This window comes from Mya arenaria, chromosome 15, assembly GCF_026914265.1.
Source record: "Mya arenaria isolate MELC-2E11 chromosome 15, ASM2691426v1".
Taxonomy (NCBI): Eukaryota; Metazoa; Mollusca; class Bivalvia; order Myida; family Myidae; genus Mya; species Mya arenaria.
The window spans coordinates 24,057,748-24,339,700 of NC_069136.1; the positions used below are offsets into that span (position 1 = coordinate 24,057,748).

At 35.3% G+C, this 281,953-nt stretch overlaps 8 protein-coding genes across 15 annotated transcripts in view; 4 read left to right on the top strand and 4 right to left on the bottom strand.

The window, feature by feature from the left end:
- Positions 1 to 97,715: 97,715 nt before the first annotated feature.
- Positions 97,716 to 116,649, bottom strand: LOC128220476 (histone deacetylase complex subunit SAP130-A-like). 3 transcript variants are annotated; one of them, XM_052928882.1, is made up of 21 exons: positions 116,251 to 116,649; positions 114,802 to 114,950; positions 114,250 to 114,367; positions 113,768 to 113,971; positions 113,161 to 113,368; positions 111,909 to 112,123; positions 111,147 to 111,245; positions 110,493 to 110,671; positions 109,785 to 109,891; positions 109,187 to 109,302; positions 108,331 to 108,528; positions 107,498 to 107,816; positions 107,104 to 107,223; positions 106,582 to 106,629; positions 104,229 to 104,335; positions 103,795 to 103,849; positions 102,971 to 103,140; positions 101,086 to 101,220; positions 100,366 to 100,469; positions 99,286 to 99,411; positions 97,716 to 98,832 (listed from the first exon to the last, which is right to left on the bottom strand). In XM_052928882.1, exons 2-21 carry the CDS (start codon positions 114,940 to 114,942, stop codon positions 98,683 to 98,685), a joined length of 2,919 nt encoding a protein of 972 aa, XP_052784842.1. In that variant the 5' UTR covers positions 114,943 to 114,950; positions 116,251 to 116,649; the 3' UTR covers positions 97,716 to 98,682. The 3 variants fall into 3 exon arrangements, with proteins under 3 accessions (XP_052784842.1, XP_052784841.1, XP_052784843.1); XM_052928881.1 differs by having other exon boundaries at positions 110,487 to 110,671; positions 116,251 to 116,648; XM_052928883.1 differs by lacking the exon at positions 106,582 to 106,629 and having other exon boundaries at positions 110,487 to 110,671; positions 116,251 to 116,648.
- Positions 116,650 to 123,110: 6,461 nt separating this feature from the next.
- Positions 123,111 to 132,545, top strand: LOC128220223 (uncharacterized). Its single transcript, XM_052928521.1, has 2 exons — positions 123,111 to 123,182; positions 126,055 to 132,545. Exon 2 carries the CDS (start codon positions 126,256 to 126,258, stop codon positions 131,344 to 131,346), a length of 5,091 nt encoding a protein of 1,696 aa, XP_052784481.1. The 5' UTR covers positions 123,111 to 123,182; positions 126,055 to 126,255; the 3' UTR covers positions 131,347 to 132,545.
- A 1,663-nt stretch (positions 132,546 to 134,208) lies between these two features.
- Positions 134,209 to 214,999, bottom strand: LOC128219925 (uncharacterized). The gene is made up of 66 exons (XM_052928103.1): positions 214,827 to 214,999; positions 213,062 to 213,177; positions 212,448 to 212,632; positions 211,869 to 211,995; positions 211,459 to 211,529; positions 209,372 to 209,513; positions 208,592 to 208,656; positions 207,450 to 207,651; positions 204,087 to 204,286; positions 202,971 to 203,096; positions 202,277 to 202,425; positions 201,543 to 201,699; positions 200,735 to 201,010; positions 199,845 to 200,027; positions 199,469 to 199,606; positions 196,940 to 197,043; positions 195,946 to 196,049; positions 195,382 to 195,539; positions 193,795 to 193,978; positions 193,222 to 193,366; positions 192,772 to 192,847; positions 190,910 to 191,085; positions 190,284 to 190,428; positions 189,547 to 189,687; positions 187,066 to 187,126; positions 185,632 to 185,744; positions 184,601 to 184,745; positions 183,144 to 183,386; positions 182,148 to 182,252; positions 181,462 to 181,572; positions 178,548 to 178,735; positions 177,848 to 177,916; positions 177,199 to 177,318; positions 176,217 to 176,354; positions 175,316 to 175,500; positions 174,665 to 174,989; positions 173,974 to 174,054; positions 165,933 to 166,065; positions 165,361 to 165,558; positions 161,461 to 161,626; positions 161,036 to 161,103; positions 160,133 to 160,233; positions 159,401 to 159,547; positions 158,974 to 159,063; positions 157,390 to 157,496; positions 156,960 to 157,041; positions 156,139 to 156,285; positions 154,843 to 155,007; positions 153,996 to 154,094; positions 152,921 to 153,015; positions 152,372 to 152,519; positions 151,311 to 151,428; positions 150,224 to 150,316; positions 148,467 to 148,569; positions 147,858 to 148,089; positions 146,414 to 146,586; positions 145,529 to 145,631; positions 145,050 to 145,232; positions 144,467 to 144,631; positions 143,778 to 143,895; positions 142,665 to 142,858; positions 142,002 to 142,178; positions 141,316 to 141,422; positions 140,605 to 140,825; positions 139,709 to 139,803; positions 134,209 to 137,554 (listed from the first exon to the last, which is right to left on the bottom strand). Exons 2-66 carry the CDS (start codon positions 213,144 to 213,146, stop codon positions 137,039 to 137,041), a joined length of 9,567 nt encoding a protein of 3,188 aa, XP_052784063.1. The 5' UTR covers positions 213,147 to 213,177; positions 214,827 to 214,999; the 3' UTR covers positions 134,209 to 137,038.
- Positions 215,000 to 218,198: 3,199 nt separating this feature from the next.
- LOC128219931 (uncharacterized) lies at positions 218,199 to 227,041 on the top strand. Of its 2 annotated transcripts, none has more exons than XM_052928115.1 (5): positions 218,199 to 218,382; positions 221,971 to 222,064; positions 222,541 to 222,651; positions 225,220 to 225,439; positions 226,148 to 227,041. In XM_052928115.1, the coding sequence occupies exons 1-5, from the start codon at positions 218,323 to 218,325 to the stop codon at positions 226,383 to 226,385; spliced, it is 723 nt and encodes a 240-aa protein (XP_052784075.1). In that variant the 5' UTR covers positions 218,199 to 218,322; the 3' UTR covers positions 226,386 to 227,041. The 2 variants fall into 2 exon arrangements, with proteins under 2 accessions (XP_052784075.1, XP_052784076.1); XM_052928116.1 differs by lacking the exon at positions 218,199 to 218,382 and adding an exon at positions 221,308 to 221,559.
- Positions 227,042 to 231,256: 4,215 nt separating this feature from the next.
- LOC128219932 (serine protease inhibitor Cvsi-2-like) lies at positions 231,257 to 233,460 on the top strand. The gene is made up of 3 exons (XM_052928117.1): positions 231,257 to 231,352; positions 232,473 to 232,583; positions 233,288 to 233,460. Exons 1-3 carry the CDS (start codon positions 231,310 to 231,312, stop codon positions 233,398 to 233,400), a joined length of 267 nt encoding a protein of 88 aa, XP_052784077.1. The 5' UTR covers positions 231,257 to 231,309; the 3' UTR covers positions 233,401 to 233,460.
- Positions 233,461 to 243,222: 9,762 nt separating this feature from the next.
- Positions 243,223 to 245,461, top strand: LOC128219929 (uncharacterized). The gene has a single exon (XM_052928113.1). The coding sequence runs from the start codon at positions 243,338 to 243,340 to the stop codon at positions 245,069 to 245,071; it is 1,734 nt and encodes a 577-aa protein (XP_052784073.1). The 5' UTR covers positions 243,223 to 243,337; the 3' UTR covers positions 245,072 to 245,461.
- A 4,079-nt stretch (positions 245,462 to 249,540) lies between these two features.
- On the bottom strand, positions 249,541 to 257,729 carry LOC128219930 (sialate O-acetylesterase-like). The gene is made up of 9 exons (XM_052928114.1): positions 257,611 to 257,729; positions 255,782 to 255,982; positions 255,056 to 255,177; positions 254,245 to 254,383; positions 253,590 to 253,943; positions 252,970 to 253,100; positions 251,937 to 252,094; positions 251,363 to 251,549; positions 249,541 to 249,850 (listed from the first exon to the last, which is right to left on the bottom strand). The coding sequence occupies exons 1-9, from the start codon at positions 257,660 to 257,662 to the stop codon at positions 249,572 to 249,574; spliced, it is 1,623 nt and encodes a 540-aa protein (XP_052784074.1). The 5' UTR covers positions 257,663 to 257,729; the 3' UTR covers positions 249,541 to 249,571.
- A 6,021-nt stretch (positions 257,730 to 263,750) lies between these two features.
- The window catches only part of LOC128219927 (uncharacterized), a 28,628-nt gene continuing 10,425 nt past the window's right edge, over positions 263,751 to 281,953 (bottom strand). For 2 of the 5 annotated variants that reach the window (XM_052928107.1, XM_052928108.1), the window contains exons 4-19: positions 279,825 to 279,944; positions 279,561 to 279,629; positions 278,940 to 279,128; positions 278,177 to 278,263; positions 277,355 to 277,501; positions 276,537 to 276,708; positions 275,585 to 275,758; positions 274,049 to 274,243; positions 272,589 to 272,762; positions 272,123 to 272,226; positions 271,260 to 271,765; positions 270,812 to 270,883; positions 269,810 to 269,875; positions 266,237 to 266,320; positions 265,072 to 265,292; positions 263,751 to 264,734 (exon numbers count right to left, since the gene is read on the bottom strand). In XM_052928107.1, the coding sequence (XP_052784067.1) occupies positions 264,594 to 264,734; positions 265,072 to 265,292; positions 266,237 to 266,320; positions 269,810 to 269,875; positions 270,812 to 270,883; positions 271,260 to 271,765; positions 272,123 to 272,226; positions 272,589 to 272,762; positions 274,049 to 274,243; positions 275,585 to 275,758; positions 276,537 to 276,708; positions 277,355 to 277,501; positions 278,177 to 278,263; positions 278,940 to 279,128; positions 279,561 to 279,629; positions 279,825 to 279,944 (2,521 nt within the window). In that variant the 3' untranslated portion in view covers positions 263,751 to 264,593. The remainder of the gene's footprint in view (positions 264,735 to 265,071; positions 265,293 to 266,236; positions 266,321 to 269,809; positions 269,876 to 270,811; positions 270,884 to 271,259; positions 271,766 to 272,122; positions 272,227 to 272,588; positions 272,763 to 274,048; positions 274,244 to 275,584; positions 275,759 to 276,536; positions 276,709 to 277,354; positions 277,502 to 278,176; positions 278,264 to 278,939; positions 279,129 to 279,560; positions 279,630 to 279,824; positions 279,945 to 281,953) is intronic. The other 3 variants (XM_052928110.1, XM_052928109.1, XM_052928111.1) reach the window with 3 other exon arrangements.

A 281,953-nucleotide genomic window follows, 5' to 3' on the forward strand; every position in this document is an offset into this window, starting at 1 on the left:
CTAAGTTATATGAAGAATAACTTTGCCAATTGTAATGACGTTCGCAACATATGTAACTTATGTGTTTATGGCCCACATAGTCATTGTTTTCTGTATCTTCCATGCTTCCAAATAGTACCAAAGAATCAAAATAAAAATGTTTGAAGAGACTTGTGAAAACTCACCACTTAAAGGATATGGAGAAGTCTGAGAAATTTGTGTTTATGTATTCTAGAATTGTATTTGTTTTATAAATATGGTTGTGCTCTCCAAGAACATATTTATAAAATAGTTTGCATTGGATTTTTGTAAGTAATTTATTCCCAGTTTTTTTAATATGTTTTATCATAACTGACATGTTGTAAATATTTTGTTATAATATCACACTGATTAAAGTTTTTTTTGCGAATGTCATACAACATGTCAACATATATGAGTAAATTATATAATTTTAAATAATTTTGAAAACTAAATGATATTTAATGACCACTTTAATACATTTAACATGGACCCGTTGGAAAGAAGCTCTTAGACTTGCGCCAAACAGGTTATCCAGGTCAAATGCCGTGAAATTTGTTAAAATGAATTTGTTACTAAATTATATAAAAATTATCTTTACCATTAATATCTGAAGTAAAATATATTTTGGTGGTAAAACTTAATTATATTAACTTTCTGTGATATTATTTATTTTGATTTTAAGTTTCATGCAATAACCATCTGTGATAACGGTTGTATTGAGGTAGCCTGTACTGTTACATTATGAAATATTACCATTACACGGATAAAACTACTATTACTACAATTAAGTTATTCTGGAATTTTAATTGTGTGCAACCTAATATGTTGACTATGCATCATAGGTAATAATGTGCACTGCAGATACATGTAGGCGATGTGTGGCATATAACAGCTAGATTCAAGTTCAATATCGATTGCTTGTCCTCTAATCAAAATTGAAGTGTCAGTCACTGACAAATTTAATTTCAGTCTTGTAAGGCTTAGGCTTTAATCGAGGCTTAGGCTTGTTTTAAGGACATTCCATAGTGCAAAGGTCTTTTGAAGGACCTAATCATAAAATGTTTAAAAAATCATTTCTTATTCAGTTTTGATGTTCAATATTTAGTAAGAATAATATGTGTATCCGTTGCAAAGAGTATTTTTGTAACTTGGGGTTAGACAAATGTTACAAGTTAAGATTTTATCAGATTTCGACCAAAGAGGCATTTGCAAATTTCCGGTAATGTTTTTGTACAAACTGATTTTTCTGCTCTCAAAATAGTCATTATTACCCAATCAACAATGTATTGAGGCTTTGTGGTAATTCCAGCTAGTTTAAGAAATATATTTGCATTTTTTTTGTAAGCAGGAAATGTATTTAATCAACTTGTTTTCATTATATTATTGAATATATATTTTTACTTGAAAAAATATCATCAAGAACTCTCATGACATTGTTGATAAGGTAGTCTGAGGATTTTGACACAAGGACAAAGTTATATTGGTGACAGACGTTTCCGAAAAAAAGAAATACTTTTAGATCCAAAATCCGATAAAATATTCCTTTGTAATATTTGTTCAATTCCTTATTACCACAACTCCTTATTGATTTGCCACAAAGGATGTTTTTGTACCCTAAACATATTGTTCCTAAAATATAAATAAAACATGAAAATTCGAAACGTTTTGATTTTGGGCTTTGTTTCTATATTCAGTGTTAATAAAAGAAACTTGGGTTGTGTAGCACATTGTCTAGATCCATCAATTAAGTTTACAGTTAAGTCTGAATCTTCGTTGTTATTCAACATTTATTACTTTGTTAGTTTATTATCTTCTACGTTAAAACTTTACGCATTTCATAACATTTGTGACAAAAAATCCCAAATTACGTTTTTCCTTTCATTTTTACCTAAACCTGAACACATTCTTTAAGAAGAGGGATTGGCAGATGCCAAAGTTTGAGGTTAAAATATACTTTATATAAAAAACATCTGACTCAAACCCTTTTGAATATTTAACTGTTTTAATTTTGTAAATGTCAGACGTTTGATTGGAATTGACAAATATTTTTCCCTGCATTTAGTTAAAGAAATACAATTAATTTTATCAGCACAGACCCTTTTTCGACATGTTAACAGGTAAGTGTGTGGTTTAATTGATGTGAGTTACCAGTTGTCAATCAAACACTCAATTTGAATGCAACTATATTTTAGTAATAAATATAAGCACATGGTTGCATTATCTAATGAATAAACTGAAAAAAAAACTTTAACAAATTATCTCGACAACTTGAAAATTGGTTTGGCAATTCAGAACAAAGTAGCAATTGCCACTTAAGTTACAACATGACTCATTATGGTCAAAATGTGGTGAGAAATATAAATGTATTTTCAAAACAGACCATATATTCAGATTGGTATATCATAAAAAATATTTATAGAGTCTGGTGCAGTTCCAGGACGTTACGGGGGAAATTAAGGGGCGCAGCTTTTATCAGGTGTCCACTCCAGAAGAAAATATGGTTTTAAATGTTGGCTATTTTTAGCTTGAAATAGTGCATTCTTTTTATATTTTTCTCCAATATTGACGTAAAAGGTTCATTCGGACAATACTTTATTCCTAAAGAGGACCTCTGCTTTAAAAGAGGTGCTAATCAAATATCTTGTTGTTATGTCTTTTGGGAAATTTTAAATGGCTTTCAGGCTTAAGCTTCGCACAATCCTTGGAAAAGTTCAGATAATGTTCATTTTGCATAGCAACATCAACAGGGTGGCTTTATATATGGCAAAGAAAGACCAACTTTGTTCTCTCTGTATCTACGATGCAGGATGCTGAACTTACTGGACTGAAAAAATTCAATGAACTTGCTCCGAAGTTTTGAATATCCTCAGGGAATAAGATATTCTTTACCAGATTTCTAGAGAAACGTTATCGTATCGATCAAAAATTACCTTGGTGGATTGATTGATTCTGAGGTTTTGACCACTATCAAGGAGTGACTTAATTAATTATTAATGTACCAAGAAGTACTTGACCTCATGATACTTGATAGGTTACTTTTGACGGTGCTGTCAATGAAATCCTTTCCAGCTTTATTAAATGTTCAGAATTTTCTCTTGGTTCCCGTTCAGATTACCGATTAGGTAAAGTTCGTGTTTGCTCATCCCTTTATTCCTGTTGCCTTAGGTCAGCGATCAGTTGCAGATATTTCTTACCTTCCATTTATCATTTCTATGTAATATATTTGTGTGACAAGTTTTCAGCTGCTTCCCTCAATTGTGGAGGTCTCAGTCAGTTCATTGAGTTGCTGCCTTCAAATTTGAATTGATTTAGGTGAATAGCGTTAATAGGAATTTATAGAGACACAGCAGAAATTTGGGTTTCTAGGAGTCCCTTTCGTAAATATTGAAGCGGCTTTGTATTAATCATGGACAAAATCCTTAGACCATCTACTTCTTCCCCATATGTGTTCGGTGCATTGTTCCCCCTCCTCTTCAACCCATATAAATTAAATGGATATGTTTTGGTTGGTTGTAGATAGAAGGGGCAGTATAGGGTATGATGTATGCCAGTACACCAGTAAAAATACATGTAGTACGCACACATTTAAACAATAGTATAACTTAATTGTTGTGTATAAACGTATATTTTGTATTATTAAGTTAAATATGAATGCCAATGAAGTGTGTTACTGCATAAATAATTACGATTCCCAAGAGTCAAGTCCTTATGTTTAACTCTGCTATATTGGAATCACTGCATACATGTACATTGTATATCCGAGGTTATTTTTCAATGGATTTTTTCTGGGCTTGTCTCTTTTTTTCTTGTATTATAAGTATGGATAATGGGGTCTGAATATAAAACGTAAAATCCAAATAGAACTTGTATCTTGACTAATGTTATGACCATGACGGTTTAAATGAGACATATTAGTGCTATAAGGTTTGGAATGATTTCTGCATAGCGGCGATGTAATTAACTAATTATGCTTTTTCAATATCCCAAATACAGATTCAGACAATACTTTAAGGCTTGTCTGCAGAAAATGGAGGAAATGACGTAAACCTTTTGGTTTCAAATGAGCTTTATAATGATTCAATATAACTGATATATGGTTCTTCAAAAAAAATTCGGTCTGGGTGTCTGCGGCCTCGGCAATATAGTCACTGCTTAGTCCGTCCATGTAGTTTCCACTCTAGCATGTGTATAGTCCTTTGGTAATGGCGGTTAAAATAATATAATATTACCATGAGGTTAAACATGTATTGTCGCAGCATCGATACAATTATCTTGTTTTGTTTTTCGTATATTCAAAAGACTGATAAAGACACTACGTTCAGGACTGCCGGCCAAAAAATAAGCAAATGAAAAGTAATTGTTGGTCTAAATGCAGCTTTATAATTACTTTGTATCGTACCGCTTAAGGCGGTGCAACAAAAGGTAAACATACGGTTACAATTAAGGTCAATGAACATTCTCAATTTCTTTTATATTTGGTTATATTGCGAAAGCTTGCAAATTGGACAAATTAAACTAAACCGCTGTTTCCATTGCATGATTTCCCCAGCTAGAATGTTTAGTTACGATTAGTTTTCTCAAGTAAGTGTTTCGATTAAGTTAATTCTTGATCCAATTCACGATTATTTGATATGTTTGCACTTTCCAGGAGTTTCGAGTAATTGAAATGCAACTAGTTTTTTTTATGACAGAGAAGGGGAAATCAGTGAAGATCATGGTATGCGGTGTCAGAAGTTGGTCTAGAACATTTTAATAAGATACCACACATTCGGCTCAAAAATGAAACTTACACAGATTACTTCATGACAGGGGCATTTTCATGGTCGATTTAGACTATAATTAAGCCCTGACATTATGCTAACTAACAGAAATCAAAAGGGCCTAGTCAAATTATACAAGTAATCAAAACATGATGCATAAAACACAAAGCCAAAAGATGTGATTTCTAATTTGGATTTTTAATAAAAACAAACTATTGTTAAATGCACATTTACTTCTAATTTGTATGTGCCCTTTTGAAGTGAAATCATTCAATGCCATGTATAAGCAATACAGTTGAACATCAGTTTACTATATTGTTACATAAGACTCATCATATCATTAAATTTGCTTTCTAACTAGACACCAGGCCCCATTTTCTCGAAACTTCTTAAGTCCCTTATAACAGGTTTAAGCTAAACTCACTTTTTTGTTGATCTATAATATGCGTTATATTTACTTCTTTAAGAGTTTTTATAAATTATATAAGAAAAAGCTGTATGCTAATTAGAGGAAACCATTGGCCTGATGATACCATTGTAAGAAGGAGAGAAAATTGTTGAAAACATGAAAATCTCACTTACTGATATACTTATCACATCGCTTACAACACATGTATCTTACGCAGTTTTGCATATTTTTACAATGCAAAATTTGCAGGGCTTATCCATAATGTAGATCTCAGTAAATTTAAAAATAGCGTCGGTATTTGTAATTTTACTATTCACGGAACCTTCCCATGCTAAATATACACACTATAACCTGGGAGAACAGTATGCACTGTTAAAATCAGAAAACTCAGGTGAGACAGCAATAAAATATTATTTTGAACATGAAAAGATAATGTTTATTCGGCTTCATACTAGCTCGTATTGATAATTCTAGGCTTGTTTTGAAAAAAATACTATATTTGGCGATATGGGGAGCATCTTGTGTCTAGTCCCTTTAAAATCACAGAGTGCCCATTTTCTTGTCTCATATTCATTCCCCGATCCCAGAATGTTCCATTCCTTGTTTCATAATTATTCCCCGGTGTAGCTTTGAGCCGTCTGCCTGGAAGCATGGTCATATGCAACAGCGCTGTTGCTTCCTTTGTATTATGTGTTAGCGTATACAAGGGAAGTAATGTCAGGTGCGTCCAGGTTTCCTGGTTCATTGTTTAGGGTGGAAATTGTCCTCGACTCGGTCAGTATAAACATTGTTTTCTATGTGTTTCAACGTTTCGATATTTTTAGAAGCGACCTTGTGCACCGAATGAAGAGCAGTTGCTTGTTTACGATGACGCTCGATGTAAATGAAAATCATGTCTATATTAAAATATCTTGTGAAAACAATGCACATTCTTACTAGGCTTACCGACTTACTCAATGCAACTTATTCTTCAAAACTACGATTTTATACCGTTTTCTTTCGTGCAAATCCCATCCGATACCTTGTTTTGGTCATTAAAAGGTATTGTTATTGTTTTCCGATTTTAGATCGCCAGTTTTGGAGATAAATTTGCATATTTAAGAAAATGCTTACTTGTGCGTTCTGTACATTTTATCATTGATATCATTGAGCAGTCTCCTAATGTAAAAATATGTTTCAATTAATAGAGGTTTTTTTGTTCCCGAAAAATGATATAAGGATCTTTTATTTCCTCCATATATGGAGAGCATAACATATATACAGCAGGTTTAATTGGTACCAAAATGCATTATAAATGTCAAATAATGGATGTTTCTTTACAACAATGGACAAATATATACATACAAAAATAGTAACATGGTAGTTTTAAAGTCGATGTATAAAGACACCTATACTCGCAATTTAAGTGAAGATTACAACTCAATTATCAAAAAATATATAAATGAGCAATTGCTCATGATGTTTTGTTTATAATTGCAGGGTTTTGGAGCCTAAAAGCGAAAACAAAATTCTAAATTACAAACAGCATAAGAAGAATCAGAATGTAAATGATTTTAATAATATTGATATACTATTGTGAAAAGTTTATATTGTAAAAAAAGTGATGTGGAGGTTTGCAAATTCCATAAAACCTACCTTACAATATCGTTCCCATTGTATTTTAACAGTTTTCTTAGCAAGCATATTATATTACATTATATTATATTATATAACTTGCGTTTTCTAGCAAGAAGATCATGTCACACGTCATCAGGCGTTGGTCGTGAAGTATGGAAGTAAAGAGGACCATGTCAATGTTGTCATAAAGCCAAAATTAGTTTGACTGCCTCGTATTTGAAACTTAAATTTTGCCAAAACATTCAAAATGTAAATGATTGCAAACTTTAAACACCAATCATCTTCCTGAATTTTATTTTCCTTTTTCCAGCAGAATAATTAAATCCCATGTACTCGATGTCAATGTTCTGGTATATCCCCAGTGGATTTGTGAGTAGAATGACTAAAGAATACTATAAGCTTCATCACTTAAGTTTAATTTGTCAGGTTCAAAGTCTCAGGGGATCAAATACTAGTTATGCTTAATGCTAGACTTTTTCGTCCGTGATTCGCGGATAAGAGTGTAAATAAAATGTGCTGATTTTGAAGAAGACATACCAACCCTATTGTGATTCATTTCAGAAAAAAAGCCAAAATCAATTGTTAAACAAAGTACATTCTCATCATAATATTTCAGCACTCTCTTTGTAGCTAGACACATCACATATATTCAAATATCGTTAAGGACAGGTTTACAAAAATAATTAATGGCATATTGACAGAGTGAGCTTGTGTCTGAAAATCAGAAATGCATGGCCAAATTGGTCTTATATGAATATTTAGGGATGCAAACGAATATTGGAATATTCGAATGTTCGATCGAACGTTTGGCATTCGAATGTCAAATTCGGTATTCGAATATTCAATGTTTTGTTGAATTCATATATTAATAACCTGTTTGCCTACAACTGTGTTCTCGTCTGTCTTGATTTTACAACTATTGGCCCCTAATGCCAGTTGTGTGAACTCGATGACACTATACACGCGTCATATCGGATATATCGTCGAGAACTATAAACAGTCCACGTAAATTCGCATTTACTGGCTGTTAGACAAGTGACATTAAACACATTCCAATTATTTTGGGTACATTTAAATGACCATGCCAATTAAGGGTTTAAGTGATCGACCTTTATACCAATATGTCTTCACTGCTAATCAAGCTTGGCGATATTGGTCAAATCGCCTTGATGATAAGAAGGACATGTGGTAGTTATGTGCTTTAAACTGTTTTCCATATTTCGATATAATGCTCTTGCCTAGAAAAGTAACTGTATGGTTTAACGTTTAAGGATATTTGTCATGTATTGTTGTACAAAATCGACGTTTGGCCATGGTGTCGTTTTCTATAAATATATTTCGTAAACATCAATCCCAGAACGAGGCTGCAAATCTTACGTAGGCGCATATTGTCATTTAACCGGGAAAATACGAAACTCCCCGATCTTATTTTGCATTGCTTACAAATATGAACGCAGAGGAATTGTTACAATTCGATTTTTTTTTTAAATATATCGCTTTTTCTTGGGATATATTCTGAAAATGGGGAAATTCAGAGGGTAATTTGTGGAACAAGAAGTGTCCGTCGCGTGTACCGGATACGACAAAGAAGGGTTACAGGTCCCCTGCTATTACGTTTATAGTGAATAATAGTTTATTATTTTTAAAGGTTCATTTCGGTATTCGAATATTCGATCTAAAGAATTACCGAATATTCGAATATCAATTTTGTCATTCGTTTGCATCCCTAGAAATATTGTATTGTAGAGTTGGCGATTATCTGACAGTTCTGCACTTGATCCAATCTAGCGCTTTTGTGTTATACATGAATAGCTCAATTGTGACCATACAATGTGACTGGAGAATTGTCTTCACGATTATACATACATTCTTGTCTAATAGGGATTGCCGTGCGGTCATTCTGTCCTTTGAATATATCTTGGTTATGTAATAGAATTAAGACGTTATTTTTATAGATATATGTTGTTTTTTTCACAGTTACACTTAAAAGATTCAGTTTCTTCTGAATCAGGCGATATTATTTTTCAAACTCCATAAAACGAATGTGAAGGACAGGTTGGAAAAAAGAGAATTGATGATTTACTAGGTTTTATTTTAGACTACAAACAGAACAAGAATTGACTTGGTTTTCTGTTATGCCATCGACGTCTATAATTTTACTACAGTACACCCTGGTGCAAACGTGAGGAATATTTGCGTCAAGGAATTGATTTAGATGGGGCACGATTTGGGGGCGCAATTAAAGATGTACACCCCCCCATCGAAATCCTCCCCTAAAATTGTTTATTTATATATAAAATAAATGTCAATTCTTGTACATTCTATTTGAATTTGTCCTCTAATATTGACATAATAAAATTCATTTGAACAATTTACGAGCGGTGTTTTGAGGAAGGGGTTAGTACGAGGGAAATTAAGAGCGCCTGCATCCTCTTAATTCGCTCTGAAGAGCGCCTACAACCTCTTTGTTCGCTAGTGATCTCATTCGGAACTCCTCATTTTTATCGAAACAACCTCGGATGTATGCCGGTACATCAGTTGAAGTAGTTCGTACTTTTTTAATTATATCATTAATTAAATGTAGTGTTTTAGAGCTGTATTTAATGATCTAAGTTTAAATTGATTGCTTATGAATTGTATTATTGCAAACATAATTAAGATTGACACGAGTTAAGACATAAAGTTTAACTGCTAAATATAATTACTACGTGATCTTCTTGCAGCGGACTAATACGTATCTCTTTTTAAGTATGTAAACAGTCCAAATACATCCTAGGTTGTTTTCGATAAAAATGGCCGAGGAGCTCCGAATGTAATGATCTATGTTCATTAAACAACCTGTACTTGAAATTTCAATAAAAACCAGGAAACATAGAAGCGCGTGTTTAATGCCAATACTCCGGTCTAGAAGTGTGGGGTTGAACCCTATATGCATTTAAACATGCTCAATGGGAAGCTCTTGACAACTGGGCAATCTGAACATCTCATTTTCCATCGGAAACAATCGAAAATAACGTTGGATATATATATGGACGGTTCACAATGTCAGAATTCTTTACAATCAACTACGCTGCAAGTAGATCGCGTATTAATTTCAATATAACAGTTAATCCTATGACTTTATTCTTGGGAATCTGAATTATTTATGTAATAATACAACTCAATGGCAATCAATTTGAACTGAGTGACACAAAATGTACGTTTAAACACTACACTGAGTTAATACTATTATTTGAATTTTACGTACTATTTCTTCTGATGTACCAGCATGCATGCACATCCGAGGTTTTTTCGATGGCAAATGGCGGAGTTGTTCTAAAATGGACTGTTGGGCTTTAAGGTTTTTTTCCTGTCTTTTAAATATGGAGAATGGGGTCTAAAAATAAAAACGTTAGATCCAAATTGAACTTGTATCTTGAATAGTGTTATAGCAATGAGGGTTTTAATACGACGTATTAGTGTCATGAGGTTTGGAAAGATTTATGCACAGCAGCGATGTAATTATGCCTTTTTATATTCCAAATACGGATTTAGACAATACTTTAAGGATTGCCTGCAGAAAATTGAGGAAATGACGAGAACCGTTTGGTTTCTTATTACGATTCTGTATATATGATACATAATTAAATCCGCTAAAGCTGGCGCTATTGGGGCTTCCGATGTAACACAATTTTACCATTTGACTCCTTCTTAGATTGTTACATGTAATTTTATGTAAACTTTATAGGAAATTTTGCATGTTTAACATATAAGTTAGTTATATATTAAAGTGCAGGGGTAATGTCGCAAGCAATATTGGGCAATTAGATTGTTGTTGTTTTCATATTTCCTCTGTTAATGGAGCATAGTTTATTTTATTTTTAAAATGATGTCATTTCCGTTCATTATTACACTTTCCAGGAGGGTCCAGATACTGAAACGCACCAAGTAGTTTAAGACAGAGGAAGTCTGATTACAATCCTATCCTAATATACCATCTGACATAGGATAAAATCGGGCAAGGATCTATAAAGGTTAGGACAACCAGAAGAATAGCAACTTGAAACACACTTTAAAGTCAAAGAAAATTCAAAGTTTTAGTTTGCAAAAACATTAGCATATCAGTTATTGTATGAAAACAAAGAATTATTTTCCGGAATTCGATTTGCCCTTTCCCAACGAGATGCTTCAATCTCCAGGGGATATCTTATTTGTGTCACTATCATACATTGTGACAAAATGTTTAACGTTACAGTTAAATTGGCCGCCTGTTAAGTCTCAAGGGCTTACAGTTCTATATCTGCTAAACGATCACAACGTTTCATAAAATGTGTCTATTTTTCTTTTGGAAACTTGGAACATTATGAATTCGGCGATCCAGATATGTGTTTAACGAGAAATGTGCTGATGGTGTAGATGTTATTCCAAACGCTTGTGTTCTTCATATCAGAAAACAATCGAAAAAATATTGTTCTATTTCAGCACTGTTTCCGAAGCTAGACACATCGTTATGACATTAGTCACAGTCCAAATACTGAAATTGTGTAGGACAGCTTTACACGGATATAAAAAAGATCCATTTCCACATTTAGCTAGTGTCTGAAATGCATGGCCAAATTGACCTTGGGGTCAACGGTCTTGTGCCATTTGCGGATATTTAGGAACTATTGGTGCCATTGTTTGCACTGATAGTTCTGCACTTGATTCGATCTAGCGCCTCTGTGTTCTGCGCAAACAATTACATATATACTTTTCAATTGTGAATAAGAACTCATTTCCTTCGCTATAATACAGACATTCGGGTCCCAAATGAGTCTATATTAGAATTGCCATCTGGTTACTTTTTCCATTGTTCGGTTTTCGACTATCAACTTTTTCCACCCAACCTTTTACGGCTGTTTAATTGTACATAGCGTTAATTATGAAAATGACAGAACATGAAATACAATATATAGATCTTTTTGAATGGTAACTTTTGTTGACAGTACAATTTCTTAAGAGTATGGCTGTTTTAAAACATCTCTCGAAAACCAGACACATCATTAATCAGACTCTATACTCATAAAGCGAATGTGAAGGTCAGGTTGGAAAAGACAGTCTTGACAATTTACGAGGCTAGTGTGCACTTAAATTCAGTACAGAATATAAATCAGTTGCCTGTATAATGTCACCGAAGGTTACAGTATGACTCACTGGTGCGAAAACGTGTTGAGGAATACTTATGCGCCATGGAGAATTTTAATTTATCCCAAAAACAGACATAGATTGCATATAGCAGAAAATCCTCATATAAAACATTATATAGGATCTTGTAAGCATATATCTTGGAATTTTTTTAATCATCTTTATTAGTCACACAATCCTTTGATGGTTTCAAAAACAGCGAATAAGTTGATTTTGATATCTTAAAGGAAACTCTTTGTAATGCCTTAGTTCAATGCCGTCTGGATTATTATTATCCGTCTTGGTAATGTGGTCTCACGATATAATTGAAACAAAGACTCCAGGTAGCACAAAATAAAGGGGTTCGTTTTGTTCGTTATGTTCATTGTAGAACCTCGCTTTCAGTGGCAGGTGTTGTCATATTAATCAAACATAACCTTGTAGGATTGTTTGTTCCTTTGTACTGTTGCAAGTATTTGCGTCAAATCCAGGAGTGACTTCATCAATTATAAATGTACCAACATGTCAAAGTTACATAGTGGGTGCAGTCAATGATCTCCATCCCACTTCAGATGTTCCCATAAACGTTTTGCTGCCTGTTCAAATTACGAGTTTAATTTATTTTGAGTTTTTGCAAAAACCGGTTAGTTTCAAAACGAATTACCATATACAAACCAGGATCATTATTTGGCGTAAGATTAGGCGCTCCTTATGGGTGCAACTGAGGGTGCATGAAACGCCCCATAAAGTTCTCCCCAACAAATATTGGCTATTATAGCATAAATTGGAACGAAATGTGAATTTTAGTTAGTGTTTACCCTAGTCATACTTGTCCCCGAAAAAGACATCCCCACCACCCACCACCCGCTAATAAGCCATTAGGCAGAAGACCTCAGCTATTTTAAATAACACGAACTCCATGCAGGAAAATGACTAATATTGACGCCCAAACTAAATGTTTTTAAAATTCATTAAAAAGAGAAAAAAAAACGTTGAAGGAATCGTTTCATAACAATGTTCGGTCTTTGTGTCTTGGCTTTGAACTTTATACCTTTAAACGGAATGCTCAGACGGAATGTCGTCACCGCTGGGCTGCATGTTTCTTCACAACAATATTCGGTCGGGGCGTCTGGGGCGTCGGCAGTATGGTCACTGCGAGGTCCGTCAATGTTGTTTCCGCTCTAGCATGTTTATAGGTAATTAAAGATGATTCTTCGTGTCTGAAAACAAGAAATTACGAACAAAGTGAGCTAATATATTTTACAGTTCTTTGGTAATGGCGGTTTAAATATAATATGATACTGCCATGGGGTTGAACAGATATTGTCACAGCATCGATACAATTATCTTGTTTTGTTTTCCGTATATTTCAAAGACTGATAAAGACACTACGTTCAGGACTGCCGGCAAAAAAGGGAAATAAATAGTAATAGTTGGCCTAAATGTAGCTTTATAATTACTCTGTATCGTACCGCTTAAGGCGGTAAAAGGTAAACATACGGTTACAATTAAGGTCAATGAACATTCTCAATTTCTTTTATATTTGGTTATATTGTTACATCTTGCATATTGGACAAATTTCGACAACCTGCTATTGTTTCCATCGCATGATTTCCCCAGCTAGAATGTATTATTATGATTAGTTTTCTCAAGAAACTGTGTTTCGTTTAAGTTAATGTTTGGTCCAATTTACGGTTATTTGATTTGTTTGCGCTTTCCAGGAGTAATTGAAATGCACCAAGTCTTTTATGACAGAGAAAGTGAAACCAGTTAAGATCATGGTATGCGGTGTCAGAAGTTGGTCTAGAACTTCTTAATAAGATATTACACATTCGGCTCAGAAATGAATCTAACACAGATTACTTCATGACAGGGTTATGTTCATGGTTGATATAGACTATAATTCAGCACTGACATTATGCTAATTAATAGAAACCAAAAGGACCTAGTCACATTGTACGAGTAATAAAAGTATGAAGCATAAAAAACAAAGCCAAAAGTGTGGTTGAATTTTTAATTTAGATTTCCTTTTAAAAACTATTGTGAAATGCACATTTACTTCTAATTTGAATGTGCCTTTTTAAGTGAAATCATTCAATGCCATTTATAAGCAGTAAAATGTATCTGTTAATCCCTTTATGATATCTTACTTGGATAAGTTTAATATCTGTTCAATATATTGTGACATAAGACTCACCATAGAAGTTAAAGTGACACTCTTATACAAAATCAATTCATACACATGTAAAACTTACATTAATTTTGAATTGATACACCCTCAACTACTAACTAAATAATGCATTGATGGAAAATATTAATTACTATTAACAAGATCATAACCGTGTATTTAATAGCTGAAATCGCAAAGCTATTCAATGATTGGTGAATGCTAAAAGATTTACTGCGATCTACTATAATATCATAAGGTAGCAGTATCGTGTGTTCTTTTTTGTTCGTTGTCTTTTAAATTAAACACGGTATCCTTCATAGGAACTATTGTTTACGACCTTTGTTCATCCTTTCTGGTATATTAAAACAATTGTATTAAATGTGTTTATCTTATTTGGGAGTTATTGTACATCTTTAAATTTGCTTTCTAATTAGAAACCAGATGACACCATTGTAAGAAGGAAAGAACATTGTCAAAAGCTTGAAAGTAATAAAACCATGAAAAATAAAACACACAATAAATAAAAAGATGTTGAATTTTTAATTTAGATTTTTGCCAAGCAATGAAAAACTATTGTAAATAAAGAAAACTGTACGGCAAATCCCATATGTGATATCTCAGTTGGACAAGGTTCTATAAATTATCATATATATACATATATATTAATTCGTTTTCTTTAAAGTCCCAAAGTGATTAATTCCTTGTTTTATAATCATTCCCCGATCTGGCTTGAACCGTCTGCCTGGTCATATACAACAGCGCTGTTGTGTTCGTTGTATTATGTGTTAGCATATTATTGACCATTTACAGAGACATCTTGTGTCTGACAATCAAGTTCAGAACGAAACTAAACCCGGATCTTTTATAGGCATACGGCAATTACGGTTAGAATGGAAAATGCTATTGTCATGTGTATTTATAAACATATGCTTATACAATAAGGTTATGCTTTTTGATTCCAAACACAGATTCAAACAATACTTTGAGGATTGCCTGTAGAAATATCGTGAATTCAATATCAACTACTAGTTAATGAAAAGTTACATTTGGTCATGAGATTTGGATTGATTCCATATCTTATCAAATAAGTCGGGGCATTAGCGATTATTACAAGTTTACCATTTATGTCAGTGAAAAGTCTCCTTATGTTAATAAATATCTTTCAATTTAAAGAGTAGCTTTTTTGCTCCCGTAAAATGAGCTTTGGAGGTTTGCAGATTGCACAAAACCTACCTTACAATAGGGTTGCCATTGTGTTTCTATCAGTTTCATACCAAGCATATTATATTATATCTTTTTTATCACATTGCAGAGGCTCTGTGACTGGAATTATCGCTCTTTTACTATATTATTATTTAAATTTTATCACATTGCAGAAGCCATGTGACTGGCATTATCGCTTTTTACCCTTTTCTTTCCGAGAATGTAACAAAATATTTCTAAACTAAACTCGATGTCGTTTTCGTTAAAATTTTTATCTAACCACCTTAATGTATTTGTTTGCATATTTTATCAAAAAGATCATGTCACGCGTAATCAGGCGTTTGTCAGGAAGTATGGAAGTAGAGGACCCGGTCAATGTTGTCATAAAGCCAAAATTTGTTTGATTGCTTCATGTTTGACAGTTCAACTTTGCCAAAACATTCAAAAGGCAAATGGTTGCAAACTTGTAACACGAATTATTTTCCTGAATTTTTATTGTCCCTTTTCCAGCAGAATACTCCAATCCCATGTACTTGCAGTCAATGTTCTGGTATATCCCTAGTGGATTCGTGAGTAGAATCACTATAGAATTCAATGCGACTTAAGCTTCATCAGTTAAGTTATATTTGTCTGGTTCAAAGTCTCAGGGGATCAAATACTAGATATGGTAAATGCTAGACTTTTTTTCTCCATTTCCTTGATAAAATGTTTTCGAAATAAGTCCGTGATTCGAGGATAAGAGTGTTAATAAAATGTGCTGATTTTGAAGTAGACATACCAACGCTGGTGTTGTTCATTTCAGAAAAAAACGAAATCAATTGTTAAACAAAGTACATTATCATCATAATATTTCAGCACTCCCTTTGATGCTTGAAACATCCCTTATCCTTTTAAATCGTGTAGGACAGATTTACATATATAATTAATGGAATATTGACAGGGTAAGCTTGTGTCTGAAAATCAGAAATGCATGGCCAAATTGATCTTATATGAAATATGGCGTTGGTGATTATCTGACAGTTCTGCACTTGATCCAATCTAGCGTTTTTGTGTTCTACATGTATAGCTAAATAGTGGCCATACCATGTGACTGGAGAACTCATTTTCTTCACGATTATACATTCATTTTGGTTTAATTTGAGCGAATATGGACTGCCTTGCGGTTAAGCTGACCTTTGACTATATGTTGGTTGTGTTATATGATTAAGACATTATTTTTATAAATATATGTTGTTTTTTTCACAGTTACACTTCTTCTGAATCAGGCTATATTATTTTTCAAACTCCATAAAGCGAACGTGAAGTACAGGTTGGAATAAAGAGACTTGATGATTTACTAGGTTTTATTTTAGACTACAAACAGAACAAGAATTGACTTGGTTTTCTGTTATGCCATCGACGTCTATAATTTTACTACAGTGCACCCTGGTGCGAACGTGAGGAATATTTGCGTCAAGGAAGTGATTTAGATGGGGCACGATTTGGGGGCGCAATTAAAGATGTACACCTCCCACACCGAAATCCTCCCCTAAAATTGTTTATTTATATATAAAAATAAAAGTCAATTCTTGTACATTCTATTTGAATTTGTCGTCTTATATTGACATAATAAAATTCATTTGAACAATTTATGTGCGGGAGGGTTTAGAACGAGGGAAATTTAGAGCGCCTGCATCCTCTTAATTCGCTCTTAAGAGCGCTTACATCATCTTAATTCGCTAGTGATCTCATTCGGAACTCCTCGGTCATTTTATCGAAAACAACCTCGGATGTATGCCGTTAAATCAGTTGAAGTAGTTCGTACATTTTTAATTATATCATTAATTAAATGTAGTGTTTACGAGTTGTATTTATTGATCTAAGTTTATATTGATTTCCAGTGAAGTGTATCATTACAAACATAATTAAGATTCCTATGAGTTAAGGCATAAAGTTTAACTGCTAAATAAAATGACTACGCGATCTTCTTGCAGCGGACTTTATCGCTTTTTGAGTATGTAAAAATACATCCTAGGTTGTTTTCGATAAAAATGGCCGAGGAGCTCCGAATGTAATGATCTATGTTCATTAAACAACCTGTACTTGAAATTTCAATAAAAAAACAGGAAACATTGAAGCGCGTGTTTAATACCAATTCCCTGGTCTAGATGTGTGGGATTGGGAATTTAAACATGCGCAATTGCAAGCTCTTGACAACTGGCCAATCGGAACATCTCATTTTCCATCGAAAATAATCGAAAATAACCTCGGATGTATATGGACGGTTAACAATATCAGAATTCTTTACAATTAACTACGCTGCAAGTAGATCGCGTAATGATTTCAATATAACAGTTAAACCTAGTGACTTTATTCGAGAAACTCTGAATTATTTATGTAATAATACAATTTAATGGCAATCAAATTGAACTTATAACACAAAATGCACGTTAAAACACTACAATGAGTTAATAGTATTATTTGAATTTTACGCACTATTTCTTCTGATGTACCAGCATATATGTACATCCGAGGTTACTTTCGATGGCAAATGGCGGAGTTGTTCTAAAAATGGACTGTTGGGCTTTAAGTCTTTTAAATACGGATAATGGGGTCTGAAAATAAAAACTTTAGATCAAAATTGAACTTGTATCTTGAATAGTGTTATAGCAATGAGGGTTTTAATACGACGTATTAGTGTCATGAGGTTTGGAAAGATTTATGCACAGAGCGATGCATTTATGCTTTTTTTATATTCCAAATATGGACTCAGACAATACTTTAAGGCTTGCCTGCAGAAAATTGAGGAAATGACGAGAACAGTTTGGTTTCTTATTACGATTCTGTGTAAATGATACATAATTAAATCCGCTAAAGCTGGCGCTATTGGGGCTTCCGATGTAGCACAATTTTACCATTTGACTCCTTCTTAGATTGTTACATGTAATTTTATGTAAACTTTATAGGAAAGTTTCAGTATTTTTGAATACCGTTAAACATTCAAGCTTATTCACTTTAAAACATATCATTTCTAATCCTTTAAAGATGGACGTTTGTAGAGTCGACAAATACCAAAGTTTCCCAATTGGGTGCACCTTGGGATGTATGCCACTCTTTTAAGTTCTCCCGGATAAATAATGGCTATTTTATTATACAATGGTGCACGAAATTGCATTTTTGATACTGTTTACCCTAGTCAACGTTTTTTCCGAAATAAATCACTTCAACCCGGCGTATACATCTCCCACCACCCTCCTTAATCCGATAGTAAGCCAAGTGCATCAGGCTAAAAACCGCAGCTATCTTAAATAATGCGAACTTGCAGAAAAATTTCTGATATTGATTCACCTACTACATGTCCTTCAAGTTTTATTAAAGTATAAAAATGTTAAAGGACTCGATTCATAACAATTTTTCGGTATTTGTTTTGCATTTGAACTTTATATCTTTAAATATGCCCAGACACATCAATATATATGCTCAGACGGATCATCGCAACCGCTGGGCTGCATGTTGAATAAGAAAATATCTATATGTGGGGCCTCGGCATCATATTCACTGCTGGGTCCGCCCATGTAGTTACCATTCTATTATATAAATATGTAGTTGGCCATTTACAGAGATACATCGTGTCTGAAAACAAGAAATTCCGAATAAAAGTGAGATAAGATCTTTTAAAGTCTTTGTGGTAATGACGGTTAAAACAGAAAATATTACTGCCATGGGGCTGGAAAGATATTGTCGCAGCATCGATATAATTATCTTGTTGTTTTTCATATTCCAAAAACTGAATAAAACACCACGTTCAGGACTGCCGTCAAAAGGTAAGGAAAGAAATAGTAATTGTTTGTCTAAATGTAGCTTTATAATTACCCTGTATCGTACTGCGTAAGGCGGTGCAATACAAGCTAAACACATGGTCACAATTGATGTCAATAAACATTCTTCATTTGTTTTGTGTGTGGTTATATTGTGAAAGATGAAAACTGTACAAACGTAACTTTCTTTTGTTTCCCTTGCATGACTTCCACAACTAATATTTACAATAACGATTACTTTTCTCAATTAGCTGAAGTTTCTCTTAAATAAATTCTTGATTCAAGTCACGATAATGTGACTTTTTGCACTTTCCAGGAGTTTTGAATAATTGAAAGTTTTTTTTATGACAGAGAAGGGGGAATCAATAAAGATCAATGTACGCGGTGTCAGAAGATGGTATAGAACTTCTTAATATGATCCCACACATTTGGCTCAGAAATTAATCTAAATTACTTCATGACAGGGCATGACAGGGATATGTTCATGGTCGATTTGGACTATAATTCAGCACTGACATTATGCTAACTAATAGAACCAAAAATGACCTAGTCAAATTGTACGAATGTATGAATGTGCCCTTTTTAAGCGAAATCATTCAATGCCATTTATAAGCAGTAAAATGTATCTGTTAATCCCATTATGATATCTTAGTTGGACAAGTTTAATATCTGTTCAATATATTGTGCCATAAGACTCACCATAGAAGTTAAAGTGACACTCTTATACAAAATCAATTCATACACATGTAAAACTTACATTAATTTTGAGTGATACACCCTCAACTACTAACTAAATAATGCAATTATGGAAAATATTAATTACTACTCGTATTAACAAGATCATAACCGTGTATTTAATAGCTGAAATCGCAAAGATATTCAATGATTGGTGAATGCTAAAAGATTTACTGCGATCTACTATGGTATCATAAGGTAGCAGTATCGTGTGTTCTTTTTTGTTCGTTGTCTTTTTAATTAAACACGGTATCCTTCATAGGAACTATTGTTTACGACCTTTGTTCATCCTTTCTGGTATATTAAAACAATTGTATTAAATGTGTTAATCTTATTTGGGAGTTATGGTACATCTTTAAATTTGCTTTCTAACTAGAAATCAGATGACACCATTGTAAGAAGGAAAGAACATTGTCAAAGTAACTTGAAAGTAATAAAACAATGAAAAATAAAACACACAAAAAATAAAAATAAATGTTGATTTTTTAATTTAGATTTTTGCCAAGCAATGAAAACCTATTGTCATAACCGTTGCAACCGTTGCGTCAGGTGTTGGCTGCATTTTTCTGTGCTCTCACATACTAATATTTTCATAACGTGCATTCTTATCTCACACTTATGAAAATTGGATTTTTTGAAGATTATTCTTCTGTGATTTATGTGTTACGAACGTCATGTTGATTTTAATTGTAATCTTCAAAGATATTTGTGTGTGTTTTTAAACAAATAATGGCACAGGGTAGAAATTGAACACTCCACAAACAATTCAGTACATAATATATACAATATAAAACAAAAACAAACTGTGTTTATCAGGGATTAATAGCAAAAGTGTTAATCGCCTGGTGTGACTGTTTTTTTAGTGATCTTATATTTTGGATTATATATGTGTTAACCATTGAGGGTTTCTAGGAGATTTTTGAGCATTCATTGATATTAATTATCAAGGAGGCTGATCGTGGAATTATTTCTGTGAAACGTTTATTCATTTTCTAGATATTTTTGATTTTAAAAACAAATAAATATATTGAATAAATATAAAATAAATTGATTTTTATCATACATGTAAATGTAAGGTGTTGGTGAGCGATTATCAGAGGATACAATGTGCTTGATCAGATACAAAAGGGACCAGTTATTGGATTTAGCTAGAGTGCTCAGGAGATATTCGAAACCTAACAATGACACATTCACAACACTGAAAAACTTTAATCTCTTAAACTACAGAGGTGCCCGGGGAGGTGGTAATTATGTATTAAGATCTTGGGACAACAATGATGGAGTTAACTTTTCAAACCTTCAATCCTTACCAGAAGCAATTTCAACAGTAACATTGACTAATAGACACAATACATTATTACAAAGTGGCAATGACAAGAATAGAATAAAGACACTGACCATTATACATTATGAACCTATTTCTATAGTAAGAGGCCAAACAAAGTTAAACATATGTTTCATCAACCCTAGATCAGTTAAAAATAAAACTCTGGCCATCTGTGATTTCATACTTTCGAACGAATTCGATTTGGTCGCTATCACCGAATCATGGCTTGGAACTTCAATTGACAAAGTATGTCTGAGTGAGCTTTTGCCAGAAGGCTATCGAATCAAACATGCCCCGCGCCCTGGTGGTAGAGGTTATGGTGGTGTCGCCTTGATTTATAAGTCAAACATTAACGTTCAGGTTCTAACCTCAACTAATGATAGTGACTACGCAACATTTGAACATTTGGATTGCAAGATAACAATTAAAAATTATTCAATGAGGTTAGCTATTGTTTACCGACCACCCCCATCTAAAGGAAATGGATCAAAAACTTGTGTATTTTTAGAAGAATGGGCAAAATTTCTAGCACAATTTGCTGTGACTGATAAGAACATTATAATAACCGGAGACCTGAACTTCCATCTGGATATCCCCACTCAATCGGACACAATTAAATTCACAAGCATTTTACAATCATGTGGAACGGTGCAACATGTACGAGAACCAACTCATGTGTTTGGACATACACTTGACGTCGTCATCACTAGAGACACGGACACATCAGTTTCGAACATCAATGTTGTTGATCCAGGGTTGTCTGACAATAAATCGGGAAAAGTGACAAAAGATCATTATGCTATTATATTCAATACCGTTGCTGAAAAACCGCCACCTATCCGAAAGACAGTGACATATAGAAAACTGAACTCAATTGATAAAGACTCCTTTAAAAGTGACATTGAATCATCAATTTTACGTGACAATCTTGAAAGCACAGATCCCGAACAACTTGTAGGAGTATATACAAATGTACTATCCACCCTACTCGAAAAACATGCCCCACTTCAAACAAAGATAATAGTATTACGACCTTCTTGTGCTTGGTATACTCAGGAGTTACATGACGCAAAACATCTGCGGCGTAAGTTAGAAAGAAAGTGGCAATCATCTAAACTGTCTGTTGACCACGAAATTTACCGAAATCAATGTGCAAAAGTAAATAATATGCTGGTAGAGGCTAAAGCGAATCATTATTTGGATAAGGTAGCAGCTTGTGATCGAGATCAAAAACAATTGTTTCAAATCACAAAAGATCTACTGAACGGTCCAACTGAGACATCTTTACCTACAAACATAAAAACTCATTAATTCCCACAAGAGTTTAGTGACTTTTTTTGTTAAGAAAATAGAAACCATCAGAGACGAGATAAAATCAAAATTAGTTCTTAACACAGTCGAATCAGAAACAGAACAATTGAGTGTTGAAAATAGTCTGACTCACTTTGAAACAGCATCAGCAGAAGAAGTTAGGGAAATAATAAATAAATCTTCCAATAAATCATGTGAACTGGATCCGTTACCAACATGGCTATTAAAATCATGCCTCGATGAACTTTTACCATTTCTTTCGAACATTATCAACATTTCGCTCAGCACAGGAAACGTTCCATCAGAGTTTAAAGGATCTTATGTTCGACCTCTTTTGGAAAAAACAAACACTGGATCAAAACATTTAAAACAATTATAGACCTGTTTCAAATCTATCATTTGTATCAAAGACACTAGAACAAGTAGTGAGTTCTCGCATTGATGAACACTTGACAGAAAATCAACTTCAAGAAAAACATCAGTCAGCCTATCGTAAATTCCATTCGACAGAAACTGCACTTATCAAAGTCCAAAATGATGTTCTTAAATCCCTCGACCATAGTAATGCAACCATCTTAGTAATGCTAGATCTATCGGCAGCTTTTGACACAATCGATCACAAAACTTTGTTACAAAGACTTGAAAATGTGTTCGGAATCGCTGAAAAACCACTGGAATGGATAACATCATACCTTCAAGATAGAAAACAGACAGTATACATTGATGGGGTGCTGTCAAACCCGGTCACACTGAATTTTAGTGTTCCACAGGGGTCCGTATTAGGACCGAAATTTTATACAATGTGCACTAAACCCCTTGGTGCCATTTGCAAAGAGCATGGGCTGCAATACCATCTCTACGCCGATGACTCACAGCTGTATTTATCTTTCAAACCATTAGATGGCATTTCTAAGGAAGAAACATTACAACGCATTCAATCGTGCCTTCGAGACATAATATCATGGATGAATCTAAACATGCTCAAACTTGATAAAACAGAAGTCATCATGTTCTCATCTCCTCATAACTCCAAACACATTGAAGATCTATCGGTAACCGTCGGTGACTCGAAAGTTAAACAGTCTGTTAATGTAAAAAATTTAGGTGCCATCTTTGATTCAAACATGAACACGTTAATTCAGTATGCAGATCATGTTATTTACATCTTAGACAAATAGGTAGAATTCAGAAATATCTGACAATTGATGCATCTAAACAACTTGTGACTTCATTGGTTATCTCGCACCAAGATTACTGCAATGCACTACTGTATGGAGTTTCTCAAACATTAGTCAACAAATTGCAGATCGTTCAAAATATAGCTGCCCGCATCATCACCAGAACCTTGCGGTACGATCATATCACACCTGTACTTAAAAAACTACATTGGCTTCCAGTGCAATACAGAATTCAGTTTAAAATTTTAACGCATACCTACAAAGCTTTAAACGGAAAATCACCAGAATATTTGGAAGAAATGCTATGTGTTTACAAACCACGAAGAAATCTGCGATCTCAAAACAAAGCACTTACTTTAGTGATACCAAAGAGTAAAACTGTAACCTACGGCGACCGACGTTTTGAATATGCAGCTCCGAAACTGTGGAACGACCTACCATCCGGTGTGAGAGACTCCAGTTCATCGTGTTCGTTCAAACGTGCACTTAAAACACACTATTTCAAACAGGCGTATGAGTAGCATTTTTACCAGGAATGTTCTGTGACAGTGATTCACGAAGACTGTGTGACCATTATGTGATTTTAAACATAATTTTACAACCTATTTTAATTCTACCATGATCTTTTAGTACAGTTACATATCCTATGTAAACTGTTTTAGACTATTGATACAATATATAAATGCAATTTAGATGTCAGGCGTAAATTATATTAATATCATTTTTATTTTTTTTCAAAGTTTCGCTAGACTATTTTTCAATCGTATAATATTGATATTTATTGTTTTTAATTCAGACGATCAGTTAAATACCACATTTCATTTTATTGTGTTTCATATTTTTTAGTATGTTGTACATTTATTGTTCAAAAGCTGTCTAGTATTTTAATGATATTGCTTGTAGTTAGCTATCAGATTATATCATTGTAAAGCGCCTTATGAAAAGGGCGCTATATAAGTTTGGTAAATAATAATAATAATTGTAAATACAAAAATTCTGCACGGCAAATCCCATATGTGATATCTCAGTTGGACAAGGTTCTATAAATTATCACATATATATTTATTCGTTTTCTTTAAAGTCCCAAATTGATTAATGCCTTGTTTTATAATCATTCCCCGATCTGGCTTGAACCGTCTGCCTGGTCATATACAACAGCGCTGTTGTGCCCGTTGTATTATGTGTTAGCATATAATTGACCATTTACAGAGACATCTTGTGTCTGACAATCAAGTTCAGAACGAAACTAAACCCGGATCTTTTATAGGCATACGGCAATTACGGTTAGAATGGAAAATGCTATTGTCATGTGTATTTATAAACATATGCTTATACAATAAGGTTATGCTTTTTGATTCCAAACACAGATTCAAACAATACTTTGAGGATTGCCTGTAGAAATATCGTGAATTCAATATCAACTACTAGTTAATGAAAAGTTTGGTCATGAGATTTGGATTGATTCCATATCTTATCGAATAAGTCGGGGTATTAGCGATTGATTTATGTCAGTGAGAAGTCTCCTTATGTTAATAAATATCTTTCCATTTAAAGAGAAGCTTTTTTGCTCCCGTAAAATGAGCTTTGGAGGTTAGCAGATTGCACAAAACCTACCTTACAATATGGTTCCCATTGCATTTCTATCAGTTTCATACCAAGCATATTATATTATATCATTTTTATCACATTGCAGAGGCTCTGTGACTGGAATTATTGCTCTTTTACTATAATATTATATGAATTTTATCAAATTACAGAAGCCATGTGACTGGCATTATCGCTTTTATAACCGTTTCTTTCCAAGAATGTAACAAAATATTTCTTATCTAAACTCTATATCGTTTTCGTTCAATCTGTAATCTCACCATCTAAATGTTGTTTTTTGCATTTTTATCAAGAAGATCATGTCACACGTAACCTGGCGTTGGTAGGGAAGTATGGAAATAAAGAGGGCCAGGTCAATATTGTCATAAAGCCACAACTAGTTTGACTGTTTCATGTTTGGAACTTAAAATTTTGCCAAAACATTCAAAGGGCAAATGATTGCACACTTTTTCAGCAGAATAATTCAGTGCCATGTACTTGCAGTAAAAGTTCTGGTATATCCCTAGTGGATTTGTGAGTAAAATGACTATAGAATACAATGATATAAGCTTCATCAGTTAACTTAAATTTGTCTGGTTCAAAGTCTCAGGGGATCAAATACTAGATATGTTTAATGCTAGACTTTTTTCTCCATTTACTTGATAAAATGTATTCGAACTAAGTCCGTGATTCGAGGATAGGAGTGTTAATAAAATGTGCTGATTTTGAAGAAGACAAACCGACGCTATTGTGGTTCATTTCAGAAAAAAAACGTAATCAATTGTAAAACAAAGTACATTGTTTCAGACAATACTCTAAGGCTTGCCTGCAGAAAATTGAGGAAATAAAGTGAAATGTTTTGTTTCCAATGAGAGTTATAATGATTCAATATAAATGAAACATATCGAAATCCGCTGAAACTGGTGCTAAAGGTGGTTTCCAATGTAATACAGTTTTACCATTAGACTCCTTCTTAATTTCTTACATAATCAAACCATATTTAAAAGTTAGATGGACGTTTGAAAATTATACAAAGCCAAAAATTGTTACCCAAGCTTGCATTTAGTGTGTGTATACTACGTGATAAATTACGTCATAAATGCTACGTCGAAGGCTACATATCGCTTCGAACGATGACTTAAAACAAAGATAACTCACTTTTCTTCACCATTTTAAATGAGACAAAGGGCAGTTCATGCAACTTAAAGACCCAGCATTTGTTATATTACTGGAGTTTGATTACCTGAATAGTTTCCTCAAACACTTCCCAAATACCTAGTTGACAGTGCTCCTCCATCAGGCGACGGTTTCGTGAAAAGATTTTTGAATTTAAAAAACAACAACTTAACTCTGAATCGAAGAAAGACCTAATGCAGGGCTATGTAAGCGTCGTATACTGCGTCATGTTTCATTTAATATTGTGAAAAAATAGTAAAACTATCTTTGTTAAAATTCTTCATTTGAATCTTAATATTGCGTTCCAACGTAGCATTTATGACGTAATTGTATTTATGACGTGGTATACACATACTGATATTATATATTATAAGATAATGATATACCATAGTGCAGGGATAAGATAACCAGCAATACTACACAACTGTTTTTCAATCTGAGAATGTAGCATAATATATTTCTTTATTAACCTTATTTCAATTTCAGTCCATTATTGATTCTAGTCACGATTGCGTTTTTCATGGGTTCAGTTACTGAAATGCACCTAATACACCTTCTGCCATAAAGGTTAAGCCGTGTCGGGAACTGTGAAGGTCAAAGGAGCCAGGTCAATTTCGTCACTACTAAAAGCAACATGAAAGATTCACCAAAAGGTCGAATGAAATTCGATTGTTTCGAATTCAACAGTTTAGCTTTGCTAAACAAATAATTAATAAATTATTGTATAAAAATCACAGATGTATTTTTCGGAATTTGTATTGCACTTTTCCAGCGCGATACTTCAATTCTTTAACACTCATTATTGTAGCTTCCATTTGGGATAACTGAGAAGGATCACTATCATATATTGTGTCATAAAGTCTCCAGTGTTTAAAATTCTGAATCTGCTAGATACTAAACATACATCATTTTCCTTAAATGCGTCGGTTTAATTTTGGAAAAGTGAACAGTATGCATTCTGTGTTCGAGAGATAAGTTTGTTAAGAGAAATGTGCTTATGGTGTGGATCTGATATCAAACATTGGTGATCTTCATTTCAGAAAAAAAAGATTGAAATGCACTTTTAGCTCTATTTCCGTAGCTAGACACACTGTAATGACATAAGTTCCAGTCCTGAAAATTGAATTGTGTAGGACAGCTGTAGACGGATACAGGTGCATTTACACAGTTAGCTTGTATCTGAAAGACATGGGCGAAATTACCTTGGTTCAATGGCTTCCAGTGACGGTTAAAATATGAACTATTGGTGCCATTGTTTGCCGTGATAGTTCTGCTCTTTAATCAATCTAGCGCCTCTGTGTTCTGCATAAACAATTGCAATTATTCCCTTCAATTGTAAATATGAAACCATTTTCTTCCACATAATATAGACATTCAGGTCCCAGTTGAGTATATATAACAACGACAACAACAGCAACAAATTCTAATGCATTCACTGATTCAGGCAATTATACCTATTGCATACAAACAGTTTACGAACAAACAGTTAAAATTTAGCGGGAAGCTTTAAATTAAATGTGGACACAAAGATAAATGAGTGTTAATTAGTAGTGGTGAACTACTTTGCAATTCAAGGTAAATCTTGATGCATACTAGTATATAACAACATTTTGACATTAACAATTTGCTAGAACAAGAATTTAAATAAGTTATTAACCAAAGTTGGAATGTTTGTCTAACATATGTAAGAGGGAGTACATGTAGTATTTATCCAATCGTGAATATCATGAGCTTATTCGTGTTGTTTATGTACTCAATGACTTGACACCCACGTGCTATTTATTACTTCAACCAATTTTCAATGAATGAAAAGTATTATAAATTTGTGAATGACATTCCACCCGTGGATATATATATAGAAATAGTTGCATCAATGCATGGTAAGTTAAAATAATGTATATAAGATAATTTATATGTAGACTAGCCAACTGGTAAAATTGAATAATGATGTCATTTATTTTAAGTTCTGAGGTTATTTGATATTTTGCCATAATTATGGTTGTGTTAATGGTTTCTTCGCATAATAATTTTGCAAACTTGTGTTTATTAGGCCAGTGGCAATAGTATGGTTTAAAGAATTGTTTACGATCATCCCGGAATTTTGGACATACTAAAAGAAAATGGTATTCCGATTCTACTTGATTTGACAGCAGTTTGTAAAAAAAAATATGTGTTATTGGTATATTGTTATATCTCCCCTTTTCTATGAACTGGTTCTAAATTGTGAAAATGCTATTCTGTATTTTTCACATTTAATTCGGTCTAGATAATTTTCAAGTACACATTTATTCGTGTTGAAATAGACGGTATGTTTCAAGTTTACTTAAGTTGTTTATTCTTGAGTACCATGGCTGTTTATAGATATCTGTTATTCTTTGGATAATTATTGTAGTGTAATTTGCCTTTGTTGCTTGGTTCACCCATATGGCATTCATTCCGCATTCTTGTAGAATGCTTATTATATAAAATGCCCAGTTTGCTTTATTTATTGATCCATCGTCCACTGTATTTTTAAGCATACTATATGATTTGAATAATAAAGAGTTTTGGTTACTTTTAAGTAATTTAGACCAGTATTTAATCAGAATGATTTTCCTCTGTTTTTCCATTGGAAGTATCCAAGTTCTCCATTTAATGCGTCGATATTTGTGGATTTGTTTCCACATAGAAGTTTTCTGCAGTATGTGTTATGGAATTGTTTGATGTATTTACATTCGTGATATCCAATCATCTCAGCACCATAGTTTAGTATTGGTGAAACTAATGTGTTGAACAATTTTCTGATATTGGTAAATACGTTTGGTTACAAATTATAAAAAGACTATGCAAATAGTACGATGAGTGTTATGCTATTTTTTTCTGTGTTCTATATAAGAATTGCCATCTGGTTACAAAAACAACCCAACCTTGAGGAATGTTCAACTGTATATTGTATCAGTTTTGTTAATGACAGAACATAACTTGTTTAACGTTAAATCTTGTTGAAGGTGTTGAGGAAAACAAATGCCATGGGAGGATTTTAATATATTCCAAAAAAGACATAGATTACATATTGCAATGAAATTGTCATAAAATATATTATATAGGATTTTGTTACCATATCTCTTTGGAGACGTTAAATCATCTTGAGTAGTCGCACTCTATTTGGATGGTTCAAAATCGTTGACAAACAGCGAATTTGTGGAATTTGATATCGTTAAGGAAAGCCTATGTGAACAATATTGTGCCAAAACGTGTTGAGGAATACTAATGCGCTATGGGAGATTTTTATTCTATATTCCAAAAACAGACATAGATTACAAATTGCAGGGAAATTTTCATATACTGTATTATATAGGGTCTTCTTATCATTATCTGTTGGAAGACTTTAAATCACCTTTAGTGGTCGCACAATCTTTGGATGGTTCAAAGTCCTTGAGATACAGCGAATTTGTTGATTTTAATATCGTTAATGACATCTAATGTGAACAATATTGTTAAGAAGGTTAACTTTAGGATGTATTTGTTATAAAGACAAAGTAAAATTTTAAACAAACCTCCTGTAATGCATGAGTACAATGTCATCTGCTAGATTGTTTTTCTTCTTGGTACTTTGGTCTCACCATGAAGTTAAAATTAAGACTCCATGTGGCACAAACATTGGTTCGTTTTATTTTATAATGCTTATTATAGAAACTCGCTCTCAGTGGCAAGTTCTGCCGACCTTGTATTTTTAATTGTCGAACAGACATGCAGATAACTTAGGTTAAATCATGTTCATGAAATTCTTAATGAGCAATGTCCAAGTTATATGAAGGATAGTTTTGCCAAATACATTGAGTTCACTTATATGACAATAGATCTAATTTTAATGTTTATGTTCCGCATGATAATGGTTTTACATTATCTTCCCTTTTGTGAAAATGGTTTACGGGATTGAAACATGCTTCCAAAAGCTATAAAAAAAGCAAAATCAAATGAAAATTTAAAAAAATATATTGAAAACTCACCGATTACAGAGGATTTAAAAGGCTGAGAAACCGGGGTTTTTGTGTATTCTAAAATTCTAGATATTTTATAAATATTTATGTGATTTCCAAGAATTTGCATATTTATAAAATAGCTTGTATTAGAATTGTTTATGATAAGTATTCCATTCATTATCTATTATTTTTATATCGTGAATGACAATATTTCATAATTATGTTATACTGATAAAAGTGCGTTTACAAATGTCACATAACATTTCAACATATTTAAGTACGTCATATCAATTTTCGAATAAATTCGGTACACAGATTGATATTTAGTTGACCACTCTAAAACATTTAACCTGGGCCCTGTTAGAAATAAGCTCTTGTACTTGTGCAAAACCTAACGGGTTATCGTTTACAAATGTCATTTACATTTTTAAAGGACCAAATTATATAGTTTTATCATTATTATCTGGAGTAATATATATTCTAGAAGTATGATTCCATTTATGTAAATTTCTTTGTTATTATTTATTATGATTCTACATTTCATGAAATTAAAATCCGGGATACTGGTTGTATTGATGTAAAATGTTCTGTTGTATTATGAAATATTGACTTTGCACGAATAAAACTACTACTACTACTACTGCTACTACTACTACTACTGCTGCTACTGCTACTACTACTTCTACAATGTAGTTATTCTGCAACTTGATTGTAGCCACCCTACAGTAATATGTTGACTATGCATATTTGGTATAAATGCTTAATGCTGAGACATGTAGGCCATGTGTAACATACAACAGGTTGATCCAAAGTCAAACATCAATGCCTTGAGCTCTAAGCAAAATTGAGGTGTCATTCACTGACAAATTCAATTCCAGTCTTGTCAGGCTAATGCCTTTGTCGATTCTTAGGCTTGTTGTTGTGGGTTTTTAACCATACGCTAATTCTTGTTTGACTTACATAAACTTGTCTTGTAAACTATTGTTTGCCTACAATTCTCTTTCTCCTACCGGTAGAGTTCAAAGACCTTTATGGTATCAAGCCAATACGCTGTTTCCCCACAATAATGAAACAAACCAAGAGCATACTTTTGCATATTATTTCTTTTTATATTTATGAATCAGAATGTAGAATCGAATTCCTCTGAGAATAGCGCTCCTTGATAGATTGATTGTTCCTTTGTACTGTTGCAAGTATTTGCCACCGTGACGTATCCTGGAATGACTTCATTAATTATTAATACCAAGATGTCCCTGTTTACATTGTGGGTGCAGTCAATGATCTCCATCCTACTTCAGATGTTTGTGTTTGTGTATTATCGTTTGACTGTACTGTTATTTATGTTTTTATTTACAAGTCTTTATAATCTTGAAGAATAGTTGTTTCAGTTTTTCACTAAGCCAGTATCCACAAATCTACTCGAACTTTGAGAAAGAGATATTCATGTATTGGTAAGTTGTTTAGCAGATTGTTTTCCATACCGAATTGCCAGATACATACTAGGGTCATGATTTGGCGTTAGAGTAGGCGCTCTTTATGAATGCAACTTAGGATGCATGCCCCGCCTTATCAAGGTATTCCCGACAAATATTGGCTATTTTAGTATAAAATAGCTTTAATCCGTGAGAAATACAAGTTCATCAGGCTCAAATCTCAGCGATCTCAAATATTACTTATACCATGGAGAAATTGATTGATAACATGTTGTTTTTTCAAATTTCATTAAAAAGAGTAGAAAAACGCCGAAAGACTCATTTCATAACAATATTCGGTCTTTGTGTCTTGCATTGAACTTTATATCTTTAAACCTAAGCGACCCGGGTTCGATTCCCGGCTTGGACGCATGTGAGATTGGTTTGTGGTCCCAAAGCCGGACAAGTGGGTTTTCTCCGGGTTCTCAGGTTTCCCCGACAACACAAGACCACACTCTCGCGTAAAATCGTGCCAACGAGAGTGATAAACATAATGTTGTAATAACTTGTTTCACAATAGTTGTAAAATAAATATGTTTAAACTAAACTATATCTTTAAACATGCTAAGACGGAGCATCGTTTTTACTGGGATGATTGATTCACAAAATATATTCGGTCTGGGTGTACGGGGCCTCGGTTACATGGTCACTCCCGGGTACTTCTCTATAGTTTCCACTCTACTTTGTGTAAGGGTAATGGGTCATTTCCATATATATATATATTGTGTCTGAAAAAAAGAAATTAAAAAAGTGTCCTAAAAGCGTTTATAGATTTATGGTCTTGGCGGTTTAAATAGAAAATTAAAGTGCCATGGGGTTGGAGACATAGTGCACAGACAGAATGTAACCCTGGTTTGAGCTACCCTGATTCTTTAACGTGCACCAGTGTATAGCTGTGGCACACGGGACCCCCATTTAACGTACCCTCCGGAAGACGATTAGTATTTTTGGTGATGCGACGGGGAATCGAGCCTGCGACCCCTGGATTGACACTCTAGTGTATTACCACTAGACCACGAATCCGCCGCATCCGATATTTAGGTTGTGTTAACCAGCAATTATATACACACAGCATCACCCAAATGAATCGCTCTTTTTCTGACATCGATGTGTGTAACATACGCGTGCTCAATGTTATTCTTTAACAAGCGCTTAAATTGTCTCCTCAAGCCGATGCCCGAGTGCATTCGAAATATGGGGTAAAAAACTATGACATGATCGAGTCCGTAAATTTTACTTCGAAATAGCGATTATTTCGGGCTAGCGTTTTCGGATTTAAGATTTAGTTAAACCAAGAAGAAGTAAAATCGGGACCGAAACATTATTTCGAAACAGCGATAATTTCGGATACACGGTGTTCGGAATAGCGGTGTTCAACTGTATGTGTTAGCATATAATTGATCATTTACAGAGATATTTTGTGCCTGACAATCCAAATCAGAACAAAGCTGAACTTGATCCTTAAATAGTCATAAGGCAATTATGGTTAAAATAGAAAATATTATTGTCATGGATATTTTTATTTATTTAATTATATAATATTATTTGTATAGAGTTCATATCGTATCGAATAAGTCAGGGCATTAGCGACTACAATGTATTACAAGTTTACCATTGATGTCATTGAACAGTTTCCTGATGTTAAAAAAATATGTTTCCATTAAAAAGTAATTTTTCTGTTCCCGTAAAATTTTAGTTCCTCCATATATGGAGAGCATAACAATAACATATGTACAGCAGGTTTAATTGGTACCAAAATACAATATAAATGTTAAATAATGCATGTTTCTACACAACAATGGGAAAATATATGCATGCAAGTTAATGACATGGTGGTTTTAAAGTCGAGGAATAAAGACACCTATACTCGCAAAGTAAATGAGGATTACAACTCAATTATCAAAACAATGTATATAAATGAGTAATTGCTCATGGTGTTTGGTTTATTTGTTTATAATTGCAGGTGTTTGGAACCAAGAAGCGGAAGCAAAATTATAAAGTCCAAACGGCATCAGAAGAATCGAAATGTAAATGATTTAAATAATATTGATACACAAATGTGAAAAGTTTATATCGCTGAAAACGGTGCTGTGGAGATTTGCAGAGTGCAATATGGGTCCCATTGTATTTTTATCAATTTTCCTAGCCAGCATATCATATAATATTATATATTTTTATCAAATTGCAGAGGCCCTGTGTCTGGCATTATCGCTCTTTTACTATTATATCATATATTTCTTTATCTATTACAGAGGCCATGTGTCTGGCATATCACTCTTTTACTATTTTCTTTCCGAAAATGTGACAAATAGTTTCTGAATTAAACTCGATGTCGTTTTTGTTCGTTTATTTTCTCGCCACCTTAATGTATATTTGCGTTCTTAAGCAAATTGATCATGCCACACGTAATCAGGCGTTGGTCGGGAACTATGGAAGTAAAGAGGACCAGGTCAATTGCGTCATTAAGCCAATATTAAGTTGATTGCTTTGTGTTTGAAACTTCAACTTTGCCAAAACATTCAAAAGGAAAAATATTGCAAACTTCAATCCCATGTACTTGCCGTCAATGATCTGGTTGATCCCTTGTGTATTCCTGAGCAGAATCACTGTAGAATACATTGTGATATAAGCTTCATCATTAAAGTTAAACTTGTCTAGTTCAAAGTCTCAGAGGGATCAAATACTAGATCTGCTACACAATATACATTTTTCTCTATTTCGCTGATAAAATGTTTTCGAAATTTATGCTAAATGAAAACTAACTAAGTCCCTGATTCGGGGATAATATTGTAAATAATGTGCTGATTTTGAAGAAGACATACCAACGCTGGTGTTGCTCATTTCGGTCAATAAGCCGAAATAAATTGTTAAACAAAGTGCATTCTCATTATACTATTTCAGCATTTACTTTGAAGCTAGACACATCCCTTAAACCGTGAAGGACAGGTTCACATACATATTAAATGGCATATTGACAGAGTAAGCTTGTGTGTGAAATTCAGAAATGCATGGCCAACTTGTTCTGATATAAAATATGCTTTTGTGGCGTTGGCTGTTGTCTAACAGTTCTGCACTTGATCCAATCTAGTGTCTTTGTGCTGTATATGGATAATTCAATTGTGTCCACACATTGTGACGGGAGAACTCATATTTTTCACGATAATACAGACAGTCTGGTCTCATTTTAGTTCATTAGAAATGTCATGTTGCCATTCTGGCATTCGAATATATCTGGGTATATGTGGAAGGATTTAGACATTATTTTTATAGATTCATATATATTTTACAGTAACACTTAAAAGATTCAGTTTCTTCAGAATCAGGCGATATTATTTTTCAAACTCTATTCACAAGCGAATGTGAAGGACATGTTGGCAAAAAGAGACTTGGTAATAAACTAGATTATTTATAGACAAAATGCAGAACAAGAATGTGCTTTGTTTTCTGTTATGCCATCAACGTCTACAGTTGATCTCACTGCTGCAAAACGTGTTGAGAAATATTGGCGTGAAGGATTTGATCTAGACTGGGGCATGCTTTTCAGTCGAAAATAATCGAAAATAACCTCGGATGTATTTGGACGGTTCACAATGTCATATTTCTTTACAATTAACTACGCAGATCGCTTTACTAAGTAGATCGCGTATTTAATTAACACTTAAACTGTATTCTTGGGAATCTGAATTATTTATGCAATGGCTATCAATTTGAACTAAAAAATCACGTTAAAACACTACAATGGAATAATACTATTATTTGAAATTTTGCTACTATTTCTTCTGATGTATCAGCATACATGTACATTCGAGTTTTTTTTCGGTGAAAAATTGGCCGAGGTGTTCTAAAAATGGACTACTGGCCTATTGTTTTTCGTGTGTTTTAAATATGGACAATAAGGTCTGAAAAAACAACATCAGATCCAAATTGAACCTGTGTCTTGGGGAGTGTTATGGCAATGGCGGTTTTAATGAGACATATTAGTGTCATTATGTTTGGATTTCTGTGCAGCAGCCATGTAATTATGATTTTAATGTTCCAAATACGGATTAAGACAATACTTTAAGTCTTGCCTGCGAAATATGTTGAAATGAAGTAAAAAGTTAGTTTTTCAATGAGAATTATAATGATTCAATGTAAGTGAAACATAACTAAATCCGCGTTTGCTTGTGCTATAGGGGGCTTCCGATGTTGCGCAATTTTACCATTAAGACTCCTTCTTAAGTACTTTCATGTATCAGTTTTTAAAATTGAGGGAAATGTTCAGTATTTTTGTAAACCGTTAAATATTTAAGCTTAAATACTTTAAAACATATCGTTTCTAATCCTAAGATTTAAGCTTATGTACTTTTAAACATACCGTTCGTGTTCCCTTTAAGATGGACATTTGACGATAACACAAAGCCCAAATTGCTTACTTTAGCTTGCATATTATACATTATATGTTTATGATTTGTCACAGTGCAGGGGTCATGTCACGAGCAATATTGCGCAACTATGTTTGCTTCTCCATTTTGCATCTGTGAGTGTAGCAGTATATATTTCTTTAGTTAACTTGATGCCATTTCAGTTATTGATTCTAGTCAGGATTGCCCTTTCCTGAGGAGGGTTCAGTTATTGAATACAATATACTATCTGCCGTGAGACTAAGCCAGTTTGGGAATTGTGAAGGTTCAGGAGAACCAGGTGAATTTTGTCACTACTAAAGGCAACATGAAACATACAACATAAAGTCAAACGAACTATTTTCCTGATTCGATTTGCTCTTTTCCAGCGAATTGCTTCAATCCCTTAACGCTCATAATTGTAGCTAGCTTGTTGGATATGGGAATAGGATCACTATTATGTTCATCATTAAAATTTAATTGGCTGTTTGTAAGGTCTCAAGGGTTTCAACGTCTTTATCTGCTTAATGTTAAGCATGCATCTTCTTAATTTCATAAAATGTGTCGATTTTCTTTCGAAAAGTTAACATTCGGTGTTCAAGTGATTAGTAGGTAAAGAGAAATCTCATTGTGGTGTAGATGTTTTACCACACGCTGGTGTCTTTAATTTCAGAAAAAAATACTGTTTGTGAAGGTCTATTGCAGCACTGATTATGAATCTAAATACATCGTTATGACATTACTCACAGTACACCTACTGAAATTGTGTAGGACAGCCTTACATGGAAATAAGAAGATCCATTCACACATTAATAGATTGTCTCAGATATGCATGGCCAAATTGACCTCGGTTTAATGGTCTTGTTATATTTGCGTTTAAGATAGAAACTATTGGTGTCATTGTTTGCACTAAAAGTTCTGAACTTGATTCAATAAAGCGCCTCTGTGTTCTGCATAGACAACTACATTTATTCTTTTCAATTGTGAAGAAAAGCTTATTTTTCCCTATAATACAGACATTTCAAAATGAGTCTATATAAGTATTGCCGTCGGGTAAATATTTCCTTAGTTCGGTTTTCGACAGTATCTACCACATCATGCTAAAGGTAAAAATAAAAGAGTTCAACGCAATTTTGAGGAATGCTCAGCTGTATATAACGTTACTTTTCTAAATGACAGAATATGAAATTCAATATATAGATATTTTTTATGGTAAATCTTGTTAGATTCCTAGTACTTAATAAGCTTAATTCTTGAATACCGCAAGTTTACACCAATGTAAGAATGTAAATTTCATCCACATTGCTTTCTTGCCTTCTTCAATATAACATTTCTTACTTTCTTAACTAACACCCAAAAAACAGAAAAACCCAAATATTTTCTTCATGATTGAATTTGGAACACGACTTTTGTATACATTATGAATATATGTATGATGTACATGTATATTTGAGAAAATAAAATTGAAAAAAGAAAAATAATTTCTTAAGATTCAGGCTGTTTTTCAAGAATTATTGGAAGCTAGACACATCATGAATCAGATTACATGCTTATCACGCGAACGAGGAGGTCAGGTTGGCAAAAACGGCCTTGACAATTTACGAGGTTGTTGTATATTCAAATACAGTACATAATATGAATTTGCTGTCTTTAAAATGGCACTGAAGGTTACAGAACGACTTAATGGTGCCAAAACGTGTTGAGAAATATTAATGCGTCATGGAGAAGTTTATTAATATTCCAAAAGCAGACATAGATGACATCTTTCAAGGAAATCTTCATATGATATATTAAATAGGATCTTGATTCCATATCCCTTGGGAATTTTTAATCATCTTGAGATGTTTCACAATTCTTGTATGGAACAAAGTCCGAAAGACACGGTGAATATGTGGATTTGCATATCATAAAAAAACCTATGTGGATAATTTTATAAGAAGGTTAATATAAGATTTCTTTTATACAGACAAAGCAATATGTTAAACAAAACTTTTTGTAGTGCATAAGTACAATGTCATCCGGATTGTTCTTCTTCTTGGTACAGTGGTCTCACCATGACGTTAAAAGTAAAGTCTCCAGGTAGTACAAAATAAATTGGTTCTTTTTTATTTAAAATGCTCATTATAGAACCTCGCTCACTGGAGTATGTTTTGCCGATTATCGAACTGATATGTAGACAACCTATGTGAAATTATGTTTATAAAATCTTTTATGATCAAGGTCCATGTTATATGAAGGATATGTTTGGCTTATCTATTTAAGTTCACATATATGGCAATAGATCTATTTGTTTTCTATTTATGCCCACATATTGATGGTTTTACAGCATCATCCTTTATTACAATGGAAAATACATGTAACTGCAAGTTTCAAACCGAATTGCCGTATGCAGTCGAAACTCGTCATGTCGACTTAACACATTCGACACATCCGAATTATTAATGAGAACACCAATCCCAATTTGAGTTCTATTTTTGTCCGATGTTTACATCCGCAATTGAACGGTCTTGTTACATATTACCGTCACGAAAACAGCAAACGTATTATTGTAAATTGTTATTGTAATAAAAAGAGTAGAAACGAGTTTCATAACAATTTTTGGTATTTGTGTCTTTGCTTTAACCTTTTTTTCATAAGAAAATGTCCGGTTGAGTGTCTTGGGCCTCGGCAACAAAGTCACTGCTGGATCCGTCCATGTATTTCCACTATTATATGTAGTTAGTTAATGGACCATTTTCATAGATACTCCGAATTTCTTTACCTCAGATATTTTACAGTTCTTCGGTTATGACGGTTAAAGTAGAAAATAATAGTACCATGATCTTGTCGCAGCATCGATACAATTATGTTTTGTTTAAGTTCCAAATATAGATGAATGCACTACGTACAGGGCTGCCGGCCAAAAAATAAGGAAATATATAGAATAATTATTCGGCACGGTAATAATTGATTTCAATGAACATTCTCAGTTTTCAAAAGTGTTTTGTATTTGGTTTACATTGATATTGTAGCTAACATGTCTTTTAACATGTCGTTCTCGATCCTCTAAATATGGTCTGTGGAAGTTTGCAAATTTAACCAATCTTACATAACTATTATTGCATGATTTCCCCAGCTAGAATGTATTTTTATAATTAGTTTTCTCAATTAAATGTGGCTTTTTCATTCATGATTGAAGTCATGATTATGTTACTTTTTTGCACTTTCCAGGGGTTAATGAAAAGCACCAAGTATTTTGTGAGAGAGAAGGTGACATCAATTAGGATTATGGTACGCGTGGTCAAAATTTGGTGATGAACTCTTTTTTATAAAATACCTCACATTTGGCTTAAAAATAAAACTAACAAAGATTTCTTCATGACAAGCGATTTAGACAATAATTCACCATTGGCATTATGCATACTATTAGAGGCCAAAAGGACCTGTCAAACTGTCCGTGTAACAAAAGCATAAAGCAAAAAAACACAAATCCAAAACAAACGCCATAGAAAAAACTAAATTATTGTACACAATTACTTTCCAGACTTGTATTTGCCTTTTTGAAGTGCAATCATGCATTGTCTTTCATTTGTAAATCCCTTTGTGATAAGTTGGGCAAGTTTTACATCGGTTCAATTCATTGTGAAAAACGAGTCATCATATAATCTATGATATGCATATGGATTGATTTTATTTTAAGTCACAGACAATTCAAATCTTTGTTTCATAATCATTCTCCTGTCCGGCTTTGAAATGGATACCTTGAAGCATGGTCATATTCAACAGCGCAGCTGTTGTTTCCTTTAGTTTATGTGTTTCCATATAATTAACCATTTACAGAGATATCTTTTGTCTGACTATCAAACATTTTATTTTGAGATTTGTTTTGATTCCATATTTAATCGAATAATTTGGGTCAATATCGATTATAACAAGTTTGCGTTTGATTTCAATGTACAGTATTCCAATGTTTTAATAAACAACAACTTTATACTTTAATTCCATTTCAAGTGTAGCTAATTAGAAACCGTTATCGTTCCCTTAGAATGAGCAGTGGTGGTTTGCAGATTGCACAAAATCTACCTTACAATACAGTTCTTATTGTATTTTTATTTCCTTTCCTGGCAAGCATATTATATCATATAATTTTTTATCACAATGCCGAAGTGTGACGGGCATTATCGCTTACTCCTCTTCCTTTTTCTTTAAGAAGGTGTAACCAAATATTTCTGAATCAAACTCGATGTCGTTTCCGTTCATTTTTAAGTCTCGTCACCTTAATGTGTGTTTTGAATTTCCAGGATTTTCACTTAGCAAGTTGCTAGAAGATCATGTCACACGTGATCAGACGTTGGTCGGGAACTATGGAAGTAAAGATAACCAGGTTAATCTGTCTCAAAGCCATACTGAATTTGTTTGCTTCGTGTTTGAAACTTAACTTTGCCAAAAACTATTAATAAGAAAATTATTGAACTTAAAAGACGAATTATATTCATGAATTTTATTTCTTTTTTCAATCAGAATACTTCTTCTCAATGTACTAACAGAAACTGTCCCGGTAGGTCCCTTGAGGATTCTTGAGTAGAATTACTTTAGAATACATTGTAACATAAGCTTCATCATTTAGGTAGAATTTGTCTGCTTCAACGCCTCAAGAGGATTAAATACTAGATCTGCTAAATGCTAGACAAAGATCTGCTAAATGCTAGACAATTTCTCATTAACGTTAGATAAAATATTTTCGAAATTCATTCAAAAATAAAGACGAAAATTGAAGTTTTATGGCTAAAAGCATTACTAACTTTTCAAGACGAATGAGGTTTTCGGCAGATTTTCAAATTATTGAGAGTTGTTTTATTGTGAGTTATCTTAAATGGTGGAATTAAAGGCATTGATGCAAACTCGACTGACTCTGAGACAAAAAGTAAAAATAAAAAATTCTAATTTTTTGATATGTTAAAGTGCAGCCTTATACTTGCTCAAAGGCAAGCTCTTGATAATTTATCTTTGTCGTTTTCCTGAGTTTATGGTTTATTTGCCATTGTCTGAAAGTAAAAACATATCAGAGTTAAATTGAATTTGAATTTTGAATCGTGTTACGGCAATGATGGTTTTAATGAGACATATTCGTGTCATGATGTTTGACAAGATTTCAGCACAGCAGCCAATTAAGTATACCCTTTTATTTCAAATGCTGATATAGACAATAATTTTTGGCTTGCCTTCAGAAAAAGAAAAAGAAAATGATGATATATTTTTGATCCCAAATGACTTTTATAATGATTTAATTTGAATGTTTGACAATAGTTGTTTAACTTTCATTTCTCTGGGCAAAAACACAATCTAGTAAGTTATTAACATTGGTGTTTTTTCAGTTCATTATAGATTATAGTTACGATTTAGCTTTTCGTGAGTTTCAGTTATTAAAATGGTAGAGGTAATTTAAGACAGGCAGTATGATTTAAATCTTATGCTTATATACTTGTGCAATAATATTAGGCCACTGCGTAAGCCAGTAAGATCTGGTAGTGGGATTGAAGGTGTTCCTTATTGAACCCAAGTAATAACAAGTATTTTAGTCTAATTGGACAGGGAGGATGCTGTCAGTGAACATTATGCCACAAAAGATCAAGTGTTTGTCTGGGAATGTAAAGATAAGAAGAAACATTGTCCGTATTCACTTACTCATTCTCAGAAAACTGAGTTCTTATTTTTTCAATATTTATAAGAACCACTACGGAAACAAGCCAGAAGTTTAAACATAAAAGTTATCAATGATAAATCTAAAATTGACAAAACATGTGTGTCTGGGTGTTAAACAGATCACATGTAAAGTAAATATGAACCCAGGTCAACCTTTGACCGAGTTATAAAAACTCAATGAAAACAATATAAAAAAACAAAATTCGAGTGTTTTGAAATAACAATTTCATTACACTTTGTTGTATTAAAACACAATTATTTTCCCGAATACGATTTGAGAGACTTTATTTTAATGTAAATGTCCCTTATGGGATGTATGAATAGGATCACTAGAATACATTGTGACATATGATTTATCATTTAAATTAAATTGGCTGTCTTTAAAATCTCAAGGGGTTAAAATATGAGAGCATTTAGATAGTTATTTCGTACCCGACATATATTTATTTTGTTTTAAAAGTTATTTTTCCGATGAAAAAAAATAATTGAGTGTTTCTAAGAACTAGGTGTTCCAGGATAAAAGGTGTTAAGAGAAATGTGCTAATGGTATAGATATGCAACCAAACGCTGGCGTTCTTCATTTCAGATAAAAGGCCGCAAGACACTTTTGAGAAGGTACATTTTTATCTTATTTCAGCTTTGTTTCAGAACATTGACACACTACAATGACATTAATCACAGTCCATATACCCACTGATATTGTGTACATGTTTTACACGGTACATAGTAAAGTAACGGAGCTACAACCATTTATGGTTAGGTTGTGTCTGTAAAACAGAAATGCATGGCCAAATTGCACTTGAAGTTCAACGGTGAAGTGGAATTGACGATTGAGATAGAAACTATTGTTGTTGTTGTTGTTGTTGTTGCATTGTATCCACTTTAAAGTTTAGCACCTGTGTGTTCTAAATGAGTAATTACATTTATTTCTTTCAATTTTGTCCATACATTGTGATGGGAGGATTTTTTCTCCCCCAGTGATATGCGTTTATTAGAATTGCAATATGGTCATGGATTCCTTTGATTATTTATGTGCATATGTGTTTTGGTTTTAGACGATCAAGTGTGTTTACCACATCTAAAAGTAAAAGCAAAATTATACGACCTTGAGAAGGAATAATATATATATATATATATATATATATATATATATATATATATATATATATATATATATATATGTCTTTTAATAGTAAAAATTGTTGGAGGAATATAATTTCTACAGAATCAAGCTAATTCAGAACTATTTCAGAAACATAATACATCATTTATCGCGGTCCATACTAATAAAGCGAATGTGAAGGACAGACGGGTAAAGACATAATTGACAATTTTTTATGCTTTTGTGTAACTAAATTCAGTACAGAATATAAATTAGGTATCGTATATATAGCGCTGAAATGTTTTATTAGGACTCACTGCTGTCAAATCGTGTTTAGAAATACTAGCGCCAATCGAGGATTGAGAATTTTATTGTATTCCTCAAACAGACAAAACATATAATTGCAGGGTAATCTAACTAAATCATTTCCAAAAAAATATCATACGTGGACTTGCTACCATATCTCTCGCGGAATTCTATGTCACAATCCTTAGAAGATTTCAAATGAAGTTCGTGTCCTATTGAATCAACAAATTTATTGCTTTAATTATCATCACTTGGAAAGCCTATTCAGTTATATATGGAAGTGTTTCTATTGAGGTCAACCTAATGTAGTATATTGACTTGGGCATACCTGGTACAATTGTTATTTTGCAGATACATGTAGGCAATGATCAAGATCATTTTTTGTCCTTTAAATTAGAGGTGTTGGTCATGGACAAATTTGATTACAATCTTTGACGTTTCCCAGTGGAACAATATAAGCAATTTTGTTTGGCTTTCACAGACCTATCCGAACTGTTGTTATTCATTTGCGTCTAATTGTATAGGGGATTTTTATTACCAATTGTTTTACTTGCCATGGATCAATAAACAAAGAGTATGTACTGTTTCCCCATGACAGCGAAACAAAACGCATACTTGATCATTCTTCTTCATTTCATATGATTTCTTTACATAATTATATGTCCTGTTGCATAATATATATTTTGAACAAATAAAATTAAATATTGCTATGATTAAATTTCGCCTGAGAATAAGATATTCATTTCCGGCTTTCCAGAGAAATCTTTTCACATCAATCAAAATTTAACGTAGTGAATTGATTGTTCCTTTGAGCATTGCAAGTATTTATGCATTATCAGGGAGTGATTTCAATGATTAAAAATAATGCAACACGACGACCATGTAGTCAATGGACCCTTTTTTACCTTAATAAGTTTAGTGCCTGTTCAGATTAGTAGATTTGTATTTGTTTGTTTGTGCATACTAGTATGGTTATTTTCCTTTTTAAATCCACTCACAGCATTATGACATTAATGCCTAATTGTATCAGTTCTTCCCAACGCCGGTAACCCTTCTTGACTCAAAGTTTGTGAAAGAGAATTCATATGTTGTTGAGCAGATTTTTACTTGAACGAACTCTAATATATAGATTAGGTTCCATTATTTTTACAAGAGGGGAGGTGCTCTTTTAGGAGCAAATTATGATACCCCGCCCCAAGTTAATCTCATCGTAAACTGTTTGCTAATTTTAGTTTGAAAATGAGCATTATATGTATTATAATAAAAGTTTTTCTCGAAAACTTTTCACTTGAATGCGACGCACACCTCTTCCGTCTCGTCCTATGTTATGAAGATTATTATTACAACATCACCTCAGCTACCTTAAATAGCACAAACTCCATGCAGAAACAAATTGATAGTGATGCCCTAACTAAAAGTTTTTCAAAATTCATTAAAATCTATTAAAAACAACGCAAAAAGACTCATACCAATTTTCGGTCTTTTTGTCTTGGCTTTTTGTGCAAATAACATCACCGATTACTCGAATAACACATGCAAAAAAGATATTAATAATGATACCCTTACTACATGTGTTTCCAATTTTATTAAAAACTACTTTAAACGTTTAAGGGCTCGTTTCATAACAATGTTCGGTCTTTATGTTTTGGCTATAAATTTCTACCTAAAACATGCTCAGACGAAACATCAACACTGCTTGGCTGCATGCTACATAAAACATATCCGGACTTGGTGCCTGGGGTCTTGGCAACACAGTCACTATCTATACCGTCCCTGTATTTTCTACTATATTTTGTACATGGAATATGGGCCATTCGCTAAGATATAAGGTGTCGGAAAGTAAGACATTCAACATGAAAGTGATATGTTATACTCTTATTGTTATGACGGTTAATATTGAAATTAATAGTGCAATGGGTATTGAAAGATAGCAGCATCATAAGTATATATTTTTATATGCCAAATACAGATTCAGACATTTTGTTCAGGACTGCCGGCAGAAAATTAAAGAAATAATAGTAAGTTTTGGTCTAAAGGTAGCTCCATAATGCTTCCATAAAAATACCGCTTATGGCGATGCAATAGAAGGTATGCAAATGTTTACAAGCAATGTCGATAAAAAACAAAAACTGCCCGTAATTGTATTTGCCTGTGTGGAATATTTCAATGTCATTTATATGCAGTAAAACGTCCCGGTAAATCCCATATGGGATATCTGAGGTGGTTAAGTTTTACAAAACTTGAATAAAGTGGGACACAAAAGATATCACTTAAATTATATTAGCTGTTGTTTTGTAAGTTCAAGAGTTTAAACCGTATGCCTTTAAGCATGGTTAAATGCAACATTGTCATTGGTGGGTTCATCCCTGACATTTCCTTTGAATTATTTATTTTATGTGGATAAAATTGACCATTTACAGAGAAATCTTGTGTCTAAAAATGAAATTCAGAACGAAATTAAACTTTGACCTCTAATAGTCTCACGAGAATGACGACTGAAATGAGAAATACAAGTGCATTGGATATTTCCGCAGCTATATCTATGATTTTCATTTTCCGAAAAGAGATTCAGACAAAATTCTTACGCAGAAAATTCATAAACTCACTTCTCAGAATATGAATGGTACCCTTTGATCTTGAGGTTTATTGTGGTTCCAGATATAATAGATTTAGTCGGGGCTAAATCAACTATTACTTGTTTACCATTGATGTCTCCTTATGATTAATATGCAAATAATTGCAAACTGAAATCACAGAACGATTTTCCTGAATTTTGTTTACTTTTTCCAGCAGAATACTTCAATCCCATGTGTTTGCAAAAATGTCCCTTGTGGCATCCTTGAGTAGAATAACTAGTAGAATACATATTGACGTAAAATTCTTCATTTAAGGTTAATTTGCCTGATTCAAAGCCTCAGGGGAACAAATACTAGATCTGCTTTATTCTGTGCAAACATTCTCTTTTAAGTTCAATTAAATGTTTCGAAATTTATGGAAAAACAGCAGTAAAATACGGCGGTTCGAGGATAAGATTGTAAAGAGAAAAATGCTGATTGTGTAGCAAACATACCAATCGCTGTAGTTGTTTTCTTCAGAATGTCGAAATGTATTGCTAGACAAAGTATATTGTCATCACACTGATTTCATAGCTAGACACATCAATTATTTTCTCAAATTGTGTAGGACAGGTTAACACAGATATTCAGTGGTAAAATAACGGAGTAAGCTTGTGCCTGAAAATCAGTAATGCGTAGCCGAATTGTTCTTGAACGTCTTGTGGTCTTGTGCCATTGGCGGGTAAGATAGGAACTTATGGTGCCATTGTTTGACGGTTCTATATCTTACATAAATGAAGCGCCTGTGTGTTCAACATAGACAATTTCTTCTATTGTTTTCAACCGTGTATATACATTGTGATGGAGAACCTATGATACAGACAATCTGGTCTCTTATCAGCTCATTAGCTAGGGCAGCCATGAGGTATTTTTTCTATAATTATTCATGTGTATCTTTGAAAGGATTCATACAATGAACTTCACCTACCAAATCGAAAAACATAGTCAACCCCAAACATTTCGGAAGATTTAACTGAATTTTATAGATTTTTTAAATGGATTAAGTTATCTCACAATTTATATTTGTTTACAGTAAAAATTTCTGAAGGAATCGAGTTTCTTCAGAATCATGCGATGCCACAATTACTTCAGTTACCAGACACATCATTTATCAGACTCCATGCCCAGTGAAGGACAGGTTGCTAAAACCAGGCTTGGCAATTACAAAGGTTGTTTTGTGAATAAACTCAAAACAGAAATGCAAGTGTATAACTGTCCTGGCACCAAAGTCTAGATATGACTCACCGATCCATATACATTCTGAAAGAACAATGCGCCAAAAAGACATTTTATGTGTGGCAAAACAGACACAACTTATCAATCAGGATAGCTATTGAAGCAGGAATTAAACGCATGGGTTTAAAATCAAGTTTGCGTCTTATATATAAAGCATCAGATATGTGGCTTTATATATCGTAAAGAACGACCATGATAGTTTTACGCCGGTACGTCTATTGTAGTCAACCTATGTAATCTGTTGACTATTTTAATTTTTTAAACCAATTTAAAATATTGAACGATTTTAATATGATGACCGAATTCAATATGCTGACCTTATTTAACACATGAAAATAAATATGTTGACCCAATTGTTAACGTGTTTTACAAACAGAACATCATTGTTTAATAACTAGTTTTAGTTGTGAAGAGACCTACATACATCAAAGAAAACTAGGGTCCCTGTGATAATTGAATATTGTATTTATCAAGCATAGAAAAGAAATTCTAATATTTTCAATTTATTCCATGTATACAAGTTTTAGAACAAACAGGATTCGAATCGAATTTGAGAGAGCGTTCGTGATTTTTTTTGCACTATGTTCTGGAACATGATAGGTAATTATAGTTTGAAAATGTTCCGGAAAATCCCATGTGAGATATCCGAGTTAGACAAATTTAATATAACTAAATTGTGACACATGCGTTATCATTTAAGTTATATCAGCTGTTTATGTCCACGGGTGCGCAGTTCTTGTTTCATAATCCATCTCCGGTCTGGCTTTGAACCGTATGCCTTGCAATATTGTCATATGGTACATCGTCGCAGCGGGTCTTGACCCTGTTGTCTCCTTTGTATTATGTATATGGATATCATGGATTATTTACACATAAATACGTATATCTTGTATCTAAACATCAAAATCACAACGAAATTAAACTAAGACCTGCAATAGTCTTTTGTCAATTAAAATGGGGAATACAAGTGCCATGGGGTTGAAAGATGTATGCGCAGCAGCGATATAATCATAATTTTCTTTATTCGACATTCTGAAAAAACTTTAGGCTTGCCTGAAGAAAATTCATGACAGCACTATTCATTAATTTAAAAAATATTCCACATCGTATCGCTTACGTTAGGGGAAAGCGCGCAAAACTTATTCACAATGGAGGCAATGAACAGTCTTCTCATGTTTTTCTGTTGTTGTTTTTTCAGAAAACTGTTTTAAATTTTTAATTTTATTAAAAAAGTAGTCAATGTCAATGTGTCTTTAGATACCGTTATTGTTCTCCTTAAAATGGGCAGTAGAAGTCTGCGGATAGGACAAAACTGACCTTACAATGTAGTTTCAATTATAATATTATGTGTTTTCCAAGCTAGCATAATACTATAATATATTTTAAGTCCTAGTAAAGTGCCGAGGTCATGTGACCGGCATTATCGCTCTTTTTACCCTTTTATATTCGAGAAAGCAACATTATATCTCTTGTTAATTCAATAAATTCGTCAAAGCGCTAACAATAAAAATTCGCGTGTTAAGAAAATAATAATATCTGCGCAATGAAGTATTTTTATAATGGCAAAAATAGACACAGCTAAACAAGTGAAGAATAAATAATAAGTCAGTATATTGAACGCATGGATAACAATCAAAGAAAGTGTACGTCTAATATGAGCAGCAAATATTTTATATGGCTTTAAATATTGTAAAGGACGACCAAGGTAGTTTCACCTCCCATTGTAGTGAATCTATGTTAGATGTTCACCAAATAAGATATATTTAGCAAATTTAGTATGATGACCAAATTTAAATCAGTTGACCTAATTTCATATATCAAATATAATAAATTCACCAAATGAAAAATGTATTTTAAATTCATGTGTTTATTCATCATCAATCCATACCCGATATAAATTGACCAACATTTATCAAAGAAAACTATGGGTTTTTCCCTATGATATTTTTTAGATTGAGGTATTCTGTGAGAATAACTTTTGATTTTTTATGTGAATTATTCTGAAAGTGTTGTTAAAATTGTTGCTTGGTTCTCATTCTCCGTTGCGTTTGGTGGTCGTAACAAGGCCATCTTTGGCATGTTGATCGTGCATGATTTTGTACAAGTGCTCCCGTAGATGCCTGTAGGCGAAGTGTGGGATACAAAAGCCGTGTATGTAGGTCCAAGGTCAAAGTCAAAAGTCGTTCTCTTTATGAATCTAATTAAGTCGAATAATAGAGTTCACCAGGACACACCAGTTAACCATGCATGTGTGGTGGTGTGAGGCATACAGTAGCCAGGTATGTGAATCATATGTAAAGGTCTGTTGTTTGTTTTCTTACTAAAACTAATTGGATGTGTCTGACACATTCCTGAAGGAAACATTAGTTGATCATGCATTTTTGGTTATGAGTTGTATACTGCCGCTAGATCTGGATGGCCAAGTGTTTGTGTATGAAACTAATTTAATACGTCACATTAAAATGTAAAATAACTCATATGCGTTCTGTGCAGCTTTGATGGCAATCTGCAGTGGCGAGTCCAGGAATTGGCATTAGAACTAGGTATGTACTACTCCACCAAAGATTTCCTTTAAATAATGTTGGCTATTTTTTGTTTGGGATATTGCATTCGACCTTATTAACATATAAAAGTTCATTCACACATTTCAGGGCGTAACATTACTAGTATTACATCACTTAAGTTACCTAGCATGCATAACAAGGACATCACGCAGACAGATGATTGCTTTCGATGACCTACCTGTACTTGAAATTTCAATAAACAATATATCACATTAAAGAGCTTGTATCATAACAATTATCCGATCTACGAAGAAACATTGTCACTGCCGGACTCGTCCCTTTACTGCCCATTGATTGTGGGAATTGGGTCTTTACCAGAGTCGTACGGCATTGACAGTAAAATAGAAAATTCACGAGGTTTTTAAAGATATTTCCTAAGCAGCTAAGTTATTATGGGTTTTTATTATACTACATTTAGCACCGCCCGCAGAAAATTAAAATTGTAATTTGGTCTAAAATGAGCTTCCATGCCGCGTAAGGGAACTACAAGCTCACAATTGATGTCAATACACGGTCCCCAAATGTATTTCAACATTTTCAAAATTGTTTTAAATTACAGATTTCTATTAAAATGGAAGCTAAAAAGCTTTATGATACCGTTCCTATTTATATATATTTGTCAATTAATCTTGATCTCTTTTGAGTTCATTATTGATTCTAGTCACAGTGATGATAATTGTTTGCGCTTTGCTGGAGTTTTTAGTAATTGAAATGCACCAGAGAAGGCACAATCAGAGAAGACCATGTCATGCGTTTGAAGTTCGAAACTCCTTTATTAAGCACCACATATCCGGCTAGGCAATGAAACTACAATAGAAAACTTCATGGTGACAGGAGCATGTTTTTATGATCGATTTAGAAACTGATTGAGCGGGAAAATGTTATTAATAGTGGTCAGAAGGAAAGGGGAATTAATATATTTGCTTATGATGACTTTAAGTTATTTTACTAGTAAATAAGATGTTTTTGCGTGTTTTTGTTGCATAAATCATTGTATTCAAGATGATGCGGTCTCCGATAAGGATTAAATGTTTAACTTTGCTCATTAAGATAAGTGTGTGGGCAAATGTGTCGGTCTGTTCACCCGGAAACCGGTTAAAGCCCCAATAAATTTCATTGACCGTTCAAAAGCGGTTCAACTCATTGCACTTGTATTTTATTGTTCTGTGTTTTTCGGGGCGAGATCTTGCTTCCTTTTTACTAACCGCGAAAAGCGGTTTCCCAAACATTCACCAATGACGATAGTTTGATATTCGTTTTATGATTGTGTCTTCTAGCGTGGCGTCTTAAATTGTTTGTTGTTTGTTTGGCATTAATCCCTTCGTAGTGCATTTTACAAGAATCTTGTTAAAAGTGTTTGCCTTTGGGCACGTCTCAGTAGATTCCATCGTTTATAGTTAATTTCGAAAAAAGCCGAAATGTATTTTTCATGTTTTATCATTTTAATCTTACTATTTCAGCTCTATTTTCGATGTCAGACACATTATTAATTACAGTCCATTCACTACTCAATGTGTGTAGGACAGGTTAACACGGATAATGGTCTATTCATAGTGTAAGCATGTGTCTGAAAAGTGAAAATGCGAATGTAAATTGCACTTGGATAGTGAAGGTCTTATGGTGTGACACAGACAATTTAGATAAAAAATAGCTATGTCAGGGATGATATTTATGTCAACATAATTGATATTATTATTCTATTTGTCCAAGTACAGATACAAACCACAATTTTAATACAAATCGCAGCTGACTTCAAACTCAAGAAATAAAAAGTTCTCGGTCTAAATGTTATGATTGGTTGATAATCTTATGAAATAATGATCGGCTGTCTAGGTAAAGGGGAAAATGAAAATAAAACGGATTTTCATTCATTTCTTTTATCCATGCAGAAGTAAGCAACAATGTTAAAGTTATCGCTACTTTGGGCTACTTTTCAGATCTATTTTATTATATATGATATATTTTCAAGGAATAGTTGAATGTATAAATTAATTATTTGATCAGAATTGGACCAAGCAATTTATGTCAAGGATTCATTCTTTGAGGTTGTCATCAATTGCTGGTTTTCTATTATCATTTGTCTGTTGTCATTCGTATTTAATGTGATGATTGTTTGTACAGAAGGGATTTCTGTTTCTAGAAACAGTATTATCCTGTTACTGGTAATTGAATTATATTATTATACTAAATCGTTTACCAAACGGGGTGGCGGAGGAAATTCCGCCTTGTGCTAGATTAATATTCCCTTTCAGCCTTGAACTATGTGGAAATATTTGGACAAAAAATGAATAGTAACATTTAAGTCTTCATGAAAAACGACATTTAATTCCAAATCAATCTTAGTTTTCGAAGCCAGACGCTCAAGACAACCAGTCCATATTTCCATACATAATATGTGTAAGACAGGTTTTCCAGTATCTTCTGAAATCTAGAAGGCAAATTTCACTTGACCGTTTTATGGCGTAATGGCAATGACGGTCACGACAGAAACTATCAGTGCCAGGAGGTTCTGCAAGATATTTTCGACACAAGGAGTGCTGATAGTGCAGTTTTGAATTCCAAATGCAGCTGAAGACCATAATTTTAATGACCGCATCAGATTGTTTACTGCAAATTTAGGAGCTAAAAAACATAGTCTTCAAATAAATTTTATTGTCATGTTTCTATAACGGTGGAAATTACTATACGAATTATATAATTTACAAAACCAGCAGTCCTTTACAGGCTATCCCCCAAATGCTAAAAAATCCAGATTCAGAGGTCCACTTAATTACATATTGTCGGTGTACACTGCACACAGGCACCAGTTTCGGATGTTTTGTCCACCCTGTCAAAATCATGTGGGATGTTTTGTCCACCCTGTCAATTTTTTGTGGAATGTTTTATCCTAGCTGTCAAAATAATGTGAGATGTCTTGTTTATCCTCTCAAAAACGGCTTGGGGTGTTTTGTCCAAGGGATGTTTTTCTGCCTTTTCTCTGATCTTTGTTAACACTGTTGCAATGGTTCAACATTGCATACAATAAAAATCATTGTTTCTTGCATTTATTATGCAAATTTACATAAAAACATTACAGTTCAATGGCTTGTTTCAAAAATGAAATCCCAGTCTCGGCATTTTGGCCTTTAAATGCTCATATGAAGCGTCGTCAACGCTGGACTTGTTTTCTTAAATTTTAAAATATAAAATAATGGACGAAATTTTTACTTTCCCTTTTCTTCATTGATCTTACAACAAAATAAATTTCTTAACCGTGGTGTCTTTCCAGTTCATTATTTGTTCAAGGTTATATTCTATGACTGCTTTCCTGGTGGTTTCAGCAATTGAAATGCACCCATCAATTTGGGACAGAGAGGTTGCAGTCAGTGAAGATCATGTCATGTGTGATCAGAAATAAGTCGGGAAAATCTTTTAAAGGGACTAGACACCCAATAGTTCCATAGTCGGCAACTAAAGAATTAATAAGAGCTTATATTAGGCAGACCTTTTTTGTCAGACTTTGATGGCCTCAAGTACAATATGGTCTATATATACCTTAAGAGTTCCCATTTTAACATAACACAAAGGTATGTAACACCTAAATGTAGATTAAAAAGAAGTACAATATACCAGCCCGTTAGTTCACCTTTGATTAAAAGGATTATGTAGTTATTTGTTCTTCAATATTGTTCGTAAAACAATAATAGGAAATTAATCATGACTCGAAGAAAACGATAAACGAACCTGAGATTGGACCTCATAAATATTACTTGATGGCCTTTCTTTCGTCACATTCGTGTTCTCTAGCCATCTCTATTTACTGACTAGATCTTTGTATTATTATTTTTTTAATTACACATGTTTGTCTTGTCACGGAAGCAGGATTGTCATTTTAAAAATATCAATTGCGTTCATAGAATACAATTGCTGACAAACTGTAATAATATATATATTGTTCGTTAACGCAGCTTTAAATTGTTGTGTTTTTTGTGTATGTTGTTTTTCAAATTGTATATATAGTATAGTAATTGTATATATTTTATAAACCTTTATTGACATGGTTAAGTTGGAAAAGTTCAAAACAAAATACAAAATACTACAGCTGTAAATACACCATATCAATTTGTGGTATATACTATATTTACTTTCATACGATATATCAGATCACAATGCAGATGTAAAGCGAACAGCCTCGTTCTTATTTTTGTTCGTTTGCAATCCTCTCAGACTGTAATGAATCTTATATGGTAATTTAACCTTGATTCATTGAGTTTAACATTGATTCTCAATGTGCAAAGTAAAGCAAGTGTCTGCGCTTTATCAAGGAGCGATTCCATCAATAAATAGAATTGTACCAAGCAATTTGTTGCAATGGTCCAGTCAATGGTGATGTGGCCAATTGTTTGGGTTATTTTATCATGTGTCAGGTAACTGTTTGTTTTAGTTTGTATTTAACTTGATCAATTGTTTAAATTCAAGGTGGTATTTTTCTGAAACTGTATTCTTCTTTTCTTGCTTACATTGTACAAAAGTCAATACACTCTCTTCTGATGATTTGATGCTAATAGAACTCCCAGTCTGCCTTGAGCTTTAATAAATCTAATAAATGTCTGTGTATGCGTTAAATTCTCAAGTAGTTTGTCGCGCCAACAAGTAACTGGTGGCAAAGATTTCCGTTTTAAACGTTTTGTTTCTGCGCTTGTTTCTGTAGTTTTTCACAGAAGTATTGCGCTAGTATAATATTACTTTTGAATAATTTTATTAACCCTGTTGAAATAAAGAAGCGGAAAAAAGAACTTGTGCCTGATACGAAATTTGTCTAAATCAAGTTCAGACCTTTCGATGATTACTCTATGGTATAAAGTTCGATAAAAGTATTATGTAACCAATTACAGAAACAAGTTCAGTAGTCGGAAGCTTAAACACAATACCGGTTCAATGACACAGGGTCAACGCAAGAAACACAGAACAGCAACCTCCACAAACAACACACAACTTACATAATGTATACACCATTTATTTTATCACAAGTTTCGGTATTTGCAAATGAAGGCAACTTGTAGTTTCCAGACAAAAACATTTACTCCAAAATCTAATTTCAAAACCAGACACACATCTCATCCATACCACCATTCCATAATAGTATGTGTAGGACAGGTTTACAAAGATAATGGGACATTTATATGGTTGTCTTCTGATTTAAACTGCACTTAAAGACAGAAACTATCGGTATCAGAGGGATGGGAAAGATATTTTCATCACAATGAATGCTACGATTGGAATTGTGTATTACGAATACAGACGGTCCCAACAATTCCAATGACAGCATCAGATTACTGACTGCAATATCCAGAATGAAAAGATCACATTCAAAGAATATATGTTTCTATAACGGTGTTGATTACAGGACCGAATTATATCATTTTAAAACAGCAGTTAACAGTGTCTAAAGAGGCGACTCCTTGAATGCACAAAATATATCAAATATACGAATATAGCAGTCTAGGTTTAATTGAGACTATTAGTAGATTGGTTAACACTGTCAGAGTCCCCTAGTAACGACTTAAGCGGTTTTCTAAATATAATGATCACTAAATCATATTCGGTTATCTTTTTCTTTGACAAACATCTTTATCCCTATGAGTTGTCACCAGTCATTCCTTAGCCATAGGTTCCATTGCATTATTTATATCCCTAGCAGATCCAGGGGGGGGGCACCCGACGCCCCACTAAAATTGTTCAAATTTCGTTTCAATAAAGGAGAAAAAAGTAATAAAATACGTCCACAATTTACCATATTGTACTATAATTTGTTAAAATTCCCAACCCCACCTTCCAACATCAAAAACCAAATAAATTTCCGTTTTGCGGATGGGCCGCCCTCAAATGGTTACGCCCCTAAGCTACGCCGCCATTTACATTAATGGGCCATCTACAGAGATATCTTGTGTCTGAAAATCAAACTCAGAACGAAAATGAAATCGAATGTAATTTCTATTCTTATGGCCTTAACGGTAACAATGGGAACCATTACTTGTTCCGTGGGCAGTAATATAAAATTCTAGTTAAAAACGCTATACTTTAATCTCACGTGATAAGCTACAAAACATATTTTCAGGATTGCGTGCAGAACATTTATAGATAATGAATAGTATTTAATATTTGATTGCACTTGGTTTGTGACTTTCTTATACGCACAAGTCCTTTTTAAAATAAATTCTCATAAATAAACTTCGGGTGTGAGAGCGCAAATATAAAAACATAATTTATATGACAAAGGAGATATAAATGGATTTATATAGTGCATTTGTATATTTTGACACCAGTCTTGTACAGGCTGAGAGGCAAAGCAGTGTTCGTCTGTTTACGATACATATATCAGTATATCAGTATAAAATAATCGCAGTGCAACGGAATCTGCAGAGCACGCATGTGCATAACGGCCTTTCTATTTTCCAAGCTCATGCAGATTGCACGCTGCAAATTCCCTGTCGAATTTTCCACCTTCCCACCCCGCCTCCTCTCTGCCTGTCCAATTTGTTTTGTATGTAAATATTTTGGACTTTCTTATACGCCCAACTTTATGGGACTTTTACCCATTATTTACATTATTATGTAATCATACATGTTATGCGAACTGGGTTACAAATGCACCAGTCCTTTTCAAAATAAATTCCGGCTGATGCATCAGCCCTTTGCAATCCAATTGGGTGTTAGTATTTTATGTCTTATCAATAAACTTCGGGTGTGAAGCGCAAATATAATGAATAGAACTTACAAATGGTCTAAAATGAGGTTTATTATGATTTTATACCGTACCGCTTAAGTCGATGCAATAGCGGGCATTACAGGTTAACCATTAACAGTGAGTGTATATACCACGTGATATTTTTTTTTATTTAAAATGATGAAGTAAAGGAAAAGTTATCTTAGTTTAAAGTCTTCATTCGAAAAATATTGCCTTCCGACGTAGCATTTATGACGCAATTTATCACGTGGTACACACACACTCTTTTTTCCCTGGAAACTGGGCTGTGGAGGTTTATATGTTGTATTATTATCAGTTTCCCCAGTTAGCATTTTAAAGTACATGTGTATAGTTTTAAATTTAATCTCAATGCAAAGGTCATGTGACCAGCAATTACGCAATTAAACCTTCTTCCATCTGAGAATGTAACAATTTTCGCAATTAACCTTGATCTCTTTTAAGTTCATTATTGATTCTTGTCACGATTATATCAATTATGCATGGGCTTTCCAGGAGATCTAGTAATAGAAATGCACCAAGCAATTTATTTCAAAGAAGGTGCAATCAGTGAAGATCAGAAGTTGGTCTGGGAACCAATTATAAAGTACTTTACCAACGGATGAGAAATAAAAGCACACTTGTGACTGATGTATGTTTCATGATCGATAATAGAAAATGATTCAACGGTTAACTTCTGCTGATAAAACTGGTCAAGAGAAAAGGTATACTTCTCAGGTAATAAAACATGTGACATGCAACAAAAAGTCACATGAAATCCGATTGATTCGATTTTAAAACCGCCTTGGAACGATCCGTGAAAACCCACGAGTCTTCTGGGAGCTTAAACAAATTTGCATGGCCATAAACTAGCACTTGTCCCTACATTAAATTATCAATATTATTTATTAACCATTGAATCAAATTAGATAAGACATCATCAGAGCTAGCAAAGTCTGAGAGGGTTCAAATGGTATACATGCTAAATGCTTGACAAGCGTTCTCCTTAAACGCTTTCATAAAATTTTCGACTGAGTTTGTCTCTGTATTGTTCATTGTATTATTGTAGCGTTGTGTCTTGTTTGATATTAGTTTGGCCTTGATCCTTGTGCTTATTATCAGGATCTTGATGAAAGTTTAAAAGCACGCTCCTGTATATGCCATCGTTTACTGTTAATTACGAAAACAAGCCGAACGGTATGTTCTTATCAAGGTATTTACAGTCAATCCACCTACTCAAATTGCGAAGGACAAGTTTTTTGGATAATGGGCCTTTTCCGTAGCTGTCTTGTGTCTGCCAGGCCAATGTGCACTTGAACATATAATGCACTTACGGTATTGCAATGACGGTTAAGATAGAAACTTCTTGTGACAGGATGTTTGGGAACATATTTTCTTCACAAAAATTGACATCGTTTTCCAAATATAGAAACAGAACACACTTTCAATACCCACACATGCCGACTGCAATGTCAAGAAATGATAAGTTCCCGGTTTAAAGTTATTACATATTTCTTTAATGGGTCGCGAACTTTTGACTTACTTTCTTTGGGGGGGGGGGGGGGGGGCACGAGATAAGTACCGATTTATTTATATTTTTTTTATTTGCATGTCAAAGTAAAACAACAATGTACAACTAATCACTACTCTGGTCTGCTTTTCAGATCAGTAATAACAAAAAGAATACAGAATAAAAAAAAACACACGTAGCGTTGTGTGAAAATATTGTTTTAGGTTTTCATGATCAGTCAGTGATAAGAACGTAGATTGTAAACTGGTTTATTTATATTTTCCTGATACTCAAGGGATTTCTGATCTTACACAATCAATTTACGTTGGTTTCATTGAGTTCATCATTGATTATCCATAGCAATTATAGCGTTATAGTGTCTGCGCTTTTTCAATGAGTGATTTAATTGATTAATGAAAAGTGTACGAAGCAATATATGTAAAGAATGCAGTCAATAATGTTATCAGCATTTGTCAGGATTCTATAATCATTTTGGCAGATGAATTATTATTCGTATTTTACTTGATCGATTGTTTATATACTTCTTAAATAGTATTCTTCTGTCCTTGCAAACATTGCATTATATATGGTTCCGGCTTCTTGTACAATATTCAATATTCCCTCTTCTGACGCATGTTTCGTTTTAATTACAAGAGCTGATGCAAAAAGAACTTTCCGTATCCCTGAGCTAATATAAATCTTACAAATGTGCTTGTATGCATTACAATGATTAAATTTACACACATTTGGCATTAATTATTTGCCTCTGACGTAGCCCTGCATCTTTTTTATCTTTTCGGGGTGTTCTTTTTATCAGCAAACGATAATTTAACACTTTTTGTTTCATGTATTTTCAATCAATTTATTTCACAAGAATAAAGAGTAAATATTTATCACAAATGGTAACTATAAATTATGATGGAATGTGGAAAAAAGTTATCCAGTCCTTTTGATTGCTTCTACTTATGGTCATACACGTTTTACGAGCTCTTTTTATAGACTCTTTTTAATGTAAGCAATACCGCTGTGATATTATAATATGTATTCTCGGCAATTGAAAAGAATAAAAAACGGATGAAAATGGCCATGGCAAATTACGACAACACGGTAGCAAAAATAGTTTTAAAAGTTAGTTCATATACATGTAAGTGTGCGTCTTTTTTTCGTTTAAGAAATGAGCAACATAAGTTTACATGAGAGGTCTGTATCCGGTCGTTGAGTACTTGAAATTACTTTTAAGAGCCTAGACAATTGATGATATTATAGCAAGAAAAAAAATGTAAAAAAAATATCACTTCGTTTACGGCACTTTTTTTGTAGTTATTGCGTATTTTTTCCAATATGAAAATCTCCTGTGTTTGTCTACACTGTATATACTAGTATGTTTAGAGTAGAGATATTTATTATCACTTATCACGTGATTTCCACATGTTAAAATACACACTTCATGGCTTCTTAAAATGACTTACAGTGCAAGGAAGCAAAAAACTGCTGCGAAACAACGTAGACACAGAGGCCGACAGATAAATATCGAACAATGCGCCAAAATGACATTTTATGTGTGGCAAAACAGACACAGCTTACCAATCGCAGGATAACTATTGAAGCAGAAATGAAACGCATGGGTTTAAAATCAAGTTTTCATCTCATATGAGCATCATATATGTGGCTTTATATATCCTAATGAACGGCAAATGTAGTTTTACGCCGGAACGTCCATTTTGGTCAACCTATGTTATTTGTTGACTAATTGAATTTATTAACCCAATTTAAAATATTGAACAATTTTATTATGATGACCGAATTCAATATGCTGACCTAATTTATTAGATGAAATCAAATATGTTGACCAAATTGTTAATGTGTTTTACAAACAGAACATTATTGCTTAATAATTACTTTTAGTTGTGAAGTGACCTACATTCATCAATGAAAACCAGGGGCGGGGTCCCAAGATACTTAAAAATTGTATTTATCAGGCATAAAACAGTAAAGAAAAATATTATATTTTCAATTTATTCCATGTATACAAGTTTTAAAACAAAAAGGATTCGAATAGAATTTAAGAAAACGTTCGTGATTATTTTGCACTGTGCTCTGGAACATGATTATTATAGGCAATTATATTTTGAAAATGCATTTACGTTTTTGAAGTAAAATCATTCAATGCTATCTATATGCAGTAAAACATCCCGGTAAATCCCTTATGTGATATCTGAGTTTGACAAATTTTACATAACTTCAATAAATTGTGACACATGCGTTATCATTTAAATTATATCAGCTGTCTTTTATGTCCCAGGGTGCGCAAGTTTTGTTTTATACTCCATCTCCGGTCTGGCTTTGAAACGTATGCCTTGTAATATGGTCATACGCAACATCGTCACAGCGGGTCTTGTCCCTGCTGTCTTCTTTGTATTATGAATATGGATATCACTGATAATTTAAACATCCTCGTACATCTTGCATCTGAACATCGAAATTAAAACGAAATTAAACTTTGACCTGTAATAGTCTTTTGGCAATTAAAATTGGAAATAAAAGTGGCATCGGGTTCGAAAAATGTATGCACAGCTGCGATATAATCATGCATTTTTATATTCTACATATAGACAAAACTTTTAGGCTTGCCTGAAGAAAATCATGACAACATTATCCATTAAATTATAAAAAGAATCCACATCGTATCGCTAAAGTTGGGGGAAAGCGGGCAATATTAATTCACAACAGAGGCAATGAACAGCCTTCTAATGTTTTTGTGTTTATTTTTCAAAAACTGTTTATAATTTTTAATTTATTACAAAGGTAGATAATGTCAATGTGTCTTTAGATACCATTATTGTTCCCCTTAAAATGGGCTGAAGAAGTTTGTGGATAGGACACAACTTAATTTACAGTATAGTTCCAATTATATTATTATGTGTTTTCCAAGCTAGCATAATATATCATAATCACAGTGCCGAGGTCATGCTATCGGCATTATGGCTCCTTTTACACTTTTGTATCCGAGAAAGCAACATTATATCTCTTGTTAATTCAATAAATTCATAAAAGACTCTTGGTAATATAATACTAGATCTGCTAAGTGCTAGACAATCATTCTTTTTAACGCCTAATAAAATGATAAAGTTAAATTACAATTTACGTACTTTTACAGTAAAACTTTCTGAAGGAATTATTTTTTTCAGAATCAGGCGATACCATAATTACTTTTGTTACCAGACAATTTGTCAAACTCCAATCCCATGAATCGAATGTGACAGACACGGCGAGGCTTGGTAATTTACTAGGTTTTTGTGACTAAATTCTAAACAGAAATGTACAAACAATAACAATCACGTCTTGAGAAAAAAATAGTATTTTTATAATGACAAAAATAGACTTATATGAGCAGCAAATATTTAATTCGGCTTTATTTATAGTAAAATTGATCATCAATCTATATCCGTTATAAATTGACCTACATTTTTCAAAACTATGGGTTTTTCCCTGTGATATTTTTTAGATTGTTGTATTAGTTTATAATTTTCTAGAATCTTCTACATGTATTTCCATAAATAGAGATTTAAGAATACACAAAAGATTCTTTTAGAATTCTTTAATGAGTACGTTCTTGAACATTCTTATTTGGTATAAAAAGGCATACTTCTCCGACCTTTAGTATTTCGGTAACATTTAAGTTTTTATAACAGTTTCAAGTGCTGTAACATTTCTTAAATCTTGAGGTATTCTGTGAAAATAACTTTTGATTTTTTTTTTATGTGAATTATTTTGAAAGTGTTGTTAAAATGTTTTTCTTGGTTCTGTTCTCAATCTCCGTTGCGTTTGGTGGTCGTAACAAGGCCATTTTGGGTATGTTGATCTTGCATGATTTTGTACATGTGTTCCCCGTAGATACATGTAGGCGATGTGGGGGATACAAATGCCGTGTATGTAGGTCCAAGGCCAAAGTCAAAAGTCGTTCTCTTTATGAATCTAATTAAGTCGAATAATAGAGATCACCATGACACACTAGTTAATCATGCATGTGTAGTGGTATGAGGCATACAGCAGCAAAGTATATGGGGCATATGTAAAGGTCTATTGTTTGTTCTCTTACTGAAGCTAATTGGATGTGACTGACACATTCCTGTAGGAAACATAAGTTAACATGCATATTTGGTTATGAGTTGTATACTGCAGCTGGATCTGAAGGGCCAACTGTGTGAGTATGAAACTAATTTAATGCGTCACATTAAAATGTAAAATAACTCATCTGCGCTTTGTGCAGCTTTGAATGCCGTCTGCAGAGGCGGGTCCAGGATTTTGAATTTGAACTAGGTATGTATTATTCCACCAAAGGTTTTCTCTTAATAATGTTGGCTATTTTTTGTCTATTTTTTGCATTCGACCTTATTAACATATTAAAGTTCATTTCCCACATTTCAGGGCGTAACATTACTAGTATTACATCACTTGAGTTACCTAGCATGTATAACAAGGACATCAATTAACAAATGTTTGTCTGAAAATAAGAACAATGCGGGAATTTGATCTTAACTGGAGTCTAACGGCATTGACAGTAAAATAGGAAATTCTACTGTCATGAGGTTTTTAAAGATATTTCCTCAGGAGCTACATAGTTATGTTTTTTATTCAAAGTACATATGCAGATTCTACATTTAGCACCGCCCGCAGAAAATTAAAATTGTAATTTGGTCTAAAATAAGCTTTCATGCCGCGTAAGGCGGTACAAAAGAGGGCATTACAAGCTCACAATTAATGTCAATACACGGTCTCCTAATGTATTTCAAAATTGTTTTATATTGCAAATTTCTATTAAAATGGAAGCTTATACGCCTAATGATACCATTCCTATTTATCTGTATTTCTCAATTAACCTTGATCTCTTTTGCGTTCATTATTGATTCTAGTCACAATGATGATATTTGTTTGCGCTTTGCTGGAGTTTTCAGTAATTGAAATGCACCAGAGAAGGCGCAATCAGAGAAGACCATGTCATGCGTTGTTTGAAGTTCGGAACTCCTTTATTAAGTACCACACATCCGGCTCAGCAATGAAACTACAATAGAAAACTTATTAAGACAGGTGCATGTTTTCATGGTCGATATAGAAACTGATTCAGCGGTGAACATGTGCTTTTAATAGTGGTCTAGAGAGAAGCTCAATTTATCTAAATAATTAAGACAAACATGATCAACCCAATAGAAATTAAATTTTGCCAAAGCATTGAAAAAACTCATAGTGTATTTAATAAAAACAAAACATTGTTTGTTTTTTCCGGTTTGAAATTTTTATCTAGTTGCAGTATATGTCCCGATAAATCATTTGCATCATTTAGAAATCATCGGCCATTTATCATCGAAAACAACCTCGGATGTATATAAATGGTTTAGATCGCAAAGTAACTTCAAGGTAGCAGTTTAACTAAATGACTATACTCTTGGAGACAATAACTATTAATGCAACAGTGCAACGTGTAAACGGGCAATCATTTTTAACTTAGATACACAAAATACATGTTTAAACAGTGCACTTTATTAATACTATCATTTACAATTTTACAATTCATTTCAATTAATGTATCGGCATACATCCGAGTCTGAGGTTGTTTTCGATGGAACATGGCCAAATGAAAATCGAAGAATGGCGGGAAGAGAAATTTGGTCTAAATTAAGCTTCCATATCGAATACCGCTTAAGTCGGTGCAATAGAGGGCATTACAAGTTTACCATAAATATCAATCTCTAAATGTATTTCGAAATTTTCAAAATATTTGTATTGCATATATCTTTCAAAATAGAATCTAATGTGCCATTAGATACTGTTCTTATTCATATCAATTCTATATTTCTCAATTAACCTTGATCTCTTTGGAGTTCATTATTGATTCTAGTCACAATAAAGATAATTGTTTGCGCTTTGCTGCAGAGATCAAAGAAGACCATGTCATGCGTTCTTTGAAGTTCGGAACTCCTTTATTAAGTACCCCACATCCGATCAGAAATGAACCTACAATAGAAAACTTCATGATGACAGGTGCATGTTTTCATAATCGATATAGAAACTGATTTTTTTGAATTTTGCTATAGTGGTCAGGAGGAAAGGTCAATACTCTAAATTATTAAAAAATGAGGCACACGTGATCCACCCAAAAGAAATTTAACTTTGAATATACTTATATTATAGGAATAAAACACGCTTTTTTCCGGTTTGTATTTTTATGTACCTGCAATAATGGTCCCGATAAATCATTCGTATAACCCTCGAGTATGCTATAATAACTAGAATAGAGATTTATATCAGATTCAGTATTTAAGTCTTTGAATGGTCTTCAAAGTTTTAAGGGGATCAAAATTTATATCTGCTTAGTATGCTAGACAAACATTCTGTTTTAACGCCAGATTAAAATTATGGCAAATGAAAATCGAACATTCGAATTTCAGGAATAATGATGGGAAAATGGTTATGGTGTAAAAGAGCAGATGGCTGTGTGTCTGCCATTAGCGATTATAATCAAAGAATATGCGATAGCGTATTCAATTTCCACTTTTCTTACTTTTTTCATTTTACAACGAGGACAGCCTTGTACAATGTAAGTATATACGATCATAATTGCTTAGTTTTAAACCCAGCTTTGGCAGATATGATTACATCATTCGTTGGTTACCTAAACATTTGAAGATAGTTTGATATTCGTTTAATGAGTGTGTCTTGTAACGTTACATCTTGTTTGTTGTTAATTTGGCTTTGATCCCTGTGCATGTTATCAGGATCTTGAAAAATAGTTTATGCTAGTGGGCATGTCCCAATCGTAGCAACTCGGCCATCTACTGCAAGTTTCGAGATTCTGTTTGGTAATGGCGGAGGTGTTCCGATTCGGCATGTCCCCGCATACTTAAATTTCGAAAAAAAAAGCCAATAAAATGTTTTTATCTTTTAATCAGTTTTATAAAACTGTTTCTGCTTTTTTGTCGAGGCCAGATATCATTGATCATAGTCCATTCACTTGCTCACTTTGTGTAGGAGAGGTTAACACGGAAAATGGTCAATACATAGAGTTATCTAGTGTCTGAAAAAACAAAAATGCATATGTCAATTTCACTTGGATATTGATGGTCTTATGGTATGGCATTGATGCTTAAGATAGAAAATAGTTGTGCAATGAGATTTGGAATGATATTTACGTCTCAATGATTTATCATTATGCTGTTTGTATTCCATATACAGAATCAAACCACACTTTTTAATGCCAGTTGGAGCTGACTACAAACTCAAGAAATAATAGGTTTGCGGTGTAAAAAAATATGATATATGTCTGTAATTGTTCGATAATCTAACGAACTTATGACATGTCTAGATGTAGGGAAAATGAAAACGGAACAGATGTAAGAAAGAATGTAAAAGTTATCACTGCTCTGAGCTAGTTCAGATCTGTTATGAATATATTTGATATATTTTCAAGGAGCGGTATAATTGTTAAATTAATTAAATGATAAGAATGTGGCCAAGCAATTTATGTCAATGTAGCAGTCTTTGAGGTTGTCAGCAATTGTTGTTTTTTAATAATATATCACCAATTGACTTCTTGTTTGTATTAAACTTGACATATTTTGGTACAGAGCGGACTTCTTTTTCTATTATCCTGTTCTTGCTAAAATAATATACATGATTAAAACTATCGGCTGTCTTAAATTACCCAAGGCGTTAGGGTAAAATATCGCCTTGTGCTAGAGTAATATTCCCTTAGAGTGTTTAATGAATTATGTGCAAATATATGGCAAAAAGAAATAAAATTTACATTTTTGTCTCAAGTAAAACGCATTACGTTTGAAATCAAGCTTAGCCAGACACACAAGTCGTCCAATCCATATTTTCTATATAATAAGTCTAAGAAAGGTTTTCAAGTAATTTTAGTCTGTAAATCTGACATTTAGAGTCAAATTGCACTTGACCGAATTTGCACTTGACCGTTTTATGGCGTTATGGGTAAGATATTTACTAAGGGAACTATCGGTGCCAGGAGGTTTAGAAACATATTTTCATCCCATTGAATGTTAAAATGGCAGTTTAAATCCTAATGCAGATAAAGACCACAATTTCAAAGACTGCATTAGATTGCTTACTACAAATTCAGGAACTAAAAAATCAACAACAGTCCTAAGATAAATATTGAATCGTTATGTTTATGCTGTTGATTACTTAATCGAATTATATACTACAACACAAAAACAGTAAGCAGTTATCCCCCGAATGCAGAAAAGCCAGATGCAGATCACTTCTTGTTTAGGATGTTTTGTTCATCCTATCAAAATGATGTGGGATGTTGTGTCCACCCTGCCATATCGATGTGGGATGTTTTGTCCACCCTGTCAAATTGGTGTATGATGCTGTGTCCATCCTGTCAAAAGGATGTGGTATGTTTTGCCACCCTGTCAAAAATGACATGTGATGTTTTGTCAAAGGAATGTTTTGTCCAAGGGTTGTTTTGTCCGGCGACCTCTGATCTACGCGGACATGATGTGATGCTCTCAATGAATTTTTTGACATGGCTATCAAATTTATCAGCCTTGCATACAAAAATAATTATTGTTTTATGCATTTACTACATCTTACATACAATCATAAGAATTATTATTTCAGTTAAAGAGTTTCTTTGATTAAACAAATAGTATGTACCGTATCGGCACCTAATCCTTTAAAAATACAAAAATTATTAGTAATAGGAACCATGGACATGTAACTTTACTTTTAGAATATAAATTAATAGACAAAATTGCTCTTTTTCCGTTTCACTTTTAAACAAACAACAAAATTTAAAAAATAAGATGTTGTCTTTACAGTCCAGTCTGTATTATTTGACTTGTGAGCATCTTTCCGGAGTTTTCAGCAATTGAAACCCATACATCAATGTAAGACAGAGAGGGTTCAGTCAGTTAAGATCATGTCATGTGTGATCAGAATTAAGTCTGTGAACTTCTATTTACAGGGATGAAACACCAGATAGTTCCAGAGTCTGAGTGTACCCGTTTAAGAAATGCGCATAATGGTTTCCAAGTTTATTGTGTGTATAGTTAGCATGTGAAAGTCACATGTTATGTACAGATACATATACCGCTGTATTTTTAAATAAACTTGTAGACAGACCCAGTAAATTTCGAATTGGAAAAACAAGCAAAATATTGGAAAGATGCATGTGCCGTAAGCTATATGGTATATAGTTAGTAGGATTCAGTGACTGTTGAACGTTGTTTTTCTTGCAATTGTATCATCTGGTATTTCCTTCAAGGCAGGACAAATTAGTGCTAGAAAGTTTCGTAAGAATGATATGTGTGTACTCTTAATACAGACACAAAACACATGTTCACTGCCTGACATTTAGCAGATGATAATTTCACAGAATAGAAATAGTACTTCTTGCTGAAAGGCTAATGTGTCTCCATAATTAGGTTGATGCTTTCACAAAGAAATGATCTTTAAACAGGGAGTGGTGCCCGCATAAAAGTCTTTGAAAAAAAAAATATAATTTGTTTTTTTTTACAAAGTTGAATTCTCTTTCAATGTAGATTCGACTCTCAATCGCCATATTTTCAGACATTGGTTGAGGACAAGGACGATCTAGATTACATATTCTAGGATAGTATCCCTTCGGATGCATAAACATCAAATGAACTTCATCAATGGCATTTTTTTTATTTCAGACATTGATGGCCTCAATCACAATATCGTCTACATATACCTTAAGAGTTCACACTTTGATAGTACACAAAGGTATGCCACACCTACATGCAGATTAAAAAGGTGTACAATATCCCAACCCGTTCGTTCAACTATGGTTAAAAGGATTAAGTAGTTATTTGTTCTTCAATATTGTTTGTAAAACGATAATAGAAAATTAATCATGACTCGAAGAAAACGATAAACGAACCTGAGATTGGACCTCATTTATATAACTTAAGAGCCTTTCTTTCGTCACATTCGTGTTTTCTAGCCATCTCTATTCACTGACTAGATCTTTGTATTATTATTTTTTTAATTACTCATGTTTGTCTTGTCACGGCAGCAGGATGATCATTATAAAACATAGCAATTGCGTTCATGGAATACATTGTACAAGTGCTCACAAATTGTAATAATATATATTTTGCTCGTTAACGCAACTTTAAATTGTTGTGTGTTTTTTGTTTTGTTTTTGTTGTTCTCAAATTGTGTATGTAGTATAGTAATTTTATATATTTCATAAACCTTAATGACATGGTTAAGTTGGAATAGTTCAAACCAATTTACGATATACTATACTACATCTGTAAATACACCACATACGGTGGTATATACTATATTTACTTTAAGACGAAATAATGTGATCACAATGCAGAAATAAAGCGTTCTGCTACATTCTTATTTTTGTTCATTTGTAATTCTCTCAGACTGTAACATTCAAATAAATCTTATATGATCATTTAACCTTGATTCATTGAGTTTAACATTGATTCTCAATGTGCGAGTTACAGCAAGTGTCTGTGCTTTATCAAGAAGTGGTTCCATCAATTAATTAGAATTGTACGAAGCAATTTGTTTCAATGGTCCAGTCAATGGTGATGTGGGCAATTGTTTGGGTTCTATTATCGTGTGTCAGGTAACTGTTTGTTTTGGTTCGTATTTAACTTTATAAATTGTTTAAATTAAAGGTGCTATTTTTCTGAAATTGTATTCTTCTTTTATTACTTACATTGTACAAAAGTCAATACACTCTCTTCTGAGATTTGATGCTAATAGAACTTCCAGTCTGCCTTGAGCTTTTACATATCTAATAAATGTCTGTTAAATTCTCGAGTAGTTTGTCGCGCCAACACGCTACAATGCCTTTGTCGATTTTTTGTGATGCAGAACTTCATATTTTCTGGTTGTTAAATTTCAGCAAATGTTATTTAAACATTATTTTTAGTCATTTGGAAATATTATTACAACTTGGCCCACTTAAAATTACAGGTTATCCAGTGTTCATCAGTGTTATATTTATGTTCAGATCTTTTCAATGGGGCTATCCCATAATTTATTGATATACATGAAGGTATTTGCGTCTCTCATTTAGTGTTGATTTGGTCCTTCTTACCTTGTGAAACTAAACAGAGTTTTTTTTATTTTAATATTCAACTTCTTTAAAATACCCAGATGATTAATGTTTTCCTGTCATATTGTGACATAAGATAAATCATTTAAGTTAAATCGGCTGTCGTGAAAGTCCCTAAAGGTGGTGAAAAAAATCCGTTTTGCGCTAGAATAATATTACTTTTAAATAATTTTATTAACCCTGTCAAAATTATTAAGAACTTGTGCCTGATACGAAATTTGTCTTAAACAAGTTCAAGCTTCTCGATGATTACTCGATGGTATATACTTCAAAAAGTAGTATGTGAATATCTACAGAAACAAGTCCACTAGTCGAAAGCTTAACCATAAACCCCGTTCAATGACAAAAGATTAAAGCAAGAAACACAGATTAACAACAGTTACTGCCACCAACAAAACTTAATGTATACAACCATGCAATTATTCACAAGTTTCGGTATTTGCAAATGCAAGCAACATGTAGTTTCCAGACAAAAGCATTTCTTGTAAAGTTTAGTTTTCACACCCAGATACACAACTCATCCAATCCACCATTCCATAATAATATGTGTAGGTGAGGTTTACAAAGATAATGAGACATTTATTTGGTTGTATTCTGATTTAAACTGCACTTCAAGACAGGAACTATCGATACCAGGGGGATGGAAAAGATATTTTCATCACAATGAATGCTTCAATTTGTTGTGTATTACAAATACAGATGAAGCCAACAATTCCAACGACTGCATCAGATTACTGACTGCAATATCAAGAATGAAAAGATCCCAGTCGAAAAATATAAGTTTCTATAACGGTGTTGATAACTGTTGATCGAATAATATCCATTTACAACAACAGTTAACAGTGTATAAATAGGCAATCCCTCGAGTACACAAATTCTAAATGTACAAATATACGAACATAACAGTCTTGGTTTTATGAAGATTGTTAGTTGGTAAACACTATTAGAGTCCCCTAAGAACGTCTTAAGAAGTTTTTTATTCAATGAATGAGTTATATTCGGTTATCTTTTTCGTTGACAAACATCTTTATTCCTATGTGTTGATACAAGTCATTCATTCTTTCATCCTAGGGTCGATTGTATTAATTATATGGATATAATGGGCCATTTACAGAGATACCTAGTGTTTGCAAATCAAATTCAGAAGGAAATTAATATATAATATAATTAATATTCTACTTTAAAACACTGACCTTACTCTCATCTGACGTGATACAGACGCAGACCATGCCGGCAGAACATTAAGAAAATGAATAGTGACATTGGTCTAAAATGATTAGGATTATAATGAGTTTACTTTGTACAGCTAAAGCCGTTGTATAAGCGGGCATTGCAAGTAGACGATTAATATCTCCAATATAAAAATATTTCATTTTTTTTTAAAAAATGTTTATATTTGCATTCCATTAAAAGTGTAACTAATATGTGTTAAGAAACCGTTCTTGTTTTACTAAACAAGTGGCTGAATTTTCATATTGTATTAGCATCTGTTTCCCCCACTAACATATACAGACACCATATTATTTAATTTTATGTTTAATCACAACACAAATGTTACGTGACCAGCAGTAACGCTTTTTTACCTGTTTCCATCTGAGAATGTAACATAATTTTCCCAATTAACATTGATCTCTTTTAAGTTCATTATTGATTCTTGTTGCGATACTTTCAATTATCCATGCGCTTTCCAGGAGATCTAGTAATTACAATGCACCAGGCAATTTATTTCAAAGGAGGTGCAGCCAGTGAAGATCAGAAGTTGGTCTGGAACCCAATTATAAAGTACTTCAACCACGGATGATAAATAAAAGCAGTTTAACTCATGGTGACAGGTGTATATTTCATGGTCGTTAAAAGAAAATGATTTAGCGATAAACCTCTGCTGAGAAAACTGGTCAAGAGGACAGGAATACTTGTGAAGGTAATAAAACATGATGCATGAAACAGAAAGTCACATGGAATTCGATTGATGCGAATTTAAAATATTGATATAACATAACATTTATAACACAGAATTAATATTGTAGAAATATCAACACGCATATTTTTCTCCTTTTTCAATCCAATGTTTTTTTTGCAGTGAAAACCCCCTGTAAAGCCATTGTGGAATCACTAGAATACAGTTTGCCATAAGATTCATGGTTTTAGTTAAAATGACTTTCTTCAAAAATACAATGAGCATATAGAGCGTGCCAAGGCGGTTACTCAAATATTTACCAATGACAACGGTTTAATATTCATTTAATGTTTGTTTCATGTAGCGTTGTGTCTCATTCGTTGATAGTTTGGCCTTGATCCATCTGCATGTAACCAGAATCTTGGCAAATATTTAGGCTACTCGGCATGGCACAATCGTACAAACTCGGCCATATACGTCAAGCTTGGAGATAGTCAAATTATTATGAAAAATGGTCGAGGTGTTCCGATTTGGCATGTCCTCGTAGATGCCATTGCTTATTGTTTATTTCCGAACAAGTTATTTACGTGATAGTGTTAACAGTTAATCCACCAACTAAAATTGTGTAGGCCATGTATAACGGATACTTGGCCTTTTCCATAGCTGTTTAGTGTCTCCATTGTTATGTTGCACATGAACATATTATGCTCAAACGATATGACATTAGCGGTTTAGATAGAAACTTGTTCTGCTAGGAGGTTAGGTTACATATTTTCTTCACAATAAATGACATCATTATTCTTTTTGTTTTCTAACTGCAGAAATATACCAAAATTTTAATGCCCGCACCAGCCCACTGATATATTATTCTATGATGGGTTGATGTTCTCGGGAACTAATGACTGACTTTATCTATGGAGTGAAACATCAAATCAGTACGGATTCATTTCTGTTTCTTTTTAATAATTTCATTCCAAGGTGAGAAAGCAAAGTACAAATAATCACTACCCCGGTCTGATTTTAAGATCAGTAATAATAAATCGAATGCAAAATAAAATAAAAATACACACACGAAATATTATGGGAAATTATCCTTTTTTGTGTTGTTCTTTCCACGATCAGTCAATGATGAGAAGCGTGCAGAGAAGCGACTATAAATTTACTACTCGTACATGTTCACTCCGCTTGTCTACATACTACAATGTTTGTTCATTGTTAACTGTTTTATGTTTGTTTTTGTGATTATAAATGGAATTCTGATCTTTCATAATCAATTAGCTTTGGTTTCATTGATTATCATTGCGATTATTACAAGTGTCTGTGCTTTTTTCAAGGAGTGGCTTAATTGATTAAAAAGAAGTGTTCCAAACATCTATGTCAATTATGCAATTATTAATGTCACCATTTGTCGGGTTCTATACTCATTTGGCAGGTGATTTATTGTTAGTATTTAACTTGATCAATTGTTTATATACTCTTTTTCTCAACAAGTAAGAGTATTTCTTATGTCCTTGCTGAAATCGCATTATACTCATGTATATGGTTACTGCTTCTTGTACAATATTCAATATTCCATCTTCTGACGCATGTTTCGTTTTAATTACAAAAGCGGATGCAAAAAGGACTTCCCGTATCCCTGAGCTAATATAAATCTAACAAATATGCTTGTATGCATTACAATGATTAAATTTACACAAGTTAAACATTAATTATTTGCCACGGACGTAGCACTATATCTTTAGGATATTTTATGTGTGTTTACTTTCTATCAGCAAATGTTAATTAAACAATAATATTTCATTTTATTTTGTATCAATTTATTTCACAAGAATAAAGAGTAAATTTTATCATAACTGGACACTATAAGATGATATGTGGTAAACGTTATCTAGTCCTTTTGTTTCTTCCTATGGTCAAACGATACATACTGATGACTTAAATAGAATCATACACGTAATCACGAGATCTTTTTATAGACCCTTTTATTGTGAGCACAACCGCGGTGGTATTGTCATATGTATTCGCGGCCATTAAAAAGAAGAAAAACGGTAAGAAAGATATTGGATTACAAATTACGTCAACACGGTAGCAAAAAATACTTTTAAAAGTTAGTTCATGTACATGTAAGTATGCATCTTTTTTCTTCGTTTAAAATTGAGCAACGTGAGTTTACATGTGTTCTCTGTATCCGGTCGTTGAGTACAGTTGTAAAAAAAATATCACTTCGTTTATGGAACTTTTATTTTTCGCATATGTTTTGTATTTTTCCAATATGTAAATCTCCTGTGTTTGTCTACCCTGTATAAATCCGCATGTTTAGAGTCGAGATATTTATTATCCCTCATCACGTGATTTTGACATGTCAAAAATACACACTTCATGGCTTCTTAAAATGACTTACATTGCAAGGAAGCAAAAAAAAAAAACTGCTGCGAAACAACGTAGACACAGAGCGCGACAGATAAATATCGGTGATGAAATTAATCGATGGAAAATGAAAGCGAGTTTGCTTAAACGCTTATTGACAGGTAAGTTTGAAACGATCACGTCATTTGCAAAGTGTCCTTTTTTTGAACGGGGGAACCAATCCGCGCTATTTTTAAACGGGGAAACTCAGCTATGACTGCCTGTGGGCCGACACGATTGTTGCGTTTATTCTTTCATTCATGTAAAATGATGAATTATTGGCCACACACTAGCTCGTATGGATATTTCTAGGGTTGTTTGAGGAAATACTGTATTTGCAGATTTTACCATCTGGTGTCTAGTCTTTCAAGTTGCATGTTCCGTCGAGGCTAATAATAATAAATCGTTTTAATAAAAGTTCGCAAATGATAAATGCTTCCTGAAACACTGTGACATAAGATACACCATTGAAGTTGTTTATGTAGTCTTGAATATCCCAGGGGATTGGGGCAAAATTCCGCTCTGTGATAAAATAATTGATATGTAAGTGTTTTGGGATATTGTTGACAAAAAGTGTTCTTTCAAACTTGCAAGTTTTGTCTTCTGAACATGAAAAATCTAAAACTAATTATGAGACTCTTTTAGCCATATTTCCTCCGTGTCCTTGGCAATTTCCTAATTTGGTAATTTGTTCTGTGTTTGAGCATACGAGTGAACCAGTTTTGTTGTCGCACGGACATACTCCTGTTCCATTAATTCAAACATTACCATACCTTCCTCAAGTTTTGGTAATGTGCAAACGAATGTAACATTGACATTTCCAGAATAAAACCGATTCCCTCAGAATTAAACTTACTTTTCGAAGCCAGACACACTTCATTCGATCCATAATTCCATATATAATATGTGCAGGACAGATTTACAAGGATAATGGGGCATCTATATGGTTATCATCTGTCTATAGTTCTTACATTTAGAGCCATATTCCTTTTGACCGTTTAATGGCGCTATGGCAATGGCGGTTACGACAGGAACTATCGGTGCCAGGAGGTTTGGAAAGATATTTTTGTCGCATTTTTTTGTATTCCAAATGCAGATGGAGACAACATTTTTAATGACTGCATCAGATTACTGACTGCAAATTCAGGAATTGATAATAGCACAATCTTAAATATAAGTAGTTGTTTTCCATAACGTTGGTTATTTCTTGACCGAATTAATCATTTTTAATATAGTTAACCGTGTCTTTAGAGGCGATCGCTCGATTGCTTATAATATATAATCAATATACGAAATAGAAATATATTTAATTGAGACCGAACACATATTGACTGTGTTAACAGCTTTTTTATTTCTTGTCTTGAAATGAGCGATTATTGCGTAAATGTGTGGTAACAAGTGATACAAGACTGCTGACAAAGTTCAGACCGCAGTTTTCGTATTAACATTCAATCATCGTAGTTTGATTGCTAAACACGTAACTGACGGTTTAAGAAAAAAAAATCGGCAGTTTTCCAATTAATTGAGATATGTTCTATTGTGCGTTATCTTACAGGACTGAATTGAAAGCATTGATGCCAAAATACGCTGATGCTTAGACAAAAAGTCAAAACTGTGAGAATGCAGCCTTAAGAGTTGAGCGGTTATTCCAGTAAGGACGTTTGTAAGCCTACAGTTCAGCATGTTAGATATTGAAAAACTTGACAAATATCATCCGTCACATTTTCTTGGGTTATTATTTAAAACAGGCCCTGAACTTCAAGCACGTTTAACAAACACAATATGGCCCCAATATCACAAAAAAAACTCAACTCTCAATGTTAGTCTCATCTCATGTTATCACATAAAAACATATGTGATTCAAAATTGTGTAGGACTTTACCATATAAAAAACATATTATCTTATAGAATATACTGAAACAATTTTTGTCAATATTTTAATGAAAACTTATTCCAGGGCAAAAAATAAACTTCAGTAATTGTTAAAACACATTTAGTTGTTCTCAATCAGTGACTAAAGTGCGAAAACCGGGCTTTTCGCGAAAAGCCGCTAAAAGCCAACTGTTTAAAAAGACTTATCAGTTGTCATGTGCACCACACAAGAACATCCGATCTGCTTCGACCCGACCACACCAGCTCAACAGCAAGAACATACAGTTCATTTTTACATTATATAGCTTATAATCTCGCAGAACATGAAATTTAAAATCTGACGACAGGAACAGATGAAGAACTGGCAATGAAAAATGCACGTGTTATGCACAGGACATCTAAAACAAAATCTGAACAAATACATGCAAGATCAGGTAGGATATTCTCTAAAATGCAGAATGGACATTATTGAAAAAATATTCGGAACATCAGGACTCACCATTGAGCAGACAGACGAGGACACCCACGAGTACAGATTAGCTGAAATTAAAAAGGCAATAGCAGAACATGATGCTCAGGCTGGGGAAAAGAAGCTTTTGCCCTACTTTACAGATAAAATGTACCCGTTGCTGAAACAACATGTAATGGATCCCATACAGCGTGGGAAATTGGACAAACAACAATTTTGAAAGCGCTAATCACGTCCTAAAGACTGCCACTTCATGGAAAATTACTGAACTAGCCGTATTTATTAGCAAGTTAAATGATATTGTTGTAAATGCACACGAAGAAAGATGTCGCGCAATACGTGACATGGGGAATTATTCGCTTTCTTCTAAATTTCGGCACCACATGACTGACATTGATATCTGGGGAACAATGTCTCAAGAACAAAAGAATAAACGATTGAAAAATTCCTAAATGCTAATGTAAGAGACAACCCAAACGTAATTATATCACGGGGTGGAAGCAGAACAGCAATCAAAGCACCTACAGCTGGGAAAAAAACTCATCAAGTGAAAAGGGAAAGAGTTGAAAGATCAAGAACACTATAGAAAACCCCGTCAAAACGCAAACTTGTTCTAGAAACAACAAAGATGTGAAGCACTTGCTATTATTGAAAGCAAATTAGTTTGTGACATAGTGTAAGTACTTTAATTATTGTACTTCCATATTCGATTTCGTTATTACAGCATTTAATGTATGGTATTTGTATTTGTATTTCTTTAGTTTGTATTGTATTGTTTGTTATTTCTTTGTATTGTGTTTAATGGTATTGTATTGTGGACCAAGAAGAGAGCGCCTCCACGTGGTATGGTCTGGATGCACGAACATGGTTATACAAATAAATTTATGTCAATCATAGCATTTTTATATTGAAACAAAACCATTTTCATGTAACAAAACGCTCTCTTATTTCTTTGTTTTTGTCAGGTCTTCATTGTAAAAACTAATATAAATATGTAATAAAAGTTGCGTTTGTGGCTATCAATTTTAATGTGCATGTATGTTATTTCATCTTGCTTTTCAAGAAAATCCCGACTCTTAGCGGCTTTTCGCGAAAAACACGTATTTGGCGGCTTTGCAATAAAATAAATCCAATAATTTCAGTATTGTCAGGTACACATTTGAAACAAACTCTTTTATACATATTATACAACTAACAGTTCTGAGTGTCAACTTAAAAAGTACATGTATGCTATTTCTCGATTTCCGCTTTTTGCGGCTTGTCAAGAAAATGCTATCCTTTTCTTTATTTTGTTCATGGTAACATTGAAAAAAAAATTAGACATGCACTTCTGGTTAACAAATTTAAAATTACACGTATGACACTTCATATCTGGCTTTTCACGAAAAGTCCGGCTTTTTGCGGCTTTTCGCGATAGGCCCAGTTTCTGCGTCTTTTAAAAAAGCCCGATTTTGAGACTTTTCAAGAAATCGCCCTCTTTTTATTCATTTTTGACACATTTACATGAAAAACTATTTAAGTCATTTTATAAAACTTATATTTTTGGAGATCAACTTGAGAAGTACATGCATGATAATTACACCTGGCTTTCACAAAAAGCCTGGCTTGTTGCGGGTTTTCGCACTTTAGTCATACCCGTTCTCAATTGCTGTAGAACATGTTTTGACCAAAGTTTTCACGCCACATATTCTATGAAAGAATGCGATTTTAAAAGGTGTCAAATCGTGTACGATTTTTAATATGTTTTCGAGTTATGTGGTTTTATGCGTTGAGTTTGAAATTTAGATTTTACTTAAGTATTTTTGCGATATTGGAGCCTGATGGACTAACATACCCTCAAGGAGAGGCGGTCAAAACAACACTGACATTCCACAGATATATGTAAGACATATGTTGTTGTTTTGTTTTGGCTTGATCTAACAAATGAACGAAGCGAGCGAAACTAGAAGCATTTATCAGGGGATTGGAAGATGGAACTTGTTTGTTAACCTTCATGTCAGCAATAACCATCCCTTATACGCATCTTAATTGCATAACAAATTCAATTTGCACACGAGAGATGGAAGATAATTTAATAAAGTTTCGAGGCAAAACAATTAGTGTTGATCGTTTATCAGGGGGAGTGTTTACGAAGTCTCACTCAAGGATGCAATTACGTAACTTTCCAGTCTGCAAAGCATTAGTAATGAAGTGATGTACTAACGAAAATAGGAACACCTCGGCCATTATTCAACCGAATTGTCTAGCCCGGAGGTAGCCGGAGATTGCCGAGTTGCTACGATTGGCCCGAGCGTGTGAAAAAAACGTGGAAAAGTTACCGCATTTCTTTAGAAATAAACGAAACGTACTGAAACTTTAATGATATGTAAATAAAAAAAATAGCCTATTGATGCAACAAAACTAGAAGTATTCAGACTTATAAGTGGACGGCAGTTTCTATAGAATAGTACTTCAACGTTATCCGGCCAAAATGGACATTGAGAGCACGTTTCCGCTTACGTTTTAACACCCCTTGTATGTAATTCGATTTACAAACTGCACTTGACACATACTTTTCAAATAACTGATTATAAGTTGAAATTGTAATTATGTTTTTTTTTTAGTCTTAAGGCTAGACCAAATGGGGCCGTATTCAGAATCACACAGATCCTTCGGATGGTATGCATTTATAAAAAAAACTTGTGTTTGTTCGAGAAATTGGGATCAGGTACCAACATATGACCCAGTTTCAATTTGTCCAAGAATTCATCAAGTGAAACATTCTGATCAAGTTTCATGAATATTGTATCAAATACGATGTATCTCGGGTGTTTTCCAAGATATTTCTAATCCATGACCTAGTGACCAAGTTTAGCTGTTTTCGACCCCATGACCCACTGTAACAGGAGTCATTAATTTATCAAGGGCAATTTACTAAGGTGTAGCATTAGCTAACCAATCCCTACCACGATATTGTAAAAAACTGTCGGACGGACGCCAAGACAATATTCCCCAGGACCTTCAGCGGGGAATAAGAAGATTCTGAATGTATTTCCTTTTTCATTTCTATTACTTTCAAGATTAAATTTATGTTCCTAGCTGAGACAGGACTTAAATATTTTTATCATATTGGCGCCAGAGTAATGGGCCTTGCAAATGAATGGTAATGCAATGACATACCTCATTTTTTTCTTTAAAAACAGTCAAACTCATACCATTTTTTCAGCAACATATACAAAATGAAAAGATCATTATTTTTTTATTCTTCAAGTTTGTGATATTTCTTTTAAATAGTTCGTAACACTTAACGGTTGTTTATTCCACCTATAAGCTAGTATTGTAATAACATTCAATGCAAATCATCTGCAGTTACTATCTCGCTTTCAATATTTCACTTTTTACACTTTATAGTGCTCTAGCAAGAATTAAAAAAGATAATATTTTTCTCATATAATCAATAATCATACCTTTTCCAATCCTTTTCCCGTATAATCAACTTCAGTCATGCTTGCAGAAAACTCATGAACTAATTTCTTCGTTAATGATTAGTACCTGTTGATCTTTAGGTTTAAGTTGATTCCGTATTATACAGCTTAAGTCGAAGCAAAATAGAGTATTACATGTTTACCATTGACGTCAATGAACAGTCTCTTAATGTTTTAAAACAAATCTATTTATTAATAATTTGAATTCCATGTAAAGAGTGGCTATCTAGAAATCGTTCGTGTTCCTCTAAGAGTGGACTGTGGAGGTTTTCAGATTTAGCAAGACCTCCTTTACAATATATGTCCCATTGTATTTTTATCTGTTTCAGGGCTAGCATATTATATCATATAACTATTATCACAGTGCATATGTCATGTAACTAGCATTATAGTTCTTTTTCCCCTTTTCCCGAAAATTTAATAAAATATTTCTTAGACGCAATGTATTTTCCGTTCAGGTAAAGTTCTCGTCACCTAAATGCATGTTTTGCAGTAATTGGACAAGGTGCAGTCAAGGAAGATCATGTCACACGTTTAGGCGTCGTTAGGGAACTGTGAAAGTAAAGATGACCAGGTCAATTTATAACAAAGCCAAACTAAATTCGATTGCTTTAGAGTTTTCACTTTGTCAAAATCAATTAAAATGCATACTATAAATCACATAACTATTTTCTTTTTTCTCTAGAATCTTCGACCCCGTGTATTTGTAGTTAATATCCCGATAGATCCCTTTTGCAATCCTTTAGAAGAATTACAAGAATTCATTGTGACATAAAAATTATCATTTAAGGTATATTTGCCTGGATCAAACTTTCATAAGGATCAACTTCTAGCTTTGCCTATGCTATACAGCCATTCTCTTTTACGTTTAATAAAATGTATCGAAAATTACGGCAAAACAACAATAACAAACTCGGTGATTCGGGGATTGCTGTATAGTTCAGAAGAAAGGCCGAAAGGTAAAGTTTGACAAAGTACATTATCATCATTCTATTTCAGCACTGTTTTTAAAGCCAGATACATCACATATCTTCTGAAATTGTGAAGAACAGGTTTACACAGATATTTAGTGGTAAATTCAAAGAGAAAGCTTGTGTCTAAAAATTAGAAATGCGTGGCCAAAATGACCGTCTAATGGTCTTGTGTCATTGTCGGTTAAGATAGGATATAATGAACTTGGTTATCTCTTATGGCACAACAGTCTAGAATAGGACTCACTGGTGACAAAGCGTTTTGAGAAGAAAATGCGCCATGAACACATTTTAATATATATCAAAAAAGACACAGCTAATCAATTTCAGGATACCTATTGAGGCAGTAAATTAAACGCATGGATTTAAAATCAATCTTATATGAGCAGCAAATATGTGACTTTGTTTATCGTAAACAACGACCAAGGTAGGTCCCTCCGGTACTTCCATTGTGGTCAACCTGTGTAATTTGTTGACTAATTTAATATCGTAATCAAATTGAAAATATTGAACATCTTTAATATGATGACCTATTATAATATGTTGATGTAATTTAATAGATGAAATTAAATATGTTGACCAAATTGTTAATGCATTTTACAAAAAGAACATCATTGTTTAATAACCACTTTTAATTGTTAAGTAACCTACATTCAACAAAAAAACTAGAGGGGTCTCTGTGATATTTTAAGATTGTATTTATCAATTATAGTAAAAAGGTTTCCTAAAATTTTCAAATTAGTCCATGTATGCACGTTTTAGAACAAACAAGATTCGAATAAAATTTGAGAGAACGTTCGTGATGATTTTTGCACTGGAACATGATGCGCAATTATATTTTGAAAATGTATCCGTCTTTTTGAAATGAATTCATTTAATGCCCATTTATATGCAGTAAAACGTCCCGGTAAATCCCTTGTGTGATATCTGAGTGGGGCAAATTTTACATAACTTCAATAAATTGTGACACAAGCGATATCATTTAAGTTATATAAGCTGTCTTTAAAGTCCGAGGGTGAGCAGTTCTTGTTTTATAATACATATCCTGTCTGGCTTTGAACCGTATGCCTTGCAACATGGCCATATGCTACATCGTCAAACGAGGGCTGTCCCTGTTGTTTCCTTTGTATTATCTATATAGCTATCATGGATAATTTACACATATATCTTGTATCTGAAAATCAAAATCGGAACGATATTAAATTTTTACCTTCAATAGTGTTGTGGCAATTTAAATAGAAAATGAACTTGTCCTTGTATTGTAAAATGTGTGCGGCAGTATAATCATGCTTTATATATTTGAAATCCACATGCAGACAATACTTATAGGCTTGCCAGTAACTGTTTGTCTTAAATAAAACATAAATGATTTATTATCGTTTCGATTAAGTAAGGACAAAAGCGGGCAATACTAGTTCACAATTGTTGTCAATAAACAGTTTTCTAATGCTTTTTAAAAACAAATCAAAAACTGTTTTAAATTTTAATTCCATTTCATATAGCCAATGTACCTTAAGATACTGTTATTGATCCCTTCAAATGGTCGGTTGAAATTTGAGGATTGGACAAAACTATATATAGTTTCCATTATAGTATTATCTGTTTTCCCAGCTATCCTAATATATCATTGTAATTCAAGTAAAACGTAAGATAAAAATCTCTTGTTGATCTGTAGGTATTTTCTCTTCATAATTAATTCTGACTACCGCTATGTATTTTTGCGCTTTCAAGTGATCAGAGGTTTGTCAAAAACAGTGAAGGTCAAGTAGACCAGGTGAATTATCATTAAGCAATAAGACATTTGATTGTTTCGAGTTTGAGATCATTAATTTGCAAAAAAAACAATTCAAATGCAAATTATTTTTAACATATATCACATATTTATTTTCCTGAAATGTATTTGATTTTTCCCAGCATGCATCAGACGCATCCACTTGCAGTAAATGTCCCGATCGATCCCTTGTGGTATCCTTAAGTATAATACTTTTTGACAATATATTTTTAAAGTTGAAATGGCTGTCGTCAAAGTCTCTTGGTTATATAATACTAGATCTCCTAAGTGCTAGACAAACATTCTTTTTAACGCCTAATAAAATGATTAAGTTAAATAACAATTTACATATTCTTACAGTAAAACTTTCTGAAGGATTGTTTTTCAGAATCAGGCGATACATTTGTATTTGTCAAAATCATTCCCATAAATCGAATGTGACAGAGAAGGCAAAACGAGGCTTGGTAATTTACTAGGTTTTTGTGACTAAATTCTAAACATAAATGCACTTGCTTATTTACAGGCACAAACATTACTGGTGCCAAAACGTGTTGAGACAAACAGTAATATTGGCGCAATAAAGTCTTTTTTGTGTTTGACAAAAGCAGACACAGCCTAACAATTGCAGAATAACTAATACGTCAGTAAATTAAACGCATGGATAAAAATCAAATGAAGTTTAAGTCTAATATGATTGTCAAATACGTGGCTTTAATTATTGTAATGAACGACCGAGTAGTTCTCCCGGGAACTTCCATTGTGGTGAATCTATGTTATATGTTCACGAAAATGAGCGAATTTAATATGATGACCAAATTTTAAATGAGTTGATCTAATTTGATATATATAATATAATTCTGACCAAATTGTAAATTTATTTTAAATTTAATTGTCCATTTAATAATCATCTATATCTGTTATAAAGGGGCCTACATTCATCAATGTAAATATGGAGTTTAGAAATTTCTAGAATCTTCTACATGCATTTCCATAAATAGAGTTATAAGCATACACAAAAAGTTCTTTTAGAATTTGAAAGAATATTCTTGAGGATTTTAGGAGTTCGTTCTTGAACATTCTTATTTGGTATAGAAATGTAAAGTTCTCTGATTTGGGGTATTTTGGTAAAATTAAAGTTTTATAACAGTTTTACAAGTGCTGTAACATTTCTTAAATCTTGAGTTATTCTGTGGAAATATATTTAAAAATTTTAATGTGATTTATTCTGAAAGTGTTGTAAAACATTGTTGCTGGGTTCTCCTTCTCTGTTGCGTTTGGCAGTCGTAACAAGGCAAGCTTTGATATGTTGATCGTGCATGATTTTGCACAAGTGTTCCACGAAGATACATGTGGGCGATGTGTCAGATACAAAAGCCAAGTATGTAGGTCCAAGGTCAAATGTCGTTCTTTTTATGAATCAATTTAAATCGAATAATACCGTCCACCAGGACACACTAGTTAATGATGCATGTGTGGTGGTCTGAGGCATACAGCAGCGAGGTATGATAGTCTTATGGAAAGGTATATTGTTTATTCCCTTACTAAAAATAAGTTGATTTGACTGACACATTCCTCAATGAAACATAAGTTGATTATGCATATGTGTTTATGGGTTGTATACTGCAGCTAAATCTGAAGGGCCAAGTGTTTGCTTATGAATCTAATTTAAGGCGTCAAAGTAAAAAGTACAATAAATCATCTGCGTGCTGAGCAGCTTTGCCCCAAATGAATGACCATATGCAGAGGCGAGTCAAGGATTTGGCATTAAAACTAGTATGTACTACTCCACCAAAGTTTTTCTCTTAATGATATTGGCTATTTGTTGTCTAGATTATTGCATTCAACGTTATTGACATTTAAAAGTTCTCTCAAACATTTCTGCCCTCAAAAACACTAGTATAACATCACTTGAGTTACTTAGCTTGTATAATAAAGACATCATGCAGACCGATGATTGTTATTGATGACCTACCTGTACTTGAATCAATCAAAAATAGAACACGGTGAAGCTTGTATTAAAGCAATTGTCCGGTTCTAGAAGGAGCATCGTCACTGCTGGACTCGTCCCTACACTTTTCCTTGTATTATATGAATATAATTTTCCATTTACAGATTAACAATCTTTTGTCTGAAAATAAGAACAATGTTGAAAATGGATCTATACTAGGTTCGTACGGCATTGGCGGTAAGATAGGAAATTCTAATAAAACGAGGTTCTAAAAGATATTTCCGCAGCAGATTTTTTTATATTCCAAAAACAGATGCAGCTATTACATTTAGCACCGTCCGCAGAAAAATACGGAAACAATAGTAATTTGGTTTAAAACGAGCTTCCATATCGAATTCCGTTTAGGGCGGCGCAATAGAGGGAATTACCAGTTCATAAATAATATCTTAACACGGTCTCCTCATGATTTCAATATTTTCAAAACAGTTCTATGTTTTCGATTTCTATTAAAATGGAAGTTAATGTGCCTTAAGATACCGTTCTTAATCATCTGTATTTCTAAAATAACCTTGATCTCTTTTGTGGTCATTATTGATTATAGTCACAATGATGATAATTGTTTGCGCTTTGCTGGAGTTTTCAGTAATTGAAATGCACCAGAGAAGGCGCAATCAAAGAAGACCATGTTATGCGTTGTTTGAAAGTCGGAACTCTTTTATTAAGTACCAAACATCCGGCTCAGCAATGAAACTACAATACAAAACTTCATGGTGGCAGGTGCATGTTTTCATGATGGATATAAAAACCTATTCAGCGGTAAATTCTGCTATTGATAGTGGTCAGGAGGAAGGTGAATTAATGTACTTGATTATGATGACTTTAAGTTATTTTATTAGAAAATAATATGTTTTTGCGTGTTTTTATTGTATAAATCATTTTATTGAAGATGATGCTATCTCCGATAAGGATTAAATGTTTATCTTTAATATTTGCGATAAGTGTATGGGCAAGTTTGTGGGTGTGTCCCCAGACACCGGTTTAAGCCCCAATGAATTGCATTGACAGCACAAAAGTGGTACATTTCATGGCTATGGTATTTCATTGTTCTGTGTTTTCGGGGCGAGTTCTTGTTTCGTTTTCAATGACCGCGCAACGGCGGTTACCCATACATTTATACCAATTACGATAGTTTGATATTCGTTTTATGTGTGTGTCTTGTAGTAGTGTGTCTTAAATTATTTGTTGTTAGTTTGGCATTGATTCTTTCCTAGTGCATGTAACAAGAATCTTGATCAAAGTGCAGGCCTTTGGGCACGGCACGTCTCAGTAGATTCCATCGTTTATTGTTAATTTCGAAAAAAAAAGACGAAATGTATTTTTCACATTTTATCATTTTAATTTTACTGTTTCAGCTCTGTTTTCGAGGTCAGACACATTATTAACAGTCCATTCACTTACTCAATATGTGTAGGACAGGTTAACACAGATAATGGTCCATTTTTAGAATAAGCATGCGTCTGAAAAGTCAAAAATGCGTATGTAAATAGCACTTGGATATTGATGGTATTATGGTATGACACTGATGATTAAGATAGAAAATATGTATGCCAGAGATGATATCTACGTCAATATGAGTGATATTATTATTCTGTTTGTATTCCAAATACAGATACAAACCACAATTATAATACCAGTCGCAGCTGAGTTCAAACTCAAGAAATAAAAAATTCTCGGACTAAATGTTACATTTCCGTAATTGGTTGATAATCTTACGAAATAATGACCGGCTGTCTAGATAAAGGGGAACATGAAAACAAAACAGATTTTCATTCATTTCTTTTATCCTAGCAAAAGTAAGCAACAATGTAAAAGTTATTGCTACTCTGGGCTACTTTTCAGATCTATTTAAAAAAAAAACAAGATTTATTTTCAAGTAATTGTTTTAAGTATAAGTCAATTATTTGATAAGTATTGGACCAAGCAGTTTATGTCAAGGGCGCATTCTTTGAGGTTGTTAGCAATTACTGTTTTTCTATTTTCATTTGTCATTTGACATTCGTATTTAATAATTCTGCCTTGTGCTAGATTAATATTATTCCCTTTCAGTCTTAAACTATATTTGGAAAAAAGAAATGAATATAATATTTAAGTCTCCATGGAAAACACACATTTCATTCATTAGTTTTGAAGCCAGACGCTCAAGTCAACCAATCCATATTTCCATATATAATATGTGTAGGACAAGTTTTCCAGGATCTTGAGGCGAATTGCACTTGACCGTTTTATGGGGTAATGGCAATGATGGTCAAGACAGAAACCTTCGGTGCTTATAGTGCAGTTTTGAATTCCAGCTAAAGACCATAATTTTAATGACCGCAGCAGATTGCTTACTGCAAATTCAGGAGCTAAAAACATAGTCTTCGAAGGAATTTTATTGTCGTGTTTCTATAACAGTGGAAATTAATTATATAATTTACCAAAACAGCAGTGGCTTTACAGGCTATACCCCAAATGCTTAAATTTCCAGATGCAGAGGGCCACATATTTAAATATAGTCGGTTTTCTGCACACAGGCACCAGTTTGGGATCTTTGTCCACCCTGTCAAAATCATGTGGGATGTTTTGTCCACCCTGTCAAATTGATGTTGGATGTTTTGTCAACTCTGTCAAAATGATGTGGAATGTCTTGTTCATCATGTCAAAATGTTCATGGTATGTTTTGTCCATGGGATGTTTTGTCCCGCTTCCAACTCATCTCTGTTAACACTGATATGATGCTCTCAACCATTGTTTTGCATTTTATGAAATTTTTCAACATTGCATACAATAGTAATCATTGTATCATTCATATATTATACAAAATTACATACAAGCATTATAGTAAAAGAGCTTGTAGTTTTTCACATAAACATTGTTTCATAAAAGAAATCCCAGTCTCGATTCTTTTGCCTTCAAAATGCTCATATGTAGCGTCGTCAACGCTGGACTTGTTACTTGAATTTTGGAATATAAAAATAATGGGCAATATTGTTCTTTTTCCGTTTCTTCCTTGATATTACAACAAAATAAATTTCCTAACCGTGGTGTCTTTTCAGTCCATGATTCGTTCCAGTCTGTATTCTATGACCGCTTTCCCGGGGGTTTCAGCAATTGAAATGCACCCATCAATTTTAGACAGAGATGGTGCAGTCAGTCAAGATCATGTCATTTGTGATCAGAAATTAGTCGGGGACATCTTTTTAAAGGGACTAAATACCAGATAGTTCCATAGTCGTTAACTATAGAATTAATAAGAGCTTGTATGAGGCCGATAAAACATCACTTTACATGATTAAAAGCATAGTTTGTCGCTGTGCCAGCTGAGTGTGCGTGCTTTTAAATTGAGCCTAATGGTTTCCAAGGTTATAGTGTGTATATTTAGCATGTGAAAGTCATGTTATGCACAGATATATATATATATATATATATATATATATATATATATATATATATATATATATATATATATATATATATATATATATCGACGGTATTTTTACTTGGATTTACATGGTACACAGACCAAGTAAATTTGGAAAAATAAGCAAAAAATTCGAAAGGTACATGTAAGCTATGTGATACATCAGTTAGTAGGATTGTGTATTTTACGTTGTTGACAATATTCTTATTTTCTTGCAAAAGTTTCATCTGGTGTCAAGTGCCTTGATGGTTCCAGGAAGTTTTGTAAGAATGATAATGTTGTTTGTACTCCTAATACAGACACAAAACACATGTTCATTCAGCAGATAATCCTTGCTTAAAGGCTAATGTGTCCATAATTAGGTTGATGTTTTCACAAACATCTTCAAACAGGGAGTGGTGCTCACATAAGTCTTTGATTTTTTAATAATTTGGAATTTCTCTTTTACAAAGTTCAAATCTCTTTCCATATAGATTCGACTCCCTATTGTCATATTTTCGGACAATGGTTTTGAACAAGGGTTTAAAGGACATTGCCAACATAAGAAAAGCTTCATATGGCACTGACCTTAGAAGTCGTGCGTAAGTGAATGTCAGAGATATGTTACCTGTGTCTAACCTTAATCTCATCTCATAAGACAATGTCCATAAACGTGTAAAATAACATTGGTGCAATTATGCAATCAAATTTCATCTTCTAAATTTAAAACATTAATGGCCTCAAGTGAAATATGATCTACATATACCTTAAGGGATTATTTTTTTAATATCACACGTATGTCTCACCTATACGTAAAATCAGATCGAAGTAAAATATACTAACCTGTTATTTCATCTTAGGTTCAAAGAATAAAGTTGTTATTTGTTATTCAATATAGTTTTCATTTATATGAAAATACGAAATTAAACATGACTAAAATAAAACTTTAAACGATCCTGGTATTGAACATCATCAATATTATAAATGGTCTTTCTGTTTTCAGACCATCTCTATTTACTAACTAGATATGTGTAAAAGGTGTAATGACACATGGTTGTCTTGTCACGACAGCAGGATAATTATAATAAAAGCATTTCAATTGCGTTCATAGAAAACATTTTACAATGGCTCACAAACTGTAATGATAAATACATTAATTTGTTTTCAAACAATGCATCCTTTTTAAAAATCTAATATATAGTATTTTACTCGTTTTAAAGTAAAATTGGAATATTTCAAAAAGAAATACAAATAATTGACACACAAGAGTTTATGGTATTAACTAGATTTGCATGCATACAACATATTTGACACAATGTAGAAATCATGCGAACACTCCCATTCTTAATTTTGGTTCATTTTAATAGTCTCAAAAGAAACATTCAAATGAATCTTATCTTATCAATTTACCTCGATTCATTGTGTTCATCATCGATCCTCAATGTGATTACAGCAAGTGTCAGCACAAGGAGAGGTTCCATCAATTAATTAGGATTGTACCAAGCATTTTGTTTCAATGGTGCACTCAATGGTGATGAGGCCAATTGTTTGCGTTCTATTATCATGTAATTCAAGTATTAAACTTGTTCAAATGTATATAAACAAGGTACTATTTTCTGAAAATATATTCTTTTATTTCGCTTATGTTGTACAAACGTCCATACTTTCATAAATCTTTTGAAATTTGATGCTAAAACTACTTCCCGTCTGCCTTGAGTTTTTAAAAAAAATAAAATAAATGTGTTGTTATGCGTTCATTTCAGAAGTAGTTTATTACATCAACAAGCTGTTATGCCATTAACGATTTTTTTTGTGACGCAGCACATATTTTCGTGGTGTTAAATTTATATCAAAAATTGTTATTCAAATACTATTTTATTCATTTGTTATCAATTTTTTCACCAAAACAAAGAAAAATATATAACAACTTGACACAATAAGAAGGAATATGGTCAAAAAATATCCTTTGTTCAGTCGTGTTATACTTGATTATGATAATAGGTATTACATATATATGGTCGACTATTCCAATGCGGTAATCCGGTCAATTATTGATATTGCTACTTTGACGTGTGTGTCTCCCGTTTAGTGTCGATTGTGTGTGTGATTTAGTGTCCTCACCATTCATTAAGCTTGAATATTTAACTGTTGGCTTTGTTCTTGTAAGTTTCATTGTATAATTGAATGCACCCAAATGATCAATGTTTTCCTATGATAATAACATACATCATTTAAGTTTTACCAGCTGTCTTGAAAGTCCAAGGAGGTAGGCTAAAATATCGCATTGTACCAGAATAGTATTTCTTTTAAATTGTTTAATAAACTCTGTCGAAATATACAATCGGAAAACGACTGCTGTTAGTACGAATGTGTTATATAACTTTAAGCCTTTCGATGATTACTCGATGGTATAACTTTAGCAAAAAATATCATAAATTGATTTATGTGAAAAACTACAGAAACAAGTCCAGTAGCCAAAAGCTTACAGCCAGAACACATGACACACACATCCAAAATCAACACACAGCATATATAATGTATAAAACTATTTCTTCAATCACAAGTTTCAGTATTTTCAACACGTAATTTCAAGAAAAAACAATTTCCTTCTTAATTTAGTTTTCAAAGCCAGACACACAACTCATCCAATCCACCATTCCGTAATAATATGTGTAGGACAGGTTTACAAAGATAATGGGACATTTATATGGTTGTCTTCTGATTTAAACTGCACTTAAAAACAGGAACTTTCGGTACCAGGGGAATTGGAAAGATATTTTCATCACAATGAATGCTACGATTGGATTTATGTATTACAAATTCAGACTGTCCCAACAATTCCAACAACTGCATCAGATTACTGACTGCAATATCAGGAATGTTAAGATCATAGTCGAAGATTTAATGTTTTTATAACAGTGTTGATTACCTGACCGAATTATATCCATTTACAACAGCAGATAACAGTGTCTAAAGAGGCGACTCCTTGAATGCACAAACTATATCAATGACACTGGGTTAACGCAAGAAACACAGAACAGCAACACTCACATCCACAAACAACACACAACTTTCTATAACGTATAAACCATTTATTCATTCACAAGTTTCGGTATTTGCAAACGCCGGCAACATGTAGTTTCCAGACAAAAAACATTTCCTCCAAAATCTTATTTCAAAACCAGACACACATCTCATCCAATCCACCATTCCATAATAATATGTGTAGGACAGGTTTACAAAGATAATGGGACATTTATATGGATGTCTTCTGATTTAAACTGCACTTAAAGACAGAAACTATCCGTACCAGCAGGATGGGAAAGATATTTTCATCACAATGAATGCTTTGATTGGAATTTTGTATTACAAATACAGATGAAGCCAATTCCAATGACTGAATAAGATAACTGACTGCAATTTCAGCATTAAACATATCAGTCTATAAATTTAAGTTTCTATGACGGTGATGGTTACTTGGCAGTACAATATTCATTTACAACAGCAGTTTATGTCTAAAGAGGCGATTCCATGAGAGCACAAATTCTAACAAAGGCGCACTGGCGGGCATTCATTTCATGATAACCATTATTGTGTCCTATTATATCAAGAATGATATATATTTGAATTCCATTAAAATTGTAATTATTATGCCTTCAGAAACAATTTTTCTTTCCCTGGAAAATGGGCTGTGGAGGTTTTTATATTGTATTATTACCAGTTTCCCCAGTTAGCATATTAAAGCAAATGTATATAATTTTAGTTTAATCACAACACAAAGGTCACGTGACCAGCAATAATTCCTCTTTAACCTTTTTCCATCTGAGATTGTAACATTATTTTCCCAATTAACCTTGATCTCTTTTAAGTTCATTATTGATTCTTGTTGCGATTATTTCAATTATCCGTGCGCTTTCCAGGAGATCTAGTAAATGAAATGCACCAAGCAATTTATTTCAAAAAAGGTGCAGTCAGTGAAGATCAGAAGTTGGTTTGGAACTCAATTATAAAGTACTTCACCTACGGATGAGATATAAAAGCAGATTAACTGGTGGTTACGGGTATATGTTTCATGGTCGTTAAAAGAAAATGATTTGGCGGTAAACCTCTGCTGATAAAATTGGTCAAGAAAATAGCAATAGTTGTGAAGGTAATAAAACATGATGCATGAATCAAAAAGTCACATGGAATTCGATTGATTCGAATTTAAAACTTTGATATTACCAAAACATTTATAACACAAAATTAATATTGTAGAAATATAAACACGCATATTTTTTCAATCCAATGTATTTGCAGTGAAGGCTGCTGTAAAACTCTTGTGGGATCCTTGAGAGGACTCACTAGAATACAGTTTGACATAAGATCCATTGTTTTAGTTGAAATGACTTTCTTCAAAAATACAATGAGCATACAGACCGTCCGGTTACTCAAGTATTTACCAATGACAATGGTTTAATATTCGTTTAATATCTGTGTCCTTTAGCGATGTATCTCGTTCGTTAATAGTTTGGCATTGATCCGTCTGCATCAAACCAGAATCTTGATACATGTTTAGGCAATTGGTATGGCCCAATCGTACAAACTCGGCCATCTCCGTCAAGCTTCGAGACAATTATTATGGAATATGGTAGAGGTGTTCCAATTGGGCATGTCCTCGTAGATGCCATTGCTTATTGTTTCGAAAACAAGCCGAACAAATTCATTTCCGTTAGACTGTGAAGGACAAGTTTTTCGGATAATGGGCTTTTTCCATAGCTGTCTAGTGTCTGCAAGGCCAATGTACACTTCAACATATAATGCTCAAACGATATAACATTTAGCGGTTAAGATAGAAACTTGTTGTGCTAGGAGGTTTGGTAACATATTTTCTTCACAATAATTGACATCATTATTCTTTTGATTTCCAACTACAGACATAGACCACAATTTTAATGCCCGCAGCAGCCGACTGATATATGTTTTTATAATGGATTGATGTTCTCGGGAACTAATGACTGACTTTATGTATGGAGTGAAGCACGAAATAAGTACGGACTCATGTATGCTTCTACCATTTGTCAGGATTCTATTATCAATTGTCAGATAATTTCTTGTTCGTATTTAATTTGATCAATTGTTTATACACAAGGGGCTACTTTTTTATAATATAGTATTCTTTTGTCCTTGGTGACACTGCAGTAGATATGGTTTCTGCTTCTTGTACAATATTCAATCTTTACTCTTTTGACGCATGTTTCGATTTAGTTACAAGAGTTGATTCAAAAAGTACTTCCAGTATCCCTGAGCTAATATAAACCTAACAAATGTGTTTGTATGCTTACAATGAATAAATTTACACAAGTTCTACAACAAGTATCTGTCACTGACGTAACACTATATGATCTTTTCTGGGTGTTAACTCTCGTGTAAACAGTAAACTAGTATTTCATTTATATTGCATCAATTAATTTCAAAAGAATAAAAAGTAAATTTTATAACAACTGGAAACTATCAGATAGAATGTGGTAAAAAGTTATCTAGTCCCTTTAATTGTTTCTTCCTATGGTCGGACGATATATACTGCTGACTCAAATAGAACCCTATATCAACACGAGGTCTTGTTATAGACTCTTATAATGTGAGCAATATCGCGGTGGTATTGTCAAACGTATTCTTGGCAATTAAAGAAGAAGAAAAAAAAACGGTAAGAATGATAATGGCCATGACAAATTACGACAACACGGTATCAAAAATAGTTTTTTAAAGTTAGTTCATATACATGTAACTATGCGTCTTTTTTCGTTTAAAAAATGGAGCAACATGAGTTTACATGTGTTCTCTGTACCCGGTCGTTGAGTACTTGAAATTACTTTCAATGGCTTAGACAAGAGATGATATTATTGCAAGAAAAAAGACAGTTATAAAAAAAATATTACTTCGTTTATTGCACTTTTTTTTTTTTCGTAGTTTTCCAATATGCAAATCTCCTGTGTTTATCTACCCTGTATAAACCCGCATGTTTAGAGTCGAGATATTTATGATCCCTCATCACGTGATTTCGACATGTTAAAAATACACACTTCATGGCTTCTTAAAATGACTTACAGTTAAAGGAAGCAAAAAAGAACTGCTGCGAAACAACGTAGACACAGAGCCCGACAGATAAACATCGGTGATGAAATTGATCGATAGAAAATGAAAGCGAGTTTGCTTAAACGCTTATTGACAGGTAAGTTGTGAAACGATTACGTCAATTGCTAGGTGTTCGGGAAAAAAAACATTGTCCTTTTTTCTGAACGGGGAAACCAATCCGCGCTATTTTTAAACGGAGAAAATCAGCTGAAACTGTCTGTGGGCCGACAAGATTGTTGCGTTTATTCTTTTATTCATGTAAAATGATGAATTATTGGCCACCCACTAGCTCGTATTGATATTTCTAGGGTTGTTTGAGGAAATACTGTATTTGCAGATTTTAGGACCATCTGGTGTCTAGTCTTTCAAGTTGCAAGTTCCGTCGAAGCTTATAATGATAAATCGTTTTAATAAAAGTTCCCAAATGATAAATGCTTTCCTGGAATACTGTGGCATAAGATACACCATTTAAGTTGTTTAGGTTATCTCGAATATCCCAGGGGATTGGGGCAAAATTCCGCTCTGTGATAAAATAATAAATATATAAGTGTTGTTGGATATGTTGGCAAAAAGCGTTCTTTCAAACTTGCAAGTTTTGTCTTCTGAACATGAAAAAACTAAAACTATTTATGAGACTCTTTTAATCATATTTCCTCCGTGTCCTTGGCAATTTCCTAGTTTGGCAATTAGTTCTGTGTTTGAGCATACGAGTGTAGCAGTCTTGTTTTCGCACGAACACTATTATTTCAAACATTACCATACCTTCCTCAAGTTTCGGTAATGTGCAAACGAATGTAACATTGACATTTCCAGAATAAAACCGATTCCCTCAGAATTAAACTGACTTTTCGAAGCCAGACACACAATTCATCCGATTCATCATTCCATATATAATATGTGCAGGAAAGATTTACAAGGATTATGGGGCATTAATATGATTATTATCGGACTGTTGTTCTTACATTTAGAACCAAGTTCCACTTGACCGTTTAATGGCGTAATGGCAATGGCGGTTTCGACAGGAAATATCGTCGTCAGGAGGTTTGGAAAGATATTTTCGTCGCATTTTTTTTTTGTATTCCAAATGCAGATGGAGACACAATTTTTATGACTGCATCAGATTATTGACTGCAAATCCAGGAATTGATGAAAGCACAATCTTAAATTTAAGTTTGTTTTTCCTATAACGCTGGTTATTTCTTGACCGAATGATAACATTTACAATAACAGTTAACAGTGTCTTTATAGGCGATCCCTCGTTTGCTCACAATGTAAGTTCAAAATACGACATTTAAAGTAACCGCTTAATTGAGGCCTTAGTTTGATCAATAACAATGGTTAGTGCTATAACTCCAAAGTCCCATTATAATGACTTTAAGCTACACACTCACAGATTGAATGTCTTGACAACTTTTTTTATTTTCAGTCTTGAAATCAGCAATATTTGCGTAAATATGTGGAAACCTGTGATATGAGACTGCTGACAAAAGTGTTCATGTTTACGTTCAAAATTTGATGTTTTGTAACGTGGGCGGAGGGTACCAAACGGCTGCACACTATTTTAACGAAGTTGGCAGAACTAGAATTCATGTATAGCAAGGGGGAGGACGTAATTTCGTTTCATGCAAACTTTAAGCGAAAAAAATGTTTCATGGCAAACAAAATGGCGGATTTAGAATGAAAAGTACCGGTTCTGGTACCAACTTTTGACTGGTAAGTGAACTTTTTCTTTAAATTTTGAAAAATGTATGCGTCCAATATCTGGCGAAAAACATATTCTTCCATCGACATCTTAGTTTGATATCATAACTTTAAAGATAAAAAAAGTTATTTAACAGATTGTGGCTTAGAAGGCAATGTTTACAAATAAACGTGTTGATATTAACCACAATTTTTTCGTATTTTCTCGGCAAATACGGCATATCTGTGCATGTTGTAACAGTGCATGCATGTATATATTTCTATTTTCCAAACTTCATGGTTATTACTCGACTGGACATGTTTCCAGGCCGATTTTTTGTACCTTAACCCCCTATTATATTAATTCCAAACTAATAATATAAAAACCAAAAATGTGAAAAAGATTTGGTTTTAAAAAATATGCACTTTGTACTTTATATAAAATGTTAGTATATATATTCAGTACAAAGTGCATTTAAAAAAAATCAATATTTTTCACATTTCGTGTATTATAAATTTTTAGTTTAGAATGATAAGATTATTATTATTTTGTTTATTTTTTTAAAACATGAGTTTGAAAATCCGTTGCCCGTGAACATACCATCAAGGATGCACCGTCAAAACAACACGGACATTCCACACACATGTTTGTAAGACACATGTTTTGTTCCTGTTTGTTCTAGCAAACGAACGAAGCGAGCGAAACTAGAAGCACTTATCAGAGGATTGGAAGATGGAACTTGTTTGTTAACATTCATGTCAGCAATAACCATCCCTTATACGCATCTTAATTGCATAGCAAATTCAATTTGCACACGAGAGATGGAAGATAATTTAATAAAGTTTCGAGGCAAAACAATTAGTGTTGGTCGTTTATCAGGGACCGTGTTTACAAAGTTTCACTGAAGGATGCAATTACGAAACTTTCCAGTCTGCAAAGCATTAGAATTAAGTGATGTACGAGCAACAATCTGAAAAAATCGGTCATTATTCAACCGAAATGTCTATCCCGAAGGTTGTCGGAAATGGCCGAGTTGTTCCGATTGGCAATGAGCGTGTGAGAAAAAAAACGCGGGGAAGTGCCCGCATTTCTTTACCCATAAACGAAACACACTGAAATTTTAATGATATGTAGATCGGAAAATCGCCTTTCGCTGCAACATAACTGGTAGTAATAAGACTTTATATAATTGGAAGGCCAAAAGTGTCAATGAGAGCGCTTTTCTGCGTATTTTAACACCCCTCGTACACCCACTCACATATAGCACTGCCACTTCAACATAATTTTCAGAAATCAAAAAGAAAGATTATAAGTAAAAACTTTAATAATGTTTTCTGAGTCTTGATCACTCTTGTCTTTCATTTGTCGGGACTGTTTACTATCAGCTAAAGCACTTGGATTCTTATCCTAAATGTAAGTAAAAACTAAGTTGGTGATTAAATACTCCTGGAAATCATCAAGATGTTTTCAAACGATCGTACTGCAAGCGGTTGCCAATGCTTATTCATAAATTATGAATGAGCATTGGCAACCGCGTGCAGTTAAAAAACTGACCCTCCATTGTTCAGTCGAGGAATATATCTTGACAATTACAGAAAACAATTTCTCTTTTTTCCAAGTGTTAAAACACTAGTAGTATATTTCAACAAGCCAAATTTCTTACTTTATCTTGATATGAAAAGGTTAATCGTATCTTTCATAAAAAAATATCTTTTTAAAGTTCAAACTGTTAGAAATGCAAATATTACACAACAAAAATAGTGTGCCTTATTAAGGCACGTCAGATTGTTCGAGAAATTGGGGCAAGGACGCAACATATGACCCACTTTAAAATGTATCCAAGAGTTCATAAAGTGAAACATAATGATAAAATTTATGAAGACTGGACCAAATATGGTGTCTAGTGGGTTCCAATTTTTTTAAGCTTTGACTTAGTGACCTAGATTTTGACCTAGTGACCTAGATTTTGACCCCATGTGACAGTCTTGAGGAGTCAATCATTTATTAAGTGGAACATTCTAAGTTTAAACATTATCTGACCAATCACTACCAAAATATGGAAAAAATTATGTTAGATGGACGGACGGAATGATTGACAACGCTAACATAAATTCCCCTGCATGAACCTTCAGGGAGGAGTAATAAACATTTAAAAGATTCTGAATGTATTCACTTTTCTCTCCTATTATATTCAAGATTTAAATAATTTTCCTAGCCGAGACCAGGCCCCAATTTCAAAACTTCTTAAGTTCCTTATTACATGATCAAGCGAAGCTCACTAATTACGTTTTGACATTATCTGTGTAACGTTTTTCTTTAAGGGTTTTTACGACTTCAATAAAGAATTCTCTATATGATATATGAACAATAAAACATTTTCATTTATAATAATAAAATTTAAGTACATATTTCGGCTATTTGAAATAAGCTACTTAAGGCAGTGAAGCTTTAGAAGTTTCAAGCCTTTGGGGCCAGACTTAAAATATTTTCATCATATTCGGGCCATATTTCCTCCCTTATTTTTTCGTTGAAAAACAGACAAACTCATACCACGAAGTCAGTATATACGAAATGAAAACAGATTCAGGCTTAGATCATAACATTTATATTTTCCCTCATTTCAATACATCACATATTCTATTCAAATATCATAATTTCATTCAATAACAATGTACATGATTAAAATGTGACCCATTCACATTTACACATATTTTATTTTGTTCAGTAACATGAGAACAATTCAGAGGTTTAACATAACAAAAGCTCTGGGACCGGTTTTAAATAGATATCATACCGGGTAAGCCGTACGATCCTTATTTAAATAAGACCCTGAAGAGTTAAATTCAAATACTGCCAAGCATGTGTAAAACTCTTTTTATTTGAATAAAATGCAACAATTTTGTAGCCAAGATAAACAGCTATAGGCTTTCTCAACAAAATATCCTAGAAAAACAAACTATTGTTAGTAGCAAAAAAAAAAATTAAAAAGTATTTTTGATCGACTTATACCAGACTTCAAGATACAAAGCTATGAAAGACTGTAGGATCTGATTGATCAGGATATATTTAGCAAATAAAGACCTTGTGAGAAAAAACAATCAATAAACTTGCGAGATGAAAGCAAAATTTATATTTTTAAGTACATATCTATAGGCTTATCAATAACTGTTGTATTTAATATTCATCACTTTACAATACCTATTCTTGTAATGACAGGCACTTATTGGTACAGTTTGGTCCACTCAAAACATTTTTGGATTTTTATTTTTATTGCCTGTGAACAGAATTGTAAATAAATGAAAAATCACACTTGTCTTGCCCACAGCCTTTCGATGATTTCATCCCTTTCATTACTATTATTATGTTTAATAAAGTCTTTAACACAACAATATTTAGTTGTAAAACTTTAAATAAATATACATAAAACTTGAACAAACATGTATGCATCCATGATGTAGAATGAAACGATCTGAAACACCATAGTGTGTAATGATAATGTAAATGAAAATAGTTCTACTAAGAAACACAATAAGGTGATAAAAACATTTCTGTATGCTATGTCCTCTCTTTTTTCTTTATGGGTCGTTTACTGAGGTGTTTCGATACAATCTCGGAGATTTTCGGTTTGTGTTCGAGCACTTTTAACATTTGAGTCTTTGCCTCATTTAACTGATCTGTTAACAACTTGCACCTCTGAATATTGCCCTGAAAAAATGAGAAATTCGGAAATTAATCAATAATTAATAATTAAACATTTACTAAGGCCATACAAAACTGATCGTATGTTAAGCATCATCATCGAGTGGGCTTTTGGTCTTTGAAACCAAAAACAACAGTTTTTAAAAATCTGAATATATAGAAGATATATGTTGATTTTAGTGTAAGATCCTACTTTACTTCATGAATGTCATAGAAAAACATGTTTTTACGAGTAACCTATCAAAAGAATCACCTTTCAAGAAGTAATTCACAAACCTGTCAAGGGTATTGTTTTAATGTTGAAGTTTTAAATTACCACCAGCGAATAATCTTTAGCTTATCTTTCATCAGTGCTGCACAATTAAGGTCTGGCCCTATTGCAGCTTGTAGTCGTCTGTACTGTCAACGTGCTTTTTCAACTCGTACTAAAACATTACCCATCTTCCCTACGTCACGTACCTGAGTGAGTTCATGTATAATTCCCGGCTCGTCCTCCATCAGCGCCGCATGTTTAAGGGGCGGTTCAGGCCCTATCGCCATCTGTAGCTCCGACAACGTGCTGTTCAACTCCCGTTCCAGCTCAACCTTAGGAGGAAAAAGAAATATGTCAAGCAATTGTGCAATTTATTGGTTGGCCATATTAAGCAAGTGAAACTAGCCCTTCATTACAAAAGAATTAAATCCAAAGTAATAAAAAATTAGGTCAAGCCCTTAATAAAGTTTTACCCCTAAAATCATTTAACTAAATGGAAAAGCTCATAATCCTTAATAAAGGATTAAATACAAAATCATAACTACACATTGTAGTAACTAGCTCTTCATGGACGATTTACTTCCAAACCCATAAATCTAAAGGGACTAGGCCTAACTGAATGTTTACCTCCCGTAGTCCTTAACAATAAAACTAGACCTTCTTAAAGGTTTAGCTCCGAAAGGGACTAGCCCTAAGTGAAGGTTTACCTGCAAATTAAATCCAGTTGTTTTTGTTATAACATAAATATTGCTTATGTTATCACTTAGATGTAAAACAATTTAGAGCTGATTAATATCTTTATACAGGAAACCTGGTAATTACGTTTCTCTAGACTCCCTGTATATTATTTCAAAACCAGACTTTTCAATTCATCCTACTATTTTCCTCCAGGTTTTTCACAGCCTAGTTCATGTTTGCCTATGTCCATATTAAATTCTGACCATATTTTAAATATGAGACTTTGGTAAGTTTACTTCAAGCCTATTATATCAGTTCCTGTCACTTCTTAACAATTTCGTAATTCCTTAATATAAGTATTTCTTAAAAACCATTTGATAAATTTCTGAAAGCATTTGTTTCATTGTCTTTATTAAAAAACAACAACCATACTTTAACTGGAAGTTAGTAAGGAAATGACTTTAATATGATGTGTTATGAATACTGGCCCTAGTATTCAAATTGTTTCCCTACAAATGCCTATATGATACTAAAGAATTTTCCATATGCACCTACCTGGTCCATTCAAATGCCTATATCATGCTAAAATATTTTCCAGATGCACCTACCAGGTCCTCTATCTGTGCTGCCATATGGTAGAGTTTCCAGCCCGAGGCCTTCTGCACCACTCCCTTCTGATTTGACATTTCATTCACCGTTGGTCGCCGCTCATCTGGTAAAAAGAAGACAACATTGAAACCATTTCATTGCAGTTTTACATGAAATCATGCAAGTTTAACATAAAATCATGCAAGTTTAACATTAAATCATGGAAGTTAAACTTTAATTAACGGAATTAATTAAAACATGAATTCATGCAAATTTAACATAAAACCATGCAACTTAACAAGTGCTTCTTTATGCTACATTGTACCTTGTGATTTCAAAATACTTGACCAGCACTTTGCCTGTTTATTTAATTCCGAAACTAGAGCTACCACTGGAGTGATGACTACCACCATACACTGCCTGGACACATAGTTTTTGATTGATTCAGACAGGTATTAAAATCAGTATCATTATAGATGTGCTGTTTATTAGTTCAAGGGAAGTAATTCTTACAGTACAAAACATAAGTAGCACGGGACAATTTTATCAAGAATTCTATGAGCGGTTTCATTCTAAGGTGAGATTTAAGATAGTGCTGCACTATTGAAAATCCCTCCTCAATACAAAATCACCCCTAGCATTCTTGATAAAAAACTTTTTGCAGCCTAAACAGGCTTGTGTTTGATGATCATTTTTTTCCTTCAAGCTGGATTCTTGACACCATTAAAATTTGAACTCACCTTTTGGTTTGACATCTGTGTATCTATTAAAGTGGTTCAACTTAGGTTTCCAGGAGATATTATAGAAATTGAGCAGGGCCAGGTTGGGGCGACATTTTTCCAACGTCCATCGAACACCCTCGTCATCCACGTATTCTGTGAATATGAAATAGAAATAATAAGATATTTACTTTTAGACATATCTAACACATCATCATCATCATCATCATCATCATCATTTAAAAACTGTAAGTTGTATTACCTACTCTTTAAAATGACCAAACACCTATCCAATTTTTTAATAGGCAAACAAGCAGCATAACAGTTTTTTACGGAATATTTTTATTAAAGCAAGATTTTAATTTTGTTATACATGCCCCCTATGTCCCTGGCAAAGTATGTTCCAAATTTCATGTGAAAATCTTGAAAGTTTCTTAAGTTATAGCCAAGATTTTGCCACAGCTATGACAATACCACAATTTTTACTTCAAAAGGTAGACAAACTTCACTGACCCATTCTTAACGAAGAGGTTAATCAATTCCCTTCATATTTCATATAAATCAACAGATTTTAAAGCTTAAAATTGAATTGACCCATTCACAACAAGGAGGTAAATCACCTACTATCTTTCATAGTATTTCACCAACAGAGAGCTAAAAACTAGGCTGACCCATTTACAAGGAGGTAAATCACAGACCTCTCAAAAACACCAACAGACAAGCTAACAAGAGCTGTCACAGAGACAGTGCGCTCGACTATTCCGCCGCATTTCAGTGTAAGGATTGATAAGTTTTGGCGAAACATGCATGGATCACTGTTAGATTAGATTTCAATGCAATACATGATATGCGGAGATATTAACATAAATGTGGTTACATGCAAAAATTTAACCAGAATTTTTAAGTGTAATAATAAAGGGCCATTATTTTAAAAACACAGTTATCTTACTTCATTATTCAATTAGGTTGGGTGGTTGAACACCATTGTAAAAAGTCTCAATGCAATACATCAAGTAGTTGCTGAGATATTATCCTATGTGTGCTAACATGCAAGACCTTAACCAGAATTTCTAAGTAGCTTAATAAAGGGGCAAAAATTATATAATATGAAAGACAGAGTTATCTTACTTGATTAAATAAGAAGGTAAAATGGTTGGGAGCCTTTGTGTTAAGTTTCAATGCAACACATGATGTATTTGCTGAAGCATTGACTTAAAAGTGGTTACATGCAAAACCTTAACCAGAATTTCTATGTTGAATAAAAAAGGGGCCATTATTTGGATTTAATGCAAACTAGAGTTATCTTACTTGGTTATTTAAGTAGATTGGATGGTTGAGTACCATTTTATAAAGTCTCAATGCAATTCATCCAGTAGTTGCTGAGATATTAACCTATGTGTGCTTACATGCAAAACCGTAACCATAATTTCTGAGTCGAATAATAAAGGGCAATTATTTGCATTAAATGCAAACTAGAGTTATCTAACTTGGTAAATTAAGTAGGTTGGATGGTTGAGTACCATTGTATCAAGTCTCAATGCAATACCTCAAGTAGTTGCTGAGATATTAACCTATGTGTGCTTACACGCAAAACCTTAACCAGAATTTCTAAGTCAAATAATAAAGGCCTATTATTGGCATTAAATGCAAACTAGAGTTATCAAACTTGGTTAATTAAGTAGGTTGGATGGTTGAGTACCATTGTATAAAGTCTCAATGCAATACCTCAAGTAGTTGTTGGGATATTAACCTATGTGTGCTTAGTCGAATAGTCGAGCTAAAAAAGGGACATGCCCATTTTTAACAATTAATCAATTATGTAAAATAATTTCCTCCTCCCATAAACACCAACAGACCAGCTAAAACCTGGACTGACCCATTCACAACAAAGAGGTAAATCACCTACCTTCTCTCATATCCATTCTGTCCAGAACTTCATCGTCCAGGTCATCATCATCCTCATCCTCTTCTTCTAACATAGCTTCAGCATCATCCAGGCTCTCCTGCTTCACACAGGCCTCCACTAGCTTGTCAAATACGTTCACCGGTGTGTCTTTAATCTCTTCTGATGCTTGACTAAAAACATAGTATATGTACATATGAAGTATACATTTTTTTAATAACATATTTTATAACACCATTAATATTGCAGATGAAAAGCAGAATTCATTATTACTTTTTCCTTTAACTTGAAATATGCTGAACTTGCAAGCCCCTTTATCAAAAGAGAAAAATAGAAGTTTCAGACTCCTTGACTCCCTTGTGCTTAAGTGCTTAATATTTCACTCAATATGTATTGTCAAAATAAATGACTACTTATATAAAAACAACAACAATCCAAATCAAACTACCTATTCAAAGCCATTATGATATAGTAGCATGAAAATAAAACTGTATATTTCTCACATTACTTATATTTATATTACCTAGCATTAGGTATCTTTTATAGCTATGATCCTGTGATGTCCTGTGACTGTGATGTCAAATATAGCATCAAAATATATTAACAGCGTTGTTGATATTATTAGTGTTTTTGATGTCGACATAATTTCCGTTTTGACTTCATGAAGTCCAGCATGGCCGAAACATACGCAGGTAATGAATTTTACTATTTCGTAGTTTGGACTTCTTCTTAAATCGCATTGTAGTTTTGAATTACAAATAACCTTGTTCATGGAATGTGACTGTATTTTATTGAAATGATAACTAAAACATAACATGTTCACTTACAGAAGCTGTTTTCTCCGTTTCCTTGGTGATGCCTCAGGAGTACTGTTTCCAAACCCTTCATAAATATCAAGGTCAAATAATATTATTTAATGCTTCAATTAAAACACAATTTAACCGTCTGATTTATGATATTATTTAAGTATAATCTCATCATTTTTCTTTATACAAATTATCTGTACTTTGTACAGTTGAAATTGATAAAAATTATGAAACAATTATTTCTCAGAGACTTCAACAAAAAGACAACAGCATTACAGACTGTTTGCTTGAAGTAAATGCCAAATTGACAAGAGTTTTTATAATAAATTACATTCTTACAGGATAAAATTAGCTTATTATTTTTGTTTGGGTATTTTGTGTTATTAGCCAATTAAGAGTTTTGAGACTTTTACCTTTGGTAAAGGAAATAATTTTAATTATCACAAAATGCTTACCGTTTTCCTGGATATCATGTTCATGTTTTATGCGATGTTCGCTGTGGGGCTGTGTGGGTGTTGTTGCCTCGCTTGACAATGCAGTGTCTGTGGATGACTGGCTCTCACTGTAACAGACATTTATTGGAGGTTTAGTTTCAATCTTAGCACTCCAGGTAAGAAACTGCCTACCTAATCTGCAGGAAGATTGACTTAAAGTGACACTCTTATTCAAAATCAACTCATACCCATGTATAAGAAACATACATTTTAAGCGATAAACCTTTAACTAATTACTAAATAATACACATATGGAAAGTATAACTTACTGATAGCACGATTGTTATCGTGTATTTAATGGCTAAAAACGCAAAAATATTAAATGATTGGTGAATGCTAAAAGATTTCCTGTGATTAACAATAGTCGTATCAGGTTGGAATACTGTGTTTTCTGCAACTTTCTTTCAAATTTAACTCGGTATCCTTCATAAGAACCATTGTTTTGACACTTATTCATCCTTTTTGGTATTTTTAAACAATCGCATTAGTTATGGTAAATCTTACATGGGTATAAGAGTGCATCTTTAATAAAACTGAAAAGAATATTAATTTTGGTGTTATGGTTAACAGTAGAACCTGGCCATCCGACCACACGTTTTTAAGGGATGCCTCAATTAACTTGCAATTCAAAATCTCTCCTGTACGTTTTTAATTGATCAATATTTTTGTTAAGTTTTAATTTGCTGCCTGCATATATTAAACCCTTCTGAGATTTAAATAATCTATAGCACCTGAATAATATTAAATTAAAATATAACTAGAAATTATCAATACTTATACAAGGTTATTCATACATTAAATGAAATTTGGTCCAAACATTTATTAATCGGACATTTAAGGAATTTTGCACATGCATTTCTAGTTCCAGCATGAAAAGTTTTAATACAGCCATTTCAATGCTCAGCTTGAAAAATAATGAAAACAAATATCAACAGAAATGCAATTTTGAAACTAAGTACCATATGAATATAAATATATCATTCAACAATTTTGGATTGCAATTTTAGGACATTTTGATCATTGGTAGCAGAGATTAAATTAATCTAATAAATAATCTTGTAATGTTTTGTACGGAAATTATAATTTAGCGTTTTAGTTAAATTGAGCATAATTATGTGTATTTGTTAAGATTATTGTTGTTCAGGGATTCCATTAAGAATTTAAAACTGGAAGTATGAACTTCCTGACCATCAATAATGGACGTTTTTCACTGAATAAGTTTCCCCGAATACAATTTTTTTTCCAGGATTTTTCCAGTATTTTTCTAAATAGTATGTTAAAAATCAAATAATTTGAAACTATATCTTGCCAAATTCACAGATATATGTTGTAATAATTCATTTTACTTCAAGACTGATTGAAATTGTGAGAAATAAGTAATATTAACACCAGGTTTTGATATTTTGAACTTCCAAGCTTTTTACTAAAATGGAAGTTTTCTTCAAAATTATGGAAGTTTTTGTGCTTCCAAGGAATAAAGTTTGGAAGTTTTAACCCATTTTTAGGGAGTAATATACTTCCAAACTTCCTTAAAAGGAAGCCCTGAGTTGTTTTTACTATTCTCATCTCATGGAATAGCAGTAAGCAACATGAGAACCGTAAACGAACATCAAGGCTCATCTGTGTTTTAATAGTCGGACAAGGGGCATAACTCACTCAACAATTATTTCAGCCAAAGTTATGGGCATTGCTTCACTTGTGTGCATTGCCTTCTGCAAGTTACATAAGAATTCTTGAAAAAATAAATTGTTGTGGCCAATGTTAAAGATTTTGCATGATGACCTATAATGCTGACAACATTAACTACTTCAGACAAACAGAAACAATTGTTACATTAAAACCCACTATAAATAATACAACATAACAAATGAGAAAAGATTATAACCGTTAATCTAAAAAATGTCAGTATTGTTCCAATAGATTGTATATCTGTTATTAAACGAAAACATGAAAAAGCATCTAATCCTTTGAAAAAATACCAACTCTTTATTTGCTAGCACAGCAGTGTCATATTACATAATAACACGTAAGTGTTGAGTACTAAATAAAGCAAGACTGTGAAGTTCGCCTTCTTATAAATAGATTCTAAATTTAGAAATTCTTCTGATTATTATCACCTGTCCAAAACAAAATTAACAAGCAAACATGGGACATGGCACAGAATCTGTTCAGTGCCACATGAAGCAGTCAACACTTAACAGTTTAAACTTGCAAATGCAATCAAATTGTGTTTAGTGCAACATAAAGCAGTAACTTAAAGCAGCCAACAATTTGAACTGGGAACAGGATAGCACAGGTAATAGCTTTTACTTACGAGAATGGGGATTCCCGAGGGCCACGAGGGTGATCCATTTTAACTACCCTACAAACAGTCACCAATATGTTCTACAAATTGATTTGATTTTAGTCTTCTCTCAAATCGATCCCCCATTTATCTTAAAACCATACTGAATTGAGAATGGTAACAGTTGATACTAACTTGAACGATCAGAAATATTTTCCAAAACATTAGCACTAAAACATTGTTTGCTGCACTGATTTAAGTGCACATGTAATGGCAGTAAAGTTATAATTTAAGTTATAAGTTAAGTTATAAGTTAATATAAGTTATAATATTGAAGTTTAGAGCAAAAGATATTTGAAATCAACCATTTGTTGATATACATGTTCATAATATAAGGAATGTATGCTATGCAAAGTTCATTCAATTATTGCTTCTGATAGAGATTTTACAGATTCCATTAAATGACGCAGCATTTAACACATATTATAGCATACACGGCAAGTCAATGACTCCCGATCTTTCAAATGCACTTTACAGACAAAATGGACTTACCCTGATGCAGGTGTTTTAGGTGAGCTCATGTTTGACTGAGGGGTAGAATCTGGCCTCATTTCTGGACGCGGACTGTGCACCTCGGACGTCAAAGCGAGCTGCTTCTTTACTGCTGATACCCTGAACAAATAAATAAATGGATTAAACCAGAGAATAGCAGGCTCATTGCTTTATCTCATTCACTTTTTAAGCACATAGGTTTAAACCTTGCTAAACACATATGTATAGACTTAATGAACACATAGTTTTAGGTCCTGCCAAACACATGTGTATAGACTTATGAAATACATAAAATTAAGCCCAGCTTCACACATATGTAAAGACTTATTTAAAACACCTTAGGCCCTGCTGAAAACATATAGCCTAATGTACAAAATCAGATGGCTATTCTCACCCTTCATTTGTCCTTTTCCGCAAGATGCTGGGTCGCGGTGATGCATTAGGGTTGGTTATAGGCGTGGATGATGGGCCGGTCTGTTGTAGAATCTGCCCAACCTGAGTGGTATGCCCCATGTGTGATCCCACAGACTGTGCCATGTGCTGTGGCATGTGGGATGCTGATGTGTGACCCAGTTGTTGTGCCGCGGTGAACAGGCTGCTAGCAACCGCAGCCATGGCACCTATGCCGTGTGTCGGGTTCGTGTGCATTGCGGAGATTGCAGAGATGGCGGTTGTTATTGCTGTTGGGAGAGTTGATGTTGTCACTGCCTTGACTGAAATATTTGTTGCAGTGTCTAGGTATATTATTTAATTTGAGGATAGACCTTATACTAACTTATTTAAGATGCATGGTGATAAAAAGTTTTAGCTTTAAGAATCACACTCTGTTTCTTGAGAAGAAACCAGTGCTGATGCATTGGTTGGAAAATGTTTATGAATATTCAAGCTTTGTTAAGTTTCGCTACCAAATTTGGCCAGGGTTATGTTATGAATACGCTTGGGTGCCATGGATGGCTTCCGGGGCCATGAACATGCTCAGAATAAATGGTTGATTTGATAACCTCTTTTCTTTGAAAAACAGACGAACTTTTGTAAGGACTGGACACCAGATAGTCCCAAAATCAACAAATACAGTATTTATTCAAAACAAACCTACTATGAACTAGTTTGAGGCCAATATAAATGCATTGTACACAAGGACATTAATTTTATATAAGTTGTTGACATTTTTATCTTTTTTTTGCAATGGCATCATCTGGTGTCTAGTCCCTTTAAGCCAATACCTACCATCAGCAGAACTGGCCTGTAGCTGCTGGATTGGGGCGTGTTGTGTTGCCACTTGTGGTGCAGTGGGGCGTACAGAGTCTTGCATAACCATCATCTGGTTCAGGCGAACGCCTGCTGTCGTTGCCTGGGGAACCCCGGTCTGACCGCCAGCATGGAGATTGGCTTGTAGAGTAGCAGTAGTCTCACGTAGTGATGGTACTGGAATATTGTAACAATTTTTTTATCATATAAGCAATATTGACTCATAAATACTGGCTTGGACCAAGTAAAGTGGTGATTATTGAGAGGTTGGGAGTGGAAGGATTTAAGTGTTTAAGGCATAAGGATAAATCCATGTCTAATTAGTCTCTTAATCCATTTATTAAATCATCATGATATCAAAGTTTTTATGGCCTATAAAGATGTGGAATACACTGGCTCCTGACACCCCATCATATGACAGTAGTAAGGATTTTCATGTGGAAGGTAAGGCCAAACTGGAGATATAGAAATAATGACTTACATTAAGGCCTGGCCTGTGCAACAGCGGCTATCTGACAACGCATTAGCTGCTGGTAGTAAGGACTGTTTTGAAGAGGGTGGGAGCGAATGGAGAGATATTGCAAAACTGACTTACATGAAGGTCTGAACCGTGCTTGTGCAACAGCGACTATCTGACAACGCATTAGCTGCTGGTAGTAAGGACTGTTTTGAAGAGGGTGGGAGCGAATGGAGAGATATTGCAAAACTGACTTACATGAAGGTCTGGCCTGTGCTTGTGCAACAGCGACTATCTGACAACGCATTAGCTGCTGGTAGTAAGGACTGTTTTGAAGAGGGTGGGAGCGAATGGAGAGATATTGCAAAACTGACTTACATGAAGGTCTGGCCTGTGCTTGTGCAACAGCTGCTACCTGACACCTCATAAGCTGCTGGTAGTAAGGATTGTCGGGCGAGAGCATCAAGGGCGGTAGGAATGGCATCGGCATTGACCTGGTAATTTTAGATGTATATATCGTTTTAAGAAAATCCACCTTGAAATGCTGTTAAATAATGTTTTGTCCTTGCTTAAATCATGTTTTTTGAACTTCAGTATTTTGCTTATGATAGTACTTTGAACTTCACATACTTGGCAAATTTATAACCATTGAGAAACACTTGACCAAGATAAACATATTTTAGTAATAAGTCACAAAACAAAAGTTTGTTAACAGTAGATCTATATTTTCGTTAATGGTTCTTATATATTTTTGTTAAATTAAACATTACAAAATGTACCAAACTTTTAGTGTTTTTTTCTTCATGAATCTCCAATGTAGCAAATTAAAAACCCTGCAAACTTTCAGTTGCGTTCAATTTCTTAAAATGTTTGTACATTTTTATACTCCAGAAATTGATCAAAACGAAATAAATTCTTAAAAAGGGATCTCACGAACGAGTATGTTAGAAACAGCTTAGAAACTTATGAAACTTACGATCCTCTTGTTTCTGCATGTGTGACGCTGTTTGCGGGAACGGAGGAATTAGTTGTAGGGGCTCTATACTGCATGAACAAACTGCTTGCCTGGCTCACCACCGCACTCTAAAGAGATGGATTCAATTACATTAAAAGGGGCTAGATACGAGAGGATTGCAAATCAATTTGAACCTGTACTAATGGCTCTTCTAATATGGTTTTCCAAGCTGTGTACTCATCCAAATCTACCTCTGCAATGTACAAAACACTGTTAAATAACCTATGAATATTCAGGGGTATGGCCAATGTCCAAAATTTTTGCACTCAACAAAATTTATCTATAAAATGATATGAAGTAATGAGTTGTTGTGGAGTGTCGTGTGAGAACAGAACAGTCCTGTGACTTGAATCTATTTTAACCTCACGCTATACTCTACCACTGAGCACATGGTATTTTCAGTATTGACACAATTCCTGATTTAAGTAATCTCCTCTAAGACAATTACATCAAAATCCAAATAGATGCGATAATTCATAAAAATTAACAGACGACAAAAAATATGTAGCCACGTTGATGCATACGTATAAAAAATTTAAAACTCATATTGTAATTATGTTATGAAACTACTTTCATCATACTATCTTTAATACCATCCCACTTAATATTAGCGGCATTAGCATAACAAAATATATGTACTGATATTAACAATCATACAGTTACCTTCACCTGTGAGGTGGTATGGGTGGAGTTTGGAGCTGTAGACATCGGATGTGCGTGTGCTGACTGGGGTTGTGGAAAACTCCCTGCCTCACTCCTGTGTTCCGCATGACTGGACGGCATGGTCACACTCGTTTGAATCATGTGGCCACTGCCAGTCTGAATTTGTCTCTGTGGCGGAACTTTGGCTGAAGTTGTTAATTTGTCCATTTAATAACACGATAAACAGTAAAACACCGACTTTAAGAATGCAAGCCCTGTAGCGAAAGGCTGGCAATGACCCTGGAAAAAGGGACATGGTTCCAGGCCTTTGAGTAAATGGTTTGTTTACAATGGATAGAAGGGTATAACATTGAATAACTGATTCAACTTAGAACAAGTGGTTTGTTTACAACAGAACACAGGGTTTGACATAGTACAAATGGTTTGTTTACAACAGAATAAAGGGAATAACATTTAATAACTGGTTTAACATAGAACAAATGGGTTTTTGTTATAACGCACCAAATGGTTTAACATTGAAGTAATTGTTTAACACTGAACAATGCAAGTTATTGCATTGCTAATCTTTGAGGGCTCCTTTAAAAGTGGAATCAAAAATCATGTTTTAAAGAAAATGTACTGAAACAGGGAAAAAACTTATACCGGTACTTCAAAACTTACCGATGGGTATAGTAGTGGGAGTAGTTGATGCTAGACTTGGAATAGTCACTGTTGCCATAGTGGTTGCCAAGGTAACCGTTTGGGCAGTAATCGGTTGGCCTGAAATGCGTTATTCAAAAATTCTTTGCAATCAACTGTTGTTTCATTAAATATTGATATAGCGATATGCCCGATAATAATAAGTAAACATATAAAAATGGCTTTATTTTGAAATGAAACATATAAAAATGGCTTTATTTTGAAATGAAAAGTTTCCATTATGCGGCATAGTTTTGCACTTTAAAATAAAAAATATATGGGAAATAAAAGCGAACACTAAGAACAAAATGTGTACATATTAACCCCACATACTCTTAAACAAGAGCATAACGAACACCAGACTAATGGTGATCTGTTGTAATTTGAATTAAACAAGGGGCATTTTTTTAGTGATTACCAAAGCATGAGTTATATGCCCTCTTTAACAAATGTGTATTATCTGTCTTCAACTGTAAAAAGTTTCGATTGAACAGTTATGCCCAATGTATGTGTTTTTCCACTACGGTGCCTTAGACAACACAAAAACTTTAATCTACCAAATCTTAAAAGTTAAAACTGATAAGTTTGGTTTACATCAAGTGATTTCACGACTGTAAAAAAATGGGCAGGGAGGGGGCAGTAATGTAATACAATACAATGCAAGACATAGTATAAATACAAATAAATAAGTTTTTTTAAACCAGTGTTTTTCACTTTTCTTTTTTTTCTCAAAGTAGTACCTACCCCGATTGCCCTTGGCTGCCAATGTCTGATGTTGTAGGACTGGATAGGGTTGAGTCAACACGACCTTTGGGGGTTGGGAAGTAATGGTCACTCCGGCAACTTTCCCTGTCTGAAATGTGGTGGGTGCTTTCCCCAACGGATCTGAGACTGTTCGAGAGGGCTGCAACGTTATCTGGATGCTTGTTGTGGACACGTTTTGTAGCGAGATATTTGCTCTGGAAATAAGTATCAATTATTTGATAAACTTTTGGGCGTGTCGAATACCATACTTTCTATGCTACATGCGACTCACCCCCACCCCCCATTTGGGAATAAAAAATGCAGTACTTTTTATGCTACATGCACCTCAACCACCATTTCTTTTATGAATTCAAGGGTCATAACTCCAGTTAGCCAGAGCAATGAGACAGAAATAGCAGGGGCACCAACGCCTATTCTGACTTACATACTGATGAAGTTTCAGGAGTGTAGAATACAGTACTTATTACACCACGTACGACAAAACCCCCCATTTTTTAAAAATAAATTCAAGGGTCATAACTCTTGTAAGCTAGAGCAAATGAGACAAAAATGGTAGGGGCACCAACGCCCATGTTGACTAATAATTTGATGAAGTTTCATGATTGAAAGTAAAATACTTTTTGTGCTACATGCAATATAAAAACCACCATTATTTTTACAAATTCAAGGACTATAACACTTTTTAGACCAAGTTAAAGTTGACTGAAGTAGCAAGTGCACCATAGCCCATGATAACTCACAAACTGATGAAAGATTTAATTAAATGGATATGTGTCTACATACTGTATGTTTAGTAATGTAGGGCATATTTGATTGTCATTTGAATATGAAAGTGGTTGACAGCCGACCTGGTACAAATGTACAAAATGGTCATGTTAATTACAAAAACGTGTATTCCTTGGGTTGTAAAGCTGTCATATTCAGACCACAAATTAGTATAAGAGAGATGATTTTGGATGTAAAAACAGAGGGTTAGGCAAGGCAAGGAACGCGGCCTTGGGTCCTTAATGGACGGCAGTTAGGATGTGGGATTACCTTAAATGTCATGCTGTATTATATACTGATTATTATACTTAGAAAGAACGTGAAACAATAAAGAAATGACATTCGAACGGTTGTTGTTTAATAACTTAAAGACTTCCAACAGTTTAAGTGAACACTTAGAGAGTTCTGTGGCTGTTACGTCACATGTAGTATACAATAATATTTGTGCTATGTGCAAAGTACAAACCTGTGAGCATCTAGAGGTTGGCCAGTGGTGCCAAGACTGATCGCTGGCGAGGCGGGTCTGTTTGTAGGTGGGGTGTTTGGGCGCATACCCACTGGCTGGATGACGTTACGGATCGCGCCCTGAAGGTTCAGGGCCGTTGTTTGCATGGTGTTGACCAGCGGTTGGCGCTGAACAGACCCAGGTCGAACAGCAGAGGCTGCTACCCCTCCTGCCATAACAGAACATTCGGTCATGCTATCTTTATGATTTTTATTCAATGGAATTATAACCATGTGGCTCTTTTATTTGTAAAAGGACAGAATGGGGGCTACGGATAACATGTATTGTGTTAACATTTTGGCAACCTATCAAACTTTGTACACCACAATTAAAATTTCCAAATTAAAAAATTGTATACACCTACCTAGCCTGGTCTTTGTCAGCATGTCATAAGGAACACAATATTATTTTCTTAAGGCTTAATGAAAATTCTGTTCAACAGTTTTCAAAGGTAAATGTTTAACAGTCTTCAAAGGTAAAAATATAAATTCTTGTAATTTGAGCATGTTTTTAATTAATTATGAGGAGGAAAAGCAGTGTCAAATTTCAGACTACATTATAAAATTACCTCTTGGTAGATGAGTATATTGTGTAGCAGCCAATGCACCAGGAATGGCCCCCCTCACAATGGAGCTGACATTCGGCACGTGCAAAGTGCTGCTAGCTGATGAGACCGAGGAGGCATTAAGCTGCACGGGGATGATGTTCGAGAGCACAGCCCCGCTGTGTACACTGGTGACACTTGCAGTTGAGAGGGGTTGTCTTAGACCTTCTGAAATGGTTTGAAAGATCAAATTACTTTTTTCAAATATGGGACAATATGTATTTCAGAATCTTACCCACCCTTGTTCACACCAAAATTCATACTCTTTATAAGATATTTCAATTTGTAATAAATGTAATTATTAAACTTGATTAATGAATAAGAAATACAGACTAATTACAAAAATAAGTGCTTGCATGTGAGATATATTTTTACTTTAAATTAATTATTGATCGATTTCTTAGTTTGGTCTTATATTTCAAACACTTAATTCCATGCAGTTCTACCTTTCTTCTGCCCTGTAGTGTTGAGGTTGGCAATCTGGTGGGCTATAACAGGCCGTGTTTGGACTCCAGTGAGTGCAGGTGTACCTGCGGGGGCCAGTCTGGTCAGTGTCCTTTGAGCCTTAAACAAATAGCTTGAAATAAGCAATTTTATCACATTTATTATCATGATTGTAAGTTTAAAATAGAATGATATTAAAAAAAACTTGTATTTTCTTCCTGTTTTAAAACCATATAAATTATAATAAACTCAAAAAAATCAGAAAAACAGAATTACAAATAAACTACTACTTCAAGCAGACAACAGTTCTCAGAGTTACGGTTGTGTTGCCTTTACAAAACAAAGAAGGGCTATTTAAACTCAAAAAGCTTCTCTCCATTTATTTTTTCGTGTTGCAGATTCCCCAAAAGTTTGAAGTTATATTTAATAATTCATTTCCATTTAGAACAGAATTTCATGCATCCTAGTTTTTCATGCATGCTTGTTTCTACAAAGCAGAATTTTAGAATGTAGAGTTCCTACACAAAAGCCTAAGTTGAACATCTATAACAGACCTGGTAAGCATGTGCCACATGTCCAACATTGAGCTGGGACCCTGGTGCTGCAATGGTGACACCCTTTGGGATTCTCTGCACATCTTCCACTCGACGGTCCCCCTGCCCACCTGTCGGAAAGTTCTGTTTGTTAAGACTCATCTGATTCTCTGAAAAATAAAATATTAAAAAGTTCAGGACATTCTTATCACCAAGGATTCAAAAGAGATTATACTACTAAACCCCCAGCAGAGCTATTGAACAAGTGTCTTCATAAAATTAAAAGTGGACCGTGCACGAAAATTTCGAGTAATCCTACTAACCAACATTGTATTTATTTGCTGACTAATATATGCAATACATTTATTGTCGTTAAAGTCTGATACAGTTACTCGTACTGTATCTATTACTTAAATAAGAAGGTATCACATCCTTGATACTTTCTGTGTTTTTAGCTTTGCGCTCCCTTTAACAAAATGTCTATATCCCAGCAATGGTATAAACATAAAATAGAGACATTTGCACTAGATTATGTCAGGATCATGTCCTCAAGTACATAAATGATATAAAAAAAATTGGATAGGTGTGCCTCAGTCTATATGTAAAAAGAATAACTGGGGAAGGACTTCAGTGTCCAATGGTAATAGCCCCGTTAGCCACAATAATGCGCGTATAGGGAACTTTTTTAACATTTAGATATTCATTTTGTTCCCTAAACGCCACAAGTCAACTGAGCAGTACCAATGTAAAATATATTTTTCAACTATTACTTCACAAATGAAACACAAATAATTAGTTTAATTTAGATCGACTTCTGTCAATAAAGCATCGCCATTTTGAAACCATCTAGCAGGTGCCCGTTATCTTTCCGCTCAATATACTGAGTGCTGGGATCTGTTATTCTTGGCTAGGAAAACAACAAGTGGGTTATGGATGCGTAGTCGCGAAATAAAAAATTGTCAAAGACTCTGAAGCGGCTGTTTATATGGACTATAGCCCTGCTATCTCACTGGATAGTGGGTACTGCAGTATTCAAATGGTAATGGGTTTGATCCCTCTGAACCCCAGATGCACCTTTTCTCCCATGTCTACTTTTAACTGTAAGCTTTGAGAACATTGAACAGGCAAGAGACATAAGTTGAAAAATTGGCAAAGACCCAACTTCCCATACCAACATGGAAAACTATTTCACATTCCACATATGCTTGTAGGCATTATTATAAGAAACAATGACTGGAAATTAATTTGACATAAGAAAAGAATGCCATTGATTTTTTTGAATGCGTAATGGATGACAAACCTGACGGCATTTCCGAATGTTTACAGCATTCCCCACCACCTTTCAAATATACAGTCCACCGAAAATCCATCTACTTTCCAGCCAAGTATGTAGCGGTCTCTTTCAAATTCTACAGTTAAATCGAACAAAATCATAACACAATTAATAGTGATTTATAAAACACAACTTACATCGAAATTTTCGGCTGGTTCTTTTCATAAACCTTTTTTTTGTTGTCCAGCAATATAAATTGATATTTGGCTCTTGAAGGGCCAACTCATGTATTTTGATTTTCTATTGGCTGAGTGCGTCACATGATCTTACATTTCCGCATACTGGTTCCCGTTTCTTCTTCGAATATGGACCGCATGAAGCGGCAGCCAACGACCGAATGCACCTGTGTTAACAAAGTAGGTCAAATGCTGTAAACACGCTATTTCCTAAAGGCAGTCCTTGCCTTTTATTTGAGCATTCTAACGTTTAGACTGTTTAAGTTTTAAGCTTGGAAAAAGAATAACATTTGTTAAATTAAATCAGCTCATAAAATATCACAATCGTTGTTAAATGGCCATTTTGTTGATCGTTGTTGTTCAGAAAAATGTTGATGTAGCAGTTAACAGTTAAGATCGTAAAACAAAGCCACAGGCAACAATTACTTCCCCTAGTAATTGACCTGCAGATGTAACGTTAACAATTTATGTACATGTTAGCAAAATTCGAACTCTAAATACTCATTTAGTTAAACATTATGCCTAAAGCAATAAATTCGCTTACAATCGTTGTATAAATAAATATGTTTAAACGAAAACAATATAAAATTATGTTTCCGAATTTATATCGATTTTGGCACTGAATCTAACATCTTCTAGTCAACAGCGTGGATGGCTTATTTAGCGAGAAATGGGAAGAGGCCTAGCCCGGTTTAAATAAAAATTGTAATGCTTCATTTTAGGCGTCACCCGCTTTTAAGCGTTAACTGCATTTCAATAAAAAAAAAACACATCGTAAGATCATTTATCGTACAGATTCTGCCCCCCCCCCCCCACCCCCGAGCACTCTAAAGCTGCTAAATTAAGGTTAATGACAAAGATATATTATTTAAACAGGGACCAGAGCTTTTTCAATTTGGGAAAATTGAACACGTCAATGCTTTAAATTGGGATAGTTAAAGTGCTTTAAGACCTTTTTTTTAAATGAATGAAAATATCATGAGCCTTCATTTAGAAACGTTAAGAAAAATTAGAAACAAACAACAATAATTATTGTAACATCAGCACAAACAACTGTTCCATAATTAACAGGTGTCTCATAAAAATAATTAATTACACAAGGTCACACGTAGGGTCAAAAGACAGGTACTCCAACCTCGTGATTATAAATATTATATACGCCTGCTGTTCTCATGTAGGATAACAAAAGCTCGGGTTGTCACGCAGTGCAGTAACTATTAATTATTTCTTATTTAAGGTTAGCATGTTGTGTTTACATGTATTTTGATTGTTTGCCGGTTTTATATTCCGGTGAACAATACTCTTTTTGTGATTAAAGGCATCGCTTCAATGTCACTAAACTAATCGTTATTGCTTGAGATTGTGTCTGGACTATGGTTTTAACAAGATCGTGCTTTGTTGGTCATCATTAATACTGTTTAGTGATCAAATTTCCATCATTAGCTAGGTTGGTCTTGTCGTTTTGGAATCATTTTATAGATGTTATCATATGTTTCCGTAAATCATTTGGATATTCCACCTTAAATTGAACAATGATGCAGTTTCGATATTTTCACAACAGTTATGAAGAAATCACAAAACTTTCTGCACGAAACATGCTGCCAAAGTATCTCTTCCATGATGAAAGGAATCACTTGGGATTTGATTATATTTCCTGTACATGTGTTCTGCTGTCAAGTTTTTGGTACAAAACTAACCACCATTTGTCATTGGTTGTGTCTCGTTTTTCGGACCAGGTGAACACATTTGGCACCATTATTTTATTAACCTATTTCAAACAGAATCCAAAATGTAGGTCTATTATGAAATGCAATGCATATTTATAAAGAAAGAAGGGGATGGATATACATCTTTGTTATGAATAATTGTCAATGATGTTATAATGACAAAGCATTCTAAAAAGTATTTTATTTGTCACAAGGTCTGCATGGCACCGTTTTCAATCCTCCCGTCCTATGCCGCAGACTTCACTTAGAATGATTATGAGAATGTATATTTCAAAATAATTGAAAACTGTTCTGAATTTTTTTTATTTTACTACGACGCGTCGGTGCATTAATTTTCTGGTAGGACAGAATGAGTATCTTACTTTGAGAAAACAAAACTATTGATAGGATTATGATATAAGTCGTAAGGTCCCCCGATGATATTTAAATTTGGTCCATATTGTCTTTTAATCTGGTTTGTATGTCTCAATCGTAAATTGATATTAGTATCTATCAAGAGAACATGTTATGCCAAGATATATAAACATTAATGTAGTACAAACAGTTATAACGAAGAAACAGCAAAGGAATGCTAAATATATTTACATCAGGTTTGTGGCAGGCTCTGCGAGAGGTGTTCCCAAGCTTAATGGCTTCTTTTGGGCAAAAAACAACAACATCCAGAGACGAGCGCAAGCAGTCGGTTTACAGGTTACCCATGAGAACGGTTATTAAAGCGTCCACTGTTTTGTATGTTAGCTGGTTTAAGTAAACAACTAACTCCAGTTAGAAGACAACATTTTATTAGTTCTTAACAGCATGGATGCTACAAGCAGAGTGCATACATGTATGAATGGTCAAGTGTATTCTGAACAGAGAGACTGCTATTGGCTAGTGGGCGATACACCTTTACTACAGTGGGTTGGGCTTATCAGTAATTGGCAGCTAGTCCAATTATGTAACATCTCTCTTTCTTTGAAGTAGGGTTCTCACAGTCAGTACTGGAGTTCACAGCTTGTAGTAATTTGCTAAGTTCCTATGTCAATAAATGCACAGCTTGACTTATCCATTTTATGACTGCATAGTTTATATTACATGTCTTGTGGTTTTCTGCTAATGTAAGAACACTCTCTATTATATCTAAAATCTAACAAGAATTAAACATATAAACATGAAAAAGTAGTTCCTGAAAACATTGTTTACATAGTCAATACAGCATGTATTTACAATGAAAGTTTCTGAGGCATTTTGACATTCCGACCCGATCTCGTTGTATAATAAACCCTATCATCAGATGTTTGACAATGGCTATTTGAAATGGTCTGTGCTTGTGAGTTGACAGGTATTTCAACTGAAGGGGAATTAAATGTTTCCTCTGATACTTGTGGCTGTACTGTATTACCTAGAGAAGATGACTTTTCTGTAGCAGGACAAGGTATTGGGCTAGGATTTAGATCAGAGGTGGATGGATTTGACTGATAAGATTGACCATTGGTGGGAAAAGGTTTCTCATTAGTTTTTAAAAGATGTTGCCTGTTTCTTCTGTATAATCCTTCGTTCTCTGTTTTGACAACATATGACCTATTGTTAACCCTTTTTTCTACTACAGCAGGTAACCAACGTTTTCCTTGCCTTACCCTTACACTTTCACCTATTTCAAGAGATCTGAGTGGCTTAGCAGACTGGTCATGATAAAACTTTGACTTTTGTTTGGAAATATGCATTTTGTCTTTAACAGTCTGCATATCATGTACTCGTGGCTTAAGTTGTTTGTCTACTAATGGCAGTGTTGACCTTAACTGTCTGCTCATTAAGAGCTGTGCAGGGGATTGACCACATTGTAATGGGGCATTGCGATACTCTAACAGTGCTAGGTATGGGTCATTTCCTGCCTGTTTTGTTTTTGTGAACAGAGACTTAATTGTCTTGACGGTAATTTCAGCAAGTCCATTACCCGAGGAGTGACCTGGGGAAGATGTTATGTGTTTGAAATCGTACTGTTCTGCAAATTTGTTGAACTCTAAAGAGTCATAGCATGGTCCATTATCAGATCGTAAAACTTCTGGGATGCCGTGACGGCTGAAGTAACCTTTCAATTTATCAATCACTGTGACTGACCTTGAGTTTGGGAGCATGCTAACCTCAAAATATCTGCTGTATGCATCTACCAGCAAGACATAATCAGAATTGTTCCAGTGGAACAGATCTGTGGCACAGATTTGCCATGGTCTATCGGGCACTTTGCTAGGTTGCAGGGGTTCCTTTTGATTTGAACACCTGTGTTCTAGGCAAATTGGGCAATTTAGCACTAGTGATTTTATCTCTGAAGACATATTTGGCCAAAACAGAACCTCGCGTGCGCGTTGTGTGCATTTCTCTACACCAAAGTGACCTTCATGAATCTTTTCCAACATTAAGGGTCTGATTTCCTTGGGAATAAGGATTTTGTTTCCTTTCAGTATAATGCCATCAACTACTGACAATTCATCCCTAAAGTTCCAAAATTCAAGAAGCGTGCTGGGGCATTGTGGTCTGTCATTTGACCATCCTTCAAGAATAACCTTTGCAAGTAATTGCATTTGAGAATCTGACTCTGTGGCAGTCCTTATCAGATCCATTTTCTGATCACTTACAGGTAAATTTGACATGACAGCGTGTACATGCACGTCTAAACCTTCTGCAATTTCTGGGTATGTGTCAGGTAAATATTTGCGAGACAGCGTGTCTGCTAGAGGAATTTGTTTACCTGGGACAAATATCAATTCTACATCGTATTTCTGCAACTGTAACAGCAAACGTTGCAAACGTGGGGGTGCACAATGCAAGCCTTTTTTCCAAATTGCCAACAGTGGTTTATGATCGCTCTGACATTTGATTCGTTTACCATATACGTACTGGTGAAACCTTTTGCAACCAAAGAAAATGGCATATAGCTCTTTCGTTATCTGAGCATAGTTAACCTCTGTTTTAGTGAGAGATTTCGAAGCAAAACTGACTGGTTTCTCATCTTGCATGAGAACTGCAGCAAGGCCATATTTGGAAGCATCAACCTGTAGAGTTATTTCCTTTTTGGGGTCAAAGTAAGCTAATACAGGACCTGGACTCTGAGTTATGACATTTTTGACTTTCTGAAATGCTTCCTGTTGGGGCATATCCCATACAAATTCTACATCCTTAGAAAGTAGTTGCCTTAAGGGCAGTGTGATTTCAGAGAGTTTGGGTGCAAACCTTTGAAGGTATGTGACCATTCCCAAAACAGTTTGTAGTTCTGATTTTGAATTTGGTGGTGGCATGTCCTGTATGGCCTTGACTTTTGCAGGATCCATTTTTAGTCCCTCAGAGCTGAGAATGTGACCAAAGAAGGGGATTTCGCTCTTGCCTATATCGGTCTTATCTGCATTAAGTTTTATACCCATTTCACGACATCTCGTCATGAGCATGTCAAAATTGCGGTCGTGATCTGCATGATCCTTACCAAAAACGACAATATCGTCAACAATTGTCCTAACACCTGGCAAATTTTCAAGACAATGGTCCATTTTTTCTTGGAACAAATCATTTGCGTTATTCAGGCCAAATGGTAACCGCAAGAAACGATACCTGCCAAAGGGGCTGTTGAATGTTGTCAGGTATGAAGCCTTTTCTGTGAGCTTAATTGACCAATAACCACTGCGAGCATCAAGCTTTGAGAAAATGGTTGCATTTGACAACTCTGGCAATATGTCATCAAGCGTCTTGTTTGGATAGTGTGGTCTTTTGATTGCGTCATTGAGGTCTTTTGGATCTAAGCATATCCTTAAAGAACCGTTTGCTTTTTCTACAGTGACCAAACTGTTTACCCAGTCTGTAGGTTCAGTGACTTTGCAAGTGACATTTAGATGTTCCATGCGATCAAGTTCTACCTTGAGTTTGTCTTTAATTGCGACAGGGACTTTGCGAGGTGGGTGAACTACAGGTAAGACGTTTTCATGCAAGTGAATTTCACATTCACCTGGCAACTGACCAATACCTTCGAAAACGTCTGCGTATTTCGAGAGGACTTTATCCTTTGTGAGAGGTGTGTGATTTACGTGCGGGAGCTGGTAGCCCTGCCTTTCTTGCAACCAGGAGACATTCCACGTGGGTTCCAAAAACAGAAAGACCGGTCAACGGGACGCGGCAAACTTCAACTTAACATTGTACTTGGACAGCTGTTGAAGGAAGCAAAGGTCGTACCGCTCCCACACAAGCTCGATCGTAGGAGAGGGGGGGGGGGGGGTAGGCGAAATAGACGAAATAGACGGGATGTCTTCCTAGATATGGACACATGGAGCTAGGAGTTGTGGGGTCCACATGAATGATGCCCATGATATTCTTTGTGGGGATTTGCAGGGAGAGATGGAAATTTATGATTGATTCCGATACTGTTTAAAGTGATTCTCTTATTCAAAATTAATACATACACATGTATTACAAACATACATCTTGAATGATAAACCTTTTAACTCCTTACTAAATAATGCATTTATGGAAAATATTGATCACTGATAACAAGATTGTAACCGTGTTTTTAATAGCTAAAAACGCAAAAATATTAAATGGTTGGTGAATGCTAAAATATTTACTGTGATCTATTATGCCCTCATAAGGAAGAAATACAATGTTTTCTGCACCTTTCTTTCAAATTAAACTTGGTATCATTCATAAAAACCATTCTTTTCGACATTTATCCATCCTTTTTAGTATATTGAAACCGTGGATTATTTGGGATTAAGAGTGCATCTTTAAATCAGTACATGTAATCCGTACCTTATGATATTTATTACCCATTTGTTCACAGGGGGCAGAAACAAATTATTTTCTTATATGTATACATTTTAGACTAACATTATATGTATACATATAAGAAAATAATTTGTTTCTGCCCCCCCCCCTGTGATTTTTTTAGCATGTATACAGTACTGTATTAGTTTTATTTATTATCTAGACTTTTAAATCCCTCCTAAAAGCATTCGTTTGCTAGGCGTTAAAATGCTTCGTAAAATGGCAAAGGGATTGAAAAGTCATGGGGTAAAAACTCCTGCTTACACATGCTTACATTGGCCATTGCTAATATTGAACTGTTGCCTGCTACTATTACAACGCCCTCTATATTATTGTGGCTACCATCAAAAGATCATGTTCATTTCTCTCCTGTTCACGTTCACGGTGCGAAAACTTACTCTTTCTACCAATTAATGTCATTATTTGATTATGAAATTGTCGCTTTGAGCATAACTAAAGGGTTGTCTGATTAATAGGACGCACATTTTATAACAGTAATCGGACTGATATATTTCGGATATTAAAGCCGAGTTGGTTTATCTTCGTTTTGACTTTTGTTAGAGTAAGACATTTCATTACTCATCTCGGACATTTCTCTTGAAATCAATACTCTCTCCAGGTATTATTAATGTTAATAAGGGAACCACTGCTACCATAAATTCAGGGATAATTACTCTAAACACAGGGCTTTTTCACCAAAAATAGTGAAGAGGCCTAGCCTATTCATTTTGGGAAATTTAAACATGTGAAATTCTGCAAATTGGGAAATTTAAATGCGTAAACAACTTAAACTGGGAAATTCCATATATGAGGATTAAAGACACTTTTAAACATTGGTCAAGGTATCCATATGAAACTTGGGACTCATGTTACAAAAAACAGGCTTATATCTTACATGTGAGTCTACTTCTAGCTTATTTTTTTTTCAATTATGACCTTTTTAATGTGAATTGTGTACAAACACTCCACGGGGCCTAACTTGAAAAGTCTAAAATGTATGGACTTCCAATTAAAACACATGTAGATCTTATTGGGGATAAATCATGTCTGTGACTTCCCTTTTTTAACATGATGCAATGACAAGAGAGGGAGAGAGATTAGTTTTAATTTTCATAGAGTTGATTCTAAATCGAGAGAAAGAATTGATAACAATATATGGACTAGATGGTCCTTGAATAACGTTTAATTTTATTTTTTATACTGGTTGAGTTTGTAAATCCGAACAGTTTTGACAGTTTTTTAACAATATCTTTGCGAGTTTTGGTTCTAGTAACTTCAAACTTAGCATTAATAATGTTTGGTTCAAACCTCAGCCTCTGCTGAAGTAAACATTCACAAAATATTTTGATTCATAAACGCAAAACGTTCATTTCAAGCACAGTAAATCATCATTCACACGGTGAAATGGAGTATGTAAATCCCGATCGCTTTTAAAATTATATATTATCTAAAAATAGATTGCTATTCCGTCATAGTTTGTTTTTATTTCTAATCAAACACACAATGGGAATGGGAATCAACTGGAACAGAATCTAATCTTATAAAATTTGAGTTGTGTCCCTTGCATCGAAAATCTAAGAACATTCCTTACCCATGATATTGATTACAGTGCGATTTAGGTCTGTGACGTCATTCCCCCCTGCCTGCTGCATATTTACATTTCACCTGCTTAAGAGTTTGACAGGAGTTTATAAGTAAAATACTCACCTAAACTTGACGAAAATTCGCATTCGTAGCTAAGGCAAGCGTCTGTATCGATCTAGATCATCGAATTATTGATCAAGGTAAACAAACGCATGGTTTAACGGGTGTTCGGGATTTATAAACTGTTCGAATTTACAAACTCAACCACTACAGCATTCTTCTAATTTGCACAACAGAATATATTTTTATTGGAAATTTTTGAAGTAACATCTTCCTTTTTAGGAAAAATATCTTGGAATTGGGAAAAAAAATATCTGGAAATTGGGAAAATATGCCATTTTTCCCAATTGTGAAGTAGCCTACTTTCGGCCCCTAGCAATGAAGGTGAAAAAGCCCTGAAACAGTATATATTTTACAATGATCAGCTATAATAGCTTATACTAAGTCACTCTCGTTGGCACAATGTTGCCTGAAAGTGTGGTCTGACCATCTCGTGTTGTGGGGGAAATCGGAGCACCCGGAGAAAACCCACCTGTCGGACTTGGTGACCACTAACCAAACTCCCATGCGTCCTGGCCAGGAATCAAACCGGGGTCGCCTTGGTGAGAAGCAAAGGAATAGTTTTAGCCACAATAATGAGTAATCAGGGATACGCTTTTATTATTTTTACATTTCTTATGTATCTCTGTCTCGAGTCTGCCATAGTAAAAAACGTCAAAAGACTTGTTGACGGCCATTTAGGTTGATTAAGATAATTTTAGCAAGCAATTTTTTGCGATATATCTCTTAAAAGCAATAAAATACATTAATGTGTGATAGTCTGAAAATGTTTATTTTAATATTAACAAGAGCAACATAATAGCAATGCAAATAAACAGTTTAACACGTTTTTGCTACAAGGTCAATAAATCAAGATGATCCGGCAATCACTAGCGCTGCTGATAATAAAATCCTCTGGAAATTGAGCCACACTGTGAAATACAGTCATGGATTAAGCGCATCAAATGAGTTATGTACTCAGGGGAATTCAGTTTTTTACTTGTAAACCCCACTAAGTTTGGTTGGTGGTAATGAAGCCGGACAAGTGAGTTTTCTCGGTGGGTTCTCCAGGTTTCCCCCCACAACACAAGACCACACTCTCGCGCAACGTCGTGTCAACGAGAGTGACTAAGTATAAGTTAATATAACTTTCTTCACAATCATTGTAAATTAATTAAAGTTTAAACTAAACTAACCTCCATGAGCTACTTAAGAAAGTGGAAGTTAAGCGTGGAGTGGACTTATTAGTATTCATCACTGCTGTGACAGCTCTAGTGTTTCATCTTGCTGTAACTTATCACTGAAAATGGTCTGTTTTCCTAGGGATAACTTATCTCACTCTGAACTTGAGTCCACCCTTAACAGCTAGAATAAGATAAGATACTGCTAAAAGAGTGAAGGTCAAACTTGCCCCAATTTCGCGTATTAATATGAACACACAGTAAAGGCCTTTAAATAGCATGTGACAATATGGTGAAGCAGGGTAAGAGTTACAAATTAATATTCCCTGTAGGTTTGTTGTTCGCATTATACCTTTTATGTTAAAAATTGTTCATATTGTTTGTTTTTTCAGTGAGACATCAATGGACTTGCAGCAAGTATCCGGTACCAAGGAAGATGGATTGAAATAAAATAAAAATAAACAAATATTGGATTAAGTTAAGTTTTGATTAATATTTTGATGAAGTTTTATTTTCTTACAATACTTTGAATATTAAGCTAGAAGTGATTTGAATATGTAAGGTTGCTCTGAAAGTAATCTTAAAACTTGAAAATGCAATCAAGCAAATTTAATAGAAAGCCAGTAAGGCGAACTTTAACTCAGATCAATACATCTACCACGCAAAATTTCCCCAAAACTAGAGCTACTCATGACACAAATGTCAGAAGTAGTAATAAAAGAGAAACAGTGCGCACCGAGTCTAACTCGCAAGATTACCGACCATATTATTCCTCCCAGGCCTCCAGTCGGGGGCATGCAGGTCCTAGTGTAATTCAGTCAGGCCAAATTGTTCAGCATGTGATGATTCCAGTACCAGTGCCAGTTGGATCAGAAATAAATCCCAGTCTGTTTACTTCACAAATTATTACTGCACCACTGCAGGCACCCGTAAGTATTAATGAAAATTCAAATTCTAGCTACCAAGAGCAGGATAGTCGACATAGTAAGTTAAACCCTGCTGATGACTTGAATTACTATCTGAGCAAAGATAACAGTGCTAAGAAGGAAGGTAGAAATTACAGACGAAGACAAGACTCTGGTTCTCCAGATAGCTATTCTAGTAGTAGTCACAGACCCAGAGATAAAGATCTTGAAAGATACATAGATAGATCCCCTAAAAGAAGGGAAAGGTCAAGAAGAACTTATGGGCCAGTTCGAGAACGAGATAGGTATGAAAGGGACATACATAATGACAATTTAGAAAGACATGACAGAGAAAGTGAGTCAAGAAATAGATATTCAGATTATTTTAGAGATAAAAGTCCTGTGTCTAGTAGGTCATATAGTCCTTCAACTGAGATATCTATGAGTTCAAGAGAAAGGTATTACCGAGAACATACTAGAGAAGAAAGAAGCTTTAGGAGAAATAGATCCAGACATAGTAGATCACGGAGTATCGAACAAAGTAGAGGTTCTTACCATGAACAAGAACATTCTAGGGAGTCCTATCATGCTAGAAATGAAGATAGATCCAGGGAGGAAAGGCCAAGGTCACATTCTAGAAACGAGCGCAGGGGCGGTGCAGTTTTGTTTGAGGATGAGCAAGAAGTAAAGTATGACAATGATGAAAGGAAAGTTGATTATATGGATCATGAAGAACATGATACTATAAGTGATATTTTTAAAGAAAGTAGGGATAGAGATGGTAGAGAAAGAGACTGGGAACATGAAAGACATAGAGACATTGACAGGCCTAGAGAGTTGGACACAGATTTGGAAGAAGGTGAATATGATAGAAGGGATTTGATAGAAAACGATTATAATAGAGATTTAAGGGAAAGTGAACTTGATAGAAGGGAAAGAGAACTTGAAAGAATAAGGGAATTGGAAGAGATAAAGAGAGAACATGAAAGGGAAAGGGAATTAGAAGAAGAAGAAAGAGAACATGAAATTATAAGACAACTGAAAGAAAAAGAGAGAGAACTTGAGATAATAAGGGACTTGGAGGAAAGGGAAAGAATGAAAGAAATGGATGATTATAGAGAAAGAGAAGTGCATGACTTGGAAAGAAGGAGTATTCATAGTCGCGGTAGTAGTGTAAGACAAAGAGAAACCGAACAGTTCAGTAGGTCTAGAGAGCATTCTCAATTATCTGAACATGAAAGTTATGGCAAAAGAAGGCTGAGCCCTGTGTCTTTGGACAGAGTGAGCAGTAGAAGTAGTAAACTCAGGAGAGACTTAAGTCCTGTGTCAGTGTCCATGTCTCATGATGATTTGAAAATTCATGTAAGTGATCAAGGTAGATGGATTGAAACTGAAAAACACGAGAATGATTTAAGTTCCGTTTCAGATGAATTTGAAATGGAAAGGAAAAGTCATGACTATAATAGGACTATGGTTGATGATAAAGTTTATGTTGCAAACGATGGACATAAATCAAATGAAGATTACTTAGATGCCACTGATTTAGTTTCTGATGATGAAGTTAATTACAAAGATGAAAACTTTGACTACTTTAAGAAAGGTTTTGAAAAAGACAGACATACAGACTTAAAAAGTGAAAATCAACCGCATAAACATAAAGAGGTCAACAGCAGTACCAATCTTAAGATACCTAATGTGTGCACTTATTATCAGAACACAAGGAAGGGATGCAATAATCCACAATGTGGTTTTCTTCATGTTTGTAAGGCAATGGTTTTGGAAAATTGTAGATATGGACCAAAGTGTGTGAAGTCACATGACTTCCTCTCAAACCAACCATTTGAGCTACTAAAAAAGCAAAATCCAAATGAGGATCTAAGAAGTCAGAACTTTTATTGGAAAATAATTGGACTGCTGCAAAAAAGAATTCTAGTTGAATGTGGACGGACTGATCTAATTCCTGTTATTGAAGAAAAGCAGCAAGCCAGACTTAAGGCTGTTGAAGAGTCAAAGAGTGTTACAAAATATGCTTCTGGACCAGGACATGATCTAAGGACACAGATAGATCATTCTAAAAGAAGAACATATACTGAAAACAAACAAACTGATTATCAAACAAAGAGAGAAACCGTAGAAAAGTCTGTCAGTTACAAAAATGTTACTGGTGTAAAGCAAAACAAAAACAAGCATTCTGTTGACGCTAGAAATCCAAATGAAGAAAAGGATCAAAAGAGCAGGGCAAAATATTCTAAAGATAGTGCAAAAGAACAGAATAAAGATACCAGTGACATCAGTGATGATAAAGAAGACTTGAGTTCTGTGTCAGGTGATGAAGGCAATTGGGAGGAATATGAGAAGTATGAAAAAGTGTCTGATGCTGGTATGTCTAATAAAGGAAATAAAGATGACGAGGAGCTGGATAATGTCAGCTCATGTGGATCACATGAGAGCGATTATCGAGCAATAGAATTTTCTGGACCAGCCCCTGTCCCAGAAAACATTGCAGTTCCAATTGGCATGAATGATCCACTTGTGTTCAATAGACCGTTGGGAAGTAAGCTTGAAAACTATGTTGGACCATTAAATAGGCCACCCCCAGGTTTTCCAATAAATCCTGCAGCAATGGGCAGAGGTCCTCCAAATCTTTCACAACCACCACCTGGACATATGGATTCTCATCAAGTTATGGGAATGAATAGACCTCCATCAATGGGAATCTTTCCTATTCCACCTCCTAATCCAAACTTGCAGATGAGAGGTCAAAATATGTCCATGTTCAGGCAAAATTTTCCAGTTGGTGGCCACAATATTCCACCAGGTTCTATTCTGCCTGGAGCCACAAATATCCATGGAAACTTTGGTGGACCAAATATTAGACCAATGATGTCAACACCGCCCTTGCCAAGCCATTTGCCCTCTCCAGAATTTATGAAACAGGTGATTCAGTGTCTGCCAAAGAACACTTTTAAAAATGAAAACACACCAGCTATTGTTGAAGCCAAGGAAGATAAAAAGAAAAAGGTTGAACTAAATCCTGAACTGAAAGAAACAATTAAATCTGTGTGGAAGTTTCCACAAAAGACACAAGTGAATATGTCAGTTATTGAATTTGTGACAGAAACGGAGGCCTACAAAGAGGAATTTATATCTGAGATCATCAGGATTCTCGTAAATCTTCAGTTGCCGTATGTGACTATGAAAAAACTTATATCTGTTATCAAGGAAAAAGTGATGATCAATATCAAATCAGAAGTGGACTTGAGAAAGATTCTTGATATGTATCCTTCAAATTTTCAGATTGAAGAGCAAGAAGATTCTGATGATGAGGATGAAAAAGAGTCAAAGAAACTTGTGAAAATTAAGGCAAATGTAACTCTTGGTTTCTGTGAAAAACATGGATTCTTGCCTTTCGCTATTGGGAAATGTGAATGCAATGCTTTACATGTGTGCAAGTTCTACTTCCTGAGCCGTTGCCCAAATAAACATTGCAAGTTCGGACACAAACTGAAGACTGAACATAACATTGGAGTGTTGAAAAACCACAAGCTTCATAGGCTCACTGGTGAAGAAATTATGATTTTTTTAAGAGATGTAGAAAATCGTAACAAAGAAACAGTCCCAGCTGTGTGTAAATATTATATTAGAGAAAAAAGTTGTTACAAAGGAGACAACACAGACTTTGATACAATTTGCCATGGACTACACATGTGTCAGTATGCAGTAAAGAATAGGTGTACAAATAAGGAATGTGAAAAATCCCATAGCATTAGGGACATCCAACCCAATAGTTTGTTAGTGAAATATGGACTAGATCCAGATGAATTAGGAGATGGTAAAGTCATGACAATGCTGAAAGAGGTTTGTCTTGCTTCCGATAAGGAAAAAGAGAAAACAAAGAAATCCTTCAGAGGAAAGGAAAGTGTCAAAACAGTTCAAAAACCTGGAGGTGTTCTTACTAAAAACAAGAACAGTACAGAAAAAGCTCATAGCTCAAAAGTAACTACAAAAAATATGGGTACGGGAATGGAGGACCGTATAAAGAAAAAGATATCTGATCTTGGACAAAAGATTTACAGTATTCCAGCAGTTTGCAAGTTCTATCAAAATGAGATGGGATGTAGGAAAAGGGATTGGGGACTAGATGGAAAATGTCACTTCCTTCATATCTGTCAGTATTTTGTTATTGGGGAATGTAAGTTTGAGGAAAATTGTAAGCGCTCGCATGATCTGTTCTCTGGCCAGACTTCAGAGACATTGAAAAAGTATAATATTGATACTGATGTGTTTGACAGATATGAAATCCTAGAACTGTTGAGAAAATCTTCAGATGCTCCAATTGCAATACCACAAAAGGAGGAAGAGAGAAATTATGAAGTTATTGAAAACAAAGACGCTGATCACCATGTTAAACAAACAAGTGCTTACAAAGAAGCAATTAAAAAGGCACAGGAAAGAATGTTAATTGAGAAGGATGATGTTGAAGAACAAGGGAATGTAGAAGAAATGGGTTCATATGAGCCAATGAACATTGAAGCTGCAACAGCAAAGTCAATACTAAAAAACAAGATTGCTAAACATGTTGAAAGTGAAAAGCAATTGTTCCAAAGTTGTAACATAGAGGATGTCATCAAACATATTATGGAGGAAAAGAAAGTAGATTTGACCAAAAATCAGGATAGGTGTTATGGGGAAGAGGGTCACAGTGGAGCAAATATTGGAGATTGGGAATCAGGTCATGAAAGTGATGAAGGGGAAGAGGCTGAAACAAAAAAAAGTTAAACATCAAGGTGAAACAGAAACAGGCGTATGAAAACAACAACTGGATTTAGTATAACAAAGAGAAGAAAAGGGTTGAAAACGCTGCAATAAGTGATGAGGTGGAAGTTTCAAATAGTGGAAGTGAGTTACATGTGTACTTAAGGGTAGTGCTTCTGTATCTTTGTGTTCTCATAAAAGCATTTGGTACAAGATGGGATATATACAGTGTTAGTGGATTTAAAAAGTGCACATTTTTTCATTGCATTAAACTGGGCATTAAGTGTGGAAAAAAGGAAAAAGTGTTATTTAAAATTCTGGATATGAACAAGTATGTATACTTGTGATTCAGATACCTGTGAAATAAAGTGTAGTTTTTAAGTGAAAACAAGATTAAATGTTTTCAAGTGATATTTTTTCTGTAAATATGTGATTAAGTGGGAGGTATAAAAAGCTGAGATGTTCAAATGAAATTTGAAATTATTTTTTTGGAGGTACCACAAACCTTTATATAAATACATTATAGTAAATAATATATATCTTTGCCATGTTTGTCTTATTGTCATTGTTGCAATGAACTGATTGATATATTTAGGGTGTAGTTCGGCTTGATGGTTGACCATAGCTTTAAATATATAATTGAATTTAATTTATTAATTTGTAAGTGTCGAGCAATCAAATAATTGAACTTATTGATTAAAGTCACTTAATAAAATTAATAATATTAACTCCGATAGTTCATCCTCTTACAAGTTTCTTGACTCAGATACATGTAGTTTATCCTCTTACATTAGCTTCTATGAAAATCGTTTGTTTGTTCTATTCATGTAGCTGTATAAGTATGTATTAATTGAATTATAATTGTATTTTATTGTAAACACTTATCATGGTACTATGAAATTCTAGAAATTCAGAAAATGAAGAATGGAAAGAAATTATTGCAGTTTTTTCTGAAAGTTTGGAGAAAAGCAAGCAATCTTACTTTCAGTAGCAAATTCCCAATTGTACATGTAGAAATGTTAATCTTATATAAATTAAATAGCATGCACGTCACAAGTAATTCGTATACAATTTACACGTTAATTGAACTTTGTTCAAAATATGTTTAAGGTTTTTCTTCCATTGAAGTGTATTGAATATCGAATATTAATGATAGTGGTTCTAGTTGTTGTTGCTTATATATATGTTTTCTTGTACGTCTGTATATAAACAGTAAATCTTCATTGCCTTTATTCTTCTTTCTTTTCTTTTCTTTTTTGAAGAATAGATAGTCGGACCTTGCTGTCTATAACCAAAGGAGATCAAGTTATATTTGTGTTTTTGCTTGCCTGTTTAGAAGAAAAATTATTACTAAAGTGTCGTGTGATGAAACACTTGGCCATAATCTCAAATCCATTTAAGATAGCCACACGAAACTTTGTTAACAACTTAAACTTTTTTGACAATAAACAAACATCTGTTGAAATTCCTATTATTAGATTTCAACTTTCTCAATCACCTGTCAGTGGTTAGTGCTCATTGTGATCTACGGTAGTGTAGATTTGTCCTCATTGTCCATTCTCCATCATCAACAGTTTGTTTGTGTTCCGCTCTCTTGCTTAAAACTGAATGAAATGATGGTCAAGTTCTAGTTCTGTAAAAAAAAAATGGTCTGACAGATTAGGCAAAATGTTAAGAGAAAATTGTTTACACACTAGATTTGTCTACCTGATGTAAATCATATCTATCGAAATGTTTGATTTGTATGTCAAATTGTTGTTAGCTTGATTGCCTAGTCATTAGTTAATATTTAGCATGCACCCTTTGCCAATTTAAGTCTGGTGACTGAAGTATTTCGACAGGCAGTTTATTGCGATTTGGAATACATTTGGTTAATGAAACTTAGTAGGTAGGTTAGTTGTCTTTTAAATACTAATAACCCCTATTATTTTTTTTGTGTAGGTCAGATGTCAATGTCACATTAATCATTTGCAAGAAGAGGGTGCATCTATTGTGTTGCAGACCTGACATTTTTTGTGGGGAAAAATATGGCATTAATACAATGTATCAATTCAACCTTAAAAACATGTGATGTTTTATAATTGCTACTTTTCTTTCGTTCACATTTCACAAAAAAATATTTCTTTTTACATATGACTCTATAAAATGCAAACGAGTCTGGATAAGTTCAAGGTAATAATTATATAAAAGGTCAAGCGATTTTGTATTACATTGAAAGATTGGTCAATGCCCTTGTAATGAATGACGCGACATATAACCTATGTTGGTACCCAGGGTAAAGGACTCGAAACAAGTCCAGGGTAGAGCCATGTGTTTGTGATCGCTGCATATGACTCTTGAAGGATATTAATTAAACTTTAGTCACTTGTCCTACCCATCAATGACGATGATGTGCAATCGTAACTTTTATTCCAAGAACAACGTTTGTCTGTGGCATTCTGGTCGAACTGCAGTGATTTTTTTGCTTGATAAATCTCTGAAACTTCGGCCAGTATTATGATAAAGTAAATTAAGTTTTTCCTTACACTTTCACAGTCATTTTCCTTATTCAAGTCCATCTTACTGATTGTATGAGATAAAAATTCAACAATTTCTGAAATACTTTTGTTTTTATGGATATTTTTGGAAACACATATAATACTTTTATACTAAAAATGCTAAAATATTTCTTTTAATTTGACTGTGAGAATTTTAAAGAAATCAAGTAGTTAGGCTTGCATAAAATGTGATATGAATACTGGCCTTAATCCTACAATCCTCCAGAAGTCAAGGTCATATCTAGAGACCAGTATGACATTAAAACTGATATTGAGATAAAAAATGATGAGCGCTCCCGACAGGTGACATCAAATCCGTGTAATTCAAGCTTTAAAAGACAAGTCACACTTGAGGAAATGTAGTTTATTTCAATTTTCTAATATGACAGACAGAAACGACAATAACAATAGATTATTTCTTTACGTCAATGCGTAAGTGAGCATTTGATCTACAGACAGTAAAACAGATTGTTCAAGGACGCTGGGGCCCCGAGCCTAAACCTCGAGTGAGCCCATGTTTCCAACGACCCAAGTTTCCATTTTAGTCTGTTTTGAAATGTATTGTTAAAGAATCACAAAATATGTAAAGACGCATGTATACATGTACAAGTAATGTATAATAATTTGAGTTAACAAAACTTAAATATCACAATTTGAGTAAACAAAACTTAAATATCACAAAGTGGTTACAGTGTATATACATTTATATATACGTTGTATCACAATTTGGTGGATAGCAAAATGCTGGACGGAACAGTTTAACAGCCTGAAGAGAACAACATCAAACCAGAAAAAAATGCTGTCTGATAGTCTGAAGGTGAAATCCTGAAATCAGGATTAAATCTTGAATAGCATTATCCCTGAACGCTTGGTTTTCAAAAGAAAAACAAACAAAAAAAACAAACTTAAAAATCATAAGTTACTTAAGTTTTGTTAGAACCAAGATGTTTTTGCATGCGCAGTTTCTTTCTTCAAGAACAATATTTTATCTTTGTTCAATTAAAAGTACTAAAATATCACAAACAAATCATAAAGAGCACAATAGTACATAGATGGTGGTCTGAAAAATGTTGACCTCAAACAGAGAAAGGATGCAATATATTAAGACTAATGGAAGGTTAAAAAACTATGACTATTTTTCTTTCAAACATACACCTTTTACACCTCTTTTCATTGCCTCATACATAGAATATATAATAAATCATATATCCTGTCTTGAACCATTTACATGTCTCTTTGGTACAAATACTGGTAACTCACAAAAGTTCATCCAAAAATAATAAACAAAAATAACTTATGAGGGTCAGTCGGGGGAAATGGAAACAATATTTTGATATGCCTTATAAATACTCGAAGGCATATGTACACCAGAGATAACTAATATATTGTCAAGGGTTGAACATGTTACTCCCAGTTTTGATTAATTCAGCCTAATTATTACACTTAATACAAGTCATTGCATTGGCAAAATGTAAATAAAAAAATCATCTGAGGTAAACATGATTCCATGGAATATTAATGTATATCACAGACAATATCATGAATATAAGACATTCACAAAAAATTATAAGTGTAAGAAATAAAAAAAATATCAGTATATAAATTTTAAAATTTGTATAACGTTTACCCTCAAAAACAAAATGTTTCACAAAATATAAAAATGTCCAGTTTTTCTAGTCAGGAATCCTATTTGTTGACGATGTCATGTGGGAAAACCAATTTGGAACTATATATGTCAAAATCAATACATGCGCCATACCTATCAGACTTAACAAAGCTTACTGCAAGAAATGGCCAAATGTCAACATTGTACTGACTAAGAATAACATGACTTGGACTGATTATCAAATTACACTGATTACTATACACAGACATGACACAGCATGAAGTGATTCTAGACAGTAATATAAACAGCCATGACACAGCATCAAATTACACTGGATGGTAATATAGACAGACATGACACGGCATCAAATTACACTGGATGGTAATATACACAGACATGACACGGCATCAAATTACACTGGATGGTAATATACACAGACATGACACGGCATCAAATTACACTGGACGGTAATATACACAGACATGACACGGCATCAAATTACACTGGACGGTACTATACACAGACATGACACGGCATCAAATTACACTGGACGGTACTATACACAGACATGACACGGCATCAAATTACACTGGACGGTCCTATACACAGACATGACACGGCATCAAATTACACTGGACGGTACTATACACAGACATGACATAGCATCAAATCATGCTGGATGGAAATATAAACAGACATGACAGCATCAGATTAGACTGGATGGAAATCGAACGGACATGATAACAAAAGTTACACTGTGCGGTTATATAAACAGATATAAAAAAACCCTGACATATCATCAAATTACACTGGGAAGTTATATAATCAGATATAAATAGACCTGACATATGAAATTTAAATGGGTACACATTCAATTCAAGAAATTAGTAGAATTTAGACAATATTAAAGCATCATACATCATTTTACAGAAGGTCAAGTTTAAGATTTGCAGGTTAAGGATTGATCTTGACTCATAACCCGAGTGCCAACTTTGGGTTTCAATAACCTTAACATCAAGGATGTGACATTATATTCAAATCATAAAAAAAAACGGAATTTTGTTGCGATGAGTGGTTTTACTCAATAGGAGTGCAACAATGAAATAAGCAATGATATCCAAAAGGATATCAGCTATTAAATAAGCAATGATATCATAATGCTTGAAGCAGTTCATGCGAATTGAATGTCAGATTTTCTCTGAAGAAGTCTGGGACTATGTAATATATGAAAATAAACATATGTATAATATATAAGTAATATATTTATATTTTGCCAATGGAGTGTATTCATTGATTGTCAATTAACTAAATCTGGATCAACACTACCACATGAAAAGGGACAAATAAATAGAGGAATTGAATTTCAACAATACATAGTGATTTGAAATGTAAGGAGCAATTCAAGATCAATGCTAAATTATGTAATAAAAGTAATAGAGAATCATGATTTCAGTTACTAAAACTTGTGCACTGTTAGCATTGTACATTGAACTCCACTTATATCAATATTTACAAAGCTCAAGCAACCACACAGCTGACCCATTCACTCCACGCAAAATCCCTCCATGCAAAATCACATTAATGAACAAGTTTTGCTTTTAGGTTTTGCTTTTTCCAGCCTCTCTCTTGTCTGTGATTTGGTTCCCTCGATTTTCTTAGTTTCTTCCTCTTCATCCCCTCCAATTGAGAAACTGTATTCCCTTCTCCGGTTGAACTTGGCCTCGTTTGTCTCCATTTGATTTTCTTCCTCTTCATCCCCTCCAATTGAGAAACTGTATTCCCTTCTCCGGTTTAACTTGGCCTCGTTTGTCTCCATTTGATTTTCTTCCTCTTCATCCCCTCCAATTGAGAAACTGTATTCCCTTCTCCTGTTGAACTTGGCCTCGATTGTCTCCTTTTGATTTTCTTCCTCTTCATCCCCTCCAATTGAGAAACTGTATTCCCTTCTCCGGTTGAACTTGGCCTCGTTTCTCACGAGGTCTGAATCAAGTTCAACATTAAGTGAAGCCTCTTCTTGTTTATGGACGGATTTCTTTTCCATCAAATCGTTCTGATTCTGCTGTATTTCGACTTCTTTCTCCTTTTCAGACTAAAATGTGAAAAATGCAACTTAACCATTATGGAAATAAAAACCATTAAGATTTCTCCACCAAATATCAGGGCTGGTATTTATAGCTTCTTAAGTCATTTCATATTCAAGTCATTTTCCTAAGTCTAAAATGTTCATAACAAAATTAACTAGAAATGTGTCCATAGGACACGGATGCCCCCACTTCGATTTTTTGTCACAGAAAATAAGCCATAATGATTATTCAGGATAATCTGCACATATAGGATAAGTTGAGTTGGGTTTTACGGCATCGCAAGACTGTATAGGTTATATGGCGCCATTCAGGCAGGAAAAAACTTGTTGGATCCACATTGGACACATACTTTTCAAGAATTAGATTGGAAACATATATTTTTGAAGTATTTTTGGCAAAAAAGGGCCGTAACTCCTAAATGACTAAAGCGATTTCCATGACTATCGAACTTGATCAAGATATTATGGTCACAAACATGTGTTTAAAGTTTGGTGAGGATTGGACAAACAGTTTTCAAGAATTAGATTGGAAACATATATTTTTGAAGTATTTTTGGCAAAAAAGGGCCGTAACTCCTAAATGACTGAAGCGATTTCCATGACTATCGAACTTGATCAAGATATTATGGTCACAAACATGTGTTTAAAGTTTGGTGAGGATTGGACAAACGGTTTTCAAGAATTAGATCGGAAACAATCTTCGGGACGTACGTACGTACAGACAGACAGACGTACGTACGGACAAGGGCAACCCTATATGCCGCCACTTTGTGGGGGCATAAAAAGTGTTCCTTTACATGGGAGTATGAATTTTAATTAAAGTCTATGAAAATGAAGTCTGTTTGACAGTATCAAGAAGTTATTATAGATGAAAAGTGAGAAACATTTAGGAATAGGAATTAATTTTGGAAATGACTTAAGAAGTTTTATGAATGCTTAATTTGTTATTTAGGTGGCTTGTTTTATATCAGCTTTAGTTGGAACTAAGAGTGAGCTAGCTAATCTGATTCTCCAGTAAAAAGATTTGAACAGTGAAAGGAAATAAAGTTTAAACTTATTTATTTTACAATTATGAAACAAGTTTATACAACAATTTATTAACTAGAGCTATCACTGGATGTAATTAATACCCCTACTACACCACTTTCTTGTAATAGCAAAATATTGGTATTTATTTTCAAAACAGTACGCATTGTCCAAATTTCATTGATGTAGCTTCAAAAATAAGAAAGTAGGTCAAAAGGGCTGGGGCCAAACTTTGCTGCGTGCCATCGTATGATGCTACATAACAAATATCAAAGGTCTTGGTTTCTTATATAAGTCTATAGGAAATTTGTGAACCACAGGGCATAGTCAGTTTTTCCCCAAGGGGGCATGAGTTGAACAAACTTGGTAGAAGACTATTATGAATCATTATGATGCTGCATACAAAATCTCAAGGGTGTGGGCCTAGCAGTGCCAGACAAGAACATTTTTTTAAAGATTGCCCTAACTATGCAAGAATCTATGACCCCCAGGGTGGGTCAGATTTTTACCACAGGGGCATCATCTGAACCAACTGAAAATTGGTAGAGGTCCACTAGACAATACAACACACCAAATATCGAAGCTCTAGGCCTCATAATTTTTTGTCAAGATTTTTAGGTTTTTCCTTTTGGTTGCTATGGCAATCAGAGTTCTGCATGGAATTCATTTCTTTGAACAATTTTGAAAGGGCACAATCAAAGAAACTTCACAATAAAGTTTCATCTAAATTAGCCAAGCGGTTTAGGAAATGTTGTTTGAAGCAATTGTTGATGGCCAGACATGTGAGCTAAAAGCATCATAAACAAAGAAATGATTTTTTTGCACAGCACTTCTCCTCATCTAAATCAATGTGTATGAAGTTTGAAGTGGATACCTCAAAAACATATGGAGTATTGAAGATATGGAGACATGACCCGATGTCCCAAAAAGGACAAGACAAGGTGATTTCTATATAGTTCACAGCACTATGTGGTGGGGATATAATCATGGTTTTACAAGAGCACGAGGACAAAGTGTATGGCAGCTACTGTTGCAGCCTTTAATTAACCTAGGTGCATATTGAATCAATATACCACTTAAGCATCCAATCAGTTATCACAGTAATAATTGATTTTTCACGAGTAAAATAATCACCTCAGTTTGCGGCATGGCATACTTTGTTGGTTTCACAGCTTGGCCTGGGTGGACACTCACCACTTTAGACTCGGCCACTGCCGTGTTCAGGGCATCTGTAATTGAAGAAAAAAGAACCAGTCAATCAATGAGACAGATTTCAAACATTGTAAAATAGGTGTCAATCATCCTTGACTGGTTACACACAGCCGACACTCGCCCTTTTAGACTGAGCCACTGCTATGCTTAGGGGATCTGTAATTAAAGAAATGAAGAACCAGTCTATCAATGAGTCAGAGTTATAACATTGTAATATTGGTGTCTATGAATGTCAACAAGCCTCTCTTTTGTTAATATAAATATTAAATCCTGAGGTACAGACCCTGTGACACATGAGTGTATTGTCACTGGTAAAATTAGTACAAATTTTCATATAAATATCTTTAATGCATGGTTTTGAGATATGGCTGAGGTAGAAAGTTTTGCAGGCTTACGAGGACACCAATGCTTGAAATCTGCAAATCAGATATGTAGCCTGTGAAGTGTGACCATCATTTTACCAATAAAGGTTACCATTACTTAGGGTCTGTTTCAATAAAGGTTTTTGTCAATCTTAGTTATAAATTGAATATATCCTAGAACCAAATTTTCGTTATTTTGCTGTATATATACAGAGGATAATACATATACGGTGTAAGATCGCACTTAATTTCACTGAGTGAGCACCAAAAGTGATATTTCACAAATGGCGAAGCATATTGAAAAGCTTTGTTAGCGGCTTATACATGTGCCCTCTTGTAGGATTTTTTCTATCCCGACCGAAAACACATGATAGATACTTAAAACCCTTATGTGTCTGCAATGCTTGGCAAGAAACACAAAAACAGGTATACTATCATATGTTCTACTATCAATACCTGGATTCCTCTTTGAGAGTTTTGTGGCCTGAAACTCTTCCCTCACTTTATCGAGGTCAGCGTCAGGAAAAGCTCGCAAGGATTGTACGAGCCTCTGATCATCTGCGAGCACCTTCTCCCCACCCTCTGACGAGCCGTCATCCATGCTGAGTACAGTCGCCTTCATCGAGGTCAGATGTTGGTTACAAAGCCATATGGTCTTTCCATTTTGAAGCCGACATCTACAAAAAAAAAGCTCCGCATACTCATTAACTCGCCACGTACGAAAACTGTAACAGTTTTGTTTTCTTTTTATTACACTTGAACCAGCAGTTTAAGAGGAGTTTTGACTATGTTTGTGACAGCTCGACAACACTCATTCAGCATTGCAGTCTTCTTCCCACAATAAGAGGGTGAGAGACTTAATTTTATTTGTATTAACAAGCAGAACTGACCCTGAAACCCTGTTTGTGGTATTCAGGTGGTTTTTTTAAGCAATACGCAGTCACACAATTTGGGCATTAATCAGTTTGCAGACTCAAGTTTAATATCATCTGTAATGCAGGGGCTATGAATACAAACAGTCTCATGCCCAAGTGTAGACTCAGAAAAGGGCTATTTTCAAATAACAAAAAATAATATTTTTAACATTCACATTACAACAATAAATGCAAATAAATTGCACAATTACATTCTCGATTATTAAAATATTTGCTGATTAGAATACGGTACCTGGAGAGTTTGCCCATGGCCTTTTGAGTGTCTTCATCTAGGTCCTTAACAATCTGACGGAAGTCATGGTAGATTTGTTGGTAGTCTGATATGTTTGCTGCCGGGCTCTTAAATGTTACAGGGATTTTTTATTGGCAAAAACAAAGGTAAAATTATCAATGCTTCATCGAATGAAAGCTGTGGTCAATTTGCTTGTAGTTGGCGATGTTCGCTACAGTGCTCTGTATTGTCAAAGAAATAATCCAATGAAAGGTATATAATTTTCAGCTTTTATTCTTGTTCTTGTGCACTCTTGTGTATCTATATAGAGGTAATTTTAGCACTTCACCATCTGCCAAATTTGTCATAAATTTGCTGATAGATGGATATGTTTGTGGCATGCTCTGTTGTGTAGCAGGGATTATCATGTGAAGTTATTTAAGCAAGATTAAAACAGATCAAAAAACTTCTGATGGATATTGCGGTTTCATTGTTCGTATGTCAGTATGGTGATAATTTATTTATTTAGACCAAGGCCTACACTTCACTTCACACAATTACTTTATAATTACAATACACTTTAAGTAAAGAAGTTATCTGTAGCTCTGTCTCTTACTTCTTATTCCTTATCCAATCATTACCAATCTTTGTTGCAGCGTTAACAGGCATAATATCTAGGTCATGTACTACTCTGAAAATCTACGCACCTCTTCGAGCCACTTCAAGTAATCATCTCCCATCTCGTGCTGTAGACAATTTAGCGAGAAGTTCTTGTTAAACTTCATCACTGCCAGCATACGGGACACAAACGGAGAGTATCGATCCAGAAGCGTCTCACCAAAGTCATGGGGGAGGGAGATTGGATCAGATACACTGTGCCAACCCTAAAGTACACAGAAAAATGTAAAACGGATCAATTTCAATAAACTTTTTATCCCCCTTGACCCAATATAATTCAAAGAGAGATGAAAAAGCTTACCTCCAATATTTCTATTGCTTTGAAATAAAATACTTGCATAACCAGTACAATGACTTACTGGTAGCATATTGTAGTATCCTAGTTTGAAAGCAGAACAAAAATGATATACAAATTAGAGGTGAAGAACTTCCCATTCTTCAACATTCCAATGAAGTTTCATGCGCAATGCTTTTTTATGTAAAGCCTGATGGGACTCAAAAAAACTACTCCTATATGGCATGAAGATGTATACATAAAAAGAGAAGTTTAGATATATTCTTCACTTCACTCAAATTGGATAGTGTCCAAGGAACAAAATTAATCTTTAGTAGCTCGATCAACTGTATAAAACAAAACTGTTCTCAAAAACATTGAGTGCTCCTACAAAACCAAACCATTGAGTGCAACTCACCTCTTCGTGTTCACACAGAATGTGCAGACAGTAGCGCTGAACTCTGAAAGCAGCCTTCAGCTCAGAGATTTTCTTCGTGAAGGTATGTTGATCCACAGAAGACATTCTCTTCAGCAGTTTCGGCTTACTCTTCTTTTCTTCGACCTCAACTTCATCTTTTGTATCTTCAGTTTCGTCTTTATCTGCATCCTCATCTAAAACAGAGAAAAATGTTAACTCAGGATTTTTTTTTATATTTTTAAAAAGTTAAAAGTGTTAATGAATGCAGTTATCTTCAACAATACTGCAAACTTATACAAATTACTAGCATAGCTCATCCAGTGTGGTTAATACCTTTTGCAAACCTGAGGCCATGATTACGAAGAGCCTCAAGTTCAAATCTAAACTCAGAATATGAAAGCTTTTTTTTAATGAAGGAACAAAAAATCAGATTTATTCCATTTTATTTACAAAATATATGTAAGGAATAGTACAAAACTCAAATATATATATTTCAGCAAAATTCACCATCAATGCTTAGCTAGAAGGAAAGTTATAATAAAAATGAAGTTTTGCCATATTGAGTCTGAACTCAGACTTAAGACTGTTCGTAATCACCGAACCAGGGATTGCATGATCTTCCAAAATCAAGAGCAAATCCTTCACAAGATGCTATTTTCATACATTGGAAACAGCCCATGTTGTCCATAAGTTGTAATCTACCGTATATATCTAAGCAAATGCTACGTACATCTTTTAAATAAAATCATACTGTTTTAGAAGAACGTCTTCTAATAAGAATAATTCAGCATTAAATGGGAATTATTGGGAGATGAAGACTACAGGAAAGTATAAATGTTAGTTACAATATATCTATGTATGTTCACACAGAAAGTGCAGACTAATCAAACTAATGTGAATGTTGTTTCCGAAAAAGGATTCTTTCTTTTTTAATAAATAACTAACTCGCCACATTTTCATAGTGAATATTTTAACATTTACAGGTTTAAAAGTTTGCCAATATAAAAGTTTTTTGCAACTACCAATGATGGCGACAAATCCTAAGAAAGAATCTCAACTCTTTTGGAAAAAAGACAAGCTAAACATCTGATGGGAATATTTCTACATCCATACCGAGTGTTCGTTTCAGGAAGTCCACAACAAACAGTCTGGGGTAGGCCCCAATGTCTTGATTCTCGGCAAAAAGGCTCAGTTGCCGAAGCAGCTTCCTCTGGGCAAGTTCGAACAGCTCCTGAAAAAGATGAGAGCTAAAGATAACTGCCTATAGATTCAAAAATAGAAATACAGTGGATGACAGTTTATAACATCAGACTCTTCGATAGATGAACATATTAGAAAATGAAAAATGTTAGCACGTTAAAGAGAGGGTGCATCTGTATAGACGTATAAACGACTGTGTCAGTGAAAAAATAACAAGAGCACCCGGAGTAGACACTAATGCTTGTCTGAGTCTTGTTTTCAGATGAACAAGTAGCATAACTCAAAAATTATGATAAGCCTTTTCTTTTAATGCATTATTTTCTTTTACTCATTTGACTTTAATGGTCAAAACAAAATAAAAACATGATTTGTGTAAAGATAAAAAAAAAAGCGATATATTGGCGCTTTTTTAATTGGTGATTTTGTGACAAAGAAGCTATAACTTGAAAAAAAATAATTTATGAAGGCTTATATATATATATAATTATTTTTAATCATTAAAGTCAAATAAGATAAATATAATAATGCATTCAAATATATATACCGTAGACTTTTTTTGCATAAACCTTTATTGTGCCCCTTCAAGGGCATAAAATACTTACGGTGAAGGACATGTTTTTCGTTTCATCATTCTGGGCGTTTTTCTGCTCCTTGGTGGGTCCCTGGGACTCGATCTCTTGACGGACTAGAGCTAGCAGATTTTCGTATGCAGTGTCACTTTTCTCTTGGAAACTCACAAGCGGGTATTTCAGGGAAAGGACACCCACCTAGAAGAGAGTAATACAATCACCTTCTATTCAATTTACACAGCTTAAAAATAGTTATGATAAGAAAATGAATTTGGCAAAGTGGTGTTCCAATAAAAAATACAATAAAAATAATGTAAATCAAAAGAGCAAATAAGGTTTGAAATGAATACAACTAATTTAAAAAAACTAATAAAAAACTGCTCATATAAAACTTATTATAAACATAAATTGAAGAAATATCATAAAATAATGTAAAAAATAAGTATATTTTAATACATTTTTTAAAATAAGTATATTTTAATACTTATTTTTGTACATTTATTTATCACAGTTTAGCCACAGTGCATCATTTAATTCAAAGTAATTAAAAGTAAGCAAGTGTGGTGAAATTTCACCCTTAAATATAAAGTATGACCAGTTTCAAATTAACACTAACCTCCGAATTTCTCCACCTATTGCCTTTGCCGACAACAGCAAGGATTACAGGAAGGCCGAGGGTGTTGGCTGCGTAACGGAACTCCCGTTGGCAGGTCTCAGAATCTGCGTACTGGTCTGAGACACACACGACTACCACACGCGCAGATAGCAGGCCAGAGGATATATCATCAAACAGGCCATTCTATAGCAAAAGTAATTGATAAGTTATCCATAGGTAATTTTTCACATTTAAATGATTTATTGGTTAATAGTCATTATAGGATAAATATTTGCCCATCAATCACCATTTCCGATAACTTTGACCAAACAAAAAAAATCAATAGTTTTATACCATTGGGCTGCCAAAGTATTTAAGAACAGAGAATAGGATTTTATGTATGTTCAAGGAAGGCGTCATATATAACCTGATATTATGCAACATCACAATAAAACAAAATAAGTTCTCAATGTTTTCTGGTATTTTAAAGAAATCCATACCTTTCCAACTTGTTCCACATCAATCCAGCACTTAACATTATTTTCCTCCAAAAAGTCTCGTATTCCACGGGGATCTGCATACCCTAAAGCATTGTCCAACTTCCTGTAAGGGAAAACAAAATATTGCTATAAATAGACTAATAGTTTATCTAAAGATATAATCATTGAGAGACTTATTTGATTTATTAAACCAGGCAAGATTTACTACAGTTTTGCATAATAGCTTATATTGTTTTACCACAGTAAAATGTACAAATTTTCTGGTTTTTTTACACTTATTTTTTTGGCGATTTATTATTTATTTAATCTATTTTTCTAAATACCCCTTTTTTGTATCACCCCTTAGCTACCCAGCTACCTGTGGGGAGCCCTCGAGCGCAGTACAGAATGCTGATGACATCAGCTTGTGGAGAAATAGTTCTCCAAGTTTATTATTTAATCACTTTTAAGTCCAAGCCTTTTATATATTTCAAAATATTTGAAAAGTCAGTTGTGTAAAATAAAACACATTTTAATTAACAAACGGTGGATTAACAACAGATTTTAAGTTTTCAGATTCATGGTGGTGTATTAAGGTTTATTGATTTTTTATCAAATGAGAGCATTCAGCTTCAAGAACACATTTGAAAAATAGGATTAACATTTCCCTTATACAACCTTTTTTAATATCAAAGGATTATTTGGCATATAATTTGCTGTTTCAAAAGAGTGCTACACAATTTTGACCAAAGGGAAGAAACTACAGTTGTTTTTAAAAGTAGCTTTTAAAGCTGTTATTTTCATTGCTTAGGCTCCAGTCTCAAATTCACTGTTGTTATTTCACTGATAAACTAAATATTTCACCAAAAAGCATGAAAGAAAAAAACAATCACATGACCAATATACCTGGTTCCCTGTGCGACAGCATTAGCAGAGTTAACCCATGTGTAGCTGAAGAAGCACGGTGGCTTAACGCCCATGCTCACTTTCCCCGTCATCCTAGATGCGATCGTCTCTTTCAGTTCCTTCAACTTTGTATCATACACACCGACCTTAGAATTGATCATGTTCACGAACACCTGTAGCAGATGAAATAAATTAAATACGAGATTATATAGTTGTTTTTTTTTAGTTTTATTAACAAATACAATAGACAATATGTCCATGAGTATACATTTACAAATAGTGAATTATATGCATGTAAGTAATCAAATGGTCAAATAAATCACCAATGATCATATAAATAAATATTCATGTTTCATGTCATAATAGAGACACAATATAGCATTATGTACATGTATATGACATATATATATATTTAATACTAATATAATATAAGCCTCATTGTCATCACAGTCATCAGCTTGTATGAATCTCAAGTTTGTTTCCCAGGTAGAAACCAATTAAAGTGTCTGTTTTGATATCCTAATCGAATTGTACCACAGATGAGGTTCATACCCTCCTAAATTATTTTCATAAATTACGGATTGCAAAAGAGTGCCAGTATCTTTCTGGTAAAGGTCACCATAACCATGACCTTTTGACCCTAAAATATATAGGGGTCATCTACTGACCATGACTTATATGCATACCAAGTTTGAAAACTGGTTGTTTGAAAACATTGATTGCAAACAAAGGTACGAAGCAGATGGCAGTGAGGATGAAGAAGCCAGACAAAGCTATGTGTCTGCCCTACTTCTAAGGCCACATAAAATTATCAGTAGCTCAGTGAATATAAATTATTCCAACAGTTTTATTTTAAAATTAATAAACAATTCATTACCTTGCACATCTCTTTGCAAGTTAATTGAAATAATAACAATAGCTCCCTTAATGTGACCTTGACCTTGAACTTTCAGGGATGTGATTGACCTGGCAGCTGGAGGGCTGAAACATTTTCAGCCATGGGATTATGGGGCGCTCTTGGGGTCAAAAGCGCACTGCCGTAGAAGAAAAAATAGCTTTTTAAAAGCTCTTGTGAGGGCTCTCCTGACTTTAAATTTGAAGCAAACTTGAATATTAACTTAAACAACTGAAAGCAACTGAATAATTTTTTTCAGGTTTATTTTTTTTTTGGGGGGGGGGGGGGGGTTCTCTGGGGCCATCAGATCCGCGGAATTCTGCGAATCCGCGGACAAATCACATCCCTGTCTTTTATAGCAAAAATATTGGCTCTTTGCCATATGGCCCCATCATTGTCATACAACTATCTTGTAAACAATTATTGAAATTGCCAGGGCGAAATAAAACAATTTCAATGACTACTTTTTAAAATCTTTTAAACTCTTCTTTTAATTATGCATATCCTAGGCTATAACCAACAAGGTTCGATGGAAAACAAATAGCATACCTCATCAGCAAGAATAAATCCAACGCCAACGCCTTTTTTCCAATCAAAATTTTCCCCAACTGCAACAACGACCATTGGCTTCTTGAGCGTGAGTCTTGCGAACTTGAAGAGGTCAACACAATCTTTATCTTGTGCGTAGTTGACGGACATAAACACGACAAACACCGCTGCGTCGCTAAGGGAGTGGGCCATCTCCTCTGCTGACATTTTTTCTTCAGGTTTCGGAAACCAGCTGCGACAGATATTTCAAAATTGTAATAGGAATAATTCAAATTAGGCAATCTACCAATTTGTAAGTTATGGAAAAATCTCTTATTATAGATAAACAAATTCTGCAAATGGCATAAATTTTGTGAAGGCTTAAAGTTTTAAAAAATTTTAAGTTTCATCAAAATGCAAATTAAAGACCTAGCAGAAATATTTTTACAAACGTTAGTGGCACTTCAGATAATAGCATTGCAAAATTTAAACCTCACATAATTAAGTTAAGCACCTAAAATGGAATTGGATCTAAATATAACAACATATAAACCTGATGAAAAACTTCTAAGCTAAAACAAGACAAAAATTATTATCCTTTAATTGATTTTTATTTCGTAATAGTCTCACCATTTGTAATTGGCCTGTCTTAAATCTTCACACACTTGGGCTGGATGGATAATTCCTTTCCTACTTTTGGGGGCATCCTTTGCACAGTAGGACAAAAATAGATCTGAAATATCCAAATTATGGATTAATTTCATTGTCGTAAGAATTTTCATTTGCATTTGAGACTTGGTCCAGATTATTTCTGAAAAGTATCCAGTGTTTCATACCTAGTCTTAAACTTTCTTCTTCATACACTTCATGTTAGCGTAATTATGATATTTTAATAGTTGATTTACATAAATATTAATTTCACAAAAATATAGCTTCAAAACAAAACGAAATAACCCTTAAAAGACGTTATATTGAAGGAACTTCAAGACTAGTGCAGTGAATAAAAATTACTGTCCGTCATGACGTCAGTAAACATCATCACAAAATCAGACCCTAAGGCATGCGCCGTAGCCGGTAACTTGGCAACGCAGGTCCCTGGGGTAAGATTTTCCTATCCGGACCGGAAACACATGACAGTATATATGACATATATTGAGAATATTGTCTGTTTTCATGTTCCATAGTGTTAATTCAATGATCATCTCATTGCTGTGTGCTGACTGAATTCTGAATTTTCATATGGAAAGTGTGCCGACTGAATTCTAAATTTTCGGAAAGTGTGCCGACTGAATTATAAATTTTCATACGGAAAGTGTGCCAACTGAATTCTGAATCTTCCAAAAGTGTGCCAACTGAATTCTAAATTTTTATATGGAAAGTGTGCCGACTAAATGCTAGCAAGGTTCAACAAATAAGTTGTCTGTTTTCATGCTTCAAAGTGTTTATTCAATGATCATCTTATTGCTATAAAATGTTTTCCATAAGAGAGTTAGATGGCTGTTAGATGTAAACCACTATACGGACACTATCACCAAGGCAAAACATGATTTTAATGCAACAGATCCCCTATTTCAACCCAACTCCCAATGACAGCCAAGCTCACAATTGCCATCTGCCATCCTACGAGGGCCCATATTTATTCAGGACTTGAGTCTGAGTTTCTAATTTAGACAGTGGGTTACAGACTCAGGCTTGAAAAACTGAATTCTTAAATGTTTCGAAATACGCATAAAATAAATAATTTTAACAAAAGCTGTGTGCTTTATTGTAGAATAGATTATTTGTATCATATACAGCAACTTTTTACCATCAAAATTGCTCCTATAAAAGCACTTTAAAAACAAAATTCTCAAACTCAGACCTAAGATGTTTGTGTATATTGACCCTGGTCTATCCTCAAATCAAGTCTGCCTAACCAGCTTCTACATGTAGGTCTTTCTTTAGATCCAATAGATTGTTTAACGATGCACTCTTATTCAAAAATAAGCAGTACAACAATTAATACAATTGTTTTAATTTCCGAAAAGAATAAATAAATATTGAATCAATATCAATTTGTAAGAAAGGTGAAGAAAACACGGTTTATCTACCTTAGGAGATTTAATTTGATCACTGTAAATCTTTTAGGACCCACCAGTCATTTAAAATTTATGCTTTTTCAGCTATTAAATACACAGTTACAATCTTGTTATCAATAACTAATATTTTCCATAAATGCATAATTTAGTAAGTAGTGAAAGGTTTATCACTTCAAATTTGTGTTTGTTACACATTTTTATGTATTGATTTTAAATACGAGTATCACTTTTAAAGCTGCAACATTTATACAATTGGAGGCACATGGATATGAAAGCCACTGCAACATTATCTGCTTACTGTTACCATACCTGCTGCTAAGTCTTTCCTCAAATCCCTCAGGCTGCGTATGGACTGCACCAGGTGAATGTCAAAGTCACTGTGGCTGTCTGGAGGCATACTCGCTGGAATAAGGATTTTTTAGGTAAGCCGTCCATCATTAGGATGCAAAGATGTGTTCATGCATTTTAGTTAAAAGCATTGATATTATTTGTGTGTCATATATATTGATTAAGCATTCATGTTATTTTGCATGGATTACATTTTTGAATAGCACTATAATGACGCTACTATTATGATGATATATCAAAGGGAGGTAATTAAACAAAATAAGACAGATTATATGACAAATTCATTAATTTGTTTCTTAAATAAAAAAGTCTTTATAAGAAAAAAAGTAAAAACTTTCAAACTTAACATTTTATGACTTTAAAATAAAATTAGTAACGCTTTTTGGTATTAATGATGGATGAATTACCTTAAATGCACCATGTTGTTGTAAACAAGTGTACAAAGTTTGATGTAAATATTACATGCCATCATTTTGCTCAACTCCATCAACATAACAACTACAACGACAATTACAAATATGGCTAGTATGAAATTGCCTCAACTTTTTTCTTGGCACTCAAACAAGGCAACAGTGCTGCAGAGCTAACACCAATGGTAGTCTGGTGTTTGATTTAATCATTCGAACAAGGGGCATAACACACTCAACGCTCTTTAAAGCCAGAGTTATGGGCCTTGCTATACATGTGTGTTTCTGGCAACATGGTTTCCATGTTTTATTTGAATATTTAGTTTGTTTTTGAGTAATGGCCAAGGTTTATGTTTTTTCATACTCAGATAAAGGACATCAAGGCTGTGAAAATATAACACAAACTCATTTTGCATTCATGCATAAACAGACAAGCTAAACATGTACTTTAATATGAATCAAACACAATACATACCTAAGAGGTCATTACACGAGGTCACGTGAAGGTCATTACACGAGGTCACATGGAGGTCATTACACCAGGTCACATGGAAGTACGTGACAGACACATACAATACATACCTAAGAGGTCATTACACGAGGTCACATGGAAGTATGTGACAGACACACATAGTACATACCTAAGAGGTCATTACACGAGGTCACATGGAAGTATGTGACACACTGCAGGAACGGGGACTTCAGAGCAATGGCTCGACGGATTGTTGACGCAGAGAACATGTGCATGTCCTTTACACCCTGAAAGGTTAAACAAGAGTTTTTCATTATTTTCTACTAATAATTATTTTGATATAAAAAGATGTTTTCAAATTTCCAAAAATCTATACAAAAGGTGAAAGGTGGGATTGAGAGGGTTCTGTCTCATGGTTGATTAAATGTCATTAGTAACATTTCCCTTTTTATCTCCAATGTATAATTTTATCATTGGAAGCCTTGCAAAAGATGAGTTACTTAAAATGTAAAGCACATAAACCATATAAAACAGTTCAATTCATATATAGGGGAATATATATTAATTGCTAGATTTTCATTCCTTCCTGTCCCCTCTTTTCTCTGCTGGCTCTTTAATTTTATTGACTCAAATAAAAAAGTTGAACTAGGGCCTGTATTTTCTTTATCTGTCCAGAACTGTCCAGGAACAGCATCTATTCTTACCTACGGTGTCCTTGTATAACATTCACATGTCAAAAAGGAGAATTCTTTGTTTGTTAAAAAATACATGTACTATATGATCCCTTATGCAAAAAGAAATAGCACATATTGAACGGTGAAACTGTCATCTACGAAAAATAACAAATAAAATCACTCCACCCACCCCATTTAAAAACACTTTTTAGAAAAAAAAATCCTGCAATTAATTTATATTGTCCCTAAGAAGACAGTAATCTTCCAAAAAAATACAGAATTAAATGCAATTATTTAACTTTATGGATCATGGTTGGTAAAACATGAGGTATTTCTCTCTACAAGTAAGCTAGGTGGTTTTAGAAAAACAAGAGGGCATGCACTATACAGCAACAAAATACAGCTCCCTGTACAAAGTTGTCTCCCTTAGAAAATATTGGCCATTAAAGAGCTAAATACACTGCTGAAACCATGGATAGCTAGCTAAAAGATCAGCCCACAATCAATGTTACACTTAACTGCCTATTTACTGTAACCATTACTTAAATAAACTCACAGCAGCAAGGCAATTAGGACAAGGTATCTGGAAGTCGTAGGTAACGCCGCGGAAAGACTCGGAGATGAGACCCTCGAATACTTCATGCACCAGGAAAATCACATTCTCTGGCCGAGGACCCTGGACACGAAGGATCAGCTCTGACTCTCTGGAAAAATGGTTTTATACACCGATGACAACATATTATATTTCTCTGATTGTTTCTCAACACATTAGTCATATTATTTTAACAAATCAATTCAATGTGTTATTAAGGATTAACAAGAGCTCCGATCAGTAGCAATAGCCACCACTTGCATTTATGACAAACATGGGCGCATGACTTGACATTTACTATTGTAAGACTTAAAGGCCTTGCCGCACATGTGCATATTTTTCTCCGGAAACATGTGTACCAAGTTTTATTTGAATTTCTTTAATGGTTTTTGAGTTTGAGTTAGTGTTTACATGCCAAGGAAGACTCTGACAACAACGGCAATTTGCAATACCTTTGAACCAAATCCTCCCTAGAAAATAATAATTTCATATGAAGCTTATCTTGAAACTCACCTGTTTTGTATCAAAACCGCCCTGTGACCATTCTTGTGTAAAAATGAGCCTCGTTTCCAGATATGGGCGCTGTCCGAGATCTGGTGCAACCGTACCTGTCCAATAGTTTCCACAATATTAATTACATGTACTTGTGTATGTGCATAAAAGCCAAGCCCAGAGACAGTTACAATAACAATTCAATTTGTTTTTGCCATGCTTTGTATTTCATATGCAATTCACATTAAGATAATATACATATATATACATACTGACATATCTGTTGAATAATATCGCTGTTTACAAATGAACTTAGCAAAGTGATCTGGTCATACAGTTAATAAAATCACATTCACAGTGTCATTTTGCAATGAAAGACCATCAATTCATACCGCCACTGTTAGTGGTTATGAGCAGTTAGATTTCAGCACATCAAAGATATTTGCTTGTAACTGTGCTGTCCTTGGGATTGTAATTTAAAACTTCAGTTAAATTGGTGCATTGATGTAAATCTTATGGAAACTGTGGATGTATGGATGCTTTGCACAGGTTTTAGCCCGCCTCTTGAGTAGTTAGTTCATGGTGTAATGTCAAAGTATATGCCAAATACCTCATAACTACATTTAGTTTTCTTTGATGTGCAATGCTGCATTCGATTTAAAGCTGCACTCTCACAGATTGACAAATTTGAGAACTTTTCATAATTTGTCTCAAAATCAGCTCAATTTGGCATCAATGCCTTCAATTTGGTCAGATAAGACAACTCACAACGGAACAGATCTCAACTGTTTGGAAAACTGCTGAAAAACCTATTATTCCATTTTAGTAAGGCTTTAAGCCATAAAACACCCATTTTTTTTTAATGTAAATATTAAATGTTAATGTTATCTTTCTTCTTATCTTCTTTCAGTCTTATATCACTGGTTTCCAGATATTTTCGCAAAATTTTGCTCATTCCAAGTCAAAAAATAAAAAGGTTGTCGAAACAAACTAAAACGATCAGCCGGCAGAGAGTAAAACTTGTAAAGCATTTTGTTTTTCTCAATGCAAATTGTCTTTCACCCCTTACACCTTTTACCTCTTCCTCAAAACATACCTGTCCCCTGTTGAAAAGGCCGGCCGGCAGATAGTCAAACTTGTAGATCATCTTGTTTTCCTTAATCCCTGAATTCTTTTCCACATCCTCCCACTGAAACTGAGTAAAGAACAAAGCATAAGTATATATTACTTATATAATGACTTACAAAACAAAAATGCTGCAGAGCAAACACAAATGCTCGCCTGTTGTTGTTTTTTCAGTTAAATAAGGGGCATAACTCAACCATTTTTAATGCCAGAGTTATGGACCTTGCTATTTATGTGCATTTTGTCTTTTGCAACATGCGTATTCAATTTAGTTTTTAAGTTATGCCCAATGTAAGAATTGACTTATAGCTAGTTAAACTTTTTAAGCCAAAAATATGTTTCTGTGAGGTTCAGAAATCAATTCATATTCATATTTATACTTAACATCCGATTGTTTCTTAAGCAAGAATTAAGCAGGGTACCAGTCAAGCATTTTTTTACTAGGGTTGACTGGTTCTTCCTTATGCCTGAATGTGGGGTCATTTGCATTTGCATTTGGGTCATTTTCCTCGGTGAGTTCTAGTAACTAGTCATGTGGCTATTCTTGGGATTTCATTTTATTTTCTCTCATTATACTTTTCTGGTAGTTTCTGATAAGATTCCAATTTGGCTGTTTTTTCATCTGGCCTTAATGTAAGGTCTTATCTTTTGCAAGTTCTAGGAAATAACCAGTCAAACGGTTATTCTTACCTTTGGTGTTTTTTTCAGGCATCTAGCCGAGTCCCAGGTTGACTCGTTCTTCATCTAGCCTAAATATGAGTTCATATCAACCTACAGGCTTCTGTGTGTATAGTAGCCAGTCAATCAGTTATACTTACATCTGGTTGTTTTTCAGGCATCAAGCAGGGTACCAGGTTGACTGGTTTGTCATCTAGCCTGAATGTGAGGTCATATGCTTCGGTGAGTTCCAGTAACCAGTCATGAAGGTCAGCAGGGTAATCTTTCCATACCACTCCAATGTCTGAGTGATTTAAACGCCCATTCTGAAAGATAAGATAATGCTGTATTTGTCCTATAAGAATCAAAGATTTTCTGTTTATAATAAAATTAATAGTTATGTGTAACCTACAATAGGGTAGTCCATTAAACTTAAGGGTACCAGCAGCCATTGTATAAAACCAAAATGCTAGTTCTTTGGTTTGGTTAATGTTAGACTTCACATTTATTCATTGGTCAATATTTATACAATAATTTATATTAACCAATAAAATCATTTCATTGCAAAAACAAATAGCCAATAGATAACCTGTGGATAACTTATCCAAGTTCTATACAATTGGCCGTAGTAAGTGCACTTAAAACAAAATTGGAGTTAATTCGATGTGAAAAGCGGAATAAGCTGAGCATTTATAGGGCTTAAGTCTGGTTTAGTTGTGTTAAGAAAAAACCATTACAAAAGACCTCAATGGAAAAATGATGATCACAGAATGAATATACACAATTTTAGAGGAACTATTTGACATCTCATTGAGCTTAAGTTAGTATGACATCAGTAAACATTAAGTCTCACGCCCTATTTGGTGAAATGTACAAAAATGTAACTTGCTACATGTTTAAATTTTGGTACTCAAGAAAAAAGATCAGTCATTTGTTTCCTGTCTTGCAGAAAAAATTGACCCTTCGGAATCCTGTGTCGCTGCTTACTAAAGGAAGCCTTGTTACTGGCTTGCCCTCAGGTCCCGACTGAACACAAAAAATATTTAAAATATCTTGAATTGGTTTACAGTTTCTGCAAAACCACTAGGACAATGCCTGGATTTTTTTCTTTGAAAATTTCTTAGCAAAATCTGATGAGCCAGAAACGCACATTACCATTTTTCACACCATCCGCTATGAAGTCAGGAGATGATTACTACTCATGTTTCAACATCAACTGTGTTTTTGTTGTTTTAAGAATGAATTGTGGCATCTATGTCATTATCAGGATATGAACGCAATTTGGCTGGTCTAAGTGTGTGGGGTCTGAAAGACTCCACATGTACTTTGATATTGTTATGCAATAATTGTGATCCGAACATATCCGACGATGTTGCATTCATCGGATGATAACCGCAATTGCCGAAAGGCAGTTCATTTAAGGAATATAAGTTGAGGTGTAAATATAAAGTACCAACCTGTATTGGTGAGTTTTTTACGGATACTACACAGGCCATCACATCTACGATCCACTGTGGGTTGATTACCACCTTTGTTTTTAGTTTCTCAGTAGTAAAATGCTGAAGGCTTCCAAGGTCATGCAAGAACCGAACGGCCTGGTGGACCTTTATTGGAAACATTATACTTGTTCATGTAAATTAGGCTGTAAATAAATATTACTTTCTAATGTATATTTGATAAGTGCATGTGGAATAATAATGATAAACAAATAGTATTTTTAACATCATTACAGGAAATGGCTCATATGACGAGATCTTTCTTCAAAAAAAAATCAGATTCTTTTTATTTTCAAGTTCTCAATTTAGTAAGTGCATTTATCCTCAATAAACAGCTATTCTATGGGACATTTGCCATTTAAAGTTCAGAATAGGCACATATTATAATTAAAAAATATTTCAGCATTCAATATAAGAAGACTTTATCATTGGTAACATGTTGTATACACATTCACACTTGCATATTCATTCCTGTAAAAAAAACAAAAAACAAGAGAACTTTGAAGCAAAAGCCAATGCTTGTCTGTTTTTGTTGTTTTAATCAGTTAAAAAAGGGCAATAATTCAACAATTGAAGTCATTATAACAGAGTTATAAGCCTTGATATACATGTGTACAAAAATTGTCTCTGGCAATATCAGTTTACAAAGTTATTGAGAAAAGGTTTAAGGTTTTGCATGATGATTGCGCTGCCGACAACAACAAAAATGATGACATCAAGTCTATGAGAATACTTCCCATTATTATTTTGCAAAACACAAAACAGAAACAATTGGCCAATACCTCAATTTTATCGAATATCCCAGAAATATTTGCAAGTTTCTCTAATTCTGTATATTCCATCACATTGCTCTTTGACCGAGTCCTGAAAATAAAAGATCAAAACTTAAAGGTTCCCAATTACCTTTAAAGCTGCACTCTCATAGATTTACCATTTTTACACCTGTTTTATTTTTTGCCTTGGAAAGAGCATTTTTTTGCATAAATATCTGCAAACCAATGACATAAGACTGTCATAAAAAATCCAATTATGCATAGTCAAGATAAGCCTGGACAAAGTTCATTCTAAAACGAATAGCCGCACGCACCAATGCACGCCCATACACAGAACCACTATTGTGACAACTATGTCTCGATAACCACACAGTGTAAATAATTATATAATCACGCTCTCTGACTAATACTGCCACCTATGGTTTTAACATGAACTCACCCTATGACATTGTTTTCAAACTGTAACCACACTTCAGGTATCTGTTCTCCCATGTACTGCTGCTCCAGGGTGACACTGAATAACTTCTGCTGTAACTCCATTATTCCCTAATACGGAAAATAGTAAAGGTAAGATTGATTTAAAGTGACACTCTTATTAAGAATCAATACATACACAAGTATAACAAACATACATTTTGAGTGATAAACCTTTAACTACTTACTAAATACTGTGAAATCATTAATGTTCGTGGGCATGAAATTTCGTGGTTTGCCGAAAAAAAAACAATTTCGTGGGTACTTGAATTCGTGGATTTTCATTTTTGAAAAAAAAAAAGATGCGATCGTCCTAGATCGTCTGCATAATATCCACGCGCTGGCCCGTGATTTCCGTCTTCTTCGTCACTCGGTTTATGACACTCACTAATGTGGTACGACATGCCAATTATTGCATATACCCATGTCACTTATCGATTTAATTGGGAATAAAGGTTATAAAAGAAGATGTACCCTGATCATAAATACAGATAGGGGAAGCCATTGAATGCCAATTAAGAATTTTGCAAACTGTGAAAACACCGAAAAGGTGCGTATATTGTCACGTTCGGTGCTTAGTAACCTTCAATGTACTAGTAATCGATTAATTATTTCATTTAATAAAAAAATCGAGTACAGACACTCATCACGCACATCTTGTAAACTTGGAGATTTTCATTAACAGCACACGTTTAAACACGTGCTTATAATTGTCATTTGCTGCATAAAACACATTTAATTGATTTGGATCATTATTTGTTAAAGGCAGTTATAATATACTAACAGAATAATGATCGTAAGTTATACAGTGAGACAGGTTTTAACACTGTATACTGCGACCTCTGTAAATAATATACTAGAGTATGTACTTAACAAGGCAATTGAAAAAGTAAATAAAGGGTTTATATTTCGTGGGATCTTGAATTCGTGGATCACCCAACCCACGAAAACCACGAACATTAATGCCCCACGAACATTAATGATTTCACAGTAAGGCATTTATGGAAAATGTTGATTACTGATAAAAAGATTGCAGCCCTGTATTTAATAGCTGAAATAGCAAAAGTATTAAATGATTGGTGAATGCTAAAATATTTACTGTGATCTACTATATTCTCATAACGTAGAAATACCGTGTTTTATGCACATTTATTTTAAATTAAACTCGGTATCCTTTATAAGAACCATTGTTTTCAACATTTATTCATCTTTTTTGGAATATTAAAACAATAGTATTAATTGTGGTAAATCTTATGTGGGAATAAGAGTGCATCTTTAAATGTTGCAATGATAAACAAGTAATATAATCTTTGAAGACCATATGTGCAGTAAAAGATCTTTCATGTGCATGCGATTAAGAACCATCATGAAATAACCATTCCTTGGTGACCATCGACAAAACTCAAAGTGGGGATCAAATCTCTGGGCCTTCTGATCCAGAGTCTGACATATTCACCACTCAGCCATTACCGACAATATTATAAAGAAATTATATGACAAATTTGTGTGAGAATTTGGGAATTATAGGTAAAGTTGACTTCCATATCACCTTTCCTGTATATGAGCTGACAAAGTGGAACCCAGCAATCTGTTTGTAGCGCTCTCTCATCTCGTTCATCGGAATCTCAAACTTGCTCACCTAAATACAGTTAAAGGTTAAGTCATTTGTTACTGTTACATGTATGTAGAAATAATGAACAAGAAATATAAGGTCTGAAGAGCTTTTGTAGTTATAGAACATGTGTACAGTATGAAGATGTGCTATATATAAAGACTGCTTAGATATTTGATTATATATAAGAACTATTTTTAAGAACTATCCTTTTTTAACATTTAACTTCTTATTCAAACGTTCCAATATTTGTAACTTTCAATTCCCCAAAACTTTCCAAATTTTGATTTCTTACTAATCCCAAATAAAAACACTTCAAATCTTTTTTACCCCTGAACATTCGAAATTTTGTAAGATTACTTACTTGATCAACATGTGAGCCTATGACAAATATCGGGGCTTTAGGGGCCTGCACTGATATGGAACTGAGCCAGAAATCAAGACCAGCATGCTCGTACCCCAGTCTGACATTCCACAGCAGCAGATACACAGCTCGGTTTGACAGGAAAAACTGAAAAATAAATTTACACTTTAAGTTTGAATAATATTAGCAAGAGTCTAAGAACTAAGGAATTAATTGTATTCAATTTTCATTACATTCTAATAAATTAAAGCTGTTCATAAAAAAATAAAAATAGTGTATACATCAGCAACTGTTTTGTTCCCACATAAAAAAATAACCAACAAGTCTCTGAGAGGGTACTATAGCCTGGTTTGAATTGTGTGTTTTTTTTGTGTGTGTTTTGGTTTGGACCGTTATTTTTTAAGTTTAAAGGGCACCTCAATTACTCAGTTACAGTCGAAACCCTTTGGCTCGATATCCCAGGGACCATTCAAAATATTTCAAGCTTCGCAAAAATCGAGCCAAGCTGGAATGCTTACATAGTCTTACAACAAATCACTTCGTTACGTCAAGTTCGAGCCAACGAGGAAATCGAGCCAAGCGATATCGGGACAACAGGTTTTGACTGGTATGCACCAGTAAATTAAATATTTTGATAGGTATTAAATCTGCAATGAGAATTCTTACTGAAAATTAAACTGTCACGAAACTATAACAATCTAAGGTATTAAACATAAGAATGTTTAAACTAACCTGATGCGTGTTGTAGTATACTGTTTGACCTGCAAAGTCCCAGACGCTATATGTAAGAGACTCATCTTCATGTCTAACAGTCCAGTTGGAAATGTCGATACCTGTAATTAATTGAAACAGTGTAATTATTAATCATATGAATAGAGCTGTATTCAAATCAGCTGACATCAAATAATAAGTATTACAAGAATATAGTTAAACCCTGTTGCCTTAAACTCACTTGGCTTGATTTCCTCAATGGCTCAAACTGGATGTAAAGGACTGAATTCTTTCTACTGAAAGAAAGCATTCCAGCTTGGCTAAAATTTCCTTAGGCTCAGGGTATTTTCACAAGTCCTTGGGAGATTTAGCCAATGAGGTTTGACTTTATGTTCAAATGAAGTCAGAAAACAAAATAGTACAATGTTAAAATGCAATTTATTATGTTGTTTAGTTGATTTAAACCAGAGGATGTCTGGTTAGTCTAGTGGTAAGCACTTTCATTTTTCACCAAGGCAACCAGGGTTGGATTCCCAGCCTGGGTGCATGCGAGTTTGGTTGGTGGTCACCAAGCCAGACAAGTGGGTTTCCTCCAGGTACTCTGATTTCCCCAACAACACAAGACCACACTCTCGCGCAACATCGTGCCAAAGAGAGTGACTTAGTTCAAGTTATCATAACTTTCTTCACTATCGTTGTAAAATATAAAATGTTTAAACTATCCAGAAATGTATGTAAGAAGTTTATAATAGAAGGGATATCAGAACTGTGTTTTGTGAAAACATGATGATGATTGTATGACTTTCATGGATTTCTGCAAATTCAATGGGAGTTAAATACAACATCCCCTATCAAAATTCACTACTAATAACCCAATTGTGTTGCAACAATTCAGAGGAAAAGTTTATTGGTATAATTACTAACCATCAGTGATAGCTTCTCCATGGGATAAGTTGGCCTTTCCATCTTTGGACATTAGAGCTTCCACCAAGCTGGAGAGAAAGCATACAACAGTCTTTGAAAGTTAAAACTTAAGGTCTTAATTATCAACTCATTCAACAGTGGTTATTAGAACAGAACAGAACAAAACATTTAGAGACTATATAGTGAACATTATAATCTAACTCAAACTGGATATTATTGCTCTCTTGTTGTTAATTTGTTTGTAATCATGTTTATTTATTTATCCTGTTGTGCATGCTATGACGATTGTTTTGATGATCATAAGCTGTATTTGCTTGTATTTTGTAAATAAAGGTTTTGTTCTGTTATTTGAGCAAAGTAAGTAATTTTAATCTGTTTGCTAATATTCAATCTTACTACTGATGTAACTGATATTTAACACCAACCTTGTTTTGCCTGCCCCTCCCAGTCCTACAAGCATCAGTTTTGTACGTTTACAAGGCACGGAGCCACTGATCATGCTGCGGAGGTAAGCATACATCACGGAGAATCCCTTTGCTCGGATCTCCTTCGGAGGTGTATGGAGGGATGCACAGGAATCAAAATCCATACCTAAACAGATGAAATACATCAGGAATTGTTGACGAAAGAGGGACACACAGTACTCAAAATGCAGACCTCTACAGATGAAATACATCAGGGTTTGTAAGTGGAAGAGGGACACACAGAAATAAAAGGAGCATTAACCAGTTACAAAAGGGGCATGAATAAGTGAAAAAATGGGGCATGAATAAGTGATAAAATGAGCATGAACCAGTAATAAAAGGGGCACATACCAGTGGTAAAAGGAGCATGAATAAAAGGGGGATTGAATAAGTGATCAAAGGGGCACGAATAGGTGACAGAAGGGGCATGAATTAGTGATAAAAAAGGCATAAATGAGTGACAAAGGGGCATGCACCAGTGATAAAAGGGACACGAATAAGTGACAAAAGGGGCATGAACCAGTGATAAAAAGAGCATGGACCAGTAATATAAGGGGCATTAATTAATGACAAAAGGTGCATGAACCAGTGATTAAGGGGGCATGAACCAGTGATAAAAGGGGCATGAACTATTGACAAAAGGGGCATGAACCAGTGGTACAAGGGGCATGGACCAGTGATTAAAGGAGCATGAACTATTGACAAAATGGGCATGAACCAGTGATTAAAGGGGCATGAACCAGTGAAAAAAGGGGCATGAACCAGTGATTAAAGGGGCATGAACCAGTGAAAAAAGGGGCATGAACCAGTGATTAAAGGGACATAAACCAGTGGTAAAAGGGGCATGAACCCGAGATAACGGGGATATGAATAAGTGACAAAAGGGGCATGGACCAGTGATAAAAGGAGACTGAACCAGTAATAAACAGGTCATGAATTAATAACAAAAAGGGCATGAACCAGAGATTAAAAGGACATGAACCAGTGATAAAAGGGGCATGAACTATTGACAAAGGGAGCATGAACCAGTGATTAAAGAGGCATGAACCAGTGATAAAAGGGGCATGAACTATTGACAGAAGGAGCATGAACCAGTATTTAAAGAGGCATAAATCCGTGATAAAGGGGCATGAACTATTGACAAAAAGGGCATGAACCAGTGATTAAAGGGGCATGCACCAGTAATAAAAGGGGCATAAACTATTGACAAAACGGGCATGAACCAGTGATTAAAGGAGCATGAACCAGTATTAAAAGGGACATTAATTAATGACAATGGGGCATGAACCAGTGATTAAAGGGGCATAAACCTGTGATAAAAGGAGCATGAACTATTGACAAAAGGGGCATGAACTATTGACAGAAGGAGCATGAACCAGTATTTAAAGAGGCATAAATCCGTGATAAAGGGGCATGAACTATTGACAAAAAGGGCATGAACCAGTGATTAAAGGGGCATGCACCAGTAATAAAAGGGGCATGAACTATTGACAAAACGGGCATGAACCAGTGATTAAAGGAGCATGAACCAGTATTAAAAGGGTCATTAATTAATGACAATGGGGCATGAACCAGTGATTAAAGGGGCATAAACCTGTGATAAAAGGAGCATGAACTATTGACAAAAGGGGCATGAACCAGTGATTAAAGGGGCATGAACCAGTGAAAAAAGGGGCATGAACCAGTGATTAAAGGGACATAAACCAGTGGTAAAAGGGGCATGAACCCGAGATAACGGGGATATGAATAAGTGACAAAAGGGGCATGGACCAGTGATAAAAGGAGACTGAACCAGTAATAAACAGGTCATGAATTAATAACAAAAAGGGCATGAACCAGAGATTAAAAGGACATGAACCAGTGATAAAAGGGGCATGAACTATTGACAAAGGGAGCATGAACCAGTGATTAAAGAGGCATGAACCAGTGATAAAAGGGGCATGAACTATTGACAGAAGGAGCATGAACCAGTATTTAAAGAGGCATAAATCCGTGATAAAGGGGCATGAACTATTGACAAAAAGGGCATGAACCAGTGATTAAAGGGGCATGCACCAGTAATAAAAGGGGCATAAACTATTGACAAAACGGGCATGAACCAGTGATTAAAGGAGCATGAACCAGTATTAAAAGGGACATTAATTAATGACAATGGGGCATGAACCAGTGATTAAAGGGGCATAAACCTGTGATAAAAGGAGCATGAACTATTGACAAAAGGGGCATGAACTATTGACAGAAGGAGCATGAACCAGTATTTAAAGAGGCATAAATCCGTGATAAAGGGGCATGAACTATTGACAAAAAGGGCATGAACCAGTGATTAAAGGGGCATGCACCAGTAATAAAAGGGGCATGAACTATTGACAAAACGGGCATGAACCAGTGATTAAAGGAGCATGAACCAGTATTAAAAGGGACATTAATTAATGACAATGGGGCATGAACCAGTGATTAAAGGGGCATAAACCTGTGATAAAAGGAGCATGAACTATTGACAAAAGGGGCATGAACCAGTGATTAAAGGGGCATGAACCAGTGAAAAAAGGGGCATGAACCAGTGATTAAAGGGACATAAACCAGTGGTAAAAGGGGCATGAACCCGAGATAACGGGGATATGAATAAGTGACAAAAGGGGCATGGACCAGTGATAAAAGGAGACTGAACCAGTAATAAACAGGTCATGAATTAATAACAAAAAGGGCATGAACCAGAGATTAAAAGGACATGAACCAGTGATAAAAGGGGCATGAACTATTGACAAAGGGAGCATGAACCAGTGATTAAAGAGGCATGAACCAGTGATAAAAGGGGCATGAACTATTGACAGAAGGAGCATGAACCAGTATTTAAAGAGGCATAAATCCGTGATAAAGGGGCATGAACTATTGACAAAAAGGGCATGAACCAGTGATTAAAGGGGCATGCACCAGTAATAAAAGGGGCATGAACTATTGACAAAACGGGCATGAACCAGTGATTAAAGGAGCATGAACCAGTATTAAAAGGGACATTAATTAATGACAATGGGGCATGAACCAGTGATTAAAGGGGCATAAACCTGTGATAAAAGGAGCATGAACTATTGACAAAAGGGGCATGCACCAGTGATAAAAGGGACATGAACCAGTGATAAAAGGGACATGAACCAGTAATAAAAGGAGCATTAATTAATGACAAAAGGGCATGAACCAGTGATAAAAGGGACATGAACCAGTAATAAAAGGGGCATGAATTAATGACAAAAGGGGCATGAACCAGTGATTAAAGGGGCATGAACCAGTGATAAAAGGGTCATGAACGATTGAAAAATAGGACCTGAACCAGTGTTAAAAGGGCATGAATAAGTGATAAAAGGGGCATGAACCAGTGAAAAGAGGAATTAATTAGAGACAAAAATGGCATGAATTAGTCGGAAAATGGGCATGAAATTGTAACAAAAGTGGCATGAATCAGTGACAAAAGGGTATTGAACCAGACACAAAAAATGTATGAATCAGTGACAAAAGGGGTATGAATCGGTGACAAAAGTGACATGAACCAGATACAAAAGGGGCATGAACCAGACACAAAAGGTGTATGAATCAGTGACAAAAAGGTTATGAATCAGTGACAAAAGTGGCATGAACCAGATACAAAAGGGGCATGAATAAGTGACAAAAAGGGCATTTACCAGTGACAAAAATGGGTTTGAATTAGTGACAAAAATTGCATCAATCAGTGACAGAAGGGGTATGAATCAGTGACAAAAATGATATGATTCAATGACAGGGTGGACATTTCTCAGTGACAGGAGGATAACAAATCCATTGAAGGGTATTGTATAATTATCAAATTGTGTAACAAATATGAAATCTTACGTATGAGTGTGGAGATTTTCCCAAGTTCCGCAGGCACCGAAAGCAGGTTTGGGTTGTTGCTGACATTTAACATGCGGAGCTCCTGTAGGTTCTCGATCTCCGGAGGAATGGACACAAAACCATGGAAATACAGATTGATATACTCCAGGCTTCTACATTCCAGCAACTCCATCGGGAAACCACTGGGTGTGTCATCATCTGATATAAAGTAACAGATTTTAATGAAATTCTTATTGGTATACCTATAGATACAATAACAATAGTGATTACAGGTTGTAAAACGCTATTTGTAAGAAAACAGGTACTTGTATTCTAATAATACCATGCTACATAAAAAAAAACACTCTGAACTGCACGAGGAAGTGTTTAATGCAATTACCTGTGAGCCCATAAGTACACTCGTGAACTCAAAGCTGTAAAAGGGGCATAATTAAGTCAATAATTATCAAAGTCAAGGTACCTTTGCTGTGTATGTGTGTCTTGTCACTGGCAACATATCAAGTTTCATGTTCAATCTAGAACAAATTTTAATATTTCTTAACTTTGACGAAAAAAAAAGTATGATGAAATACCTGGAGGGGCAGAGCCTTTGTATCCGAATCTTGGAAACAGGTTGAACAAGTAGGCGTTCAGTTTGCAGACTTCATCAGCATCTAAGACTCCATTATTATCCTTGTCAAAATACTGGAACATCCTTTCCTTTTCCTGATGGTACAAGATTGATAAGATTTTGGGTGCCTGTTTTAATATTTTACATAGTATATCATTAAAGGGACTAGGCTCCATATGGTTCCAAAATTGGCAAAAAGAGTATTAGTATGAGGGAGATAATAAAATACATTATTTATATGATTAAAATATTATTTTGTCTCTATCTCAGCTTTATTTTTCAGTTTATTAGTTTGAAAATAGGGCATAATAAATTCTCAGATTATAGTGTGTATATGTGATTAGTACAGATACATATACAGACGATATTTTTAAATAACTTGAATTTATGTGGTAGACAAACATTCAATGCGTTGTACACAACGCTATCAATTTTATTATGTTTTTGACAATTACTTTTTTTTCCTGCAGATGTATCATCTGGTGTTTTGTTCCTTTAATCAATGAGTGAAAGCAGAAGGTTACAACTGCTTCTTTGTTTACTTTGGCTTAAAACCTTTTGAATTTCACAGATATTTTTAAAGGGACTGTACACCAGATTGGCACCAAAAAAAGGACCAAAATGTAAAAAAAAATTGTGTCGGAGACCGGGTTCGAACCCGTGTCGCCAAAATTGCAGTTCAGCGTCTTATCCGCTGAGCTACGAAGGCTTACTCTAATTGGGTGACATAATTAAGCTATACACCTACCTCTGTAATATCACGTGATAACACCGACTAGCGAATCACGCATAAGGAATGAATTCTACCTGGTAGACATACCCAGTAATCTTCTTTTCTTTTTTTTTAATGGAAAAATACGAAATAACTGCTAAACTTAAATAAATTGTAAACTATGTGTACTTCAGTTAGTAAGTTTCAATGCATTGTACACATCAATGCCAAGTTTATGTCAGTTTTCAACAATTTTCTCTTTTTTTTGCTATTTTATCATACAGAGTACAGCCCCTTTAAGGCTGATTCACACATATATATTACTGACGACCCTGTTCTATTTCATTGTAAAGATTCACATGTATTTACTTAAAAAATCTAAATGTTTAAATAAATCTTTAGAACTAAATTGCTATTTGAGTAAATAACTAAAATTTAGCAAATCAGATATGTCGCCTGTCAGGAGCCCCATAATAAAGATCTTCATTGCTTTGACCTCTCACCTATTGTTCTAGTAAAGGTCATCATGACCTTGACCTTTGACCTATTGACCCACAAATCCATACAGGTCATATCCTGATCATGGCTCATTTGCATACCAGTTTGAAAACTCTACACCAAGTTGTTCAGCATTTATTGAGTGGAAACAAAAGTGTGATGCTTAAGATGATTAACAATGGACAAAGTGTGTCTGCCATGCTTCGACCAAGGGTCCAGAATATAAATAATATTTGTTATGACTTTATAGGCATAACGACATTTATTTTTAGGAAATAAACCGCTCTATTTAAGTTCTGTTAGAATTGTTTAGGTAGTCGCACAAAGGGGCATAAACCTGTGTAATTTTGACGCATTGTGGTCGTTTGTTTCAGTTGTTCGTCTTAGTGATGACGACTTGGCTGCACATGTTCCACAGCCATTGAGGGAACAAATTCAAAATGGAAGTTTTTTATTAATTTGGCTCTTCTGTTAAAGGGTTCCATTGAATTGCAAGACTATGCTAGTAGTAACATTTTCCGGCTAAATGACGCAGGGCAAATTGAGTCAAAGCCACGTGAGTGTAGGGAAAAAATCAGTAACATCGAAAAATGGACTGACGCCTTTATTATTTTTTCGGGAGTGTATCTCGCAAGATTTCCAAGTAAGGCCAATGAATTATTACACTATATGTTTAACATCAGAGAGAGCTCTAAAAAGGGGGGTTTCGCATGGCGGGCTTATGACGAACAGTTTCGGCTACGCCAGGCGATTAATCCGTCATCTTGGGCCCATATAAACACAGATCTGTTGTGGCGCTGCACACAGAACAGCGAACCCGTCAGTCACACTGGGCAAATTCCATCGACCCGCAAATTCACATGCCACGAATACAACAGTGGCAATTGTAGGTGGCCAAATTGTCGTTTTAGCCATACATGTTCAAGCTGTGGCGGTCAGCACCCTGCAGCGAGCTGCGGCGGGGGGTCGAACCAAATTGCTGTTACACGCTCACCAGCCGCCAACAGAGGCCGCCAAATTGTTTTTCGCGGCAGGGGGAGACCCTTCTTTCGAGGTGCCCGCCAATGAGCCAAATAATTTGGACGTTATGAATTTGTCCCCCACCCCAATAGATGTACATAAATTACAATTGCATTCGGAAGGATTTGATTTTAACAAGTTACAGATTATTCTTAAAGGATTTAAAGAAGGTTTCCCAATACATTATGCCGGGCCACGTGTGGCGCGAAATTCAAAAAATCTTCGTTCAGCTCTTGCTCGGCCAGATATTGTATCACAAAAAATAAATGCAGAAATTGCTGAAAAACGGGTTGCGGGCCCTTTCATTTCCCCCCCTTTTGAGAATTTAATTGTCTCACCACTAGGTCTAGTGCCTAAGAAAACCAGTAACCCAAATGCGCCGGATGTAAATAAATTTCGTATGATCCACCACCTTTCATTCCCGGAAGGGGAGTCGGTAAACGATTATATAGATCCAAACCTAGCATCTGTACAATATACTGGTTTTGACGAAGCTGTTGCCATGATTCAAAGATTAGGAAAAAATTGCAAATTGTTCAAAATGGACATCAAAAATGCTTTTCGGCTAATTCCCATTAGGCAAGTCGATTTCGAACTGTTAGGCTTTAAACATAAAGAGCAATATTTCGTTGATAAGGCATTACCTTTTGGCGCTTCTATAAGTTGCAGCACCTTTGAAAGTTTTTCAACGTTACTAGAATACTGTGTTAGAAAAAAAATGTCATCAGGCGAGTTGCTGCACTATTTAGATGATTTTTTAGGGGGGGCCAAAAATGTAGAGGCTTGTGCGTCAATCATGCATATTTTTATAAATACTATGGCGGACATAAAAGTACCAATTGCGGAAGAAAAAACGGAGGGACCGACCGAAATATTAGTTTTTCTAGGCTTAGAGTTGAATTCTAATAACATGACTGTTAAAATACCGCGAGATAAAATAGAGCAGGTCATCGAAAAGATAACTGTTGTCTTGGCTAAGCAAAAAACAACATTAAAGGCTATGCAATCTTTAATTGGCTCGTTAAATTTTTGTTGCAGAGCTATACCAATGGGTAGACCTTTCTGTCGGCGCCTAATTGACTCAATATGCGGTTTAACAAAACCGTATCATCACATAAGAGTTAATAAAGATATAAAAAACCATTTGTTGATGTGGCTCGAATTTTTTAGGTCGCATGACGGAGTTTCTATTTTTCACGACAGTTTTTGGATATCAAATGAGGATGTAGAGTTTTTCTCAGACAGCGCGGGAGGCGTAGGTTTGGGGTTTGGAATATATTTTCAAGGTGAATGGTGCAGTGAAAAATGGCCCGACTTCTGGCATAACTCAGGTTTGACTAGGGACATCACGTTACTCGAGTTATTCCCTATATTAGTTGCGTTCTTTATTTGGGAGGATAGGTTCACAAACAAAAAAATAAAGTTTAATTGCGATAATGCAGCGGTGGTTCAGATTATGAATAAACTTTCGTCTAAAAACCCCAATGTCATGCGCTTGGTTAGACTTCTAACCCTAAAATGCCTCAGATTAAATGCAGTGATAAAGGGACAACATGTTAGCGGGAAAAGTAACTTAATTTGCGATGCATTGTCTCGTTTTCAGTACGAGAAGTTCAGACTATTGGCTCCAAATGCAGAACGCGAACCGCGACAGGTACCCAGCCTTCTTTGGACAATATTCAACATCGAGCTGGAAAACTTCTTGCGGCCGGAATAGCTCCGAATACACAATTGGCGTATGCTACTGGCCTGAACGCGTTCAAAATGTTTCGCGAAAAGTATATGATCGATCGAGATTGGCCAGCTAACGAACAACACATAGTTTTGTTCATTGCCTATAGTTTTGAAATAGGTCGTGCAGCGAGCACTATCGCAACATACATAGCAGCAATTAATTACTTTCATAAACTTCATGGATGGTTTGATTTTGAAAAGTCATTCATTATACAAAAAATGTTAGAAGGTTTTCGACGAGGTAGACCATCAAAAGACAACCGCGCCCCCCCTGACGAAACACATCTTAAGGGAGGTATGTTCCGTACTAACAGAAGTTTGTTATACGCAATACGAGGCGAGTCTGTTTCACACAATATTTACATTAGCATATTTTGGCCTTTTTCGCGTCGGTGAGTTAGTTTCGAGTAATTCCACGAGTAACCCGACATTGTTAACGGATGATTGCAAAATCAATTTGAAAAGTATTTCAATCACGTTAAAAACACACAAAACAAGTCAAAAAACGACTCCATTGACATTAAAGCTCCCAGCAGAAGCGGAAAAAACAATCTGCCCTGTTTTGGCGATGCGTGAATATTGTAAAACACGCGCTTTATCTAAGGGCCCTTTGTTCTGCCACAATAACGGGAGGGCGGTTACCAGGCAGCAAGTGGCAAGTGTTCTTTCTAAGTGCATTCAAAAAACTGCGTATGCGAGAGGCCATTACAGAACGCACAGTTTTAGAATAGGCCGGGCTACCGATTTGGCTTCATTGGGTATGTCAAATGAGCAAATTATGCAACTGGGCCGCTGGCGTTCGAATTGCTACAAGCGCTACATAAGACCGTAGCCGGTGAAGGCGGGATTTTACAGTATTTTTTAAACCGAAGAAAAATATATAGTTTATGTGTCTACAACATCTAGGTCTATCATAGGGCTGCTATTTACCACTTTTCAGACATCTGGATAGTTGGGGATTCCCTACCATATTGGGGTGGCGTCCGGGCGAGGGACACGGGGAAAGTGAACCTACGCACTTCATGCGAGTTAGGATGGTACGGGGTAAGGGGCCTTGGGTGGCACGGGCTGCGCCGTGCCATCGAAACTAAGGTATTGTTTCAAAGTCCACCAAGGGCTGTTTTTATTCACCTCGGTGGTAATGATCTCGTGTCAGAGTCAATTTTTAGACTCAAAAACATCATAAATAAGGAGCTCTGTTACATTAGAACCGCCTTCCCGGCCGCCACCATAGTATGGATAGATATAATTCAACGCCGCAAGTGGTTGGGTGCGAGCGATGCGAAAGCAATCGAACACAAACGGACGCGAATAAATAGATTGGGAAGGTTGATAGCTGCATCCGGGGGTCCGTCTGATGCGATTACTTGCGACATTAAGGCAGGAGATCATTTCTTTAGAAATGACGGCGTCCATTTAAATGACGTCGGAATCGAATTTTATCTCGATTACGTCAGAGACGCGATTTTAAAAATAAGTTAAAAACTTGAGATGCTAATTATGTCGGGCGAATTTTTGGGGGAAACCAAGTTTCTGTGGCGGAAAAATTCAGCCAGCTGAGAGTAGGGCAACATTTAATCTACATGATCACTATATCAGTCAATAATCTTTTTGGTTAAATCCAATATTTTTTATGTTTGTTCCCAACTTGAAACTTGATGGCGGGGCTAAGCCCCATACCCATCGGTGAATTGGTGGTTACAGACAAACGGGCAAAAACATGTTAAGACGATAATTTAACGCAATATAATATACAAGTCCTTAGGTTGTTGCTCTTGTGTTATGGTAACACCTATGTTGCGTAACCCTGCAGGTTCTTGCGTGTTGTGTCTAGTAATTTGTGCGTTTAACCTTTAAACGCTGTGGAAACAGTTTGCTTTGCGTTTTGATTGCGTGTCAGCAGGTTCTTGCGTGTTGTGTCCAGTAATTTTTGCGTTTAACCTTTAAACGCTGTGGAAACAGTTTGCTTTGCGTTTTAATTGCGTGTCAGCAGGGTGTGTATTGCGTACAAACATTGCGTTAAGTTTAACTTTAAATATTTAGCAAAGGGGGGTAAAAATACAAATTATCTGCCCTTATCTCGGCTGGTTGTATTTTTAACGGACTGCTTGGCGCCTTAAAGCGAACCCTTGCAGTTCCGTTTTTTGCGGCCGCATATGTCCACTTTTTGTTTTGAATTTTATTACAATAAGTACGTAGTACATTGATGTTATATATTGCGATGTCATCCACGATATTGTCTCTGTTTAAAAAGTTGCAACTCAATAAAACGATATGTTTAAGAGCTGGCGTTTGTTACACTTTATTTCACTTATAAAATAATATTCGTTATGACTTTATAGGCATAACGACATTTATTTTTAGCAAATAAACCGCTCTATTTAAGTTCTGTAAGAATTGTTTAGGTAGTCGCAGTAATACACAACTGTGTAATTTTGACGCATTGTGGTCGTTTGTTTACACTTTCTGACAGCCGGAAGTGCAATTAATTTTTATAGACTGCTTCCGATTCTGGGATCGAATGTAATCAGATATCAAGATTTAAAACTGAAATTATTAACCAGTCTGTCATAGCTCTTCCTTTCCGTTTTCGTCGTCTGTAGGATAGCATACAAAAATTTACACCCGCCCTCCCACTCCCCATTGTTTTTCACATGTAGAGTAAACAGTAAAGTTTTTTACAGCATCAAGGCATTAAACGGTGTTCTTGCTGTCCTTTTTCTGCTTGTGTATTTTCAGTGCTCTCGGTGTTGTAATAATGATTGAGAAAATTGTTCGTGGAGATGAAAAAACTTGCCAGGAGCACAAACGGCGTCGCTGTGTTTGATCGTCGTCCCCTAGAGCGACACACAGACAACGGGACCTATTACTACAATATGCGCCAAGGATAAGACTGGGAGATTCGTTTATATTTTATATAGTGCCAGTCTTTTAACAGAAGTTGTTATACTCATTCACATGTCTTCTTTTTATTACAAGTCGCAAAGAAAAATTCAGTCAGCTGAGAGTAGGGCAACATTTAATCTACATGATCACTATATCAGTCAATAATCTTTTTGGTTAAATCCAATATTTTTTATGTTTGTTCCCAACTTGAAACTTGATGGCGGGGCTAAGCCCCATACCCATCGGTGAATTGGTGGTTACAGACAAACGGGCAAAAACATGTTAAGACGATAATTTAACGCAATATAATATACAAGTCCTTAGGTTGTTGCTCTTGTGTTATGGTAACACCTATGTTGCGTAACCCTGCAGGTTCTTGCGTGTTGTGTCTAGTAATTTGTGCGTTTAACCTTTAAACGCTGTGGAAACAGTTTGCTTTGCGTTTTGATTGCGTGTCAGCAGGTTCTTGCGTGTTGTGTCCAGTAATTTTTGCGTTTAACCTTTAAACGCTGTGGAAACAGTTTGCTTTGCGTTTTAATTGCGTGTCAGCAGGGTGTGTATTGCGTACAAACATTGCATTAAGTTTAACTTTAAATATTTAGCAAAGGGGGGTAAAAATACAAATTATCTGCCCTTATCTCGGCTGGTTGTATTTTTAACGGACTGCTTGGCGCCTTAAAGCGAACCCTTGCAGTTCCGTTTTTTGCGGCCGCATATGTCCACTTTTTGTTTTGAATTTTATTACAATAAGTACGTAGTACATTGATGTTATATATTGCGATGTCATCCACGATATTGTCTCTGTTTAAAAAGTTGCAACTCAATAAAACGATATGTTTAAGAGCTGGCGTTTGTTACACTTTATTTCACTTATAAAATAACTACAATTAATGTAGGCGAAGGAGCTTTGGGCATGCTTCATTCACTTATACTTCAAACTACGGCTTTTATTTGCTTTTTTATTGTTTCGTCAAATTTAGTGAGTTATAAAATCATTACGTCATTATTTAATCAACTGCAAGCAACATTTAACTGAACCTTTTGCTAGGTTTTAAATTTCTGATCTGATAGATTCATTTTCACGAAAAATTGTGAAAATTTAACCCTCATGGTATTTATACAATATACAGTAATAATGAAACTGTAAACTGACCGAGGTGTGTTTAGGGTCGTTCAGCCAGCGATCCAGCTTCCACATCTTGATCTTTGACATGAACTGGTCATATGACATCACCTGAAAGTCAAGGTCAAATTATCAAATAATCATACAATATGACAACATTTTCAAAACTTAGGCATATGAAATAGAAAAAACAACAACATGTTTTTGCACCATTTATCACAACGCATAAATCCAGATTTATATAATCCAAAGTTTTCGTACATAACCACACATATAAAATAATGTCTTTGTATTGTCATTAAAATCAAAGGGAAAGAAACATATGTTTCTGCATCATTTTTCTCAGAGCATACCGTCAATATTTATATCAGCCAGAGTAAATGGACCTTTATGTTATAATATAAAAATGTTGTCATTGTACTGTCATGGTTGGGAACTAAGTTACAAGTTTTTGGCACAATGCCAACAATGTGCCAAGTAGAATGACTTAGCATAAGTTAACATGTGTTTTTTTCAAAATTGTTAAGGCTATTCCAGTAAAATATATAACCCCTGGGGAAAGACATTTTTTAATAGTATATGGGTGGGTATCTATTTTCGCTAATTTTGACCCCAAAATGGTAAATTTACTTCTGTAGGGGTGTGGAACAACTAAAGAGTGCATTCCCCCACCCCAGAATAGCCCTTAATGAAACTGATCTGTCTAAATCCGTCTTCATACCTTCCTCGCTTTTGGCACAGGTAATAATGGTACTCCATACATGCCAAGGTCATTCAGGGCTTGTAACTTCGTGAAGCTCTTTGGCAGGGAGGAGAAACAGTTTCCGTTTGCATACAGTTTCTCAAGATGAACAAGATCGCCGATATTTTCCGGAAGCGCCGCGAGAAACATGCAGTTGGCATAGATACGCCTCAGACTGGTTAGCTTTGTCACAACTGGAGGGAAGACAGACATGGTGTTTTCTGATATATCCAGTCTGTGTATCTCCTTGCACTGTGTGAGGGATTCTGGGAGATTCTCCAGGTTGTTTGTGGCACATGATAGACTGAAAATATAGGAATTAAAGGTTGATGGTAGAAAACGACAGAATAAAGGCGGAGCAATGTACACCTGTTTGGGTTTTTTTGGCCATGACCAAGTAAAATATATGGGAATTAAACCAATTAATCTTGCCAATTATATATCTTGGTAATTGTGCACATGCTCATTGTTTACCAAGTTTGGTAAGAATTTGATGAAAAATAGTCAAGTTAAGAGCAGACAACTTCTGCCCAATACACCATGAGTAATCCAATAATTTGTCCTTTTTAAATACATATATAAAATTGTATTGGAGTACTATAATATGGGTAAATCTTGAGAAAAGCATACCTGTACAGCTTCTTACAACAGCCAATGGTGCTTGGTATTTTGTCCAGGAAGTTGTTTGAGCAGTCAAACTCTGCCAGGTTTGGGAGAGCCTTGAACATCTTGGATGGCAGTTTTGTGATCTTATTGGCAGGAATATCCACAGACAGCAGGAAGTGGCTGTATTTGCCGTAAACCTCTGGTAGAACCTTGGAAAGTAAATATTTTTTTAATTATTATTAAAATTTTGTACTTTATTTATGAATATTGCATTGATTCGCTCTACAACAAGAAACATGTCCAAATGGACTTGGATGCCCCTTTATGTGGCGTGTGACACAAACGCAAGGGCCATTATATTGTCCATTCTCCATAAATGTGCATCAAAATTATGAGTTCCACAAATTAAAAACAATAACAAGATCTCAACCATTTTGAAGTTATGAGCAACGCAAGTTCTCAAGTTCTACTAGTTCAAAAATGCAAATTTTTCCTTATTCAAGAGACATAACTCTGGATATACTAGATACAGCATCAAACAAAACCACAAGTACACTATGTCATCAGCCCATTAGCATTTCCTTAAGGTTTAATGACTCTACGTGAAATAGCTTTGGAGTTTTGAGAACACAAGTCCAAAAGTGCGACCTTTTGCTATTTCAAGGGCAATAACTATGGTTTTACTAAATGCAGTGTTAAACGAAGTCTCGGGTGCAAATTTAATCACTTCATGACCTAAATTACATTCAAGGTTTCTTGATTGAAGGTTTTATAAGTGATATTACAGCTTACACCTTAGATAGTTTTCAAACATGAAATGTTTTCATGCCAACAGCAACATCATCTACGATATGACAATACTTTTCATGCCAACAGTATTTGTTTTCTCAAAAAAAACGACCATAATACTAATAGACCTACTCACATTAACAAATCCTTCATCTATCTTGACTGAGGCATGGTGGCCCTCACAAATGTACAGGATATTTCCTGTGTTGAGTGTACTCTCGACCTTTACACATCCCAGATCCGCTTGGTTGATTTTGGCAACCTTCTGCAGGTACTGTAGACAAAGAAAGAGAAATGAGTAAATCATATTGGTTGCACCTTCATGTACAGGTTGTTATCAACAAATAGTATTCATATACGACTAACAAACGTTTATTAATGTGAGATGATATTTTGTTATTGTAATAAGTCATACAGAAATGGTGAAGTTAAGTGTGAAATTCAAAGATCCTCATCAAAATAGTGAATATACTTGTGACATTCGAAGGTCCTCATTAAAATAGTGGATTTACCTGAGGCATTCAAAGTCCTCATCATAGTGGTGTGAAATTACCTGTGGCATTCAAAGGTCCTTATTAAAATGGTGAATTTTCCTTTGATCATTAAACTCCTCATAATAATGGTGTGAAATTACCAGTGACATTCAAAGGTCCTCATCATAATAGTGAATTTACCTGTGGCATTCAAAGTCCTCATCATAGTGGTGTGAAATTACCAGTGACATTCGAAGGTCCTCATCATAATAGTGAATTAACCTGTGACATTCAAACTTCTCATAATAATGGTGTGACATTACCCGTGACATTCGAAGGTCCTCATCAAAATAGTGAATTTACCAGTGACATTCAAACTCCTCATCAAAATGGTGTGAAATAACCATTGACATCCGAAGGTCCTTATCAAAATATTGTATTTACCTGTGACATTCAAAGTTCCTCATCAAAATTATGGATTAACCAATGACATTCAAAGTTCCTCATTAAAATGGTGAACTAACCAGTGACATTTGAAGATCCTCTTCAAAATGATGAATTTACAGGTGACATTAAAAGATCCTCCTTAAAATGGTGTATTAACCAGTGACATTTGAAGGCACTTATAAAGAAAATGATTTTTACCTGTGACATTCGAAGAAGCTCTGTCATGTCCTCATAGATGGGGAGAATGAGAAGAGGCTGTAGGTGGGCCAGAATGTTCCAGTAGGACAGGTCAATCAGAGCCCGCAACCCACACTCAACCTGTTGGGAAAGCACAAAATGTGTCTGAAGTATATGTTTGTCAATGATAGTCATGGTTTCACAGTTTATACTCATTTTTTTGGCTTGTATATTTTAGACAGCTGAAAGCTGATGTGAATCACTCAGAGAGTCAATTTCGGGGGACATTTGTCCCCCTCAGGGGGACCGGGGGATGGATAAAAATATCGGGGATTTTCCCCCGCCTGGGGATTTGGCATGTATGCACTTTTGATTCTGTCTCCTGGGCAGAAACACATGGCCTTTTTTAAAAGGCAATGAGGATGTAACCCCAGTTTGTATTGAACCAAAAACCTCTTGGGTGAGAGGCGGCTACCTTACCACTAGACCATCCCCAGCAGGAAAGCACAAAAGCTATCCAAAGTATATAAAAAGAATATAACATTGATTTTCATTCAATACAAAATTTATTTAACTTTTATAATAAATTTCATATTGAATAACTACAAATGTCAGATCTTCTATATAGCAGTTTGTGGATTAAATTCTTTAATTTTTTGTGAACCCATACCTGAATTGGGGACAGTTTGTCCGTTACCTCCTTGGAAACAAATTGCACGCCTCCTTTTGGCAGTTCAACCTGAAATGAATAAAAGTGACTTATTGTAAGATAGGATAAATTTCTTTTGCAATTATACATGAACTTAAAGGATAAAATGACTTATTGTGAATCAAAATCAACAAAATATTAAACAAGAAAGTTTTCAACATCAAAATAAAGAATTGTCTCTTAAAAATAGACAGATGACAAAAATAAATAATCACAATCTAATACCAAGTAATAGAAGTTTATGATGTTAAATCATTCAAATCCCAATCAAAGAGTATATTTTAAATATATCTTATTTAGAGTTTTTGGTTTGACTTGCTACAAAATGATTATCTTTATTTAGAAAGAACATGTTCCGCAAACAAAACTTCAGATATTTATTTTCTCAGTCACCGATACACAAATTTTGCATATCCCGTATCATTCATTTTTTATTCCTCAGAATACATTTTTTTAGCCCAAATACAATAATTGTTAAAGAAATTTTTACAAGAAATTATTTCGAGGAGATGAGCTTATTAAGTCTTTCCTTTGAGTAAGAAATTATATATTCAAAGATAACAAGTTTTAATTTATTCTCCCAACAATGATATGACAGACAGTCAGATGGACTGAAAAAGTGGCAACTATATACTCTTACTTTGGGGAATTTAAGTCTTACCCTGGGTAGCATCTTGTATATGAGGACCCATCCCCAGAGAAGGTTGCCACACTCCTTGACATAATTCTTCCATGCAAATGTCTCCACCTCCATCCCGGGGCTGTCCATCAAGTGAATCATGCGATACACGCTCCATGACTCTGGCACAGCCTGACCTCCCCCAAATGACATTGCATCGCTGATCTTGCCTGTAATAAAATGCATCATTTACTTAAGCACTGAATACTACTCCTACTCTATAAACTTACTAAAAAACTTATTTTTATTACTGGATCTATGTTTCTTTTTTTGCCCTCTCCCTTTTTTGTAAGATCTGCCCATTTTCATCCGCCCTAACCCCCATTTTTTTGCAAGATTTTAACCAATGTCTGCCCCTCTCAGCATTAATGTGGTTTTTTTTCATCGGTTCTAAGCTGTGTTATTTTTGGCAAGATTTTATCCAATGTCTGTCCCTCTCTGCATTAATGTGGGTTTTTTTCATCGGTTCTAAGCTGTGTTATTTTTGGCAAGATTTTATCCAATGTCTGCCCCTCTCAGCATTAATGTGGGTTTTTTTCATCGGTTCTAAGCTGTGTTATTTTTGGCAAGATTTTATCCAATGTCTGTCCCTCTCTGCAAAGTCTGCCCTGTATCATTGACCCATAGGCCTGTTATATTTTTGGTGATAAAAGCATGCCAATACCACACTTAAATATTCTGACACGATGATTATGCACTATTGACAAGCTACTCCACACCAACAGGAAGTTTACAGCATGGGAATACCACAGAAATAACATACTTAACAATGGTAACACACTAACAACATGATGACAGCATGCTAACACATAACTTACGCCAAGGTCAAACTTTAACAATTTTCAAAAATGCACTAAATTCATGATAACAATATGATATCACACACTTACAACATGCAAACAATATGCTTACACAACAAAAACAACATGCTTACACCACAATAACAACATGCTTACACGACACTTACACCATGATAACAAACAACATGCTAACACCATAATAACAACATTCTTGCCTCACACAAACAACATGCTAACATCACACTAACAACATGCTAACATCACACTAACAACATGCTAACATCACATTAACAACATGCTAACATCACACTTAAAACATACTCAAAAGACACTTACAACATTCTAACATGGCACTAACAACATTGGAACACCTCAATAATAACATGCTAACATCACACTAACAACATGCTTACATCACACAAACAACATGCTTACATCACACTAACAACATGCTAACATCACATTAACAACATGCTAACATCACACTTAAAACATACTCAAAAGACACTTACAACATTCTAACATCACACTAACAACATGCTAACATCACACTAATAACATGCTTACATCGCACTAACAACATGCTAACATCACACTAACAACATGCTTACATCACACTAACAACATGCTTACATCACACTAACAACATGCTAACATCACACTAACAACATGCTAACATCACACTAACAACATACTCAAAAGACACTTACAACATTATAACATGGCACTAACAACATTGGAACACCTCAATAATCACATGGTAACATCACACAAACAACATGCTTACATCACACTAACAACATGCTAACATCACATTAACAACATGCTAACATCACACTTAAAACATACTCAAAAGACACTTACAACATTCTAACATGGCACTAACAACATTGGAACACCTCAATAATAACATGCTAACATCACACTAACAACATGCTAACATCACACTAACAACATGTTTTCATCACACTAACAACATGTTTTCATCACACTAACAACATGCTTACATCACACTAACAACATGCTAACATCACATTAACAACATGCTAACATCACACTAACAACATGTTTTCATCACACTAACAACATGCTAACATCACATTAACAACATGCTTACATCACACTAACAACATGCTAACATCACACTAACAACATGCTTACATCACACTAACAACATGCTTACATCACACTAACAACATGCTAACATCACACTAACAACATGCTTACATCACACTAACAACATGCTAACATCACACTAACAACATGCTTACATCACACTAACAACATGCTTACATCATATTAACAACATGCTAACATCACACTAACAACATACTCAAAAGACACTTACAACATTATAACATGGCACTAACAACATTGGAACACCTCAATAATCACATGGTAACATCACACAAACAACATGGTAACATCACACTAACAACATGGTAACATCACACAAACAACATGCTAACATCACACTAACAACATGCTTACATCACAATAACAACATGCTAACATCACACTAACAACATGCTAACATCACACTAACAACATGTTTTCATTACACTAACAACATGCTTACATTACACTAACAACATGCTAACATCACACTAACAACATGCTAACATCACACTAACAACATGCTAACATCACACTAACAACATGCTTACATCATACTAACAACATGCTTACATCACACTAATACTAACAACATGCTTACATCACACTAACAACATGCTTACATCACACTAACAACATGCTAACATCACACTAACAACATGCTTACATTACACTTATACTAACAACATGCTTACATCACACTATCAACATGCTAACAACATGCTAACATCACACTAACAACATGCTTACATTACACTAACAACATGCTTACATCATATTAACAACATGCTTACATTACACTAACAGCATGCTTACATTACACTAACAACATGCTAACATCACACTAACAACATGCTAACATTACACTAACAACATTACACTAACAACATGCTTACATTACACTAACAACATGCTTACATTACACTAACAACATGCTAATATCACACTAGCAACATGCTAACAACCCACAAACAACTCACTTCTTGTGTAGCAGAGAAGGTGCATGATCATCTTCTCAACAAATGCTTGGTGGGTGGGGTATTGAAGAATGGTCTCAGAGATCTCCGCCGGCAAGGTCAGGAATGTTGAACCTGAAATATTGGTTACATATGTTCGTATGCAATTTAATCTGAAATTATTCAAACATTTTTTGTTTAAATTTATAGTTTTAAATGTATTAAATCTGCACTCTCACAGATTTACTATATTGACAATTTTTTATTGTTTGTTTGGGAATAAGCCAATTTTTGCATTAATGTCTGGAAACCAGTGATATAAGACTGCTGAGAAAAGATCGGATGGCAGTTTTTCATATTTACATTCAAAAATTGATGTTTTAAGCTAAAAGGGTTACTAATGCTTTAATAAAAAATAAGTTTTTTTCAGCAGTTTTCAAAACAATTGAAATATGTTCTTAAGTTAGTTATCTTTTATGACTTGAATTGAAGGCATTTATTAGAAAATCAGCTGATTCTGAGTTAAAAAATAAAATAAAAGTCAAAACTAACAATCTTTGAGAGTGCAGCTTTAAAACAAAACAAATACAGAAATAAGAGCAAAGGTAAAAACTTGATACTACATTTGATGAATTGACTTATAAATCTCTCCATTGGTCATGCAATTATGAAATACTTATATTAGGATGGTACGGTGTCATGTCATTTACCAGAGTAGTTGATCCCTCCAGCCTGAAACAGTGCATTCTCAATAAGTCTTTTCCCCGCCAGTAGTTTGGCCTCCATGGCGCTGTGTACGCCATACCATACATCATCTGGAATGAGTACAAAACTTAATTATTTTACAAATCACTTAGAGCAAATTTACATCCCAACTTAAAAGCAATGCCATATTGTTTTTTGTCTGCCTTCTTTTTTTGCTGGTGTCTTCAGTTTTGAGGTGTTTTCAACAATTTTGGACCTCAATTCAGTGGCAATGCTGGTTAATTTTTTCTCAGTTTTGTCAAGGAACATATCTTGTCCCAACTAGAATTAAAGCCTGGCTTATGAGCTTTCATAAATATGGACTATACACCAATTCTTCCATAGGGAAAACGTTTTGGCTCATTTTTGTTAATCTCATTTTAATTTTTTTAACAGAAATTGGGAATTTTATTTCACTGTGTGGAAAAATATACAAGATCAAGCACTGGAAATGGAGCTGAAGTTTGAATTGGTTAAAAATCGTCTCCGTGGCCTAGTGGTTAAGCTTCTGCCTTCAGAGTGGGAGGTTGTGAGTTTGATCCCTGACCATGTCATACAAAAAGATGTTAAAAGTTGGTACAAGTAGCTCCCTTGCCTGGCACTCAGCATTTAAAGAGTAGTGCTTGGAAAAGTGGAGTACTCAGTACTGGTTTAACCCAGGAAAGTTGTAACCTTTGTATTGCTTTACACCGAGAACATAAAAGAACAAAGGGGTCTCTTTGAAAAAGAGCTAGGGTACAGCACCCAGACTTCCTTGTATCCAACCACTGTCTCTCCAGCATGCTGTCCCATCAGCAAAAACAAAGGACCCCGTTGGAAATAAGTGCTTGCACTTTCACGGGTTATCCTTGACTGCAAGGTCTATAGAAATACATACATACACATACACACATACATACATAAGAAAAACAGACGGCTATGACAATAACTCAACATCTTTCATTTGAAAAATAGAGACTAACCTGTATTGCCGAGATGTTCGAGTTTCTTCAGTACCTCTGCACCGGTTGTCATGATGTTGCCTGCCAAGGGTTTAATATCTCTCATCAAGTGGGCAAAGTTATCGTCAAATGCTTGCTTGTCAATAAAGCTGACTGGTGCTCTCTCTGTTGTTCCTAAGGCTGGGAGCCAGCTGCTGGTTTCGTAGCCTTTTTCGAAGGACACCACAATTTTATTCTTTGTTTTGAGAACTATGAACTCACCCTCTGAATAAAACAAAACATTTCATTTTTTATTATTTTCACAAATAAAGAAAAAAATTATACCATTTCCTCGGCAACATATTTAGCAACCATTATTAATCATGATCAATATATTTTTCAAAAATAATTCCATCTAATAATATTTAGTGGCCATCAACAGACAGACAAATTTTCCCTCTATTTACAATATAAAACAAATGCTATCACAATACACGACAAAATCAGCCCATAGTTATGTAAAAAGACATTTTAACATTAACCTTCTACTTAAGCACCACTTTATCTCCTAAAATTTTTATAGCCCTGTATGATTTCAATATCAAGAAAAGTTCGTCTTGATTTCAGGAATCACGTCCTAAAAATAAACACGCACAGAAATAATTCCCAAGAACGCCATGGAGCACTAACTTTTATACCATCACTCATTGTGATATGCTGAAGTTTTCCATCAAACGAGGGGCACAGCTCAACAATTATTTATGCTAGAGTTATGGGCCTTGCTATATAAGTTAGCATTGTATCTGGTAACTTGTGCACTAATTTTCGCATGAATATCTTTAAAAATATGGCCACGGTTTAAGTTTGTGCACGATAGTAACCCTGCAGAAAATGACACCAATGCTTTCACAATTCCTTGCATTATTTTATAAGTGAAATAAACAGTAACAAACACCTGAAAAATCATTTCATTTAGTTCCTAATTTTTAGACATGAGAGAATATCGTCACATTAAACAGCAACAATTTACTTCTCATTGTAATAAAATTCGTAAATTTATGTATGTTATCCAACAGACGATGCAAATGGAAAGGAAGAGCTAGGGCAGACTAGTTTCAACCTTGTATCTTGGTATCTGTATACATTCGATCCCAGAACCGAAAGTCAATTGCACTTCTGCCTGTCAGAATGTCTCAACAAGCGACAAAAGTTGCATCAAAATTACGACTGTGTATACAGCCACTGGGTGAACAATGCTAACAAGACTTAAACAAATTTGTTTATTTCGTAAAAAAAAATGATGTCATGCCTTTAACGTTATAACAAGTATTATTTCCTAGGAACACAGATAAGTTAAAAATATATCCATAATTCAATTCAATTCAGTTTATTCCAGTAACGTTGTATTATCCTTTTTATCGGACATTAAAGAGAAGACATCATTTAAATTATTACCATATGAGTACCAATTCAAATGCTATCACCTAAACTTAACAAACCTCGTTTACAAATGGTTGTATCCCTGTAGGCCTTCGAGATGCACACTATACACATATGTGCATTTTCAATGGCGATCGCAGTCCAGGAATCCATCGTATCTCCTCCTTGATGCTGGGGACTGGACAGGCAGAACAACCCTTCTCTCTGCATTACAATAGTTTTTGGTTACAATATTACAAAATTTAATTTCTTTCCTATAACATTACGGTAACTTAAGTATTTAAAATAATGTACCATAAATGACTGATTATAAGAAACACTTGTTTCCCTCAGATTTCCAATAAAAAAATGCCTGCATCTTACAAACAGTATTAAGCTTCTGACATTGTTTTCTTAAGTTGACTTCAGGCCGAATTTGGCTCTTCAGAGAAATAAATGGGAAAAAACTCAGTTGATAAAATACTTATATAATAATTTTCGAAAAACTGAGTGAAATCTTCAACCGTATTATTTTTGAATAAAAAATATGAAAAAATTCATTTTCTTTCCTTCTACATTATAATATAGAAGTTAAAATAGTCAGTTGATAAAATACTTGATAATTTTCACGCAACATCATACCAACAAGAGTGATAGATTAAAATAATGTTGTAATAACTTGTTTCACAATCATTGTAAAATAAATGAGTTTAAACTATGTGTTTTAATTGGACTATTTGTCAGGAGCGATGGGTCTAAACCAGTTTAGATTTCATACTTTTTTATTATGATATTATTAGATTTTTATAGCGCCCTTTTCATATTAATGATCAACGTTCAAAAGCAATAAACAAACTACATATCATGTATATGGACATAAAACTGAAAAATATAAAAATATCAATATCAAAATTACAGGAAAAGGTTAACTAGCATAAAGTTTGACCATAATTATCATAAGACTTTACATATTTATAGAGATTTATTCATTTGAACACATTAAAACAGGATAAATTATAGACAATATAGATCTAGATTTTTTAATTTTACAAGTATAAGAGACCATACATGATAAAAAAAACAGTCTACACTATGTAAAAGGTAAACTTACATTGAGTTTATTCTTGATTTGGTCAGCTTCCTTCGTGTCGGAGGGTGCGTGGCTTATAAAGATGTGTTTCTTCTCAAGTAAGGTCTTTTCTCCAACAATATTCTGCTTTATCTCTGTATAAAATTTAGATTATTGTTGGAGACTAGATTAGATAAGAAAGAATTGTCATCACTATAAATATGAAAATTTTACTTTTAAAAAAGTATCTGTACCACTTGATGGTAGCCCTTGAATGTTTCATGATATTCTGAACCATAACTATTCGAAAATTGGGCAGATAACAGCTCTTTTGCCCATAAAATGGTAGTAACTGATACAAAAAGTGGAAGATCACAGCTTAAAATTACCAAAAACTTCAAATAAATTTAGAACAAAATTGAATGAAAGCGTAGCAGAGCAAAAACCAACGTTCTTCTGAGCCTATTAAAACATTTACTGAAACCAGAGTTATGGGCGTTGCTGTACATATGGTCTTTTGTACCATTTGTACCAAGTCTAACCTAAATGTATTGAAAGGTTTTCGAGTGAAAGGTTTTGCATGATGCCCAGGAAAACACTGCCAACAAGGACATCAAGGCTATGTCAGTAACAACATATTTTTTTTCCTCTGAAAAACTAGAACTGTAAGCCATAGGCTAACGAATACCCCCCACCCCTCCATGTCTAGGTTGTTTGCCCTGGAGTTAGGCCGGACAAAGCTAATTTTGCCTACAAGGGGAGATAACTCCAGTCAGGGTCATGTGACCTGTACCAAATTCACAGAGGCGAAAGTTTACAACATGGCCATTAATTTCTGAAAGTTTGATAAAGATTTGTTGAATAATAACAAAGATGAATCCCGGACAGGGCTTATTTTGCCTACTTTAACACATCAAGGGAAGATAACTCCAGTCAGGGTCATGTGACCTGTACCAAATTCACAGAGGCGAAAGTTTACAACATGGCCATTAATTTCTGAAAGTTTGATAAAGATTTGTTGAATAATAACAAAGATGAATCCCGGACAGGGCTTATTTTGCCTACTTTAACACATCAAGGGGAGATAACTCCAGTCAGGGTCATGTGACCTGTACCAATTTCACAGAGGCGCAAGTTACATCTTGGCCATTAATTTCTGAAAGTTTGAAAAAGATTTGTTGAATAATAACAAAGATGAATCCTGGACAGGGCTTATTTTGCCTACTTTAACACATCAAGGGGAGATAACTCTGGTCAGGGTCATGTGACCCGTACCAATTTCACAGAGGCGCAAGTTTACATCATGGCCATTAATATCTGAAAGTTTGAAAAAGATTTGTTCAATAACGACAAAGATGAATCCCGGACAAAAAAAAAAACGGACGGACAGACGGACAGACGGACGGACAACCCGACTCCAGTATTCCCCCCCAAACTTTGTTTTGGGGGGTATAAAGAACTATCTCCAGAACTTACTTGGGGTAAAGGAGCACATCACTTTTTCTCCATACTCATCAGATCCAGGAGGATAAACTCTCTGTAGACAGAAAACATAAATGTGTACAATAAATTTAAAAAATGGAGTACCACAAGCATAGGACAATAAGTCAACCGATAGCAGAGGACAATCTGTTCACCACCGGCAGAAGACAATCTGTACACCACCGGCAGAAGACAATCTGTACACCAACAGCAGAAAACAATCTGTACACCAACTGCAGAGGACAATCTGTACACCATTAACATGAAACAGCCTGTACACCATTAGCAGAAGACAATATGTACACCACCAGCAGAAGACAATCTGTATACCACCAGGAGAGGACAATCTGTACGCCACCAGCAGAGGAGAATCTGTACACCATTTGCAGAAGAAAATCTGAACACCACCAGCAGAGGACAATCTGTACACCACCAGCAGAGGACAATCTGTACACCACCAGCAGAGGACAATCTGTAAACCATTATCAGGAGAGAGCCTGTACACAACCAGCAGAGGACAATCTGTACACCATTTGCGGAGGACAATCAGAACACCACCAGCAGAGGACAATCTGTATACAACCAGCAGAGCACAATCTGTATACAACCAGCAGAGTACAATCTGTACACCACCAGCAGGGGCCAATCTGTACACCACCAGCAGAGGACAATCTGTACACCACCAGCAGAGGACAATCTGTACACCATTTGTAGAAGACAATCTGTACACCACCAGCAGAGGACAATCTGTACACCATTTGCAGAGGACAATCAGAACACCACCAGCAGAGGACAATCTGTACACCATTATCAGGAGACAGCCTGTACACCACCAGCAGAGGACAATCTGTACACCATTTGCAGAGGACAATCAGAACACCACCAGTAGAGGACAAAGTGTACACCACCAGCAGAGGACAATCTGTACACCACCAGCAGAGGACAATCTGTACACCACCAGCAGAGGACAATCTGTACACCAATTGCAGAAGACAATCTGCATACAACCAGCAGATGACAATCTGCATACCACCGGCAGAGGACAATCTGTATACCACCAGCAGAGGACAATTTGTATACCACTAGCAGAGGACAATCTGTATACCACCATCAGAGGACAATCTGTAAACCACCAGCAGAGGACAATCTGTATACCACCAGCAGAGGACAATCTGTATACCACCAGCAGAGGACAATCTGTAAACCACCAGCAGAGGACAATCTGCATGCCACCAGCAGAAGACAATCTGTACACCACCAGCAGAGGACAATTTGTACACCACCAGCAGAGGACTATCTGTACACCACCAGCAGAGGACAATCTGTATACCACCAGGTGAGGACAATCTGTACACCATTTGCAGAAGACAATCTGCATACCACCAGCAGAAGAAAATCTTTACACCACCAGCAGAGGACAATCTGTATACCACCAGCAGAGGACAATCTGTACACCATTTGCAGAAGACAATCTGCATACCACCAGCATAGGACAATCTGTTTACCACCAGCAGGGGACAATCTGTATACCACCAGCAGAGGACAATCTGTACACCACCAACAGGGGCCAATCTGAACACCACCAGCAGAGGACAATCTGTATACCACCAGCAGAGGACAACCTGTACACCATTTGCAGAAGACAATCTGGATACTACCAGTATAGGACAATCTGCATACCACCAGCATAGGACAATCTGTATACCACCAGCAGAGGACAATCTGTACACCATTTGCATAAGACAATCTGCATACCACAAACAGAAGACAAAGTGTACACCACCAGCAGAAGACAATCTGCATACAACCAGCAGATGACAATCTGCATACCACCAGCAGAAGACAATCTGTATACCACCAGCAGAAGACGAAATGTACACCACCAATAGAAGACAATCTGCATACTACCAGCAGAAGACAATCTGTATACCACCAGCGGAATACAATTTATTCAACACTACAAAGCAATATGTACAAGTCTAGCAGAAGACAATTTGTACACCACAAGTAGAGGACAATCTGTACAGCACTAGCAGAAGAAAGTGTGTACGAGACTAGCAGAAGACAATCGAAACACCACCAGCAGAGGACAATATGTTCAGCACTAGCAAAAGCTCATCTGTACCGCAAACACTTAATAGATCATTCTAATCTATAGGAGGATAATACTTTACTATTACACAAACAAGAGAATTGCGCTGCAAACAACAATGCTTGTCTTCTTTTTCTTTTTTTTGATCAAGGGGCATAACTTAACAAACATTAAAGCCAAAATTACCAGCAGTGAATATTTGTCTCATGCAACTTGTGTACCAAGTTTCATGTGAATGAGTAGAGCCGTTTTTGAGTTATGTTCAAGGTTAAAGTTTCGGCACTGCAATGCCGTCACAGATGAAGACACCAAGCTTAATGTTCTTACAATACCTAGAGTTTTGATTTCTGTATAAAAATAACAGATAAACTGGAAAAGGTTACCTTCGACCTAGGCATGTAGACAATTGCTGTCGCAGGAATATCGCTACGGGCAATAACCTGGCAGGTCTGCGTAGATGTCTTGTATTTGAATATCCTATTGCCATGGAGATTAATCGTGAGCAACATATCATCAAAATCCTCCTGCAATAATGTTCATATTTTTATTGATGATATAATCTCCAATGCAGTTTATTACTTCTTACTCAATCAATTTTCTGTAATTTCACTGAAATAGGCATTTAGAACCTTCTTTACAGCATGGACAATGTAACTTGAGCAATTAAAGGGCCACAACTCTGAAGAAACTGAGGCACCATGGCTGCTTTTAGAACTTGACTGGGATATGTTGCCCATAAACATATTGTGCTAGTTTCATGATGATGGGAAAAAAACTCCTTAAGTTGGATCATGGACAACTTAGTGGGTGTTGTACACACTACGTTAATCCATATCATTTCACATTTTTTAAAATACTTTACTATGAATAAATGTTTTGGTATCACAAGGTGGCGAAATTGAAACACTCATGGAATTGCAAACCAAAGTTAAATACCCTGAAATTCAAAGTTGTATGTAACCTTAACCTACATGATTATGAAAACTGCAAAAAAAACATTATTGTGTTTTTAAGTTTATCAAGGGGTTAAAATTGTATTTTCGTAGGCGTTTTTTCTTGATGCGTCTGATGGAGGCTAGTGACTTATAGACACATACGTTAACTGGACAAGATATCCTACCTGGCAGAAGTCAAGCTTCAGTGTTATTCGGTCTCTTTCTCTACATCGGTAGTCTTTGTTCTCACTGAGAACATTCTGGCGCCCACCTGACATTTCTTCCACTATCTTCCCAGTATTGGTCTCATAAATCAGCTTGATTGAACCTCTGAAAATTATATACATTTTACATTCAAAAGTCAAACATAATGACAGAAAGTCAGGGTCGTCCAGTGGTATAAGAGGTGTCTGCCTCACAACACAGAGGTTGTGGATTTGTTCCCCCACCACGGGAACTGTCTCATGGGTTTTCAAAATGGACACCAGCACTGGTTTCTATCCAGGAAACAAACTCATGCATGAATCTATCTGCTTACATCACAATCGTGATAAACGAAATTGGAATAATCTAAAAAAGCATGATACATTGTACCTGTTGCTTTTAGGTTGATATTACAAAGACATTTATTCATGTTTTATAAAGCATGATGAAAACTGAACAACAATATACAGACTGCATAGGAAGCACAGTTTGACTTCACAATTTGATTTCTTTACATTTGATCTATTTTAAAATTCATGTTTCCTGATTTGTCTTTTTGAATGTCACTCTACATATCAACCTTAACATTATACACAAAAGCACTTACATTTTGATGTCAATGAAGAACGCAGCTCCTCGTACAGGAACTATCTCCACGACTGGAGAGTAGTTAGGGCTCATTTCCTGTTCGCACGTGTACCCGCGTACCTGGTTCAGGTTCAGATTGAGGTTAACAAGACTGCCAGACCGCTGGAACTTCGGGGATATTCGACCTTCGACTCCCTGGAGACAGGACATAAATGAAAGTTAAGATCTTGCACACAGTTCTGACACACTATACACATTCCACACAGTTCTGACCCACTCTACACCTTGCACACAGTTCTGACATACTCTACACAGTTCTGACACACTCTACACATTCCACACAGTTCTGACACACTCTACACATTCCACACAGTTCTGAGATACTCTACACATTCCACAGATTTCTGACATACTCTACACATTCCACACAAATCTGACCCACTCTACACCTTGCACACAGTTCTGACCTATTCTACACTTGCACACAGTTCTGACCTACTCTATACCTTGCACACAGTTCTGACACACTCTACACCTTGCACACAGCTCTGACACACTCAACACCTTGCACACAGTTCTGACCCACTCTATACCTTGCACACAGTTCTGACCTACTCTATACCTTGCACACAGTTCTGACCTACCCTACACCTTGCACACAGTTCTGACCCACTCTACACCTTGCACACAGTTCTGACCCGCTCTGTACCTTGCACACAGTTCTGACCGACTCTATGCCTTGCACACAGTTCTTACCTACCTACACCTTGCACACAGTTCCTGACACACTCTACACCTTGCACACAGTTCTGACCCACTCTACACCTTGCACACAGTTCTGACCCGCTCTACACATTCCACACAGTTCTGACACACTCTTCACCTTGCACACAAGTCTGACCTACTCTACACATTCCACACAGTTCTGACACACTCTACACATTCCACACAGTTCTGACCCACTCTACACATTCCACACAGTTCTGACCTACTCTACACTTTTCACACAGTTCTGACCCACTCTTCACCTTTCACACAGTTCTGACCCACTCTACACCTTGCACACAGTTCTGACCCACTCTACACATTCCACACAGTTCTGACCCAATCTTCACCTTGCACACAGTTCTGACCCACTCTACACTTTGCACACAGTTCTGACCCATTCTACACCTTGCAACAGTTCTGACCCACTCTACACATTGCACACAGTTCTGACCCACTCTACACCTTGCACACAATTCTGACCCACTCTACACCTTGCACACAGTTCTGACCCACTCTACACATTCCACACAGTTCTGACACACTCTTCACCTTGCACACAGTTCTGACCACCTCTACACCTTGCACACAGTTCCTGACACACTCTACACAGTTCTGACACACTCTACACATTCCACACAGTTCTGACACACTCTACACCTTCCACTCAGTTCTGACACTCTCTGAGTTGTGCAAACAGCCCTGACACAACCTACATCTTCCACACTCTTCATCTTCAACTCAGTTCTGACACACTTTGTACCATAAAGACAGTTCTGACACACACTTACATCATTGATACAGCACGGACACATTCTGCTTCATATGTACAGTTCTGACACACACTACATCATCCACAAATCGCTGACACACTGCCTACCATTCACACATTTATGACACTTTATATTACACACCTATAGATCTCTGCAACACACTCCACATCCGAGTTTTACACACATCTCTGCAATGGTCCACATCATACTTAATTCACTGATCAATATATACAACTATTGTCTTTGACACACAACACACATCTCTTACACACTTTGCTTTTTACATAGTTTGATCAAAATAGTTATACATAATAGCTACAGCAATATGAACAGCGGTACTTACAGCTAGGTAGTTGACACATCGTTGACACATGCCACAATAGTCGCACATCTGTCCTTCCCTATCACAGCTGCAGTTTCTGTTTTATGGAAAATATAAGTCAGTGATAAAAAAGAGTCTCAAGTCTGAGTTCAGACTCAAAATTAAATATGGCAAAACTTAATTTCATTGTATCTTTCCTTCTACCAAAGCACTGATTGTGAAATTTGCTGAAGTATATTATATTGTAAATCACATAATTAACTTTAACAAAGTTCTGGACATTGGGCCAAAAGTTTGGTAGGTGGTAGCAAAATCAGGCAAGTAGGTTTCATGTTAGATTTTATTTTGCCTGACAACACCAGACCAAAGCTTGGTTTAAAGGGAGTTGTCAAATGGGACAAGTGTAATTTTGTAATAAGTCATGTCACAATTGTTAAATAAATGTCATTAAACTGAAAACCAAAAACTCACTGGGCTGTTTTTCCATTGGTCAAATTTCCGGGACAAAATGGCCCCTCAAATGCGCAACATCCACAAAGCAAACATCGATTATATGCGCTGAATGTCGGTAGACATCCGAGGTAATGATGCGATGGTACTATGTCCCTAAGGGAAACTGAAACAATTGTAAACAAAAGCGATTAAAAATCGGTCTAAAACTATAATCGATCGACAAAAAAATAAATCGGTCCAACCATGTTCATATAATTTTTATTATATAATCGAAACTTAAGAAATCTAATTTAATAGCAAGCAGTATTTAAATGTTAATTTGAGAATAATTAAAACTTGAACAGAAAAATTAAATCTTATGGTGTGTTTTAGTATTGGGATGCTTTAATACCAAACACAGCTAGACCTCCAGTAACATAAAATATTTTTTGCTTCTAGGTGTTAATATGTTTATGTACCATTTGAGTGAACATGTAAAATCACTGTTGTTAAAAGAATAATACACAAGTATGGGTTACTTTCATTTAGCTATCAGAAAGAGAAGCCAATATGAATTTTTAGAATATGTAAATGATAAAGTAAAAAACAAACATCTTTGTGCTCCAAGAGTGTATCTCTCCAGTTTGGCGCCATCGTTCTGACAGAAAACGTCCCGAGCCTGCATTTCCCGAGCCATCATCAGTTGTTCGCTCACCCGCCACACTTCTTGCAGACGCGCGTTCACCGTCTTGTACCGATTTTTAGAGGGGAGACATGTCCTGCATGGTATTGTGTCCTGAAAAAAGCATAGATATATATTTTTTAATTCAGATTGTAAAAATAATAGGGATGCAAACGAATGGGAAAATTGATATTCGAATATTCGGTTATTCTTTCGATCGAATATTCGAATATTCGATTAACAAAATTGATATTTAAGAAATGTAGTTAACTACTATTATTATTCTCTACATTTATAGCCGGGGCTTTTGCCATAGCCGGTACACGCGACGGACCCTGATAAATCCAACAAAAAGCAAAATATTTTGAACAAATAAAAAGCCAAATTAATTTCAATTCCACAGCATTCATATTTGCAAAAAAAACATGATCGTAAATTCCCGGTCGAATGTCGTGATCACCAACGGAGGGTCTTTCCGTAGGACGAGAGGCTCGTTCTGGGATTGATCTCTACTTAATATATCTATTTAAATCCAAACCTAATCGGGGATTAGTTCAGTAATAAAACGAAAATGACCCTGAATTTTGACTCATTTATTGTACAACATTATCCTAAAATGCTATACTATACAGTTACATTTCATCGCACGAGCGACATATTGAAACATGGAAGATAGTTTAGAGCACATAACTAGCACATGTCATTCATATTATTACGGCGATTTGAGCTATATTGCACAGCTTAATTGGCAGCCATGACACCACTTTGGCTGCTGTTTCCGTATATCTTTTATTGGCGTGGTCATTAAAATTTACCGAAAATAATTGTTTGATGTCACTTGTCTAATAGCCATTTTTCGTAAATTTACGGGTACTGTTTATATAGTCGTCGACGATATGTCCCTTATTAACATGTGACACGTGTATAGTGTCATAGCGTTCACGCCCCTGGCATAAGGGATCAGTCTTTGTAAAAAGACAAGTGAATAAATACAACAACACAGTTGTAGGCAAAAGGTTTATTTGTTATCAAACAAAAAACATCGAATATTCGAATACCGATTTTGACATTCGAATATCAAACGTTCGATCGAATATTCGAATATTCGTTTGCATCCCTAAAAAATAAGGAAAAAAATAATTTAAAGGTCAAGGTTGAATTGCCACAAGAAGAAACAAGATGGCCATGATGCAAGCAATTGTTTCCCAACCTACAGACGACAGACACCCGGCCATCGCATGAGCTCTTTTTGCATTTGGCCAGTAGAGATTAAAACCTATGACATTACTCACACATGCATAGAAAACCTATTTAGTTTCTCTTGTAAGCAAAGGTTAACTTTAACTACTGACAATTTTACGAAAATCCACTAGTTTTGTTTTGACATTTACTACTACCATTTCATATTCTCCTTGATGTTTTAAGAAAAATTAAGAAATAGGTAACTGTTAAAACATGGTCCGTGAAATCAGGTCTAAGTGAAAAAAATCAGCAGAATTTAAAAAAACAAAACTTACATAGGCATAAAGACCGTGCTGCAGTACAATGTCCTGTAAAATGGCTCGGTAAAGCTTGAAGTTGCCCCACAGTATGTCAATGAGAGGATGCTGCCCAGTAACCAGTTCATCCTCGGAGCAGTTTATCAGCCTCACACCAAAGAACAGGGTTGGCTGGTCTAAGAAAGTATAAAGATAAATAAACACATACCAACATTCAGGTAGGTCAACATGGCAATCAAGCAGTTTAGCTAAAATAAAAAATGAACATAAATAATTATATTTATTTTGGCCAAAATCCAAAATAGCAGGTTGTCACGTGCTGCTAGTGACGCCACAACCTCTCAGCAGTTTGGTATGCTTTGGTTGTTTCAAGTTACACACGAATCTCACGCATGCGAAACGAGATCTCATCCTTTCTCTAGATGTCTCCCAAAGCTTCAGGCCACAATTATTTGAAACATCAACCTAACACTTTTATCAATTTTTTTTTAGCCTGTTAAGTTCTATTTATTTAGTTGAAGTAATCATTCGTATACAAATTAACAATCATGGGTCCCTCCCTTGTGTATATCACATACTTACTGTTTACATCAGTGAGTAACTCCATCAGCACAAGAACAGGTCCCTTCTGTAGTATTATGCCCTTGTTCCAAAGAACCAGCACCCCGCCAAGCTTCAGGCATGACCTGTAAGCATGTTGTATATAAGTTGCTATTTTGTTTTAAAGTTGCATGTAAATGTTACAGGATGAGAAAAGTGTGCAGCCAGACCAGGGCTCAAACCCGGGACCCCTCACAGGGTGATGGTTCTACCAAAAAGGCCACCATGCATTTTAATGTGGTTAATTTTTACTGTTCATCGGATCCAAAGATTATGATAATAAGATATAGTAAAATGCCTCCAACACTAATATACTTACAAAAATTATTAGACGCCCATATTTTTTCAGCAAATTGTCACCTTGACATTGATATTTGACCTATTGATCCCAAAATAAATAGATGGTCATCTACTGACCATCACTGAAGTATTATCGTCCTAAATCAAACCATTCTGGAGTTGTTGTTGTTTCCAAAGAAGGCATAAAAATTATTCAAAGGGCTATTCCAGTAAAACATATAACCCCTGGGGGGGAGGCAATTAGTTTTATAGTATATAGGTGGGTGTCTTTTTGCGCTAATTTGGACCCTGCAGTGTAAATTTGCTTCTGTAGGGGAGTGGCATAATTTAAAAGTTATTTCCCCCCGGGGGTTATATGTTTAAATGGAATAGCCCTTATGTTAATATAATTATTTTGCTGGATAATGAATGTTGCCTATCATCAAGCTGTAGGAATGATATGTAAATGAGTTATTATTGTTTTTATGGGCGGGTATTGATATCATTTATTCAACTTGATACTGCACATTTCAAGAAGTCCACGTTCTTTTTGTACCTGTTTCTATTTTCAGCATTCTCAAAAAAAAAATCATAATTTGAGGGTGGGGGAAGAAATTGAAACAAAATCTTCAGTTACATTTCATAAAGAAGCAGAAAGAATGTTATAGCTCTCAACCCTAGAATTATTTATTCGCACCTGATAAGATGAGGAAAGAAGAGATCAGGCAATCCTGGGAAGAACGTCAGGTATCTCTCCACCTGGGCTTGATTGTCCGGCACAGCTTCTGGCCAAATCTCACCCTGAAATATACATGTATAAAATTTAAAACAAGCTGTTAAGAACTATTTGTGGCAATTTGTTTCCATTTGCTTTATACTATAGGCTGTTTCATTTAAGCAAGTTTCTTTTTTCACTTTTTTAATTTCGTTTTGGCAATTTTGTCTTACCATAAAAAAGAAACTGAAAATTGTAAAGAAACTGAAAGTTGTTTATTAAACTAGGTCTTAAATTCACAGCCTGTGCAAAAAAATATTAAATATTATGATTTAACCCTTCCAAATCAAAACATAATACAGTACATGGATTGTTGTACTATAAAATATTTCGATAGGTTGTTTTTTTTCGCAACTTTATGGATTTTTCAAAGAAATAAAAAATAAACTAGAAGCGCCGCAATGCGACGAAACCAGGTTTTTGTTATGGGCAATCAGAAATTATAGCCAATTAGTTTGTTGTATGAGCAAGTTCCATCTGCAGCTTCATATAAGCTATATTCACACTAAGATTCATCACTATCCATCAATTCTAACTAAGTTGTTGGGCAGAAAAACATTTTTCTATTTTAGGAACAGTGACCTTGACCCCACTTCCCAAGCTAGCTCTTCACATAAGCTACCTTCGCTCTAAGTTTCATCAATATCTATCAATGCTAACTAAAGTTATTGGGCAGAAACCATTTTTCTATTTTTAGTAACAGTGACCTTGACCCCACCCCCCTCAAAAGAAATTCCAAGCTTGCTCTTCACATAAGCTACTAGTACCTACACACAAAATTTCGTCAATATCTATCAATCCTGACTAAAGTTATTAGGCAGAAACCATTTTTCTATTTTTAGTAACAGTGACCTTGACCTTAGCTCCACCCCCCTTAAAAGTAATCCCAAGCTAGCTCTGTACATAAGCTACCTACACACCAAGTTTTATCAATATCTATCAATGCTAACTAAAGTTATTTGGTAAGAAAACATTTTTCTATTTCAAGTAACAGTGACATTGACCGTAGCCCCTCCCCACTCAAAAGCAATCCCAAGCTAGCTCTTCACATGCTACCTACACACCAAGTTTCATCAATATCTGTCAATCCCAACTAAAGTTATTAGGCAGAAACCATTTTTCTAATTTTAGTAATAGTGACCTTGACCTTAGCCCCTCCCCACTCAAAAGCAATTCCAAGCTAGCTCTTCACATAAGCTACCTACACACTAAGTTTCATCAATATCTATCAATGCTAACTTATGTTATTGGGCAGAAACCATTTTTCTATTTTTAGTAACAGGCGACCTTGACCTTAGCCCCACCCCCCTCAAAAGCAATCCCAGCCTCAAAAGCAATCCCAAGCTAGCTCTGTACATAAGCTACCTACACACCAAGTTTCATCAATATCGGTCAATGCTAACTAAAGTTATTGGGCAGAAACCATCTTTCTATTTTAAGTAACAGTGACCTTGACCATTTTTCTATTTTAAGTAATAGTGACATTGACCTTAGCCCCTCCCCACTCAAAAGCAATCCCAAGCTAGCTCTTCACATAAGCAACTTACACCCCAAGTTTCATCAATATCAGTCAATGCTAACTAAAGTTATTGGGCAGAAACCATTTTTCTATTTTAAGTAACAGTGACCTTGACCTTAGCCCCTCCCCCCTCAATAGCAATCCCAAGCTTGCTCTTCACATAAGCTACCTACACACCAACTTTCGTCAATATCTATCAATCCTAACTAAAGTTATTGGGCAGAAACCATTTTTCTATTTTTAGTAACAGGCGACCTTGACCTTAGCCCCACCCCCCTCAAAAGCAATCCCAAGCTAGCTCTTCACATAAGCTACCTACACACCAAGTTTCATCAATATCTGTCAATGCTAACTAAAGTTACTGGGCAGAAACCATTTTTCTATTTTAGGTAACAGTGACCTTGACCATTTTTCTATTTTAAGTAATAGTGACATTGACCTTAGTCCCTCCCCCCTCAGAAGCAATCCCAAGCTAGCTCTTCACATAAACAACTTACACACCAAGTTTCGTCAATATCTATCAATGCTAACTAAAGTTATTAGGCAGAAACCATTTTTCTATTTTTAGTAACAGTGACCTTGACCTTAGCCCCACCCCCTCAAAAGCAATCCCAAGCTAGCTCTTCCCATAAGCTACCTACACACCAAGTTTCATCAATATCTATCAATGCTAACTAAAGTTATTGAACAGAAACCAATGTTTGACGACCGCCCGCCCGCCCGTCCGACAACCTCATTCTAATAACCCGGTTTTCGTTGAAAACCTGGTTAAAAATCTTTGCAAAATGCAGTTCATGTGTATTCAGGCATGATCATTAAATATTATGTAAAGGTTTCAATTTCTGATCTGATTGATTCGCAAAAAAAGCGTGAAAATTAAACCTTGAGAAAATAGAACAATAACAATTATGTGCTAAAACCCTCAACCTTACCAAGTCAATGTTTGGATAGTAGGGCAGATGTTTATAGAGAACATACACCCTCGTGTCTTCCAGCTCAGCACACCAGGCGTCTCGGGGAAGACAGAGTATCATCCCCTGGCTCTCCAATACTTCCAGAAGTAGGTCACGCTGAAAATTTCCATAAAGATCAATTCAACACTGATTATGAATGTACATGTATTGGATCTATCTTACCAACAGACATTACCATAGGTTTAACCTTTGGAATCGTTGATTCTTGGTCATGATAAAATTACGTGTTATAAATAAAATACTGAATAATATTATGATTCCAAAAACTGTTCATTCAAACATACACTGTAAGACCTACATGTCTGCTGCTTACTGTTCAAAGAAAATTACCAACCTCCCTTTCGTTGGGTATCAGCTGTTGAAGGTCCTTCAAGGTCCAACAGGGTCTACTTGTGCCAAAGAACCTCCAGTTTGCTTTGCTGGGAGGGCTTTGTAGCTTGAGAATCACTTCCTGTAGGAAAGGGTAGTCCGAGATTCCACAAGCTTCGGAAAGGTCAGAGAAGTACAGCAGTTGGCCCTGGAAATTTCAAACACAGGTTATTGTATTGTATATATATATGTTCAGAAAATTTGTAGGGGACATTGCTGGGACTGCACATGGGTGTGAGAATCACATTTTGTACAAATGGGCAAAAAATCAGATGTACAAAAAGTTATTTTAAGCAATAATTTCCCCATGCTCTATTGAGTATGCCTTAAAGCTAACCCAGGGAATGAGAGAAATATTTTTGGTGAGTATTATTATACAGATCATATTACGGTCGAAACCCGTTGACGTGACAACTCGCTGGGCTTGATTTCTTCTTCCTTGGCTTGAACTGGATGTAAAGGACCGACTGTTTTCTATTGAATGTAAAAATTCCAGTTTGGCTTGAATTTCCTAAGGCTTGAGATGTTTTTGCCAGTCCCTTTGAGTTAGAGCCAACGTTTTTTTTTTGTATTGTTGGAATACCCTTACGACAATTTAGGGTAGGGCTTGTAATTTGGGAATCTCTTCTTGTAGAAATATGTAGTCACAAAGTCAACAAGCAAAATGAAGATGAAAGTTTGCTATGGCACATAGAAGCTTTAAAGGAACTCTAACCACTAAGTTTGACCTTGACCTTGAAGCAAAAAACTGGAACATGCGGGTAAATAGGTTTTGAAATCAGAATATGACCCCAAGTAATGAATCTATTTGGTCTGGCTTAATTATCACTACATAAAATAAAAATAGAATTTTACCCAGTTGCTCATACAATCCATTACTTTTCCAACCATGGAAGAAACTCTTGCACTATCTGAGGCAAAGCTCTTCCAAATTTCGTTTTTCTCAGATGTCTCCTTGGCAATGTCCTTGACACTTGTGGCCTTGAACTTGGTATTATTCAAGGCGTCAATGGCAGCCTTCATCTCCTCTTGAAATGGGGTAAAGTACCAGAAAAGATGATGATTGAATGACTTTTTCACATCGGCTACAAGCTTTTGAATGGTTGATTTTGGGTCTTTGTTTTCAACATTCTGAAAAATAAAATCACACATTTTTAGACAACCATGCAGTGCTCAAGAGCGCCACTGACAGTGACAGAATTTCGCACTCGGCTTAATGATAAATCCTAAAAAAGTATGTTTTCAAGATAGAAGTAAAAAATCTATTGTCTGATTCAATACCTTCTTACAATTATAACAATATAGAAAATTGAACTAGGGCTAAAAAATCTAAATTTGGTACTAACATGACAGATAAGAACTTTGAGCCTGCGGTTAAAATTCTAAATTTGGTACTTACATGAATTGTAAAACAGTATAGAAATTTGAGCTTGCACTTAATAATCTAAATTTGGTACTTACATAACAGTATAGAAATTTGAGCTTGCGCTTAAAAATCTATATTTGGACTTACATGTATAACAGCATAGAAATTTGAGCTTGTGCTGTGCTTAAGAATTTTTATTTCCAAGACTATTATAACAATACCATGACTTCTTTTTTTAATAGAGGGCAAGCTAAAATTTAGCCTATCCAATATTTTTTGTAAAAATAAAAAAATTACCATCCAGGTAGAGATAAGACGAGGAGGTGCGTCGTTGCCTTTATTCCAGACATCGTTAGAGGAACCGATGATGGACTCTACTGTATCATACAACCGTCTCCCAGCAACCAGGTGCTGCTGACCAAAGAAGTGAAGCCGTCGCTGCATCTGGTCTCGACTGAAACAGTAGCAATCAAAATAATGCTTCTTAAAATTATTAAATAGTACTTTTTCGGGGAGTTATGACTATATATGAAGAAATATTTATAAATCATATTGACTTGACAGGCCCTACTTTAGAAAGGGAGGTAGACCTCTCTCACAGGAAAATTTTGGGGATTTTTTCGAAAAATATGATTGGGCTGAAATCAGTTGCAGTGTAATTACGTGTTTTTTTCTGACCAATTCTGGGCCGAGGGCTTGTTCCCAATTCTAAAACATATACCTTTTTCCCAAAAGTTTAAAGAAATTTCTCAATTTCTGTTAAAAAACATCAAGAAATTGAATCCCAAACCGTTTTTGTATCCAACAATTAGTATATCCTTAAAGACACCATTCCTTTAAATTTATTGTCTAATTTTAAAGCATTCTAGTACATTTCTAAGAAGACTGACAATTTTAGTCAAAATAACGCGGTTTTTCTAATAAGAAAACCCTCAAAATGGTGAAAAAACCCACTGTCATAACAATTTTTTAATCATAATTTATTGAACAAAATATGCACATGTACAGAAGTAAATAATGAGCAGAATTACCCCATGCTCTCATCGAGTATGCCTTCAAGTTTACGTCCCTTGTTTTCTAGTTGCTTAGCAACCTGGTTCCTATATCTGTCAGCAATATCCTTCAAGCCTGGGTCGGTGTCAGAAGTTAACCCAAGCAGCACGATCACCACATCTGGACACTGGTCAACACAAAAATAACAGGTAAAATTAACAGCTTAAATCAGCCTCATAGTTTGTTAGTATTTTTAGTTCTGCATTATGACACAGGGCCGATCTGGACACTGGTCGACACAGAAATAACAGGTAAAATTAACAGCTTAAATAAACTTAAGTTAAGTTTTTCTTTTTTCACTTTTGTATCTGACATGACGCAGGACTGAGTATACAGTACATAAATTTCCCACTTAGATCCATTGAAAATGTTGGCTGATGTAATATTTTATGTGAAGTAATTTACCCAGTAATAATTATTTAATATATTTATCAATTCCCGATTTATTCCGAAATTAGTGGATATTTCTTGGTATTTATCTTGTGCTTATCAGCTAAACACACAAACCTGACATAGTGAAACTTAAAAATATCCTTATAAACTTATTTTAATCTTAATACTGTTTTTATAAAAAAAATCACATTGTCATAACATTTTCCACATTTAGATTTCAGACCCGAGAATTAGAGTAAACCTAAATCCAAACATCCATATTTATAGAGTAACAGTTACCTTGGAGATGACCTTGGCAATGTTGTTAACAAGGACATCAGGATAATCACAGTCAGGGCCATCGGAAAAAAACTGGTATGACATCACAACCACGCTGGCTTTACTCAGGAACATGTCAGTTAGACCCTGGGGAAATAACATTGTAAAGACTTAAGAGAAATGTAAAATATATAATTTTATATCACATTTATAAAACAAGTAAAATAACCTGTACAGCTTTATAGTGATGAACATTATACTGTACAGGTTTTCAATTCTGCTATATTAAAGTGATTTCCATTTACCACTCCAGTGTGACAAACAATTTCTTACGGTCGTCTGGTTAGCGCACTCGCTTCTCCACTAGGACACGTGGGTTTGATTCCCAGCGCATGCGAGTCTGGTTTGTGGTGACCAGAACGGACAAGTGGTTTTGGTTTCCACTACACCACAAGACCACACTCGCGCTAGCATTGTGTGGATGAGAGCGATTCATATAATATTGTAAAAACCTTTTTTACAATTGATGTAAAATAATAAGTTTAAACTAAACTTTAACCAGTGTTTATCATGGAAAAGCTCCAAACGAGATCAAAACCAGTATCCTTGGATATGGAGTCTCATAGGCTAACAACACAAATACTATTGACAATGTTACATGAGTTGTTATTTGGTATAGCATAAGCATGGAGGAGTGAACACCAAAGCTTGTTTATTCTTGTAATTTTTTTTGTCAAACAAGAGACATTATTCGCTATTTATCAAAGCAGGAGTTGTGCTTCTTGCTGTACGGCAACGTGTGTACCAAGTTTCATTTGAATATCTTAAGCAGTTTTTGAGTTGAGGGCAAGGTTAATGTTTTTGCATGACGCTGCCACAGCCAACAAACCAAGGTCATCTAATGACCCAACTTTTTAAACTGAAAAACAGATAAACAAAAAAATAAAACTATATTTAATTCATAAAAACATGCCACTGCAACAAGCCACTGCCGTTCATTTAAATCGTTTTCACGGAGAGTCCTTTCAGAATGACATTTTGCATCATTATTTTTTCGCGTCAGCTCATTTTCTGTGTACCACCGATAAGTGGTGGAGCTGGTGTTTAGTGGCCGTGTTAGTACTGAACTTAACTCACCAAATCCATAGCAACTTCAAACATGTTCACAGTGGCACCACCAAGTTTCGCATTTGCCTCAATCCTGAGCAGAGATTTTTTGCTGATGTCATTTTCCCCGAGGAGAACAGCAATAGGACTCCAGGGCATCGCGTCATCAGTGAGAAGGACAAACTTGCACCCAGATGCAGAAAACGTAGGTCGATTCATCTTTACATTGTCTGAAAATGAGGTTGAAGCATTGTATCTAGTTATTGAGAACTTAAAGAAAATGCATGAATCACTTGACAGAGACCCAAGATTCCAAATTTTAAAATACCACGTACAGTCGAACCTCGTTAGCTTGAACTTCCAGGGATAGGCAAAAATATCTCAAATCTCATTGGCTCTAATGCTCAGGGACAGGCGAAAATATCTCAAATCTCATTGGCTCTAACGCTCAGGGACAGGCGAAAATATCTCAAATCTCATTGGCTCTAACGCTCAGGGACCGGCGAAAATATCTCAAATCTCATTGGCTCTAACGCTCAGGGACCGGCGAAAATATCTCAAATCTCATTGGCTCTAACGCTCAGGGACAGGTGAAAATATCTCAAATCTCATTGGCTCTAATGCTCAGGGACAGGCGAAAATATCTCAAATCTCATTGGCTCTAACGCTCAGGGACAGGCGAAAATATCTCAAATCTCATTGGCTCTAACGCTCAGGGACAGGCGAAAATATCTCAAATCTCATTGGCTCTAACGCTCAGGGACAGGCAAAAATATCTCAAATCTCATTGGCTCTAACGCTCAGGGACAGGCAAAAATATCTCAAATCTCATTGGCTCTAACGCTCAGGGACAGGCGAAAATATCTCAAATCTCATTGGCTCTAACGCTCAGGGACAGGCAAAAATATCTCAAATCTCATTGGCTCTAACGCTCAGGGACAGGCAAAAATATCTCAAATCTCATTGGCTCTAACGCTCAGGGACAGGCGAAAATATCTCAAATCTCATTGGCTCTAACGCTCAGGGACAGGCGAAAATATCTCAAATCTCATTGGCTCTAACGCTCAGGGACCGGCGAAAATATCTCAAATCTCATTGGCTCTAACGCTCAGGGACAGGCAAAAATATCTCAAATCTCATTGGCTCTAACGCTCAGGGACAGGCAAAAATATCTCAAATCTCATTGGCTCTAACGCTCAGGGACAGGCGAAAATATCTCAAATCTCATTGGCTCTAACGCTCAGGGACAGGCGAAAATATCTCAAATCTCATTGGCTCTAACGCTCAGGGACAGGCAAAAATATCTCAAATCTCATTGGCTCTAACGCTCAGGGACAGGCGAAAATATCTCAAATCTCATTGGCTCTAACACTCAGGGACAGGCGAAAATATCTCAAATCTCATTGGCTCTAACGCTCAGGGACAGGCGAAAATATCTCAAATCTCATTGGCTCTAACGCTCAGGGACAGGCGAAAATATCTCAAATCTCATTGGCTCTAACGCTCAGGGACCGGCGAAAATATCTCAAATCTCATTGGCTCTAACGCTCAGGGACCGGCGAAAATATCTCAAATCTCATTGGCTCTAACGCTCAGGGACCGGCGAAAATATCTCAAATCTCATTGGCTCTAACGCTCAGGGACAGGCGAAAATATCTCAAATCTCATTGGCTCTAACGCTCAGGGACAGGCGAAAATATCTCAAATCTCATTGGCTCTAACGCTCAGGGACAGGCGAAAATATCTCAAATCTCATTGGCTCTAACGCTCAGGGACAGGCGAAAATATCTCAAATCTCATTGGCTCTAACGCTCAGGGACAGGCGAAAATATCTCAAATCTCATTGGCTCTAACGCTCAGGGACAGGCGAAAATATCTCAAATCTCATTGGCTCTAACGCTCAGGGACAGGCGAAAATATCTCAAATCTCATTGGCTCTAACGCTCAGGGACAGGCGAAAATATCTCAAATCTCATTGGCTCTAACGCTCAGGGACAGGCGAAAATATCTCAAATCTCATTGGCTCTAACGCTCAGGGACAGGCGAAAATATCTCAAATCTCATTGGCTCTAACGCTCAGGGACCGGCGAAAATATCTCAAATCTCATTGGCTCTAACGCTCAGGGACCGGCGAAAATATCTCAAATCTCATTGGCTCTAACGCTCAGGGACCGGCGAAAATATCTCAAATCTCATTGGCTCTAACGCTCAGGGACAGGCGAAAATATCTCAAATCTCATTGGCTCTAACGCTCAGGGACAGGCGAAAATATCTCAAATCTCATTGGCTCTAACGCTCAGGGACAGGCGAAAATATCTCAAATCTCATTGGCTCTAACGCTCAGGGACAGGCGAAAATATCTCAAATCTCATTGGCTCTAACGCTCAGGGACAGTCGAAAATATCTCAAATCTCATTGGCTCTAACGCTCAGGGACAGGCGAAAATATCTCAAATCTCATTGGCTCTAACGCTCAGGGACAGGCGAAAATATCTCAAATCTCATTGGCTCTAACGCTCAGGGACAGGCGAAAATATCTCAAATCTCATTGGCTCTAACGCTCAGGGACAGGCGAAAATATCTCAAATCTCATTGGCTCTAACGCTCAGGGACAGGCGAAAATATCTCAAATCTCATTGGCTCTAACGCTCAGGGACAGGCGAAAATATCTCAAATCTCATTGGCTCTAACGCTCAGGGACAGGCGAAAATATCTCAAATCTCATTGGCTCTAACGCTCAGGGACCGGCGAAAATATCTCAAATCTCATTGGCTCTAACGCTCAGGGACAGGCGAAAATATCTCAAATCTCATTGGCTCTAACGCTCAGGGACAGGCGAAAATATCTCAAATCTCATTGGCTCTAACGCTCAGGGACCGGCGAAAATATCTCAAATCTCATTGGCTCTAACGCTCAGGGACAGGCGAAAATACATTGAGCCTCAGAAAATTCAAGCCAAGCGAGAATCTTTACCTTCAGTTTAAAAAAATTGTCCTTTACATCTAGTTGGAGCCAACAAGAAAAATGGTGCTAAGTATGTTCGAGCCAACAGGAATAGACTGTATATTATTAAAAGTTACCAAATACTCAAACATTTTCTACCTGAAACCTGTGTGACAAATAATATGACACTATTTTTCCCTGAGGCTGTTCACCATATTAATGGGGTTTTTTTCATATCTGCATACTGCATACTGGGGGTGATTCCCAGCCTTGGCATATATGAGTTTGGTTCGCTGTCACGAAGCTGGCCAAGGAGATTCTCTCCCAACAACACAATACAATGCCTTTGCCCAAGTCATGTCAATCAGTGAGAGTGAATTTATAATGAATCAATACAAATATTAATTCACAACCATTGAAAAGCAAATAAAAGGTAAACTAAATGACTTACTTGTGACCTTTATATCGGTGTAGATGGGCTCTGTAGGGGAGATTAAGGGGCAGCCCCCTATTTTGATGCTTCCCTCATACCCTGGGGGCAAAATTCCAAGGCCTGTGGCAGAAAGGTCAATCTGCACTAGTGACCTCTCCCACGCCCTAATAATGAATTCAATGGACTCTTCCGTTATATGGGGACAGCCTGCAAGCTCTATCTGCAAAATTATGCATAGGAGATTTTTTATTTTGTTCAACTAAAAGTTACTTAATTTGAGATGATTCAACATAAAATATTATGGACATTAAAGCAATTTGATTGGTCAACAGTAATTATAGGCTAAATATTGACCAATCAAAAATGTTTTTGCAAACCAAAGATTTAACCAGTTTTTTACAATTGGCTGCTGAACTTTTATGGTGTTTATCATGTGTACCAAACACTTTTCAAATATGTCATCCCATTCATGAATTATTACCCTGACACTGTAATTTTGGAAATTTTTAAATTGAAATGAGGTCAAACAAGTGTCACCATGTTACCAAAGTGAAACTTGACCTGCATTTTATGGTATTAAACATGACTATCAAAATTAATTTAAATCTGTAACTCTTTTCTGAATTAATGTTTGGACTCCAGACTAAGGTTGACATGTACAGATTGTTTTTACAGTGTCCAAACATACTGACCAACTGATTGACAAGCTCACTCATACTCACTCATGTAATATATATTTAGAAATAGTGAGAGAGAAAACGAGAGAGAAAGAGCGAGAGAGAGAGAGAGAGCGAGACCGAGACCAAGACAGCAAAACAGAGACATAGAGAGCCAGAGAGGGCGAGAGAGGGAGAGGGAGAGAGTGACAGAGAAAGAGTGAGACCGAGACCGAGAGAGCAAAAGAGAGACATAGAGAGCCAGAGAGGGCGAGAGAGGGAGAGAGAGTGAGAGAGAGAGTGAGACCGAGACCGAGAGAGCAAAAGAGAGACATAGAGAGCCAAAGAGGGCGAGAGAGAGAGAGTGAGAGAGGGAGAGGGGGAGGAGTAAGCTTGCTGGTTAGTCAATTGGTCATTTTTATGCTGGACAAATTATATATATATATATATATAACCATTTGTTAAGGATATCTCAGGTAGCAATATTTTTCTCCCAATACTTACATACTGAACTCCAGTAAACACTTTTGTCATCCAGCGAACTCCTGCATTGGTCAAATTGTAGCAACCTGAAAGAGTAGCGATAAAGAATTATCTGATTAACATCAGGGTAAAGCAAGGCCAGTGTTTTGAGCCAGCCTCAAGTCAATATTCTGGGCCCATGTTTTAGAAAAGTCTAGATTCCTTTTTCTGGGCTGTTGCTTTTGAACAGTTTAAAATTGAAGTCTAGACACAGGACCGAAAAAACATTATTTTTTATATTTATTCAAATATGTTATTGCTGTTCTAGCATAGCAATGATGGTGAAACATGCTAAGGGCCAATTGTTCACAACTTTGTAGAGTTAACAATGTGATTAAGGGCAGCGTTGTTAACTTTTAAACATGAAATATCCAATGATGTGCTCACATTTTCAAATATAAACTAGTACAGCTGAGACAAATCTCACAAATCTTGTTAGATATACAGCAAATCACAGGTGTATCCATTAGATTTCCATAGCAGTAACGATTTGAAAGTTAACAACGATAACATAAAGGGCATTGTTAGCTTGATCAAAGTTCTAAACAACCGATGCAGTATGTATTACCTCTCCAAAGTTCAATTATTGTTTGCATATATTTTTCATTTTTCATTTTTTACTCTTTGTGTCATCAAATAGACCATTCTAAGCTCTGGCCCAAAATTCTAGAATCACCTTAAATCTTATATGACACATTTTGGACACTTTTGCACAATATCGAATAAATACGGCTATTTTTATCAAACGCTTTCCAAACTTACCCATAAGTGAGACATGGGTGACTTCCTTAAACACAAGGTCCCACTTGGCGAGAATGTACCAGACGGCATCAGTCAGCTGGTCCGTACCGCTGAACTTGAGGCCTGTCACATCAGACTCTCGACACTGAGTCTTAAGGAAGCTCTGTAAATAACAGAAAAGATTTGGTTCTTTAGGTCTATATAATCTCCTGTGAAAACACATTGAAAGTATAAAAACTAGGGATGGAAACCGGATACCAAATCGGTATCCGGATATTCGTATCAAGTATTCGAATACTATCCGGATACTCGTATCAAATTGTTTTCATAATAAGTAAATTTCCTATTATAGGTCACCAACCTGTTATTTGACATAATTGTCCACTTAATTTATAAATCGTCTTATGGCAATTTCACTTTTTCATTCATTCGTTCTCAGTCTTAATAATTTATAATGTTATAATCAAAGCTAAACAACTCATTTTACGTCATTAAACTCATGATGAATACCACATAAACACCTCACGAATTTGATAGTCACTTCGGCCGAAGTGGTTGCTTGGTTACGGCCACGTCTTTTCGAGTTTGATATTTATCAGCAGGTTTCATGTTAAATGACGCTTTGATTATTTGATAGTCGATTGTAATTTTATTTCATTACATTGTTTGATTTAATGCAATACCTACAATTTCTGCGGTGTCTTGTAATGAAGGATATAATTGCGGAAAAGATAAGAAGACAAAAAGACAATCTGATTTTTCTTTATTTACATGCGTGTACTTTTTTATTTATCAATAAACTAAACATGGATTAATGATCAATCCGTTTAATATCAACTAGTGCCAATTAGTGTCAATTTAGCACATTTGAGATCATAAAACAACACTTGTCATTGTAAACAAGGTCATAGAACTTCACAGGGTGCTGCACAAGGACACAATATCACGCCTTGTGCAAACACCCAATTAGTCCTTAGCAGACGATTTGTGACACATACCCGCTTCGCGACAGACACTGTTGATCGCCTGAAATATTTCATCTGAAAAGTTTTATAACAATTGCTTTGTCTCTGCTAAGCTATTTCATTAAAATTTTAATTCTTAACGAATATTCGAATACCCATTTTGGTAATCGAATACTTGCGTGATATCCGGATACTCGGAAATTCGCTTCCATCCCTAATAAAAACAAGAGGCCCATGAGATCCAATGCTTTACTGGCATAGCTCTTTTGTTTGTTTGTTTTCAATCTAGAGCATATATCCTGACAGAGTTAAGGGAGAAAACTGTTCACAGTCAGTACAGGTTGTCTTTCTTAAACTGTACTTTTCACCTCTTTACAAAGGCAAGGTAATGAAAAGGAAAACACAAGAAAAAACAACATTTACTGAATACAAGTTGGCTCTATTAGACTTGGCAACAATAACATAATTTCAAGGGCCATAATCCAGTAATGCATGGGCTAATTTGATTGGTTTTAGAAAGAAGCTCTCATTGTATCTAACTACTGTAGAAGTTATATTAAAATACTATTAAAACTGAAGACTTTATTGCCTTCACTAGTATTTTTTTAACAGACGTACAGCAGACAGACACTGCAATTGCACAAGCTCTTCTGGCCCTTGTTTCAGTTTACAAAACATGGCTAACCATGAAGTTTTTTTTAGTTAACAAATCATGGCTAACATTATAGTTTTTGATTTAGTTCACAATTCATGGCTAAATTGTAATTTTTGTTTTTGTTTACAAATCATGGCTAACACTGTAGTTTTTGTTTTAGTTTACAATTCATGGCTAAATTGAATTTTTTGTTTTTGTTTACAAATCATGGCTAACATTGTAGTTTTTGTTTTAGTTTACAATTCATGGCTTACACTGTAGTTTTTGCATATATTTATTAATTATGGTTACCAGAAGCAAGATTATTTGTTATGTCTAAGTCGACAGTTTTATGTGTCAAGTTAAAGCAATGCTCAGACAATACAATTACTTTTTCTCGAAAAACAACCTTGTACACAAATTCTGGGAACCAAAAAGTAAGCAAATATTAGATCCAGAGGTAACACTCAATTAAAACATCTTCAATCTCTCTAAATTAAATGTCTTACCAAACAAAACTGAAGATTTAGAGAACCAAAGTCTGTTGTTGACTCCAAAATATCTGCTCTGGTGAGATCAACTGCAAGATTAAGGCAGGATTATATAACATTGGGTTATATCATGGGTTTTTTAGTCTTAGGACAAAATCTTTTAGCAACTTTTAATAAGGGTTGTCCCAAAATAGTGTATGTATGATTATATAGTAAGTTTAATTTTCAATATGATATAACTATAAAACTTTTCAATGTTAAGAAACATTTATATAAGCGGTCTCTCACTTTTGACAAGAGACCACTAATATAAATGTCAATTTACATTGAAAACTCTTCAGTACAAATTTTGATGCTTATTTAATAAAAAACGTTGGTTCAACAGTAGGTAAAATATGCATGGATTGTTTTGTATTGACATTAATTACCTGGGTCCATGATTTTGGTGAGCTTTTGCTTCTGTTTCTGCAAGGATTGCGGAGATATAACATCAGCTAGGTTGACAGACTTGAACTTTGAAACAGGAGTCTTCTTGAGACGCGGTATCTTCAGAGCCTGTAAAAAGGGTAAAATGATTTCTTTTCAAAACTAGGAAAAGTATTTATCTTCGGTAACATAAATGTTAAAAACAACATTGAAAGCGCACCCTGTCCTTTTTCGGTAGCACCCTTCTGCCCTCATCGAGACTAGCATGGGTACACTTCTGCCCTCATCGAGACTAGCATGGGTACCCTCCTGCCTTCATAGAATTAAATGCTCTAGACTGTCAAATATTTTGTTTGCATTGTCAAAAACTTAAAATGAAATTATAAATACATACACTTTACAAACATGTGTCAGGCAGTTGAAACCTAATATTACCTCAATTAAACACAATTTCTAAAATTTCATAATGTTCAAGTTCTTCCTAGCCAAATTCAATGCGCTCTTCTAACACCAAGAACCCTGTCCCTTTTCTGCAGCCATATTTTTTAAATCCTGTCTTAAACCCTAATATGAATAAGTACCTCCGTCAAATTGTCATCTTCATCATCTTCGTCCTCACTGAAATAGGGCTCGTCTGAGTCCTCATCATTAAAATCATTACCAAAGTCAACATTCAACTCTGCCTTCTCTGTGAGTTGTGGTGCTCCTTTGCCCTTCTTCTTGGATGGTGGTGGTAAGGATGGGGGTAACGGAGCATCTTGTTGCCCTATAATGGATCATCAATTGATGTATTAGGGAAGCATAAAGTAAGGTTTAAGTTTATCTTAAACCCTAACTGAATCAATTATTGAAAAAGACACATTGACATTGAATTTGCAGTGAATTTACCGTGGCAACAAAACAATTTAAAAAAATTTTTTTCGACATATACGTATTTTTTTTACATGAAAGGGAAAACAAAACATTCTGGTTATTTTTTTTAATCATGTTCACAACCCAATTGTCAAAAAAGTTGAAATAAGTGTGTTGCTGTATTCAATTATTGTATATGTTAAAGTTTATAGTAGAAGTAGCTAAAACAATGAACTTAAATATTGTATTATTGATGTTTTTGTTTTTTATAGTCAAACAAAAAGATGTTCTTGCGCCCTTATAGAAAATTTATCATTAAAAAAATGTTTAACTAAAAACCGACCTTGGGCGCCTCCTGAGGCCTCATTGGGCATTTGTGAAGCTTTGCCTCCTGTTGACTCGCGGGCCGTTTGCTTTGTACGTGCCATTTTCCAGGGGATACCACACTATTGTTTAGATCTGAAGAAAAAACTATACATTTGCTGCAAATTTCATTGAAAAATATTTGATAATAAAAGGAGAAATTTCAAATACCTAAGGTTCTACAGTATGTGAAATTTATGAGGTACATGCACATAGAAATGCCCAGTTATTCTGAAGTTTAGCCAAAAAAATCTTTAAAAATTCATTTAATAACTAAATAACACACTCGGGGTGACACAATGGTTTCAGACCAGGTGCAAATATTGAGCAAGACAATTTGTTGGAATCCCAGGGTGCAGAGATGTTCCAGACATTGAAAAATAATTTAAAAAAAATAATCTGGCCAAGTATATTTCCCAGGTGACAGCCTCACCTGACCTATCAAAATCCTGCCTGTCAGTTTTAAAGTTTTGCATTTAGTCCCCATATGCCCGCAAACCCTACAGAGGGGCAAAACATTGAGAGAGGTTTGTTGTGCATCCTTAAACCAGAGGCGGCATGTGTCCTTAGTTAGATCGCAGTACTGGCCACTAACTTTCTGAGACTATAGCAGCTGTTTTGGCCTTTTAACACAGTGTTAAATGGTGTAGTCCTTTGCACGTGTGTTCTTAACTTTCTGGAACTATTTCCTGGTTTGTGGGTAGCAGGGTACTGACTCACACTGGGTAAACACTAAGAGAGAACCAGATGTTTATTGAATACCTGACCATGCAGGGTATCCGGGGTTTCATGGCATGCATAAACTTTGTATGGATGGAGCTTTAACACACATAAAAATTAGTCTAAAATATTAGACGTGTTATACGGGATTCTTCCAATCCCTAACGTCTAAACGGGAATGTGCAAAAAACGGGGGTGTTTTAAAAATATTGAAATTGTTTTAAGTGAAGTATTTTATGGTTGAAATTGATCATAAGAGTTATATTCATATTTTACCATGTAAGTGAAATGCTATTTTGCACTAAACAAGCATTTAATGCATTAAAACAAGTTGTTTACCTTTCCAATAAAACGAAAGTTGACTGACACAGAAAACAATTATGCAAAGGGAAACAACTCGATACAATCGTAATAACTCCGCCTCCTCCGACAAAGCTTCGAGATAGACCTCGTTATACAATCGTAACAACTCGGCCATGGCCGAAATGTTCCGAGCGATTTAAAACTGTGCCCTGAAGCCTTGCAGGTGCCCTTCATGTATATATCGTTGTGTTTTGACAGAATGAAATGAAGAAAAGCCGTCAAACTCATAATTATAAGTTGGATATTTATTTTTTGTGTACGGAACTAATATAATATAACATTATCTGGTAATATTTCTTGTTTTTATGATATTTTATAGACGCTATATGCTTTAACCCGGAATCCTGATCGGAACAACTACCCACTTTTGATACTAAACAATTTGTACGTGAAGGATATGCCATATCAAAAATCTTTAAAAAATCTGTCAACGTACAATTATTTGGACTAACATAAAAATGTGCAATTGATGCTTTCTCAGTTTGTATGGATGGAGCTTTAACACACATAAAAATGTGCAATTGATGCTTTCTCAGTTAAGACATGTTCAGAGAATATCATAAGTATAACGATTTATTTGTGAATAATGTCTAAATATATATAGGACTTGCTTTTACTAGCCATATTTAAAATTATGATTTCATTAGTTCCTATTTACATACCGGATTAATCAATTCGCATACATTTCCAATAGTAAGGATTTTTTATTCTATATCAATCTATATAACAAATGCATCTTGCTCGACGTGATGAAAAGAAGTAGATAAACGATTGTTTTTATTCCTAAATCAGTATATCGGAGCTATCGACTCCATTTATTTACAAAGTTGTCATGTTGCTGCTTCCCAAAATAAGTGAATGGTTCCCAAAACGTACTTGATTATCAAAATAACCGATTAAGGTTTTTTGTAAACCGGTTTCTTTCTGGTTTCTTGTTTGTTCCATTCAATATATACATGTATGTCTGAATACCCATTACATAATTTGTGAAACAGACTATAACTATTCTTGTTTATATCAGCCCGCATGGTCTTAGCATGCATTTTTTTATAGCTGCACAAAATAGCTAGTATATCTATATTAAATATAAATGGCTATTTAAAATGATTTTGTATTAGAATAAAACAAATACATCAAAATAAATAGTTCATCGATCCTTAAACATGATAAAACTGATAACCATTCTTGCAAGGAAGCTTCCATTTGATTTGTTTATTATTTAAACACCTTACCCAGAACTCATTGTTATCTACGTTGTATGTACATATCCATTAAATCAAAGTCTTCCAACGAGTTAAAACTGCATCAAATAAAATATTTCAAGTGGAAATAGATATGTTGCTGAATTTGGACTTTTAGTATGAGCTACACTGATTTTTTGTTAAAGAATCCGTAGTACGATAATAATGATGCTGTATTATTTCAAGTATATTTGTATTAATTTATTTCCTTTAATCGTTTAGAATATCATAGATATTGTTTTTTCCAGGCAATTTACGATTCTAACAATGTATAACGATCGATGGATGTTTTAGAAGTACTAGTATATTAATTGAACATATACGATTTATTATTAAGAACGTTCGCAATATTTGTAATAAATTTGCACCAGTCAATTGTAACCACGCCCCCCCCCCCCGGGTCCGGGGAGTAGCGGGGACTTTGACTTTCGGTCAAGCCAACCCCGACGAACAGATGGTAAAATCCCCGCCAAATGCCCCCCGCACCCCAGAGACCCTAGGTAATGCCCATTCCCTGCTATATTTTTGCGAACACAAAACCAACGCATTCACCTGGCTCTGCGGGGCCACATGGAAGGTAAAAACACGACCCATTTACCCGGTTATCCCCGGTTCCCCCGGACCTGGGGTGTGGGGGGGGTACAATTGACTGGTGCATAACAAAGAAACACTGGTTAAAATTTCTTGTAACAAAGCCTTATCCATAATCAAATTACAAAGGGACATAAGAAAATACCTATTTTTATTAAATAGGACAAAAATGAATTCAAATGTGTAATATGAACAGAACTTAAAGCTGCACTCTCACAGATATTCCATTTTTACAACTTTTTAGTTTTTTGTCTAGGAAAGTGCAAATTTTTGCGTAAATATCAGCAAACCGATGATATGATATTGCTGACAAAAAACAGATCGTAGATTTTCATATTTCCGTTCGAAAATTAATGTTTTATGGCTTTACTAACGGTTTAAGAAAAATGCATGAAACATCATTTTTTGAACTAAAATATAAAAATCTGCGATCTAATTTTTTGTCAGCAGTCTTATATGACTGCTTTCCATTTTTGCAAAAATTGTCTTGTTCCAAGACAAAAAATAAAAAAGTTGTCAAAACCTTTAATCTGTGAGAGTGCGGCTTTAACGACCATGTTAGTAACAGTGACTTTCGTGCATGTACGTCATCCAGCGGCTGGAGTAAGGGCCGTATTCAATAATCACCTTACATTAAACTTCAAGATTAAAATTCAATAATTTTGATTGGCCTGTGTATATATAGCTGACCAATAGGGTGAATGGAATCACTGAGGCATGTCTTAGGATAAGGATAAGATTTATATTGAATATTGGCAAACATTTGTCTAAATTCAACAATATAATGTCATTTGGGGCAAATATTCATACTCTCAGATATTATATATATCATACGAATAACAACATGTTGCAAACAATTACTGTTTTAAAGAAAGTTTATTTATTTTCAAACAAATATACGAACTTCGCAATTTCGCAAATGCGGACATAGGTAACTTACGATAGGTCTTGTTAACACCTGATACGGGTGTTACGTGGGCTAAACTAAGTAGTTCCGAGTGATATGACTTTGGGACCACAATTTGGTAATTAACAGTCCACTCATCTTAAGTCACATAGGGAAGAGTTCGTACGATACTACTTACGATATATTTTCAACAGTATACGTACATGTAGTAGGAAAGTTACATCGAGAATCTTAGAAGCGAAGTTGTACTGGGAGCGAGTTCGGACTAGGAGCGATTTTGTACTACGACCGATTTTGAACTAGTAGCGATTTTGAACTAGCAGTGATTTTGTACTAGGAGCGATTTTGAACTAGCAGCGATCTTGTACTAGGAGCGATTTTGAACTAGCAGCGATTTTGTACTAGGAGCGATTTTGAACTAGCAGCGATTTTGTACTAGGAGCGATTTTGAAATAGCAGCGATCTTGTACTAGGAGTGATTTTGTACTAGGAGCGATTTTGAACTAGCAGCGATCTTGTACTAGGAGCGATTTTGAACTAGCAGCGATCTTGTACTAGGAGTGATTTTGTACTAGGAGCGATTTTGAACTAGCAGCGATCTTGTACTAGGAGCGATTTTGAACTAGCAGCGATTTTGTACTAGGAGCGATTTTGAACTAGCAGCGATCTTGTAGTAGGAGTGATTTTGTACTAGGATTTTTTTGTATTCGGAGCTATTTTGGAATAGGAGACGCTTTTTACTAGGAGTGATATTGTACTACAAAGTATTTTGTAATTGGAGTTATTTTGTACTAGGAGCGATTTTGTACTAGGAACGAATTTTTACTAGGAACGATTTTGTTCTAGGAACGATTTTTGTACTAGGGTCGATTTTGTGCTTGGAGAGGTTTTTATTAGTGTTGTAAAATTATTAAATCCTATGTACGAACTCGGGTCTAAGACTTTTGATGAAACGACTCCTGTACTGTTACGAAATAATTCCTAGGATTTTTAAAATGAAACGACCAATGGGGCTTGCCGCTGGCGTAGGTCGACCCAGGGTTAATTATAAATTATCATGACATTACAGTTTTGTGTCCTAAATACTAATACCGACCAAAGTGCACAAACGTCAAACACATTGTCGTCCATTGCCAATGTTCACGGCGGGTGTATTCATTTTTAGTATGCATCTAACATTTGGCCATTGTTTCGAACAATGAATTATTCAATATATTGAAATAGCTAACTAGGGGCGTAGACATAATAAGTCGATTATAATAAGGTGTTTAAGTAGACACAATATTGCATTACCATTCAAATCGTAACTTACAATGATGTTACTAGACCATCACTACTATACGTTATCATAAACTATTGTTATGGTTTAAGTCTTACGATATATTGACTGCTTAATATTGATGGAATTTGTAAAAAGAAATGGGGAACGAATATTTTTCGGGATTTTGTGTTTCTCGAGTGTTTTCAGCAGCGACAAAGGTATTTCGTTCATAAATCTTCATTTAAAGGGACAGTTTCAACGTTGACGATGATGTTTTCCTTCGGTTAAAGTGACACTCTTATTCAAAATCAATACATACACATGTATAACAAACATAACTTTTGAGTGATAAACCTTTTACTGCTTACTAAATAATGCATTTATGGAAAGGAATAACTGACAACAAGATTGTAACTTTGTATTTAATAGCTGAGAACACACACATGTTAAATCATTGGTGAGTGCTATAAGATTTACTGTGTGCTTCTGTTGTTTCATAAAGTAGAAATACCATGTTTTTTGCACCTTTCTTTCAAATTAAACCCGGAATCCTACATCATACAACGTGACTTGGGCAATTTAAGCGATAAGATTATATAACATGAATGAGTTTATTTACGCTATAATCTTATACAACGTGAATGGGACTTATTACGCTATAAGCATGAAGAGTCGCTTTAACTAGCACTTTAGTTTATACAACATGAATGAGTCGCTTTAACTAGCGCTAAGCTTATACGACAAGAATGAGTCGCTTTAACTAGCGCTAAGCTTAAACAACACGAATGAGTCGCTTTAACTAGCGCTAAGCTTATACGACAAGAATGAGTCGCTTTAACTAGCGCTAAGCTTATACGACATGAATGAGTCGCTTTAACTAGCGCTTTAGCTTATACAACATGAACGAGTCGCTTTTACTAGCGCTAAGCTTATACGACACGAATGAGTCGCTTTAACTACCGCTAAGCTTATACGACATGAATGATTCGCTTTAACTCGCGCTAAGCTTATACTACACGAATGAGTCGCTTTAACTAGCGCTAATATTATACGACACGAATGAGTCGCTTTAACTAGCGCTAAACTTAAACATAGCGACGCTAAACTTAAACAACACGAATGAGTCGCTTTAACTAGCGCTAAGCTTATACGACACGAATGAGTCGCTTTAACTAGCGCTAAGCTTATACGACACGAATGAGTCGCTTTAACTAGCGCTAAGCTTATACAACACGAATGAGTCGCTTTAACTAGCACTTTAGTTTATACAACATGAATGAGTCGCTTTAACTAGCGCTAATCTTATACGACATGAATGAGTCGCTTTAACTCGCGCTTCAGCTTATACAACACAAATGAGTCGCATTAACTAGTGCTAAGCTTATACGACACGAATGAGTCGCTTTAACTAGCGCTATGCTTATACGACATGAATGAGTCGCTTTAACTAGCGCTAAGCTTATACAACACGAATGAGTCGCTTTAACTAGCGCTAAGCTTATACAACACGAATGAGTCGCTTTAACTAGCGCTAAACTTAAACAACACGAATCAGTCCTTTTGAGCGATAAGCTTATATACTAGGAATACATGTATATACATGCAAAACAATGCATTTCAGAGGCGACACTTCATTGTTTCGTATCATACTTTTATCTCCCGCAGTCTGTGAAAAAAACACGTATTGTTGAAATGTTTATAAACCTATCGCAAAAAGAGAGAATTATAACCCGATACTGATATCAGATATCTTTAATTGCTCTCCTACTTATCAACTTACATTAAAGTTATGAAGTACTTACAGCTCAAACTTGATTATTGATTTTATTTATCTTTTTACATTTTAATGTTCGTATTTATGCTTTCATAAAAAAGCTTGTCAGCAAAATGGTTTCATTTTATTATACTGTCCAAAAAACAACAACAGTTTTTTTAATTATCATTAGAATAATAAAAGAAAGGGTAAGAACATCATGCTGCAGAGTTTAAAAGACATGCAGTAGAGACGTTATAGCATGGGATGAAATTCTCGGGATTTCGAGATAGGAACATGATGAGACGGAGTGAAGCTCTCGGGGTCTAAGATTCGGAAGATAAGATAGGTGGAGTTCTCAGGATTTCGAGATAATTGTAATATCATGGGGTGAAATCCTCGTGATCCTGATATTGAAACGTCAAAAGTCACTAATTATAGTAAAAGAAGAACGAAGGTAGGGCAATGAGGGAAGATAATTTACATCAAAGGTCACTAATTATGGTAATAGAAAAACGAAGGTACGGCATTTAGGGAAGGGAAATAACATCAAAAGTCACTAATTATAGTAACAGAAGTACGAAGGTAAGGCATCGAGGGGAGGGAAATTACATCAAAAGTCACTAAATGAAAGAGGGAAGGGTAATTACATCAAAAGTCACAAATTATATTAGTAGAAGAACGAAGGTAAGGCATTGAGGGAAGGGAAATTACATCAAAAGTCACTAATTAAAGTAATAGAAGAACGAAGGGAAGGAAAGAGGGAAGGGTATTTACATCAAAAGTCACAAATTATATTAGTAGAAGAACGAAGGTAAGGCATTGAGGGAAGGGAAATTACATCAAAAGTCACTAATTAAAGTAATAGAAGAACGGAGGGAAGGAAAGAGGGAAGGGTATTTACATCAAAAGTCACAAATTATATTAGTAGAAGAACGAAGGTAAGGCATTGAGGGAAGGGAAATTACATCAAAAGTCACTAATTATAGTAGGAAAGGAAGGAATGAAGGGAATGATGAAAAGAAGGAAAACATGAGAAAACATGAAGGAAAGAAAAGGGGCATAAGGGAAGTAGGACTGAGAATATGACGAAACTGGATGGTTACTTAGGTATAAAAGTTTTACAACGAGGAAAACATCTGTAGTATTGGCATTAAAATGTTTAAACCGGTTAATCATCAAACCTTCCGTCGAAGCTGTAAATATTATTGTTTGATGGAAACGGGGATACAGAAGATTTACAAAGATGAAAATTACTGTAGTATTGTCATTAAAATGTTTAAACCGGTTAATCGTTAAACCTCCGCGTCGAAGCTATAAATATTATTATTTTATATTAGATTTCAATGCTTAATGCAGTTGGGATTAAATATGTCTGGATTAAATCGCTGTTCTAAGCTATGACAGTTTTTCAATAATGGCTTTTAAATGAAATCGAATGTTTGCCAAATGTTTAAATTAAACAGACCAGTTATGACTAGTGATATTGTTCTGTTTGAAAATTAAATCAATATGCCAATTAATAGGAATTAAATCATATCCTCTGAGAGTGTACTGTGGGTTTAACAAAGTGCAATAAACTGAAGTGAAAATCAGAAGGAATAAATGACAAAGTATAATGGATTGTAAAGAAACTATTGAGGTATTTTCTCTTTTTTCTTTATGTTTTTTTTTATTGTTTTTGATTTTTCTTTAAACAGGACATGAACGAAATCATAGCAAATCAAATAATGAGTTAATTTTCAATAAGTGCTTAACCAAAAAAAAAGGAATTTCTTGCCATTATCGCATATGAATTGTATACTCATAATGAAATAAATTATTCAGTATAATAATGATAGCGGTAATATCAGTAACAACAACAACAACAGCAGCGGCGGCGGCGGCGGCGGCAGCTGCAGCAGCAGGATAATTAGGATCATCATAGTTATAATCATAAGCATCATCATCGCCAACGTCGTCGTCGTCGTCCTTCTGCTACTTTTCCTCATCTCCATCGCTACCACCATCATCATTGCTACCACGTTAAACAAGACCAACTTGTACATTTCAGACCAGTGGGACATGTACAGTAACTGAGCTAGGCGGTCCGTTTAAAGTTCATTCCGCCTTCCAAGGGCTTGAAACAAACAGAAACAAAGATAATGGTAACAATATAAATATTTTGTAATTTTACCATGTTAGTAGGGTTTTTATACGACGAAGGCTTCCTCGTTTATTGGAGAAAAATGAAGAACGAAACACCATGTGCTGACCTTTTGTATGCGAAACAAACATTTGGTTCTACATTATGCACCAGTCAATTGTAACCACGGCCCCCAGGTCCGGGGAATAGCGGGGAGTTTGACTTTCGGTCCAGCCAAGCTCTGGAAAAATCCCCGCCCTGCGAAGACGAACTGTTGGTAAACCCCCCTCCAAATGCCCCCGCACCCTGAGGACCCTAGGTAAGGCCCATTCCCCGCTATATTTGGCGCGAAGACAAAACCACCGCTTTCATCCGGCACTGCGGGACCACCGGGAAGGTATAACACGGCCCATTCCCCGGCTATCCCCGGTATATCCCAGGACCGGGGGGGGGGGGGCGTGGTTACAATTGACTGGTGCATTACTGCTTACATTTCAGCCGAGCTAGGGACAAATGCGAAGATACCAGGCAACCTGCTGCGGAAGTCGTTTGACGTCACTTCCGGTTCAGTAACACTACCGCCCCTCAGACGCAGTTACACGGATATTGGTATGCCAGCGTATAAATCTGTATGTCCACATTCTGTATTCTAAAGGCTAGTCTCCATCTGTGTATAGCTATTATAGCTACACACCGTCTGTGTTAAGCTACAACCCGCCACCGTAAAGCTACACTCCATCTACGTTAACCTATAATAATTATAGTTCATGCTACAATCCTTCTACGTGAAGAAAGTATACTAGTACTTCTGCGTAAAAGTATACTACTTTTACGTAGAGCTACTATTCATTAACTAAAATCTCCAATTCTTCTACGTTTAGTTACAATCTCTCTACGTAAAGCTACAATCATTCAACGTAAAGCTTCAATTCGTTTACGTAAAGCAACAATCCGTCTACGTAAAGCTACAATCTTTATACGTAAAGCTCAATCCCTCTACGTGAAGCTACACTCCTTCTACGTAAAACTACAATTCGTCTATGTAAAGCTACAATCCGTATACGTAAAGCTACTATCCCTCTACGTTAAGCTACAATCCGTATACGTAAAGCTACAATTCGTCTACGTAAAGCTACAATTCGTCTACGTTAAGCTACAATTCGTCTACGTTAAGCTACAATATTTCTTCGTAAACCTAGAATTCGTCTACGTAAAGCTACAATCCTTATAGGTAAAGCTTCAATCCCTCTACCTGAAGCTACAATCCTTATACGTAAAGCTACAATTCGTCTACGTAAAGCTACAATACTTATACGTAAAGCTACAATTCGTCTACGTAAAGCTACAATACTTATGCGTAAAGCTACAATTCGTCTACGTAAAGCTACAAATCGTCTACGTTAAACTACAATATTTCTTCATTAAGATAGAATTCGTCTACGTAAAGCTACAATCCTTCTATGTAAAGCAAAAGTCCTTATACGGGTACGTAAAGCTACAATCTTTATACGTAAAGCTACAAACCTTATACGTAAAGCTACAATTCGTCTACATTAAGCTACAATCCTTATACGTAAAGCTACAATTCGTCTACGTAAAGCTACAATCCTTATGCTTAAAGCTACAATCCATATACGTAAAGCTACAATTCTTATACGTAAAGCTACAATCCTTATTCGTAACGCTATAATTCGTCTACGTAGAGCTATACTCCTTATACGTAAAGCTAAATTCGTCTACGTAAAGCTACAATACTTATACGTAAAGCTACAATTCGTCTACGTAAAGCTACAAATCGTCTACGTTAAACTATAATATTTCTTCGTAAAGATAGAATTCGTCTACGTAAAGCTACAATCCTTCTATGTAAAGCAAATTTCCTTATACGGGTACGTAAAGCTACAATCTTTATACGTAAAGCTGCATTCCTTATACATAAACTACAATTCATCTACGTAAAGCTACAAACCTTATACGTAAAGCTACAATTCGTCTACATTAAGCTACAATCCTTATACGTAAAGCTACAATTCGTCTACGTAAAGCTACAATCCTTATAAGTAAAGCTACAATCCATACACGTAAAGCTACAATTCTTATACGTAAAGCTACAATCCTTATTCGTAACGCTACAATTCGTCTACGTAAAGCTACAACCCTTATACGTAAAGCTAAATTCGTCTACGTAAAGCTACAATCCTTATACGTAAAGCTACAATTCGTCTACGTAAAGCTACAATCATTATTCGTAACGCTACAATTCGTCTACGTAAAGCTACAATCCTTATACGTAAAGCTAAATTCGTCTACGTAAAGCTAAAATCCTTATACGTAAAGCTAAATTCGTCTACGTAAAGCTGCAATCCTTATACGTAAAGCTACAATTCGTCTACCTAAAGCTTCAATCCTTATACGTAAAGCTACAATTCGTCTACATAAAGCTTCAATCCTTATGCGTAAAGCTACTATTCCTCTTCGTCAATCTACAATCCCTCTACATTAAGCTACACTTCTACGTAAAGCTACACTTCTTCTACGTAAAGCTACAATCCGTCTACGTATGGCAACAATCCGTCTACGTAAAGCATCTATTCCTTTACGCAAAGCTCAATCCTTTTACGTAAAGCTACCATTCGTCTACGTTAAGTTACAATCCGTCTACGTAATGATGCTTCAACCCGTCTACGTAATGCTACAATCCGTCTACGTAATGCAACAATCCGTCTACGTAATGCTTCAGTCCTAATGCTACAATCCTTCTACATAATGCTACAATCTGTCTACGTAATGCTACAATCCTTTTACATAATGCTACAATCCGTCTGCGTATTGCTACAATCCTTCTACGTAAACCCACAATCCATGTAGGTAAAGTTACAATCCTTATACGTGAAGCTACACTACGTAGAGCAACAATCCTTCTACGTAAAGCTACACTAAAGCTTATAGTAAATTCCCGGTTGAATGTCGTGATGCACCAACGGATGTTCATTCTGTAGGACGCGCAGCCTCGTTCTGGGATTGATCTCTACTGAATATAACTATGGAAAAACCAAACCTTCTCTAAAAATAGTATATTCTTTTGCATCCCTACTTACTTACTTAGTATATATAATGTTGAAACCGATGAAGAGTATCATAAAATAATAAATTATGTTTTTTTTATATCATTCACAGGAAGTCTACGTACAATAAACAAACGTCCCAAATCTCCGACCCCTAATTACACGATGATCAACAAACGGGATCCATCACGGCTTCAAACTCCCGCCGTAAAGGCCCTTGTGACGACGTCCCGCCCGATACCGCACCTTTTCGACCGCAAAGCCTCGACTCCGGAGAGGAAGGACGGGCCTCCGAACAAGACCAAACAGATGTGGAAAAATGAGATAACGAAGTAATTTATTTAGTTATTTATGTACATGTTTTATTATCGAATAATGATGGATCAATATTCAACTGACAATCGATAACAACAAAGAGCATACAGTCGAACACCGTTGTCTCGAACTCACAGAAATCTGCGAAAACACGTCGAGTCTCGGAAAAATCGAGCAAACCGAGAATGCTTACATTCAATTGAAAGAATTCGGTTCTTTACATCCAGTTCGAGCCAACGAACAAATCGAGCCAAGCGAGTTCGATCCAACGGGGTTCGACTGTATATACAATTAAACCACATTCATTATGTCGTCTGCATGATAACACAGCGTGTATTCAACTGTGTCATTGAAACTACACGAGCATTCATTATAACGTATTCTAGACGTACTTTACCTAAACGTACAGTCGAATCCCGTTGGCTCGAACTCCCAGGGACCGTCGAAAATACCTCGAGCCATGGAAAAATCCAGCCAAGCGTGAATGTTTACCTTCAGTATAAGGAAAACGATCCTTTACATCTAGTTCGAGCCAACGTAGAATTCGAGCCAAACGTGTTCGAGCCAACGGGGTTCGATATAAATTATGACGCCAAACCTCATATTTTACAAATAAAGTTCACAACCCATGTATGCCATCTTTAATATATTTAATCTCTAGATTTGTTTCAAACCATTACTACCCCGATTTTTTCACACCAATTGTATCTCTGTTTCCCTTCCAGAGTGGTACCGGCCCGACCCCCTATCGCCATCCACTCCGACTGGAAGGCACCACCAGCTGATTGGGATGATCGAGATCAATACATATACGGCGCACATCCAATGTTTTACAAAAATCTCAAATATCCCATGCACAAAGACTTCACAGTCAACCCCGAGTGGCTCTCCGAGTACATGACAGTTTCTACTTACTCACAAGCTTACCGAACATGCGCTTTGCGGTATGGTTGGTGCGCATAACGTAGAACGCAATAAGTGATGACGTCATATTTCCTCCTGATTTAAATGCTAATATGTAAGGTAGAACGGTTTGTTTGTAAAAAGCGTGTACATGCATATCTTCTGCGACAAATTATTCATAACCAGTCCAAAGTGGATTTCAGAAACTTCTATACCACAATGCTTATATCGCACTGTGTGTGACGCATGCGCATTGCGTTATGTGTAACGCTTAGCCGCCATTTTAGGTAGAGTAACTAATAATAATGTTTTATTGTTTTTGTTTTGTTTCTTACATATGCCTCGGCGGTAAATGCTTTATATTCAGACCGAAAATATTCCGTGCGCATGAAGCTTACTTACTCCCAGCTTAACAACATGCGAATTGTTATATGCGCACAACGGCAAAAGTGATGACGTCATAAAGACCGTCAACTTAAACTAAAAACTTTTCTGACGTACATTATTGTAACTATATTCTTTTTTTTTAGATTTTATAATTCAAACTATAAACTGTCACCTTGGAGTTATGCCTCATCTAACCTACATTGTTATTACTACGATAAATTTATATATTTTTTGTTATCAAACCCAGTATATTATAATCAGTATTATTATCCTTGTTCACTGTTTTTCACCTTGTTAACTTTTTGTTTCTTGACCTTTGTTATTAAATCTTAGATGTTTTGTCTTTTATTGTTGATATGGAAAGAGTTTGGTACAAAAAAATAATACCAAAGCTGAGGACAAATCAAAGCGCTGCTGGCACTGGTGTATTCACTGCTTGGAGACAGGATAGAGTGTGACGTCATTGCCCTCCTGGTCATCTTATTTATGATACGCTTTGTGAGCGCTATTACAAGAATACTATTGTTCCATATCGCAACGGAATTTCCAACGGAGTGAGAGTTTAGCAAAAAGTTCACACAGCAGCGCAGTAAAATTACTAAAATAAGAACTGCCATATACTACTCAGCAGTAAACATGGCTGTTGCAATTCTGCGGTCCTTTAGGCAATACACTGCGCTGAAGACGTAAGCGGTCCAAATTGGAATTTGAAGCATGCATTTTAATGCAGTAGCATATCCACCTGGCCCCAATATCACGAAAATACTCAAGTTTAGTCTCAATCACAATCTCATCTCAATTAACCAAATAAAAGCATGATATTATTAAAAATGTTTTTATACTTTTTGAAATGTATTCTCTCATAGACTATGTTATTGAACGATTTTGACAATATTTCAAAGAAAACTAAACCTAGAGCAAAATATATTCTTGAGTAATTGTTAAAAAACTGAAATGTACTCAAATACATTTTTTGGCTGTAGAATATTTTTCCCTTGGAATCTAGACCAAAGATTATAATCGATATATTCAATGATAAAATGCGGTTTTAAAATGTGTAAAATCATATATATATTTTTCAGTGAATTCTGGCCCCAATATCACGAAAATACTTAAGTCAAATCTCAATCTCAACTCATTTTACCATGTAAATACAAAATATTATTCAAAATCTTGCATGTTTTTATACTTTTTGAAAGCTGATTGTCTCATAGAATGTGTTTTTGAAAGATTTTGACTATATTTCAAAGAAAACTTATTCTAGAGCAAAAAAAGGCAATGAATTATACTCAAGTATATTTTTGGCTGCAGAATATTTTTTCCTTTGGAATATTGACAAAAGGTTTTAATCAACATATTCAATGAAAGCATGCGGTTTAAAAATATGTAAAAAATTACATTATTTTCACTAAATGTTGATGTTACATGGTAAAATGAGTTGAGATTGAGTTTGAGATTTGACTTAAGTATTTTCGTAATATTGGGGCCTGCTGTTTTATGGTAAAATGAGTTGGATTGAGTTTGAGATTGGACTTAAGTATGTTCGTGATATTGGGGCCTGCTGTTTTATGGTAAAATGAGTTGGATTGAGTTTGAGATTTGACTTAAGTATGTTCGTGATATTGGGGCCTGCTGTTTTATGGTAAAATGAGTTGGATTGAGTTTGAGATTTGACTTAAGTATGTTCGTGATATTGGAGCCAGACCATTTGGCTTTTGCCAGCTATGTTGTTTAAGAATTTAACATTATTCATGACATGATAGTATACATACACAGTTCAACATAATCATATTTGATTTTACTAAAGCAAATATGTTTCGATGGCAAATATTCTTATACGTACATTCCATTGTTTAATGGATCGAGCTGAACATTCATTTTAAACATGCATTATAATAGAAGTGTACGTAAAAGAACAGAATATCAGTAATGTCAATTAATGATGTTTCTCAAACAGCAACTTTTTGTTCTGACTATAATGTCTCGAAATTTAAACAAAACAAAACTGTTCTATCCTTTCTGATTCTGATACTGACCATAAACTAGCTGGAGTTCCACAGGGATCCATACTGGTCCACTTCTATTCTTGATTTGTATTAATAACATTGTTTAAGATATTCAGTACATACACAACATTAAATATCATAATCAATAATCCTACCCATGCTGCTATTACATTAAACTCGGATCTTGAAAAAACAAAACAATGGGGTAGTCGATGGTTAGTGTCCTTCGAACTTTCAAAGACTGAGTCACTTCTTATATCAACCAAACACAACAAGCCCTTCCATCCACCCTTTCTAATGAACATCATTTTCCAGGAAGGCGGGAACCATAAACATATAGGCATTACCATATCATCATCAAGAACTTGACATGAACATATTTCCAGCATTAAGCATGGGAACTTCTCTATATGTATTTATTCTCTATAAAATTCATCATTCCATGACGCCTACATACCTTTTAACTTCGATGCCATCGCCAGTTGTAAAGAAGACATCATACAGGTTAAGAAATACCCACCAAATTAGAACTTTTCACTGCAAAACTCATTTTTTTTCTCGCAATCTTTCTTACCATCGACAATATCGCTCTAGATATCCTTTCCAGCGTCAGTAACTGAAAAAGCGTCACTCGACTCTTTCAGTTTCGAATAAAAAAAATGTTCATTGTGCACCACTTCTCATTCCCTCGTGCAGCTCTATTTAAGCCCACTCTGTATATGAAACCACATGTTTGGCAACCATTAAGCCCATTCAAAGGCCTAATATACCCTTATGGGTATTCTTATAGTCTATTCATTTCCAAAGCGACCACTGTTTGGCAAATATTAAGCCCATTAAGAGCCAAACAAACCAATATGCGACTCTATTCAATGCCAATTAGACCACATTTGGCCCAGTATTCAGTATCCAAACCGACCACAGCAGACATAATGAAGTCGTTGCCTCGAAGTTATGACCATAAAATAACTCATTCGGATCTCCTCGGCCATTTTTTTCAAAAACAACCTCGGATGTATGCCGGTATCAGTTGAAGTAGTTTGTATCTTTTTAAATTATATCGTTAATTAATTTTAGTGTTTTAGAGATTTATAAATTGATCTAAGTTTAAATTGATTACCAGTGAAGTGTATTAATGCAAACATAATTAAGATTTTCAAGAGTAACGACATAAAGTTAAACTGCTAAATAAAATTACTACGCGATCTACTTGCGGCGGACTTAAACGTACCTCTTTTTGAGTATGTAAACCGTCCAAATACATCCGAGGTTGTTTTTGAAAAAAATGGCCGAGGAGCTCCGAATGAAAGTAACTTTGGTATCGACGTTAATGAGGTAAGTTCTTCGTGTTAATTTAAAGTTTATTATACAATGAGTGAAAGATTGAATTCAATTAAAAGCAGTTTTATAGTCCAACAGTAACAATTAAACATGAAAGCCTTACACTTTTCCATAAAAAAATAAAATTGTTTTTAAATATAATTATTATAACCAGTTCTGCACTCATTGTTTAAATGAATCTGCAATACAAAATCTTTAAAAAGGGTAAACATAGACAAAATACCTCTACATTGCTGTTAATTGTATTTGGAACTTGCAATGCATTTGACCTTGATATTACAGTGGTGAGTTATAAATGTTAAAGTGATTCCCATATTGGTGAGTTATAAATGTTAAAGTGATTCCCATATTTAAAATTAATATATCAAACATAGAATTTGAGTGATAAACCTTTAACTACTTTCTAAATAATGCATATATGGAAAAAATAATTACTGATAACAATTAATTAACTCGAAGATTGTAACCGTTTTTTAAAAGCTAAAAACGCACAAATATAAATAACACAGGTGGGTCCTAACAAATGTATGGACATCAACGATCGTCTCATACGGTAGAAATACCGTGTTTTATGCAACTTTTTTAAATTAAACTCGGTATTCTTTATAAAAACCATTGTTTTCGATATGCATTCATCCCTTTCGGTCAATCAAAAAAATGTATTAATTGTGGTACTGCGTAAATGGTAGCAAGAGCGCATCTTATGCATATAGAACATTCGACATTTCCGACCCCAGTGATTTCGACAAAATGCCCTTCCTTCGCCAGATGGTGGGATTGTTAATTCCCTGCATATGCCTGATTGTTAAGGCTAGGAAATTCAAATGATGTCTCATACCTCATTAGCTTTGGAATTTGGCCATGAAAACCCTATTTTTGATAAATGAAATAAATACTTATAAATAAACACTTCTCAAGAGACAGTTGCAATCTACTTTAAAACAAGTGAAAAGTCATACTCAGCTATTGCCTACGTTCATAAACTCACGATCAACAAAGATTATTTAAAGTGTTCCGCACGATATTACACTATTCGTGACGAACGGATTCTAAATCTAACACAGTCAATTCTAAACTAGTTCACCGATGTCTGTTCTCACCCATCAGGACCAGACAGGCCAATATCCATATTTGTCAAAGATTATCACAACTGACCTCAGCCTTTTACATACGTGGACACGTATGCATGGCTATATAAAGCAGGGATCTGATCCCAACCACACACACACGGATCTAAACAACCGATAACCATGAAGATTGCTCTTTGCTGCGCTGTGGTGCTTGCCTGTCTTGGTAAGCATTTTGGTTTTATTTATTTAATTGTCAGATATCATTTCTTCAAAGTAAAATTTGTTAAACAATTGTGACATTTATTAATATGTTTATATATATGCAGGGGTCTTATTTTTTTTTTTTTTTTTTTTTTGCACCCCCCCCCCCCTTAAATCTTTCAAGTTTGTTTTTCTCAATATAGGAGAACAAAGTTATAAAAAACGCCTAAAATAAACCATTTTGGACTAGAAACTGTTTAAGCTTTCTTGGAGGAGAACCCACAAACCCCCTTGCCAACATTTTAAACCAAATTAATTTCGGTCTGAGGGAGGTTGTGTTTGTGTTTGTGTAAGTTTATCAATGCCTGCCCGTGTCCATAGGATGCTTTATTGCTTCATCCCGCATTGACGCCGTCACGGCTACTATTGCGTTTTTAAATGCCATATGTGACATGAGATAGATTGACAGCAATTCGCGGTCAAATCCTGACATTGGAAGTCTTGAACAAACAGAGTGAGATACAAGAGATCCGGGTGCGACACCCTAGCTGTTTGCGAAGAGACCACTTGGTTCTTTTACGTGCTCGGACATGTGAAGCACCGATACACGAGATACAACTCTCTTGGGTTGAACTAGTACTTAGTACACCATTTTTCCAGTTTAACCGATTAAACGCCGAGCGCTAGGCAATGGAGCTACTGTTACCATATTTTAACGTCATTCGGTTTGATGCGGCCGGGTTTAAACCGCCAGACCTTCCGCACCCTAACAGACTGCTCGACCACTGAGCTATCGGGGTGGTTTTCTGAGGGAGGGGCGCAAGTCAAAAGGTTACGCCACTAAGTTACGCTCCCTCTAACGTCAACTTCTGGATCCGCCCCTGATAGTAAACATTGGACCAATCAATAAACATTCCTTTTCAAATAATTAACATGGGTTATACAATTGGCTGCTGATTAAGGTCTCCATTGGTTATATTGTCCTGATAACTTCGTGCAAAAACAATGGAACATATCGTTTACTTTACGCGATATCCAAATGTGACGTCACAAACCACGTGGTTTGACCATTTACTTTAATGGATTATCTTTTAAACATGTCATAATGATTTCACTACCGGAACATTTACGTGTATTTTCAGCCTTGGCCTATGGAGAGGAGTGCCAGAACGTCTCAGGTTGTACTCACGTGACCTGCCCGGAGAACGACTACACGCTCGAGTGCCACAACCGCCAGTGCACGTGCACACACAGTGAGGCCCTTCCATAAATACTTGTTCAACACATTGATGATTTTAATCGTTCTAACTTGGTGTTTATAATACAGACAGACAAAAACAAATAGACAGACAGACAGAAAGTTTATGTTTGACTTGTTCAATGTACATGGTCAAGAACACATATAATACACAGTGAAATAGGTCAACGTGTTTTGATTGATATGTATATAGTAACTATATACATAAACGAAATTAAATATGTTACAATGTTTTAAAAAAATGTTAAATTCTTTATTTGAATGTTTTGCTTGTTTATTAGTTTATCTTAAAACTTGGAATACTACATGTACATGGCTACACTATTTTTTATTGTTCTTATAACATGAAATTTAACGCTAAAGAAAGAATTAGTTAATATCACTTGCATTCCAACTGGACATGGTATTCATACATGCCATATTTCTGAGAGGCTTCCCAGGGGATTTTGGTCTGAATTCCAGGGGATTTTGATATTACACCAGGGGATTTTTACGAGACGAAAAATTGCGCAATATCTGCATTTATGATATAAGAATAAATACAGAAATACACTCAAATTACAATAATTTTTGGACTAAATCATCATGGTCCTTCATGGAATTTACACTTATAATAGTATTGATGCTTTCCACTGTCAACCTTAAGCAAGTTATGAAAAAAAAACCGTATTATTTGATAATATTGATATTTCATTTCAGCCACGGCCCAATGCACCGCCGTTGGCGATTGCAGCGGAAACCGATGCGACCGTGACTGGCACTGCGTTGACGGTCGCTGCCGTTGCGGTTTCGGATTCGGCGGCGGCCGATAGATGGCACCATTCGTCTAAGCTTGTTATATTTATGTTAGTCAATACATGAATGTATCAGGATTGCTTCTTGTTATAATTTTCCGTTTCTAAATTATATTACTAACACAGCTAGAGTAGCATTTAAGTGTTCATTTGGTTAGTGTTTGTCTGGTGACAATGAGTAAGGAGTGTGACGTTTCCAGCCCAGACCTGTTTCTATTAAGAAATAAAACAAACCACTGTGTGGAGTTTGGCCACGGACTGTTGTACGTTCTCTAATATAATGGACAATTTTCGACATTTTACCCTTACTGATAGCCAATTGGAATTCCACGGCCACTTTCCTTCGAAAACAACCTCGGATGTATGCCTGCACACCAGTAGAAGTAGTTCGTAAAGTTAATGATAATAATATTCATCAATAGTGTTTGAACGTGTATTAAAATTGTACCACTAATTACAAATTGGTTCCCAGTGAAGTTTATTATTGCATAAATAATTAATATTCCTAAGAGCAAAGTCCTTAGGTTTAAGTGCGAAATTGAAATTACTGCGCGATCTACTTGCAGCGTAGTTAAATGTAAAAAAAAATAACATTGTTAACCGTGCGATTTGACAAAGTTAAGGCCTCTTCAGCAGGGTCATCGCAGCAAATATGGGGAAATACCGGAACATGTCGTCACCCTTTACAAAGATAATAAAATAAAACTAAAAAAAATGCCAGTTAGGCCTAAAAAATGTTTGGTTAGGGTTACATCCTTTTCAAAAATAGGTAGGGTAGGTAGGCTTTTTATTTATTTTTATTAGGCTTTATATAAGAATATCATTTTCGTCATTGGAGAATGGTGTTAAAGTTATCTTCTGTATAAGCATTTAAGGTTTAAACTACATATTGAAAAGCAATTAAAAAAAGATTTTTTTTTATTATTTAAAGTTTTTCATTTTTTTTCAAACTGATTATAAAAACGGTAGGGCGGCGCCTATTCCCTAGGTAGGGGCGGGTAACCCGAACCAAATGTATTTTTTAGGCCTTATCACAAGTTACAGTTACTACATCATATTCTTACTAAACTATGATTTTAAAAAAGGGGCGGGGGCGTGGTGTGTCAAAGCAACGCAACCTGCACCTGTGATCCAACCTACTTAATTAACAAAGTTAAATAACTTTATTTTGCATAAAATGCAAACTATGGCCTTTAATTATTCGTCTTTGATTTTCTGGTTAAGATTTTGCTTGCAAGCGTGCATAAGACAATTCCTAAGCAACTACTTGATGTATTACATTGAAACTTTATACAAGGACTCACAACCTTCCAACCTACTTAACTAATCAAGTCAGATAATTATCATGCATGTAATGTAAATCATATTATTTTATTATTCTACCTAGGAATTCTTGTTTAAAGCGGGGATATAGTCTCCGTGACATCTCTTGTTTTAGATATACATATATATAGTTTGGTGTTACTAGGTTAATCTACAATCCCGATTTGCAAACATACTGTCACACATAATCTAACGAATTTCATCATATTACATACGGGTGTGAACTATGGGGATTTACAAAATCTACAGAGTTGGAGAGGATGAATATGAAATTTTGCAAAGTTATACTTGTTGTTAGACAAACAACTTCAAACGCTGCTGTGTACGGTGAATTGGGTAGATACCCGTTACATATAAACATATAGGTACGTATTATTAAAGTACTGGTTTAGACTTAAGAAAAGTGATAATATAGTTATTCAGTCGGTCATTGAAAATGCTATGTTAGATATTGATAACGATAAAGCAAACTGCTTTAGTAATGTAAACAATCTTCTCTCACGATATGGCTTTACTAGATTTGTTGTAAAGGTTCACAGATAAATGAAAACCATTTTATTTGGGGGGTTTTAAACAACGTCTTATTGGCGAATGTTTACAATAGCAAAGAAAAGTCAACGACAAAGTTGTTTTAAAGCTGTTCAAAATTTTCTAAAACCGTTAGTAACGGTTTAAGCCATAAATATAAACCTTCGAACGGAAATATGAACATCTGCGATCTAATCTTTTGTCAGCTCTCTTATATCATTGGTTTGCAGATATTTACGCAAAAAAATGCTCTTTCCAAGACAAAAAAAAAAGTTGTGAAAATGGTAAATCTGTGAGAGGGCAGCTTTAACTGTGTATAGAGAACTTAAAAACTCATTTGAATTTGAATCTTATTCAGACAATATTGCATCAAGAAATCTTAGAATTGCTATAACGAAATAACGTTTCTTTGTTCATAGTTTAAGAATACATGTTCGTAGAAATGATAGACTAGAAAAAAACCTTTCAAATATGCCATTCTAATGAACAAGAGGACGAGTATCACTTTGTGTCTAAATATACACCATAATATGTTCTGTGAAGACAAAATTATATTAAACGTTATTATAGAGTTCAGTTAGTCCTAGTATGTTTAAACGTGAAACAAAATGAATCCGAATCATTTATGCTAGGTAAATATATATGGGCAGGATTTTATAAGTCAGATTATTAATTGATGAATCGAAATATGTATTTTTTTAACATTAATATTCAGAATATTCAAGTCATGTTTTGCCCTCATGTTTAGGTATAATTATTATTGCATCTGTCATGTTAGTAAGTCATATATTAAAATTGATTGTTCCAACATGTATATGCATACGATAATCAAATAATATAATTGCCCTAAATTCGATGATTCGAAAAAGTACTATGTTCAGTTCATCCTTTATATGACAATAATAAAAGTCTCTCACTGCATAGTGTAGTTGTAATGCTGTTATATTTATATCTTAATGTAACACCTAAAACTTTAAAGTTTACGTGTAATAAAATATGATCTGTTCTGTTCTGTAAAATAACAGGGTTTGTTGTTAAAAGAGCTATATCATCTGCAAACAAGAGAATTAATTAATTGTTGTTATTATTCATGGAAGTTGTTATACTAGATAGTGTTATGTAACCTTTGTCAATAACTATTGCAAAGATTACGTAATGCTCAATAACCGAAAATATCTAGGACAACGGCGCCAAAACACGCATAAAAATAAATGAATGAATTCGAAATTATTTTTTCTGACATCTCTTTGTCAAAAGTAAACGAGGTATAAGAAATATACGATGGAATAGATTGAAAAGTAACTACCAATTCATAAAGGGAAAACCTCTCTGGAGAAACTTCGATAAATACTGTTTATATTTGTATACAACAAATGTTTGAAAAAGTCAGACTGATACATGATTTCGAAACACACAAGCAAAGTATTGTATTATGAATAATGTATAATTAAAGTGACACTCTTATTCAAAATCAATACATACAAAAGTTTAACAAACATCAATTTTGACTATTAAACCTTTAACTACTTACTAAATAATGCATTTATGGAAAATATTAATTACTGATAACAAGATTGTAATCATGTATTTAATAGCTGAGAGGGCAAAACTATTAAATGATTGGTGAATGCTACAAGATTTACCGTGGTCTACTATAGTCTCATAAGGTAGAAATACCGTGTTGTTTGCTTATTTCTTTCAAATTAAACTTGGTATCCTTCATAAGAACCATTGTTTTCGACATTTACTTATCCCGTTTGGAATATCATTTTTTTTTATTAATTGTGGTATTCTTATTTGGGAGTAAGAGTGCATCTTTAATATGATATGATAATATCGCATTGCATATGGATATCTACGGACTGTTTTATACAGGTATTTATGAATGTTATTTATTCATATTTATTATAACTAAATGGTTTTGATGGAATACGCCGAATTTAGTAAATATTTTGTACATATAATGTTGTTTAGCATGCACACGTATCTGTGGACCAATGAAAATTAAGTATTTTTAAAATATTCGCCTGTTCTAATTTTAGAGCCCAAGGCCGCTGACTATATTTTGTAGACTACTAGATTTGACTAAAAAAATTATTATCATTTTAAAAAATGATCTCATTTACTAAAATTGAAAGGGGTTGATAAAATAATATTAGATTTGCTTGTATTTTAATGATGCAATCCTTGGCCAAAATTTCAGCGTTGCATCATCCTACAAAATTCCGTCAAGTTAAAATTTTGGCCAAGGAATGCATCATTAAAAGACAAGCAAATCTAAAAATATTTCACACGAGTGGAAGCAGGAAATAGCAGCTTATATAGACTAAGAAATATTTTCATATCTTTTCTGTCGATTTTATTTTTGAAATTAACGTCACTTTCTTGTTTGTTTACATCGGTTGTGAACCGTGGGGACCCATTTGAGAACCCCTTTAAGTCACGTGATTCCTCATTCTGTATCCGCTATATAACACAGTTGGCTTTTCTGAATGCATTTCTGACGTCATCGACCCGAAAGCGTGCCGAGACATCGAAACATGAATAAAACTCGATCCACATTGGTTTACAAATAATTACAGTAATTTAATGGAAATAAAATCCTGCTTTAGTGTCATATGACCTGTAAATATTTTAATGACATTTAACCTAAAATAAGATAAAAAATTTTTATCAGATTTATCAAAGCCATTCCTACCGACAATCTAGCATACCATAACTATGAATTACTGCAGTAAAACAAAGTAAGAAAATCACGCAATGCCTAAACACGGTGGAGAACCCACGTGACTTATTTGGTAAAGTGCACGGCAACAAATGTCAACAAGTCTCGATTCAGGTAAGGTTTTTAAAGATAACTTTCTTAATATTTGGAGAATTTTTGTGAAATAAAGACCATAAACCCCGCATTTAAGAGCTCTATCTACGGTAATATAGAACTTTCTCTAATATTGTAATGCTTTCCTGAAAATCTTGACCAACTGATTTCTCAGAGTTGAAATCTAAGGCAAAGTACACGGCTTTTGACAAATCTATCGCTTTACTTCATGTTAGCCGTAAATAATTCATACACAAATCTTATTTTAAGCAAATTTTATGTATTTTATAGTTTTCAGCGTGTATTGTTTAACTTCTAGTTATTTCAAAGGTAAAAATGAACTAAAACCAAATTGATAAAGTACACGGACATTTTAGGATGATAAAGTACACGGTCATTTTAGTTTATGTTTGAAAGTAGAGTGCGGTTTACAAACTAATAGTTATATAAGCATTTTCTATGCGTGAAGTCAGAATGTATAGTGTTTAGCTTTTATTTAAGTTGTATCAATAAATTTTGCATTATAACGCACACCTAAATAACTAAATATTTAGCAATCATATTTAATGAGGAGTTGAAAGATAGTTTAAGAGAAAGTCTGCCATTATAAGTTCGATAACTTTTAAATATGCATACAAAAAAGAATCATACATACATTTCTTCAAAAATCAGATAGCTTTACTTATAAATTATAATCTGGACTGACGGCGAATAAAACATCTCTGTAGTTAGCGGCCCGTTTGTGGTGATTATAAATTTCATGAATGTTCTTATTTTGATGTGATATAAAACAATAAAACAGGCACATCATAATTAGTTTATATATATTTCCACATTTAAAGCATATTGTTCAAACCTTTCAGGTAACGCTGAATCTTTTATTTGGTTCAGTCTGAACAAATATTATCTGATCTACATCAGTAAAACTGCGGTCGTTCGAACAATACAGACAGGAACTCATTGTAAAGATGGAGGCTCGGAGTTAGATGGGAAACAGTAAGGAGGAATGAGAGCACACTATATTACCAACTTACAGGCTATGACTAAGACTTTAACATCTAGATAAGAGCTGAGCATGGAACATAATAATGTTCTAGACTAAAGGCTGAAATGTGATTACAAAATAATTGTGTTTCAAAGCTTGCAGAATTATAAAAGATACATGCAGTTAAGAGTTTATAGGACATCAATGGGAAAATGACAACAATGCATCTCTAAACCTTGTGAAAATGTTTTATGCTCAATCCGTTTTCATACTAATTGTACACATCATTTTTTTCAGTACTGTAAGACAAACGAACATTTTGAAAGAGCATCATTTGGTAACAGTACGTTTTGCTATTTATCTTAATAAAATGTTAAACTCGTCAAAACGTTATTTTTACTCGGCAACATACTGGAATGCGCTTCTAACTAGACCATTGTGATCTTTCAATGTTTCCTGATTAGGTGTGTTTCGCCTTAACGTGCCTGCTGAGTCCAGATTTGAACTTAAATGCTAAGCGACTCTGTAGACATTTGCGACGAGTCATTTCCATGTGTCTCAGTTGAAATCTGATCACTGAGATTGCTCGTGTCACCCAATTTGAACCCACGCACATCACAGGTTAGCTTCAATTGGCCGCTTTCGCGTCTTTCATGTATCTTCAAGTCTTTCAAGAGCAGTTTTGCCACAATATTTGCAAACGTGCAACTTTGTCTCGCCGTGATTGCTGCACCTATAAAAAAGACATGTAATGTCACAAATTAGCGAGAAATGCTGGCAATGTCAGTACTTGAATATGATTTATAAAAAAAACCTATATTACTGCATCGCAATAAGTGTTTGATCGTGTAATCAGCATCATAAAACTAAACGACCCTGTCCACTGAAACACGGACCACATTATTATGTGAAACACGCAACCGCTAAAAAACGTTGATAACACAGTCAGACGACGGCAAATCGTAACCTCTACACGAGAGGAGTCATAATAAAAGTATAACTGTTAGTATATTCTTATTTCTCTGCGAAAAAATAAAGCTAAAATCTAACCTGTGTCTGTGTAAACACTTTCCGCAAAAACGATGGCAATTGACCAGAATGCCTTCTGTCGTGGTCTACTAGATGTTTGTTTGTTTTTATTTTGAAATGCCATTGCGCATTCTTTGCATAAAGTCGGAGTCTTCATATTTTGAAATGAAACAAATGTCACTAAATCATAAGTCTATCAAATCAGCTAGCAATCGAAGACATTAAAAGTACAAGAACACTTTCCTTTCTCAAAACTGACAAAATGAAGAGTTATTAAGCAGCTGTGTGTTACTGTTTACCATGTATAATGAATACAAACACGTTTTACATATACGATACGAAAAAGAAGTGGAACACCCTTTACAAAAAATTCAAGCCCTTTATAATGTCAATTGCGAATATATTGTTAATATACGGGACTGAATTTTAGTGTGATAACACATGTTTCCATGATTCATGAAAATGAGCCCATCTTTAGGCGACTCCGTCGGTCTAACTGTTAAAACGCGTTCATTCTTCTATTGCCACTCCATTACAATGCGTCTTTTCAAACATGGAGCAATGTTCAATAATGAATTTGAAGAATAAAAATAATAAATAAATTTATAATAACTCGTTTTAGCACCAGTCAGTGAAATAATGAGTATATACACTGAAGGTTGTAAACGACCGTGTACTTTATCAAACCTAAAATGTCCGTGTACTTTATCAATTTGGTTTTAGTTCATTTTCGCCTTTGAAATAACTATATGAAGTTCAACAATACACGCTGAAAACTATAAAATACATAAAATTTGCTTAAAATAAGATTTGTGTATGAATTATTTACGGCTAACATGAAGTAAAGCGATAGATTTGTCAAAAGCCGTGTACTTTGCCTTAGATTTCAACTCTGAGAAATCAGTTGGTCAATATTTTCAGGAAAACTTAAGAATATTAGAGAAAGTCCTTTATTACCGTAGATAGAGCTCTTAAATGCGGGGTTTATGGTCTTTATTTCACAAAAATTCTCCAAATATTAAGAAAGTTATCTTTAAAAACCTTACCTGAATCGAGACTTGTTGACAGTTGTTGCCGAGCACTTTACCAAATAAGTCACGTGGGTTCTCCACCGTGCTAAATATCACTTATAAATTAAGTTTGCTATAGAATGGAATGATCTTTCCAGGCTTAAGGACATGCTTAAGGAATATGCAGACTATCAAAACTGTTTTTGTATTTTTGGAAATTATTATTTCAGCTATCAACTTATAGCATACATTCTGCTTAAACGCTTCAGCATAAAAACCTGAAAGGATTACAACTTTTGGCTTAATTGAACGGAATATGAAAAACATGTTTACAAGAAAGATATCATTTGGTCGAAAAAGAACAATTCCAAAGCAAAAATCGGATTTATTTCCATTTACTTAGTGTATTAAAATACTTATAATATAGGATTAAGGATTGCTTTGATTTTAAATACACAATAATCTCTCTCTTTTTCTGTTTAACTAATAGGATATAACTTATTACAATCCGAAAATATTTGAACTTAGCAGGTTTAAGGCCATGATAAATAAATAACTTGTTTAACGTTTCCTGACCGACTCACAAAACATACCAGCGACTCAAAATGTTCAAGCCTCTTCGGAAGTCATATGATTTTGTGATCGTTTATCAACACAGAGTAAAGCGGTTAAAGCTGCACTCTCACAGATTGAACGTTTTGACAGCTTTTTATTTTTTGTCTTGGAACGAGACAATTTTTGCGAAAATCTATGGAAAACAGTTAAATAAGACTGCTGACAAAAAAATAGATCGCAGATTTTTATATTTCAGCTCAAAAATTGATGTTTATGCATTTTTCTTAAACCGTTAGTAACGGTTTAAGTCATAAAACATTAATAATCGAACGGAAATATGAAAATCTACGTTCTGAATTTTTGTCAGCAATCTTATATCATTAGTTTGCAGATATTTACGCAAAAAATTGCTCTTTCCAAGACAGAAAATAAAAAAAGTTGTAAAAATGGTATATCTGTGAGAGTGCAGCTTTAAGATGTTACCAATTATGCATGTTAAAGTATAAAAAAATAGTATGGTTTTATTGGGGTGTACCCACGCAGGTACAGGCAATGAAAACAAAAAATACATCAAAAACTCACACCAAAAGGGACTCATACAAACACATAGGGATAAATTAACCTTAAAGTATTTTTGTCTTAGCGCGTTACTGACGCTATTCAAATCGTGGACTTCAAAGACAATATTTGAGCATATATAAACATTTGTTTAAGGGTTCCAGCCATCAGTATCTTAGTTTTAACACTCACAATGAGTTGCCAGACTTTATTTTATCATAAATAAAGTCCATTCTTACAAAAAAAACATGAGCGAGTCCCTTTAAAGCTCCACTCACACAGATTGTAAGTGTTGACAATTCATTTGTCTCAGATTTGGCTGATTTTGGCATCAATGTCTTCAATTCAGTCATATTAGATGATTCTCAATAAACAGATCTCAATTGTTTGGTAAAATGCCGAAAATTGCTATTTTAAACCGTTAGTAACGCTTTAGTCATAAAACATCAATTTTCGAACGTAAATATGATTCACTGATCTTTTATAAGCAGTCTTAAATCATTGGTTTCCAAACATTAACGCAAAAAATGGCTCATTCAAAGATAAAACACACCCACACACACACACAAGTTGTCAAAACAATAAATCTGTGAGAATCCAGCTTTAAAAAGAAAAACAGCGAATATGTGGATAGGGGAACACCAAACAAACAATTCATTAAGTGTGGCCTTGGGAATGAAATCTAGACACTATTCTTCTTCACAATAAAGATATTCTGTTTCGTACCAGCTTACATTGCATTGTGTACGTACGCAATATTTAAATTTTTAATGGAAATAATTAATTATACATGGACTTTCAAAAACATCAATTTAAATACTGCCATCAATACAATGACGGAAATGCAGAGGTGATTTTAAATTATAATAAATGTTATCAAATTGTGCATCTTAATCGTATGCTAATTAAATTAAATACATTGACAGAAAAATAATTTGGATTTATTATTTATACTTCTTATTTCAGATTTTGATGGATTTAAACCAGGAATAGAAATAATGGAAGAAAAGGCATTTGACATTGTGTATGGAGTAGTTGGACTTATATGTTATAATTTTGTTTTACAACGACTATGAGAAAAAAGGATATACTTATGCAAACGAATGTGGCGAATTTTGGATTATAAATCTTGAAAAATATAGATTCACCATGTCTGGCCCAAGTGAGCGCGAGTCAAGGGCCATTTTCCTGAATTTTAAGGAAATTCGATGTCTGGAAAAAAGTTTCCAAGTGATAGACCTGGAAAGGGCATACAGAAATAACATAATGAACATGCACCAGAAAGACATGAAGATACATTACAAGAAAATAAAGGACAGAGTTGGGAAAATCCATTCGAATTTGACAAGAGAACAAATCGACGAAATGAAAGTGATGGAGCAAAGCGGTGAGGTAAAGATAAAGCTATCAACTAGCACGGATTCTAGCATCCGAATATCCGCCGCGGAGAAGCGACTGAAGCTTCAGCCCAGAGCTAAAAGCGCCATGCCCCGCCTTCGACGCAGCGGGAGCGCCTTTCCCGCACGGCCTTTAAGAACCACCCACTCGGCGTTTACTCGATCTACCAGTAACGACTGTCCGCCGGGTTCTCCCCGAACCAAGAGCTGTAGATTTGGAGGTTCGTCCATTAACATGGCCGCTATTTCGCCGCGGTCCAATACTGCGGGCACGTCACGATCATGTACCCACGGCCGTTCGAACTCCCTGTACCCGGAATCGGAATTGTCCACCGGAAGCGCTGTATTGCCTTTATCAATAAGAAATGAGAGGAAGAAATCAATATTCATTGATAGTGACGATAAACCACTGAAGCCGCTTATATCAATAACGACTGCAGACGTGGACAGCGATTCCGGGAAGTCACTAACAAATATAAAAGTGCCAAAGTTAACATTGAATATGTCACCGTTATCGGGAACAGGAAAAAGTCGACCATCATCGCCTTTAGCTTCGCCAAGATCATCTATAATGAAGTCGCCAAAGTCCCCAAAGGCAGCAAAGAAGTCAAAAGGTATGGGTAACTCAAAAGTGTCGGCCTCAAGTAAGCCTTTTCCCCCAGAGAACGAGAAACCGGGCACTCAAGAAGGCGGGCTCTGGAGCACCAGAACCGCCACATACCTCCAGCTTCCTTCGGGCTCGTGTGTGGCTGATGCACAAAACAACGAGAGTAAAGATGATTCCACTCCAGGCGAATCTGATCGATCAAATGGCGCGGTTCCTCCAACGAGACTCACATCAGCTACTAGCAGTGGGGAAAAACAACGGCCCAATACGGCCGCCATTGCTGATTCAATGAGGCGGAAATCGCAGGCAGATATGCAAAGAGCATCGCGCCTTCTAGCGGAAGGCAAAACGACCGTGCCCTTTGATTCTCACGACTATATAGCTATTGAAGAGAGATCCAAATCGGAGAAACCGTTCCGCTCAATCAGAGAACGGACGTTTAACGTAAATATGGAAACAGACGTTATGAGTGACTGTATGGGGGAAGAATTGTATAGAGACATGAAGAGAGGCATGATACTTGGGGAGGTAGCATCAAGCCTGTGCTTAGAGGACAAAATAGACTTCTTTTTAGATCGCGTTGATGATTACATCAAAGTGAATCCGAATTACGTATATAATGCGGAAAGAACTCGCGCGGAACTGGAAGCGGTTCGCGCAGAAAATAAGGCCGCCAAAGCGAAGAAGGTGAAACGGAACACACTACGGAGACGGCAGTTAGAGCGGAAGCTGCTGGATGGAGAGGAGGCGATGAGAGAGGCGGCGAAGGCCCGCTACATCAGGTTAAATGACGATGAACTGGATATGTCTAATGTAAATACACTTGTAGTGGATCAGATGAAAATGTTGTCTAGTATAAAGATATGGAACCAAGGTTGATTGAAATATGTTGAAAGTATTTTGAAAGATATGAAATAAAGTGGATCTGTGTTGAAAATAGTACTAAGCTATGGAATGATGCGTGTTTGATTTAATTGTGTTGAACAATACTAAGATATGCCATATTATGGAATCATGCATGGTTGATTAAAATGTGTTGAAAAGTGCTAAGATACGGAATATTGCGTGGTTAATTGAACTGTGTTGAATTGTAATATGATATTGAATCGTGCTTGGGTATTATAGTATAAATATATATATAGAATACTGCGCGTGTGAACCGATGTTTTAAATAACATCAGGCTTGTTTCGTTTAACAGCATATGATTCAATTAATAACTCTCTTATTTCCTTTTATACTTTAATAAGGCTACTAAAAAGTCCAAATAACTCATGCGCCTCATTGTGGTTGTATTCTGGTTCTTGTCAACTACAGTATGTGTATACCACGTGATAAATTACGTCATATATGCTACGTCGGAAGACAACATTTTGCATAAAATGAAGACCTAATCAAAGATAACTTTTCTTTAAGAACACCGTTTTAAATAAAACAAAGGGCAGTCTTTGCCACTTACAGAGCCCCGCCTTCGTTTTATTACCGAAGTTTGATTAGTGCTCCGTCAGACGGCCGTATTGTGAAAAGGTTTTTCGAAGTGTTTGAACAAACTAAACTCTCAATCAAACTCTGGTAAAAGACCGAAGGCGGGGTCCGTAAGAGGCGTAGACTGCGCTATGTTTCATCTAATATGGTGAAGAAATATTGAAGTTATCTTTGTTTTAAGTCTTCATTCGAAGCAAAATATGGCCTTCCGACATAGCATTTATGACGCAATTTATCACGTGGGATACACACACTGCAACTACATTCCTTGCCTATTCAATCTCTACATATTGTCGCTAACTTTCGTGAAGATCAAGGATTGTTTCACGTTAGATACTTAAAGCTGCACTCCCACAGATTAACCGATTTACCAGCTCTAAATATCATCAAACCTGTGATAAAAGACTGCTGGCAAAAGATCAGATCGTAGATTTTCATATTTCCGTTCGAAAACTAATGTTTTATGTATGAGAGCGTTACTAACGGTTTAAGAAAAATGCATAAAACATCAATATTTGAACTAAAATATGAAAATCTGCGATCTTATTTTTGTCAGCAGTCATAAATCACGTTTCCATGCATTTTCGCATATATTGGCTCGTTGCAAAAAAATGTCAAAACGTTCAATTTGTGAAAGTGTAGACTTAACAAAGAGACAAAGTTACCAATTTTTGAACATGTTTTGTTTTGTTTTAATTCTTCAATTTGTGTAAAAAAAAGGTGCATGGGGTGTTTCAACGTGTCTGTTTTTCAAAGAAATAATGTCCTTTAACATCGGGGTCATCGTTGTCATGGTATTTGTTCTGGCCGTTTTCATGTCATGGTCGTTATCATGGTCGGTGCAATCTTTGATGTCGTTTCGATTTATATACCAAGTTTCGTGAATATATATTTTTACGAAACTTGGTACTCATTTTTACTATGACACGGCAAACAAGGTTTGTGTCAGATCCTATAACTCTGCTTCAACATTTTGTGTCGACGTATATACGTTACTCAACTAAGATAAAATGATGATTTTAAGGGACTTGTTCATGTTTTGTAAAATGCACTTTTATGGGAAAAAATACGATATCAAGCGTGGCAAATGATTAGGAGGGTTAAAACTAAGATACTGACAGCTGGAACCCTTTTTAAATTGTTGATATTTGATCAAATACTGTGTTTTAAGACCACAAAAAAACGTAAGCAATTCGATTCGCCAAAGCGTTGTTATGTGATTGGTTGATCCCATTATCATGTGATGTTACAAATGTATTCGATAAAGGTTTAAATATCCTTCATTTAGTGTCAGTCATTGTGGCTGAGTGGGTGTGGCTTTGTTTTCTATATTTTCTTGATTGTACCCACTAAAACTGGTTTCTTTTTAATAATTTAATTGTATTCTCTTCTACAATTTCGGTATCAAAGATTAAAATAATTATGAAATAAGTTTTTTTCAGATGCATTTTCGGGAAAACTCATTCTTGGTTAAAAAAATGAGCGAGTCCTTTAACAAATAATTTTAATAAAACAATGTTATTTTTTTATTTTGCAAACTTCATTTACGAATAAAAGTATGCTTGAACGTTTAAACGAACACTTTCAAAACCCAATCATCGACTTTAACGAATCAAAGATTTAAACACGTTATTTAATACCTTCTTAATCAAATTAATAAGATTATTGGGGTTTATGTTTAGTTAAACTATCGTGACATGCCACATTGATTCTTCCAAATCCTACCAACCAGGCTGGAAACAAACAAACAAATGTTAAAGGAAAAACAAACAAGCAGATCCGAAAAAAATGTAATTCGTCATGGAGATACCAAAAGCGGGTTTAGACGGGGCGTACCCGGCGCGCGCCCCTCTAAAATGTCCAAGTTTACTTTTATATGTCAATATCCGAGAAAATATCGAGTGAATTATTTTAAACTAAAATGGCTCAATCTTTCCAATCTCAAGTCTCAATTTACTCATTAAAATCCTGCATTATTCGTATACTTTGGGACGGGGGTGTACTTCCTTAGTTGGGCTTCCAAACTGCGTTCCCGTCTAAAGCGAAATCATGAAAAAGCCCTCATGATTCAATGTAATCTATGAACTCTTTCATTTCATGTCAAAGTTTCTATATAGGTGTCTGCCTCTCATCCAAGAGGTTGTGGGTTCGATCCCCACCAGGGGTTATCTCTCATGACCTCGCAAAATGGACACAGTACTGCCATGGGCATGGAATCGAGCGTGATTCTGTAAGCTGTCAGCTTTCGCCACAATCGAGCTAAAAGATATTAGTATAAACTAAATTAACTAAATTTTCAATTACATGTGTATTACTTAGAATTAATAAAAAAAAGGAAATTAAGATATTATTATCTATATTAGGCATCAAATCATATGACCAGTGAGATTATTTAACGAAGAAAATCACTTTAAGCTGCGCTCTCACAGATTAAACGTTTTGACAACTTTTTTTTATTTTTTGTCTTGGAACGCGTCAATTTTTACGAAAATCCTTGGAAACCAGTTATTTAAGACTACTGACTAAAAATTAGATCGCAGATTTTTATATTTAAGTTAAAAAAATGATATTTTATGCATTTTTTTAAAACCGTTAGTAACGGTTTAAGCCATAGAACATTAATTTTCGAATGGAAATATGAAAATCTACGATCTGATCTTTTGTCAGCAATCTTATATTATTGGTTTGCAGATATTTACGCAAAAATTTGCACTTTCCAAGACAAAAAATAAAAAGTTGTAGAAACGGTCAATCTGTGAGAGTGCAGCTTTAAGAAATGACTTAATATCCTTATGGATACAAGCTCAGTTTTTATAATCATACACCCTATAAACTGGAATAGTAAAGATTTTCTCTTTTTCATCCAAAGCTTGTGTCAGACTTAACTCATTATTATTACTCAAAGAATAAACCTTAAGTTTATAGAATTTGTATGCCCCAAAGGATGGCATAAAGTTATCTTATTGTCCGTCAGTCCCTATGGTTTCCGATCAATAAATGAAGAACGCGTAGGCCAAGGGTTCTTAAACTTTGTATGCATGTTGGGCACGACAAACAGATAAAGCCTTTTGATTTTGAGGTCATCTGGTATTAGGTCAATGTCGTGGTGACCTTAAAGGGGCTGTACTCCGTATGATGAAATAGCGAAAAAAAAGAAGAAGAAAATTGTCGCAAACTGACATAAACTTGGTATCGATGTGTACAATGCATTGAAACTTACTAACTGAAATACCACATAGTTTACAATTAATTTATTTTTTGCAATTTTTTGGTATTTTTCCATTAAAAAAGATTACTAGGTATGTCTACTTAGTAGAATTCATACCTTATGCGTGATTGGCTAGTCGATGTTATCACGTGATATTACCAAGTTAGGTATATAGCTGAAATATTCCAACTGTTAAGGGTAAGCCTTCGTAGCACAGTGGATACTACGCCGTGGTGCAATTTTGGCGACCCCCGTTCGAATACCGGTCTCCGACTCGATTTTTTTTCTTCACATTTTCTTTTTTTTACAATTATGATATCACAGAGTAAAACATTTCATTAAATAATTGTCCTTAGATTCGTTACAGAAAAAAACTTTTTTTGGTGCCAATCTTGTGTACAGTCCCTTTAGATTATCTTCAGCTAAAAATCGGTAATAGGTCAATATATGAAGAACACTTAGGCTCAGGGATCTTAAACTTTCTATGTAGGTATGTTTGGGGTCAGTGGATCAAAGGTCAAGGTCGGGATGACTTTCAGTTGAAAATCGGTTTACATTCAATATTTGAAGAACGCTTTGCTCAAGGACCCCAAACTTAGTAGTATGATTGTTCTTGGGTAGAAAAAGGATTTAAGCGCTAAAAGGAAGAAAGATCGCCTCTAATAAACTTTATTCAACATAAGCTTGTCTAGTAAACGTGAGGTAAATATTTAAGTGGGTCCAGTTCGATCTTTATGTATGGCCCCATAGGAAGGCTGTTCATGTCTGGTCGACTGTAGATGGCGCACTTCTTGAAGGCGCACGGGGACTCTCGCCAAGCGTACCGGAAGCCACGCGTGAGTCCCAAGGAAGAGTTACAGATGAGAAGCGTCACACTCTGGGGGCTGCTTTTCATAATAGGGGCCGCAATCCATACAGCCTGGTCACTTCCGTCACATTTGCTGTATTTGGACGTTGCGCAACATACCTTGATGTATAAAATACGAAAAAAAATATATAGATTGAGCTGCATTAAGCTCTGTAATGACTTGTTCAATCCTGACACAAAATTCATTGGGCCGATTGTTTGGAACTTTGTTAAAGTTAACAACGTTGTTAACGACATCGTTGTTAAATTTGAAATCTTTTCTGCTATGGACTTTTCATAGATTCCCTTGTGGTCTGCAGTATTTTTAACAATATTTGATGGAACTAGTTCAGTATACGTGTTTTATCTGAAGATAGGAGCACATCACCAAATAATTAACGTTTAAATGTTAACAACGATCTCGTTAAACGCGTTGTTCACTTTAACAATGTTATGCACAATCAGCCCGTTGTGTCCATTTCTTAGTGATGCCTATACTGCACACTAAAAATGCTAAGCTCAGAATAAATTCCTCGTTTCGAATACAGTCTAACCTCGTTGGCTCGAACTCCTCGAGGGACCGGCGAAAATACCTCGAGCCTCGGAAAATTCGAGCCAAGGGGAATGCTTACATTCAGTATAAAGAAATCGGTCCTTAACATCGAGTTTGAGCCAACGAGGAATTCGAACCAAGCGAGTTCGAGCCAACGGGGTTAGACTGTATGTAGAGATATATACATCGAATTCATTAAAGCGGGGTTTCGCTTGACGCGACACATTTGTTTCCGCAATCTTAGAAGTAATTTGTTGAAATCATGTTAGGTATATTTTATCAATGGGCCTCATTTGTCTTACTAACGTTATTCAAAATTGTGGACTTCAAAGACAATACTTGGGCATATATTAGCATTTGTTGAAGGGTTTCAGACGTCAGTATCTTAGTTTTAACAATCCTTATGATTTGCCACACTTTATTCCGTCATTAAAAAAGTGCATTTTACAAAACGTGAGCGAGTCGTCTAAGATGAAGAAAAAATTGTTTACACTTGTTTTGTTTATTTTTGCGAGCTGTAAATAATCTAACGAGGAAGATTTTGATATAATTTAGGTAAGGACGTAACTGCTTTCAAACGCTCAAGTATTATGAGTTATTTATGGTGCTTCAAAAATATCCAATCAACAATTACTGGTGTGTTTGTACTGCTTCTACTTTAAGAGAGATATTTGCATTGTTTTACCCGAAGTAAATAGTAGTCAATGTTGTTGGGTGTTTCTTTTTTTTTCACAATAATTTTTACATAATCGAACTATAAAAAAGTAAAATGATAATACAGGCTGGATGCAATCCACTTATCAAACAAAATTCATACATCTCCATTTGTGAAATGTGTTCAAATCCGTAAAACACAAAATCTATGAAAGGATATGTGTTTGACCGGTGCAAAAGTTTGTTTCTAAAAATATACCATTCTTTTTTCATCAGCGGTTTGAAAAAAAAAATCTGTGGTACGCATAGCATCATCACTGAATGAAAATATACAATATTTATGATTTCAACAAAGTAATAACCTTGGCCTTCCAAACCACTTGGACCGAAATCGAAAATACATTTAAACAGGACAAATAATTTACCTCGAAACCATCCTTTGTCCTTATTTCTATCTGGGTGTCAAACTCAATCATCAGGCTTGCATTGCTATACGTCACCTTTGAAACCAGCGGTCCCTGGTAACGCCCCAATGACGTCACATTGTAAGCAACCGGAAGTGCGGACAGAAGCAGACGATCCGCTATGTCTTGTTTGTCACGTGGGTGAATGCTGAAATGAAAGATATTTTGAAAATAATGGAAACGAAATATCTGTTTCAATACGCCGAAGACCAAGGCATGTGTCCGTCCTATGAGATATCGATAAAATGAGCTTAACTATGGATTATGCTTTATGGATTTAAATAAAAGCGATTTCATTCAAGACGTTTGTACTTCTATAAGAGAAAAATTAAATTGATAAATAAATATACTTCATATAGAAGATCGTACGTTAGAAATTGGGAGTGGCCGGTTAAAAGAGGTGGGCGTTAAAAACAGGTGGCCAGATGAACAGGTAAGACTGTATAAGGAAAATGTCCTTTAAGATTGTTTGAACCGTAGATTAAATCGCTTCACAAAATGTACTAGAAAAATACAGATTAATGGTGATGTAAACCTGTTGTAAGGTGATGTAAAGTCCGGGAGATCCATAGCAACCGCCATGAAAGTGTAGGGCATCTGGGGATTTGGCACGTATCCAAAGTCGCTCGTCTGGCGCCACCGGATATCCGGAAAACCTTTTGTAATTGTGGAATCGTTCCGCCACGATGCTAACTGTAATAAAGTGGTATATTAAGCTCTACATAGCTTAATTAAAATGTTCATCAATGACATTGCGGCGTAAGATAAATCTTACCTTTACCTTTTATTTCAACAAGTTGGACTTCAGTTGAAATATAGAACCAAAATACAAACTACAATCTACTTATCGTTTCAGTATTTTGGTTATGCACTATATAAGTAGCAACCAGCAGAACCCTTTAGATTATTATAAAATCTATAGGGATTTTTTCAGGGTTAGGAATATGGGATCGTCAAACATCCAAATTTAACTAAATAAAGAGACGAACTTTGTGAGGATTGTCGCAACAAAACTAAGGGCGTTTTCGTTGGTAATAAACTGATTTCGGTTTGAGATGGGTTTCACGAACTGTGTATTTGTTGTAACAGTTTCAAATAAAACCAAAACCAGTTTGTTTGTTTTTAACGAAAACCGAAACCGGTTTTTGAAAATTTCGTAACCCCTACCGGAGGCGGTTTCATCGGTTCGTTCCATCCGAAAACTAGTTTACTTCAAAAACAACAAGGCGGAAAGTGATCAACAACGTTTGTTGAAACTCAATATTTTTGATAACAGTGCCTTATAATGGGCAAATGAGCTAAATGAAAAGGGTTATATTAGTAATTGTGTAGCTCAGTAGCAACAGTAGCTCCGCCATGTTGTTTAAAATGTACACAAAACCATGCACTTGTTACTTCAAGAAAAACAATCAAAACCAGTTTCGTAACTGCTGAAACCTTTGAAACCAAAACTGAAACTGGTTTGGTCTCAACAAAAACGCCCTTAGAATACTAGTATGTAGAAACCGGGCCGGGAAGATGCGGACGGATATGGCCGCCGTATATATTTTATATTTATCCATTCGTACCTGTACAAACCCAAATGGAAAGTTAGGATCGGTCTGACCGCTTGATCCCTCATTAAACTTTGCCCTCCAGTCGAAAATCATGACCGGAAACCGGCATTTGTACAGCTCCGGTGCTCCGGCATTTGCTTCGCCTGTATGTATGTAAGACCCATGTATGTAATGTATGATTAGTTACACTGTTATTAGCTTAGGGTGTATACCCAATACTCCCCCCCCCCACCACACACAAACACACACACACCCCTTAGCTATTTACAGTGTAACGAATTACATAATGACCTTAATAATTACATTATATTGAAATAAAAGGTATGTATATACCTCCTCTACTCGATCGCTCTAGACCAATCGGATAGCGTCATTTATATCGGAGGTGGGATATGTTCCCCCTGTTACCTCTTCAAACAGATTACTTATTATTCTGATTAATGGTTGATTTAATTAATCAATAAACTATTTAGGACATATGGAACATATAACCAAAATATGGCGTCCATTGAAAAAGGGCTATAATTTTTCTATTTCCACACGTATTTTTCACGTCGTAAATTTGATTTCCGAAAAAAGAGGTATCTAAATATATTAATTGTGTAAAGTTTTAATCACAAAATATAGTTTACCTTGATACCAGATAGCCCCGTAAATTGTTAAGTTTAGCATCGGGTGAACCATGGCTTTCCACAACTGAGTGGGAGTATTCTGCGGAGCCGGTTCATTTCCGGTGAAAATGCCATTTGACACAGTCTGATTGGTTCTTTTATCAAGTGGTTTCTGGTTGGTTCGTGCATCTGTAAGCCCTGCCTTCTCCGGCTCGCATATATTCATCGCATCTTGAGACGACCACGCCTCTACAGGAGTACCGCCCCACGTGGTCGCGATGAGACCAATCGGGTACTTCCGGTGTTGATACAGGCGTTTCCCAAATAACCAGCATACAGCCGAGAAATAGCTCCACGCACCGTGCCCAACCGATTCTGAAAATATATATTTCTTTTTATTTTACTGAGGATATAAGATGCAATTGACACCACGCCGATCGCGATAAAGTCACGCCTACAGTGTCACGTGACCCCTTAGTAAGGGCCCTCCGAAAAGTACGCAGAAGCAGACGATACAAATACAGAAGTTATACTGGACAATCAGTTAAAAATAGGATAGAATTGGCGTGGTGTCAATTAAACCTGGTTCTATTCATGACAATATCAAACTATTTGCTACAGTCAGTAAAGTATACTATAGTGGTTAAACACATTGTTAAGGAATTAAGCTGCTGACCATTACTAGCGCGGCTCCATGACTGCTCTACTTCAGTGAGCTCATAAAGCGTCCGGTTTGACCACTTTAACGCCACCGTGAACAACCGGATATCCGGATAGTTGTTCGCGTCCGTCACCTCTTCGCTCGCATTGAATACCTTCAAATTCAAAACAAACGATTAATGTCATATATCTTGATAAATGTATCGTTTAAAAAACTAATTAAATTAAATCGTGATACTATCAGGAATCCTACAGCAGAAAATGATAAACTTATTGTTAAGAAAGGCGGCATGTATTTAATCTGTTAAAATGCTGATTTATTTTACACCCAACACACCATTATTGGAAGAACTTTCCACCTGTGGACTGAACATTAATCAACGTTAGAAAAAAGTTCATAAGAAATTCAAAAATAAAATTGGTTGAACGTAACATCTATGTACACGCTTTCGAACATTTAGGAACGTTAGAAATTTTTTATAAGGAATTCAATACAAAATAATAAAATTCGAACCTATGAAACTAGCTAATTTTATAAAAAATAATCAATTTACATAACCTATTCTCAGGTGCTGACAGGCACTTATATCCGTAACTGTTTGTGGCCATCTTTTGGATTCGATTTTATTGCCAGTAAAGAGAATTGTAAAAACATAAAATCACGCTCTTCGCGCCTACATCCTTTCAACGGTTTCAGCGCTTTTATTTATAATATGTTAGTAAAGTACAGGTTGAGAAATGTGTGCGTTGTACAAAAATACTAAAAAAAATATTTCAGTAAACAGCCGAGATTGTAGCTTTAATGGGTTAATGAACCTGATACTGACCATGCTGGTGGTGAACTGCATGTTACTCTGGCCAGAGCAGAGCCACACGTCACCAAACATGACGTCATTCATTGTCAGCGTCCCTTCACTGGACGTAATATTTATCTGATAGGGACCAGGTCCTGTAACATGGTGTAAAGTTGATTAGCAAGCTGTTACACTAGCATTGTATTTTATAAGAAATAATGTAAAAAACGGCAGCAATACGTACTCTTGCCCACAGGCACAGATAAAACAAGTACCCGTATGGGACTCCTTTTTTATAGTCATCGCACAATTACCCCCCTTGTTGAAGACTGTCGTCTGTAGCATATTGAAACCCTTGTCTTGTGGCAATAATTAAAATCGAAGTTAATTATTTCTCGCTTCAAATCGCACAAAAAAGGTTTCATACTGCATTCAAAAAATAATGCGAATAATAAGAACGATTTGACTATTTCCATAATCTGAATCACTGCGCGCATATCCATAATAACCCAAATTATCACATATCTAAACGCAAATAATTATGACTTCGCACAAAAGAGTTCCAGCGAAAAACACACAACATTTTAACTTTTTTGTTTAACTGAGGTGGGAGAAAAAAGATCTACTATAGCCGCTTGTGTAAGATAGTTCAATCCAAACCCTTCCGCAGGTATACTCGTTTCCGCAAAACACCCTTCGCTCGAGTTGGGAGAAAACTATCTTACACGAACGGCAATGAAATCTTAGAATCAAATGTACCTGTTACTGGGGGAAGCATGACTTTCCAGACGTTTCTGGCAAGCTGGTCGTGCCTTACCACTCTTGTAGTGACCGCGGTCATTCCGGCCACCTGGACACTGACCATTGAGCCCAGAGTGTCCGCGTAGCCCCAGATGTAGGTGGACTTGGGTGCACGCTGAAGAACCATGTGGTCGCCATAGTAAGACGCCAGGGACAACTCTGCAGGGCGTTTGTAAGTACAGAAAGTTCACCAAATGAGTACATCACACGTTTGCCTCACAGGGCCAGGTAGCTTTGTTTTGACACACCCCTTTGACCACGCCACTCCCCCCATTTAAAAAACAAACAAAACAGGCTTATCAATATTGATTGGGAACTGTTACTAATGATAAAATGATTTTTTTATTTTTACTTTATTTGTAATTACAAAGATTAAAGAAAAAAATACAAAAAATGCCCCTGTGGTTCGCCTGGGTGATATTTATCATTTGATATTACCTCATGTTTGCATTGGAATGAGTGAAATAAAGGCAACTTGACCAGACGTAAAGTTCGTAAAATTTTAAATAATAATAGGAATAATTAATTGTACAGTTACTGTAGTGTTTCAACTCGTTTTGTTTGTATTACTCAGTTGCAATTTGTATTGCCAGTTAATTGTACTGCATGTATTATATTACTAAATAGGATTCCTAGGAGTAAAATCAAGATTACGCGATCTATTTCTAGCGTAGTTAAATGTATTTTTTTCTGACATTGTAAACCGTCCTTATACATCCGAGGTTGTTTTCTATTGGAAATGGCCGAGGTGTTCCGAATGGAAGTGCGGCATAACAATGTGATAAATACCGACAATGTCGGTTCGATCCATTCAGAACTTCTCGGCCAGTTTTATCGAAAACAACCTCGGATGTATGCTGGTAAATCAGTTGAAGTAGTTCGTATTTTTTTAATATTATCATTAATTTAATGTAGTGTTTGAGAGTTGTATTTATTGATCTAAATTGATTGCCAGTGATGTGTATTATTGCAAACATCGTTAAGATTCCCAAGAGTTAAGCCATAAAGTTTAACTACTAGGTAAAATTACTAAGCGATCTACTTTCAGCGGACTTAAGCGTATCACTTTTTGAGTATGTAAACCGTCCAAATACATCCGAGGTTTTCAAAAAAATGGCCGGTGAGTTCCGAATGGGTTCGTGCCTATTAAAATGATTGCTTGGTTTAAAGGCCGAGGTATGTCTATATACATTAAGCCAACATACAAATAATTGTTTAAATCATATACTCGACGAGGTACTACGGGAAAAATTGAAGTGCCATTGATAGTTTTTATTTTCATTGCTCGAGGTACATGCTTGCACAAACAACGTGACACTGACGTCATATGTAAACAACATTCCGGATATGAGTATTTTTCGAGTCTATTCAAGCGTTAGCCCACCTAAATGGCCGTCAACGAGTCTTTTGACGAGTTTTACTATGTCAGATTTGAGACAGGGAAACATAAGAAATGTCAAAATAATAAAAAAGTAATACTGATCGCTCATTATTGTGACTAATTCAAGCATTTACACAAAGTACAATGTAATGTAGAATTATCCCGTTGATTTTATACATCTGCATGCAGAAATTAATGCAAAAGTACCTTGCATAAAGTTTAAGAGTTTAAGGGCGAAACAAATTGTTTCATCATTTCGAACACCGCATTTTGGGTAAATGCTTGATTCTGTTTTGGAATAAGAGATCTCTTGTAAAACAAAATAAGTGATTTATTTTTTAAGATCGAAACATTAAACATATACAATTCTTGCTTCAGAGTTAAAGTTTATTTCGAAAGTATTTACCTCCTCTTGTAAATCCGAACACAATTGACAACAGCGCTAACTTTAAATGCATTGCTGCCGTAAATACCTGTGTTAATAGTTACTTTATCATTTAAGACATGTATATCAACACAAAGTGAAGTGTTTTATCTCAAACTTAAATCCTGAGGTCCAACGAATACGATAATACTTATGGCTTTACAATGTCTGTTAAATGAACTTTAAACATCCTTTATATGATTGTGTGAAGTACACTGTCGAACTACAATTTCAAACTTTCAAGCAGTGAACTCATATGATTATCTTTCCGGTTCAACGACTGTGATTTATTTAATGCCGGGTGCCGTTATTTAAAGCCTTCCAACTAGTTATAAAGGGACAAGACACCGGATGAATTCCATTAAAAGTGAAAAAAAGAAAATTGTCAAACACTTACATACAATTGATCAATATCGTTATTTACAACGCATTGAGCCTTACTTACTAATGTACCACATCGCTTACGCAGTGTGTGTGTATAACACGTGATAAATTACGTCATATATGCTACGTCGGAGTGCAACATTTTGCATAAAATGAAGACTTAAATCAAAGATCACTTTTCTTTTACTACACCGTTTAAAATAAAACAAAAGGCAGTCTATGCCACTTGAAGGGCCCCGTCTTCGTTTAATTACCGAAGGTGATAACGTGATTAGTTTCCTCAAACACTTCAACAATCCTGTTTCCATAATAATGTTTTGACAGTGCTCCGTCAGACGGCCGTATTGTGAAAAGGTTTTTCGAAGTGTTTGAAGAAACTTAACTCTCAATCATCTAAAATAGTGAAGAAATAGTGAAGTTTTCTTTGTTTTAAGTCTTCATTCAAGCAAAATATTGCCTTCCGACGTAGCATTTATGACGCAATTTATCACGTGGTGTACACACACTGTTACGAGACATGCATCTTTCGCAGTTATACATAATTTTCCAATTCGAAATTAACTGGGTTTGTCTACCACGTAAATCCCGGTAAATTTAAAATTAACGTCGGTATATGAATCTGTACTAAACACGGGACCTTCACATGCTAAATGTACGCACTAAAAACTGGGAAACCAGAATGTGCTATTTTTAACCGGGTAAACTCAGCTGAGACAGCAATAAAATAGTATTCTTATCATGTAAGGTGATGTATCTTCGGCCCTTTACCAGCTCGTATTGATTATTATAGGCTTGCTTTGAGAAAATACTGTATTTGCCGATTTTGGGACCATCTGGTGTCTAGTCCCTTTAAGAACGGAATCTTAGTGTCTTGCTAATCTTCGAAATACTTCGAAAGATCAAGCTTTCATTTCCAATGTTTGCCTTTTAGTTGTGACCCTATAATGCATATACTTAAGTTTATTGCAAGATTATATTATCCTTATCGAGGCTTTATATGAAAATGATTTTCAATAATTCTACTAAATATATACTAAAACAATAAATGAAATCCAATTTGAAGTTTCGAAAACCATACAGTGCACAAGAGTGACAGTGACAGAATTTCGCACACGCTTTAATGTTAATTCCTAGTAAAGTATGTTTTCAAGATATGTATGTATATATATATATAATATATATATATTAAACATTAGTCAAATATAAGAAAGCAGCTTTTTAGGTACGTAGTCCGATAAAATAGCTTAGGCACCAGCTCTGCAGGTGCTTTGACGTCTATATTCACACGCAAACCGCAGGTGTTGTCGACGGCTACATACACCCGCGCCGCAGGTGCTGTCGATGGTTGCATTCACCAAATCTACATGTGTTTTCGACGGTTACATTCACCCGCTCCGAAGGTGTTGTCGAGGGCTACATTTATCCGCTCCGCATGTATTGGCAAAGGCTACATTCACCCGCGTCGCAGGTGTTGTCGACGGCTACATTCACCCGCGCCGCAGGTTATGTTGACGGCTACACTCAACAGCATCGCAGGTATTGTCGACGGTTACATTCAGCCGCTCCGAAGGTGTTGTCGACGGCTACATTCACCCGCGTTGCAGGTGTTGTCGACGGCTACATTAAGTCGCTCTGCAGGTGTTGTGGACGGCTACATTTAGCCGCTCCGCAGGTGTTGTCGAAGGCTACATTCACCCTCTCCGCAGGTGTTGTCGACGGCTACATTCACCCGCGTCGCAGGTATTGTCGACGGTTACATTCACCCGCGCCGCAGGTGTTTTCGACGGTTAAATTCATCTGCGCTGCAGATGTTGTCGACGGCTACATTCACCCGCGTCGCAAGTGTTGTCGATGGCTACATTCACCCGCTCCGCGTGTTTTGTCGACGGCTACATTAAGCCGTTCCGCAGGTGTTGTCGACAGCTACATTGAGCCGCTCCGCAGGTATTGTCGAAGGCTACATTCACCCGCGTCGCAGGTGTTGTCGATGGCTACATTCACGCGCTCTGCGTGTTTTGTAGGCAGCTACATTTAGCCGCTCCGCAGGTATTGTCGACGGCTACATTCACCCGCTCCGCAGGTGTTGTCGATGGTTACATTCACCCGCTAGCAGATGTTGTCGATGGCTACATTCAGCCGCGTCGCAGGTGTTGTCGATGGCCACATTCATCCGCATCGCAGGTATTGTCGACGGTTACATTCACCCGCTCGATGGCTACATTCACGCGCTCCGCGTGTTTTGTCGGCAGCTACATTTAGCCGCTCCGCAGGTATTGTCGACGGCTACATTCACCCGCTCCGCAGGTGTTGACGATGGTTACATTCACCCGCTAGCAGATGTTGTCGATGGCTACATTCAGCCGCGTCGCAGGTGTTGTCGATGGCCACATTCATCCGCATCGCAGGTATTGTCGACGGTTACATTCACCCGCTCCGCGTGTTTTGTCGACGGCTACATTCAGCCGCTACACAGGTGTTGTCGACGGCTACATTCAGCCGCGTCGCAGGTGTTGTCGATGGCCACATTCATCCGCATCGCAGGTATTGTCGACGGTTACATTCACCCGCTCCGCGTGTTTTGTCGACGGCTACATTCAGCCGCTACACAGGTGTTGTCAACGGCTACATTTAGCCGCTCCGCAGGTATTGTCGAAGGCTACATTCACCCGCGTCGCAGGTGTTGTGGACGGCTACATTCACCCGCGCTGCAGGTGTTGTGGACGGATACATTCACCCGCGCTGCAGGTATTGTCGATGGCTACATTCACCCGCCTAGCAGATGTTGTCGAAGGCTACATTCACCTTTTCCGCGTGTTTTGTCTACGGCTACATTCAGCCGCTGCACAGGTGTTGCCGACGGCTACATTTAGGCGCTCCGCAGGTATTGTCGAAGGCTACATTCACCCGCGTCGCAGGTGTTGTGGACGGCTACATTCACCCGCGCTGCAGGTGTTTTGGACGGAAACATTCACCCGCGCTGCAGGTATTGTCGATGGATACATTCACCCACCTAGCAGATGTTGTCGAAGGCTACATTCACCTTTTCCGCGTGTTTTGTCGACGGCTACATTCACCCGCTCCGCGTGTTTTGTCGACGGCTACATAAAGGCGTTCCGCAGATGTTGTCGACGGCTACATTCACCCGCTCCGCGTGTTTTGTCGACAGCTACATTTAGCCGCGTCGCATGTGTTGTAGAAGGCTACATTCACCCGCGCCGCAGGTATTGTCGACGGCTACGTTCAGCCGCGTCGCAGGTGTAGTCGACGGCTACATTCACCCGCGTCGCAGGTGTTTTCGACGGTAACATTCACCCCCGTTGCAGATGTTTTCGACGGTTACATTCACCTTCACCGCAGGTATTGTCAACGGCTACATTCACCCGCGTCGCATCTGTTGTCGATGGTTACATTCACCCGTTACGCAAGGGTTGCCGATGGCTACATTCACCCGCTCCGCGTGTTTTGTCGACAGCTACATTCAGCTGCTCCGCAGGTGATGTCGACGGCTACACTCAGCTGCTCCGCAGGTGTTGTCGACGGCTACATTTAGCCGCTCCGCAGGTGTTGTCGACGGCTACATTTAGCCGCTCCGCAGGAATTGTCGACGGCTACATCATCCGTTCTGCGTATTTCGTCGACGGCTACATTCAGCCGCTCCGCAGGTGTTGTCGACGGCTACATTTAGCCGCTCCGCAGGAATTGTCGACGGCTACATTCACCCGCCTCGCAGGTGTTTTCGATGGATACGTTCAGCCGCTCCGCAGGGGTTGTCGATGGCTACATTCAGCCGCTCCGCGTGTCTTGTCGACGGCTTTTTTCACCCGCTCCGCATGTGTTGTCGACGGCTACATTCAGCCGCTCCGCATGTGCTGTCGACCGCTACATTTAACCGCTCCGCAGGTATTGTCGACGGCTTTATTCTCTCGTTCTGCAGGTGATTTCGACGTGTTGATTCGCCCACATTGCAAGTGTTGTCGTCGTCAAGATTCAACCGCTACGCAGGTGTTTCGATGGACATAATTATTTACCCCCTACTTATATTTTGTCGACGTATTCATTCAACCGGTGTGTCGGTGATGACGACGTCTACATTTGCCCGCTATGCATGTTTTGTCGACGGCTAAATTCATTCGCTTAACAGGTGTTGTTGACGGCTACATTTACCCGCTCCGCAGATGTTGTCGACGTCTACATTCCCCCGCTCTACAGGTTTTGTCGATAGTTACAATCTTTGCACGTGCTGTTGACTGGTACAGAATTTGCTCCGCATTAACTGTTTATTGGCCTTTTCGGTACCGTCTAATTAACGGAACTTGTAGGCCTAAACTGTTATCCTCAAGTATTTTAAAATACATCGATTTTTTGTGCAATGTAAATAAAATGCTTTTAATTGCCACAAGTACATTGTTTACAAGGATTGTCCAAGAATATCGGTCAAACTCCCTGCATCGTCAATTCTATTCTTTAAATTTTAACCTGCCCAGCCATCATGCCCTCGGGTTTTCTTCAGATTTCGTTCTTAATTTACCATCCCATCTGAAAAAACATGCTTGCAAATGTACTGTATACTTGTACGTTTTTGTCGCCAGTTTTTCTCCGCATATCATTCAAGGATACTTTAACACACAGTTCAAACACATTTCAGAGTTCATTGTGCAGCCTTTTTGTTAAGAATGTATTTGTGTATGTAATGCATCATTCAATTGTAAACACGGCTCCCCCAGGTTCGGAGGTATACCGAGGATTGCGGGGGGAAATGTGCCATGTTTTTACCTTTGAGGTGGCCACGCAGTGCTAAGTGAGTGCGGTGGTTTTGTTTTCGCGCCGAAAACAATGGGTATGGGCCTTACCTGCTATGGCCCGGTGTTGCAGGGGCATTTGGCGGAGATTTTACCCGGGATAAGTGCAAGTACTTATTTCCATCGGGGTACTTTGTTATGGTGAAGGGGCAGCACGCGGAAGCGACAGAGGTTGGATACAATAAAATCCGGGTGCGGTATCCTAGCTCTTATTTCACAGACTCCTTGGTTCTTTTACGTGCTCGGTGTGAAGCACGACCTCCCGCTCCGTAGGCGGACACTTAACAACTGTGCTTCCATTTGGAACTCCTCGGTCATTTTTATCGAAAACAACCTCGGATGTATCAGGACAGTTTACATACTCAAAAAGCGGTACGCAAGTAAATCGCGTAGTAATTTTATTTAGCAGTTAAATGTTATGACTTAACTCTTGGGAATATTAATTATGTTTGCAATAATACACGTCACTGGCAATCAATTTCAACTTAGATCAATAAATACAACTCTAACACACTACTTTTAATTAATGAATGAATAATTAAAAAAAATACGAACTACTTTAACTGATGTACCGGCATACATCCGAGGATGTTTTCGATAAAAATGGCCAAGGAGTTCCAAATGCTGTGCAACGGAAACAGGGAGAATCAATCGGATGAAAATCGATTACACAACCACAAGACCACTCCCGCGATGTCTGCTTGGCTCTATAACAAGCACGTGTATGTCCACTACAGTATCCTGAGTTTAGTAAATACTAAAGCATTTTCGAGAAAACTCCGGCCTGACAATTGCATAAAGTGTATGACCATGCATACTTTTAAAAGGGCATTCAAACATTATTTTATTGAAATTTCCATGAGATATGGGAACATTATTTACGTGGGACATTTATGAACAGATACCGTACGGGTTAAATAAAATAACTGAATGTTTAATCAAACAAATTGTTTACTTTTCTTATAAAATTATAGTACCTGTTTATCAAAAAATAAAAATATATACACTTAATTATTTTATATGAACATTATATAACATGCCAAAATTTCAGGAACAAAAGAACGATAACATTATAAATACTGTCATAAATTGCTACCCCTGTATGCATTTTCAGCATACTCGGTTATGATAATTCTTGTATATTGTCGAAATATGATAACATATAATCAATAACAAAATTAGGTAATTATGGACATTTTCAAACAACTATTTATTCAATAACGTACCATTTCTTCTATACTTCTTTCAATCTAGAATACACATATTTACAGTCAAACCCCGTTGGCTCGAACTCGCTTGGCTCGAGTCCCTCGTTGGCTCGATCTACATGATAAGGACCGATTTCTTAATACTGAAAGTTAAATTTACCGTGTGGCTCGAATTTTCCGAGGCTCGAGGTATTTTCGCCAATCACTGGGAGTTTGAGCCAATGGAGTTCGACTGTAGATAATTTCGAGATCACTCATATGCATATACATCTTCTGTTTAACGTGTGAAATGTTTTGCACCATTGAGTACGGTTTTGCAGATTTTTTTTATAACAAAATCTTTGGCACAAATTTCGTATACATTGTATAAAGCATTCTTTAACAATGAAATATAAGCTCCTATTTGCAAGAAAAAAGTAAGTGAAATATTGCAACTTTTTAGCCAAACAGGTTTAATAGCTGCGGCGCTGCTGCGACTTTCATCAGGTTTCAGCTTACAGGTGGTGCTCCCAATCAGCTGCGATGCGTGCTGTGCGACTTCCGGCATGTGTGTAGCATGCAAAGGAGCTCTAATTCAGCTGCGGCGTGTGTTGTGTGACTTCCGGCGGATGTCTGTCCGTAGATGCTCGAAGTCTTCAGCGGACAGGCCGCGGTTGCTTTGGCGGACGTCCGTCAAGATTTGAGCCAAATCTCGACGACCGATGTCTTTGAGAGCCTAAAACGGTTGAAGCAAAATATCCAGTCTGATTGCATTTGTTAATGAAATGTAAGTTCAGGAAATAGTTTAGTTTAAACTTATTTATTGTACAACGATTGTGAAACAAGTTATTACAACATTATATTAATCACTCTCGTTGGCACGATGTTTTGCGTGAGTGTGGTTTTGTGTTGTGGGGGGACACCGGAGTTCCCAGGGAAAACCCACTTGTCCGGCTTGGTGACCACAAACCAAACTATTTTAACAAATAATGTTGACCCTTTAATGAGTCAAGTCTCCTGTTCGAATGAGTATATATTTGAAATGTTTACTCATTTTTGAATCACCCACGAACCTGAATGAGCCTGTCAGCAAGGTCCGCCTGTGTCGTGCGTCCCCGCCACTCATACAGCACGTAGAAGGAGGCGAGGGACGCGCTGTGTCGGTACGTCCGGTAGATGTTGGATAGCTTTTCCGGTTTCAGCCCCAAACAGACCCCCAGCAGATGGCTCTCGTCGTTTTTCACTTGCTTGGCCAGATTGACCAGGCTGTTTCTGTTGAGGATCTTCAGGGACGCTAAAAAGGTGGTGTAAATTAGTAAATTATAAACGTAAGCACTCGAGTATTGCTGCAAAAACAAAAAAAAACTACCTATACCTATGAATATAAAGATATCGCTTTATTTAACCAGATATTTTTAAATACAACTTTAAACCTAAAGACGTTTAGATAACAAACTTAATTTTCAGCCAATAAAATTGCAGACAATCATTAAAACTATGCTTGATCATTAAGAATTTCAACTTCCGCCTTCTGCTACTCATCCGATACACAATTCCTGAGTTGACAATGTGTCAGCTAATGAGGTTGTATTTTAATATGATCTGAAGTCATAATTAGTGATTAAAAATGGCACTTTTGTTACGCTCACTCCGCTACGCTAGTCTACACTCGAATGTTGAAAATTAGTCCACACTCGAATATTACATTGAAAAATAATTCAAACTCGAATGTTACATTGAAAAGTAGGCGATACTGGAATGTGACACTGAAAATTAATCCACACTCGAATGTTACATTGAAAAGTAATCCACACTCGAATGTTACATTGAAAAGTAGCCCACACTCGAATGTTACATTGAAAAGTAGTTCACACTCGAATGTATCATTGACAAGTAGTCTACACTCGAATGTTACATTGAAAGAGTCCAAAATCGAATGTTTCATTGAAAAGTAGTCCATACTTGAATGTGACATTTAAAAATAGTCCAAACTACAATTTAACATTGAAAAATAGTCCACACTCGAATGGCACATTGAAAAGTAGTCCATACTCAAATGTAACATTGAAAATTTGTCTACACTCGCATGTAACATTGAAAAGTTGGCTACACTCTAATGTTACATTGAAAGTATTCCATACTAAAATATAACATTGAACAGTACCTGATATGTAACACTGAATTATTGTTATATTGAAAATTATTGAATTAATTGAGTTATTGAAAATGATACCATACCCTCTCGCATCTGGTCGAGCGCCAGTGACGGGTCTTCTTCGATGAGCTCAGATGAAGTGGACTCACGGGAGAGAGGCGTTAACCCTGAAACCATTGATATTATGATACTCATAATCATAAAAGTAAATGTTCACATTGTGAAAATACGCTACTGGAACTGAAATGATCCAAGTACAAGCTCTGTGGTTATCCCCAACCCCCAACAAAATCTGTTCAAAATAGAATTTTGTGTAATATGTGTGACAATACGTGTACATGTTTATAATTATATCCGTTGAAATAAATGACAAATACATTTGTAAATTATGTTCAGTTATAAGGAAAAGTATAAGAAGAGAAAAAGAAAAATGTTGTTAACAGTCGCTATTTAAAACGTATAAGCGTAAAAATCTGTTGCAAAACGCATGAAAATCCGAGAAACGTCAAACACATTGTTGCATTAATCTTAATTCTTACATACCGCACCACGGAATTACTAACAACTGTATAGTTTATAATTTCTGTAAAGTTTCTGAATTTCGCGAGCCAATATATGAAATTATTACGTCGCTTATTTAAAACCTGGAAAATTAGACAAATCGCGAAATAAAACCTAGTACAATGAAAATAATCTTCAATAATCAAATACAAATGAAAGCATTTTCATTTTATTCTGAAACACAACGGGTAGGCCTTCGAAATCTTACTATTTTTTATATTTTTTTATTATCATATACAGATAGTGTTGGTTATATATATATAGTCCTAGGTTTACCGTATATTTCAATTTTGTGGAAAAAAAACAACAACAAAAAACAAAACAAACTGTAGCTCTTGTCTCGAACCGATTCTGATTTATTGGTTTAAAAAACTGTCGGCATAAACGATCGCTGAAGTTCAATAAAATCGTTCATTGGTTTTATTAAGTGGGTTTTTCCAGCGGTTCGAGCACCTAAAATGGCTAGTATAGAGACATTTCGCGCTACGCACTAAGATAGTTATATTATTAGTGTTTATCATTATTAATTTGAAGGGCATCGGTCAGCCAAATTAATCGTTTAGAAGACCAAAAATAAAGAATAATTATTACTTGGAAACAAAATCTTAGCTGATATAAATTGCAAGACTAATACTTAAAGTTAATGAAATATAGTTCGCATTCTACTTGCCTAGTACCTAAATATTAATGTCCGGGTATTTATTGTTAGTATATATATATATATATATATATATATTTACAAAACACTTTTGAGAGAATTGTTTCTGCTGGCTAAAAATGCATATATCTAAATTGTACAAAGCATTAATTGCGTTTAAACTTGTCAACAACCTCACTGACATTTTAGTGTTATGTATATGGATCTATTTTCAAGCTTGGATTCAAGTTTTCTACAACAAACGTGACATCGTACTTGCCAAGGGTACCAGTAACGAACATGCTAATAATTGCTTTTTAACTGAACAATCGCCAAATTTGGACAGAATTTATCAGAGGCATGATCACTTAACTGGGGTGCTGACAGAGTTAAACAATCCGGGACTTTTTGACCTAGTTTTAAACAATCATGGACTTTCTGAAAACGATTTTATACAAGCTAGAACTTTTTAAGATTTAAACAAACTGAAACTTTCTGACAACGATTGAAACACGCCTAGACTTTCTGTCTAAGATTTAAACAATCTGTGACCCTCTGACTAAGGTTTAAACAATCTGGGACCCTCTATCTAAGATTTAAACAATCTGGGACCCCCTGACTAAGATTTAAACAATCTGTGACCCTCTGACTAAGGTTTAAACAATCTGGGACCCTCTGACTAAGATTTAAACAATCTGTGACCCTCTATCTAAGATTTAAACAATCTGGGACCCTCTGACTAAGATTTCAACAATCTGTGACCCTCTGACTAAGATTTAAACAATCTGGGACCCTCTATCTAAGGTTTAAATAATCTGGCACCCTCTGACTAAGGTTTAAACAATCTGTGACCCTCTGACTAAGGTTTAAATAATCTGGCACCCTCTGACTAAGGTTTAAACAATCTGGGACCCTCTGTCTAAGGTTTAAACAATCTGGGACCCTCTATCTAAGATTTAAACAATCTGTGACCCTCTGACTAAGATTAAAACAATCTGTGACCCTCTGACTAAGATTTAAACAATCTGTGACCCTCTGACTAAGATTTAAACAATCTGTGACCCTCTGACTAAGGTTTAAACAATCTGGGACCCTGTTTAAACAATATGTGACCCTCTGACTAAGATTTAAACAATCTGTGACCCTCTGTCTAAGATTTAAACAATCTGGGACCCTCTATCTAAGATTTAAACAATCTGTGACCCTCTGTCTAAGATTTAAACAATCTGGGACCCTCTGTCTAAGGTTTAAACAATCTGGGACCCTCTGTCTAAGATTTAAACAATCTGTGACCCTCTGACTAAGATTTAAACAATCTGGGACCCTCTGTCTAAGATTTAAACAATCTGTGACCCTCTGACTAAGATTTAAACAATCTGTGACCCTCTGACTAAGGTTTAAACCCAGTGTCTAAGATTTAAACAATCTGGGACCCTCTGACTAAGATTTAAACAATCTGTGACCCTCTGTCTAAGATTTAAACAATCTGGGACCCTCTGTCTAAGATTTAAACAATCTAGGATTTTCACGCAATGACTTAAAGTCGCGTATTCGTCCAAACTGCTAAATCCTATATACTTCAACACACTGGATTATAAATACACGTGTAGTTTGTTAAAACACTAGTAGTAATAAAACAAAGCTGTGTAATGCAACTCACAAGCGTGACTAAATTATCTACACACAAACACAATTACAAAACTCTGAAAGATAAATAAGAACGTGGACGTCATAAAGTAAAATCGTGATACAGGTTCTAATATCTATACTTTCAGGGTACCAGTTCACATAGAGATAACATGCACTGTTCGTGAAATATTTGTAATATTTTACCCATAATCATTCTAAAATGAATTTTGATTTCTACATAGTAGTCTGCGAATATCCATGAGTGTTCGAATTCATATTTTGTCGAATAGGATGGCATTTCTTTTTTTAACCTGCCGTAAATTTTATTTGATAAATCAGATGAATCGATAGATTTAACATAGACCGGGCCAAAAGACAACTTATTAGCCCAAACACTAAGCTGAGTCAGTGATGAACAATACATATTTCTTCCAATGAGATGGCAGTATTTCTCAAATTTTCCAATACATTTATTTTATTCGGCAGTCACTCGTTATTGATTTTAATGAAATGTAGCGGTAGATATAAAAAGTGGTTGGCTCACTGAGATGGAAGTATACACAATCTAATTAAGAAAACTTAAAACTTAATGAATATTAGAATGTTCTTACAAAAAAATAAGTGGTTGTGCAACTGTAAGTTATTCAATTGGCCCCCAATTGAAATTGAAAATTGAAATAGTTGCATAAGGAGAGATTAAATATCAAATGAGTACTTTCAGTAGAACAGTTTCCATGAAGAATAGTTCTTGTAGAATCTATTTACATTAGCTATTGTGAAATGATGTACCCTGAAAGCAACCAACAGTCGGGGATACATAGACACATACTCTTCTCATCTTTTACAACCGCCACCTCTTTTTCCTCACTGGTGTCTTTCGTATTTTTGGCTGAAACTGAACAGGTAAGGCCACAATTAGAAAAAAAAATATTCTTGCGGTTACCCACCTCACAACTTTTAGGAATGGAAGGGATTTCTAAGAAGTTTTTTTATAAAAAGTTTTCACTATAGTATACGCATTTTGGCTACCAAGGCCAATTTGTAGAAAACAGAAGGAAACATTTAATTAACACCGCAAACGGCCGATTTTACTGAGTCGTTTACGTAACAGCAAAAAAAGGTTTTGTAAGGATGGCATCGAGTCATACACTCAATGAGTACTCAATTGTATTTTTCTAACTTGAATAATTACTCCGAACACGCACATACATGCAATTTGAGAAGACCCTTCTACATGTTTAGATAATAATTTTATATTTTCATATCTTGTACAAAAAATCCGATTATACGAACGTATAAATATTAACATATTATGCATTCGATGAAAGAAAACATGTTTATGAAAGTTAAGTATTGAAATCTTTACGTTTCATTTCCAATATGCATCACGTTTGAACTATACATACACGTATGCCATTGTGTTTTTTTTTTTGCCCGGAGGCCTTTTGTACAATAAGCTTTAAACTTTGTACTTTGCAATTCAAACGAATTACTATATAGTAATTAAATAATCTTAAGGGTACGTTAAATATGTGTTCTATTTGTAAGGTGTATAAGAAAACAAGAAATAAATTCTAACGCAACAGAAGTGAAAAATTGAGAAAAAGGTGACAAAACAGACATATATTTGTTCAAATTGCAATGCACAACAGTTATCTAAGCATCTATTATCAGAGTATACATGTTTAAGTTAATTGACATATTAAGACATATAAAGACAACACTGAATTTCGCAACACGCTAGAGAAAAAACATGAGTTTAGTAAACACTACCGGGTTAGTATACAGTCCAAATGGTAGTTGATTGAATTCGAAATTCAGATAAGCATACCTTCGCTGAAATGAAAGACTTCGTCGTCTTGGTCGGGAGAATGGACAGGGGACTGGGCTATATACCCCTGAACTGCAACAAACCGTTACTAGCATTTCACATAACACCATTAGAACAAAGGTCTAATCACTACTGGGTCCATGGAAACCATTCTATTGGTAATAATATTTATTAGGTTAAATATGATACTTTGTACACTTTATTTAGCGATTGTCAGATAGAAGAATATTGAATGGTTTTCATGCTTAGGAACTACAAACTTCGTAACTAAACTAACATGTGAGAAGCAAAACTGGATGGGAAATGAAAAGCGGTGGTGATGTGAACTTTAATGTTAAAATAGAAATGTTAGCCATATGAAACCGATATGTGCATATCTACTGTAATCACCAATCACTACACGAACATATTTATGAGGCGTTAACTATGTTTGGATCAAACGACTTACCAAGCAGGGCCAATATGTCCTGCACATTGCAAAAGAAGGTATGTAGCACTGAGTTATCCCTTCCTAGTCTTAACACGAAGGTGATCCTGCCATTGCAGTCAGCGATTCTGATCGGAAATCGGACATAGTTGTCTGACCCTTCCAAGTAAGTCAAAGTGTAAGCATCTTCGGGAATGTCAGGGTCGAGCGACACACTGCCTTTGATTTCTAATTTAATCTCATCTGCTTGCTGTAATAATCTATCAGGTGACTGACTCTTTGGCAGTTCTATCATTCCAACTTTTGATTTATCCCTAACCACTTCGGGTACTCTAAACTTCTCCGTACAGACCACGTTGAGGACAATCTCGTTTAAGTTTTCAGCCTGATGTACGGTTTGCTGGTTCTCCACAAACAAAAGCAGTTTACAGAGCTGTTTCCTGCCCAGTATGACCTCCATCTCCCGCCGTATGTTCGCCTCCGTGCCCGCCGTGTATGACTGTGAGTCCACCGATGCCAGCATTGTTCTGAAAGAAGATGATTTTCATTTCAGACTTTTTTTGAGATGTTTGCAAAATATTTTGAAATTTTTGAATTTACTAAACGACAAAAAGTGTAACCGCCATATGCAATTTGACACTCTTTCATACGCACGGTATTGACTGCATACTGTAACTGTTTTACCCGGAATGTTAGTCTGGTTTATATTCCATTTTAATTGATTTTTCAAAACGTCTTCAACTAACATCGGGTTTCATTTACTTAACTTAACAATAGCAACGTTCATATATCCTAGTATATTTAGGTTTGTAAGTCACTGTTATGAACAAGCTAATTGCAATAATTAAACCCTACCGAAAGATAACCAATCGACGATAACCTACCCGCCGTTGGACGTGTTATCCACCGTGTACACGTTGTCGCTGCTGAGATGGAGAAGGCCCTCACCGTCAACCACCTCCAACTTCTCGTTTGTGTATTTTAGCACCTGAAACCGTAAAGAAATCATTTTTATTTAGGTTTAATCATCGACTGTTCTGATCTGTAAAAACCTTAGTATTTTAATTACACTCGTATGTGTATTACGCCGGGCAGTAATCCCTATACTGAAATTGCCATAGACCATATATATTTCAATTGTAATACAAAACTTAATCACCTATGAAAAAAGTGAATATATTTTTTTTTCCGAAATATATACATGTATGACTGATTTTGCGGAAAATAAGTGTATACGTTAATATATGAACAAATATGTTTTCAAACACCATTTACAAATGTAAATACCATTTAAATAAGCGTTCAAAGCTAATTTTCGATTTTATATAAAAAAAATAACATATATCATACCAATATTTTTGTGTTTTGGTCAGCTAGGGCGTTAAATGGGATTTTTATTGAGATTTTCCTCTCGACTGGTGCGCCGTCTATCTCTACGGCCGGAGAAGCGGAAGTTATATGCCGGAAGTCTTCAGGGCAAAATGCCCGGTATTGACGCTCCTGTGGTCCGTCCAGGGGTTGCACCTAATGAATAACCAAAATAATACATTATTTGCCGGCATTTTAAAATGAATAACCAAAATAAGCATAAATTAGCTGATAGTGTGTCAATGAAATCCCCAAAAAAGTATACCATTAGTCCATTGCGTTTCAATGAAAACCCAAAATAAGTATAACATTCGCCCATTGCGTGTCAATGAAAACCCAAAATAAGTATAACATTCGCCCATTGCGTGTCAATGAAAACCCAAAATAAGTATAACATTCGCCCATTGCGTGCCAATGAAAACCCAAAATAAGTATAACATTCGCCCATTGCGTGTCAATGAAAACCCAAAATAAGTATAACATTCGCCCATTGCGTGTCAATGAAAACCCAAAATAAGTATAACATTCGCCCATTGCGTGTCAATGAAAACCCAAAATAAGTATAACATTGGCCCATTGCGTGTCAATGAAAACCCAAAATAAGTATAACATTCGCCCATTGCGTGTCAATGAAAACCCAAAATAAGTATAACATTGGCCCATTGCGTGTCAATGAAAACCCAAAATAAGTATAACATTGGCCCATTGCGTGTCAATGAAAACCCAAAATAAGTATAACATTGGCCCATTGCGTTTCAATGAAAACCCAAAATAAGTATAACATTGGCCCATTGCGTGCCATTGAAAACCCAAAATAAGTATAACATTCGCCCATTGCGTTTCAATGAAAACCCAAAATAAGTATAACATTGGCCCATTGCGTTTCAATGAAAACCCAAAATAAGTATAACATTCGCCCATTGCGTGCCATTGAAAACCCAAAATAAGTATAACATTCGCCCATTGCGTGTCAATGGAAACCCAAAATAAGTATAACATTGGCCCATTGCGTGTCAATGGAAACCCAAAATAAGTATAACATTAGCCCATTGCGTTTCAATGAAAACCCAAAATAAGTATAACATTAGCCCATTGCGTTTCAATGAAAACCCAAAATAAGTATAACATTAGCCAATTGCGTTTCAATGAAAACCCAAAATAAGTATAACATTCGCCCATTGCGTTTCAATGAAAACCCAAAATAAGTATAACATTCGCCCATTGCGTGCCATTGAATAACTAAACTAAGTGACATTTTTGCCAATTATGTTCCAGTGAATGACCAAAACTAGTACATGTATAAAATTTGCCCATTGCGTGCCACAGAAAAACCAAAATATGCATTGCGTTTGACCATTTAGTGATAATGAATATCCAAAAATATTTGATAGCAATTACTGTCATGTTAATTCAGACAAAACTCTCATATTTAAATAACTAACCATCATTGTGACTCGATGCTGTTTAGAATTTGTCCCTGGTGGAACAACAGCCTCGATGTTGTTATTATATGTCGTCATAAGTCGACCTCCTTCTGGTCCGACCTGCCGTGACGTCATCGGGCGTTCTTCTATGGCAACAAAAGCTTCCATTCTACAACCGCTGAACACAAGGAAGTTGCCTTTGCCAAACCGCTTCTGCAATACATGTACATAATCAGTTAAACCTAGTTTTGAAAAAAGCAAGCGGAATTTTTAATAGTCGCAAGAGATCATATAAGCTTCATAGAAAGATGCTAAAAACTAAATGTAGATTCAAGTTACCTAGGTACATTAACACTTAGTTAACATTGTTTACCACTAATCAATTCCCGGCGCGAGCCACGCCTCTTAAATGGTGAAAGTTTACTTTTTATGTCAATATCGGAGAAAAATAATAAAAATCGCTTAAAGCTGCACTCTCACAGATTGAACGTTTTGACAACTTTTTTTTATTTTTTGTCTTGGAACCAGCCAATTTTTGCGAAATTACATGGAAACCAGTTATATAAGACAGCTGACAAAACATCAATAAAAAATGATGTTTTATGAAGTGTTCTTAAACCGTTAGGAGTACTCGAAAATCCTCATGAAAGCATTTTAAATTTCGGTTTTGAGTGAGGGGCGAATATCAAAGGTTGGGTACCTAAGTTATGCCCCCTATAACGTTCAACCCTGGACCTGGACCCGCCCCTGAATTACACTTAATAGTTGAGTTTAAAATAGTCAAAGATATGGTGTGCTTCAATTCCCTAATCAGTCAAAGTTAGTAGAAAGGGCTGCGAGACCATGCTTGTTGTCCGTATGGACTACTTTTTGCGTGTTACGTCGTCAAATTATGTGTAATATCAACAGGTTTTTAAAAGCGTCAATCTAATATCGAGTGCATATGTAAATGATTGAAAAAAAAACTGTTGTCAAGTGAGTTCACAGTTTCATATTTTGTAACATCGTCACCGCCACTCAAATTAAATTGTTTTTCTCATGACGTTCTACGCTTCAACCCAATGAGCCCTTCTAAATCATTATTAGAATACAACCGCATAAGCTGACACACTGTCAATGCAAAATCTGATGCAGAGAGTGTACACGTATCGGATGAGTGGCAGTAGGTGAACCTTTAAACGCCCGCAAACGTTGAATTCTTAATGATTGCCTATCTGCAATTTCATTGGCTGGAAGTGTACGTTGTATTCTTAATTAACGTTCAAAGAAAACCTTACAGTGATTACGTACAGTCTCAAGTCTGAGTTCAGACTCAAGAATCATTATGGCAAAACTTCATTTCATTGTAATTTGTCTTTTTAAAGAGCAATGATGGTACAATTTGCTGAAATATATTAAAATTTGAATGTTTTATTATAATAAACATACACTTTTCTTAAAGAAATGGAACAGATTTTGTTCCTTTATTAAAATGCTTTTCTGAGTCTGAGTCTATACTTGGATTTGAGACTGTACGTAATCATGGTCCCTGGACATTCGTTGCAAATTACGTACATCATACTGTGCATCCAATGGTCGCCATTCCTCGCCAACCTTGACCTTGACAAACAGCTTCAGTTTCAACTCGTCATAACTCTTCGTGAGTGGACAGTGCACCTTTATACCTTTCCAAGTTTCCGGCTGTTTACCGCGTAACAGGAAAATGTCTGATATGATCTTCTGATTTTCCTGGATGGTGTGAAAAGAATACATTTACAAAATCGATAGTTTAATTTAATTCCCGTGATCTAATTGACGATTACTTTATATGGTATAATTTACAAGATTTTCCTTACTATCAGAGACGTTTGTGAATTTAAACGCCTTTGAGCAAATGCAAACGCTAGTCTCTTTTCGTTCAATCAAGGGACATAACTCGAAAAGAAATCCGGATATGGCCTTGCTAACATACTTATGTAAGTATTGTCTCTTGTAGTGCATTCACTAAGCTGTATTTAAATTAATTAAACGATTTTGAGTGTTGGTCACAGACAAAGTTTTCTAAGACGGCAACACAATGGCTATTTAAAGCTGCACACTCACAGATTTTGACAAATGTTTTATTATTTGTCTTGGAAACGAGACATTTTTGCATCAATGTGTAGAAACCAGTGATATAAGCCTTCTGACAAAAGATCAGTTTTTCATAATTTATTTAAACGTTCGAAAATTGATGTTTAACGGCTAAAAACGTTACAAACGTTTTAAGATAAAAAAACACGAACATTTCGGCAGTTCTACAAACAATTTAGACCTGTTTTATTGTGATTATTATATAACATGGCTGAAGTGAAGTCATTGATGTCAAAATAAGCTGATTCTGAGACATAAAAAATGGCCCAAGTATCAATCTTTGAGAGTGTAGCTTTAATACCTGGATTTCTTTTTCTTCTAAAGAAACAACAACAACAGACGAGTTAAAATTCCAGATTAAAGCTACGCTTCTGTAAGTTCATGCCTAAAATACCTTTAAACTTATTTCCTCTATGACTACTTTCCTCATTTCATTGGGGCATGGCGAAACACGTGTTCGCGCCACGTCTATCCAGCGAAACGGCTGACACGAGGCGCGCACTCGGCAAGAATTGCGAACCTTTAGGGGCGCCAGGGTCGACTCCGCAACTTCATCTGGAAGGGACCTGAAAGCACATATATTTGTACTTTCTTTGGAAAACGGTTCTAGGGGCAATAAATCATATGTCTTAATGTTATCATTTTGTAATTAACATTAACAATGAACAACATATGTAATAAATTGTGCTGTGTTCTAGGTATAAAGATTCTCTTTCGGAGCACCTCGGCCATTTTCCTTCGGAAGCAACTTCGGATGTATATGGAGGGAATGTTTAATTCAACTACACTGCAAGTAGATCCCGCAGTAATTTCAATTAAGTATTTAAATTCGATGACTTTACTCATGGGAATCTTAATTATTTTTGCAATAATACATTCCAACGACAATCAATTTAAACTTAGATTTACAAAATACACGTTAAAACACTACCGTTCATTCATACTATAATTTGAAAATTTATGAACTACTTCTACTGATGTACCGGCATACATCTGAGGTTATTTTCGATGGAAAATGGCCGAGGAGTTCCGCATTCACAGATTCTCTTGCATAACAATAGCAAATTTACAGCCTTAAAGAATACAGCTAAACTAAAGCAATCCCGCTCAAGCAGAAATTGCGTACAGCTTAATGAATACTTGTTAGTATGGTTTGTGGCAATTTTGTCAAAACTAATGTGAAGCCATATTTTTGAGCACATTTATACGTACGAGTCGTTTGACAGAGACAGCACATTGAGAGTTTTTGGCACAGTGTTTTCCATATGGTCTGAGGACCGGAAGTTGCGTTCTTGTCGAGCGGAAGTGAGCTGCTCAGAGAGACGAGAGGACAGTGGAGGCTTCATTGTCATATCCGTTCTGGGAATGGTTGAAAATAAATCAATTACAGGATTATTCATATTTTCCAAGTATACAATTAGAAGATAGTAATTAAAGATGGCTTTGTTATAATGTTCAGTCTTGTACTACAATGTATAAGGTATTTTTCTAAGTAGTTACCTTATCTCTTACAGAAAAGAATTAAATACATGGCTGTATGATTGGCGCAGTGGATAGCGAACTCTCTTTTCACCAAGGCGTCAAGAGTTCGATTCCTGGCATGAGCGCATGAGAGTTTGGTTGGTGATTACCAAGCCGGACAGGTGGGTTTTCTCCAAGCTCTCCGCTTTCCCCCCAAAAAAATCAAGACCAAACTCTCGCGTCAAAGAGAGTGACTTAGTGTAAGTCTATGAAACTCTCTTCACAGTCGTAAAAATAAATGAGTGAAAACTTAAGCCGAGCATAAGGCGATTTAGCTGAGCAAATGGAACTATTTTAATACACGTCTGTGGTATGCTGCGGTCGAGGATTGAACCATCGGCGTCCCGCTCTCCGAAGTGGAAACTCTACCACTGAGGTATTAACTTTAACTTTAAACAGAATTCTAGATATAGAACGTGTTAAACATAATTTATTATAGTGCAGTTCGTAGAAAATTATTCCAGATGGGAACTGTTTAACATTTTTTCCAAAAAACATTACATATCGCAGTACCTGACTTTGACCCCATTTTGGACGAGCTCCAGGGCAAATATGATCCACTGTCGTAGAAATGGCACGATGACTGGCTCCATCTTCTCTCTGTTGAAACATAAAGAATATATTACAAGAGAGTCACGGAGAGAATGCAAACCTCGTCTATTGTAGTTTTAACCGTTGTTGTTGCTACCGATGATGATGTCGTTGTTGTTGTTGTTGTGTTTTCAGTTGAACAAGGTGCATTACTCGACAATTATTACAACCCGAGTCTTGTAATACGTGTATGTTTGTATTATCTCGGGTAACATATGTACCAAGTTTGACCAGAAAATCTAAAACGGTTTTATGGCTAAGGTTAAAAGTGAATGCAAGACAACAACGTCGCCCGCTACGATGACAGTAAGGATATAAAAATACCTCGACTTTTTGTTCGAAAAAAACAGACGAGTTAAAACATGACAAATAATAAAAGTTATCTGATTGTCATTCCATATTGATAAGCAACATTTTTTATCCTAGAATTAAAGTCGAACTTTATGCATGAATTGTGTGTTTGTTTGTTTTTCAACAAAAGTATTTGGAAAATCTAGGATATCGAAACAACAGTTTGCTAAAACCTAAATTAAAAACTTTAAGTGCGGGAATTCACAGATTTAGAAAGATTTCGAGAAATCTTATTAATCCGAATGTGCATCTAATAAGAGTATCCACCTTAGGCACAAATATTATGTTGAAACCTATACGTTTACAAATGCAGATATCTTATAAGTATACATACGCCTGATTTAGAAAGCTGCTTGGTTCGACAAGCGCCTTTGAGAGCCTGATACAGGTCTCAGCGAAGCAGTCAAACCCTCGTAGTTGCGCTTCCGGTGCCGTGTACATACACATTCCGACCTGAATCACAACCGGAACCAGATCTAGGAGCGCCTGTATATATACTGGCGTTTCATTTGAGGACAAAAGCCTGAAATACAAAACCGATGAAAAGCGTTACGTTGATGCTACGTTAGCGTTACGTTCAGATGATTATAATAACGTGATGAACATGAGCAAGCTTAAACAATCTTAAGGCCCAGCGTGTTCGATATACTAGTATGCATTATCATTCATAAGCGGTTTGATATTGATAAATCTAACGCATAGCACCATTGCTCTGGGATACGAGAATGGATATACACCGCTAAATCATATTCCATAAAAAAATCCCCCCACACATACACAACCCTCGCAAAGCAATCCCCACTCCCCCTATGCGTTTCTTCCTAGAATCCTTTTGAGACCGTGGTTTCCTTGAAAACCCTGAATACTGCGTTCCAAAAAGGAGAATTTTAGCTCATTAACTGAAAATTTAACCATTATCGGAAAAAATACATTCAACTGGTACAAAATGACTCACAAATGGTTGCTGTTTTCGAACACAAATATAAACGGCGTACAGTCCGTCCAGAATAACTCGATCTGCGACCTGAAATGCATACATTGATATGAATAACTATAAAGAAACGCAAAAACAATGAGTATACATATATAAGGCAGAGTAATTTCTAAAATGAATCATTGTGGACCCTGTTTCAATAAAGAACGTAAGTTTACAGGCGTAGCCTCGTTTTGAGCATAAACTGCGTTATAATAAAATTATCCTATTCATAAAATAGCTTACTGTTTTACTGAAAGGGTTTCTCGCGGGTTAAGGAGCAGCATATCCCTGACGATACCAAATATTTCCCCGACCTCGTACAAGATGCCCATATATGACATGAACGGAAAACTGGATACCAGTCTGAAATATAGGGAAAGGTGATACCAGTCTGAAATATAGGGAAATGTGATAGCAGTCTGTCTGAAGTAAAGGGGAATGTGATAGCAGTCTGACATAAAGGGAAATGTGATAGAAGTCTGAAGTATAGGGAAATGTGATACAGGTCTGAAATATAGGGAAATGTGATAGCAGTCTGAAATATAGGGAAATGTGATAGCAGTCTGAAATATAGGGAAATGGAGTACCATTCTGAAATATCGGGAACATATGCTACTAGTCTGAAATATAGGAAACAAATGATACAGTGTGTATACCACGTGATAAATGACGTCATATATGCTACGTCGGAAGGCAAATAAAATGATTAAAATTGAAGACTTAAATCAAAGATAACTTTTCATTTACAGCACCATTTTAAATGAAACAAAGGACAGTCTATGCCGCTAAAAGAGCCCCGCATTTCGTTTTATTACCGAAATTTGATGAGGTCATTAGTTTCATCATACACTTCGACAAAGATGTTTCCAAAATAATGTTTTGACAGTGCACCGTCAGACGGCCGTATTGTAAAAAAGGTTTGTCGAAGTGTTTTATAAAACTAAACTCTCAATCAAATTCTGGTAAAAGACCGAAGGTGGGGCTCCGTAAGCGGCGTAGACTACGCTATGTTTCATTTAAAATGGTGAAGAAATAGTGAAGTTATCTTTGTTTAAAGTATTTTTTCCAATCAAAATATTGCTTTCCGACGTAGCATTTATGACGCAATTTATCACGTTTTATCAGTGTGCAATTTATACACACTGTGATACCAGTCTGAAATATTGGGAAAAAGGAAAACCAGTGATAACTGTCTGAAATATAGGGGAAATGTAATACAGTGACAAAAGTCTGAAATATTGGGAAAATGTAACACAATAAAAACAGACTGAAATATTAAGAAAATGTAGCACAGTGATACCAGTCTAAAATATTGGGAATATGTAATACAGTGATAACAGTCTGAAATATTGGGAATATGTAATACAGTGATGACAGTCTGAAATATTGGGAATATGTAATACAGTGATGACAGTCTGAAATATTGGGAATATGTAATACAGTGATGACAGTCTGAAATATTGGGAACATGTAATACAGTGATATACATTGATAACAGTCTGAAATATTGGGAATATGTAATACAGTGATGACAGTCTGAAATATTGGGAACATGTAATACAGTGATGACAGTCTGAAATATTGGGAACATGTAATACAGTGATGACAGTCTGAAATATTGGGAATATGTTATACATTGATAACAGTCTGAAATATTGGGAATATGTAATACATTTATGACAGTCTGAAATATTGGGAACATGTAATACAGTGATAACAGTCTGAAATATTGGGAACATGTAATACAGTGATGACAGTCTGAAATATTGGGCACATGTAATACATTTATGACAGTCTGAAATATTGGGCAAAAGTAATACAGTAATAACCGTCTGAAAGATTTGGAAAATGTAATACACGGTGATGACAGTCTGAAACATGGGGAAATGTGAAACAGTGATATCAGTCTAAAATATAGGGAAAACGTAAAACTGTAATACTGTCTGAAATATAGGGAACATGTAATTTTAACGGAGATATTAGTCTGAAAATTAGGGAAATGGGAAACAGTGATATGAATCTAAGATACAGGTACTACTGATATATAATAAACGAGAACTTTGTCTATATTGTGAATCTGTAAAATCTGAAAAATTGAGCAAGCCATTGTTTTAAAAAAAGTGCAGTGTTTTATAGAAAAAGATGGATTTTATATATTGAACAGGAATGTGGATTTATTAAAAACAAATCTTAAATAAATACAAAAAAATAAAGAAAAATGAAGGGTTTCTTTGGATGACATATTAAATAATAGGCAGTAATTACACAAGTCAAAGTGCTATGCAAAGAACAAGAACAAGGCTCTTAGAATATTCATAAATCACTGTTTTGTCAAATATTTAAAATTAAGTCGACTTTGTTACTGTATTGAA

Coding starts and splice junctions, on each gene's coding strand:
- LOC128220476 (XM_052928881.1), bottom strand. CDS start 114,942: ATGAGTCTTAACAAACAGAACTTTCCGACAGGTGGGCAGGGGGACCGT. Junction 108,529..109,186: donor AGCACAGGCCAGACCTTCAT/GTAAGTCAGTTT, acceptor ACAATATTCCAG/TACCATCACTACGTGAGACT. Junction 98,833..99,285: donor TTATACATGAACTCACTCAG/GTACGTGACGTA, acceptor TCATTTTTTCAG/GGCAATATTCAGAGGTGCAA.
- LOC128220223 (XM_052928521.1), top strand. CDS start 126,256: ATGCAATCAAGCAAATTTAATAGAAAGCCAGTAAGGCGAACTTTAACT.
- LOC128219931 (XM_052928115.1), top strand. CDS start 218,323: ATGGGGAACGAATATTTTTCGGGATTTTGTGTTTCTCGAGTGTTTTCA. Junction 222,065..222,540: donor AAACAGAAACAAAGATAATG/GTAACAATATAA, acceptor CTTACATTTCAG/CCGAGCTAGGGACAAATGCG. Junction 225,440..226,147: donor TGGAAAAATGAGATAACGAA/GTAATTTATTTA, acceptor TTTCCCTTCCAG/AGTGGTACCGGCCCGACCCC.
- LOC128219932 (XM_052928117.1), top strand. CDS start 231,310: ATGAAGATTGCTCTTTGCTGCGCTGTGGTGCTTGCCTGTCTTG. Junction 231,353..232,472: donor TGTGGTGCTTGCCTGTCTTG/GTAAGCATTTTG, acceptor GTGTATTTTCAG/CCTTGGCCTATGGAGAGGAG. Junction 232,584..233,287: donor CCAGTGCACGTGCACACACA/GTGAGGCCCTTC, acceptor ATTTCATTTCAG/CCACGGCCCAATGCACCGCC.
- LOC128219929 (XM_052928113.1), top strand. CDS start 243,338: ATGTCTGGCCCAAGTGAGCGCGAGTCAAGGGCCATTTTCCTGAATTTT.
- LOC128219930 (XM_052928114.1), bottom strand. CDS start 257,662: ATGCATTTAAAGTTAGCGCTGTTGTCAATTGTGTTCGGATTTACAAGA. Junction 255,178..255,781: donor CATGCTTCCCCCAGTAACAG/GTACATTTGATT, acceptor ACCATGTTACAG/GACCTGGTCCCTATCAGATA. Junction 252,095..252,969: donor TTCCATTTGGGTTTGTACAG/GTACGAATGGAT, acceptor ACTTTATTACAG/TTAGCATCGTGGCGGAACGA.
- LOC128219925 (XM_052928103.1), bottom strand. CDS start 213,146: ATGGCACGTACAAAGCAAACGGCCCGCGAGTCAACAGGAGGCAAAGCT. Junction 204,287..207,449: donor CACCGATATAAAGGTCACAA/GTAAGTCATTTA, acceptor CCTCATTTTCAG/ACAATGTAAAGATGAATCGA. Junction 151,429..152,371: donor GTCCTAATTGCCTTGCTGCT/GTGAGTTTATTT, acceptor TTAACCTTTCAG/GGTGTAAAGGACATGCACAT.